The sequence below is a fragment of the Solenopsis invicta genome, chromosome 12 (genome assembly GCF_016802725.1).
Source record: "Solenopsis invicta isolate M01_SB chromosome 12, UNIL_Sinv_3.0, whole genome shotgun sequence".
NCBI lineage: Eukaryota > Metazoa > Arthropoda > Insecta > Hymenoptera > Formicidae > Solenopsis > Solenopsis invicta.
In genome coordinates this window covers 12,677,009-12,965,366 of record NC_052675.1, presented here as the reverse complement: position 1 = coordinate 12,965,366, position 288,358 = coordinate 12,677,009, and the positions used below count along the sequence as shown (strand labels likewise).

Genomic DNA, 288,358 nt, shown 5'->3' with positions numbered 1-288,358 from the left:
TATCAGTCAAAGTTCGAAATTTATGAGGAAAATTTTTTTGCAAATTTTTCCAATTTCTCTGTGTTCTGATAGCCCCGAGAGGATTGCTAACTTTTATCATGATGGATCGAATCGCTAAAGTGAAAAACGAAAGTGTTATATCAGTCAAAGTTCGTAATATTGCGGTAAATTTCGTTTTTTTCCTAATTTCTCCAATATCTCTGTCTTCTAATAGCCCCCCGAAGATTTCTAACTTTTATGATAATGGATCGAATCATTAACGTGAAAATGGAAAGACTTATATCAGTCAAAGTTCGAAATCTTTGAGGAAAATTTTTTTTGCAAATTTTTCCAATTTCTCTGTGTTCTGATAGCCGCGAGAAGAGTGCTAACTTTTATCATGATGGATCGAATCGCTAAAGTGAAAAACGAAAGTGTTATATCAGTCAAAGTTCGTAATATTTCAGTAAAATTCGTTTTTTTCCTAATTTCTCCAATATCTCTGTCTTCTGATAGCCCCCCGAAGAGTTCTAACTTTTATGATAATGGATCGAATCATTAACGTGAAAATGGAAATACTTATATCAGTCAAAGTTCGAAATTTTTGATGAAAATTTTTTTTGCAAATTTTTTCAATTTCTCTGTGTTCTGATAGCCGCGAGAAGATTGCTAACCTTTATCATGATGGATCGAATCGCTAAAGTGAAAAACGAAAGTGTTATATCAGTCAAAGTTCGTAATATTCCGGTAAAATTCGTTTCTTTCCTAATTTCTCCAATATCTCTGTCTTCTAATAGCCCCCCGAAGATTTCTAACTTTTATGATAATGGATCGAATCATTAACGTGAAAATGGAAAGACTTATATCAGTCAAAGTTCGAAATTTTTGAGGAAAATTTTTTTTGCAAATTTTTCCAATTTCTCTGTGTTCTGATAGCCCCGAGAAGAGTGCTAACTTTTATCATGAAGGATCGAATCGATAAAGTGAATAACGAAAGTGTTATATCAGTCAAAGTTCGTAATATTTCAGTGAAATTCGTTTTTTTCCTAATTTCTCCAATATCACTGTCTTCTGATAGCCCCCCGAAGAGTTCTAACTTTTATGATAATGGATCGAATCATTAACGTGAAAAAGGAAAGACTTATATCAGTCAAAGTTCGAAATATTTGAGGAAAATTTTTTTTGCAAATTTTTCCAATTTCTCTGGATTATAATAGCCCCGAGAAGAGTGCTAACTTTTATCATGCTGGATGGAATCGCTAAAGTGAAAAACGAAAATGTTATATCATTCAAAGTTCGTAATATTCCGGTAAAATTCGTTTTCTTCCTAATTTCTCCAATATCTCTGTCTTCTGATAGCCCCTCGAAGAGTTCTAACTTTTATGATAATTTATCGAATCATTAACGTGAAAAAGGAAAGACTTATATCAGTAAAAAATTTCGAAATTTTTGAGGAAAATTTTTTTGGCAAATTTTTCTAATTTCTCTGTGTTCTGATAGCCCCGAGAAGAGTGCTAACTTTTATCATGATGGATCGAATCGCTAAAGTGAAAAACGAAAGTGTTATATCAGTCAAAGTTCGTAATATTTCAGTAAAATTCGTTTTTTTCCTAATTTCTCCAATATCACTGTGTTCTGATAGCCCCCCGAAGAGTTCAAACTTTTATGATAATTTATCGAATCATTAACGTGAAAAAGGGAAGACTTATATCAGTCAAAGTTCGAAATATTTGAGGAAAATTTTTTTTGCAAAATTTTCCAATTTCTCTGTGTTCTGATAGCCCCGAGAAGAGTGCTAACTTTTATCATGAAGGATCGAATCGCTAAAGTGAATAACGAAAGTGTTATATCAGTCAAAGTTCGTAATATTCCGGTAAAATTCGTTTTCTTCCTAATTTCTCCAATATCTCTGTCTTCTGATAGCCCCCCGAAGAGTTCTAACTTTTATGATAATGGATCGAATCATTAACGTGAAAATGGAAAGACTTATATCAGTCAAAGTTCGAAATTTTTGAGGAAAATTTTTTTTGCAAATTTTTTCAATTTCTCTGTGTTCTGATAGCCGCGAGAAGATTGCTAACTTTTATCATGATGGATCGAATCGCTAAAGTGAAAAACGAAAGTGTTATATCAGTCAAAGTTCGTAATATTCCGGTAAAATTCGTTTCTTTCCTAATTTCTCCAATATCTCTGTCTTCTAATAGCCCCCCGAAGATTTCTAACTTTTATGATAATGGATCGAATCATTAACGTGAAAATGGAAAGACTTATATCAGTCAAAGTTCGAAATTTTTGAGGAAAATTTTTTTTGCAAATTTTTCCAATTTCTCTGTGTTCTGATAGCCCCGAGAAGAGTGCTAACTTTTATCATGAAGGATCGAATCGATAAAGTGAATAACGAAAGTGTTATATTAGTCAAAGTCCGTAATATTTCAGTAAAATTCGTTTTTTTCCTAATTTCTCCAATATCTCTGTCTTCTGATAGCCCCTCGAAGAGTTCTAACTTTTATGATAATTTATCGAATCATTAACGTGAAAAAGGAAAGACTTATATCAGTAAAAAATTTCGAAATTTTTGAGGAAAATTTTTTTGTCAAATTTTTTTAATTTCTCTGTGTTCTGATAGCCCCGAGAAGAGTGCTAACTTTTATCATGATGGATCGAATCGCTAAATTGAAAAACGAAAGTGTTATATCAGTCAAAGTTCGTAATATTTCAGTAAAATACGTTTTTTTCCTAATTTCTCCAATATCTCTGTCTTCTGATAGCCCCCCGAAGAGTTCAAACTTTTATGATAATTTATCGAATCATTAACGTGAAAAAGGAAAGACTTATATCAGTCAAAGTTCGAAACTTTTCAGGAAAATTTTTTTTGCAAATTTTTCCAATTTCTCTGTGTTCTGATAGCCCCGAGAAGAGTGCTAACTTTTATCATGATGGATCGAATCGCTAAAGTGAAAAACGAAAGTGTTATATAAGTCAAAGTACGTAATATTTCAGTAAAATTCGTTTTTTTCCTAATTTCTCCAATATCACTGTCTTCTGATAGCTCCCCGAAGAGTTCTAACTTTTATGATAATTTATCGAATCATTAACGTGAAAAAGGGAAGACTTATATCAGTCAAAGTTCGAAATTTATGAGGAAAATTTTTTTTGCAAATTTTTCCAATTTCTCTGTGTTCTGATAGCCCCGAGAGGAGTGCTAACGTTTATCATGATGGATCGAATCGCTAAAGTGAAAAACGAAAATGTTATATTAGTCAAAGTTCGTAATATTCCGGTAAAATTCGTTTTCTTCCTAATTTCTCCAATATCTCTGTCTTCTGATAGCCCCCCGAAGAGTTCTAACTTGTATGGTAATGGATCGAATCATTAACGTGAAAATGGAAAGACTTATATCAGTCAAAGTTCGAAATTTTTGAGGAAAATTTTTTTTGCAAATTTTTCCAATTTCTCTGTGTTCTGATAGCCGCGAGAAGAGTGCTAAGTTTTATCATGATGGATCGAATCGCTAAAGTGAAAAACGAAAGTGTAATATCAGTCAAAGTTCGTAATATTTCAGTAAAATACGTTTTTTTCCTAATTTCTCCAATATCACTGTGTTCTGATAGCCCCCCGAAGATTTCTAACTTTTATGATAATGGATCGAATCATTAACGTGAAAAAGGAAAGACTTATATCAGACAAAGTTCGAAATATTTGAGGATAATTTTTTTTGCAAAATTTTCCAATTTCTCTGTGGTCTGATAGCCCCGAGAAATGTGCTATCTTTTATCATGAAGGATCGAATCGCTAAAGTGAATAACGAAGGTGTTATATCAGTCAAAGTTCGTAATATTTCAGTAAAATTCGTTTTTTTCCTAATTTCTCCAATATCACTGTCTTCTGATAGCCCCCCGAAGAGTTCTAACTTTTATGATAATGGATCGTATCATTAACGTGAAAAAGGGAAGACTTATATCAGTCAAAGTTCGAAATTTTTGAGGAAAATTTTTTTTGCAAATTTTTCCAATTTCTCTGTGTTCTGAAAGCCCCGAGAGGAGTGCTAACTTTTATCATGATGAATCGAATCGCTAAAGTGAAAAACGAAAATGTTATATCAGTCAAAGTTCGTAATATTCCGGTAAAATTCGTTTTCTTCCTAATTTCTCCAATATCTCTGTCTTCTGATAGCCCCCCGAAGAGTTCTAACTTTTATGATAATGGATCGAATCATTAACGTGAAAATGGAAAGACTTATAACAGTCAAAGTTCGAAATCTTTGAGGAAAATTTTTTTTGCAAATTTTTCCAATTTCTCTGTGTTCTGATAGCCCCGAGAAGAGTGCTAACTTTTATCATGATGGATCGAATCGCTAAAGTGAAAAACGAAAGTGTTATATCAGTCAAAGTTCGTAATATTTCAGTAAAATACGTTTTTTTCCTAATTTCTCCAATATCTCTGTCTTCTGATAGCCCCCCGAAGAGTTCAAACTTTTATGATAATTTATCGAATCATTAACGTGAAAAAGGGAAGACTTATATCAGTCAAAGTTCGAAATTTTTGAGGAAAATTTTTTTTGCAAATTTTTCTAATTTCTCTTTGTTCTGATTGCCCCGAGAAGAGTGCTAACTTTTATCATGATGGATCGAATCGCTAAAGTGAAAAACGAAATTGTTATATCAGTCAAAGTTCGCAATATTCCGGTAAAATTCGTTTTCTTCCTAATTTCTCCAATATCTCTGTCTTCTGATAGCCCCCCGAAAAGTTCAAACATTTATGATAATTTATCGAATCATTAACGTGAAAAAGGAAAGACTTATATCAGTCGAAGTTCGAAATTTTTTAGGAAAATTTTTTTTGCAAATTTTTCCAATTTCTCTTTGTTCTGATAGCCGCGAGAAGAGTGCTAACTTTTATCATGATGGATCGAATCGCTAAAGTGAAAAACGAAAGTGTTATATAAGTCAAAGTACGTAATATTTCAGTAAAATTCGTTTTTTTCCTAATTTCTCCAATATCACTGTCTTCTGATAGCCCCCCGAAGAGTTCTAACTTTTATGATAATTTATCGAATCATTAACGTGAAAAAGGGAAGACTTATATCAGTCAAAGTTCGAAATTTATGAGGAAAATTTTTTTTGCAAATTTTTCCAATTTCTCTGTGTTCTGATAGCCCCGAGAGGATTGCTAACTTTTATCATGATGGATCGAATCGCTAAAGTGAAAAACGAAAGTGTTATATCAGTCAAAGTTCGTAATATTGCGGTAAAATTCGTTTTTTTCCTAATTTCTCCAATATCTCTGTCTTCTAATAGCCCCCCGAAGATTTCTAACTTTTATGATAATGGATCGAATCATTAACGTGAAAATGGAAAGACTTATATCAGTCAAAGTTCGAAATCTTTGAGGAAAATTTTTTTTGCAAATTTTTCCAATTTCTCTGTGTTCTGATAGCCGCGAGAAGAGTGCTAACTTTTATCATGATGGATCGAATCGCTAAAGTGAAAAACGAAAGTGTTATATCAGTCAAAGTTCGTAATATTTCAGTAAAATACGTTTTTTTCCTAATTTCTCCAATATCACTGTCTTCTGATAGCCCCCCGAAGAGTTCTAACTTTTATGATAATGGATCGAATCATTAACGTGAAAATGGAAATACTTATATCAGTCAAAGTTCGAAATTTTTGATGAAAATTTTTTTTGCAAATTTTTTCAATTTCTCTGTGTTCTGATAGCCGCGAGAAGATTGCTAACCTTTATCATGATGGATCGAATCGCTAAAGTGAAAAACGAAAGTGTTATATCAGTCAAAGTTCGTAATATTGCGGTAAAATTCGTTTTTTTCCTAATTTCTCCAATATCTCTGTCTTCTAATAGCCCCCCGAAGATTTCTAACTTTTATGATAATGGATCGAATCATTAACGTGAAAATGGAAAGACTTATATCAGTCAAAGTTCGAAATCTTTGAGGAAAATTTTTTTTGCAAATTTTTCCAATTTCTCTGTGTTCTGATAGCCCCGAGAAGAGTGCTAACTTTTATCATGAAGGATCGAATCGATAAAGTGAATAACGAAAGTGTTATATCAGTCAAAGTTCGTAATATTTCAGTGAAATTCGTTTTTTTCCTAATTTCTCCAATATCACTGTCTTCTGATAGCCCCCCGAAGAGTTCTAACTTTTATGATAATGGATCGAATCATTAACGTGAAAAAGGAAAGACTTATATCAGTCAAAGTTCGAAATATTTGAGGAAAATTTTTTTTGCAAATTTTTCCAATTTCTCTGGATTATAATAGCCCCGAGAAGAGTGCTAACTTTTATCATGCTGGATGGAATCGCTAAAGTGAAAAACGAAAATGTTATATCATTCAAAGTTCGTAATATTCCGGTAAAATTCGTTTTCTTCCTAATTTCTCCAATATCTCTGTCTTCTGATAGCCCCTCGAAGAGTTCTAACTTTTATGATAATTTATCGAATCATTAACGTGAAAAAGGAAAGACTTATATCAGTAAAAAATTTCGAAATTTTTGAGGAAAATTTTTTTGGCAAATTTTTCTAATTTCTCTGTGTTCTGATAGCCCCGAGAAGAGTGCTAACTTTTATCATGATGGATCGAATCGCTAAAGTGAAAAACGAAAGTGTTATATCAGTCAAAGTTCGTAATATTTCAGTAAAATTCGTTTTTTTCCTAATTTCTCCAATATCACTGTGTTCTGATAGCCCCCCGAAGAGTTCAAACTTTTATGATAATTTATCGAATCATTAACGTGAAAAAGGGAAGACTTATATCAGTCAAAGTTCGAAATATTTGAGGAAAATTTTTTTTGCAAATTTTTCCAATTTCTCTGTGTTCTGATAGCCCCGAGAAGAGTGCTAACTTTTATCATGAAGGATCGAATCGCTAAAGTGAATAACGAAAGTGTTATATCAGTCAAAGTTCGTAATATTCCGGTAAAATTCGTTTTCTTCCTAATTTCTCCAATATCTCTGTCTTCTGATAGCCCCCCGAAGAGTTCTAACTTTTATGATAATGGATCGAATCATTAACGTGAAAATGGAAAGACTTATATCAGTCAAAGTTCGAAATTTTTGAGGAAAATTTTTTTTGCAAATTTTTCCAATTTCTCTGTGTTCTGATAGCCGCGAGAAGATTGCTAACTTTTATCATGATGGATCGAATCGCTAAAGTGAAAAACGAAAGTGTTATATCAGTCAAAGTTCGTAATATTCCGGTAAAATTCGTTTCTTTCCTAATTTCTCCAATATCTCTGTCTTCTAATAGCCCCCCGAAGATTTCTAACTTTTATGATAATGGATCGAATCATTAACGTGAAAATGGAAAGACTTATATCAGTCAAAGTTCGAAATTTTTGAGGAAAATTTTTTTTGCAAATTTTTCCAATTTCTCTGTGTTCTGATAGCCCCGAGAAGAGTGCTAACTTTTATCATGAAGGATCGAATCGATAAAGTGAATAACGAAAGTGTTATATTAGTCAAAGTCCGTAATATTTCAGTAAAATTCGTTTTTTTCCTAATTTCTCCAATATCTCTGTCTTCTGATAGCCCCTCGAAGAGTTCTAACTTTTATGATAATTTATCGAATCATTAACGTGAAAAAGGAAAGACTTATATCAGTAAAAAATTTCGAAATTTTTGAGGAAAATTTTTTTGTCAAATTTTTTTAATTTCTCTGTGTTCTGATAGCCCCGAGAAGAGTGCTAACTTTTATCATGATGGATCGAATCGCTAAAGTGAAAAACGAAAGTGTTATATCAGTCAAAGTTCGTAATATTTCAGTAAAATTCGTTTTTTTCCTAATTTCTCCAATATCACTGTCTTCTGATAGCCCCCCGAAGAGTTCAAACTTTTATGATAATGGATCGAATCATTAACGTGAAAAAGGAAAGACTTATATCAGTCAAAGTTCGAAATATTTGAGGAAAATTTTTTTGCAAATTTTTCCAATTTCTCTGTGTTCTGATAGCCCCGAGAAGAGTGCTAACTTTTATCATGATGGATCGAATCGCTAAAGTGAAAAACGAAAGTGTTATATCAGTCAAAGTTCGTAATATTTCAGTAAAATACGTTTTTTTCCTAATTTCTCCAATATCTCTGTCTTCTGATAGCCCCCCGAAGAGTTCAAACTTTTATGATAATTTTCGAATCATTAACGTGAAAAAGGAAAGACTTATATCAGTCAAATTTCGAAATTTTTGAGGAAAACTTTTTTTGCAAATTTTTCCAATTTCTCTGTGTTCTGATAGCCCCGAGAAGAGTGCTAACTTTTATCATGATAGATCGAATCTTTAAAGTGAAAAACGAAAGTGTTATATCAGTCAAAGTTCGTAATATTTCAGTAAAATACGTTTTTTTCCTAATTTCTCCAATATCTCTGTCTTCTAATAGCCCCCCGAAGATTTCTAACTTTTATGATAATGGATCTAATCATTAACGTGAAAATGGAAAGACTTATATCAGTCAAAGTTCGAAATTTTTGAGGAAAATTTTTTTTGCAAATTTTTCCAATTTCTCTGTGTTCTGATAACCCCGAGAAGAGTGCTAACTTTTATCATGATGGATCGAATCTTTAAAGTGAAAAACGAAAGTGTTATATCAGTCAAAGTTCGTAATATTACAGTAAAATACGTTTTTTCCCTAATTTCTCCAATATCACTGTGTTCTGATAGCCCCCCGAAGATTTCTAACTTTTATGATAATGGATCGAATCATTAACGTGAAAAAGGAAAGACTTATATCAGTCAAAGTTCGAAATATTTGAGGAAAATTTTTTTTGCAAAATTTTCCAATTTCTCTGTGTTCTGATAGCCCCGAGAAGAGTGCTAACTTTTATCATGAAGGATCGAATCGCTAAAGTGAATAACGAAAGTGTTATATCAGTCAAAGTTCGTAATATTTCAGTAAAATTCGTTTTTTTCCTAATTTCTCCAATATCACTGTCTTCTGATAGCCCCCCGAAGAGTTCTAACTTTTATGATAATGGATCGAATCATTAACGTGAAAAAGGAAAGACTTATATCAGTCAAAGTTCGAAATATTTGAGGAAAATTTTTTTTGCAAATTTTTCCAATTTCTCTGTGTTCTGATAGCCCCGAGAAGAGTTCTAACTTTTATCATGATGGATCGAATCGCTAAAGTGAAAAACGAAAGTGTTATATCAGTCAAAGTTCGTAATATTTCAGTAAAATACGTTTTTTTCCTAATTTCTCCAATATCTCTGTCTTCTGATAGCCCCCCGAAGAGTTCAAACTTTTATGATAATTTTCGAATCATTAACGTGAAAAAGGAAAGACTTATATCAGTCAAATTTCGAAATTTTTGAGGAAAACTTTTTTTGCAAATTTTTCCAATTTCTCTCTGTTCTGATAGCCCCGAGAAGAGTGCTAACTTTTATCATGATGGATCGAATCTTTAAAGTGAAAAACGAAAGTGTTATATCAGTCAAAGTTCGTAATATTTCAGTAAAATACGTTTTTTTCCTAATTTCTCCAATATCTCTGTCTTCTAATAGCCCCCCGAAGATTTCTAACTTTTATGATAATGGATCTAATCATTAACGTGAAAATGGAAAGACTTATATCAGTCAAAGTTCGAAATTTTTGAGGAAAATTTTTTTTGCAAATTTTTCCAATTTCTCTGTGTTCTGATAGCCCCGAGAAGTGTGCTAACATTTATCATGATGGATCGAATCTTTAAAGTGAAAAACGAAAGTGTTATATCAGTCAAAATTCGTAATATTACAGTAAAATACGTTTTTTTCCTAATTTCTCCAATATCACTGTGTTCTGATAGCCCCCCGAAGATTTCTAACTTTTATGATAATGGATCGAATCATTAACGTGAAAAAGGAAAGACTTATATCAGTCAAAGTTCGAAATATTTGAGGAAAATTTTTTTTGCAAATTTTTCCAATTTCTCTGTGTTCTGATAGCCCCGAGAAGAGTGCTAACTTTTATCATGAAGGATCGAATCGCTAAAGTGAATAACGAAAGTGTTATATCAGTCAAAGTTCGTAATTTTTCAGTAAAATTCGTTTTTTTCCTAATTTCCCAATATCACTGTCTTCTGATAGCCCCCCGAAGAGTTCTAACTTTTATGATAATGGATCGAATCATTAAAGTGAAAAAGGAAAGACTTATATCAGTCAAAGTTCGAAATATTTGAGGAAAATTTTTTTTGCAAATTTTTCCAATTTCTCTGTGTTCTGATAGCCCCGAGAAGAGTTCTAACTTTTATCATGATGGATCGAATCGCTAAAGTGAAAAACGAAAGTGTTATATCAGTCAAAGTTCGTAATATTTCAGTAAAATACGTTTTTTTCCTAATTTCTCCAATATCTCTGTCTTCTGATAACCCCCCGAAGAGTTCAAACTTTTATGATAATTTTCGAATCATTAACGTGAAAAAGGAAAGACTTATATCAGTCAAATTTCGAAATTTTTGAGGAAAACTTTTTTTGCAAATTTTTCCAATTTCTCTCTGTTCTGATAGCCCCGAGAAGAGTGCTAACTTTTATCATGATGGATCGAATCTTTAAAGTGAAAAACGAAAGTGTTATATCAGTCAAAGTTCGTAATATTTCAGTAAAATACGTTCTTTTCCTAATTTCTCCAATATCTCTGTCTTCTAATAGCCCCCCGAAGATTTCTAACTTTTATGATAATGGATCGAATCATTAACGTGAAAATGGAAAGACTTATATCAGTCAAAGTTCGAAATTTTTGAGTAAAATTTTTTTTGCAAATTTTTCCAATTTCTCTGTGTTCTGATAGCCCCGAGAAGAGTGCTAACATTTATCATGATGGATCGAATCTTTAAAGTGAAAAACGAAAGTGTTATATCAGTCAAAGTTCGTAATATTACAGTAAAATACGTTTTTTTCCTAATTTCTCCAATATCACTGTGTTCTGATAGCCCCCCGAAGATTTCTAACTTTTATGATAATGGATCGAATCATTAACGTGAAAAAAGAAAGACGAATATCAGTCAAAGTTCGAAATATTTGAGGAAAATTTTTTTTGCAAAATTTTCCAATTTCTCTGTGTTCTGATAGCCCCGAGAAGAGTGCTAAGTTTTATCATGAAGGATCGAATCGCCAAAGTGAATAACGAAAGTGTTATATCAGTCAAAGTTCGTAATATTTCAGTAAAATTCGTTTTTTTCCTAATTTCTCCAATATCACTGTCTTCTGATAGCCCCCCGAAGAGTTCTAACTTTTATGATAATGGATCGAATCATTAACGTGAAAAAGGAAAGACTTATATCAGTCAAAGTTCGAAATATTTGAGGAAAATTTTTTTTGCAAATTTTTCCAATTTCTCTGTGTTCTGATAGCCGCGAGAAGAGTGCTAACTTTTATCATGATGGATCGAATCGCTAAAGTGAAAAACGAAAGTGTTATATCAGTTAAAGTTCGTAATATTCCGGTAAAATTCGTTTTCTTCCTAATTTCTCCAATATCTCTGTCTTCTGATAGCCCCCCGAAGAGTTCTAACTTTTATGATAATGGATCGAATCATTAACGTGAAAATGGAAAGACTTATATCAGTCAAAGTTCGAAATATTTGAGGAAAATTTTTTTTGCAAATTTTTCCAATTTCTCTGTGTTCTGATAGCCGCGAGAAGAGTGCTAACTTTTATCATGATGGATCGAATCGCTAAAGTGAAAAACGAAAGTGTTATATCAGTCAAAGTTCGTAATATTCCGGTAAAATTCGTTTCTTTCCTAATTTCTCCAATATCTCTGTCTCCTAATAGCCCCCCGAAGATTTCTAACTTTTATGATAATGGATCGAATCATTAACGTGAAAATGGAAAGACTTATATCAGTCAAAGTTCGAAATTTTTGAGGAAAATTTTTTTTGCAAATTTTTCCAATTTCTCTGTGTTCTGATAGCCCCGAGAGGAGTGCTAACTTTTATCATGATGGATCGAATCGCTAAAGTGAAAAACGAAAATGTTATATCAGTCAAAGTTCGTAATATTCCGGTAAAATTCGTTTTCTTCCTAATTTCTCCAATATCTCTGTCTTCTGATAGCCCCCCGAAGAGTTCTAACTTTTATGATAATGGATCGAATCATTAACGTGAAAATGGAAAGACTTATATCAGTCAAAGTTCGAAATTTTTGAGGAAAATTTTTTTTGCAAATTTTTTCAATTTCTCTGTGTTCTGATAGCCGCGAGAAGATTGCTCACTTTTATCATGATGGATCGAATCGCTAAAGTGAAAAACGAAAGTGTTATATCAGTCAAAGTTCGTAATATTCCGGTAAAATTCGGTTCTTTCCTAACTTCTCCAATATCTCTGTCTTCTAATAGCCCCCCGAAGATTTCTAACTTTTATGATAATGGATCGAATCATTAACGTGAAAATGGAAAGACTTATATCAGTCAAAGTTCGAAATTTTTGAGGAAAATTTTTTTTGCAAATTTTTCCAATTTCTCTGTGTTCTGATAGCCCCGAGAAGAGTGCTAACTTTTATCATGAAGGATCGAATCGATAAAGTGAATAACGAAAGTGTTATATCAGTCAAAGTTCGTAATATTTCAGTAAAATTCGTTTTTTTCCTAATTTCTCCAATATCACTGTCTTCTGATAGCCCCCCGAAGAGTTCTAACTTTTATGATAATGGATCGAATCATTAACGTGAAAAAGGAAAGACTTATATCAGTCAAAGTTCGAAATATTTGAGGAAAATTTTTTTTGCAAATTTTTCCAATTTCTCTGGATTATAATAGCCCCGAGAAGAGTGCTAACTTTTATCATGCTGGATGGAATCGCTAAAGTGAAAAACGAAAATGTTATATCATTCAAAGTTCGTAATATTCCGGTAAAATTCGTTTTCTTCCTAATTTCTCCAATATCTCTGTCTTCTGATAGCCCCTCGAAGAGTTCTAACTTTTATGATAATTTATCGAATCATTAACGTGAAAAAGGAAAGACTTATATCAGTAAAAAATTTCGAAATTTTTGAGGAAAATTTTTTTGGCAAATTTTTCTAATTTCTCTGTGTTCTGATAGCCCCGAGAAGAGTGCTAACTTTTATCATGATGGATCGAATCGCTAAAGTGAAAAACGAAAGTGTTATATCAGTCAAAGTTCGTAATATTTCAGTAAAATTCGTTTTTTTCCTAATTTCTCCAATATCACTGTGTTCTGATAGCCCCCCGAAGAGTTCAAACTTTTATGATAATTTATCGAATCATTAACGTGAAAAAGGGAAGACTTATATCAGTCAAAGTTCGAAATATTTGAGGAAAATTTTTTTTGCAAAATTTTCCAATTTCTCTGTGTTCTGATAGCCCCGAGAAGAGTGCTAACTTTTATCATGAAGGATCGAATCGCTAAAGTGAATAACGAAAGTGTTATATCAGTCAAAGTTCGTAATATTCCGGTAAAATTCGTTTTCTTCCTAATTTCTCCAATATCTCTGTCTTCTGATAGCCCCCCGAAGAGTTCTAACTTTTATGATAATAGATCGAATCATTAACGTGAAAATGGAAAGACTTATATCAGTCAAAGTTCGAAATTTTTGAGGAAAATTTTTTTTGCAAGTTTTTCCAATTTCTCTGTGTTCTGATAGCCGCGAGAAGAGTGCTAACTTTTATCATGATGGATCGAATCGCTAAAGTGAAAAACGAAAGTGTTATATCAGTCAAAGTTCGTAATATTTCGGTAAAATTCGTTTTGTTTTTCTAATTTCTCCAATATCTCTGTCTTTTGTTAGCCCCTCGAAGAGTTCTAAATTTTATGATAATTTATCGAATCATTAACGTGAAAAAGGAAAGACTTATATCAGTCAAATTTCGAAATTTTTGAGGAAAACTTTTTTTGCAAATTTTTCCAATTTCTCTCTGTTCTGATAGCCCCGAGAAGAGTGCTAACTTTTATCATGATGGATCGAATCTTTAAAGTGAAAAACGAAAGTGTTATATCAGTCAAAGTTCGTAATATTTCAGTAAAATACGTTTTTTTCCTAATTTCTCCAATATCTCTGTCTTCTAATAGCCCCCCGAAGATTTCTAACTTTTATGATAATGGATCGAATCATTAACGTGAAAATGGAAAGACTTATATCAGTCAAAGTTCGAAATTTTTGAGGAAAATTTTTTTTGCAAATTTTTCCAATTTCTCTGTGTTCTGATAGCCCCGAGAAGAGTGCTAACATTTATCATGATGGATCGAATATTTAAAGTGAAAAACGAAAGTGTTATATCAGTCAAAGTTCGTAATATTACAGTAAAATACGTTTTTTTCCTAATTTCTCCAATATCACTGTGTTCTGATAGCCCCCCGAAGATTTCTAACTTTTATGATAATGGATCGAATCATTAACGTGAAAAAGGAAATACTTATATCAGTCAAAGTTCGAAATATTTGAGGAAAATTTTTTTTGCAAAATTTTCCAATTTCTCTGTGTTCTGATAGCCCCGAGAAGAGTGCAAACTTTTATCATGAAGGATCGAAACGCTAAAGTGAATAACGAAAGTGTTATATCAGTCAAAGTTCGTAATATTTCAGTAAAATTCGTTTTTTTCCTAATTTCCCAATATAACTGTCTTCTGATAGCCCCCCGAAGAGTTCTAACTTTTATGATAATGGATCGAATCATTAACGTGAAAAAGGAAAGACTTATATCAGTCAAAGTTCGAAATATTTGAGGAAAATTTTTTTTGCAAATTTTTCCAATTTCTCTGTGTTCTGGTAGCCCCGAGAAGAGTGCTAACTTTTATCATGATGGATCGAATCGCTAAAGTGAAAAACGAAAGTGTTATATCAGTCAAAGTTCATAATATTCCAGTAAAATACGTTTTTTTCCTAATTTCTCCAATATCACTGTGTTCTGATAGCCCCCCGAAGATTTCTAACTTTTATGATAATTTATCGAATCATTAACGTGAAAAAGGAAAGACTTATATCAGTCAAATTTCGAAATTTTTGAGGAAAATTTTTTTTGCAAATTTTTCCAATTTCTCTCTGTTCTGATAGCCCCGAGAAGAGTGCTAACTTTTATCATGATGGATCGAATCTTTAAAGTGAAAAACGAAAGTGTTATATCAGTCAAAGTTCGTAATATTTCAGTAAAATACGTTTTTTTCCTAATTTCTCCAATATCTCTGTCTTCTAATAGCCCCCCGAAGATTTCTAACTTTTATGATAATGGATCGAATCATTAACGTGAAAATGGAAAGACTTATATCAGTCAAAGTTCGAAATTTTTGAGGAAAATTTTTTTTGCAAATTTTTCCAATTTCTCTGTGTTCTGATAGCCCCGAGAAGAGTGCTAACTTTTATCATGAAGGATCGAATCGCTAAAGTGAATAACGAAAGTGTTATATCAGTCAAAGTTCGTAATATTTCAGTAAAATTCGTTTTTTTCCTAATTTCTCCAATATCACTGTCTTCTGATAGCCCCCCGAAGAGTTCAAACTTTTATGATAATGGATCGAATCATTAACGTGAAAATGGAAAGACTTATATCAGTCAAAGTTCGAAATTTTTGAGGAAAACTTTTTTTGCAAATTTTTCCAATTTCTCTGTGTTCTGATAGCCCCGAGAAGAGTTCTAACTTTTATCATGATGGATCGAATCGCTAAAGTGAAAAACGAAAGTGTTATATCAGTCAAAGTTCGTAATATTTCAGTAAAATACGTTTTTTTCCTAATTTCTCCAATATCTCTGTCTTCTGATAGCCCCCCGAAGAGTTCAAACTTTTATGATAATTTTCGAATCATTAACGTGAAAAAGGAAAGACTTATATCAGTCAAATTTCGAAATTTTTGAGGAAAACTTTTTTTGCAAATTTTTCCAATTTCTCTCTGTTCTGATAGCCCCGAGAAGAGTGCTAACTTTTATCATGATGGATCGAATCTTTAAAGTGAAAAACGAAAGTGTTATATCAGTCAAAGTTCGTAATATTTCAGTAAAATACGTTTTTTTCCTAATTTCTCCAATATCTCTGTCTTCTAATAGCCCCCCGAAGATTTCTAACTTTTATGATAATGGATCGAATCATTAACGTGAAAAAGGAAAGACTAATATCAGTCAAAGTTCGAAATATTTGAGGAAAATTTTTTTTGCAAAGTTTTCCTATTTCTCTGTGTTCTGATAGCCCCGAGAAGAGTGCTAACTTTTATCATGAAGGATCGAATCGCCAAAGTGAATAACGAAAGTGTTATATCAGTCAAAGTTCGTAATATTTCAGTAAAATTCGTTTTTTTCCTAATTTCTCCAATATCACTGTCTTCTGATAGCCCCCTGAAGAGTTCAAACTTTTATGATAATGGATCGAATCATTAACGTGAAAAAGGAAAGACTTATATCAGTCAAAGTTCGAAATATTTGAGGAAAATTTTTTTTGCAAATTTTTCCAATTTCTCTGTGTTCTGATAGCCCCGAGAAGAGTTCTAACTTTTATCATGATGGATCGAATCGCTAAAGTGAAAAACGAAAGTGTTATATCAGTCAAAGTTCGTAATATTTCAGTAAAATACGTTTTTTTCCTAATTTCTCCAATATCTGTGTCTTCTGATAGCCACCCGAAGAGTTCAAACTTTTATGATAATTTTCGAATCGTTAACGTGAAAAAGGAAAGACTTATATCAGTCAAATTTCGAAATTTTTGAGGAAAACTTTTTTTGCAAATTTTTCCAATTTCTCTCTGTTCTGATAGCCCCGAGAAGAGTGCTAACTTTTATCATGATGGATCGAATCTTTAAAGTGAAAAACGAAAGTGTTATATCAGTCAGAGTTCGTAATATTTCAGTAAAATACGTTTTTTTCCTAATTTCTCCAATATCTCTGTCTTCTAATAGCCCCCCGAAGATTTCTAACTTTTATGATAATGGATCGAATCATTAACGTGAAAATGGAAAGACTTATATCAGTCAAAGTTCGAAATTTTTGAGGAAAATTTTTTTTGCAAATTTTTCCAATTTCTCTGTGTTCTGATAGCCCCGAGAAGAATGCTAACATTTATCATGATGGATCGAATCTTTAAAGTGAAAAACGAAAGTGTTATATCAGTCAAAGTTCGTAATATTACAGTAAAATACGTTTTTTTCCTTATTTCTCCAATATCACTGTGTTCTGATAGCCCCCCTAAGATTTCTAACTTTTATGATAATTTATCGAATCATTAACGTGAAAAAGGAAAGACTAATATCAGTCAAAGTTCGAAATATTTGAGGAAAATTTTTTTTGCAAAGTTTTCCTATTTCTCTGTGTTCTGATAGCCCCGAGAAGAGTGCTAACTTTTATCATGAAGGATCGAATCGCCAAAGTGAATAACGAAAGTGTTATATCAGTCAAAGTTCGTAATATTTCAGTAAAATTCGTTTTTTTCCTAATTTCTCCAATATCACTGTCTTCTGATAGCCCCCTGAAGAGTTCAAACTTTTATGATAATGGATCGAATCATTAACGTGAAAAAGGAAAGACTTATATCAGTCAAAGTTCGAAATATTTGAGGAAAATTTTTTTTGCAAATTTTTCCAATTTCTCTGTGTTCTGATAGCCCCGAGAAGAGTTCTAACTTTTATCATGATGGATCGAATCGCTAAAGTGAAAAACGAAAGTGTTATATCAGTCAAAGTTCGTAATATTTCAGTAAAATACGTTTTTTTCCTAATTTCTCCAATATCTCTGTCTTCTGATAGCCCCCCGAAGAGTTCAAACTTTTATGATAATTTTCGAATCATTAACGTGAAAAAGGAAAGACTTATATCAGTCAAATTTCGAAATTTTTGAGGAAAACTTTTTTTGCAAATTTTTCCAATTTCTCTCTGTTCTGATAGCCCCGAGAAGAGTGCTAACTTTTATCATGATGGATCGAATCTTTAAAGTGAAAAACGAAAGTGTTATATCAGTCAGAGTTCGTAATATTTCAGTAAAATACGTTTTTTTCCTATTTTCTCCAATATCTCTGTCTTCTAATAGCCCCCCGAAGATTTCTAACTTTTATGATAATGGATCGAATCATTAACGTGAAAATGGAAAGACTTATATCAGTCAAAGTTCGAAATTTTTGAGGAAAATTTTTTTTGCAAATTTTTCCAATTTCTCTGTGTTCTGATAGCCCCGAGAAGAGTGCTAACATTTATCATGATGGATCGAATCTTTAAAGTGAAAAACGAAAGTGTTATATCAGTCAAAGTTCGTAATATTACAGTAAAATACGTTTTTTTCCTAATTTCTCCAATATCACTGTGTTCTGATAGCCCCCCTAAGATTTCTAACTTTTATGATAATGGATCGAATCATTAACGTGAAAAAGGAAAGACTAATATCAGTCAAAGTTCGAAATATTTGAGGAAAATTTTTTTTGCAAAGTTTTCCTATTTCTCTGTGTTCTGATAGCCCCGAGAAGAGTGCTAACTTTTATCATGAAGGATCGAATCGCCAAAGTGAATAACGAAAGTGTTATATCAGTCAAAGTTCGTAATATTTCAGTAAAATTCGTTTTTTTCCTAATTTCTCCAATATCACTGTCTTCTGATAGCCCCCTGAAGAGTTCAAACTTTTATGATAATGGATCGAATCATTAACGTGAAAAAGGAAAGACTTATATCAGTCAAAGTTCGAAATATTTGAGGAAAATTTTTTTTGCAAATTTTTCCAATTTCTCTGTGTTCTGATAGCCCCGAGAAGAGTTCTAACTTTTATCATGATGGATCGAATAGCTAAAGTGAAAAACGAAAGTGTTATATCAGTCAAAGTTCGTAATATTTCAGTAAAATACGTTTTTTTCCTAATTTCTCCAATATCTCTGTCTTCTGATAGCCCCCCGAAGAGTTCAAACTTTTATGATAATGGATCGAATCATTAACGTGAAAATGGAAAGACTTATATCAGTCAAAGTTCGAAATTTTTGAGGAAAATTTTTTTTGCAAATTTTTCCAATTTCTCTGTGTTCTGATAGCCCCGAGAAGAGTGCTAACATTTATCATGATGGATCGAATCTTTAAAGTGAAAAACGAAAGTGTTATATCAGTCAAAGTTCGTAATATTTCAGTAAAGAACGTTTTTTTCCTAATTTCTCCAATATCTCTGTCTTCTAATAGCCCCCCGAAGATTTCTAACTTTTATGATAATGGATCGAATCATTAACGTGAAAATGGAAAGACTTATATCAGTCAAAGTTCGAAATTTTTGAGGAAAATTTTTTTTGCAAATTTTTCCAATTTCTCTGTGTTCTGATAGCCCCGAGAAGAGTGCTAACATTTATCATGATGGATCGAATCTTTAAAGTGAAAAACGAAAGTGTTATATCAGTCAAAGTTCGTAATATTACAGTAAAATACGTTTTTTTCCTAATTTCTCCAATATCACTGTGTTCTGATAGCCCCCCGAAGATTTCTAACTTTTATGATAATGGATCGAATCATTAACGTGAAAAAGGAAAGACTTATATCAGTCAAAGTTCGAAATATTTGAGGAAAATTTTTTTTGCAAAATTTTCCAATTTCTCTGTGTTCTGATAGCCCCGAGAAGAGTGCTAACTTTTATCATGAAGGATCGAATCGCTAAAGAGAATAACGAAAGTGTTATATCAGTCAAAGTTCGTAATATTTCAGTAAAATTCGTTTTTTTCCTAATTTCCCAATATCACTGTCTTCTGATAGCCCCCCGAAGAGTTCTAACTTTTAAGATAATGGATCGAATCATTAACGTGAAAAAGGAAAGACTTATATCAGTCAAAGTTCGAAATTTTTGAGGAAAATTTTTTTTGCAAATTTTTCCAATTTCTCTGTGTTCTGATAGCCCCGAGAAGAGTGCTAACTTTATCATGATGGATCGAATCGCTAAAGTGAAAAACGAAAGTGTTATATCAGTCAAAGTTCGTAATATTCCGGTAAAATTCGTTTCTTTCCTAATTTCTCCAATATCTCTGTCTTCTAATAGCCCCCCGAAGATTTCTAACTTTTATGATAATGGATCGAATCATTAACGTGAAAATCGAAAGACTTATATCAGTCAAAGTTCGAAATTTTTGAGGAAAATTTTTTTTGCAAATTTTTCCAATTTCTCTGTGTTCTGATAGCCCCGAGAAGAGTGCTAACTTTTATCATGAAGGATCGAATCGCTAAAGTGAATAACGAAAGTGTTATATCAGTCAAAGTTCGTAATATTTCAGTAAAATTCGTTTTTTTCCTAATTTCTCCAATATCACTGTCTTCTGATAGCCCCCCGAAGAGTTCTAACTTTTATGATAATGGATCGAACCATTAACGTGAAAAAGGAAAGACTTATATCAGTCAAAGTTCGAAATATTTGAGGAAAATTTTTTTTGCAAATTTTTCCAATTTCTCTGGATTATAATAGCCCCGAGAAGAGTGCTAACTTTTATCATGCTGGATGGAATCGCTAAAGTGAAAAACGAAAATGTTATATCATTCAAAGTTCGTAATATTCCGGTAAAATTCGTTTTCTTCCTAATTTCTCCAATATCTCTGTCTTCTGATAGCCCCTCGAAGAGTTCTAACTTTTATGATAATTTATCGAATCATTAACGTGAAAAAGGAAAGACTTATATCAGTAAAAAATTTCGAAATTTTTGAGGAAAATTTTTTTTGCAAATTTTTCCAATTTCTCTGTGTTCTGATAGCCCCGAGAAGAGTGCTAACTTTTATCATGAAGGATCGAATCGCTAAAGTGAATAACGAAAGTGTTATATCAGTCAAAGTTCGTAATATTTCAGTAAAATTCGTTTTTTTCCTAATTTCTCCAATATCTCTGTCTTCTGATAGCCCCCCGAAGAGTTCAAACTTTTATGATAATTTTCGAATCATTAACGTGAAAAAGGAAAGACTTATATCAGTCAAATTTCGAAATTTTTGAGGAAAACTTTTTTTGCAAATTTTTCCAATTTCTCTGTGTTCTGATAGCCCCGAGAAGAGTGCTAACTTTTATCATGATGGATCGAATCTTTAAAGTGAAAAACGAAAGTGTTATATCAGTCAAAGTTCGTAATATTACAGTAAAATACGTTTTTTCCCTAATTTCTCCAATATCTCTGTCTTCTAATAGCCCCCCGAAGATTTCTAACTTTTATGATAATGGATCGAATCATTAACGTGAAAATGGAAAGACTTATATCAGTCAAAGTTCGAAATTTTTGAGGAAAATTTTTTTTGCAAATTTTTCCAATTTCTCTGTGTTCTGATAGCCCCGAGAAGAGTGCTAACATTTATCATGATGGATCGAATATTTAAAGTGAAAAACGAAAGTGTTATATCAGTCAAAGTTCGTAATATTACAGTAAAATACGTTTTTTTCCTAATTTCTCCAATATCACTGTGTTCTGATAGCCCCCCGAAGATTTCTAACTTTTATGATAATGGATCGAATCATTAACGTGAAAAAGGAAAGACTTATATCAGTCAAAGTTCGAAATATTTGAGGAAAATTTTTTTTGCAAAATTTTCCAATTTCTCTGTGTTCTGATAGCCCCGAGAAGAGTGCAAACTTTTATCATGAAGGATCGAATCGCTAAAGTGAATAACGAAAGTGTTATATCAGTCAAAGTTCGTAATATTTCAGTAAAATTCGTTTTTTTCCTAATTTCTCCAATATCACTGTCTTCTGATAGCCCCCCGAAGAGTTCAAACTTTTATGATAATGGATCGAATCATTAACGTGAAAAAGGAAAGACTTATATCAGTCAAAGTTCGAAATATTTGAGGAAAATTTTTTTTGCAAATTTTTCCAATTTCTCTGTGTTCTGGTAGCCCCCAGAAGAGTGCTAACTTTTATCATGATGGATCGAATCGCTAAAGTGAAAAACGAAAGTGTTATATCAGTCAAAGTTCGTAATATTACAGTAAAATACGTTTTTTCCCTAATTTCTCCAATATCACTGTGTTCTGATAGCCCCCCGAAGATTTCTAACTTTTATTATAATTTTCGAATCATTAACGTGAAAAAGGAAAGACTTATATCAGTCAAAGTTCGAAATTTTTGAGGAAAATTTTTTTTGCAAATTTTTCCAATTTCTCTGTGTTCTGATAGCCCCGAGAAGAGTGCTAACTTTTATCATGAAGGATCGAATCCCTAAAGTGAATAACGAAAGTGTTATATCAGTCAAAGTTCGTAATATTTCAGTAAAATTCGTTTTTTTCCTAATTTCCCAATATCACTGTCTTCTGATAGCCCCCCGAAGAGTTCAAACTTTTATGATAATGGATCGAATCATTAACGTGAAAAAGGAAAGACTTATATCAGTCAAAGTTCGAAATATTTGAGGAAAATTTTTTTTGCAAATTTTTCCAATTTCTCTGTGTTCTGATAGCCCCGAGAAGAGTGCTAACTTTTATCATGATGGATCGAATCGCTAAAGTGAAAAACGAAAGTGTTATATCAGTCAAAGTTCGTAATATTTCAGTAAAATACGTTTTTTTCCTAATTTCTCCAATATCTCTGTCTTCTGATAGCCCCCCGAAGAGTTCAAACTTTTATGATAATTTTCGAATCATTAACGTGAAAAAGGAAAGACTTATATCAGTCAAATTTCGAAATTTTTGAGGAAAACTTTTTTTGCAAATTTTTCCAATTTCTCTCTGTTCTGATAGCCCCGAGAAGAGTGCTAACTTTTATCATGATGGATCGAATCTTTAAAGTGAAAAACGAAAGTGTTATATCAGTCAAAGTTCGTAATATTTCAGTAAAATACGTTTTTTTCCTAATTTCTCCAATATCTCTGTCTTCTAATAGCCCCCCGAAGATTTCTAACTTTTATGATAATGGATCGAATCATTAACGTGAAAATGGAAAGACTTATATCAGTCAAAGTTCGAAATTTTTGAGGAAAATTTTTTTTGGAAATTTTTCCAATTTCTCTGTGTTCTGATAGCCCCGAGAAGAGTGCTAACTTTTATCATGAAGGATCGAATCGCTAAAGTGAATAACGAAAGTGTTATATCAGTCAAAGTTCGTAATATTTCAGTAAAATTCGTTTTTTTCCTAATTTCTCCAATATCACTGTCTTCTGATAGCCCCCCGAAGAGTTCAAACTTTTATGATAATGGATCGAATCATTAACGTGAAAATGGAAAGACTTATATCAGTCAAAGTTCGAAATTTTTGAGTAAAACTTTTTTTGCAAATTTTTCCAATTTCTCTGTGTTCTGATAGCCCCGAGAAGAGTTCTAACTTTTATCATGATGGATCGTATCGCTAAAGTGAAAAACGAAAGTGTTATATCAGTCAAAGTACGTAATATTTCAGTAAAATACGTTTTTTTCCTAATTTCTCCAATATCTCTGTCTTCTGATAGCCCCCCGAAGAGTTCAAACTTTTATGATAATTTTCGAATCATTAACGTGAAAAAGGAAAGACTTATATCAGTCAAATTTCGAAATTTTTGAGGAAAACTTTTTTTGCAAATTTTTCCAATTTCTCTCTGTTCTGATAGCCCCGAGAAGAGTGCTAACTTTTATCATGATGGATCGAATCTTTAAAGTGAAAAACGAAAGTGTTATATCAGTCAAAGTTCGTAATATTTCAGTAAAATACGTTTTTTTCCTAATTTCTCCAATATCTCTGTCTTCTAATAGCCCCCCGAAGATTTCTAACTTTTATGATAATGGATCGAATCATTAACGTGAAAAAGGAAAGACTTATATCAGTCAAAGTTCGAAATATTTGAGGAAAATTTTTTTTGCAAATTTTTCCAATTTCTCTGTGTTCTGATAGCCCCGAGAAGAGTTCTAACTTTTATCATGATGGATCGAATCGCTAAAGTGAAAAACGAAAGTGTTATATCAGTCAAAGTTCGTAATATTTCAGTAAAATACGTTTTTTTCCTAATTTCTCCAATATCTCTGTCTTCTGATAGCCCCCCGAAGAGTTCAAACTTTTATGATAATTTTCGAATCATTAACGTGAAAAAGGAAAGACTTATATCAGTCAAATTTCGAAATTTTTGAGGAAAACTTTTTTTGCAAATTTTTCCAATTTCTCTCTGTTCTGATAGCCCCGAGAAGAGTGCTAACTTTTATCATGATGGATCGAATCTTTAAAGTGAAAAACGAAAGTGTTATATCAGTCAGAGTTCGTAATATTTCAGTAAAATACGTTTTTTTCCTAATTTCTCCAATATATCTGTCTTCTAATAGCCCCCCGAAGATTTCTAACTTTTATGATAATGGATCGAATCATTAACGTGAAAATGGAAAGACTTATATCAGTCAAAGTTCGAAATTTTTGAGTAAAATTTTTTTTGCAAATTTTTCCAATTTCTCTGTGTTCTGATAGCCCCGAGAAGAGTGCTAACATTTATCATGATGGATCGAATCTTTAAAGTGAAAAACGAAAGTGTTATATCAGTCAAAGTTCGTAATATTACAGTAAAATACGTTTTTTTCCTAATTTCTCCAATATCACTGTGTTCTGATAGCCCCCCGAAGATTTCTAACTTTTATGATAATGGATCGAATCATTAACGTGAAAAAAGAAAGACTAATATCAGTCAAAGTTCGAAATATTTGAGGAAAATTTTTTTTGCAAAATTTTCCAATTTCTCTGTGTTCTGATAGCCCCGAGAAGAGTGCTAAGTTTTATCATGAAGGATCGAATCGCCAAAGTGAATAACGAAAGTGTTATATCAGTCAAAGTTCGTAATATTTCAGTAAAATTCGTTTTTTTCCTAATTTCTCAAATATCACTGTCTTCTGATAGCCCCCCGAAGAGTTCTAACTTTTATGATAATGGATGGAATCATTAACGTGAAAAAGGAAAGACTTATATCAGTAAAAGTTCGAAATATTTGAGGAAAATCTTTTTTGCAAATTTTTCCAATTTCTATTTGATCTGATAGCCGCGAGAAGAGTGCTAATTTTTATCATGATGGATCGAATCGCTAAAGTGAAAAACGAAAGTGTTATATCAGTCAAAGTCCGTAATATTTCAGTAAAATTCGTTTTGTTTCCTAATTTCTCCAATATCTCTGTCTTCTGATAGCCCCTCGAAGAGTTCTAACTTTTATGATAATTTATCGAATCATTAACGTGAAAAAGGAAAGACTTATATCAGTCAAATTTCGAAATTTTTGAGGAAAATTTTTTTTGCAAATTTTTCCAATTTCTCTGTGTTCTGATAGCCCCGAGAAGAGTGCTAACTTTTATCATGAAGGATCGAATCGCTAAAGTGAATAACGAAAGTGTTATATCAGTCAACGTTCGTAATATTTCAGTAAAATTCGTTTTTTTCCTAATTTCTCCAATATCAATATCACTGTCTTCTGATAGCCCCCCGAAGAGTTCAAACTTTTATGATAATGGATCGAACCATTAACGTGAAAATGGAAAGACTTATATCAGTCAAAGTTCGAAATTTTTGAGGAAAATTTTTTTTGCAAATTTTTCCAATTTCTCTGTGTTCTGATAGCCCCGAGAAGAGTGCTAACTTTTATCATGAAGGATCGAATCGCTAAAGTGAATAACGAAAGTGTTATTTCAGTCAAAGTTCGTAATATTTCAGTAAAATTCGTTTTTTTCCTAATTTCTCCAATATCACTGTCTTCTGATAGCCCCCCGAAGAGTTCTAACTTTTATGATAATGGATCGAACTATTAACGTGAAAAAGGAAAGACTTATATCAGTCAAAGTTCGAAATATTTGAGGAAAATTTTTTTTGCAAATTTTTCCAATTTCTCTGGATTATAATAGCCCCGAGAAGAGTGCTAACTTTTATCATGCTGGATGGAATCGCTAAAGTGAAAAACGAAAATGTTATATCATTCAAAGTTCGTAATATTCCGGTAAAATTCGTTTTCTTCCTAATTTCTCCAATATCTCTGTCTTCTGATAGCCCCTCGAAGAGTTCTAACTTTTATGATAATTTATCGAATCATTAAGGTGAAAAAGGAAAGACTTATATCAGAAAAAATTTCGAAATTTTTGAGGAAAATTTTTTTGGCAAATTTTTCTAATTTCTCTGTGTTCTGATAGCCCCGAGAAGAGTGCTAACTTTTATCATGATGGATCGAATCGCTAAAGTGAAAAACGAAAGTGTTATATCAGTCAAAGTTCGTAATATTTCAGTAAAATTCGTTTTTTTCCTAATTTCTCCAATATCACTGTGTTCTGATAGCCCCCCGAAGAGTTCAAACTTTTATGATAATTTATCGAATCATTAACGTGAAAAAGGGAAGACTTATATCAGTCAAAGTTCGAAATATTTGAGGAAAATTTTTTTTGCAAAATTTTCCAATTTCTCTGTGTTCTGATAGCCCCGAGAAGAGTGCTAACTTTTATCATGAAGGATCGAATCGCTAAAGTGAATAACGAAAGTGTTATATCAGTCAAAGTTCGTAATATTTCAGTAAAATTCGTTTTTTTCCTAATTTCTCCAATATCACTGTCTTCTGATAGCCCCCCGAAGAGTTCTAACTTTTATGATAATGGATCGAATCATTAACGTGAAAAAGGAAAGACTTATATCAGTCAAAGTTCGAAATTTTTGAGGAAAATTTTTTTTGCAAATTTTTCCAATTTCTCTGTGTTCTGATAGCCCCGAGAAGAGTGCTAACTTTTATCATGATGGATCGAATCGCTAAAGTGAAAAACGAAAGTGTTATATCAGTCAAAGTTCGTAATATTTCAGTAAAATACGTTTTTTTCCTAATTTCTCCAATATCACTGTGTTCTGATAGCCCCCCGAAGAGTTCTAACTTTTATGATAATGGATCGAATCATTAACGTGAAAATGGAAAGACTTATATCAGTCAAAGTTCGAAATTTTTGAGGAAAATTTTTTTTGCAAATTTTTCCAATTTCTCTGTGTTCTGATAGCCGCGAGAAGAGTGCTAACATTTATCATGATGGATCGAATCGCTAAAGTGAAAAACGAAAGTGTTATATCAGTCAAAGTCCGTAATATTTCAGTAAAATTCGTTTTTTTCCTAATTTCTCCAATATCTCTGTCTTCTGATAGCCCCTCGAAGAGTTCTAACTTTTATGATAATTTATCGAATCATTAACGTGAAAAAGGAAAGACTTATATCAGTAAAAAATTTCGAAATTTTTGAGGAAAATTTTTTTGGCAAATTTTTTTAATTTCTCTGTGTTCTGATAGCCCCGAGAAGAGTGCTAACTTTTATCATGATGGATCGAATCGCTAAATTGAAAAACGAAAGTGTTATATCAGTCAAAGTTCGTAATATTTCAGTAAAATACGTTTTTTTCCTAATTTCTCCAATATCACTGTGTTCTGATAGCCCCCCGAAGAGTTCAAACTTTTATGATAATTTATCGAATCATTAACGTGAAAAAGGGAAGACTTATATCAGTCAAAGTTCGAAATCTTTGAGGAAAATTTTTTTTGCAAATTTTTCCAATTTCTCTGTGTTCTGATAGCCCCGAGAGGAGTGCTAACTTTTATCATGATGGATCGAATCGCTAAAGTGAAAAACGAAAATGTTATATCAGTCAAAGTTCGTAATATTCCGGTAAAATTCGTTTTCTTCCTAATTTCTCCAATATCTCTGTCTTCTGATAGCCCCCCGAAGAGTTCTAACTTTTATGATAATGGATCGAATCATTAACGTGAAAATGGAAAGACTTATATCAGTCAAAGTTCGAAATTTTTGAGGAAAATTTTTTTTGCAAATTTTTCCAATTTCTCTGTGTTCTGATAGCCGCGAGAAGAGTGCTAACTTTTATCATGATGGATCGAATCGCTAAAGTGAAAAACGAAAGTGTTATATCAGTCAAAGTTCGTAATATTCCGGTAAAATTCGTTTCTTTCCTAATTTCTCCAATATCTCTGTCTTCTAATAGCCCCCCGAAGATTTCTAACTTTTATGATAATGGATCGAATCATTAACGTGAAAATGGAAAGACTTATATCAGTCAAAGTTCGAAATTTTTGAGGAAAATTTTTTTTGCAAATTTTTCCAATTTCTCTGTGTTCTGATAGCCCCGAGAAGAGTGCTAACTTTTATCATGAAGGATCGAATCGCTAAAGTGAATAACGAAAGTGTTATATCAGTCAAAGTTCGTAATATTTCAGTAAAATTCGTTTTTTTCCTAATTTCTCCAATATCACTGTCTTCTGATAGCCCCCCGAAGAGTTCTAACTTTTATGATAATGGATCGAACCATTAACGTGAAAAAGGAAAGACTTATATCAGTCAAAGTTCGAAATATTTGAGGAAAATTTTTTTTGCAAATTTTTCCAATTTCTCTGGATTATAATAGCCCCGAGAAGAGTGCTAACTTTTATCATGCTGGATGGAATCGCTAAAGTGAAAAACGAAAATGTTATATCATTCAAAGTTCGTAATATTCCGGTAAAATTCGTTTTCTTCCTAATTTCTCCAATATCTCTGTCTTCTGATAGCCCCTCGAAGAGTTCTAACTTTTATGATAATTTATCGAATCATTAACGTGAAAAAGGAAAGACTTATATCAGTAAAAAATTTCGAAATTTTTGAGGAAAATTTTTTTGGCAAATTTTTCTAATTTCTCTGTGTTCTGATAGCCCCGAGAAGAGTGCTAACTTTTATCATGATGGATCGAATCGCTAAAGTGAAAAACGAAAGTGTTATATCAGTCAAAGTTCGTAATATTTCAGTAAAATTCGTTTTTTTCCTAATTTCTCCAATATCACTGTGTTCTGATAGCCCCCCGAAGAGTTCAAACTTTTATGATAATTTATCGAATCATTAACGTGAAAAAGGGAAGACTTATATCAGTCAAAGTTCGAAATATTTGAGGAAAATTTTTTTTGCAAAATTTTCCAATTTCTCTGTGTTCTGATAGCCCCGAGAAGAGTGCTAACTTTTATCATGAAGGATCGAATCGCTAAAGTGAATAACGAAAGTGTTATATCAGTCAAAGTTCGTAATATTCCGGTAAAATTCGTTTTCTTCCTAATTTCTCCAATATCTCTGTCTTCTGATAGCCCCCCGAAGAGTTCTAACTTTTATGATAATAGATCGAATCATTAACGTGAAAATGGAAAGACTTATATCAGTCAAAGTTCGAAATTTTTGAGGAAAATTTTTTTTGCAAGTTTTTCCAATTTCTCTGTGTTCTGATAGCAGCGAGAAGAGTGCTAACTTTTATCATGATGGATCGAATCGCTAAAGTGAAAAACGAAAGTGTTATATCAGTCAAAGTTCGTAATATTTCGGTAAAATTCGTTTTGTTTTTCTAATTTCTCCAATATCTCTGTCTTTTGTTAGCCCCTCGAAGAGTTCTAACTTTTATGATAATTTATCGAATCATTAACGTGATAAAGGAAAGACTTATATCAGTCAAATTTCGAAATTTTTTAGGAAAATTTTTTTTGCAAATTTTTCCAATTTCTCTGTGTTATAATAGCCCCGAGAAGAGTGCTAACTTTTATCATGATGGATCGAATCGCTAAAGTGAAAAACGAAAATGTTATATCAGTCAAAGTTCGTAATATTCCGGTAAAATTCGTTTTCTTCCTAACTTCTCCAATATCTCTGTCTTCTGATAGCCCCCCGAAGAGTTCTAACTTTTATGACAATGGATCGAATCATTAACGTGAAAATGGAAAGACTTATATCAGTCAAAGTTCGAAATTTTTGAGGAAAATTTTTTTTGCAAATTTTTCCAATTTCTCTTTGATCTGATAGCCGCGAGAAGAGTGCTAATTTTTATCATGATGGATCGAATCGCTAAAGTGAAAAACGAAAGTGTTATATCAGTCAAAGTCCGTAATATTTCAGTAAAATTCGTTTTGTTTCCTAATTTCTCCAATATCTCTGTCTTCTGATAGCCCCTCGAAGAGTTCTAACTTTTATGATAATTTATCGAATCATTAACGTGAAAAAGGAAAGACTTATATCAGTCAAATTTCGAAATTTTTGAGGAAAATTTTTTTTGCAAATTTTTCCAATTTCTCTGTGTTCTGATAGCCCCGAGAAGAGTGCTAACTTTTATCATGAAGGATCGAATCGCTAAAGTGAATAACGAAAGTGTTATATCAGTCAAAGTTCGTAATATTTCAGTAAAATTCGTTTTTTTCCTAATTTCTCCAATATCACTGTCTTCTGATAGCCCCCCGAAGAGTTCAAACTTTTATGATAATGGATCGAATCATTAACGTGAAAATGGAAAGACTTATATCAGTCAAAGTTCGAAATTTTTGAGGAAAACTTTTTTTGCAAATTTTTCCAATTTCTCTGTGTTCTGATAGCCCCGAGAAGAGTTCTAACTTTTATCATGATGGATCGAATCGCTAAAGTGAAAAACGAAAGTGTTATATCAGTCAAAGTTCGTAATATTTCAGTAAAATACGTTTTTTTCCTAATTTCTCCAATATCTCTGTGTTCTGATAGCCCCCCGAAGATTTCTAACTTTTATTATAATTTTCGAATCATTAACGTGAAAAAGGAAAGACTTATATCAGTCAAAGTTCGAAATATTTGAGGAAAATTTTTTTTGCAAAATTTTCCAATTTCTCTGTGTTCTGATAGCCCCGAGAAGAGTGCAAACTTTTATCATGAAGGATCGAAACGCTAAAGTGAATAACGAAAGTGTTATATCAGTCAAAGTTCGTAATATTTCAGTAAAATTCGTTTTTTTCCTAATTTCCCAATATCACTGTCTTCTGATAGCCCCCCGAAGAGTTCTAACTTTTATGATAATGGATCGAATCATTAACGTGAAAAAGGAAAGACTTATATCAGTCAAAGTTCGAAATATTTGAGGAAAATTTTTTTTGCAAATTTTTCCAATTTCTCTGTGTTCTGATAGCCCCGAGAAGAGTGCTAACTTTTATCATGATGGATCGAATCGCTAAAGTGAAAAACGAAAGTGTTATATCAGTCAAAGTTCATAATATTCCAGTAAAATACGTTTTTTTCCTAATTTCTCCAATATCACTGGGTTCTGATAGCCCCCCGAAGATTTCTAACTTTTATGATAATTTATCGAATCATTAACGTGAAAAAGGAAAGACTTATATCAGTCAAATTTCGAAATTTTTGAGGAAAATTTTTTTTGCAAATTTTTCCAATTTCTCTGTGTTCTGATAGCCCCGAGAAGAGTGCTAACTTTTATCATGAAGGATCGAATCGCTAAAGTGAATAACGAAAGTGTTATATCAGTCAAAGTTCGTAATATTTCAGTAAAATTCGTTTTTTTCCTAATTTCCCAATATCACTGTCTTCTGATAGCCCCCCGAAGAGTTCAAACTTTTATGATAATGGATCGAATCATTAACGTGAAAAAGGAAAGACTTATATCAGTCAAAGTTCAAAATATTTGAGGAAAATTTTTTTTGCAAATTTTTCCAATTTCTCTGTGTTCTGATAGCCCCGAGAAGAGTGCTAACTTTTATCATGATGGATCGAATCGCTAAAGTGAAAAACGAAAGTGTTATATCAGTCAAAGTTCGTAATATTTCAGTAAAATACGTTTTTTTCCTAATTTCTCCAATATCTCTGTCTTCTGATAGCCCCCCGAAGAGTTCAAACTTTTATGATAATTTTCGAATCATTAACGTGAGAAAGGAAAGACTTATATCAGTCAAATTTCGAAATTTTTGAGGAAAATTTTTTTTGCAAATTTTTCCAATTTCTCTGTGTTCTGATAGCCCCGAGAAGAGTGCTAACTTTTATTATGAAGGATCAAATCGCTAAAGTGAATAACGAAAGTGTTATATCAGTCAAAGTTCGTAATATTTCAGTAAAATTCGTTTTTTTCTTAATTTCTCCAATATCACTGTCTTCTGATAGCCCCCCGAAGAGTTCAAACTTTTATTATAATGGATTGAATCATTAACGTGATAAAGGAAAGACTTATATCAGTCAAAGTTCGAAATATTTGAGGAAAATTTTTTTTGCAAATTTTTCCAATTTCTCTGTGTTCTGATAGCCCCGAGAAGAGTGCTAACTTTTATCATGATGGATCGAATCGCTAAAGTGAAAAACGAAAGTGTTATATCAGTCAAAGTTCGTAATATTTCAGTAAAATACGTTTTTTTCCTAATTTCTCCAATATCTCTGTCTTCTGATAGCCCCCCGAAGAGTTCAAACTTTTATGATAATTTTCGAATCATTAACGTGAAAAAGGAAAGACTTATATCAGTCAAATTTCGAAATTTTTGAGGAAAACTTTTTTTGCAAATTTTTCCAATTTCTCTCTGTTCTGTTAGCCCCGAGAAGAGTGCTAACTTTTATCATGATGGATCGAATCTTTAAAGTGAAAAACGAAAGTGTTATATCAATCAAAGTTCGTAATATTTCAGTAAAATACGTTTTTTTCCTAATTTCTCCAATATCTCTGTCTTCTAATAGCCCCCCGAAGATTTCTAACTTTTATGATAATGGATCGAATCATTAACGTGAAAATGGAAAGACTTATATCAGTCAAAGTTCGAAATTTTTGAGGAAAACTTTTTTTGCAAATTTTTCTAATTTCTCTGTGTTCTGATAGCCCCGAGAAGAGTGCTAACTTTTATCATGAAAGATCGAATCGCTAAAGTGAATAACGAAAGTGTTATATCAGTCAAAGTTCGTAATATTTCAGTAAAATTCGTTTTTTTCCTAATTTCTCCAATATCACTGTCTTCTGATAGCCCCCCGAAGAGTTCAAACTTTTATGATAATGGATCGAATCATTAACGTGAAAATGGAAAGACTTATATCAGTCAAAGTTCGAAATTTTTGAGGAAAATTTTTTTTGCAAATTTTTCCAATTTCTCTGTGTTCTGATAGCCCCGAGAAGAGTTCTAACTTTTATCATGATGGATCGAATCGCTAAAGTGAAAAACGAAAGTGTTATATCAGTCAAAGTTCGTAATATTTCAGTAAAATACGTTTTTTTCCTAATTTCTCCAATATCTCTGTCTTCTGATAGCCCCCCGAAGAGTTCAAACTTTTATGATAATTTTCGAATCATTAACGTGAAAAAGGAAAGACTTATATCAGTCAAATTTCGAAATTATTGAGGAAAACTTTTTTTGCAAATTTTTCCAATTTCTCTCTGTTCTGATAGCCCCGAGAAGAGTGCTAACTTTTATCATGATGGATCGAATCTTTAAAGTGAAAAACGAAAGTGTTATATCAGTCAAAGTTCGTAATATTTCAGTAAAATACGTTTTTTTCCTAATTTCTCCAATATCTCTGTCTTCTAATAGCCCCCCGAAGATTTCTAACTTTTATGATAATGGATCGAATCATTAACGTGAAAATGGAAAGACTTATATCAGTCAAAGTTCGAAATTTTTGAGGAAAATTTTTTTTGCAAATTTTTCCAATTTCTCTGTGTTCTGATAGCCCCGAGAAGAGTGCTAACATTTATCATGATGGATCGAATCTTTAAAGTGAAAAACGAAAGTGTTATATCAGTCAAAGTTCGTAATATTACAGTAAAATACGTTTTTTTCCTAATTTCTCCAATATCACTGTGTTCTGATAGCCCCCCGAAGATTTCTAACTTTTATGATAATGGATCGAATCATTAACGTGAAAAAGGAAAGACTTATATCAGTCAAAGTTCGAAATATTTGAGGAAAATTTTTTTTGCAAAATTTTCCAATTTCTCTGTGTTCTGATAGCCCCGAGAAGAGTGCTAACTTTTATCATGAAGGATCGAATCGCTAAAGTGAATAACGAAAGTGTTATATCAGTCAAAGTTCGTAATATTTCAGTAAAATTCGTTTTTTTCCTAATTTCCCAATATCACTGTCTTCTGATAGCCCCCCGAAGAGTTCTAACTTTTATGATAATGGATCGAATCATTAACGTGAAAAAGGAAAGACTTATATCAGTCAAAGTTCGAAATTTTTGAGGAAAATTTTTTTTGCAAATTTTTCCAATTTCTCTGTGTTCTGATAGCCCCGAGAAGAGTGCTAACTTTTATCATGAAGGATCGAATCGCTAAAGTGAATAACGAAAGTGTTATATCAGTCAAAGTTCGTAATATTTCAGTAAAATTCGTTTTTTTCCTAATTTCTCCAATATCACTGTCTTCTGATAGCCCCCCGAAGAGTTCTAACTTTTATGATAATGGATCGAATCATTAACGTGAAAAAGGAAAGACTTATATCAGTCAAAGTTCGAAATATTTGAGGAAAATTTTTTTTGCAAATTTTTCCAATTTCTCTGGATTATAATAGCCCCGAGAAGAGTGCTAACTTAATCATGCTGGATGGAATCGCTAAAGTGAAAAACGAAAATGTTATATCATTCAAAGTTCGTAATATTCCGGTAAAATTCGTTTTCTTCCTAATTTCTCCAATATCTCTGTCTTCTGATAGCCCCTCGAAGAGTTCTAACTTTTATGATAATTTATCGAATCATTAACGTGAAAAAGGAAAGACTTATATCAGTAAAAAATTTCGAAATTTTTGAGGAAAATTTTTTTGGCAAATTTTTCTAATTTCTCTGTGTTCTGATAGCCCCGAGAAGAGTGCTAACTTTTATCATGAAGGATCGAATCGCTAAAGTGAATAACGAAAGTGTTATATCAGTCAAAGTTCGTAATATTCCGGTAAAATTCGTTTTCTTCCTAATTTCTCCAATATCTCTGTCTTCTGATAGCCCCCCGAAGAGTTCTAACTTTTATGATAATAGATCGAATCATTAACGTGAAAATGGAAAGACTTATATCAGTCAAAGTTCGAAATTTTTGAGGAAAATTTTTTTTGCAAATTTTTCCAATTTCTCTGTGTTCTGATAGCCGCGAGAAGAGTGCTAACTTTTATCATGATGGATCGAATCGCTAAAGTGAAAAACGAAAGTGTTATATCAGTCAAAGTTCGTAATATTTCGGTAAAATTCGTTTTGTTTTTCTAATTTCTCCAATATCTCTGTCTTTTGTTAGCCCCTCGAAGAGTTCTAACTTTTATGATAATTTATCGAATCATTAACGTGAAAAAGGAAAGACTTATATCAGTCAAAGTTCGAAATTTTTGAGGAAAATTTTTTTTGCAAATTTTTCCAATTTCTCTGTGTTCTGATAGCCCCGAGAAGAGTGCTAACTTTTATCATGATGGATCGAATCGCTAAAGTGAAAAACGAAAGTGTTATATCAGTCAAAGTTCGTAATATTCCGGTAAAATTCGTTTTCTTCCTAATTTCTCCAATATCTCTGTCTTCTGATAGCCCCCCGAAGAGTTCTAACTTTTATGATAATGGATCGAATCATTAACGTGAAAATGGAAAGACTTATATCAGTCAAAGTTCGAAATTTTTGAGGAAAATTTTTTTTGCAAATTTTTCCAATTTCTCTGTGTTCTGATAGCCGCGAGAAGAGTGCTAACTTTTATCATGATGGATCGAATCGCTAAAGTGAAAAACGAAAGTGTTATATCAGTCAAAGTTCGTAATATTTCAGTAAAATTCGTTTTGTTTCCTAATTTCTCCAATATCTCTGTCTTCTGATAGCCCCTCGAAGAGTTCTAACTTTTATGATAATTTATCGAATCATTAACGTGAAAAAGGAAAGACTTATATCAGTCAAATTTCGAAATTTTTGAGGAAAATTTTTTTTGCAAATTTTTCCAATTTCTCTGTGTTCTGATAGCCCCGAGAAGAGTGCTAACTTTTATCATGATGGATCGAATCGCTAAAGTGAAAAACGAAAGTGTTATATCAGTCAAAGTTCGTAATATTTCAGTAAAATTCGTTTTCTTCCTAATTTCTCCAATATCTCTGTCTTCTGATAGCCCCCCGAAGAGTTCTAACTTTTATGATAATGGATCGAATCATTAACGTGAAAATGGAAAGACTTATATCAGTCAAAGTTCGAAATTTTTGAGGAAAATTTTTTTGCAAATTTTTCCAATTTCTCTGTGTTCTGATAGCCCCGAGAAGAGTTCTAACTTTTATCATGATGGATCGAATCGCTAAAGTGAAAAACGAAAGTGTTATATCAGTCAAAGTTCGTAATATTTCAGTAAAATACGTTTTTTTCCTAATTTCTCCAATATCTCTGTCTTCTGATAGCCCCCCGAAGAGTTCAAACTTTTATGATAATTTTCGAATCATTAACGTGAAAAAGGAAAGACTTATATCAGTCAAAGTTCGAAATATTTGAGGAAAATTTTTTTTGCAAAATTTTCCAATTTCTCTGTGTTCTGATAGCCCCGAGAAGAGTGCAAACTTTTATCATGAAGGATCGAAACGCTAAAGTGAATAACGAAAGTGTTATATCAGTCAAAGTTCGTAATATTTCAGTAAAATTCGTTTTTTTCCTAATTTCCCAATATCACTGTCTTCTGATAGCCCCCCGAAGAGTTCTAACTTTTATGATAATGGATCGAATCATTAACGTGAAAAAGGAAAGACTTATATCAGTCAAAGTTCGAAATATTTGAGGAAAATTTTTTTTGCAAATTTTTCCAATTTCTCTGTGTTCTGGTAGCCCCGAGAAGAGTGCTAACTTTTATCATGATGGATCGAATCGCTAAAGTGAAAAACGAAAGTGTTATATCAGTCAAAGTTCATAATATTCCAGTAAAATACGTTTTTTTCCTAATTTCTCCAATATCACTGTGTTCTGATAGCCCCCCGAAGATTTCTAACTTTTATGATAATTTATCGAATCATTAACGTGAAAAAGGAAAGACTTATATCAGTCAAATTTCGAAATTTTTGAGGAAAATTTTTTTTGCAAATTTTTCCAATTTCTCTGTGTTCTGATAGCCCCGAGAAGAGTGCTAACTTTTATCATGAAGGATCGAATCGCTAAAGTGAATAACGAAAGTGTTATATCAGTCAAAGTTCGTAATATTTCAGTAAAATTCGTTTTTTTCCTAATTTCTCCAATATCACTGTCTTCTGATAGCCCCCCGAAGAGTTCAAACTTTTATGATAATGGATCGAATCATTAACGTGAAAAAGGAAAGACTTATATCAGTCAAAGTTCGAAATATTTGAGGAAAATTTTTTTTGCAAATTTTTCCAATTTCTCTGTGTTCTGATAGCCCCGAGAAGAGTGCTAACTTTTATCATGATGGATCGAATCGCTAAAGTGAAAAACGAAAGTGTTATATCAGTCAAAGTTCGTAATATTTCAGTAAAATACGTTTTTTTCCTAATTTCTCCAATATCTCTGTCTTCTGATAGCCCCCCGAAGAGTTCAAACTTTTATGATAATTTATCGAATCATTAACGTGAAAAAGGAAAGACTTATATCAGTCAAATTTCGAAATTTTTGAGGAAAATTTTTTTTGCAAATTTTTCCAATTTCTCTGTGTTCTGATAGCCCCGAGAAGAGTGCTAACTTTTATCATGAAGGATCGAATCGCTAAAGTGAATAACGAAAGTGTTATATCAGTCAAAGTTCGTAATATTTCAGTAAAATTCGTTTTTTTCCTAATTTCTCCAATATCACTGTCTTCTGATAGCCCCCCGAAGAGTTCAAACTTTTATGATAATGGATCGAATCATTAACGTGAAAAGGAAAGACTTATATCAGTCAAAGTTCGAAATATTTGAGGAAAATTTTTTTTGCAAATTTTTCCAATTTCTCTGTGTTCTGATAGCCCCGAGAAGAGTGCTAACTTTTATCATGATGGATCGAATCGCTAAAGTGAAAAACGAAAGTGTTATATCAGTCAAAGTTCGTAATATTTCAGTAAAATACGTTTTTTTCCTAATTTCTCCAATATCTCTGTCTTCTGATAGCCCCCCGAAGAGTTCAAACTTTTATGATAATTTTCGAATCATTAACGTGAAAAAGGAAAGACTTATATCAGTCAAATTTCGAAATTTTTGAGGAAAACTTTTTTTGCAAATTTTTCCAATTTCTCTCTGTTCTGATAGCCCCGAGAAGAGTGCTAACTTTTATCATGATGGATCGAATCTTTAAAGTGAAAAACGAAAGTGTTATATCAGTCAAAGTTCGTAATATTTCAGTAAAATACGTTTTTTTCCTAATTTCTCCAATATCTCTGTCTTCTAATAGCCCCCCGAAGATTTCTAACTTTTATGATAATGGATCGAATCATTAACGTGAAAATGGAAAGACTTATATCAGTCAAAGTTCGAAATTTTTGAGGAAAATTTTTTTTGCAAATTTTTCCAATTTCTCTGTGTTCTGATAGCCCCGAGAAGAGTGTTAACTTTTATCATGAAGGATCGAATCGCTAAAGTGAATAACGAAAGTGTTATATCAGTCAAAGTTCGTAATATTTCAGTAAAATTCGTTTTTTTCCTAATTTCTCCAATATCACTGTCTTCTGATAGCCCCCCGAAGAGTTCAAACTTTTATGATAATGGATCGAATCATTAACGTGAAAATGGAAAGACTTATATCAGTCAAAGTTCGAAATTTTTGAGGAAAACTTTTTTTGCAAATTTTTCCAATTTCTCTGTGTTCTGATAGCCCCGAGAAGAGTTCTAACTTTTATCATGATGGATCGAATCGCTAAAGTGAAAAACGAAAGTGTTATATCAGTCAAAGTTCGTAATATTTCAGTAAAATACGTTTTTTTCCTAATTTCTCCAATATCTCTGTCTTCTGATAGCCCCCCGAAGAGATCAAACTTTTATGATAATTTTCGAATCATTAACGTGAAAAAGGAAAGACTTATATCAGTCAAATTTCGAAATTTTTGAGGAAAACTTTTTTTGCAAATTTTTCCAATTTCTCTCTGTTCTGATAGCCCCGAGAAGAGTGCTAACTTTTATCATGATGGATCGAATCTTTAAAGTGAAAAACGAAAGTGTTATATCAGTCAAAGTTCGTAATATTTCAGTAAAATACGTTTTTTTCCTAATTTCTCCAATATCTCTGTCTTCTAATAGCCCCCCGAAGATTTCTAACTTTTATGATAATGGATCGAATCATTAACGTGAAAATGGAAAGACTTATATCAGTCAAAGTTCGAAATTTTTGAGGAAAATTTTTTTTGCAAATTTTTCCAATTTCTCTGTGTTCTGATAGCCCCGAGAAGAGTGCTAACATTTATCATGATGGATCGAATATTTAAAGTGAAAAACGAAAGTGTTATATCAGTCAAAGTTCGTAATATTACAGTAAAATACGTTTTTTTCCTAATTTCTCCAATATCACTGTGTTCTGATAGCCCCCCGAAGATTTCTAACTTTTATGATAATGGATCGAATCATTAACGTGAAAAAGGAAAGACTTATATCAGTCAAAGTTCGAAATATTTGAGGAAAATTTTTTTTGCAAAATTTTCCAATTTCTCTGTGTTCTGATAGCCCCGAGAAGAGTGCTAACTTTTATCATGAAGGATCGAATCGCTAAAGTGAATAACGAAAGTGTTATATCAGTCAAAGTTCGTAATATTTCAGTAAAATTCGTTTTTTTCCTAATTTCCCAATATCACTGTCTTCTGATAGCCCCCCGAAGAGTTCTAACTTTTAAGATAATGGATCGAATCATTAACGTGAAAAAGGAAAGACTTATATCAGTCAAAGTTCGAAATTTTTGAGGAAAATTTTTTTTGCAAATTTTTCCAATTTCTCTGTGTTCTGATAGCCCCGAGAAGAGTGCTAACTTTTATCATGATGGATCGAATCGCTAAAGTGAAAAACGAAAGTGTTATATCAGTCAAAGTTCGTAATATTTCAGTAAAATACGTTTTTTTCCTAATTTCTCCAATATCACTGTGTTCTGATAGCCCCCCGAAGATTTCTAATTTTTATGATAATGGATCGAATCATTAACGTGAAAAAGGAAAGACTTATATCAGTCAAAGTTCGAAATATTTGAGGAAAATTTTTTTTGCAAAATTTTCCAATTTCTCTGTGTTCTGATAGCCCCGAGAAGAGTGCTAACTTTTATCATGATGGATCGAATCGCTAAAGTGAAAAACGAAAGTGTTATATCAGTCAAAGTTCGTAATATTTCAGTAAAATACGTTTTGTTCCTAATTTCTCCAATATCTCTGTCTTCTGATAGCCCCCCGAAGAATTCAAACTTTTATGATAATTTATCGAATCATTAACGTGAAAAAGGAAAGACTTATATCAGTCAAAGTTCAAAATTTTTGAGGAAAATTTTTTTTGCAAATTTTTCCAATTTCTCTTTGATCTGATAGCCCCGAGAAGAGTGCTAACTTTTATCATGATGGATCGAATCGCTAAAGTGAAAAACGAAAGTGTTATATCAGTCAAAGTTCGTAATATTTCAGTAAAATACTTTTTTGTCCTAATTTCTCCAATATCTCTGTCTTCTGATAACCCCCGAAGAGTTCAAACTTTTATGATAATTTATCGAATCATTAACGTGAAATAGGAAAGACTTATATCAGTCAAAGTTCAAAATTTTTGAGGAAAATCTTTTTTGCAAATTTTTCCAATTTCTCTTTGATCTGATAGCCGCGAGAAGAGTGCTAACTTTTATCATGATGGATCGAATCGCTAAAGTGAAAAACGAAATTGTTATATCAGTCAAAGTTCGTAATATTCCGGTAAAATTCGTTTTCTTCCTAATTTCTCCAATATCTCTGTCTTCTGATAGCCCCCCGAAGAGTTCTAACTTTTATGATAATGGATCGAATCATTAACGTGAAAATGGAAAGACTTATATCAGTCAAAGTTCGAAATTTTTGAGGAAAATTTTTTTTGCAAATTTTTCCAATTTCTCTGTGTTCTGATAGCCGCGAGAAGAGTGCTAACTTTTATCATGATGGATCGAATCGCTAAAGTGAAAAACGAAAGTTTTATATCAGTCAAAGTTTGTAATATTAGAGTAAAATTTGTTTTTTTCTTAATTTCTCCAATATCTCTGTGTTCTGATAGCCCTCAGAAGAGTTCTAACTTTTATGATAGTGGATCGAATCGTTAACGTGAAAAAGGAAAGACTTATTATATATCAGTCAAAGTTCAAAATTTTTGAGGAAAATTTTTTTTGCGAATTTCTCCAATTTCTCTGTGTTCTGATAGCCCTCAGAAGAGGTCTAACTTTTATAATAATGGATCGAATCGCTAACCTGAAAAAGGAAACACTTATATCAGTCAAAATTCGAAATTGTTGAGTAAAATTTTATATGCGAATTTCTCCAATATCTCTGTGTTCTGATATCTCCGAGAAGAGCTCTTTTTTTTTTTTTTTTTTTTTGATAACGGAGAGGAAATGCGTTACCGCATACCCCAGGCCTCGGGGGAGGCCTGGTGGTTATGTGGGGCTCTTCCCCGCCGACGACGTGTCGGCGGAGACATACCCACTAAAACCTCTCCGGGTGTCCTGCCCTGGTCCATGACTGTGGGGCTCCGGGAACGCGTGCAGCATACTTCCGGAGCCCCCCGGACCCGGTCGGCCGTGGGCCGATTCGTCGCGCCGGGAGCGTCCACGTGGGCACTCCCGGCAGGGCTCTTGGGTCTGACAGCCCTAGGTCGGGGGAGGGGGACACCAGCCCCCCCCGCTCTTCCCCTGTTGGTTTGGTGTTAAAGCCCGGGGTGTCCGGCCCCGCCGTAACCCCGGGCCTCTTCGCGCCGCCCTGTGCGGCGGCGCGGCCCTCCTAACTACACTGGGGGGAGGGGGAGAATCCTCCCTCTCCCCCTCCCCGGCGTGGCAGGGGGGGGTACGGCTCCGAGCTACGTCTCGGAGTCGGCCCCCCCGGACCGTCAGGTCGGATCTGCCTCGCCGGGTTCACTAATGCGATGGGGGGCCCTCCTCCCACGGCTGCGCGTCCCAAAAGCTGGGCCGGCAGCCATAGGGGAGGGGGGTCGCTCCCTTTCATCATCATTTCCGTGGCGGTCGCCGTCGTCCCTCTCCTCCTCGATAGTGGGGAGGGAGGGGGCGACCGCCACGGCTCTTCTGCACCGCCGCCGCCCGGTGAAACTCCGAGGGCGGGGGCCGCTTCTTCTCTGTCGGGGCGGTCAGGGCGAGGGCCGAGACGAAACGTGACCCCCGTCTCCGCCGCCCCTTCTGTTCATCGCGTCGCCTGGGGGCATACGACCCCCAGGCTGACGCTCCCGCACCTTTTCGGCCTCCTCCTTCTGCAGCATGACTCGCTCGCAGAAGGAGGAGACCGCCTTCCATGCGCTCTCCCTGCCGACCATCTGGCTAATGATGGCCGGCAGGGAGAGGTCATTTCCTACCTCAGCCCTCAGGACTCCGCGCAGCTCTTCCCACGCTGGACAGTCTTCCAGCGTGTGCCGCGCGGAGTCCCGGGCGGCACCACAGTGGTGGCACCGTGTCGTCGGCTCCCTCTTTATCCTGCACAGGTACTCACCGAAGCAGCCATGCCCGGTGAGCACCTGTGTCGTCCTGTAGGACAAGCCGCCAAACGGGCGGCCCACCCACTCGTCCAGGTTTGGTAGGACGGCCTCCAAGATCCGAGATCCGGCCGCCGGCGGGTTGACGATAAGGTCCCTCTTCCAGGTCCTCATCACCCGCCGACGGGCCCTCTCCCGTAACAACGCGGCGGCCCTGGGGGTAACTACCCCCCCCTCGAGGCGGATGGCTTTTGCCCTGGCGTAAGTCCACGCCAGGGCATCGGCCGTGTACTCCGCCGGGGGGAGCCCCGCCAGGGCCATGATTGCCGCGTTGGGAGCGGTGCTAAACGCGCGCGTTATCCTTCTCGCCAGCCGCCGCTGCACGTCGTGCAGCACCTTTTTGATGCGGCGGCTGGCCAGCGCCTCGCGGAACCACACCGGGGCGCCATACAGCGCCCCGGACATGACCGCGAGGGCGTACGCGCGTCTAGCACCCACCCTCGGACCCCGGAGGTTGGGCATCAACCCATTGAGGGCGTCTACCCTCCTGCCCAACCGCTGGGCCAGCTGATCAAAATGATCAACGAAGGCCCAGCGACCGTCCAGGTGCAACCCAAGGTACTTCAGGGTTGCACCCACCTGGACACGGGTGTTGTCCACCAGGACGAAGGCCTGGGGCGGTTCCCCGGAGGAGCCATCGTGGAAGAAGATGGCTTCTGTCTTCTCCGGGGCCACCCTCAGGCCCAGGCCTTTAATGGCACCGACGACACAGGCCACAGCCCAGTCGCCATTGGCGACTGCTCTTCCCCAGGAGGTCCCCCCCGCTACTATGAACGTGTCGTCGGCGTAGCCGACTACGTAGCAGCGAGGGGGGAGGGCCGTGCGGAGCACTTTGTCATATGCGGCGTTCCATAGCAGGGGGCCCAACACAGACCCCTGTGGAACGCCGCAGGACAGGTCCCTCCGCTGCTGGAGTCCGTCTTTATCGCGGAACTCCAGCTCCCTCTCCCGGAAATAGTCCTGAACGATGGCGACGAGGTAGGGCGGCAAGCGAAAGTGCTCGCTCAGCGCCGCCACTACCTCGCCCCAGGGGAGGCTATTAAAGGCGTTGGCGATATCCAATGATATCGCCAACGCCACCATCCCGTCCCCCGTTAGGGATTCCGAGAGGGACCGAACTTGACGTATCGCGTCAATCGTCGATCGCGCCTCTCGGAACCCATATTGTTCGGGGGACAGCTCAGGACCGTTCCGGGCCATATGCCGGATGATGCGGTTAGCGATTATTCGCTCGAAAATCTTGCCCGCATCATCCAGCATACAGAGGGGCCTGAACGCGGAGGGACTTTCCGCGGGCTTGCCCTCCTTTTTGAGGAGGACAAGCCGGGCCCTCTTCCACCTCCTGGGGAAGGTACCTTCTCGGAGGCACTTCGTGTACGTGGCACGAAGTGCCTCCCCTACGATGGGCGACGCCCTGGCCTAGCCCTTGGCATAAATGCCATCTGGCCCGGGCGCCTTCGCTTTGCCCCTAATGCGGGCGAAGGCCGCGACCATTTCGTGCCTGGACACCTCCAGTTCCTCCGTCCATCCTGGGGGAGGGCCGGACTTTTCCGGAATGTCCCTCCCCCGGGTGGGGAACAGTGTGTCCACCACCCTTTGGAGGAACTGGGGGTCCAGCGTCTCCGAGACTGGAGGCGCCCATGGGCGAAGCCTTTTCGTCACGATGCGGTATGGCCTGCCCCACGGGTCGCGATCCAGCTCGGAGAGCATGTCCTGCCAGGCCGCGGCCTTCGCCCGAGCTATGGCGGTCCTCAGGGCCTTTCTGGCATCCCTGAGGACCGCCGTGGCGTTTGTCAGCACTTCCTCCATGCCCCGCCGCTTGGCGCGCGTGTGCGCCCGCCTGGCGGCCACGGTGGCTCGTCTGAGTTCAGCGAGCTCCGCGGACCACCAGTAGGCGGCGCGGCGCGCCATTGGTCGGCTGCGGGGCATGGAGGCGTCGCATGCACGCGACATCATGTCGCACAGGCGCTCCGCCTCCTCCTCGGCTCCGAGGTCAGCCTCTCTTCCCGGCCAGCCGAGAAGAGCTCTAACTTTTATCATAATGGATCGAAGCGCTAAAGTGAAAGACGAAAGAGTTATATCAGTCAAAGTTCGATATTTTTGAGTAAAATTTGTTTTTTTCCGATTTTCTCCAATATCTCTGTGTTCTGATAGCTCCCCGAAGAGGTCTAACTTTTATGATAATGGATCGAATCTCTAACGTGAAAACGATGAAATGTGAAACTTTCATATCAATTGCCTTGTCCCATAGAAAATAGAACAAATATCAGATGATCATAAGTCATGGTATCAAGATAGTGGAGCAACACATCACATGACTGGAAATCTAAGTTGGATGTCAAATCTCACAACGATAAAAAATTCTGCAACGATAATGTTAAGCGATTCAACGAAACTAAAATCATATAACATGGGCGATGTACACATGACAGCTTATAATGGTAAGGAATGGTATCCCATAGTTCTTCAGCAAGTTTTGTATGTACCAAAGTTAACATTCAACCTTTTCTCGTTAACAACTGCATTGGATAAAGGATACACTCAACAAGCAAATGCAAGTCATTCAATTATCCTTGAAAATAACAATCCACTACTAATAGCAGACAAAACGAAAGGATTATTTCGAATGAGAGTAAGGAACAATAAAGATCAATGTTTGACAGCTATATCAATAAAATATTGGCACAAACGACTTGCACACCTAAATGTCACTTATGTCAGAGACATACTGAAAAGAAACGACATAAAACATATCGACGACTGGAATGGTTACGTATGTGAAGGATGTGCTTACGGCAAGCAATGTCGCACTACACACAAAACGAATCCGAATACAGCTACAGAATGTTTGGATGTCATACACGTAGATTTAGGAGAAATGAACGAATTTTCATTAGGAGGAGCCAAATACTTTCTCTTGTTTAAGGACGACTATAGCCATTATCGAACCATATATTTTTTGAAAAATAAGTCAGAAGCAATTGATAAGCTCAATATTTTTATAAAGTTGGTTAACCATCAATTTGGTCGACAGGTTAAAACTTTAAAGTCAGGTAATGGAAAAGAAATTAAAAATACTGAAAGTCGAAAGATACTTGAAGAACTTGGAATATTTCATGAACGTTCTTCAAAGTACACTCCAGATCAGAATGGACGTATTGAAAGAGAAATAAGAACTATAGTGGAAGCTGCTCGTGCCGAACTACATACTGGAAATCTTAGCAAGCAACTTTGGGCTGAAGCTATAAATTATTCCGTGTTTACCATCGTACACGTACCAGCTCGGTCAAAGGTAAAAGTCCAGCTGAACTTTGGTTTGGACGTCATGTGAGTATCAAGTATATGAATCCATTTGGTTGTAAATGCTACATACTCATACCAAATAAGGATCGTAAGAAGTTGGATAAGAAAAGTCAGAAAGGCATCTTTGTCGGTTATGATCTTGAAGAAACAGGTTATAGTATATATGTTTCAGATAAAAGAAAAATAGAAATATCTTGCGATGTTATTTTTGATGAAAAATTGAATCAAAACCTAAACTCGACGGAAATCTTTCTTAATAGAAAACCAAAAGGCCTGAAAGAAGAAAAACACATCAAAAATTCTGAAAAAGAGGAGCATGTCAATCAACAGGAGGAGAATCATGATACAGAGTCAAGCGATGTAGAAAGCTTTGCCAGCGTTGATGAAGTGGACGAAGAATCACAAATTTTCGATGAAGGTGAAATTCAATCTCAAGATGTACTACAGCGAGGACTACGAGACAGAAAACTTCTTAAGCCACCCAACAGGTATGATCCATGTGCTTCAAATCTAATGGCATTAATCGGAGACGTGGAAGAGGTATCGGTCGAGGATGCTTTAAACAATCCAAAGTGGAAACATGCAATGGACGATGAAATGCACTCATTGGACAAAACACATACATGATCACTGACTGAACTGCTAGAAGGTCGCAAAGCACTAAGTAATCGTTGGGTATTTCGAATTAAGGATGATGGAAAAATGAAAGCTCGCTTGGTCGCACGTGGATATGATCAACAGCAAGGCACTGATTATTTTGAAACCTTCTCGCCAGTGGTTCGACATGCCAGCATCAGATTACTATTGAGTTTCGCAGTAAAAGAATACAAACATGTAAGGACTTTTGACATTAAAACTGCCTTCTTGAATGAAGATCTTACTGAGGACATATATATGTCACAACCTTAAGGCTATGATGACGGATCTGGAAGAGTTTGCAAGTTATTGAAGAGTTTATACGGCCTGAAGCAAGCACCTAAATCTTGGAATGTAAAATTTACAAGTTACTTGAAAACATTAAATTTTGAAGCGACGGATGATGATCCTTGTTTGTTCTACAACGCAAAGAGAACTGTAATAATAGCACTGTTTGTTGACGACGGACTCATCGTAAGTAAAAATCACCAGAATTTGGATCAACTCTTGATTAATCTATCTGCAAATTTTGAAGTCACGTCCAAAAATCCAAAATATGGAAAATTGAAATATGTCGGTATGGAAATAAATTTCCTACAGTATGGCATATTTGTCAATCAACCAGGATACACTGACAAAATTTTAGAAAAGTTTGACTTCAATGAAGCAAATGAAGCCAGTACTCCAATGGAACCAGGAATGATGACAAACGAAGTAACAAATGATCAAGTACTGTCTAACAAACCTTTTCGTGAAGCAGTGGGATGTCTGTTATATCTCAGTACCATATCTCGACCAGACATAAGCTACGCGGTCAACTATGTAAGTCGTCAAATCAATAAGCCAAGGGTCAGTCATTGGAAAATAATTGAACGCATATTCAGATACCTACGAGGAACGGATAATTATGGCATTTTCTTCAACGGAAACACGGAGTTACGTGTGTATACAGACTCAAACTACGGGGGTTCAGGAGGTGCTGATATGTGCTCTACAAGTGGATTGCTAGTCGACAACGGCGGTCCTATCATGTGGTTAACTCAGAAGCAGAAGATAACTGCAATATCGTCGGCTGAAGCAGAATATCGTGCTGTAACATTGGGCATACAAGAAGTTTGTTGGATACGACGAGTTATAGAAGAGTTAAAACTGCAAAATGAATCGAAACCTACTAATATATATATAGATAATAAGGCATCTATTCACATGTTAAAAAATACAGAAGAAGGGAAGGTTACTAAAGGTAAAAAGCATATAGAAATTAAACGTAAATTTATAAATGAACATATAAACAATACTGTAAGTCCTGTATATATTAAGTCCAAAGAACAAATTGCTGATATCTTTACAAAACCTTTAAGTAAAGGTCCCTTCCTGTACTTAAGAAAGAAACTACTTAAGGAGGAGTGTTGGGTTTAAGTGTTTGTAGATGGCAATGATAATTCTTTGTTAGTTCGTGAGACTATCTAGCGTACTGTTGTATCTCTATGCACTGTGTGTACGATCGTTCTTCTTCTTCTTTGTCTAATCGTAAGCGTGATAAATCAAAATTTTATACGTGCAAGTGCATAGCAAGTAATATTCTTTTAATTACTAAGTTGCAATATTTTTAGTTTAGTTTGCAAGAAATGAATTACTTGTATTCTTGCAGGCGCTAGCCCATTGAGTGTACATTGAGTATAATTTTAATAAAAGTTCAAGTTGCATTTCTATCTCAATTGGTCCGATTCAAGATTCCCTGATTTTTGCACGGTTCCCTGCACATCAATTGTATCTCACAATAACGACAGATGGCGATGATGGCGATGATGGTGATGATGGCGATGATGGAGATGATGGCGATTATGGCGATGATGGCGATGATCTCGATGATGATGGCGATGATAGCAATGATGATGACGATGATGGCGATGATGGGGATAATGGCGATGATGATGGCGATGCACAGATAGCACAGGACGTCCTATGGAGGTCCGTTTCCGGTCCATTTTACGTCCGCACGTCCATGGACATGAAATGGACGTCCATCGTATGTCCAATTTTGGACGTCCATTAATGGTCCATTTTTAAACGTCTATAGGACATTCGATCTCGGCATTAATCGGGAAGTGCGTCATTAGCGTGCAGCCAAATGACTATGAACGTTAAGTGCATGATTCTTTACCTATATCCTTTTGTCAAGTAAGCCAAGTCTAGTACTCATGTCTGTTACATGACTGTGGCTTTATTCTGATATGCATTTTGCTAGTACTGAAAATCTATAATTTACGTTTATATTTTATAGACTTTTAGTACAGGCATTGTATTTCGGAACACGGGCTGAATTTACTCCTTCATAGTCGCGCATGCGCAAGAAAAACCGGCCCTTGATCATCACTGATCTCATAGAAAAGTTCTATGACTGGTCTCGCCAGTATCGTCTCATCGAAAAATCGGCAACCGCCTTTGTGCTTGTGACTTAATCGTGTTCTAAATTTCGTTCTACGTTTTTTTGATAGCAATTTTCCATTTATTGTTATAAAACAGTAAGTACATTTTATTAAAATTGTGTGTAAAAAATATATACATAAATATGACGGCGTTGATTAACCTATTATGTTGGGCACTTTGCATAATAGGTTAAAGGTTAGGTTCCAAGACGTTCTTTCCGAGGAAAATTTTACTCGAAATACATGTAACGTATACTCTATATCGTATATCGAGTTAAATTTTTCCTCGTAGAAGATGTTTTGGAATGTAGCCTAAGTCTATGTTATTGCCTTAGAACATATATACTTAATTGTTCTAAGGTTAAATTGCTTCAATTCACTGTCGTCCCAACTGCTGCCTCCACTTGTCGCTTTTAAAATATTGTTTATCGATTTTTTTCAGGCGAACATTTCAGCATTTTACAATCTAGGCTGCTCGTGAATTCCGGATCTCTCTACGTGCAACTTCTTCGGATCTTAATTGAAGAGAATTACATGGATTGAAATAGATTTTCATGGCTAAGAAGATCAACACTTGACGCAGTTAAGTATAATACAAATATAATTCAAAAATAATTAAAAATAATAAAATACTTAAATAATTAAAATTAATTAAATAATTAAAAATAATTAAATAATTAAAAATGCCTAAAGTAAATACAAATAAGAAATATTATAAACGTGCAAAAAAGATAACTGATGCATCTATTAATATCGTAGAAGCAATTCAAGATTTACCTTCATTCACTTATATTAGTCCACCTTCAGTTTCGAGTACTAGTGATGCATCATGTAGTGAAAGAGATAAACTTGTAAACACAATTGATTTAAATACAAAATTTGATAATAAGTTATCAGTAACAGGAGACATTCATACTGATACTTACGAATTAATAAATAATGAAGTATTTGATAATGAAAATAATAAGGTAGATGATATTAATAGTTGTTGCATTAATGATGATAATCGCAATTTTTTAAATAATGTTTCTGAGGATGATAATGAAATTACATCACAATTGCAAGGATGGGCTATTAGAAATAGAATAACTCATGTTGCGTTAAACGAATTGATGGCATATATAAAGCCTAAATATCCTGAACTTCCTCGAGATGCTCGTACTTTATTAGGCACATTGAGAAAAATAAATACAGATAATGTCGAACCGGGCTACTATTATCATTTTGGAATAAATTATTGCGTGGAAAAACTTGCATCTCAGTATTCTCAAAATTTACAGATAATTGAAATTATTATAAATATCGACGGTTTACCTTTGTCTAAAAGTTCAGGGAGTCAAGTCTATCCTATTTTATGCAGTTTAGTTAATAATTACAGCAATGTAGGCATTATTGGAATTTATCACGGATATGAAAAACCTGCAGATGCTAATAAATTTTTGTACTCTTTTGTAAAAGAAGCTCAAGATTTAATTACTCATGGTATAAGAATTAATGGAATAATCTATCCGTTTAAAATTAAAGCTTTTATTTGTGATGTACCAGCTCAATCTTTTATAAAATATACAAAAGGTCATTCCGGTTATTATTCATGTACAAAATGTGAAGCTAAAGGAGAATATCATTTTAATAGAGTGTGCTTTCCGTACTTAGAAATTTCTAATATAAGAACAGATGAAAAATTCAGATCAAAATCGCAGCCAGATCATCATACGGGTACATCAATATTAGAATTGCTTCCAAATACAGATATGGTATATGATTTCCCATCAGATCCAATGCACTTACTATTCTTGGGTGAAGTAAAAAAATTAGTCGTTTCTTTATGGTGTCATAAAAAACCTGCTAAATTATCATCGCAACAACTATTAATAATATCTACTCTATTAGAAAAGCAAAAATATAATATACCATGTGATTTTAATAGAAAATCAAGATCGTTATCAGAAAGTAAAAGGTGGAAAGCCACGGAATTTAGAACATTTTTATTATATACGGGACCGGTTGTATTAAAATCTGTATTAAATCGTGATAAATATTTAAATTTTGTAACTTTACATGCAGCTGCCACCATTTTATCCAATCCAAAGCACATTGAACTATATTTAGAATATGCAAAATTATTATTACGATACTACATTGAAACATTTATTAGTCTGTACGGTAAAGAAAATGCATCGCATAATACACATCATTTATTACATCTTTGTGATGATGTGAAAAAATTCGGAACATTGCAACAATTCAGTGCTTTCCCATTTGAGAATTATATGCAATCTATATTAAAAATGGTTCGCAAAAGTGATAAGCCTTTAGAGCAAATTGTTTGTCGGATAAGTGAACAAAATAATTATATTAATCCTAATTTAAACACAAAACAATGTAATAAACCTCAACTTTTAAATCCGCATTCTAATGGTCCGCTTATAAATTGTCGTAATTGTAATCAATTTAGTAAAGTTGTGTTTGACAAATTTTTATTAACAACTAAAGAACCTGATAATTGTTGTTGTTTGTTGGATGGAAGTATTATAATTATCTCAAATTTTGCTTCTAATGACGAGAATAATATTATAATTGGAAATAAGTATAAGACACTTAAAGATTTTTATATCAATCCATGCAAATCTTCAAAACTCGATATTTATAAAGTCTGTGATCTTGGCAATTTACAGATTTGGAATTTGGACCAAGTCGCCCATAAATGTATTAGATTAAAATATAAAAATAAATACGTTATTTTTCCTTTATTACATGCACAATTATAGAAAACAAAGCATTTATTGCTAATAATTACAAATTTATATCGAGAATATCATATGAAATTTGTTCAGTTTATTTCACAATCTTCACAAAAATTATTATTAAAGTAAGACAAGAAAAAGAATTTTTGTTTTATTAGTATTAATAACATTTTTTAATTTTACTTTGTTTTAATATTTTTAATATAATCTATGTTTATCGTCATCCAGTCTATATTTTTATTAATTTAATCAAAATTGTGTGATTACCTATTTAGATCTTCTTTCATTCACTGTATTAGAAGGAAATGTAATTCATGTTACTAGGTCGATTTGCTACAGTATTTGTTTCATATAAATTACTTAAGTAATATTACAATATCTCTATTACAGACTAATATATATACATTATATTTACACATAATATAGGCAGCTACATTTAGCAATCATTTACTTTGCCTTATAGACTAATAATTCTTTGTTTTTTTTGCTACACATCATATCTATAATGACTAACATGGTATATTATAAATATATTCTAAAAGTGCATTTATTTTAAGTTTAAATGTTTTTTTATGACTGTATTTGTACTTAACTTTTTTTACTTTTTTTATACATATTTTATATACATAATTTATATTTATATACATATTTTGATTATATACATTATATATATATATATATATATATATATATATATATATATATATATATATATATATATATTTATTATATACATTATATACATTATATACATTATATACATATTTTGATAAATTTATAGTTTAAAAGTAATTAACGAATACATATTGTATGATAATTACATGTAAAATTGTACGTAAAATATTCAAGTCATTTGAAAAAAATGCTATTTCAAATAATACAGACGATTATTTTGGTTAATTGTTTGCACAATTTGTTCTAACTTTTAATATTGATTTTTTGTTAAGGATATTACTTAGTGATTTATATAACATAATTTCATGACTTGGAGAACATAATTTTATAAATAATAAGTGATTAAACATAAAAAATAATCTTTAATAATATTTACAATATGTGCTAACTTTAATACATTAATATAATGACTAAAATGAGAAAAGATGCTAATCCTAATATTAAAAATGTTCGTCACGTGTTCGTTACGTGTACAATTAGTCACTGTCTAAAAGAAAATTGTGCTCTTGTTTTTTTTCCAGAAATGGCCAAACCGACGTGGACAATTATTAAATTTACAGCAGATAACACTGTTGAAGCAGTACCATCAACTTGGATAGAACATAGCAAATGTTATTGGCCTCCATTTAAATATGAACAAATTATCGCTGCAATTAGAAAAAACGTAGAACGAAATACATGTTGGCCATCTTATGATATCATTACGTTTCGGAACAGCACATATGGTCAGTAACATTTTACTTAAAAAAATTATTTAAATTAATATTATTTTTCTAGGAGTGAATTTATATACGTATATTATTGCTATTATTCGCTGGAATATAAGCATTTACATAATTTTAGATGACTATAATGTGGCAAGACAAAAAACAAAAAAGGCTGAATGTACATCCGATTTAAACTCAGAAGTTGAGGATACAAAAAGAAAAAGGACAAGAAATCCGTTGTTTGTGAGTGACACCTGCAGTGATAGCGATCAGGAAAACAACGCTCCGACAAAACAGAAACACGTTAAAGGTTTGTTTTATAAATAAAAATTACTCTCTACAATTATTATATAAATATTAAAGTTTATTGTATAATGTTAAAATGTATTTTACAAAGAATATATACAAATTTATATTTTAAATTATTTCTTCAGAGAACAAAGTGGTGAAAAAAAAGTTAGGACTGCAGACTCTAGTGAAGAGTCTGACGAGTCTGAAAGCACTCTTCCAAAACCTCCGCAAATAACAGGTACATTAATAAAATAAAATAATTATTAATCAAGTAAAACAATAAAATAATTCAATTTCTATTTATTAAAATAAATATATACAAAATTTTGATTTTTATTGAAATAAAATATTGAGCAACTGTATACTTTAATTGTAATAAGTAATGTAAAAGATAGAACCACATATTTTTGTAACGTAAAGTTGTAGATATAATATTGTTTTTTTAGAATCTATTAATATTAAGAAGAGTTTAAACGTAAGCACGAATGGAGTAACCGGACAAAATTTAATTACCAAAGTTAGCGAACAAACACCAAGTACATCAACGTGTAATTTACTAAATAGCAATTATGATGTATGCGACACACAGATAAATTTGAATAATGTTTTCCCCGCAACCACTCCAGATGATGGCTGTATGTATTATTTTTAAGAATTAAAAATTATCATTGTTAGATAGAAAGATGAATATTTTAAGAATTAATATTCTTCTTTTACAGGTAATGCAAACTATTTCAAAGAAATTATTCGCCAGCAAGGCTACTTTCGAACTCAGTTGTGGCAGATAGTAGACGATTTGAGAGAAATGAAAAATGTCATAACCGGTTTAAATCTGCGGCAAGATCAGGATAACAACCAACAGCAGGATATAAGATCTATTTATTCTTCTTTTGATCTACCGTTAAAAACTGTAGAAAATATTGAGACCGTGGAGCAATTTTTAAGAACTGAAGAGAACTTTAAACGCTCGGTAAAATACATATATATGTTCTGTATAAATTTTGCAAAATTAGAATTAAATATTGTATTGTAATGTACGAGTTTTTGTTACAGACTACCGAAACATGTAAAATAGGAGGCACCTCTCCTTACAATTTTATCAAACGAAGTTTGTGCCGATTGATTACTAATGAACTTGCACAACAATATAGTTGGTTAGGTGCTAAACTCAAAAAAAATTTTTGTAATCTTCGAATTACGAAAATGTTATTAGGTAAATGTATTTATAAAAATATATTACATTTTAATATGATATTTTTATAGTAATAAATATATGTATATTTGTATCAATTTATATGTAGGAGAATAGATATCGGACAAGGATCGAGGGATCGAAGATCGATTGTTATCGGTCGATAATCGTAATGACCTTATATGTTGTCGGAATTTGGAAGAGCGCGAGCGAGGGGGAGTCCGCTGTGAGTCGCGAGTCGAGACAGTGCTCCGTGTCAGAGACAGAGTGTATAAGGACAGAGTAAGAGATAAACAGAGACAGAGTGCGGAAATTCAGAGTTAGCCACGAGTTCGTTTTTTCCTTTTACGTGAACTTTTGCAAGAGACGATTGATATTATTAATTCGACTGAAGCGACAAGATTCGCTCTATATATGTAACTATTTAAATCGCGTATTTGATTAAATTGCGACATTATTAATAACAACTATCTTTAATCATTATATTTATTTCTATTTTATCCTTCTTAAAATCATATTATCCTACATATACATGTATAAAATTTCTTTTGTTACAGCTGCAGGTGCTGAATATTCTAATTCGACGTACAGTGAAATAGAACTAGAGAAGGCCATACAGAAATGGTTAAAAAGGGCTAAAGAACGATATGACGCTGAAAGAAAAAAACTTGAAGCACATGAAAATCGCCGATTCTTGTAGACATTGTAACATTTCTTACAATTTCTAGAACCATAGAAAATCTGCTGGAGTTAATACAAGGGGAATCAAAATTCTTTCAGAAGTGATAGCGGACAACGTACAATTGCAGTGAAACTACTTTCACTTTATAGATATTAATATAAATATAAGTGATTTCTAAACACCACTTATAGTTTCAATCCAAAGTTATCCAAAGTTATAAGTCCACTTATAGTTTCATTCAATTACGAAATAACGTAAGAAGACTGATTTGCTCTTATTTTTGTTACTTATATAACTTATACATACATACATATATTTATACATGCGCGCGTGTGTAAGGTAAGGTTGCCGAAATTGCACCACTTTTGAAATAACTAAATTATAATAAATATATATTTTTAAGTTCTATTTGTTAAGTTTTATTAAGTTGAATTTTTAGGCGATGTGGTGTGATTCAAGAGCCGGTGCGGCAACCTTCCCCTATATGTATGTATTTATAAATTTCTACAACTAGTTATGCTACGACGCATAGAAAAATATTAAACTCGTTAAGAAAGTGCAAAGATTTTATTCTGATATTTTATAAATAGTAAAGATAAAAAGATTAAAAGGTTGTGAACGTTGTTTATTTTGTAAAAGATCGCACTGCGCATATCTTAATGTTACGTTCGTTTTTATTTTTTATTTCGCATATGTATAATCAAATAACGAAATATAATTTCTGCAGTTAAACCATGTGCAAACTCAATTGAGTGAAAGACTGTCCATTATTACATTAAAAATTTGTGTGTACAGTTATATAATATGTATATGCATATATATATATATATAATATATAATGTTTTATAAATGTTTAATAAATGTTTTAAAAATGTTTTATAATAAATATATGAATTAATCTTGTATTTCAGACTTATTATTACTTCTAAACTTTTCCTTTATATATAGTTTTAACATTTATTTCAGCAATAATTACGAATAGTAGGGTACTGAAAATTATGTCCAGTTTAGGTCCTTTTTAGGTCAATTTAGGTCCATTTTAGATCCTTTTTTGGATGTCCAGTGGACATCCGAGGCAGTAGAAAACGGACGTCCATAAGACGGCCATAGGACGTCCGTCGGACTTTATTCGGTTACCTAAAGGACGTCCCAATGTCCGAAGTCAGACGTCCATTGGACGTCCAATGGACGTCCACGTGCTATCTGGGTAATTCTTAATTAATTTTTTTTGTAAAGTTTTGATTAATCTTTACGTGATATTTTGTAAAAACTGTTGAAAGGTTGTATTAAAATCAGATCAATAATCTTCACGTTTGTAAGTTAGAGAATAAAAATAATACTCAAGTATCCATATATTTCATTGATTTTTATTACATTATTATTATTATTATTATTATTATTATTATTTATTGTGCCATATTAATCTTGCGTATTATCATTTGTAAATCATGCGTATGCATGTATATGCCATTGTAACATAATAAAAAAAGAGTGGGCGCTTTCTAGTCTCTCTACGTCCCTGCGCAGAAATCGTCCGAAATCCTCTTTCTGAATTTTACGGCCTAAACGTAGCACGGAAAACGTGAAGGGTTCGAGAGGGGAGTGGAGAGTATCTATAAAGATAACATCACCGCTTGCTCCATGTCTATCACCGCGATGCTTTCTCTCTCTAACTGAAGGCCTAAACAATTAAAGGACAATCACGTTAAAAGAGAAAGAGAGAAAGAGAGAAAGAGTGAGAGAGAGAGAGAGAGTTGCGTCAAGATTTAAAAAAATTAAAAAAGCTAATTTTTTCAAAAGCATAATTTGAAGACATTTAAATAATAAAGAATTATGTAAAAATAAAAAGATGGTATATTTATTCGTGGAAAGACATTTATTTCTTCTTCATCATATGATGCGATGTTAATTACAATTATATTTTAAGTACTGCGTAAAATGAATGTTTCTTTATTAAAGAACCAAATTTTCTCTGTTACTATTAAACATCTTCTTTAAGTAAAAATATGATTGTGCAAAATATGGGCATAAACGTATTGATATGTATTAATATCAATGTTAATGTAAATAATTCAGACTATAATAAATAAAAAATTACGCGAAAGTAGACGTAATTAATCATTTGTGCACATTCTCGACCCCTATTCTGGATGCAACATACGCGATACGCGTCAGATTTTATTTGCTGCAAAATGGATGTTAGCACGGACAACAACCTACATCCATTTCTCGAGAGATGGATGTGGGTTGTTGTCCGTGCTAACATCCACACTGTTTTTAACGGCGGGTTGCAAAATGGATGTGACACGTAGTTCCCATTCTGACCAGAATAGATGTGCGTCACTAGTGTACGGGAGTTTCGAAGCGTTATAGGAAAAAGGCCGCCGTGGCCGCTCCATAGACATAGGATCTATAGACCGAGCATTCGAGGAGTGGGGGTAAAGTTCTCGCGTAAAAAACTAGAAAGAGATAGCCTGCTTTGGACCACTATTCTGTCTTTGTCTAATGACGCGCGTGGGGTACAGTAAAGGTAACGAAACTCTCGGTAAGGTTAGGGAAAGAGAAAAGGGAAATGTAAGTGAATGTGAAAAAAGAATGAAGGAAAATTGAAAAGCATTGGAAAAAGTGCCAAAATATAGAATTATATATAATGTAAAATTGTGTATTAAAATTTAAACAGTAAAGTATTGAATAAACATTTAAAACACCTGGCATAACAGTAATAAAAAAATTAACCCTGCTGATCTTTATATATATCTATATATATAATATATGTCATTGATTTTTAAATAAAATGAGTTTTGTGAATTTAGATCTTATTCGTCTAATTTTGTTATTCTTAGAAGCAGCATAATGATGTATACAAAGAGTGAAAAACTTTTCTAAGAGAATACGAATCAATTGATTTCTATGATCCATCAATGGAGCTTGATTAAAAATCATGTTCCTATTCAGTAAATAAATCATTTATTCTTAGTTTTATTAATGTTAAATTTATCAGTTTCTTTATTACGTTTGTAAACGTCAAAATAAAAAAATAAAAAATAAAAAAAAACAAGTGAAGATTCCCCACGCGCGTCATTAGACAAAGACAGAATAGTGGTCCAAAGCTTGCTATCTCTTTCTAGTTTTTCACGCCCCCACTCCTCGAATGCTCGGTCTATAGATCCTATGTCTATGGGCCGCTCTCAGGTTCCTCTCTGCCGGAAATAACAAAACTTATCGATGTGTTAACTTCCTATTATTAATGACTTAATCGATTATTGAGATGATGATGACTCAGAAATTGAAATAATGACAGCGTCAAACGTATTGGAGTGCTCCAGCACATCACTTACCTACTTGCGTTTCGTTTTTAGTTTTATGTTAACCAGCTTTTTGACATGTTTTTATGTATCTTATAATATTTTTATTTATTTTTGTTATACAAAATAATTTTCACGATCTGATTACATTTGAGACAGCAATCTTGGCTCCGATCAATCTAGGAAAATTTTAAATGCCTAGATTGAGTGCCACTGTTAAGTCCGATCAGAGATCTGATTAATTGTCGTAAACATCCTTTGAGATTGAGATTGGATTAAAATTTACCCGATTGGAGGAAATTTCTCTAAAATTGAGATTGGTTTTTTCCTCCGATTGATTAAATTGCAATCCAATCTCAATCTTAATCTAGTCTGATACAAACATAATAATAATAATAATAATATATATTTATATATATATATATATATATATATATATATATATAAAATTAAGAGCAGCCAAAAATGTACATTTCAATCTAATTTCAGATAGATTCCGTCTACCGCTATTCCTCTTACCTTATCGTATCACGATCATCCGAGAACCTATCGGCACTCATGATCGTATTACTCGTACATACATTATATGTTTCCAATAGATTTGCACGTTACTTTATAAGATATTGATGATTTAGTCAATAGACCTAGTCAATTGGCCATGTGAATATTCGGTTCATGATCTTAAATGGCTTAAACAGAGATGGATTCTCTTATAGCTGTATGCATGTTAAAAATTTTCATTCTTAATTGTAACACTATACATGCACGTGATATACCATTCTCATTAATATCCGAAGATTTAAAATCTTTTGAAAACTTAACCTGTGATGAGTTTAAATCCATGAATGGAAAATCAATCAAATTTATTATAGAAGAAGAACAATATATTATACAAAAAAAAATTATTGTATGTCTCTAATAGTAATTATTTTAAGAATATTTGTCTTAAACATGAGGGAACAATAAAAGATATGAGAAATAAATTAAAAGCAAATAATGAAACAGAAGCTTTTAAACAGATATTATTATTTATTAAAACTGGTGGTAGTTCAATATTAGAATCAAGTGATTATGAAATGGTTAACAAATTATTTATAACAGCTGATAAATATGATGTAAGTTTTAAAATCAATGTATGAATATTATTTGCTAATTTGTATTTCAGCTATAATGCCTTACATTTTATACAACTTACATTTTCGTATAATACAAATTTTTTACACATACATTTGGCCGCTTTTATCAAGTTTTATAAAGCAAATATTTTGAATACTAAAGAATCCCTTGAAAAAAAAGTTGATAAACTTGTTTCAATAAACTGATTACTGATCAGTAACTGATGATGTTTTATCAGTTAACTGACGAAATATAATCAGTTACTGATCAGTAATCAGTTTATTGAAACAAGTTTATCAACTTTTTTTTTCAAGGGATTTCAAAATTTATCGGAAGAAAATTCAAATAAGATAATGGTAATAATAAAAAAAATTGAGAAAAATGAAATACGTGAAATCAGTACTCAATTATTTAATTCGTTATAAAGATAAATAATATAAAAATAAGAAATGTACATCGGCTCATATTTAATTTATATAACATTGTAGTTTTAAGTGTAAATTAATAGAACATAAAGTTATTTTTCTTATTTAAGGCGATGCAGAAGTCGTCCATATACTACGGCAAGCCATTTTACTTTTTAATATCATAATAGAAATGTTCTCTAATATTAATGTTTTAAAAAATAATTGTCTCAATAAAATTATAAGTTTAAATAAATAATTAAAATTATGCACAGTCATAAAAATAATTGCACAAATTAAAATTATGGACGCATCAAATTATTATTATACCGCGACATAATAATAATTCGATGAATTTAAATTATGTTAAGGCATAATAATAATTCGTCAAATTGAAATTATGTCACGACGTAATAATAATTCCTTGAATTAAAATTATGTATTGACTTAAAAATAATTCCGTATTTCTATTATGTTGCGTCCATAATTTTAATTCGTGCAATTATTATTATGTCAGGTCATATTAAAAATTCGTAATTTTTATTATGGCCATAAAAATAATTGCAAATTCTTATTGTCGAGACATAATTTTAATTGGATGATTTAAAATTGTATTGCAACATAATAACAATTCCACGTATTAAAATTATGTCATGACATAATAATAATTCCATGAATTTAAATTATGTCGAGACATAATAATAATTCCCAATTAGTATTATGTCGTGACATAATTTTAATTGTACGAATTAAAATTATGTTGCGACATAATAATATTTCTAAATTTCTATTACGTCTTGACACAATTTTAATTCATTAAATTTTTATTATGTCACGATATAATTTTATTTCGATATAGAGTAATTTCTCTACAGAATTAAAATTATGTCGAAATAATAATTCGGTGAATTAAAATTATGTCAAGATATAATAAAAATTCAGAATTATTATTATGTCGCAGTATAATAATAATTTGATGAATTAAAATTATGTCAAGGCATAATAATAATTTGACGAATTAAAATTATGTAGCGACAAAAATAATTCCGTATTTCTATTATGTTGCGTTCATAATTTTAATTCGTGGAATTATTTTTATGTCTGTACATAATTTTAATTATTTATTTAAACTCATAATTTTATTGAGATATTTATTTTTTAAAACATTAATGTTATAGAACATTTCTATCATGCTATTAAAAAGTAAAATGGCTTGCCATATATTTCCGAATATTTTTATTTTTAACATATCTTTTTATTGAAAACACGGATTAAAAAATAAGCTTTATTCATGTTGCAAAATTAATATTAAATTGTGAATTCAAATCAATGGAACATTTATTTTATAAAAGTACACTCCTTAAATTTTAATTTCCTTTTTTAATCAATTTTCTATGATAATTCTTAAGAAAGTTATGATTTTTCAAAAATTACTGTGCATTTGCCGTAACTTGTTCACATGTTTGCCAAAATTGCCATAGTTTCATTAATTGTTATTGCTTCTTTACTTTTTAAGTATACTAGATACTCGTATACTAGAAGGTTGAACTAAGGTTGAAACTAAGTAAAATTTATACGGTTAAAAACCATCGCATTGCGGTGTATCCTTTAATAGAAGCGCAAGTGACCCCGCGATGTCTAGTAAGAAACAAAAAATTACAATGGCTACTAAGTGTTAAATCAAAATTTACTTACTCGTTAAGGACATTTTGTTTATATAATTATTCTTAATTAATAATTATTAATTTATATATCTACTATTAAGTGAGGTTTTTTAAGACTAAATTAATCATTGTTCAAATCATTATTTATATTATCTCGTTTTTATAATGACAATCTACTTCTTGATCTGCGTCCGACATACATTAGTGTCCTTTGTAGTTTCCGTTCTAAGCATTGTAAACAGACGCTGCTTTGCATGTTGCAGGCACTCCATCATAATATATTTGAATTCTGTATCAGTTAGCGCCACAAAATTAACATTTGTTGCTACGGCTTCTACGAGGAAAAAGATATAAATAAATATCATGATTTTTTCCAATATTACATATAATTTACGTTCTTTTATTATATTAAATGTACCCCAAATGGCCTTCGCAATTCGTGTTTTATACATTGCATGTAAACCTTCTTCTGCACCATACCAAGTATAATGCTTTGATAATTCATCAGTTATCGCATGTTTAAATGCATTGAAGATTGCATCGGATGGAGTCAAGCCGCCTAAATATTGCATATATCGAACCTGTAAACAGACACATTATACTACTATTACTATTACTCAGGATTGGATTAGTTAACATATTTTTTATCTAAATTAAGTTGAATAATAATTAACAGCTTATATAATTAATTTAACTACGTTAAAAGTTACATGAATAATTAGTTAAATGTTACGTTAAGATTAAATTAAAAATCAATTTTAAAAAGCAATATTTACATTAAATTAAACATTCATAAGTTTTTAAAATTAGATTACTCAAAACAATTATATGTATCATCAAATTTAATATTTTACTTGTAAATTAAGTTTATATATAAAATATCAAAGAAATATTATTTTGTATTTTGTATTTTTTCTTTTACATAGATCATAGATAAATTAACTTAGGAAAAAAATATTAATCAAAGTTTAAGTGTTTAAAAAATATCTCTAGTTAAAGTTAAATCATTTTCAAATTAAATAAGTTGTGTTCCAAAATTCACTGCAAATATTAAAAATCTATAGTTTACGTTACAGTATAAAGTTTTAGTACTCTCAGTGAATTTCGGAACGCAGCCTAAGTTGAGAGTTATTAACTTTCTAACTTCATAGTTTACTTTTAACTTTTTAATTATAATAGTTACTCTTTAATCCTGTTGTTATTGCTACTTTTTCGTTGATTTACGTTTCTATAAAATCGCGTGTTGAAAATTGCTAATTCTATGAATATTGTTTTACTTTACAAACTTACCACTTCACGATACTGATCATCATCTATTGTTTCAAACTGATAAACATCTTCAACAGTCTGAAGAGGTAGACAACGAGGTAAACAAAGTCTTATAGGACGTACTATTTGAGCAAGATTCATTAGTTTCCTATTTAATAAACTAAAACAAAATGTAATTATTTAATAAATATTTTTTAAATAACGTTTTCAGCAATAAACAAGCACAAGTAGCAGTATTACAAATAGTTAAAATTATTATAAATACACAAATATAAATCAATAAAAAATTTTTTTATATTTCATATATAAACTTAATTTAACAAATAAAATATTAAAGATGATATATATAATTGTTCCGAGTAATCTAACTTTGAAAACTTATAAATTTCTAATTTAATATAAATATTGCTTTTTAAAATTAACTTTTAATTTAAGTTAATTAAAACTTAACATAACTTTTAATTAATTAGTTATTTATTCATATAACTTTTAACGTAGCTAAATTAATTACATAAGCTTTATTAATTACATTAATTAATTACATAAGCTACATAATTACATTAACTTTATTTAATTGAAGTGAATGTTTAGTACCTCTCTCTGAAGATATATTGTTTCATTTCTTGAACATCCGGTTGAGTATTTCTGAAAAATAATTTATATATTGTTTTTTCACTAATTACATAGATTATGTTAATAAATAATCAAGAATATATATTTACACGATAGTATTTTGTAGATTGTCGTTGATCAATAACATGTCATATCTTCTGGTTGTAATTCTTTTATTATCGTCAAAAATATTAATGTCGCGTATTTGTGTCATGTTTTCGTAATGCTTGTTTAACATATTAATGTTTAATGTATTAGTAATATTGTTAGAAGGCTCTGTGTTGTTGTTACTATAAAAATTAGGACATTCCAGAGAAACATTCATTATGTCACTCTGCGATATTAAATGCACGGAAGATTGAGTATGGTTTCGAAGTTTAGAATATGGAAAATTTTGAAGCTGTATAGAATGCGTCATGTTTGTTTCAAATGGCAATTGCGTAAAAACTGAAGCATTGCAGGATTTCGAAAGGTTTTGAGGTACATTGTATGTATAACTGTCAGCTGATAACGAAATTGTTTGCGTCTGAGTAAAAGAACACGGAGTAATCAGAGATGTAAAATCAAGAGAATTACTATGTCGAAAATTTGTAGGTGAAAACGGATGTAAAGTTATAGGTATTGGGTTATATGATTGTCGCAAAGGCTGTCTTACGCCATTTGTCAGTATAGAAGTACTATATAATACAGATGATTGTGCAGTATTATGAGAATAAACCTCACGGTTTTCACCTATCTTCGCAACTAAAGATTGAATACTAGTTATAACATTGTAGAAGTTGTCCTCTTTGTAGTGTTTTTTCTGTTTCTTGCACTTTGATTCATCTTCAGATTCCGTTGAGAGATGTCTGCATAGTTTGTTCCCATCATTGTTTCCATCCATTGTTGTAACTACAATATGCAAAAGGAATATATAACAATATATTATGTATATATGCACAGTGTTAAAAAGAATAATTGTAATATTTTTATTTTTAATGGATTTGAAATGCAAACATCCAATTGAAGAATTGGTCTCCTAGTTATCATCATCAAATCGTGAATCATAAAAGGGTCGACAAAATCGGAGGGAGATAGTGTTCTGTCCCTTTCCTTACAAGTAAAGTTATAGTTACGAATAGAAGAAAGGAACAAAGTTAAGTTACAGTTACCAAAAAGTAACCTTAATTATAACTTCGTTACAAGTAACGAGTTACTTTCCATCCCTGGTACTCTGCAATGCGTCTTTCAGCAAATACCTTTAAACTAGAATCGACAACAGCAATTGGATCTCTTCTTGGTCCCATCTTGCAAGTACCATTATAGTAATAGATGCGTTCTTATCGCGCATTCCCAATAGTTATCAAAGTCATATATAAAAACTACAAATGACTTCAATGAATATTGAAAGTGCGCAAAAAAGTACAAAAAATTGTTTGACAGTTGTGAACCAAACATCTGCATTGTTTTCGCCCAACCACCGCTTATTGCGGCCTTAATGCCAGTAACCTTTGTTTTAATATCTTTTGGATCATCAAAGTAATTTGTTCCATATGCTACTGGCAGAAGCTTTTCTAAAAGCCGGTAAAGAGTCGGCTTTTAGAAATGCCTGTGCCAAAAGCGTATGGAATGACGAGTAAGAGATATGCAACAGTCCTTTAGTTCCGTGATAGTGTCCGATTCTGGGATATTGATCGTTTCCAGCTTTTTAAAATATTCAAGAGCATCTTTATAAGCCCATCCTTTAACTTGCAATAAAGGTTGAGCTTACAAAGAAGTTTTCAAATATTTTAAAGTCTCAGCCCTTTGATTATAATCCTCGGCACCACTTCTTGTTGCGATCATGCTGAAAAAGTGATGGGCGGTAGCAGCGTACTGAATGAAGTGGCTTAGCACGTTGCTGCCGCTCATCACTTTTTTCTAAGCCAATTACATCTATTATTATTCATATCAAGATAGTATTTATTGGACGATTTCGTTTGATACTGCCAATTAATATCATTACTTAGCTGCAGCATGTGAACGAAAAGCAGGATGTCCATCAGCAAATTCTCGTTAGATCCAGCTCGATTAACCACCTGATGAATCTCAATTTTGTAGCCATCGGCTTCGAATTGCGGAATCGTATCCAGTAACAGTACTTTAATTGTTTATTGACATCGCGACTTTATGATAGAACGCAAAATAATTTCTCTTGTAACTTTACTGTAAGATATGCTTTGCATCGTATAACGTTCATGTGCAATAAATAACAATGAATTTTTAATCATAATAAAATATGATAAGAAACTGTCACTCTCAATTTTATGATAGTTTACAAAATACTTATATTGCTGTAATTTTGAAATAATATTGCTGCATTTTTGAATCATTTATCGTTAATGCATAATTAACGATAAATTTTCATACTTAATTATACGATGAAAAACTTTCATATATCTTCAGTATAAATACACAATTATATATGATAAAGTTTTAATTTATTTACGATAAATTCTATCAAGAACAATAAATTAATATAAGAATTCTATCATATTCCTACAATTAAATCCGATTTTATCACATATATAATAATAGAGAACAATAATATTTCTTTTGAAATGTGAAAAGTGAAACAATAGTTACAACAGGATAAGATTTTTAGCAGATCGTATTGGTTCCTATCGTTTTCTATTAATTTTTTTTAACAAGGATAGGCGACGTGTGTGACTAGTTTAATGTGATTACATACCTCTTGGCTGTTATACACCGCTACTGTTGGTTGATGTTTAACGTGACTCCAATTCTCCAATTTATTCCACACTACTATATATGCCGTTGATTTGTGTTGCTCATAGGAATACAGCTCGGAGCTCAACTGATTCCCGAAGTCAGTAAACTCTTCTAATATATACACCTCATTTTCTTTCCCTCTCATTTAGCTCTCTCTTCTTCGTCGTAACGGTACTTTGTATCCTCAATGTCTATACATCAACTTCTTCTTATAATTAATCGTAACGATGTTTTCTGATGATAAATTAACATTTAAGGCACCTGTCTACTCGCCGCAGCCATATTGATGACCTCATTAACAAAAAATCACATGTAGTTTTCGCCATGGCATTTGTAAATAAAAAGAATTTATCCTGGCAAAAATAGAAAACTTCTTGAAACTTTTTAAAGCGTTGTATAAGCGTTATACAAGCGTTTAACGCTTCGATGTCTCAATCTACGCTTTATACACACTTCAATTACGCTTTTATCACACTTTCCATACTTACGTTCCGATGTTCCAATTTATGCTTTATTTTCGCCAGAGTATATAAAACAGAATAACAAAAGCGTTTTAAAACACTTAATTGTAAAAATAAATTTTGACTATCCTTTTTTCACCTAACAGTCAGTAAATGGTCGTCAAAAGCACGTAAAGTGAAGTCTATTTAAACGGGAAAACACGAACAGCTGTTGGAAAGAGTAAAAAATATTTATGTATAAAATTCAAAGAAACTTTATTTGCGGTCCGTTTTTACGAATTTGATAATTTCGAGATGAGTCACATTTTCACAATAAAACACACAATAACGAAATGACATGCAAGACAATTCATTGACAATTTCATTGTCAATCTGTCACGTTTTACACCTATCAATTCTAATTTTAGCGACGGTACGTCGCTACCGTCTATCTATACTGAAAGACTAAACTGCCACGCTCGAGGCCAAGCCTAGCTGGACCGAGAACCTCCAGAGAGATAGTAGTCAAGACATCTCTCTTTCTTAATCCGATTTGTGATTGGTTAAAAGTATCTTTCCGTCTCTTTCTATCTTTCAGTAGAAAGAGACGGAAATGTATTTCTTTGCTTTCTCTCCTCGTCCATCACCTGTTTTTTTTTTTCTTCTATTGAAATTGCCTTCCAATATAAAATACAGTATAGAATACAGTTCACTGATACCGTCAACAGCGGAGGCGTCAGCTTTGCGGCCATGACACAATTTTGGTACCGATTAAAAAGGTAATGTATGCCTTTTAAATTTACGAAATTGCATAAATAAACGCGTACGTTTATTTTTATTGCTAGTTTTATTACATTATTGCAAAGAATATCACGACTTGTCTCAGTGGTCGAGCTGCTCTATAAAGTCGTGATGTCCCAGATTCTATCCTGGGCTAAGATTATTTTCCGTAACAAACTTTTACAATTTTCTAGGGGAAAAAAAAGATCTTACATTTATTATTAAATTGACTTTCAATTTAATAACGTGTTATTACTAATTGTTATTCAACTTAAAATTGTATTTTAAGACCACACAAAATTTGTAAAAATTATATTTAATACATACACACATGTATTACATGTGTGTATGTATTATATATAATTTTTACATAAAAATGCACGAAAAATGCATTGATTATTATGAACATACTAGCTAATCTGTGCTATCGAGATTTGTGATATCGTACCGTGTGCTAACGGCACCCACTTATTATTTTTGTTTTTATAAAATATTCATTATATTTATTTTGTAAAATTATAATAATATTGTTACTAACAAATTCATGAGCATATTTAAAAATATATAATTTTTAATAGTTTATAAATTATGTGCAATTTAACAAGTATTAATAGTAATTTGTTTTATTTTATGTAAAATTTGCGAAGTATTATATTACTGGTTTAATTTCAAGAATATGTTGAAGTATTATAGGCAGGTTTAAGTATTGTGGATGTATATTACATTTTTAAAAGGAGGTGTCTTAGATTTTTAAATAAAATGTCTTTTTAATCAAATGTTTTGACTTCTGTTATGATTTTTCCGTCATTTCAGTTCATATTAAACAACTCCCGAGAAATAATGGAATTAATATCAAATCGATATTAATTTGATGTCAATATTAATATCCAAATAGCATCAAAATTTGAACATTTTAACATTGATCATCAAATTTGATTTCATTTTAATCGTCAAAATGATATCGATTTAATTGATGTCGATCCGTGTTATCATTTTTCTCTTGGTATTTTCACTTCTGTCAACTGCATTATTTTTATTCGTAATATAACCAAACTTATTTTTGAACAGAAGAACAATTTTGTTTCAAGGTTGAGAAATTTTTTGCTATTTGTTAATAAACAGTAATGTCGGAACAATTTTGTCCGTGGAAAGTGTGTCGTATAAAAAAGTTTGTAATACGATTCTGTGTAACAGAGTACTCGCTTATTCTTACACGACTAATGTTTTTTTTCGATCTTTTTAATAAACTTATTTATACATTTATTTCTAGAATTTATTTATTTTTATTTGACAAGATATCAAATAGAAGAAAAAGAAGAAAAAAGATCTGATATACTTAACAGTTTTCCATACAAACTGCAGTTTAAATGAGATCTTTCTAAAGAAAAATATTTTACTCAATATGACAAATGAAAAAAACCAAAGAAAATTAAAAAATTCATCTAAAATATTTGAAAATGTTAACGTTAAAGTCTTTGCGTACTCTTATACGATTAGATGAGTAATAGTATGAAAACGTTGTTGGTGATATCTTTGTTTGTATCCTGAATTTTGTTACACGATTGGTAAAATTTATTAATTATAAATCATTAAACTTTGAAAATAAACAAATTTTTATTAATAAATTTTTATTAATAAAATTATTAACTTTTTTTTCTACATCACAAGACAAATCTTAAATGCGTACTCTTATACCACCTTACCTTATATATCTTTTAAATGTTAACATCGTCATAAATATGTCGCAATGTTATTTATATCTTGTAATATGTATTCTTGTATATATTATTTAAATATTAACATTGCGATAAATATGTTACAAATAAAAGGTAGCCTAATGATTTCTTTCAAATTAAAAGTTTTTACGTATTTCCTGCATATCAATTCTGATATAATTTATCACGCGCCTAAACTCTGAATCCGAACAAGAAACATCGCTTTGATTACTCATATGACAGAAATGCTGGTGATAAGTTACAAGAGAATATATCTCAACACGAAAGTCAGTCAACAAGCCATCAACTTGCTCGTGAATATTAATAAGGGTTACTTTCCATTAGAGTGTATATCAAGAAAAGAAGATCTTGGAATTGAAAGAAACAAAAATAATAAGGGTCCCATAACATATAGTTCGTGATAATTCATTTAAATATTTATATCTCTAAATCTGCTCTAGACGTGCATTACATATATGTTGATTTGTTTCTTTTTGCCGATTTTATATCAAACATTTTAACAACTTTAAAAACTAATTTAGAATTTACAAAAATGAGACAACTTATATTATAAATGTGTATTTAAAGTTCAGAAATCTCATAAAACTGCGTCCTTTATTCTACCTTGTTCATTCTTTACTTATGAAAAATAGACTTTCTCTCTTTCATTTGACAAGCATATATAACGGTACGAATATATTACTCGTGGATAAGCATTTCTTTACGAATCCATTATAGGCGGAAGAAAGACTTCTTCCCCAACAACTCCGATTTAACTTCGATTTGAAGTAAAAAAATATATAGGTATCCTTTTACTTACAACTACCTCAACTTTCAAATTTTCCGATTTAAAACCAATATGCTACTTTCTCTTTTTAAATTAACAGCTATTATATATATTATATTATATAAACTGATTACATAAGTTTGTTAATCAATGCTTTAAATTAAATATTATTTTTATAATATTAAATATTATATTAAAAATTATACTTTTAAGATAAGATAGTATTGTTTTTTTAATCATTTATTGAAGTTAAGCTATATATAAATTAAATAATAATTTAATAATTAAAAATATTAAAGAATACAATTGAGACTCCGTAAAATTTAAAATTATTAAAGAACAACATTGGCTCAGATTAGCATTATCGATAATATTGAAAATATTATAGGAAAAACGGCGGTCGTAAGATACGTGTAGGGTAATGAGACACCATAATTTCTCGTATAACTCCCAATTAATTCTAAGAACAACCGCATTAAAATTACTTCGCTACAGTCTGTTTAGGACATAGGATTACTAGTCATTAGTGCGTAGATTACTGCGTTTTTATAAAAGCTGAATTTTAATTTTGCAAGTAGCAGCGATTTTTACAGATGTCTACATTCTTTACGTAATTTTAAAGAGTGTATTAATTTTTTAACTTTAGTCTTGAAGGTTTTGAATGTGGCTTTCGAATAATATATTTGAATAAAATATGTTTAGGAATTCAGCGTATAATGTTATAATATATCATGTCACGAAAGTAGTAGAGGAGTCGTCAGGTTGTAACCCATTTGTATTACGAGCAATGACCGCTCTTGCGACTTTACAACCTCATGGGTGTTGTGTAACGCTTCCTAGCAGCAAAACAATAATTTTAAAAAACTTTTTTTTTAAATAAAATATATTTTATAAAATGTTCATAAAATGTGTATTGCACTGATCGTGTAAAGGCTACGAAAGATTATCAAATTGTGAGTTTTCATAATTAAAAAGTATTTTTCACGACATGAGTTGTTAGTATTTTACGATTCCCTTGCTATCTCACAAACGCATTTTTTTTTCTTTTTTCAATAAATTATAAATTATGTTTGTTCTATATACACAATAAACTTTTATTTATAGAGTGATTAGTAAAACTTTATGACTAACAAACTGGTATTGATTAAAATTGTCGCGCGTTAATATTTACTTAAAAAAAAACTAAACTGTATTTTATCATCCTCTTCCTTTCTCTATATCAAAAATATCTTATATAATCTTTAAAATTTTGTTTTATCATTTCTTCAATGATAAAATAAAAGTGGTCCGTAATCGTTTTTCGAAATAAAATGATTATTTTGCATAAATTATGTTTCATTTATGTGAAATAGAAATGCTATTCGACTTACGATCGATTCGATTTATGACCAAATTATAACCAAAGTCTGGAAATGTAATCATGTCATATAAGTAGAGACATACCTGTACTTCTATGGAATTTTTTTTTGTCTTTTTAAGTTCATAACAATCATCTATGCCATTTGGGTTTATATCTTATTCTTTATATAAGCAGTGAATAGTAAAAGTGCATTGTACAAGGAATTAAGAAGATGAGACGCTAATAAAACAGTAATATTATGATAAAATTTATTATCAACTATAATATTTCATTATATAACACTGAGATCCACGAGTCAAATACAAACGCAAATAACGAGAATATAAAAATTTATCGCGTATACTTATAGTTGCTTCATTAAAAACCTCGTTGCGTTTCTTGTCGACACTGGAATTCTAGTTGTACAAGAAAATTGAAATAAAACACTAAATAAAATACTATTTTTTATAAATATCCATTATATCTAGGATTGAGATCCACGTGCCAAAAGTTAACGCTAATAACGAGAATATAAGTAATATACAGTTTTTCCATAATCGCCACTTAAAGCGGCCCAAATGACTTTCCCAGCACGAAATCGTCTCAACGACAGCTGGAATACTGATACCGAGAATAGAAAAGAATATTGCACCGACTAGAGATATGAACGGATCCAACTCCGGCACCAGTATCGCCAAGATCACTGTAAAAAAAAAAAAATCATAATGTATTACAAACACGTCAATCATTACTTTTCCACACAAGGCTTACATTCATATTACACATACGTATAAAATACGTTATGAAATGCTACTTATATATTTTTTTCATTAGTACTACTTTGGCTGAAATTGACCCACAAAAATAAGAATTTCTTTAACTCTTTTTTTTCTGTTTTATAGGTTACAAGATAGTAACATAATTAAACCGGCACTATTTGAACAAAATCTTATTAAACGTTATTATAAATTATTAAAATTTTAACGGCAAAAATTTACCCACGTTAACATCCTATTTAATTATTGTAGTGATGTATACTTGAAACATCAATCTACAATTTACAACATTACTAACTATAAGTCAGTACCAAATAGAATATAGAATAAAAAAATTAATATGTCTATACAAATGGTATGCATTCTGCAACTCTATCCTAGGTATTTGTGACACCGTGTTTACATGCTTAGTCGACATAACGGGAACTCCTAATAAGCGAAAGAATCCATCGCGATGATGAGAAATCGAATTGGACACAGCCCAAAGTGGGTCGAATCTATTGTACCGATCGAAAGAACTGATCTGAGCCGAAACGGGCAGACACGCGGGCAGACGATTCCTTTCTTTCTCGGTGCACTCGGTGATAAAAAGAAAACACGCGTAAACGCACGGAGTAAGTGGGTGACACCGATCATTCAATCGGTTCACCGATCGAGTTCTCCGACCGACCTCCTCTCTATACCGGCAGTGCGTGATTCATCGCAGTTTAACAGTGGTTTCTCCGTCTCGCGAGCACTAGCAAAAACGCAAACCGGAAAAGGTTACGGGAAAGCGGCGTAAACTCTCTTTGAGGCACACGTTGCTATGAAAAACAGGTCTCTTTAAGTATATAATGACTATCTGACCATTTCGTCGGACTCGTTATTGCAATCGTGATAGATTAGCTGTATCTCACGTAACACAAAACCCTCAACAAAAAGGTAAAAAGTTTTGCTTCGTAATATTAGTTACATCACTCTTCTATTTGAATTTGCAAGTCTGAAATTTGTGTCTCAAAGAATTAAGATCCCAATAAAAAAAAAAAAAAAAATAAATGAGAAAATTTACAGCTCGAAAACAAAAATTCTATAAAATCGGAATAAAAATTTATGTTTACTCTTAATTCTTTTTTAAAAATCACATCTTTTCTACAGATCCGTTTATGGATACGAAAGAAGATACTAGCCGCCGATGCAAACACCTTGTGAATGTCATCCGCTTATAAAAGCAACAGTCGTTTTCCTGTATCGAAACTGTTTCTATTCTCTCTGTTATTCTTTCAGATGGGGTAAAAAAAACCACCTGCAACAACAGGTTATTTGCATTTAATAACGCTTACCTCATCACGTTATAAGATCGAAGTATTTTAAATTGAACGCCGAAATATTTTAAATTGATATTCTTAAAAGTGAATTAACATTCTTCCGTCTGAAATACATTCTACCCATTTGTTTATAAACTGAATTTGTTCTAACAATTGTAATGATTAAAAATGACATGTTCGCATCCGAATAATATAAGATCACTTTACCTGTTAGCAAAACGATGCATATCCTCATCATTGACTCGCCCATGGCCGCGTACCTATGACTAAAAAAGGGCTTTATGGCATTCCATATAATTTCGAGCGGCACGAAGAGTTGCAGGCCGTAAGTAAAGACAACGGCTGCGGCAATGAGGATCTTCACTGCTTGGGCCAGACTAAAACATATTATTTTTTATTAGTCTACATGGAAATGACATGCTAACTTTAGTAAATGAGACATTTCAACTCACCCTTCCTCCGTTGGCAGATTCAATGTGATGCTAGCCTTTGCATTCTCGCCGAACGCGAGATAACCGAGCACACCCATCATGGCGTAAAGGCCCACGACTATCGTCATGGTGATGTTGAGTACGCTAGGGCATCCGAGGAAGTGCTGCGGTTGTTTCATATTGTTCGCCACGGGCATCACCTGCAATCACAATCGTACCAAGATTCGAGGTGCGCTCGGAGATGTGAAAGACGCAAGCCCTTGTAAAAATGTTTGATTGAAAAACGATACAAAACGATTTGCATTTGTGAATTCACGAACTAAAATCTATATTTTAGATAGGATTTTTTTCTATCGGAAATTTTTACTAGGGAGAGGGACGTGCGATAACTTGTGAATCATCCGCTTATAATAAGCAGCAATTGCTTTCTTGTATCAAACTATTTCTAATCTTTGTTATCCTTTCCAATCAAATAAAGTGTCACCTACGCCTGCGACGTCTAGTCATTCGCGTCTTTTAATTAAACTAATCGTCACTGTGGCAATTGTCAACGTGGAACTTACAACGCCGATACCTTCGATGGCGAATATCACAGTCGCGAAGAAACGGGGCAGCTGTTCCACCGAGGCAAACGTCTTGTCATTCTGGAACTCTTGCAATTCCTTACTACCGAAAATGTAGTAAAGAGTGATCAAGAAGCCAGATATCATGCAGATGTTCGCCAGCATCGAAAATGGCACCATGTACTTCAAATCGCGCACTTGACCGAGCAGCACAATTGCCGGAATCAATGAGAGAATGAACAATTGTATGTCCAGAGATCTGTCGGTGTAGAATTCCGCGATCTGGAAAAAACAATATGTAGTGATATATGAAAAAATAATTTTACTAAAGTACCTAAAAATTTAGCTAATTGCAGATCTCAAAAGAATTTTGTTAGATTGTCAAAATAATTATGTTGGATGATAACTCAGCAAACGTCAAGTTACATATAACATAAATGTTAGTTATAATTTCAACAAAAATGTAACTGTTATATATCGAGTGTGTTATATAACAGTTACATTGTTGAGTGGAAAATTACAACATTTGTATTACGTAGCTTGGTGTTTGCTGGAAAGCTGATTGTTGGAATGTCAACATTTTTTGCAGCATTATTCATCACATGTTTGAATGCGCTTCATATATAGTTCTTTTGAGAATCCAACAAAAATATTTTCAGATCTGTATTTCAGCAAAATCGTTCTTTTAATTTTCTTATTATTGCTATTGTTCAAATAATAAAATTTAGTATTTCTGCACACATAAATTTATGTCTACATTTATATATTTTAAAAGTCAGAATTATCATCCATTTCTATTTGGATTCTTCCAAATAAACTCAATAGTACTATTATATAATACAAGAAACTTGAATTAATTTTCTCGTATATTAGTTATTCATTGAGTTCTGTGGTTTTTGCGGTACATATCGGAATGGTAAATATCCCCGGTTTTTACAAACGCGGCATTATGTCTCTTTCAGAACGTTAATACATATTCGATCAAGATGGACAATACGTTGTCCGAAGTTGTCCATTAAATAAATATTTAAGTTCCATAGATTTGTGTTTCAATTTGAAGCAAAATAATTGCAGAATTTAATAAATCATCTAATTCGTACATACACATATAGGTACCGATACATAGCTACATATGTACATATATTTTTTAAAATAGGAAAGCAAAACTTAATTAAATAATTTAAAAAAATAAAAACTATTGTAATTGTCATAAAAATTGCGAAGCATCAATTAATGTATCGTTGTAAATATGAGATAGATAATGATTCTGAAATGTATTTGCGGTAATCAATGATTAAGCACAAATAGTGAAAGAATTTTAAAATATTATATATAAATGATAAAAACTATTAACAATAACTACTACCTAAGACATCTGATAAGCCACGCAAGTATTATTGCTATATTATCAAATATTTTTGCTATTGTGTTTCACTAACAAACAAAGAGTAGACTTTTCAAGTTTTTGAAGTTATCTGTTAATTAAAGAGTAATCATCGTGTATGGATAAATATATATAAAAATATATTCAATATTGCAAAATCGTAAAAATTGCGAAGTTTTAGTTCATCAATATTAATCTGAAATCGTATTTTGTACAAAGTATCTTTAAAAGAGAGAAAGAGAGAAAGAGAGAAAGCTATTAATTTAGAATATTAATTGACCTCTATAGTTTCCATCTAATCAACCTCGTTTCTGTATGTCTAAAATTTTGCGATAAATAGTAAGAAAAGATTAACATGATAAGTGTAGTATAATTACTATGTAAAAAGTGTTTTCGTACTCATTAAACTTACATTAGGTTGCATAATTTTGCTATTAGGAACTATGTTATAGCGGAATGAAGCAAAATGTATTAATAAGCTGCTCATCGTAACGAGCACGTTTTGCATAAATAAACGATTATGCTATTATGAATTATACAAGATGCATACCTGCTGAAGGGACTTAGAGATAAACACGACGTAAACACACGAGCCGCCCACATATGTCGCGCACAGCGCTGTATTCACGAATATCTTGCTGGTGTTGGCCCAAGGCCTGAGCGACTTTGGTCCACAGAGAAAGGCTGCGTACGCCGTTTCGGCGTACGTCATCTGCGGCGTCTTGGTACGCCGACAGAGCACGTGAGAGGTACGCACCAGTATGTGCACGCAATGGGCGCAAATCATGCCGATGATGATCGTACCGATTCCGCCGAACAGTAGACCGCCGTTCTTTATCGCGTGCGGCATGGCTAGAATTCCTGTTCCCAGAGAGGATTTCAGGAGATGCGCGAAGGCTCCGAAATCCCTGAAACGTATGACAAAACGTAGAATTATGTTATCAACTTTTGTTTCTGTGCTGAATATGTAAAATGCGATCGGCTGTTGAAAATTACGCGTACCAATAAAATAATTAAACGAGATTGAAATGAGCTATGATTATTTTCATTTAACATGAAACTAGATAAACTTTGTGTTCGTGAAAAAGTTATTCTCAAAACAAAATAAATTAATTACTCTCTCTGATGTGTAAAGAAGAAGATGATATTATTACGGTGTTTCTAGGTATAACGGCCATTCATGTTTAATATTTTCGTTATTAGGTGATGAATTCTAGTGAATGTTTATGAAATCATGTAGTGCCGCCATTATGAGGCTAATATGCCAATACACAATAAGTGGCATTTAAGGCATCTTTTTTTCAAGTACTTTAAAACTTTTTCAAGGTACATTTTAACACTCAATTACACATACTTCCTACTTTCTCTTTCTTTTTAAATTTTAGTATATTATCACAAAAATACAAAATTGCGTTTATAAAATTTACGCCCAAGGGCTTGTGATCTTCAAAGGTCCTAATCTAGTTTTCTTCTCTCCCCCTGTATTTCTATTGCTAATCTAATTTACATGTATTATAAATTTTATAAAATTTAACAGTATATTGCAATCTACATGCAGAGAGTGTTATGTGCACGCATATACATCTGAATATATTCTTTAATATTTTCTCTTTTGTTTAATAAATATAATTTTATAACAAAACACTATTCAATAAAACCAATTTTCTAAATCTTTATGAGGCTACATTATTGCAACCTGCTTCTCTTTGATCTTTTATTTTATTATACAGTATCATAACATTTTTATGAATAACATATGGACGAGTGCAATCGTTAAATTTTCCTTTTTTAAATACTGATTATTAATAAAATTATTTTACACAATGCAAATAGAAAGCCGTAACCACTTTTTTGTCTATTTTGTAATACAGATCTATATTTCTATTATGTAAATACTTAAATACTGAAAATAAATTTCTTTCTGTTGTATAAAAAGATGTTCGCTGTTGTTGTTGGTATTGATCATGATTAAACGATTTTTACCGTGATCTATATATAGACAACTGCATTTTCATATTTTTAGAAGTCATGTGAAAAAAAAATAAAAAGTCATTGTAAAAAATAACCGATAAGTTTCTTTAAGTGCATATTATTAAGTCTATACACATTAATATTAGAGAAAAAATGTTATAATGAGTATTTTATCGTCAAAGAAACATGAAAAATATGTGTCAAATTGATATGTGCAGACAAAAATTTTAAAAACTTACGAAGTCGCATTTCGCATGTCACGATGCTCGAAGGGATCGTACAGTTCATCCTTTTCTTCATATTCGCCAATACTCGGAGCAATCTTTGTGCTAAAAGCGATAAAAGTAAATTATACAAAGCATTAAATTAAATTCAACGAGATAATCATGTAATAACATATGCGCATTGTAATAATGTAATAATATATGTGCATGTAATAACATTTGGAATTGTAGGAGCACAATGTTTGTAATAAAAAAATATTTTTTTCGTTCCATTGTATTATATATTTTTGTCACATTGTTATTATTTTAAAATGCGCATTAATATAAATTTAGAATTAGTTGAATATATTAGTTTTAATAACAGTTCCATAATTTGCATTAAAATATTTCTGCGCAAAAAGAAAAACATAATATTTATACAATAATATTTTACTTCTCATATAAAAAAATCTTGCTCTCATTAAAAAATCACGTGCTTTTGTTGCGAGTTTTACATATCACTATACATTAAATTCTAACATAAAGGGTGTGAAAATGACCAACGTACGTGTTACTAGACATTGTAAATAAAATTTGGACAAAACATTTTTAATGAAAATCATAAAAGAAAACTTGCAATGTCATTTATCACGCGACATGTCGAGTTTAACAACAATGCTAACACGAGTAAAATCGATTTCAATCAAGTATTATAAGGAAAAACACAACGAGCTTTCTATCGCCACGCAAAATGCGATACAGTCGCATTCCACGACGTCATTCTTTATCAATAATGATTATTATTGCAGATATGCGCATTGCACGTGTAGGAGCCGCGTTATCTATGATTAACACTTATCGGTTAGGAATGATGTTACTCAAGGGAAAAGCCCTTGTTAATCAATATTTAGATGTTATTTGCACGATTTTAGTATAGTTATCATGCATAAACAATGTCAGCAAGATCTTTTGCGACGCGTTTAAATTTATGTTCTAATTAATATTTATATAATTATAATAATCAGTGTTTGTATATTTTGTTGTTTTTACCATGAAACATTACGCGCAAATAACATAGCAATATTAACGATTTGGCGAAAGTACCTGCTACTGAATTCCGTCATGGGATTACCCGTCGATTGCTCTTTTTCCACTCGACCCATGGCTATCCTATGTAAGAATAACAACATTATATAAGAATTGTAGAGAGAAAGAGAAAGAAAAAAAAAATTTATTTTTTTGAACCGGTTATAGAACTATATTGAATCAAAAAATAGGGTATTTTTCAACATTGTGTAAAACCTAATCTTTATACAAAAAAATTAAGAATAAACGTTCTTGTTTTGAAAATATGTATACTTATTAAAAAAAGTAAGAGATAAATTTATATCATACATATGTTGATAAACTTTAAACGACTCTTTCTCAAAACGTCATTTTTCAAAGAGATAACCGTGATAATTTAAATCTATTTACAATCTTAAAGCTGCATTTTTATTAACATTCGTCATCGACTTACGGAGGGTTTTTCCAAATTTTAATCTTTTTTTTAAGTTATAACAAAAAAAAGTAAAAAGTTACTTTCAAAAAAACGCAACTTTTAAATTAAAATATGTGCAGTGTGTCGTAAAAAATTAAATTAAAAAAAATTCTCTCAGTGTTTCAGAGATAACAAATGTAAAAAAAATGTATTTTAATTTCACATAATTAATTGAAACTAAATAACTATTATGTAGGTATGCACATTTATTTAGAATATTTTTATTTTTATTTATTTTTCTATTTATTCTAATTTTGCATCTTGGTTTTCTCATAAAAATTAAAAAAAATATTTTTAAAACAGAAATACATTATCTATCTTTTTAAATAAAAGTTTTACATAGTGTAAAAAATATATATATATATCTTATCTTTTATTTTATAACCTTATAACCCCTTAAATAATCTAACAATATAATTAATTTGCAATGAATGATATAAAATAAATTATTATGTCATTTTTTAGTATTAATTATTTATTATAAAATTATAAATAAATAAAGAAATTTAATTCGGTTAAAGTTATTCACATATTTTTATAAGCTTGCTTGATTGTTGGAGTAAATAGAAATAATAAATTTGGGAATTATATTTCTTAGCCTAAGAAAAATACATAGTGACAATATTAACATTCTTACAAAGAAAAAATATTTTTTTTGCTAAACTACAAAACTAAAAATAATCACATTCAATGTAAAAATTGTTCAATATTGGATGTTTTAAAACTAGTTGCTAGAATGTCAAAACTTTTTACAGCAATGTTATCATGTTTGAGCGTTCTACATAATTATTTGGATAATTATCCTACATAATTATTTTAGTCCAGCACAAAGTTATTTTCTAATCTGTAACAAGATAAAACTTTTAGATACTGCAGAACAATTGTTTTTTCCGTTTTTGTATCAGTTCCTTTAATTTTCATTAATAACACACATTGAAATTGTAAAAAGATCGATAATCTTAATGAAAAAACAAATGCCGGTTCATCGAATGAGATAAGCGTTATCTGATCAAGTATACTGTTTGGAAACGGAAGGCTTCCTTGTTGTCGTCATACTGTAATCATCACTGTAAATATGAAACAATCGGTTAAATAAACACTGATTGACCGCAATTTTTTACACTGACGCGAATCAGTGTAACAATTGAAGCACTCGAAAGAACAAACATGTTATGATTGTCGTGATAGATTGTAATTTCCTTTTTATATTTAATTATAGATATTTTATCGATGACATTACGTCGCTCAAGTCCTCACTAGCATCTATGTCCATTTAACGCATTGCGGAAAATAAGTTTAGACTGATAAAGCTGTATCATTAACATTCTTTGATAAGAAAAAGTATGTTAAAGTCAAAGTCACGTTCCGGATTACACAGGCACTTGTGAGAATTGATGTATTACTCCTTTTGCTTCAGGTAGCTACGTATGAATCAACATTAACACGTACGTGAATTACAGAAATCTGCGAGTTTCTTTGGAATTACTGTTTGATAAGATTAATACAGTGTAATAAAAGCTTGGATATATATCACTTTTGCCATTTATAATTAAAATAACTCTCTAAATAAAGAAATGGTTGATAAAAAGATCGAATATCAATTTTGTTTAATCAGATGCAAAAATTTGGCAAAGTAATAATGAGAAAAGTAGATTGAAAGTTTATCGAGGAATCGCGACATTTAATTCAAGGCTTGCACTCGAATTATTATCTATTATCAATTTTATCGAACGTTTCAATTTACATTACGAGGCATTAGCGGAACATTAATGGAGAAAGACAAAAGAAATTTGGATATGAAAAATAGCGCAGCGAAAAGAGATACGAGTTTCTCTAAAGGCTTGTCGACAGAAGTGGTCAGTTACGTAAAAAGAAAAATACAGATCTAACATGTATGTGCACGATACATATCTGACAAATGAACGTTATATGATGCTTCACCTTGACCAATTTTCTTAAAAAGTTTCTCCGAAGTTTATTTGCCAATAAAAACCATGCGCGCTGTGTTTCGACGACCGATGACGAAAATCCCTCGTGGATTGCCAGTGGACAGCCCGAGATTCGCATGGGAAATTAATGGGAGATAAAAAGAGTCAGAGTTGTGCAAGAGGAGGGCCCCCTGCGCTCGAGATTGTAACCAGGCGATAGCGACCGATTCTTGATCTACTTTCGCCATTTTACGTAAAAGCTATAGGAAAATAACTCGATGTTACGCGAACAAATGTACCATAATCTCACTCAGCGGATTTAACAAACGGATTTGAATGTACGATTGTGGATCCTCGGAGATCCTTGATCAAACGAGAGAGTACTTACACGCAACGAACGTACGAGAGACTTCAATGCTGCGAAGAACTCACGCAATCGAAACTACATCTCATAAATATTCCACAAAGAGCAAAGAATAATGCCGACAAGAGAATACACAAGGACAATCTGCGAATGCATTTTGCGGAGGTGGAATTTATCCTCGGAAAGAATATCAACCATTCTAAAGAAAGATTTATATTATATATAACTAGAATAATTACCATCACATTACAATTATAATTGTAAAAATGTCTCTGTGTATATAAAAATAAATACAATTAATATCTACAAAATTATACAATTTATCCTTAATGTCTTAAAAATGTAAAATAATTTAATTTGATTAAACTCTATAACAATTTGATTAAAGTCCTGATCCGATTAAAGGGAAAGTTTCAACTTTCTAATAATATTGCTAATAATATTAATTTAACTGATGTAAAAGGTATTTCACTTCAAAAAGCATTTTTTTATATACATAGCATATTATTCTTTAAATATGTTTAAAAAGAATCGTTAAGTCTTTGTGGGACAAGATTTAGTACCAAGTCAAAATTCCAAGTCAAAAAGGGATCAGTCAAGAATTAAAAAGCGAAGTATCTCAAAGACTAAAAATGGAAAAAACAAATTCGTAAAATTATTAAAATACATGGTACTTTACGTTATGTGTAATAAAAAATTCCAAGATGACTTACGTGAGTTTAAATAGCTCATATATTTGTTAACAAGTATATAAATGATCACTATGTAATATTTAAACGTCAAAAAATTATGTCATTCGAGATGACTGTTCGTCGTCACTAGCAGTGGTAGACTGAGTTAAATCAAGCAGACGATAAAATAACGCTAATAGTGTTATTATCACCGAAAGAATGTTTGTAAATAAAAAATTAATGTATTAATACATTAACATTTATTTACATATATTAGTATTTCCATTTCTGCACTAGTACGTCATATCTAAATATGACGTTGCAAAAGATATGTCTGTCGGTACATTTTGTCAGCCTTCTTTATAAGTTAATCAGTAAAGTTCTATCAAGATAGATTACTTCGCAGAAGCCTTACAGATAAGCTTTATATCAGGTGAAGTGGACACGCAGTTCAATTTTGCAGTGAGAATTTAAAATAATTTTATTAAGTACACTGACAATAAGAAAATATTATAATGTGAATTAAAACGTAATTTGATTCAATTAAACGTTGAATCGTGAGCTGTCACTAATATATGTAGTTAATTCAACTAATTTTTATTCATTCAACTATATTTGTTATTGTCTTTACTTTTGATCTTTGTGTTTAATTAATACTGTTATTGAATTAACAATATTTCCAATTAAACTGATACTGTTGATTCAACAGAATTATTTTCCTTGCGTAATATCTCCACTTGTCATTTTTAGCCGTCATAATATTGAACTAATTTGCTGCAAATTGCTAATTGTCAATTGTAAAATAATCTTCTGTGTTTAAGAATCTCATATTCTATGTCGTCCCATGATTACAAAGGATACTATTTTTATTTGCTATGGCAGAAAATTTACCAGTCTCATAGTTCGGACTTTCTAACTTTCACAAGTTGGGATTATTTACACAAAGAATTGTTGATAATTTATTGTAAAATCCTGTAAAATACACTTGATAAATCTGCATGGAACAATCTAATGTTTGCATTGTTTCAATAATTAACTGCAAATAGAATAACTAATTCACGATGCGACGTTCATTATATTTTTTAGTTAGTAAGTTGGTGCAATGTTTATATTGCCTAAAACGTCAAATCTTAAAGAGAAATCTTATTGTATTTTAACTTCTAGTATGCGATAGGTCATATTTGATAACAATGTAAATATCTAGATGATATTTACAATTTCAATATGTATCTAAGCACACTGTTCTTCGCACGTATCATTTTTATCAGATCGATTATTCATCGTATGTTAATGGAGAAGGAATAAGTGCGCATCGAACAAGCTCACTTTAAAATAAGGTTCAACATAGATTGTTATCGCTCGACTCTTTCAGCTTATAGCTTAAGTTGCACTTTTTTTGTTCGTAATACAAACGTGTTAAAAATAGAAAAAATAGAAAAAAATAGAAAAATTAATCGTATGTATGTATGTCATTTTTAGCAAATGATAACATAACAATGTTTGCAATAATTCATAAATGTAGTGCAGTAAAACGATTCACATTAAATACGCGATATCGTTGTTGCATTGAATTTTAGTAACAGATTTTTCGATTTTAATCAGAACTTTTCTAAATATTTAATTGCTTTAGAAAAATTAAACTCCACATCAAAAATATTTTATAATAAAAAAAAATTTGTTGTATATTTTATGTATTGTTAAACTATTTTGTAATAATATTTCACAATTAAAAAATTCTTACACACTCTTACATTTACAAAATGGATGGATAGTAAAATTGCTTTAAATTATCTTAGAAATGTTAATTAACGAAGACTTGGTCTTACAATGTAATTCCAATTTCGACACAAAGTCGGTCGTTAAAATTTCTCATAAAGACTCAATAGAGCGATCTCGTGAAGATTCTAAGAAAAATATGCATATATATATATATCATGGAAAACACATGTTCGCATTGTTTCCTACACGCGCAGGTAAATTAATTGACGGTTTCTCAACAGAAAAAAAGAAGCTTATTTATGTCATTCTCTCATGCTAATTACTATGCGTTGAATATAACATAACTTATCGACTATAGCGTAACACGGTCAAGGTACAATCTGAAATAGAAATCAGTAACAGGATAATTGAGAGAATTGATATGCTAATTATATATTATAAAGTAAGGAAAATGAGTAAGTTTTATGAATTAAAAGAACATAGTTAACTATTTTTAGAAAATATAATAGGATATAAATAATAAAACAAAAAATAATGTACAGGATGTATCGAAATTAAACGTCAAGACTTCAAGCATGTAGGAGATCAAAAAACCAAAACAAGAGTCTGTAAAAATTTAAGGTTTTTTGATTTATCTTGACAAAAATTGCAAAAAAATGTTTTCAATTTTTTAAATCTAGACTATATTTTTTATTTAAAAGAGTAGTCCAATGTCAAAAAAATTTTTATTTTTTTACTTATTTATAACATATTATTTCATATTGTTACAATTTTATTATATATTGTTGAGTTTATTTGTCAAACAACTCAAGAAGCAATTAAAGTCACGATTGTACACCAAATATCATCAGAGCAGTGTTTGGCTGCAGTGCTTTATGCAATGCTACGAGCTGTCAGTGCTAAATGCAATGCTTACATTGCTGCAAGAGATCAATATTTCGAGTAATGCTCTCATTAAAACAATATGAGTAAATATAACAATATATATTAACATACAATTTAAATAAGAAGGAATATATATTAAATAATATATAAGTAAAAAAATAAAAATTAGACGTTTTTCAAGTAAAAAATAAAATAAATAAAGAATTTTAAAGAATTCTTTTACCATTTTTTTCCAAAACAAAGTAAACACGAGTAAATTTTTTATTTTAGTTTTTTGCTCCTCTCCCAAAATCTGAACATTTAATTTCGGAATATACACTCAGTATATTAATGAAAAATATTAATATAAAAAAATTGTGCCATATTATGTTATTTAATATAATGACTAATTTTTTTAAATGTTTATTTAAATTAAAAAAATATAATTATTACATTTTATCATATAAAACCTATATAACTGTATTATAGTCATTCCTTTATTTTATTGCTATTTAATAGCACGTGAAATTTATTGCTACATTAATTTAGTATTATATTCAATTTACTGTTATTTAGTTCTCGAAAAAAAAAAACAGTTTTTATTTTTACCACTTTATAAAATCAGTGTCGAATATTTAAATTTCACAATTATCATGTATTCTCTTAATCTATAGAATAAAAAATTACTCAAAAATTGAACAAGTTAATTTTCACTTGGTGTTAAAGTGACGTTTCGCTCTACGAGATTTAGAGAGTAGGTTGCAAAACTATTTTATTTCTTCTGAGTATAAATACACAATCCTCGCGTAAACAAGTCGTCTCTAAATCAAAAATCTTTGTCATAATCTTCGGGGAACAATTTAAATAACAACATGTCTATTTTCATAAATTTTCTAAATGCACTTACGGCATATACGTAATTTGCCGTTAAAGTCATACTTACTTTTACAAATTGAGTCGTGAACACGAGGCAGATGCTTGATTTATGAAGGACGTTTATCTCTTTTTTTGACGTTGGAGTGCATCGAATTCTCAGGATTCACTCCGTTCAGATGGAAATCAATCCTTTTGTTTAACTCAGCGCGCGTGTATTTTCTTATTCTACAATTCAGTGTAAACTCTCTCGTCAAAGCCCTTTATTTTCTCTCTGTCTCTTTCTGGTTCCCCTCTTTTCATGAAGCGATCACGTGAGTTCCGATCGAACGAAAACTGTAAGTTCTATCCAAGGTCTCGTATCCTTCTGCCTTTCTTCCTCTTAAAGGCTACATTTATAATATATAACGAGATAATGACTTATCTGCGGATTAGCTATCCAAGTATGATTTACGAGACTTCCAAATGAAGTCTAGACAATTCAAGATCTCGATAAATTCTATAGTCCACAAAGGTACAATGACCGAAAGAGCTTCTGCAACGGCGATTGAACGGTAGCCACTGTGTCGTCTTGATATCGCGAATCTACGTCGCGCGAATTTCTCGGGCAGACTGGAAATAATTCGAAGATCGCACGCTCGCGCAGCTTGGTGACGATCAGATTTCACTTCGGCGACTATGGAAACTCGTGCGCGACTCCACCACGAAGAATCTCGCGGCTCTATGATAAATCGAAGCTAATAACTCATCCGTGGGTCTTGTCCTTAAATTTTCTATCGAAAATTATCGCCACGTTTCCGCGATTTAGTAATGGGGTTTAGTCTCACGGCGAAGGATTCGGTAATCATTCGGGAAATTGATGACTTCTCTTATTGTTAGTCCGAAACCGCCGTGTGACCGACGGATGATGGATGATGGACAAGTAATCTCCCGTCGATGGTCCCGCTTCCGCGGGATGGTGGGCTGCGTTTTTCCGGTCTGCCACTGAAGCCGAGAGGAAGGCAATAACGAGAAGTAACGAGGCGAAATTAACGTGAAACGGTGACAGACCGCGCACGACTGGGCAAATTCCTTGGCGTTAGCCAGGTATATATATACGGACAGTCAATACACGTGAGTAACTACCGTGAGCACGAGCTTCCTCACTCGTGCGAGTACACCAGGAAGGGAGGGAGTAGATAGTGACAGCATGTAATGTACTCGATTCGACGTTACTTTGGAGTGCGCACGATAAACGGTGTGTGGCCGGGAATCAAAGCCGACGGATTTACTTGACAATGTTGCAGGCAAAATATTGCTCCGTACGACGATGATGTTTAGGATTTAAATATCATGGATTAACATCGTTTCGATTAACAGCTAAGTAAAATCTTTTCAGATCTACAATTAATTTTACGCACAATAGAAAAAAAAAGAGCGGACAATAGTTTAATTTCTTTACTTTTTTTAATTGCTGAAATCGTTGTCAAGTATTAATCTCGGCACAAATCAGAAAGAAATCGTCTAATCGGTTGGGACTTACAAAGTCGAAAATATTTCGGAGCTATGGGGTAAATATCGAACGTGTAGAACGTGACGCGCACGCAAATTGTAATGTAAAGTTGTTTGAAAACAAATATTTAAGTGGACTATATATTTACTAAGCGTTTAGATTCTCTCTGGGATACATGTTTGTGTTTTCATGAATGAGCAATAAACAGAGTGGCAACGGTATCAGTGTGACGATAACAACGAATTCACGAAATTATATTATCGAAGCGCTTTATGTCGACCACATACAACCATCGAATCGCTTTCCGCTTTCACGTTTTTCCCTCCACCTAATCCTTGCGGTACCGCTTCCGCTTCTCTATCCCATTGCGCGCTTATCTTCGCTCGAGCGCCGGCGACCGCGTAATTAATTGATTAACGGCACTTTGAAGATCGAAGTAAAAACGAACGCGAGACGGGCCGGATCGGAAATTGTCGACACCTCCGGCTCCTGAAGAATAACTACGTCGAGTAACCGTGATCGTGTTTCGTAGCCATAGGGACGTCGGTTATTCGACTGTGCAATCAGCTCGATTCGCACCTCCGCATCTCGCGCGCGTTCCCTTTCACCTTAGCCCTGTCTCCTTCCGTTCGCCAGACGCGCGCGCTCGCCGTCTCTCTTCGTCCTCGCGGCAAGAAGGCCCCCGGCACAGTCTCCCACCTGCGGTCTCTGGACCGCCGTCGTTGCGCCGCGGTGCAGTTTCTCATTGTGGCCTGTCGCTCTTGTTCCACATCACAAGCGGCGCAGCTCCACTCGGCCGCGCCGCGCGTTACGTAAACGCCGGCCGAGGGAAATTGAAGGTGTTCCCCCGGAATGTCGCAAGTGCCACATTCCAATCTTTACGGAAATTAAGGGCCCCTTGATACCGGTCAGTATATATCAGTCACGTTGATCTCTCAGGCATTTAGAAGCGGGAAAATCGCGCGGGAAAAGAACGTTACCCGAGATACGTACGTCACCCTCGCGATGCCAGCTACGCTAATTAAAATGGTCTCGTAACGAGCGGGGAGCATGAGTTATTTCTTCCCGTGCACAGTGCCGGGAATCGCAGTGCGGGGAAAGCAAGTCCGGCCAAGAGTATTGTTAAAAAAACTTCTTGCGTGTCTCATCCATTTTTCATCCTTTCGCTTCGCTACTCTAAGAAGTCCTTCATCCACTATCGCGGCTAACTGCGAGACATCCTCAAGTGACATCATGCTGATTTGCGTAGAGTGTCGCATTTCATAATGTCGCGAGAAGCATAATTTCTAAGAGCGTCTCGAGTAGTTTGATAAGCTGTCGATTAGCGAGCTAGCATTCTTCCTGCTTTATTCCGCTGTATTCTCTAACAATTGACCAGGTGCTCTCTATCGTCCCGAAAATCTGTAAAGTGTAACAGAAATGCGCATTGCATCATGCGATCGTCTAAAGATTACGATGTGTATATTAAAACGTATATTAAACCTGTTGTCTCGGATCAACAATAACAATGTTTGTATATACTCGATTAATATTTCACGGTCGATTAAATTGGGAACGAAGACCGATAAATCTTAAAGCTAAAGTCAATATTTTTCGAAGAACTTATTAAAATATTCAGTCTAAACAGGTTTTTTTAACCCTCAACTGACATTATATTGAATTCGATATTTTGCCACACATCGGTGTACGTCACACGACCAGATTCAATTGCGTATATCTCGGTACGTAATGCATAAAATTTGAATAATTTTTTTTCTAATCAATACGCCAGAAGGGCGAGAAAATCTAGAAGATCACTAAATAGGTACAAATTATCGAGAAATTAAATATATTCGAAATATTTAAAAGAGAAGGAGCAAACGATTTATTAATGTCAAGCATTTTTGCAAACAGCCCGGGTGTACGACACCCAGTGTGTCAACTGAAAGTTAAGAAGTCGAAACAAACAATCTCAAACTAAAAAAAAACTTGAAGTAAAACTAATTTCTTCAAGTTTGTGCAAAATCGGAGCTTACGATAAATTTCATAATACATCTCTATTTCTGAGAAAAGTCGCACCAAGATTAGCAGCCACACGACGAAAATAGCGATGTTCTTCGCGAGCATCGTCCTCGTGGCTTCCGCCCACTTGGTCGACGTCTCGATTAGTATGGGTATCAGCAGCATCATCGTCGATATGCCCAAGGCGGAGAAGAGGCCCAGCAAGGGTACCATTTGGGGCACGGCGATGGCCAGCAGCGCTACAAACGGAAATAAGGACAAGGACGAGTTACTTCCTGGCAATTACATTCGACATTCATGCCGTTGAATGAATGCTCATGGATCGCGATACGCTTACTGGTGCCGATTACGCCGCCTAGTCGGAGCGAACTTTCATAAAATCGATGATGCAGCGAACTCTTCGTGGCGATTCTCGCGCGGATCATGGGCCACAGCACGCTGATCGGGACGTAGTACGCCAATCCGAAAGTGAACAGCACCGACAAGGAAATGGCTATCTTGACTATTTGGGCCAGACTGTACAGTGTAAAATGATAAGATGTATAGATCATGAATTGCAACTTTGAGACATTTGCAATCAATACGAATCTAAAGTTTTATCATAGAGATAAATATTTTAATTCAAGATACGATAATGTACTCTCTCTCTCTCTCTCTCTCTCTCTCTCTCTCTCTCTCTCTCTCTCTCTCTCTCTCTCTCTCTCTCTCTCTCTCTCTTTCTCTCTCTCTCTTTCTCTCTGTTTCTTTTTTTTTCTGCCACAATTTGCTTAATTAGATCAGAAAGGAAGCTTTAAATTGATGTTCAAGTGGAATTAAAATAATACTGTGTAATTTCGTTTATGATTATAACGAAAGAGTTTTTAATTGATTTATCAGTCCGGATGTTGCATCATTGTTATTTAAATTTCAAAGTGCTGCAGCAACATCGCAGGAGTGCATTGCAACTTTATTAAATTATTTTGAAAGGGAGCTGTATATATATAAGGTACCTCTGGTATTTACGCTACAGAAGTCAGAAAAAAAGAGTGAAGGTAATTTGCTCGCAACCACTCTGTTAGATGACTATGTTATATTAGTTACGTGTTTGTGATTTCAGCCATTTACTATTAATATTAACTAAACCATCGTGAATTGAATCAATTTGTCAATGTAGTAAGTTGCGCAAAGATGTATTACAACTAAGGAAAATGATTACACACACTCTCTCTCTCTCTCTCTCTCTCTCTCTCTCTCTCTCTCTGTCTCTCTCTCTCTCTTTGTAGAGAGTAAAAGTCTTAATAGTTATTTTTTCCGTAAAACATAAATGTGTAAAGAGACAGTGTAAAAGATAAAGTGTAATAAAATACACATGCTTAGCTTGTATTCTTTGTTCTTAATTGTCTCACTCATAAATAGTCACAATTTCTTTCGATATACAACAAAAATGCAAGAATTTAAAAAAAATTTCTTCTAGGCTTGTATATATTTTTTTAACTGTATTAAGTTAAAATTCTAATTAATAAAATTAATTTAGTTAAAAGTTGTGTGAATAAAAAACTAACTTATTAAATTAAATTAAAGTTAAAAAAGCATTATTAAGATTAAATCAGAATGTCATGTATTTTTTTGATTCATATTGTAATTATTTTGTTTTAGATTACTCTAAAACAAAATAATTACAATATGAATCAAATAAACTAGATATTTTTGTTGTAAATTAAATTTATATGAAATAACAAAGAAATATTGTTTTTATATAACTGTATATTTTTTATAAATTTTCTCTTTTACACATGGAAAAGTTATTAACTTAGAAAAAAAGTTTAATAAATTTACATAATTTAAAAATAATTAGTTAAAGTTAAAAATGAAATCATTTAAACTTAATTAAAGTAAAAGTAATTATCTTTTAATTTTTAGTTACTACCAAATTCTCTCCCCCCCCCCTTTTTTTAATATAAGAAAGTAAGTATTTCTTACTTCTAATTTATTTATTTTCAAATTTGTTTATAGTAGTAGATAATATAAAATTTGTATTGATATATTTTATTTACTTTTAAAATAATACCTGTTACAAATTTTATAATTCTTTTGGAATAACATTAGTAACATAAATAAATAAAACAACTTGATGAATTGAATGTTTGATAGGTGCGATATACATATATATCGGAGTTATCCTATAAGTATAATTCGATGATCAAAAGAGAACTTCCATAACAAAGTTATAAGACAAGCCAAGTTACTGGACATGTGTTAATAGTGACACAGAGAGAGAACGTTACATATAGATAAATTTAGCAATACGATCATGGTGTATCGTTTATGATGTAAGTCAAATGAATTGCAATAGAGTTTTTCTAGAATAGGACAGGAATATATTGTGTTTAATGACACATGAAATCGTCAGATCACGTATTATTCAGATGCAGTGACTATGTAATTTAATTTAATTGAGGTTGTCTTCTTTAAACTAGTTTCAAGTTAGAATCAGACTCGAATCCTTCACGTTTACAGGGTCAAACTGACCCTCACGAGCGTACGTTGCGTACTTCTCTTTTACGGTTAGTTGGTTCGTTTCGCTTTTGTTAAATTTAAGTTATTCGAAGGCCTTGCCGGTGAATACACCTTCTGTTGTCATGATTATTACGAGAAGCATAGAATGATAAATCGCGAATACCGCAGAGAACTACACGCTCAAGTAAATGTTAAGCGCATCCTGTTCTGAGATCACACTGATTACTCGATGTTAATTATGCAGCTGTCATTTAAAACAGACTGCCGACTTTATATTTACCGATTGTCGCACGTTAATGTACAGTTTAATTGCCTTTGATAACAAGTTATTTGCAATTCTTGGCAAACAACAAATTTTATTTACTCAACAATCTGATGTAATTTCTTCAAACATTTCGTTTGGTCCGTAAAGCTAGCAGCTTTTGAACTAAAGATAATTGACTATAATTGGCCGAAAGAGAAAGGGAAAGGTAGAGAAAGAGAGAGAGAGAGAGAGAGAGAAATATGTCAAATACGCTAAACTTCAAAGTATTAATTAAATCTGAACATGCAGTAGTGCAAGCGTTTCGCAAGGCAGAAATTAATCCACCTACGTCTCCACCATTGGTAAGTTCTTGATGACGGTGTCGCAGGCATCTAGATACTTGTTGTAGCCGAGAAAACCGAAAGCCAGGTATGTGACGATGTTCAGCAACGTGCTAGCGACAATCAGGCGCGGCATATGACCTGGATGCCTCATCGTGTTCTCCAGCGGTAGGTACAGGGTCATGTTGTGCAAAGCGAATAGGAAAATGGCGCAATACATTGGCACAGGTAGAACCTCCGTCAGAGCGTTGAGTCTACGGGGATCGGGCACGTCGTCCAAGAAATAGTAGAACGCGGTGCAGACCCCGAGGAAGAGGAAGAGAGTGCCGATAACGGAAAACGGCGTCAGGTACTTCAGGTTCGGCACGAAGCCCAGGACGCAGGTGAAGGGAAAGAAGATGACGATGTAGACACGCGGATCCATCTCGAGCCCCGAGAAAAATTCTATCACCTGGAAACGCCACGAGGCATGAAGACGTTACCTAACTAATTCGTTATCTCTAAAGAGAGATATCCGAGATTACATCGAAACGAATGAAATCCTCGTCGCGAAAAATGCAAGTAATCGCAATTTCTCATTGATATCGATTCTCGTAATTTTGTCTTATCGTATTTCTTGGTTCTTTAAAGTTATTTTTCTAACAAAAATTAGATGTAATATAGCAACGAGATCAACGCGAATAAGAAAGAGTGCGATTTTATAGTTTTAATAAAATCCTTCGGGCAATCTTCCGGCGCGCCGGTGTTTCCTTAATCGAAATATCGATCTGTAATTTCCGGGTACAAGCCATCATCCGGCGGAAGGCGAAGGACCTTTCCGCGTAAGAAAAGAGAGTCGACTGCGGTTTCGTTTGGAAGAAATGATCATTAAAATTGAGGTCGACTGTTCCGGGATTTACCCTACGTAAAAGGATTTTCGTTCGTAAGAATCGCCGAACGGACGTCACGATCGCCGTTTTATTGTTCCGACTTCCGGCATTATGGGTATCGCGACACGCTGCTCTGTCGTACCTGTTGGAACGACGTCGCCACGTACAAGATGTATATCACGGCGGCCTGAAAGTGCACGAAGCAAATGATCACGTTGGTAACTACACCGAATAGCCTGGCGTACTTTCGAATCCTCTCCGGACCCGCCTGGAAGGAGAACTGCGCCGTTTCGGCGAAATCCAACATGGGTACGCGATTGCGCCTGCATAACACCTGGGAGCACTGCACCTGCACATCGAAAAAGAAAGAGAGAAAGAGAGAAAGGAAGACAGAAAAACCTGCTTGCATTCGGATGCGCTTCGCGCGACGGGACCTTTCTTTCCCTCTATGTTTAACGACTTATCTCATCGGTGCGACGCCGATTCGCAAACAATCGAGTCATCGCGGTATAAGGGCATAGGTATCATAGACAAGAAAGACGCCTCTTTTCGCGTGTTTCCCGCCAAGTGTTGACGTTTTTCAAACACTAGTTCGATATAACATTCGAGACGAAGGCACTTTCTCGCTTTCCGCATTTTTCACGTACGATAATTATGGCGGTATGAATGCCCAACGTTCCGATGACGATACCGCAGACGAGGGACATCGCGTAGCCGGTCCTCCTGAAGGCGTGCGGCAGAAAGAGTATCCCGGTGCCAATCGCGCACTTCACTAGATGCATGAACACAGCGAAATCGCTGCAACAGTTTTATTATGCGTAACGTAAGTGCGACATCCCTGTTTGTTTATTGATATCTTATAACCGATCGTGATACGTAAGATGATATTTAATCCAATTGTCAATCTTTACTAATTTAACGAAATGCATTGTAATAAATCACGTTTTTCGTGCATAATTTCGCGCATATATTTCGTACGAAAAGAATTGTTTTCTTTGCTGAAGTATCTAAAAATTTAGCTAAATATAGATCTAGAAATAATTATTTTGTTTACATCAAAAGAATTATATGTGACACTCAAATTGGTTGCTAGAAAACATTGTCAAAACATTTTGTAGCCTTGCTCACCACGCTTGAGCGTTCTGCGTAATTATTTTAATCGCCCCACATTATTTTCAAATCAAGCTAAATATTAAACACTTCAGCAAAAAAGCCATTCTTTCTGTGTAAATACATATTTGACATAATATTAGGTATCGAGCCTGGTATGTGATTTAAGATTAAATCAGGATTAAATAATAACTAGTTAAAAAGTTAAAAATTAAATACTTTAATAAAATTAAAAAATTAATACTTTTAATTTAATTTGGTTAATTTCAAATGAGTTCATTTTTAACGTCAACTAGTTATTTTTAAAACGTACAAATTTTAATTTTTAAACTAAATAGCAACTGGTTGAGGTCAATATAATAGATTTTTTATTGTAAATATTCGGTTTTTGTAACAAAAAACTAAGCATCGTAAGAAATTCTATGTCGAACTAATTTTTATTATTTAAAAGAATGTGTGTAAATTTGCAAATCGATGGGTCAAGCTGTTTTCAAGATATCATATTTTTTAATTGTGATTTAAAATGACGCCATTACGTATGATTATTTAAGTTTTAAATGTCAAGTACAGAAAAATATAATCTTTACACTGAAATAAATGCAGCTTTTCTATCTTTTTATTATCAGAATAATCGATAGTGACTTTTTATTCTCACTTTTGAGTTTCACAAAATCAATTATTATTTTTTAGATATTTTTTTTTATAGTTTAAACATTGAGAGATTAAGCATATTAAAAACAAGCGATTTGCAAAAATTTTTATTAACGCATTAACTATTTACAAACTTTTAAACTTTTAAACGCGGTTTTTTTAAATATTTTTCAAAATTGTCACTACAACTCATCTAGTTTTAATCTGATTAATTCAAAATTTTAGAAAATATTTACATTTTCCTGTCTTAATTCAAACTACAATTAAATAAAAATTCCAATTTATTGATTTTTTTGTTAAGAAAGTCTTGAAAAGAAAGCAAACAAATCGAATTTTTTTCTTAAAACTGTGCTGTTTTTGCAAAAATCAATGTTTCAACTTGGTTGTAGTTCAGATGAAAACTATTTATATGTATAGTTTTTAAATGAAGAATTTATATAAATTAAAAATTTCTTTAAACCTTTTATTTTTGATAAATTTCTCCAACTTAAATAACCATAACAATAAGACGATATTTTTTTGACATATTTATATGGATTTGCAAATAATTGCTAAAAATATCTTTTCCAACATTTGAAAAAATTTGTTAAGAACATTCAAATATCAAACAATAAATGTATTAAATTTGAAGTTTATAGTTTTTATATTTTTTGTAAAAAAATTTCTAACAATGAATCCAAAAGTAGTACTGATCCTTATAGAATTTACTTTATGGCGAATTGCTAGCTTATTTATTAGTGTAAAATCATATATACATAAGCTGTGTTCTAAAATCCATTGCCAACTGAAAATTTATAGTGCATGTAACTTAAATTATAAATTTCTAACACTGATAATGAATTTTGAAACACAACCATAGTTTTAAAAAAAATTTTAATTAATGATAAGATAAAAAACATACGAGGTCAAAGGTGCGGATGGGCGATCGGCAAAGGGATCGTACTCGCCTTCCCCAGTCTGCTGTTCAACTTGATCATCTTGTATGTTTCGTTTCATTGTAATGTTAGATCTGTCATCATCGTCGATCGAGAACGTAGATACGGTGAAACGGAATATTTTAGTGATTAAGACAAGAAATCTTACTTAACGATCATATCGCGCTTTGCGTGGAACTCAGCAAGGTTTGCCACCACCCCTGGAACTCTTCGATAATGCGAAGCATCCGGATCTCTCACTCGCGGATTCCGTCGGACGATGACAACTGATAAACTACCAATTAACCCGCTTACGCGGCATTCAATGACGTTATTAATGTCTCGCCGTAAATCCGTTTAGCAGAAGCAGCATTTAATCTCAGCAGGAGATCATCTGCGCGCAACCTGATCATCGAAGAAAACGCAACGATTTCAAAACGCAGCAGTTACAAAATCCGATTGAGCCAGACGAACGCACAATTACCTCTTCTAACTTTGTTTGACATTTAGCGAGGAGTACGAAGTCGTCTCGAATTCTCGATTTATCGCTTGTATTCTGCGAAACTACACAGAAAGAAAGAAAGAGAATCTCGAGTCTGTATTTAAAAAAAAGTATCAAAGTGCTTTTTTTGATTAGGTTTATTAAGTTAAATTAAAATTTTTTTGCACCCGATTGCATTAACGTTATTTTAACTTTAAGATTATTATATTTAAGACTACTATAACGCTTTAAATTTGGTAAACTTTCTTTTAAGAAATGTAACCACCTCTTTGTTTTTTAGTCGGAGACTTCAGCTTTCTAAACGAATCTCTGGCAGGAGATTATCTTTTTGATGATCTTTTTCTTAGAAATTTAAATAATAGTATTGATCGATTTTAGACAGGAGAGTCCAGACGATTCCTGACAACGTCGGTTTTGCTTGATTAAGACTCGAATTACAAAGATTTAAAACAAAAAAACCCATCTAATTTTTTAGGAGTTAATAAATTATAATAACATTTAATGTTGTTAAATATAAAAATTGATTTATTTTACATTAAAACAATGTTCAGTTATTTTATCACCTTGCAACCCATAAGATGAACGTAAAAAAATGTTATAAAATTTTTCATTGTTTTGGTGAATTTTTACCCAAAGTATTATTAATGTCAGAAAAATATGAGTGGTATTCTAGGGTTAAATATAAAAGATCGGCATCTCTTTCGAGCAATTGCGATAAAATTTAGCAGCTACGCCAAACTTCCCGAAATAATACGAGACATCCGTTGTATGTTGACCAAGGTATAATTATTCGCCATTTAACATGACAGTGTGACTGCCATGAGCATTTTATTATGAAATATAACTACGTACAAAAATAACCTTACGCTTGAAGAAACAATTTTTCACATAGATTACATAATGTTTTTTTAGCGATAAACTTGAAATACTTAACGAACAAAAAAATGTATTTGCGATATTCGAATTGCGTATAATAATTACATTTTTATCTCACCTGTGCAAAAAAGACTTTAGAAACGTAAAATTGTTGCTACTCGAGAATAATAAATCTTGCGACGGTGAAATAATAGCAATTTATCTTTTCAGTTGCGTGATTATACAATTATGATAAATAATGTATTTTCTAAATTCTAAATTCATTAATAAAAAAATATTTTTTTTATCAATAAATTCAGAATAATAGAAAATACATTATTCATCATAATCGTATAATCACGCAACTGAGAAGATAAATTGCCTCAAGTTTCCATTGACAAAAATTCCATTGATAAAATACGTGAAAATATTTCTTTCTAAAAGCTGCTACATCAACAGTTTTCCTTTACCGGAAGTGGCATTTACTTCAATCTTGATAAGTAGAAATAAGCCTTGACAAATTTTTTGTACAACAACATAAAATATAAACCTTTAACATTTCACGATATAAATTGTCAATATAATTGCGAATTTATTTCTCATAAAAGTGATGCAATAATTATTACGGTTAATATCAAAATAATTGGTATTTTAAAAGTGTATTTATCTAAAATCTCTATTCCATTGAAAGATTTCAGTGATAATTTCATATCTAAACGTTTATTCTACGATAGATAATTATTGATCACGTCGCAACAGATAATACGTTACGAAGTGATTTCTTACAAGACAAAATGTAATGTACGATTTGTTGTTTGTAAGTTATCTCACAATTGCAAGTAGCAATCAATCAAAGTCGTAAAGATTAACATGAGGACTATTAATTGCATACTAATAAATGGATATTTCAAGTAATTTCATTTTATTAATAGGATCACATTATCGCAGATTCGTTACAGATAATATTTATTTACATTAGAGCTAATTAATTTAAATAAATCACGATGTCGTCTATGTACAAATATGTCGGTGTGTATATTCGTAAAACAATAATTAATAATTCTATGATGATAAGACATATCTAAACTAGATAAAGTATAATACACAGCGACAGCGCTTTAATAACCATCTGTCAGGAGGATGCCGCACCTTCGCAGCGCGTTTATACGATCTTTTTCTCGATTACACTCGTTAATTAAAGGTATAAAAATAATAGCCTCCAGTCGGCAGCGCGCACGTTGATACACGGGCACTAAGATCCACCGGCTGTACGAATAACAATAATATCTGAGCATTCTTGTTGGCGTCACACGAACCCCATTGTAAAAAAGGAAAAAGACAAGGAAAAGAGCAAAACTTCACCGAGTGCGCATCGGTTCCCCTGTTCGTTTCCGCCGCGCATAAAGACATTAGGCGCTAATAAAATAATAAGTAGAGTCCGTCAGTCCTGTGGCTTAACACCTTAAACTATATGTTAATCACATGTTTTGCGGTTATTTATAGCTAGGATCACAAGCTCCGTCTGTGATTATTATTCAGTGTTTCACAATCGTCAATGTTAGTTATAAATAATTAAATTGGTTGTTGAAACGAGGAACTGTGTAGTACATAGTGCTCTTTCCGAAGTCGCGGCATCGTGAGTTTACGCGCAATAAAATGCGATTCCGGTGAATCGCCAACAGATTCTACGAGCCTTAACCTCCCTACAACGAATGAGAGTTAACATCGCTCACTTTTATCACCTTCAGTTGAAATATACATTGTGCGAGGAAAGAACGAATGAACAGCGAACACGAAATCAAATTTGTTAAAAGAAAAACTTTTTCAACATATTGCACTCTCTATTCATTCTATTCGCATTCATTGTCCGTTCGTTGTTCGTGCATTCGATGTATATCTATCAATGTATACCCGTTATTGCATCTATCAAACGAGCGTACGATAATTAAACATGATATGTGTTATTTTCGAGAAAATATAAGCGCATACATTTTCGTATACGATGAAAATTTCAGCATCTGCCTTGTCTTTCGAATTTTTTCAACAGTCACGCATTTCGCTCCCAATCGTAGCACTTTTTCGTATCATCAACTATAAATATTAAAGATGTGCGAATCAAGATGTTTTGTCGTTGAATTGACCGAATTTTAATTAAATCAAATCGAAATAAGTTGTATCGAATCGTTGAAAGATGACTTTTAATCTAACATAATTATTGTTAGATTAAATGTTAATATATAGAAAATTAGAAAAAAATTCTATTATAAGAAAAATAATATTGATTATGTGATAAAGTGATTTTAAATAACTTTATAAGACGTCAGTCACGTAATTCGTATTCAACTTTCTTAGATTTGAAATTTTCAGATAGTCCGGATTCGTATAAATAATAATCTATTAAATCATAGATTTAAATCCGAATCAAATCTTATAAAATTCGATTCATATTCAAATTTGTATTCGAATAGTTCGTACATCTCTAATAAACATCAACTAAACTCGGACATAAATCCGCATTGTAACAACACACGCAATAAATAAGAAAGCAATTAATCACAACATAGATTCAAATCAAAGATAGAAATGCTGAATGGAATACGAAATTGCAGCTATGGAATGTGAATTATCGACACTTTATCCTCTGTTGCGAGTTGACGATCTTTTCCACACCTGATTGCTAACGACACTTTTACTAGTCAAAAAATTTTTTACTTAATGATAAAAGATATTACAAATATTCGTGAGAAATACATAAAAATAGTGGTACACAAGATGTAAGTATAAAATTTACAAAATACAGAGTTGCGAAGTACTATCACCGAACGTGGACCAAGTAATCGAAAGTTTGATTAACAAACTCATTCTTGACGTTGGTTAGGTAAACCAAATATCGTTTACGTGTAAAAAATAAACATAACATCAATAACATTGAAACGAATATATATTAGCGTTTGCCATTGAATTCATTGATATGCGACTCTATAAAAGATTCAAAAATGTTTATTAATTGATAAGAATTATATACATATACTTCTTGATAAGTTAAGTATATGTTTTATATGCATATGAGAAATTCGAACAAAGATTAAAAAAACGTATATTCTTTTGCATAAACTCTCCTTAAAAAAAAAAAGTTTTGATTACATCTTGGTATGTATTTTCTTTTTACTTCTTAAATAAACACGATATATTTATGTAATTTTAAATTTGATCATACTTCCATATTAATATTGTCAATAAAAATAATAACTGTAATATTTATTGATACAATTATCAATTATATACGTTATAAATCAATGTACGTTTAAGATGCAGGTCGTTGCGTCATTTTAATTTTTTATTAGATAGCATAATTGATGCTAAAAAATCTTTATCATGTTGTAAAGGTGTATGAAATGCTTTTTAAATGCAACTTGAGGGAAGTACATAGTAAGTCCTGCAAGGACTTGAAATATTGTTATACTTCAGTTTAGAATCATTGAATTTCTGTCCGTTTAGAATCACTCTCCAGAGAAGACGTGATTTTCAAACAAATAAAAAACAAAAAACGTTCGATATTAAAAAGGCACAGAATAAGGGTCATTGAGAACGCGAGTGACACTCCTCCAGCGCATCGTATCTTGTAAAACAAATATGTTTCACGTGTATAGAATTCTGTTATTTATACATTCGCACACGCGTCGATAACGTAATGCGAATAAGGCCGCATCAAGGAGCAGAGCCAGTGGTACGGTGTGAAATAATGGAAAGAAGCAAGAGCAAGTAGTTCACTCTACGCGACTCGCCATTTTTACTAACTTCACGTTAACGTCGACGATCAAGCGCATTTAATCCTCGCTCGAAATCGGATGACACTCGAGCGAGTCGCACTCGGCCAGGGCCTCGCCACGTCGCAGAGGAAACTCGTCGGTTAGCAGGCTCTCTGGCACCGTAGCCGCCGAGTCGATACTGTCGAAGTAGCGGTGAGGCCACGCGGAGGTCGTGCGGAAGCGCCTGGTAGGTGAGCCGATTATGAATTCTACCCGCGTGGAACCGGTGACGGACGACGTTTCTTGATTCAGAGAATCCGGATAGAGGGACGAATCGCTGTGCCGGAAACTGCTGTTGGTCGAACACCAGGAACTCGGTGGCTCATTGCAGCTCTGGAAAATACCAAATACGTGTTAATCAGTTAGACAAATAAAATACTCCCTTATTTACAAGCGAGAAATTTCTCCTGTCGAAACTAGAGCATCGCTTTAGAGATGCATCGTCCTGGAGATGCATCTTGAAGAGATGCGTGTGAGATTAACTTTATATTAATACCTAAGAATTTAGAACAGCCGGTTTACCCGCTAATTTTGCAGTGTGTAAAAGTTTACGGAAGAAAGTTACATGTTAAATGCAGGACGGTAACAATTTGTAGAAACACTGGTACTATTGGCTGTTTTAATGCTGAGGTATCAAGATCCGTTATCCCTCGTATTCATATGACATGATGTGCACGGGCAAAAGTAAAACTTTCATACGAAACTAATTTACTACTTAATGATTCGAATTCAATCATGACAAATGTAAATGTAAGAATCGTAGTAATTAATTAAAGAGAGCGTCTCATAAATATTAGCGAATAGAGTATATTGTAAAAAATCGCGCGATTGCTGAAACGTATTGCTGAATATAAGAATATAAGATGGACAATGAACCGCAAGGCCAAGCAGGTAAGCGTGTGGTCGATTCATTTTCCCTCAAAAAATCGTTGGTCGCGAGTATAATTATAATAAATTACAACTATGACGGCTCTCTCGGATTTTTAAATTATTATACTCTGCATACAAGCAACGCTAGCAAATAAGATCAAATCTTAGCAAACGAAAAAGAGCAAATCAATTTAACATACATACAACATACATTTGAAAGAGCAAGGGAGCAAGACAATGCTAGCACTGAATGCTGATGATGATCAAAAAATACGTGCTAAATAAATGTTCTCTCCTCCTTATTTCTTTCTTCCTACGTCGTGATGAGAATAAGAGATTAAAATATGTACTGGCGGGGTGTCGAAGTAAATGGATATATATGCGACGAATCGAGCGTGTATGATTGTGTGCGTCTTTATGGATGAAAGACAAACGTGGAATAATTTAAACTAGGCTAGGATGTCTTTAGTTTTATCCAGCGGTCGGTCTTACTTTAACAAAACTTTGGCGGTGAATGCGTAAACTTTGATCGAATGTTCCATTATCGGCCGCGCGTGCATAAATTAACGAGTTCTCGTAAATAAATCGCAAAAGAGAAGAAAAAAGCGGCAAAATCTAAAATCTGTGCGTGTAATAACCGTGTAAACCCTTTGTAATGCGATTTTGAAGTAACAAAAAAACTGTGTATTTATTTTATTGTGTGTCTTCTAACTATAACGTGGATCATTGAAATTTGCTTATAAAGTCTTAGAAATTATACAACTAAAAATGTATTAGTTTCTGTTACTAATCTAGATTCTATATATAGAATTACAGTTTTCCTTGAAACAGAAAAATAATTTCGCTCGCAAAGTGGAAATTAAAATAATTTTAAAAGTTTAAATTTATAGCAACAAACTAATACAAATGACCGACGATTAATGATCTATCTATTAGTTCTATATAGTTGAAAACGTTAGCATATTAAAGCTACGTTATTCATTCCGTAAGCTTAAAGAACTCTCACGTAATATACTTGCAGACATAAGCGTTTCTTATTGATGTTCGCAATCTGAAAGATTTGACTACGGGTATGTGCGCATGCCAAAATCCAAGTGAGAGCGTTCAAACCATGGTGTATACTCTACCGGTGTGGGCAGGAGAATGATGAGAGTGGGTTTTGAAAAGACAGAGGCTGCAGCTCACCACATCCAGGAAAGAAGCATCGAAGCAAATGATAATAAAAGAAGCATAACTTACGAGAAAAAACCGGCGGCACGCGAGAAGGGGCCATTTTCTTTCTTTATTGGACCGCCGTTGGGGACGGGCTCGAACGCACGCTCGCCTGCCCTCCAGATCAGACTGATTTCGGTATGGTGGACGGTTGGGCGGACAATTGGTGGTTTTAAAACAAAAATCAGTCGATTCGCTCGCTCATGTCTCTGCACGTATTGTTAGAGATGTTTTTTTTTCAGGAACATTATCAGGTAAAGATAGTGGCTCAGCGAAAACGTAAGTTCCGTTCCTGTATGATCGCACATCATTGGTATGTCGAAGTCCGCGATGAAAACCACAGAAAAAGGAATGGAATAGGACGTAGTGGAGAGACGTCGCGGGAAAAACAGCAGTAAATGACAGCGTTATGAAAGTCGGTGCGTTTGTCTGTATCAATGCAGGAAACCGTACCAGATGCATCCTCGATAAATGTATGTACTTTCGATATTACCGACTGATATAGTCATTGTTACAGTTATTATGCACAGTAAGGATGTAACGTAACAGTAATGATAGTAATAGTAGTAGTTACAATGGCAAGAAGTACAGAAGACAAGTTAGCAAGATAGTACAGAAGGATTCACCGTCAAATGGAAGCGATGGCGGTAGAACGACGCCGTTTAGTCTGTCTAGCCGATCTTAATTCAACGAGACCAAAGTCAGTGCAGAGTCGAGACAAGATGTACTTGGGAAATAAAAAGGATAATGGTTTTCTAATCTTGTTACAAAGGTTAAAAGAGTGGGACTTCGAAGGAAATGATGTCGAAGGCGGTGATTATCCCTAAGAGAGAGAAAGAGAGAGAGAGAGAGAGAGCGACTACAGCCCGTCGTCCTGGGGGAGAAGAAGGCTTGCCGAGAGCTCTCTACTATACCGGGCCGTTGGATAACGGTGACTTCAGCCAGCTGCTCCAAAAGAATTGTTTTACGGGTCGTACCTTGCCGTTCTCAGACGCATCGACGGACGTCGCTGTGCGCGCCAGACTGTGGGAACGGCGTGCGGGAGCGGGCGGTCGTCGAGGAGGAGCGTTAGTCGTTCCCGTGATAGGCGAGGATGTGCCGAGGTTGTTGTTAGACTCCAACGAGTCACGAGCGCGGGATAGCGAGGAGGATTTGTTTAGGGAGTCTCGGCTGGAATTATTACGCGGTAGGGATCGGTTGTTCAAGGACGACTCTCGATTCGTTTCCTTGATGCCGACGCCGACGCCGCCACCGCCGCCGCTGCCGACGCTATTGTTGCTGCTTCCGTTACCACAGCTCCTGGATAGACTTTTATTGCCCAAAGAGTCCCGGCTGGAGTCGCGCGGTTTCGACAACGACTTGCCGCCGCCATGGCTGTCGCGACTAGAATCACGCGGCGGTCTCGTTAGCGACTTGAACGATTCCCTGCTATCATTCCTGCCGTGACTGGGTGGTCGCACAGGCGTCGTTGCAGTTACACTAGCTGTAGGCGTCGTCGATGTTGTCTTGCCGCTCACATTGCCGGGTAAAGGTATACGACTAGGACGCCGCCGCGGCGACGGTTTGATCTCTACCGGCTGATGATGGTCCCGCGCGGACTCCGTACTGCTGCCGGGCTCGAGGCCGCTTTGCTCGCATCTGGGCTGTTCCAAATCCGCCTCGGGCTCTGCTTCCGTCGGCGGTCGTTGTTGAAGGCGCTCCAACACGCGCACTCGCGCCCGCGTGCCTTCCAATTCGATATTTCGTTCCTCCAACTGAAAGAGTTGCAGATCGTATCATTTTCTATTGTATTATAACAATCGGTATGATTTTTTCGGAGAAGAAGGTACCGCATTTAACAATGTGGCATTCTTTCAAATAAAGTTGCTATGCAGCGACGTTTGATAATAACTCACCTGGAAACGTAAATCGTCATTCTCCTCGCGTGCTTTATCAAGTCGTTCCGAAAGAGTTTCCGTGCTCTTCTTCACTTCATCTAACCTTTTTTGTAGGACCTAAAAATGCAAATTGTCAAGCAATTAACATTGACCGAGTTTATCGTTTTTACATAAATAAATACGTTAGAAATCACCGCGATCTTACCTGATTATGGACGGTAGTAGTAATTAGATGCCGCTGAAGCTCGAGGGGCGAATGCTCGCGAAGAATGGCCGCGATCTTCCTTGAGTCTACGTCTTTCACGTGAGTCACTCTGGTGGGCGAAACCAGGATGGAATCGAGCGCACCCAGCCTGGCTCGCCTTTCATTCACGTTCGCCTCAACGTCGATGTCGACATTGCGCGTCTCGTCACTGCGTCCGACAACATCCAACAATACATTCTTCTCGATCGTCCTCGTGCGAAAGCGACTCTTGTGAGCTTTACTTCCAGGACTACCGGTGACCGACGCGAACGCCGAACCCTTGCTCTTGATACTAGTAACATTCGCGTTCTTCGGCGAGGATATCACCGGTGCGATAGGTTGCAGTCTTTGAACGCCCGGTGCTAAAATCTCCGAGGCGTTCTCGATCAGTCCAGCCCGCAACCGATCCTCCAGACCAGTCTTCAGCGCCGATAGGGCGGCCAATTCCGTCTGCAGTTCCTGAGCCCGGGCACGACTCGATATCGTCTCCGCCTCGAGCTCGGCAACTTTGTCCAATAGCTGTTCCTTTTCCCGCCTGAGAGCTATCACTTGCGGATCCCTATTATCCTGCTGTTGTCGATCGACGCTCCCGTCGTCAAGGACGTTACAACCGATCGTCCTATCGGCGTCGCCGAGGCCGGTGATTTTCGTCACAGCCTCGAGCACATCGGTCGATACCAGCTCCTCCGTCGCCACGCTCTCCAAGCGACCCTGAAGGCACTCGACCTCCTCCCGCAGCCGGATCCCTTTGCGATGGATCACGTCCAGCAGGTTCCAGAGCTCATCCTCCGCCTCGTCCAACGCATTCGGCCGAGGGCTGCTCGCTCGCGGCGCAATCGCCGTCGAGGCGCTGTCCTTCGATGAGGTCTCCGTGCTGAAACCGGAGTCTTGAACCGTCGCGCTACAGTTGTTCTTGGTGCCGCCGCTGTGGGAGTTGCTGCGGCTTCTAGGCAACGACGAGGACGAAGATTCACCTCCACCCCCGCTGCCGCTTCCGCCGCTGCCGCCGCCGCCGCTACTTTCGCGCGTCACTCGCCGCCTTATCTTGCCAGGCTCCCATTCACTGATTCTCCGCGAGGACGGACTCGACAGCGGCAGCGGGATGTGCGAGCTCTGGGTACAAGTGGACGACATCACGGACGCACCCGCGGACGCCGTCGCGGCCATCTTGTGCCGGAGGTTTGGGAACGTCTCGATGACGAGGTCCCGGAACTCGAGCAGGGCGCCGACCTCATTCTGCAGTTCCTGCAGGGCCACCAGAGACTTGGCTTGCTCGCTGATGAGGTAGTGGAACGGACCGGGGCGCAAGGGCATGCAGTCCATGCCACCGCTGCCGCCGCTGCCGACGCCGTTACTGGCACGACGCCGTTACTGGCACCGACGTTCACCACGACACCCTCCGTCGAACCGCCGCCGCCGCCACTGCTACCGCTGCCGCACTGCTGCAACAACCAAGAACAAATCCATCTTGTAAGCTGTTAGAATTTCAAATAAAAATGCACAACCATAAAATAAGTCTATTTTACACAATCTATAATTTGCGGCTATAATGTTGTATACGTGTCATCACAGAAAAAGTCAGGATTGCTGCTACAGGTTACATATGTAACGTATATAAAAAGATACGCGGTATAATTATAGAGACAGTTTTGTCTTCAATTATGTCCAGAATTATACAGCCCTAAAGTCCATTTAATGGATTCCGTTATGGCAAAATTAACATACTGGAAAATGTAATAGGTATTCTCTAAATCGGAAGTTAGAATATTATTTACTGAAAAACAGTTCAGTTTCAGTGCTATACTTATATCGATCACTAATAATCATATATACGTCGTTAGTGCTAATACAGTGATTCCGGTCAGTGAGAATACCTGCTTTTTAATCGAAATCATTGAAAAACAGCGAATAAGGATCACAGTTGGTATAGCACTGCAAAGCAAATAAGATTTCACTGATTCAGATTTAAAAAATATTATAAAAATATTCAAAAATTTTATTTAGAGAATTTCGTTCTTATTCTGTATGAATTAAAATTCAAACAATTTCTTCGTTCGTTTTTCATATAGAAATCACATTTTTTTTCTCTGTCTTTAAAAACTGTTTCAAGCAGGTAATGGTGTTAATTTTATTATAAAACCGATGCTCGCAATATCAAGTAATGAATAAAAAATAAATAAATAAAAATCACTAAAATTCCTCAATTTATTTATGGCTTTACTAACGCAGATAATTCAACTGCAAGTGTCAAACTTTCTTTTTATCGCTGAGATCGATGATAAAACGACACTTTCTCATCATCTGATCTTGTCTAGTACTACAAGTGTCGAAATAAAGCCCTATGCGTGACGGTGAAAACGTCCACTTTCCTGCGCGAAAATAACATACTCGCTAATCCAAAGTGAGGTGCGCTAACTGTTATCCGAACGTGCTAGTAATTCGTGAAGTCTAGCGCGTCTTCTCTAATATACAGTCAATCTCGCCGTCGTCGTATCGTTCCTTTCGGACACACCCGCGCGTGAACGAACCGTGACAGCAGAAATTACGCCGATAATCGACGTAATTTATCGCATTGGAAAGTGCAATTTCTATCTCGTTCCCGCGAGAGACCGAGAGCGTCCTTCCATTATTCGAGGGACGTGTCCGATATCTCACGCTCGTGGCAAATAAATGCCGCAAAGCTTTCACGATGTACTTCTCACAAAACGGACGTCGTTTAATATATTGCGTTAGATCGATTCCAATCGGAGAAATCTCTTGAAATTAATTGAAGAATAAATCGAAATTAATATAGGGAGTACCGCAACGCTTTGTGCTGCATTACACGAGATACTGAGTATATATTAATCCAATATTTAATCCTTTCCGATCCCGTGTCTAATTAAACTCCATATCATCTATCGAGAATAGCTTGTTACATAATTTTTCAAGTAAATCGATGCGCGATATTATAATCAGTAAATTAAATTTTTGAAATCTCTAAACTAAATTCCTTCAAGTAATATAAATTCTTTAATTAATACATTTAAAAAAATACTATAACATGAATTAAAACGTAATCTGATTCGTATGAATTAAACGTCAAATTACGGACTGTCACTATCATATGTAGTTGATTCGACTAAATTTTATTCATTGAATTATATTTGTTATTATCTTTACATTTAACCTTTTTGTTTCATTAATACTGTTATCGAATTAACAAAATACAATGTTTCCAATTAGACTGATACTGTTGATTTAACAATGTTCAAAATTAACCAATTATCTAATGCGACTAAAGCCGATCACGTACGTTCAAGTAAACTTGCCAAGCATGCATGAGCAAGCACGCTTGTCTATCGGAACGTGTAGATGACGTGTAGATGACGTGTAGACTGCATTTTTATTTTAGCTTGAGCAAGCGACGTGAGGAAATATGGAAAAGCGTTTGATTTACTTGAGTCAAACTGGCTTGTTCAAACCAATCGGAAAATGACATTGCGCAAATAAAAGTAATTATGTTAAAACATACACAAAAGAATTGCACTTTAATTGCTCCTTCTGTATCTATAATTGCTCAACTAATTAATATTAATAATGCGGTTACATAAAAATAGTCACAAATTTTTATATAACTTATTGTATTCAAAATCTGTTCTTATGAAATATTGCTTTTCAATCACTTTTTTATTATCATTGGATTTTTAATTTCAATTCAAGAGATTCTTCGTTGTATATCTCATGCAATTACTTTTAGGCTGCACATGTTTGCACACTCGCACATGAAGAATTTCTAATAACAAGACTAAAAATATTCTTGTCATACTTAGACCTTGCGTGTAATGGAGGAATATTAGATATTAAGAATAAGAATGACAGTTTTAGAATTGGTTTTCTCCACTGCGCTGAACTTTAATCTTATTGCAATCTTATAAAGTAGAAAAATAAAGCAATATTAAGATGAAGTTTAATTCCTATTATCATTCATCGAATTATATAAGATTGACTTATTATTTTGAGATAAGAGTAACATCTATAAATTTCAGCTGACATTTAGAATAAAAATTTGCTCGATGTTATAACACACAATGATCGCTACACAGTTTGGAACGCCATAGAAGACAGTGCGGACAAGCGCTCTCTCGTATTAAAGATTCGCATACAATGCGTTATAATTAATGCATCCACGAAAAACCTAGAGTGGAAACAAAAGTTATTAACTTGACTAAATTTTTCAACTTTATTAAATTTTTTCTAGTTTAAGCGAGGGGGAATTCACAACCCAAAATTTTGTACACCAATGCCGATTTTTGGCATTGCTGTAAAACACTGCCGACATTTTTGTACACTGCCGACAATGCTTATTGTTAGTCAATGCCTACAATGCCGTCAATCCTATATTAAAATTAAGGCAATGCCATGCAATTATGAACACTACCGCGTGCCCATTATCATACGCCAGTGCCTGTACAAGAATTCTAAAGCTTTCCCGAAGTATTCTACACAATTATACAAAAAAACTTCCAAAAATTTTATTTACGAACTGTATCTATACATTTTAATGTAATTGCACATTATTATGTGCTGTCTTATGCATATGACTTCAAACAATGGAACACTAAAAATAATAATAAAAATAATCAAAATAATGACCTTGATATTGTATTTGTTTGTAATCAAAATAAATTTTAAACATTCTTCTTTAAAAATTCTATACATTTTACTGTAATTGCACATTATTATGTGATGTCTTATGCATAGGTATACCTAACTTCAAACAATAGAATACTAAAAATAACAATGTCTGTTAAGTTAGCACCCCCACCACAAAAAATCGAAACGCCACTTATGCCAAAATTAAGTGCTTTTTATGTGCTAATTATGTACCCTATTTGAAATTTTTGTGCTCGAGCAGTTTAACAGGAAAATGAGATTGAAGGTGGGGGTGCCAGCTTAACGTTAAGCCAGCACCAACTCATATAAATAATTAATAAAATAAAAAAATAAATATACTAGAATTAAGTGCTTTTTATGTGCTTTCCAACGATATATAAATAAATGTTCGTACTCAATCTCTTCGACCAGAAAATCGTCCCGAAAGTACGAATACACATTAACGGTACAAGAGTAAAGTACCAGAAAGAAAGCAATTCTGAAACTGATTATAGGCTTAAAATATTCTCCTATTTATGTGCTTTCGAAATATGCAAGACCAGATTTTTGTGCTCAACCACGTGATCGAAAAACCGACCCTGAAGTGAGCACCCCACCGTTCAGGTACAAGAGTAAACTACCAGAAAGAAAGCAATTATGAAATTGATTATAGGCTTAAAATATTCTTTTATTTATGTACTTTCGGAATATGCAAGAAAAAATTTTTGTGCTCAACCCCATGATCGAAAAACCGACTCTGAAGTGAGCTCACCACTCCCCAACCACTGACGACAATGCCGTCAATAATATAGGTCACTGCTTACTTTTTTCTGCAGTCCACTGCCGAAATTTTGTACACCAATGCCGGCTGTGAATTTCCCCTCGAGTTTAAGTATTTATGTATTTAAGTTAAATATATAATGTAATTAAGTTAAATATATAAATGCTTAAACTAAAAACATATAATCAAGTTGAAAAATTTAATCCAGTTTACAACTTTTTTTCTCAGTGTAGCAGCCTTACGTGTAAAACGAGTCCTGGGCCTTTTATGATTTGAGATGAGATATTTTTGCTATCTAAAGCGGAACTCCTTTGTCGGCTTTCTTGATATCTTATAAAAAAAAAAATTCTTCAAATGATCTTCAGATCCATTATTAAATAAGGAATTATAAAATTACCATAAATTTTCGTTGTCTAATCTAAATCTGTCTGAGAAAATTAACAATACATCAAGATTATTTAAAAATTCAGAACTTTTCCATTTAACAATAAAATATTTCTTTCTCAATAATAATTAAGATTATCTTTCATATCAATCTTATTTTATGATACATAGAAAAGTAATAGCATTGAAACCTAGAAATCCTTCCTGTGGGTGTAGAATTATTGAGATGTTCCATGTAAAGAACAAGACATTGCATTTGCTAATGATTGAATCTATGTTTTGAATTGTCTGTATAGCTTTACTGTCGTGCGCAACAAACCTTAATTACCTTTCGGAGAAGCACTTTACGGTCGAGATTAACAGATTACTGCGAATTCTCGAAGCGTGAAGATTCGGATAATTCGCATACATTACGAAGATCTCCGCGTTCGCATAAGCGAACGCATAAGCGAGTAATCAGATACGTCTGTATTGTATTATAAAACGGTACTTAGGCTTTTAGAGCCTTTCATATAGCGGTTAGCGTTTCCTGATGCATTTCCGCCAATGAGAATCAGGTTATTGGGACCTAATATCCGTTCGTTTCTTTCGCGATGCGGGGAGCTATTTCCGGACGGACACCGCGATTCGTTGCACCGAAAGTGTACCGAGATATTTGTAGGAGCGATAATTACCGATTTTGCTAACGAGGCGTACAACGTCACACAACACCGTTCTTACTTTCACTGGCACGTATCGATGATAACGAGAAATTTTGTATGGCCAAGCACAACCGATCGCCGGCAGATCACATAAAGGTTCGCTTCTCCTCGCTGAATAATACGAATTTAGGCCGGCGTGTCTAACGGGGCGGCGTAATTTTCTTCTTACTAATTATCGATACGCACTTTCACCAGCTACACCCGATAAAGAAGAATGCGGCCATTACGCTAACGATGATTGCGCCGTAGGTCGCACGCGTGCGAATCATTTAACGTGTCTGTACAAATTTGATCTTTAGCCAGTATTGATGACTGAAATACGACATTTTCCCTCGTAAAACGAATACCGCGCAAACGAAAGTGAGATACGAAAGTAAGCACCGGATATGCGTCTGCATAGATAATTGATCTGTAATTGCATTAGTCGAGAAAAGCTAAGTGTCACTGTTACTTTTCTTTCTATTTCTTCCTGTAAGTCTAGAGAAAATCGGATAATATATATCTCGCTACGCACTCCCGTTTCTCTATATAATTACTATATACATTACAAAGGATAAGAATTTCTAAGTAGAGTATTATCAATCTTTACATAATTATTATATCTATTACATAGAATGAGAATTTCTAAATAGAATAATATCATCAATCGATGTCAACAATGATCAAATCACTGTACAATGTAGTAGCATGTAATGAATAATCCATATGTAATAAATAATCGACAAATATTGAGTTATATTCAGAGAACATACAGGAATTACATAATAAATAGTCATATCGTTGAATATCAAGATGATAAGGGAGATATTAGGATTAGTTGATCCAAGATTGGTAAGTTGTTGTACTTAATATATTTTTAGAATAAAAAAATAATATAGATTACTGCACGAAGAATATGATACAGTATTATCTCGGAAACATTATGTCAGTAATTCAATAATCAATTTTTAGAATGCATAATGCATTTTTATCATTTTCTACAATCAAAATTACAGAATAAATAAAATATATCTGTAATTTTTTTTAAGTCTATATCTATTATACAGCAGTCTTTAGAATCTTTTCAACTTTATACAAGTTACACTTATGTTGATCTCATAAAAAATTTTTTCTCTTAGTTATGATCTTAATATCATGTGATATTCATGGTAAATGTAAGTATATACTTTCGCACATACATACATTATTTAGGAGACTTTATAATATATAAGAGTAATATATTTATAAATATATTAATTTAAATAAGTTTACAATTATCTCAACTTATCCCGATAATAATCGTAACAACCTATTCCATATATGAAATAATAAATTATTATTATTTTTAATATATTTTTATTAATGTAATGTAAAATAAATAAATTACAATTTTACATTAAAAAAATACAATGTATTTATAGATATACAGCTTTTGGTAAATCTTTTCGTAATATTTATCCGATTTATAGGTCTTGACAAAAAACTATCAAAAAAAATATAACAATTAGTAATTACATAAAATAGATTACATCATATTAACTGAAAGTGAAAGAATTAAGAAGTAAAAATTAATTTTTTTATAAATTCAAGGTCAAAGTTGTTAAATCGTTATCTTATGGGATGCATTGCCGAGTACAAGTAGGCGCTGTCTCGCGCAATGTCCATTGCTGAGGAAGAAAGTGGAAACCCCCCATGTGGCGGATACGCGTTTCACGCCCGTTATTTTATGTTTATACAATTCGCAGCAGACGATACTAAAGATGTCGATACACCGGCTGTACGCGTGATACGCGCTACCGTCACATCTAAACGCAGCGTACGATGCGTGACGCGTCTGATTAGTCAAGCGGCAAAGCGGTAGGAAAGTGCGAGAGAAAATGAGGCTTTTGTGTCAAAGTCTTTCTCGAGATATTTCTCCATCGGACGACAAACGTCGCAGACGAAGAGACGGACATGATACTCAATTTTTTTTAACAAATCTTACAAAAACCATCTACAAGCTAAGAATTTATAATGAGATCTGCAATCAGCGTCGTATATACAGATTTGGAAAAGAAATTAGTGAACGATCAGTGAAAGCGCGAAGAACTCGTCACTCTTTAACTTAATTTAGCATTGCAAAGAATTACGCTTTCTCATTTATGATGCTTGTAGAATCGGTAATTCAAAGCTTACTAAAAACTTTCAGTGCTAATTGCTGACTACCCATTAACGTTCGCGCAGAGAATTTTTATATTCATCATTTGCACAATCGGTATTTATCTGTATGGTCACCTCCGCGCAGCGTTTAAGCAGCGTTATGTTGCAATGTATTACTGAAAGCATAATGCGTTTTAAGCGAGGAAACGGATCCCACCTTTGTCCATGAACGTATGATTCACACCAAGCTCAACAGACGGTATCGTATCTCGGAACAGGGATCGTTTGCCACTGACATCTTCAAGCGTACTCACTTTCATGCATTCATTCGAGGAGCCGAAATTATATTCCGAAGGTGTATAAAATATCCATATTTTAAAGAATTTTTAAAATTAAACGTCTGGAAATTATTCTTGCGTCTGATGAATGACTTCGTCACTCGCGTTCGAATCACAGCACAGCCACCGTATTCAAACAAGTTCGATTGCTTTATTCGACGAGTCAAGGACTCGACGTGAATTACCTTCGAGTACCTCTCGTCGTAAAAGTAAGTTGTGATAAATCACTGCAGCAATAACAAACACAGAGTCCGTAATTTTCACAACGATTTACAAATAAAAAACCAACTGATATCTTAATTATGATACAGTCTACGCAGAATAATTCACGATTAATGTGTAAAACGCTTAGAATAAATTTTTTACATAAATCAGAATTTTCAAATTAGAAATTGAATTGCAAAACAAATAACAAGTATTTTATTTTTCATTACATACTCGTACACTAACGCATAATAAAGAAATCGTAGATATTAGAAATAGAAATTAAAATTTTAATAGTATTCTTAATGAATATTCAACACAACGTACAATAGATGTGAATAAAATGTAAGAAAATGTAAGACAAAACATAAACATGTGTCGTACACAATACAACACAACTTATTATTTATCTACACTAAAATAAAAATTTTTAATAAAAAAATATTTTTTTTCAATATATTTTAATAAAAAGATTTGTTTGTACTGTTTAAGTAAAAATATTTGCTTTCAAGTAAATAGACATATTATTTTAAGTATACACTTTTGTATTTTTACATTTCTTACATTTAAATAATGATATTATAAATAAGTTAATAATATTATAATATTATTAAATTTAATTAAATTGTTTTTTTTTAGATTAAAAGATCTAATTATTTTGAATAAAAACATAATCTAGTAGTAAATATTTTCTAAAACTGCAAGAAAAAATTACTGTTAAAATTATTTCTTTATTTTATTTAGATAAACATTTTAGTTAAGAAATTTTTAATTTGACTGCAAATAAATAAACTATTAGGACCTAACGAATAAATAATTTTTTAGGTTCAGTAAAATTTTCTTGTTTTGAGATATTTTTTCTCTCGGTGTAGTGTTCATTGAGGAAACTTTTAATTACTATTTCTACTATCTAATATTTCTCTATAGTGCGCAAGACATAAGAAAGAAAAATTGTTAACCTCATCAAATTTTTCAGCTGAATTAAATTTTTCTAGTTCAAGTAGGTATTTATATGTTAAACTTAAACATGTAAAATATTTGAATTGACGAAATTTAATCCAATTAAAAAATTTAGTCGAGTTAACTTTTTTCAATGTATACGATAAAATAGAGTTTACTTTTAGTTTACTTCGAAATAGAAAAGTAAAGTTTGAAATAAGATTCTCATTCTTTCTTCATAAGATTTTTTTTATACAAGATTCAATTAAGTAACTCGTCTGCAATATTTCGTGCAATATTTGTCCAAATTGCTTGAATTATGTTGTACAAAAAATTTTAAGAAAATAAGAAATACAGCGTTATCGCGATAACGGATCATTGACTGTTTGTTTTCGCAAGATCAATTCTCTTCGGTTCGAAGGCTGTTCGGACACGGCCTCTGCATTTTCCACGACATTCACCCACACACGTTTTCGCCATTGTTCTCCCTTAAACGTGCCGCTCCTTTTAAACGCTTCTCGTTAGACGCGGCTACTCCGGGACGAGAATGTCACGACAGCGGATCTTTATGCGAGGTCGCGACACAATGCAATGTACGAACGTTTAAAGAAGCAACTCGACTTCCCCGACGAACACCCTCGTTGCTATAAGAAGCCACACCAATCGAGCTATCGGATCGATTTGCGAGGATTTACGAGCGATCCGTAAATGACGAGCATGTCCCATGATCGGCCCAGACGATGTCTCGATAAAGCAAGCATTACCATCATCAAGCAATTTGTTCCGTTCATGGTTTTCGTTGACAACCTAACGCACGTTTTGTGTAAAAAAAAAAAAGAACTGCGTTACTCTAACCTACCTAATTCTAATTTTCCAAAGCATTTAATTATTTATGAAAAATCCTTATAGATAAAGGAATAAAAATTAAGAAAATCTAAAACAAAGATAAGTGCTTATGTATAAATCAACGTTATAAATTTAAATAGAAAGCAACAAGTATCTTTTCTCTAGGAAGGACTAGGATTCCATTAATTGCAAATTCTGAAAATAGGACATTTAGAAAAGTTAACTCACTTAACGCTTAAATTGCTGTTATTTTCAATCCACTGTCACAAAAAGCTCGCGTCTTTCTTAACAGGATATCGATAAATGATATAATCGATGGCAAAATTAATTTACATGTCGTTATTGCCGACCATAATTTAAGCGGTAATGGTTAAAGGGGTGAAATTGTTTATGGGATTGTTTAAGACGAGCAAATAAGCAGTATTATCAGCGCGGGTAATTTATTCGACGCGTAAATCCACGTCGATAGGCCAAACTTTTTTTTACGAATCAACGCTTCGGAAAGAGAAAAAGAGGGAAGCGCAGAAGGTTCGCCTGCACGCCCGAGGGGTTCGCGTGATTTATGATGCGTCGATGCTAATCTCAAGGCCTCCTCTTTAACCTGAAAAACAATGCTTCCGATAGGGCAAGGGCCTCCATCAACACCATATCGAATCGACGCTAATTGCGAATTTATTTACAACCCCGACAAGTTTCCCCGATACATTTTGAATTCCGTAAATGTCAAATGTATTCTTGACATTCACAATTCCAGCGTAACTGATTCCAAACCTCAATTCGAAACTTGTACGCAAATATTTAATTAATGACAATGCAGTTTTATTAATTATCACTGCGCTCAAAAGGTGAACCTGTGGTTCTGTTACGTAAAATGTATATGTAAAAATTCTTCAAAGCGATTTCTTTTTACGTCAAACTTTAGTTATGCAAAGTCCGCTCGTTAAAACATAGTTGTTCGTATGAATCATTTATCTATTATAATCGAGTCTCGAGAAATCATCACGAACGAAGAGGAATGGAAACGTTGCGCGCGAGCTCGTGATTCATAAGGCGTTGATGCTTATATCGCGGCTTTTCTTTCCAGCCTACAGGATAAGATCCGCGGGCGGATCCTAGCGGGCACGTCCGCGTGCACAACGCGGGGCCCCCGCACGCGGCGGTAATCATCCGTATAATAATGGCTCGGTCGTTGCACGCGCGTGTCACTCCTATAAGGAGCGAGCTGATGCCTACGCGTTTGCTGCTACTTTTTTTTTTCTTTCTGTATTCGTGTCTATCGTCTGTGCCTCTATGAGGAAGAGCACGGAGAACGGAAGGGAGTAAAGCGCGATGCAGCCGCTGAGAGAGAAAGAAAGAAAGAAAGAGATGTGGAAGAGAAAATCCCGTCCGCCTCCACGTGTTGGCGCGCGTCGCTTGCTCCGCATGTACCTTTGCCCGCCTTCGACTACACACTAAGTGAAGATCTTGATGTAAAGGGCCGTGATTCTTAGACGCTCCACGTGTTGATTGCGCCGACGTGCCCCGAGGTCGCAACGCGCATCTAAGCGTACGTGTTGCTACATTTGTATCGCGATATAAATAACTAAGACACTTGACGTGTCAAATTGAATTTTACTCGGCGAGTAGAAGATTGGTAATGAGCTGTCCTCTACAACTATACTGAATTAAGAAGATGAATAATAGGAGATGAAGGACAGAAAGTCTTTTTCTTTAAAAAGTAAGATTTCATAAATTAGTACTATAAATATAAAAGTTTAGGTATTTGCACTTCATAAGACAAGCGTTTCTTAATTTACTTTTTTCTTCAAGCAGGAAATAAAGTATTTTCTCAATAAAAGTCTCGATAATACTCATCGTAAATTTTAGAAAAACTCATTATATACTGAAAAAAAAAAATTTACTTCTTTCGAACAATATTGTAAAATTTTAAAAAGAAAAGAAATAATAAGCGAATAAAATTTTTATTTTAACTTAATGTTCATTAAAGTATTAAATTACTATAATTTGAAATTTATTGTGAATAAATATGATGTTATAAACCTGTGTTGCATGATAAATTTGCGAATAAATAAACTTAGAAAATATTTGAAATAAGTAATATTTAATTCCAGTAATTTACTGTATTTTTCTGTGTAATTAGAAGTTTATTTTAAGTTTATTTTAAATATTTACTTGTTTCGACTAAATGACGAGTATATTTTAAGATTATCATCAAGAAAATATTTTATAAAGATTACCGTTACTTTAAAAAGAAAACTAAAAATTGAGTTTTCGCTTTTTTAACACAAAAATAATATGAATATTTCTCTACGTGCATAATTTCCAGACAAGTATGAAAATTTCACATTTCCAAGAAATATAAGAATAAAAAAATTAAAAGAAAATAAAAAAATTCTCTCTTTCACTCTCTCTCCTTAGAAAATTGTCATGTTGATCGGCTGTTACTATCTACGTTCTTTCTCTCGTTTAAATATTAGTTTTATTGTAAACTTTATTGTAGGCGCGAATAAAATTTAAGTCCAATGCGAAATATTCTCATAACTCGGTAACTTGTTGCTCGATTAGCGATTTCATCGATTCTTTTTAAATCGATATCGATGTGGGTGTCATGTGCGGTTAATAACCCGTATAAACTCCTACGTATCGGTGAATAAACGCGCGAGGAATGTAGAATTACTTAAATATATTTCTCAAAACGCGGATTATTCGTGGTTGTTGAATCACGAAGTTTTAGAACCGCTTGCGTTATCTCTTTATGATTATTATTTGCGGCTAATTAATCTGTCGTAATTAAAACCAAAATATAGAGAAGGTTGAAGGTTACAAAAGCAACCGTGCAAAGCATTAACACAATTTAAAACAAAACTAGAATTTAACTACGCCGAAAATAAACTAAAGCTACATTTTCAAAGATTATAATTATATTTTGTAAATTCAATTCTGATTCTTATCTCGCGTTACGTAAATTTTATATCTTATGGTAATTACGAAGATAAATCTCTTTTAGAAAGAGACAGCAAGATTAATATTCAGAAATAAAAGTGTACTCTGTAGTCCGAATAATTGAAGTATGAAATAATTACTGTAGGTCAAAGCTGGAGATCTCAAAAAAGATAACGTAAAAAGTGTTCATTGAGCTTAATATATATGGAACAATTCTAGAAAATGTATTTCGTATCAAAATTCAAGGTCTCGCGAAGAATTTCTTACGAGATTGAGGTCGGGCCTCCCAGGTAGAAGTCCGTGAGCACTTTTATCCGTTAAACCGCGCCATTATACCATCCAGCCTGCATCCCAACGCATATGGATGAGACCATCGTCGTAGACGACGGCGACGCGACGGTAAATCGTCAAAGGTAAAAACTTGAGAAAAAGTATGTACGTCAAGTATGGTAGTCACCGCAATACCGCGTCTCAAGGGCGCTGTTTAACACGACATGGTACGTGCACGGGCATCTACTTAATTTCGGTAGGAGCAGAGGGAAGTGGGCGACGACGACTGTTTTGTGTTCTCCGTACAACGGCGCGCTAACTAGGTATGAAGGTTGACTGCGAACGTCATCGGGGAGAAGTTCACAGTCCACGCTCGCGATTCCTGCGCTCCCCGAGAGGAGAGACGCCAGACGCCTTCGGTAAGGCATTCTGTATATTCGTTGCTCCGCGAATATCTCGCGCGGATCGACACGCTGGACTCGCGCGAGGAAACACTCGTTACGCCTCAAGTTCACGGCGCACTCGGTAACGAACTTGCCAGGGAGACTATCTGTTAGCGGTGATATGTGGGCGCCAGCACCAGCGGTGAAGCCGCAGGAAGGCCGCCGCGCCGAGAGCGTTCGAACTTCAAGGATTCGAGCCGCCAGCTGTACGCGTAATTGTCTCAGCGGCGGAAACCCCCTTAGAAATCCTCGAAAGTATACACATGATGGAGTACTTAAAAATTCGGATCGAAAGTGACTTTTACTGGATGCACTTTTCCCAGAGAGCGTTCTCGGGAAAAGAACGTAACATTAGTAAAATTCCTCAGTGATGATTAAGATGTTTACGCGGGATAGAATGAGAAAAAGTGTGGTCTTCAGCGAACAAACGATCTCTCTGCAATCTCAAATTGCTAATTTTCAGCTTCGCTCCGGTTTCACTCCGCGGATGGGATTGCTTATATATACGTGCATGTCTATGTGTATTATATATATGTCGTTGGATAACTCTATCGCGATGCACGATGTCAAGCTCGCCGGGGGAATTGCTGTAATTTGCAAACGAGGCCGCGCGCAAAACTTGCGTGAAATCGAACGGGGAGTCAATTGATAGAGAGCACCAGTTAGGCGAGGCTTTCTCTAGTCTAGGCTTTGATCTTACTGACACGGATCGCGTGCTGTCGGGAACTTAATCGCTGAAAATTCGTTGATGCGTCGAATCGAAGGCGACGCTACGGCGGCTTCGCTTCGGCAGCTAACGCGCGTATGCGGGTCAAGGGAGACGTCGATGAGTAATGAGGTTTGTGACACGCGAGACGTCGGTAACTAGGAAGCAGTCTCTATAGGCCGACCCGTGAAAATTTCTACGAACTTTCCCACGCAATTTATTACTACAAAAGAATCGACCTGTGCCGCCGTGAGTAAATTGCTTTTTCTTCGGCACGCCTCGCTTCTTCGGCGCGAAACGTACAAGATACGCAGCCAGATTCGATTTCGAGATAAACGCGTCGCTTGGAAAACTGGGTCGACGCGTGAACACGTGACGCAACACAACAATAGAAGCTATACAAATCATTTGTTTTAAAAGTAACGTGAGAGAAAAAAACTCGGAGATACGTGAAACACAGAGCAAACTAATATAACAGAAAGGCTGTAACACACCCAATTGCTCTAACGACTCACGCGGGTGTCGTAAGCGTATGCAGGAATGCAATTACTTAGTCAAGCGATTATCTCCCGCTCAATGACATTCATTCTTACCGAGGAATGCTTGAAATTATAGTGATTAATTAGCGATGAAACGTTTATTGATCAACAACTCGGTAATCGCGTGCGTAAACATTCGAATGCAGAGAATATCTGAATGCCGGCAATCAAATAGATTGATGAAACATCGTTATCAGCTTGATTAAAGTAGAGCAATGATACTAGGTCTACTTATATCTTGAAAAATTCAACCTTCGATATCTTCAACGGAATTCTCTCGCCGTAGAAGGACGATGATCCTTCGGTAGCAAACCTTGACCCGCGCCACTCGCGTCTGCAAATGGTTAATCGAGTTCCCAATAAGCGATACCCTACCGTACATACTTCTCTCTCTGGCATAGAATTATATTCGTCGTCAGCTCATGAGGAAATATAATGGTGAAGAATAATAAACGAAAAAAAAACTCGACGAAATCACAAAGCGAGTCGCGTGCGCGAGAAAGAAAAAAACTGTCCCGAATAGTGAAGCTCGCACGTAACATCGCGTATTCTCGGTCGAAACGATTCGACTTTCGTTCTCGTCGACCGAGTAGCGTGAAATATCGCGACCAGAAAATCCGCGAGGCAATCTGATAAAACGACCGGTTCGCGACTCTTCGCTCGCGCCACGGATGCATCGGCGCGTGGGTGCGACGCTGAAGATGGGATCTCCCGCGAGTGTGTCGATGTTTCCGCCTTGAATTCGATGAGAACGAATGAATCGCGAGATCCAACCACGCCGCAAGGTCAATACCGATGCCGCGAGAAGTAGGATGCCGACGACGCGACTTTCCATTCCAACCGATTTTCCATGCTTACGCAGGCCATTGATTTCGTACGCTCGCGACACGGCCGAATTTCGGGTTGTCTTTATTTTCAGCTCTATTTAATCGCCCACATTCGACGTTTCTTACATTCAACGTTTCGAATATGAACCCTCCGTGATCCAACGTTTTTCTCGCTCCTTTCCTACAGTGTTAAAAATGTCATGGAATTCAATGGATTTTCAAGTTACATCTTAAAAATGTGTCAATAATTGAAAAGCGTGTGCATGAAATTTAGACACTTTTGGCAACATTAAATTTACATTAAATGTTTTTTTCATCTGCTTGAAATTTACTTTCGTTACACTACATTCTGCTATCGAGTTTTAACAGTGCAGTTTAACTAGCTGCCTGATAGTGTTTTTGAAAAAAATTTTGGGCTCTAAAAATTCGAAAAAAATTCTGGTACACTCTTTCAACATTTTAAAATACATTTTACAATTATTTTACAATTGTTTTCCATTTTTCTGTACGTGTCCAAATTTCAGGCAGAATTCAAAATTGAAAATTTGCTTAGATCTTTAAATCCCTAATCGGACCATGGAGAGTTAATATATATAATCGGAAGATTGCAAATTTGCTGTTGCTAGGCGAAAATTTTACCTTGCAAGTATAGTCATTACTTTCGAGTCAAATAGAGAATCGAGTGATCATGTTTATCATTAAAATGTAGTGAAAGGCCAAATCATTCTGTTATAAAGTACAATTGGTAAAGTGTAAAGTGTGTTATTAGCGCATGTTTTTTGATAGCTCGTAACGATTTCACTTTCTATTGCATAGAATATTCAATCACTTTTGAAAAATTCATTAACGTCATTGTCCCAGATGTTATTAAAATTAAATTTATACGCGAATGTTAAAAGAGAGAAACTCCTGGAAAAAAATCAGCGGTCGCGACACTTTGTATGATATGAATAATGTTACATTGACCGATTTTTCGAAACCATTTTAAATTGCAAAAGATTAAACAGCGACGATCGCAATCGAACATAGGCGAATCACAAACTTGATAGATTGATCGATCGACCGGTGACCCGAATTGGCTCATCCATTCGGTCCCTGAGGGTTTACATAATACCGCTCGACGTCCTGTTATGGAATTTATCGATCGTTACATCGATATAAGGACATACGCCGGCCAACTGTCATCTCGTCTGTGCTCGTTCTGGCCATGGACCCAATTCAACCCCCTTATATATAATTAAATTTTAAATATTCTCTGTCTTTTGAGCGAATTCCAATCGCAAGTATTACTCATAATTTACGCACTGAAAAAATGCTGTAAAATGAATTAAAACGTAGTTTGATTCGATTAAAGATCGAATCACAGACTGTCACTAATATATGTAATCAATTCAACTAAATTTTGTTAAACTATATTCGTCTTTATTTTCAATTTTTCGTTTTAATACTGTTATTGAATTAATAAGATATTTCTAATTAGATACTGTTGATTCAACAGCAATGTTTTCTTTGTGCAGCAATTTAATTAATATCGTGCAGCAAAGGTATATTAATCTAATAAAAAAAATTCTCACTAATTTCTATATGATAACTATAAAAAGAGATTATATACAATATAAATGTTATATACATATTATGTAATACATATTAAATCATACGTAGATCTACCATGAGAATGTAAAATATATATACATGCAAAATTTAATTAAATCGAAACTATCGACAATGATCAAAATGAAGCACGTTTAAATTACGATACTTTCCCTCTTGCAAACTTCTATAAAAATGTAATATCCTATTAATCTAATGGTCTAATGGTCAACGTTCGAAAATTTTAAGTATCCTCTAACTCATTTATTATTTCCTGAAATAATTTCTGAAAAAAAACCAATAATCGTATATTCAACGATAAAATAAAATGAGGCGGAAGTAAGAACTACCGCATATCTACTCGAGCGTCAATTGTTACGCCGGTCACTTCCGCTTGCATTTATTAGTCCTGATCAAGTCTGTGACTGATGCATAGTCAATTCTTGTATTTAAGACTGTCTTAAGTACTGTTTAAAGACGTCATCAACCAATCACAGATCCATATATCTCAAGACACCAAGTCCAAAATAAGATTCGACTATGAATACTAGCCAATGTTTGAAGACTAAATTTTAATAAAAAATTTATAAAGCAGAGAGAAAGTTATTAATTTGTGAAAATAAGGTTCGAATAAATTGATTTGCTTAAAAATACATTTATAGAAAATGCATAAAATTAAAATAAAAATCTAAATTTGGGACACTTTCTATGTGTAAAAAGCAAAAGACACAGTGAATGGTTAACATCGAACGAGCACGTTTACTGCGTAAAATGTACGTTACGATCCGTCGCGAAAAACAAGGGGATTGCGAGCCGCTCGGCAAAAATGTATTAACTTAACGCTTCGGTAGTTCACTCGCCGCGGTCATATTGGAGCAATCATCATTTCTCATTGTTTGCGCAGTGAAAGTGGCTTCCCGTGCATAGCGCTGCGCGCGCGTCGCCGGCGGACACTGTGCGGTTCTCAAAATAATTGCACGTGTATCTGGCCTGTTTTCCACCTATGCCAGTACCTATAAGGCGCAACAGCTGGTTCGCATAACTCGGACAACCCGCGCCGACCGCCGTTCGCGAGATCAATAAATTAAATCTCGTGCACGATTCAATAATTCCGAGGCGTTCGCCTTCGTGATTCGTACTCGAGAAACGTTGTTGCAAATCACGGATCGTTAGCGGGCAGTTTGCGCTCGTGCTTAAAGATCCGAAAGAATTACAGCGGCGTGTAATAGCGGATCACGATCCTAATTGCAGACCCCGTAATGCCGGATAAATTTAATCACTCCTGTTTAAATAGATCGTCTCTCCGACCGCCAATGTTAACCGAGATATGCGGAGTAACAGTCGATTCCTCCAACTTTTTCTTAGCAATAAAAAAAAAAGTACACATCTGTGAAATTATCTCTTTGCTCTGGATCTTTTTAACTGCTCGTTTCCAGTGTATTTTACATCGTTTTCCCTGCTCGTTCATCTGATTTTTCACTCTAAAGTTAGAAAAACTCCACGCTATATTGTATACATATAGACACACTTCAATTCCCTTCAATTGCGAAACAAGATAGTCATCGCGGCAAGAAATGCAAAATGGTTGTGAGTGCTCGTTGCTCTTAATTTCTCTGGCATTTCTATAATGCCGATTGCGCAAACAGCGAAACGCGTTAGCGAGGGTTGTAAAACTCCAATTTTCAGTATTACAACTATGAACTCACGAACGATCTAATATTATCTTACGTTACATTAGAGCAATATTATCATTGGAATGATATGGAGCGATATGAAGTAACTTCTTCCAGGTGGCTGATCTCAGATGCCTGTATAATACTACGGTTATTTCGGTCCGATAATTTTCGATGACCAGATGCGATAATTCTTAAAATACCAGGGCAGCTTGCGCAGGCAAGTAGGTGCTAAAATAATTTAGGTGCTAACCGCTCCAAATAGAATAGCCTGTCTTTATTTTATTAATGAGTCTCCATTTATAAATATAGACGTTTGATTTTCGATACAAGCTATACATATAACGGCACAATTCCAAACCGTACAAAAAATCGTTAAATTTAGAAATTGTTACTGCGATAGGATGACACATTGCACGTATATAGGACTTCGTGCAACTTCGAAAAAAATGATAGGTAAAAAAAGCAATGAACAATTTGTTTCTGACAAAACAAGCAAATCCTGTAGTTTAATTTAGATGGTTCCACCCTCGCAAGAAATAGGACGTCTCTCTCTTAAATGATAAAAAAACGATTAGCATGTCATCTCAATCATTGCACGCTCAGCGTTAAAAAAACTAACTCAATACAGTGGAAAGAAAATTTAAATATCCATGCGTGAAGACACACACATGCGTCAAACCCCATGGACTACATTTATTTAACAGATTCCGTTTTTTGTTAAAAGCATTATTAAAGATGATTTAATACATGGCCAAAACATCTGTAAAATATCGAATTCCATTATAATGTAACTTTCATTATTTCACATTGTAATATTCATGTTATTAAACAAAATGTTTGTTCAGTATTAGGATTGACGCCTATTTTCACCAACGTAGATTAACTTGATCTCAGTTTAACTCGCTTTTTATCTTTCTTTAGTTCTAAGAATTGGATAAAGATAAAAAGTAAGTTAAACTGAGATCAAAGTTAATCTACATTGGTGGAAATGGGAGATAAGTTTTAAATTATTTTAAGCATTTACACTCCGCTAGATTCAAAATGCCCTCATTAATTGCCATTTTTATTTTATGATTATTTCTTGTTGTTACAACTAAATGTTTTAACGTAAAAACAATGGAATGTGAATAGAGTGATTTTCGCAAATTTTGTCCCAGTAAATTCTTACTTTTTGGAATTGGTTTAACAATTAGCGGGAAAAGTGGAACAGGAGCAATTTCTTCCAACTCCCACAATTTCGCTTTCACGATGCCATCGTATAATGTACGATTATAGCGTGCATGTTGCACCCGACTCGAGCATGTTTCATTCACGCTTGTACACGGCCAAGGAGGAGTAATGTCATACCAAACGTACAAATATGCATTATGGAGATGAACGAAACCGCGCTTGTCTAACACGCAAGCAACACTCCCTCATTAATGCAAGCCGCAAAGAATTGTGCCTGAATTTTACGTATAGTCTAATGCAATAAAATAATATATATTTAATAGTTTATACACAGAAATCTATATAAATATATATAAATATATTATATATATATATATATATATATATATATATATATATTGTAATTTGTAATACATAGATTATAATAAAAATAATAATACAATGTGTAATAATATATTATACATAATATAATTTGTATACACTATATATAATTGATTTATGATACATATTATACATTATGTGCAATATATAAAATATTACAAACATAATAAAAAGAGAATATACAATGTGTAAATTATAATACAATAATATCAAGTAGAGCAAGGAATTGTTCAACGAAAGCAATTTCCTTTTATCATATTACTCGCGAGAGGGCAGATGCACGCCATGTGTTGCGAATGCACCACCAGCGAGCATCTCGGCGATAAATCTCAGGCGTGTGTATATCCGTGTCTTGATTAAGGAAAAATACGCGTAGTACGCGTGTAAATCACGGTGCTTTGCACAGCTGCGTCCGATAGGTGATGATTACACAGTATCTTGGTATTTTCCAAAACTTCGAAGAAATACTTGGGGTTGAGTTCAGTCGAGTGCACGTAAAAGGGGGATACGGATTTACGTGTAGATGATTTATACGCCAGTTGGACGTATCGTACAAACCAACAATTTTGCAGAACAGTTTCTACTTTGCTTTCTTTCTACGCGCAACCGTTGCGACGCGACGTCGTGTTTTGCACAGCGCAATTCTTCAGAGTCTTTCGTAAACCACCGGGTAGAGCAATTCAATGCAACTCGAGTAATCCTCGCGGCGTGACCATGGGAAAGTAGGGATACAGCAAAAGTGAAAGCAATGTAGGCCAATATCGAAGTCAGAAATCGTCGTATCGACCAAACATTTGTTTGACGACATAACGCCAGATTGGCTGAGATTTTATTAAAATGAATACATATAGATGTAATAAAGTATATAGTGAATGCATGCATGTATATAGTATAATCGAGAATGAATGAGCAACATTAATTCGCGAAATTATTGCACTTGACAAATGATTTTTTATTTGAGAGTATTAATGTATAGAGTATATGTATTTTACTCAAATATATGAAGGTTTATTAAAATAACATTGAAAATTAAATGACCAAAAAATGTTTTATTAACTTTTACTAGGGATAACTTTAAATTTGAGAAGTCATAATCGGGAGAAAATAAACCGGTCTCATTTATCTTAAAATATCTTATGTAATATCCAACCTATAGTATACGTATATGGAACTTTATTACTCATTAATTATTTGAATGAATATGTCTATCAGCTTCGATTTACGTTATCTCACAAGTATTCGTTCACAATTAAAAAAAATGCTCGTTATGAAGATTCGTTAAATTTTTGTCGAGTCTTAACAACCGTCGCTTATCACCACAGCATTGAATGAGCAACAAAACGAGGCGCGAAAGAGAATGAAAGAGAGAGAAAGAGAAATAGAGAGAGGGAACGAGGTTGCAGGATGCAGCTGATTGGCGATTCGCAACGTGAAGCATCACCATGAACGTACGTGTCCCGACTCAATACGCATGGAAGAATGTATGCGATTGCATAGCAGCAAACACGCATGACAGACTAGAGATTCACAAACATCTCAATCTTCATGTCTTCTCTTAATATTTCATTAAGTTATCTCAAGAACAATAGTCACTCTTAAACTTTACTTTGAACAAACATAACGAATGATATATTCCCCTCGACTAACATAAAGTAAAATTTTTACACGTGTCTCACTCTATTAGATTGGTGCAAAATAAATTGCGGTTTTTGTTATTTTAAACTTTAATGCTTATTTTGGAATAAATTTTTATTTAAATATGTTGATGTAATATGCCATTTTAAAAAGCAAAATTCGCAGCGTTAATTTGTGCTAATGGTCTGTTTATTTTTGTTTATTTTAGGTCCAAATTAAAGATGGAAAAAAGGACGTTCGATTCTTCTTATCTTCAAGACTCTCGTCTCCATTACGAAATTTTGGAACCAGCTGTTGAGCTGTACCTTCTTTAACGGTCTCCTGGCCAAATGTCGCGAGTAGTTTCAACTTTACGTCCACTTTTAAACTCATATAATAAAATCGTTCAAATTTATTTCTCTTCGTCTTTAATTTGACAGCCCAAAATAAATAATAACACATGGTAAAAATAAATCAGCGAATTTTACACTTTAAAATGATATATGCATAAACATGTTTAAATAAAAGTTTAATCCAAAATAAGCATCAAAGTTTAAAATAATAAAAACGGCATTTATTTTTGCACCAATCTAATATTTGTATATTTTCATTAATTGTAATTTTAATATTAACTCGTGTACTAATCTTTTATAAGCAATATGTCAAAATATTGAATATTTCGTTTAAAGAATATTTATTATACACTGTCAAATCCTATTTTTGTTTTGAAAAATGATACATTCTCTTCGATTAATATAAACTGAATTTTTCACACAATTGTATCAATTTATTTACATATTTTTATTAATAAAATCTATTTTCATTAATTTTAATTTAAATTCATGCGCCCAAATTTTTTACAAGCAATATGTTATAATACAAAATAAAATATTACGAAATATACGAGTAAAATGATAAAGTATCTGACAATGGGCAATGATAGTAGAAACTAATCGTAAGATAATTATGTACACAGAAAATAGTCTAGGCAATTTTGGCAATTTTGGTACAATGTTTATATAGTAATTATGTATGTTTTATTTAAAATCACTTAAATTTAATTCCAGATGTATCGTCGCGCCTTTGTGAGCCTGGTAAGGAGCTAATTAAGTTGTTGGTTATCCTAGAGCGTGATGCTTGCTTCGTCGAATGGAACATTCGCGGATTCTCTTTGAGTTGAATACTTCCTTTGAGGAAGAAGAAATTGTACGTACAAATAAATCGTTGAAAAATATGTGCACTAATTCCTAAGTAATCTGATCTATTCGTAGCAAGATATTATAGATTTTAAAGAATAGAGGTAACATGTCGAGTTTTCAGCCAAGTTATAGAGCAAAAAAAAAGAAAATAAATGAGAATTGGATTATAATAAAAGATTTCTGTAATATGTATTTTTTTCCAATTCCACAAATGTTTTTCCCTTTCTTTTTCCTTTTAGAATCAATGAGTAAAATATTATTCAAATATAAACACATGTACACTGGCCATTTAATTAACATCCGGCTTTAATATCTTTCAATATCTCAATCAAAGTCTCTCGATGGGGTTTGCCACTCGTGAAAACTGTAATCAAAAAACAATAATGGTTGGCGGCAACCGGCTCTGTAATTCAATAAATGTCACGGAGATGACGAGGTGCCAGCTCGCACTGTCGTGCTCTTCGACCCATTTTTACTCGGCTGCACCTCTCATCGCCGTAACTCTCTCGCATGGCGACCGATAACATAAAAGGATAATAAAACTGCCGTGACGGGACGAACCGTTCCGTTCGATGGCGAGCACCGACCTGCTCGAACCAATATCATTCTTGCGGCGCAAATACACGCGGTGATAAATTACCTATTATTCGTGAAGGATTCGCGCGGAGACTAGAGCAAAGCGATGTTCGACGTTCGATCGTACCGGGTAAAATATCTATTCGCTTACATGTTTCTCTTATCCTAGAAAAGTTGCGGAAAATAAATGAAACGTGAATTTATCCTTGATTTTCGCGTGTTTCGCGTTTTATTCTTATATTATTCTCGTACACTACTAGCAAGAGAGAGTACAAAGATTAGAATACTGATAGCAAGAATCGATAAAGAAGAAGGTGGTGTTATTGCCTTTGTAGATATATAATGACCATTTGTAACATCTTCGTTATTAAGTGACGAATTCTAGTAATTCTTATTTATAGAATTATTTGATTAGTAGCCCATTATGCAGGCGCTAATACAATACACAATAGCTAACATTTGTTACAAGACACTTTTTACTTTTAAGCATCTCGAAACTTTTTCACGATACGATTTAGCGTTTAATAACACATATCTCTTCTTTTTAAATCTAAGCATATTATCATATAATTATATATATATTAATGTTTTTCTTGCGTTATTTAACATTATATTTAACTGTACACATTCCGTATTATGCAAAAGTAAACAATAATGTAGGATTTTGCTGATGCAGTCCGTTAAGCGTTCTGACGTTTCAACAAACATTTAATCTCTTTTTCGACGTTTTCATATCGAAATAGTTATTCAATAAGTCGATTGCAATTCTACTAATCTAATTACATAACCGCAACAAATTCTTAGTATTTCGGGATGGAGGGAAAAAAGAGAGAAATTTTATAAATGCCTATTAATACTTGTATTATTGAACTTATTATCAATTTAATATATAATATTATGATGATTTAACTATTCTGGTTTAATTTAAGAACTGTGTTTCAAGGCCGGAAGTAACGACGCGCAATTCGAAAAATTAAATGTATATAAAGTCACATATAAAAAATATTATTTGACCACAAAGATCCATTTTGGCCATTTCTTGATTTAAATGTGTTATACATTTCACGGTCTTATAGGCACATTAACTACATGTATTACAGATTTTCGGTACTGCATGCGGAAAAGTTTTATGTCCGTACATACATTTGCACATATTCTGAAATATTTTTTCTTTACTTTACAAAATATGTAATTTTATAATAAAAAATACTGTTCTTTTTTTAACAAAACCAATTTGGTACATCTGTTTTTGTAAGGGGGCAATATAACTATTTCTGCTTCTCTTCGATTTATTCATGCAGTGTCGTCACATTTTTATAAATAACATTCCAAGTGATAAATATTTCATATATTCAACTGTAAGTTCAGAATCGATTGGCGAACGTGATCGTTGGGTTTTCAACTAAAAATATCGATTACTCGCAAAGTTATTGTAAAAAATGCAAATGAGGGCTACAATATCATCTTCCTCTCTACTTTTTAGTATCGCGAAATAAATAAGTATCTAGCTCAGAATTCAGCAAGGTAATATGAGTTGCAACTTACAAGGACAGTCGGCGGGGAAGCCGGCAACAAAGCGTGCTCCGTGCGCGCCGTTGGTCTTGCAACGAGAGGCGAGGGGCAACAAGCGGCAATTAGCACGATCCTATGGCAAAGTGTAGAAATTCTCGCGTGCTTGCGCGAGACGCGCACTTATCGGGCTCTGTGCGCGCTTGCTCGTAACGCCCGTTCGTGACTCCGCAATACGGTCGAGTACGTTGACCGCGGCTGCACACTGCGGTAATTAGGCAACAAAAAAACCGTGCGCCTTTGTCGCACCCCGTGGATTTAAACGCCCAAGCCGTTTCTCGCGATTACCACGCGATCCCGAAATCTGCGCGCCGCGCAGAAAGAGGTAAGGTCAAAACGATCGCGGCGAACAACGGCTGCTGCGAGATGAGCCGGAATAATGACAGTATCTAATTGGTATCGCTTCCCGTGTTTGCGCGATTATGTAAGTTAATCGACCGCGACTGCGAGACCCCGCCCCGATTTCGATTCTATCGACAGCGCGCGGTTTCAATCGGGCTGAAACAGGCAGGTGTACCGGGCCGGATACGCCGTTCGCATTGGTATCATTAATCGATCGGACGAATGCTTTGATTAACATCCGATAATGGCATGGCCTCTTTTTGCGATCAAATGCTGCACTCACGACCGTTCGTGTCCGAATTAATTTGACCTCTTTTTTTTCCTCTCGTCTTACTTATATAAATTTATAAATAAATAAATTTAATTTGTGATTTAATTGATGAATTGATGTATTTTTTTTACACACATATACGTAACATAATTTAGAGGAAAGTCTCAAATATCGACATAGATCTCCTAAAGCGACAACCCGTTATTACTTGGAAACTTGCACTTTACTAATACTGATGAAAACATGATCTGCTTAAATAAAATAAAAATCTATAGTTGTTTTTGTCTATATCAAATCTACTAAAAACAAATTCTTCAAAGTCAAGAAAAAATTTGTGCGATTATCTTCTGTAACAAATTGCACAGTTTAAACATTAATAAATACCTATATTATTGATAATATTATTTTACACATTAGCGTTCAAAAACTATTATAATTTCATTTTTCTATTTCTTATTTTTCTCATAAAGAGATTTTAAACATAAAATAGGGATGCACCGTAATCTGACACAATCGTCGATAAAATAGTAAAGACAATATAAGATAAAATAAAAGACAGCACAGTTAGTAACCTAATCCAATCTTTATATATTGTAACGCTATATATGACATCTTACGGATCAGCATAAGGCATTTGTAAATCAATAAAAAGCGTTTACAATGATGTAAGAGGTTTCTAGGAATCCTTATATGCATTATCTTGTAAGTACTTTATACAAACGACTTACGTGAGAGGAAAAGAAATATGTAGTATTACTCGATTACGTTAGTTTTGGGCTCATTTCGTCAGACGTTCATTTTTGCTTATCTCACGAAAAACTAAATTATTGGAATTTCGAAACGATATTATAAAAACTATTATATCTGACAGAATCAAAGGCACTTTTCAGTTTGTATTTAATTTATGTTTAAAGTTTTACTTTTAGTTCTCATTTAAATTTCGATAAAATTCATTAGTTTATTTTTACTATATTTAATAATACACGATCACAACGGATTAATCTCGTCGCGTGACAATTAACGTTACGTAAGAAAGTCATCATTTTCGCAGTCGTTTTTCCATCAAGGAGACTCAATTAAGAGACCTCTCGTGGCGACGGGTACAGTCATTAATTACGAGATTCGCCAGGTACAGTTGAAAGTCACTTTGACCCTTGGTGCAACTTGGCGCATTGTGCGGCAACGAATCGCGTTCGCGTGCAATTAAGTGCTACGGTTCTAAGCGGAGGTGCCTTTGAAACTTCGCTCAAAAGGAAAGAGCTCAGTCGGTTAATCTCACGTTCTAATCCGCACGTTTCGAATCGATTAAACAACGCATAAATTTCGAGATTGAATAAGAAATTATTACGAACTCGGTTGCGCGTGAAAGAATAATTCATTAAGAAACGCTCAACCGGCACTTTTCATTTCTCTAATTAATACGGCGCAATGCAATTTCGACGGTAAAACGCTTCTCTTGAAAAAACAAAGCGAGCCGAAGGTTCTCGAAGCTGCGCTCGATAACGCATCCGAGCAATAATCACGACGGTATCACGCATGGTCCGCGATGCAAATCACATTTCTTACGCATGCAATTAGCAACTTCCCCGCGGGAGGCAAAACGATCATTATAACTGCACGCATTGCGCAGTTCGGGTCGCGTATCTGCGGAAATTAGCGTGGCGGCGTAATGCCACTGATTGTGAGTAACTGTAACTAGATGCGAAATGGGCCAACGTAATTATCAAGAAGCGCGGAAGAGGAGTACGCGCGACGAGATAGCCGACTATATTATCCTTGATTTGTGTGTCCGGGAGAATCCATTTTTCTTTTGCCCTACCGATAAATTGCAGTCAAACACGCGATTTTTCTCTCTTAGATCCAATTAGTAAAATGCTTCGAACCACCCAATATTTCCCAAATACGATCAATGTTTCACGCTTATTAATCGTACATGACTGTCATAATCGTAATCTTAATGTGATCTTTAACACTGTCGTTACACGTGACAATTGAAATGTATATCTTTCATCAGAGAGAAAGAGTTATCGGAGAGCTCGTGAGATACTGAGATATTTTAATGGCGAATTAAGTCGAGATCCTGAATTGTAACTCGTGGCACATATACTTTCTTTTTTATGTCCGCGAATGGCCGGTGAGCCGGTGTAATAAGGAAACGTGGCTCCTCTTACGTGGAGCTAAACTCTCGGCAAACAGGTGTTCCCGAAAGGTGACAGATGGCGGATGACGGGGAACGGCTGTACGAAGCGAGTGAAATCGCTCGCTGCTTCATCTCGATCGAAAAGGCGTATTCAAAAGAATATAACGCTGCGATTCGCAACATGTAATCGCTTACTAAAGAATACTAACATCTGTTTTTTTATCCGCATACAGATCTTTTGATCGATCATGCATTATTCATACAAATTGCGAACGATCTCTTTTAGTTAATCTATCTTGGTCGAGATCGCCAATCTGCTGCCTTTCTTTTGGCTCGGAAATAAGCGATTGCGCGGAAAGAATAATTTTGTTGAAGTATCTAAATATTTAGCTGCATAGATCTGAAAATAATTTTACGGGACCATCAAAATAATTGTAGTGGATGTTCAAGCATGACAAGTAATGCTGCAAAAAATTTTGACATTCGAGCAATCAGTTTGAAAGTGCAACATAATTATTTTGATGACCTAACAAAATTATTTTCAGCTCTGTATCCAATTAAATTTTTTGATATTACACTAAGAGAAATATCAATCAAATGTTTAGTTATGTAGTGATTAAATGAATTTTGTAGTTACTAGTAGCAAAAATTTAATTTAACGAACTATTTGGTTATAGTTATAATATAAAAACAATTGCTTGATTAAAACTGCAAATTGTTTCGTCAAAACTACATATTTCGTACACTGGGAAAAAATTTACTTGAATACTTGCAATAAAATATTTACTTACGGTACATAAATATTTATTCGATCAAAAAATAATAATTAAATTACATTAGTAATTCTTGTACTAAACAGTTACATATTAACATAAAAAAAATTATTTTATAGTAAATATTCAAATATTTATTAAAATTTAGTAATTTTTTTCTCAGTGTAATCATAACAATGAGATTCATTCGATCACTATTTAACTAAACGTTTAGTCTATCTACTTAACTAAACGTTTAGTCTATCTCACTAAATATTTATCTTATACTCATTTTTACTAATGTAGATTAACTTTGATCTCAGTTTAATTTACTCTTTATTGTTTCCCAATTCTTAGAACTAAAGAAAGATAAAGAGTAAATTAAATTGAGTTAAACGTTAATCTGCGTTGATAAAAACAGGAATCAGTGTACCTTAGTAAAACCATTCTTTCCGTGTATACAATGTGAATACTAGACGCGTTATTATACATTCTCTGTGACGCAGACTGTACGTTATTTCTCATTTTTAATTCCGCGTATTTTTACAAAAGACAGACCGTGATATATTAAAACGTACACGGTATGCAGCATCGCGCTAGGCGGGAGCATTTTCTCTGCTGATTTGTAGAGCGTGGCCGCTGCACGCCGCTTTATTTTATCCACGGTCAGAGCCAACGAGCGCTACTCCCGGTCAGCAGTTATTTAACCATAATGGGACGCTATCAACATTTTAAATCGGCGTACATCGGCCACGGCGTATATCGTGAACACGACGTGGGAGGATGAGCCTGTGCGTGAGGAAGAAAAATACCGTTCAGAAACATTTAATGCATAAGCAGAACTCCGTTTACAGGTAAAAATAAAATTTTACAAAATTCCTTACGTTGCGAAAAAAAATAAATTTAAAAAAGTCAATTCGACATCCAATGCGGCAACTCCAGGAGTTATTAAAAAAAACTTTAATATGACTTATTTAAAATATACAAGAAATAGGTCACAAGTTATTTAAGATAATAAATGCCTATTAAATAACTAAATAATTATTTTATTTTAAATTAAAAAAAAATTATTATTCTGCACCAAGAACCGCTATGATTGACATAGACTTTCTAGTCTCGTGTTTTACTTTCGTCAGTCCGATATAACGGATTACTGTATTTTATTATATTTTAAATAATGTTATTTAAAATACGACCCACTCCTGATAAACTTGATGAGTCTCGATTTACATAAATTCATTTTACAAGTTTTAATGATAAACATACTTAACAGATAAGCATGCCAATAGTAAACATGTATTTCTAGTTTATTTTCCAAATTGCTGATAACTGTTGCTTGTGATAATCTGTTTATGCAATCGGTTATGCATTATACATAATCTTATCTTCACTCCGACATACATGTTCCATTGTTCTATATTTTTATTTCTTTAACTTGATTTGCAGTACTCGATCATGGTCTAATTCTCTTATACTCTTCGCTTGAAGAGTAGTTTTTTTCGGGTTTTGCCCCTCAAGAGCAACGCATGCTTGTAAACCCTATCTAGCGCAGGCCTGTTCTGACCCGCTGATATTGCGAGCGGTTGCCCGCGCGTTAGCCTGCCTGCAACACGCAGCATCTCGCAGGTTATCTCGGAACATGTGCAGAACAAAAAAAAAAGGGGTACAGGTGGATGCGAGCGGAAATTGAACGCCGCCATTGGCGCAGCAGACTGAAACGCGGGGTGGCAAGATCAAGGATGATTTAGGGCCGACTCCACCGACGCTGATTACTGTGTGGTACGCTCTTTCTCCCCTCGTATCACCATCCCATGATCCCCACGGAGAGAGCACGTTCGGTTGGAGACGTCGGAGAGAGAAACGACGTCGGAGAAATCGGTTCGTAATCGTTTGCAATCTGTTTATATGCACTTGCCTTCTTTTCTAGCATTCATTCTAAATGTGTAAATTTCTGTACCTTTACATATAAATTACCGTCGTAGTTATCTTTTTCAGCATCGATAACTATGCGGGTTTACTCCATCGTATCGGAGGTAGGCAACGGTTTAAATCGTGCATACAACAAATACGCATTAACCCCGGAAAATGGAGGAGTAATTGGTTGCGCGTAAGTGCGCACGGCGCGAGTTAGTGCACATCGATGATACGGGATGTGAAGGAAAGAATAAAGCGGAAGCCTTCGTGGGAGGAAAACGGTTGTTGATTACGCATTATGGACAAATCGCCGATAAGCCAAGCGAGAAGGAAAACGTGACGGTCAATTACTTCGGTATTGACTGGCGACACCGAAATGCACTTTGAATAGACGCCCACGCACAGTGCTCTTTGTACATTTTACTTTGTTACAGAAATAACAAATTGCTGTTATAGTTATAATGAGAGAGAAACTGTTAATAATATATGGAATGCAATATATTTTACATAAGATATTTTTCTTCGTTTCACACACAGCTTCAGCTTTTACCTTATGATAATAAATCGTAACGAAGAAACTGTAACACGTGCACAGTCAGTAGAAAACATTTTGCATTTACGTTAAAACTGGGCTTTGTAAAAATTTTTAACATATGTTAACTAAATTTAACAGATATAAAATGTAGAATCGTGAAAAATATATTAAAGAAACATAATTTACACGTAATTATTAAATAAATTGACAGTTAAGAGTGACAGATTTTCGACATGGGTTTTCGGAAACCGTTTTTACGAAAAATTACATTATATGCGTTTACTTACTTTGACGAAACCATTCGATAGAGTTTGACGATTGCTTTTCGGTAATGTTTAGAAACTTTTAATCAGCTGTGTTTTATTACGCGCATAAAACAAATTACGGTGACGTCATTCGGGTCAGTGGCGTAATTCCGTACATTTACTTTAGTTTCAAAATATTAATTCTAAAATAAATGGATAAAAGGTACGTATCCTATTATAAATGTTAATTTTATCAAAGAAATATACTTCCATAATTTATTTTCAAATTGTATCAAAGTGTTACATTTCTTGTGTTACTTTCCAACGTATTCATCTTGTGTTAAATTACTACAAAAATTTGAGTGGACCATTTGAAATATACGATATATATTAAATTTTAAAAAAATTTTTAACCAGGTACATTATTATTATAATTAATAATTTTATGATACATTCTGTACGGCGCGTATACATGTAAATAAAAAAAAAAGCGAAAAGTGCAAATAGCTGAGAACGATCGATGCATTTTGCATTTCTGATTGTAATTGCAGCTATTACATGCATATATCTTGCGTTATGTTAAGCGCGAGTCCAATTACAACTAATTCGCACTCCGTCGACAAAAGCAGTGGGTTTCCTTTTTTCCTTCTTCGCTCTGTTGTAATATCGCTTTTAAACGCATCAGACGGCAGGTAGCGACGTAATGTTAAAAAAGAAGGAAAATCATTGGAACATGTTCAGTTGGATTCCACTGTCGAAACATTTGCAGAAATCGCTTACACAATGCTTCGGTAATAATCGACGATAACGAGGTTAATGTCAATCTTATCTATTACATGCACGGTCACGTGACGACTGATAATCGCTCAATTTATATATAATTATATATGAATAAAAATTGTAAATAAATACAAATTCTATGAAAGAAATTTTATTTTGATATTAACCGAAAGCAAAGATTATAGATTTAGTAATTCCTCATCAAACCATTAATTATCAAAAATTATTAAATATCTAAGATTTTGTATTAAAACTGCGTATTACGTATAATGTGGGCTTGCTTCGGTGATTGCATTTCTTGTTTGCATGAAACTATGCGATAATTAGTAAAAAAAGAATTCTCGCGACGTTTTGCGTTTGCAAGACTGAATATGCTTGATTAATTGAACAAGCTTCGTCATAGAGTTTTTTTAGAACATAAGTATGAATAAGCAAGATTGGCAAGTGAATGCGGTCATGTGAAGTTCATACCTTTCATCTGGATAAAAGACACTGTCGCACGCGAGCTAGCAACATCTATTTCCGCGATAAATCTTGATGTGAAAATGCTTACAAATAAGTTCGCGTGTCACATCATCGTTTTTGTTTCCAATCGATCAGGTTAAATTATTCGTACCATTCCCTTTTTTTTCATTTTCTTTTTTTTGCTAATCATTGCACCAATTTTTTTACTAATAAATCACAATTCCGGAAACATAGACAAAAATTTCAATTTATTATTCTAACTAAAATTAAATTAACGAAATACGAGACTAGAAGACCTGTATCAGTTATAGTTCTTGGCTTGTAAAAAATAATAATTTTTTAATTTTTAATTTTGTAATTTCCAACTCAAACTGTGCGCCGTATATTCGTCGGACTTGAAACACAGTTATGTGTATGTGTGAAACCAGAATAATAATATTAATACTATAAGAAGCATATACATAATATCGCCCCTTCTCGGAAAAACTGTAAATTATTTTATTGCAAAAAATAATTTAAATTAATAAATTCTTAAATTTTCCAAATCATTAATTTACCATTATTGAGAATTCTATTCTTTTTTCCCTTCTGTTAAATATAAATATTTACATTTCTAGTTTATGTTTTGTATAAGCTTCAAAGCGTATTTATTATTGATACGTGTTGCGTTTTTTGATAAATTCTACAAAATTGTAACACAATACAATTTTTAACAAAAGATTTCGAAGGAGGTTAATAAGAAGTCAGCGCAGTAATTGTAACCTTCTTAAATTAATTTCAACGTAATTACCGTTAAATCCATGTATTTTGGCTACCGAATTTCAACGCACTTTACTGAAGATGACCCAGAATTTGTAGTCAAAACGGTTAAATTCACTTAACGGTAATTATGTTAAAATTAATTTCAAAAGAACTACGCTATAATTACCACGCTGATTCCTATTAGCCCGTTCCAATATCATTTATCCAGACTTCATACTACAATTATAAAATTACAAAAGCGCAACAAGTATTAATAATATTAGTATTAGTATTAATAATAAATATGCTCAGAGCCTAGAAAACTAGAAATGTATTTTATATTTAACAGAAGGAAAGAGAAACAATGGAAGTTTCAACAATGTCAGATTAATGGCTCGGAATGATTTTAAAGATTTTATCTTAATGGGTCTGTCGCCATAAGAGGCCCAAGTATGTGTTTCAGTTGTGACGTAAGTTTCTTGAATTATATTCGCGCGCCGTCGCCGGAAATTCAGCCCGCATGAATTATTTCGACACTCAATTCTGCAGGCACTCGAGTCTCGTTGTAAGCACGTATGGAGTACCCGCTTTCAACTTGCAGACGATTGACGGACAAATTGCTCTTGTATATGCATGCGAATTTGACTATCAAAATATCAACACACGCCACGCACACAGCTGAAAAGTATTGCAGTATAATTCTGAAAAAGAATATTAAACTAACAAACGTATCATCTTGGTAACGAAAATCTTGTTTCAAAATATTGCAAACAGATGTGCAAGTAACGATTTTTACCGTTTCGTTTTAAAATCGGCTAGAACTCGAACTACGCTTGGTCTCACGGGTAACCGCGTATTATTAATTGCTACTAATTTTGCTCGGAAATAAAGACAGTTTCTGAAGTGAATGTCGGGCTTTCGCGCAGAAAGCGGAAGGATCGCGGCGAGGTACAACCGGCACTCGACAAGTATCTCGTAAAACAGCGGCGGCGGGTTGGTTCACCGGGTTTGTCGGCCTCTCCGTACAGTAACGTACGCACCCGCGTGCGCGAGTTTGTAATGCACGCGAGCATCCTGCACACATATTGACGTTGTATCTGGAGTACATCGCCGCGACATGAGCTCGCTCGTTTCTCCAACTGGCTTCCTAATCCGGTTAAATGATGGCGGAGTGGCGCAGCACTGCGGCTGCGGCTCAATCACTCCTCCTTTGAGGCGTTACGAGGGCGTTCAACTTCGTCCGGCAGAGGAAGAAATCTCTGGCTCGATTGCCATAACACGCGAGATTCGTATGTAGCGTATGTGGCCCACGCGTCCATTTAATTCAGTAAAACTAAAAAGCGTGAAATATGCGCGCGATAATGGTGACCATGAAAATATGTTACATTGTATTAAATCAATGCAAAAGTCCTGGCTCTGCTTCAAGAGATGATATTACATTTCCTTGATTTAAATAAATATCAATACAAAATTATTTTTAAACTTAGGAAATATTTTTTTTAAATCATCCAGGAAATGTCAAAATAAATATATTTATAATATATTTACTTGAATATACATAAAAATTAATTTTAGGCAATTTTTTTGTGGATTATATATTATTAAAATGACGTTAAGAGAAAAAATTCCTTATATGAAAAAAAAAATATTTGCATACGATCATAATGTACAAGTTCAAAAAGGAACAAAAATGGTGGATGCTGTAAAAAACATTTGTGACTTAAAAAATTTCTAATGTTTCTTACAGCATCACTTTTGTTCTTTTTTTCGTCACTCGTACATTATAATTACATACAAATTCTTTTTAGACTCATTTTCTGACAAGCAAATATCTCAAATGGAACCAATTTTTATTATAAACTGCATCTTTCCAATATAATTTATTATAATATTTGTCAATGTTGGCACACTGTAATAAGAAAAATACTAAAAAGAGTCAAGACTTTATACTCAAGATTCAATAGAATAAATAATATGCTATTAGTATTTTGTTAACTATTTCTTGTAAAAAAATATCAATACTATTAAAATTTAATTAACACTATGAAAATAAGAAAGCTGCAGAATTGATATTCTATGATAGAAGCAGAAGCTTATTCGCCGATTACTGTGCGAATTAGACGAATGAAGACATTCTAGTCTAGACATAATACTCATTCTTTCTATCGTACATACGCGTATATAACGCAGTCGTTTTCCATCCTATTCTTGACGAACGGCGCGGCGCAAACGGACCAAAGATTTGCATAGAGAATTTCTACCGAACGAGGAGCCACAAGTCATTCGCAGGTGGAATACATTTCTCTTAATAACAGCGAAAACACAGTAAAATCGTATATGATAGGTGTTACGGTACGGCGCGTTATTCTTTCACGGTAACGGGAATCGAATTGTCGACTGCAGGTTGCGTGTCATTCCCATTCTGCTAATTCGGTCTCGTCCGCAGGAAAGCGTTTGTGTACCGTTTCCCGCAATATTGTTTCAAAGAGCCGCCATTTAGACTAATGTGGGACAGATTATATGCTCGCGTCCGCGAGTACGTCACAATCTGGGAAAACGTATGCTAAAGTTATGTCAATGGGACATAAACGAGCCAATTAGCGAGCAATTGTAAACGCATTATCGCTGCGCACGTTGCGATCGCGAAGAGCAGGCAAAATTCGGATAGTTATTTTGTCACAAAAGTGGCACACATTGTCTACCACTGTGACTAAGTGGTTGATATGCAATTTGTAATAATAAGTGTACGCCGATTTTCTCTCGCGTATCCTTTGAAAAAATAAATAATCCATTACCTTTTATATCGAGCATTGAACAAATTACACTTTCTAAAATAAGATAAACATATCTAAATCAACAATTTCTGATGTCTCGAGTGCCTGCATTCGAATATACTGTACTTTAGATGTTTAAAGAAAGTATTAGAAACTGTGGCCTAGTCACTTTGCCATTCAAACAACATAGCCACACGTACGAATTTTTTTAGATTGTGTAAACATATGGGCAGAGACAAATCGAGAATTTCCAATAAAAATTCTGAGACTATGCCAACTTCCTTGGGATGCAACCGACTCGTGTGTCTTTGAACTTCCCCATGGATAAAGTTGTTCGATACAACCGGAAGTTCTGCTCAACTCCAAGTGTGCTGCAGCGAGCTCGACACGGCGGTCGTATGCGCGCGAACACAGTCACGTACGTACACGCATGTCCGCTTTAACCCGTTCCTCCGCAGCACGCTCGTTGCACGCGTATCGGCTCGCGTGCACGAGTGTGCCGCATCCGTAAACTAGGCTCCTGGAATTGAAACTAGCCGCGCGCACATGGCGCACATGGTGTATGTACGTACTAGGGAAAGATACAATGTCGTAGAATTTGATTATTCCGAGTCGTAATTTGAACGGTCCGTGTCTCAGAATAATATTTATACTCGCTATCATAAAATATTATATTCGCAACGTTCGCTGTAACGGAAAAAATAACTATCCCCATGATATGGTGACTATACTTTACGATTGCTTTTTATTATACATGGAAAGATCAATTTTACTGGAGCATCTGAAAATTTAGCTGTAAGATACAGATCAGAAAATTTTATGTTCGACCGTCAAAACGTTTGACAATTACGTAGGATGTTCAAACGTGAAGAATATTTTGCCGTAAAAAGTTTCGACATTCTAACAACCGGTTGAAGCGTGCAATAATTATTTTTAGAACTGTATTTCAGCAAAATTATTCTTTCCGTGTACCAACAAAGTGAAAAAAATAATATTCTCAATTTATAATTTTTAATAATAATTAAATATACACATATTTAATAATAATAATAAATTGAAAAATCAACAACTATAGCGTATCTTGAAGCTTTTACGAAAAAAATAATCGAAAAATATTCCAGTATCAACTAAAATGTTATTTAGAAGAGATATCTTGAAACACAAAACTCTTTTTAGGAACAATCGTAATATAAGATAAAGAATGTCGTAATAAGATTATGCTTATCGCTAATGAACCTTTAGCATTATACGAGCAGCCCGTTCAAAGGCGAGCTTCGAGAATAGTACTGGCGTTACTACAGGATCAGAAGCAAAGCATATTCGCATCTCTGCAATGTAAACGTCCACTGAAAGTTACTTCAATGTAGGGGGGTAGGTCGCGAAACGACAGAGGGAGTTAGCCAAGCGTACTGGCGAGCATCCGCTTCCGCAGGATGCACGATTGTCATTTTGCCTTTTCAGGATTCGGCCACTGAATCCGACAGCCCGGCACGATTTTACACGGGATTAATTCATCGCAGTATCGACCGGAGGAAATTAATCCGAGCTCACTTACGCCGGATGGCGATGCGAATTGAAAGAGGAAAATCGGAGCAATAAGAGGGGCGCCCAACTGTCGTTGATCGTTCGAGTTGATCGTTTCGTTCAAGGCTCCCGTGAGTCACCTAGCCGACAATCAAAAGTCATGTGGAATTAAAAGTAATTCGTATACACGTACGTAAAGACTAAAACACTTATCAGTTACCACGTAATCTCTTTCTATAGGCAAATAAAAGTCAATGAAATGTAACTTTTTACCAACGTTTGTACATATGCGTATGCACGTGAGAAGTTAATGCGTAAGAATTCGAAATGGATCAAAAGTAGTTATGCAATTTGAATCTTTGTCTTTCTCAGACGATAGGACATGAGCGACGGGAGTTACGTGCGAAGAGAATCTTTATCTCTCTCGGTATCGCGTTGCCTCGGCAATACATGATGCGTACATATTATCGAAGTAATTCTAGACTAGAGCTATCTAATCGCGTTGGTAACTGGAGCTTCACGTGAGAAAAAAAACCACGTAGCTATTTACGCAAATCCAGATGGGCTAACCATCGCGCACGGATCTTACGTCACGTGCTGAAATTCTCTCAGCACGCATCGCGAACGTTCTCGGAACGTTGAACATTTGCAATTTCGTAAATAGTCTCATAATTAGCATGTATACTGCAAGTTTCGAATCGCTGCCAACTACCGCTTTTTGTATATAAAAAATTGTAAAAGGATATTACACAATACATATCTATGAACGACATTTTTTCACGTTTGGGTTTACATTTATTATATATCAAAAATAGAACTGTAATAATTCAAATGGTACGTCAACATTTTTTATAAACAACTCTTGAAGACATCGTTCCGTAACTCGTACATTATAATCACATATTTCTTTTATTTATTTTCGCTGAAAAATGGCTCTGTAAATAACCAAAGTGGAACCAACTTTTCGTTACAGACATCTCTTGACGTCACCTCTCTATATAATTTTCCGTAACATCTGCCAATATTGACACACTGTAATTAAAAGCAACGTCAAAAAAGACTGAGATTTTTGCACTGACCCATTACCACCACATATTTTTTATTTTCTTTCTTGATTCCTCTTTATTATATATTTATTTATATATTATAATTTTTTATGTACGGTGTCAGATTTTACTCTATACATCTATTAAGGCTGAACACTGAATAAAATATCTGTGTACACGCATACCCGTTCACTACTCAAAATATACGGGTATTACATGAGTACCCGTATTATTCGTATTCGCTGATAAAATCAAATACTCCTATTATCCATCTAACAAAATAATTTTCAGATTCGTATATAGCCAAATTTTTAGATATTTCAGCAAAATCGTTCTTTCCGTGTGTCTTTCATATACTTTTTTAATATTGTGCTATGCGCAAAAAAATTATTTAAGACTGTATACAATTAAAAATACACGTAAGCATTTTTATATATTTTTAAAAATATACAAGTGAAAAAAATGTATCATAGGCGAGTTTTTAATTCATTGATCGATCATTGCATCATGCGCAAATACAACTTTCACAGAGCAAAGTTCCTTTAGGCATAATGCAATTGATCAATCGATGAATTAAAAAAACTCGCTACTTACATGTAGTAGAAAATGAAATACTTCACGATACGTGTAAAAAAAAATCCAGATAATACGGATATACCATTATGTCAATAAATGTGAGTAATACAGTGTAACACGGTCCGGGTACCCGGATATCTCCGTTCACTATCCGAAATGTACGGGTAATACCCGAGTATCCGGGTACCCGAGTATCATTAGCCCTAGTGTCTATGCACGTACATGTATTTTACTTCTTTTATATACCAGTCGGTGGTATCGTTTATGACGTCTTGTATTTATTTATGTACACGTAAACGACGCGTCTTTATGTTCTTCATGTTCTCTTTCCTCATTAGCGCATCACGTCGCGGGTGCAATTTGAGGTTTGCATGCTCGTACATCGCGGATCTCTTGCATTGCCTGCATGAAATCTTTCTGGTAGCAGTATCCCCTCACTCCCCGCCCCCCGTCTCTCTCTCTTTTCCGTTCCTCGCGCCGATGGCGGTCGAACATTTATTCGCTCATGTGGGCTGATTACCTTCGCGCTTGCACGCGAGAGCGGAATCCGCGGGACGCGACCATCTGATTTTATTATGAGACGATCATCGGTATGTACTCTCCGTACACGGAATGCAAACGTGCGCGAGACTTCTTTCGGCCGCCTTTCGTGCTCCTCCTTTTCATCGCGGACTCGAGAAAAAGAGGGAGAGAGAAAGAGAGAGAGAGAGAGAGAGAGAAAAGTTCTCCGCTCTGTAGCTTCGCTCGCCTTGCGGAGGTCGCCTAGTTGCAAAACTCGTTTCGCGGGCTATACGACGGTCGCGCAGTTATCTGGCCGGCGAGGAAAAGAAGAAGGGCGAGCGAAGAAAACGAAAAGGGGTAAAAAAGAGTGGCAGAGAAATTAGCTTACTATTCTGGGAATAGTGAGTGCGAACACCGCGTCGCAGAGTATACGTAGAAAAATAAAAATAATTAAAAAATTGCATAAAGCGATATAGAGCCAGAGTGATATAACGTAATGTTATAAAGATAATAAATAATCGCGTGATCATAAAAATTATTTAATGATCAAAGAACGTGATCATTAAAGTATCTCAAAAGTCACGTATCAAATATACATTATCAAATATACATTATCCGATTAATATTACTCGAACTTTGTAAGAAACAGGTACAGTTTTTTGTACAAGTCGATCTCGTACGAGCGTATACGAGCACTTGAGATACCACCGTCCGGATACAAGTAAAAATAATCGACCGGAATAAAAATACATTGAGCGGTGCATCGATCTTTCTCCCTGGAGAAACGTCGTCATCGTCGTTGCACCGAGAACGGCAAGCCGTTGCAGCCGGTCATGCAGGTGCAAGAATCTTGATTATTACAACTTCTATTCCGCAGGACTCGACTTAATGAGAATACTTTCCGCATGAGTATAATCATATTTGTGACGATGCGCGCCGCGCCGTGCCGCTCGCACTCCCTACAAACGCAACGACGATCGCGACTTCCTCTCTTTCCATATCTTTTGTTTCTTTTTCTGTCTAAACCATTCACCTCCACGTATTTACGCACGCTTCGACTGCACGAACAAAGAAAACGCGCGGCAACAGAACGGGTTGAACTTCTGACTAATCCAGGCAATAAAAAATAAAATATACTATGATATAAGCTATGGTATAGCTTGCGACTCCAAAAGTGTGTCGTCTTTCATAAATTGTAACAATTAAGCTTATTTATTAATTCAAAAGCAACATGAATTTTTGTACAAAATTTATAGAAAACTTAAAAAATTGTTAATAAAACGATTAAAAAATAGCAAACGTGAGAAATTAAATAAGATATTTAAGCGTATTAGTCCAAAGTATCGCATATGACATGTGATAAATTAAGCACATTAAGCATTCTGATCAAAACATTGCGTAAAGCAATGATAAATTCGCGCACTGCCATTTCCGCACTGTTAAATTAATTATTGTAGCGAAAACCGCCTTTCAGTCCGACTAGTAAAACACTTTTTCCGGATAAGAATCAAGCGGATCGTATGCGTGCGGAAAGATAGGCGCACGAAGGTTCGTGACATGCTCTAACACTTTCACGTGTACAAATCAAGCCCGGCGTGGGTCGTGTATAATTGACGCGTTCGACCTCCCACGAACGGTAAGGCAGGCGTTGCACGCGTCTCAACGTGGGAGTCTCGTCGATTTATAATTCGAATAAATCACCCCAGGGTGGGCGTCGAGTTGCGAAAAAATCGCGACCTCTCATCTACAAGACGAGGCTCGGGGAGGCGGTAGAGGCTCATCGATCCTCCGCATGATCCTGACGAGATGCTGCGATCCTCGCACTTCCTGGATTGGTCGGCCCCCCTCCCCTCCCCCCGTTTTATTAATCGTCGATCTCTGTCGGATTGCCTGGGGATTTAATTGGGTGTATAATATCATAAGCAATAAATACCTTTTTTCAGAGAGAAATATCGATATATAAGATATGTACACGGACAGAATTTTCTCTTATAATTTAACTTTAAAATTATATGGACAACATGGTGTTTCAAAGAATTTTATATTATTATCTCTTATTAATTAATAATTACCCTAAGTACCCTAATTACCATAAAATTGGTTACATTTTATAAAAATTATCGTAAAATTTTTTTAAAATAAGAAATGCACTCCACTTATAAATTATTTTTTATTAAATTTTCCATTTGATACTTATTTATACTGATTTAATACTAATTTGTAATAAACATTGGAAATTGTAACTTGATGTATCAGGTACTTACAATTAATATTACATTATTCACCGACAATTAATTATAAGCCTTTTTGCAACATGCTGCAAAAGATACGATTTACGTATGCAAGCGTCTAAGTCGTACCTGTGCATTTCCTGAATTATCTTTAAAATGATAGAATTTAATTAAAATAATTAAAAATGTAAAAAATGATTAATAAATATTTTATTATCAAAAAGAATCAAATATTTAATAATAAATAATAATAAAGAAAAGGTAAAGATATCAAAGTAAAACAGGCTTGAACTTATTTTTGCACAATTGACATATTTTAATTCATATCAATAATTTCATTATTATTACTTACATTAATATCATTTATTGAAATAAAATTTGTGGTGGTATGATTTAGTAAACTTGATAAATAAGATTGATTTTATAAAAATATCGATAATCTTTATAATAATAGCAAATATGTACATGCACACACAATGAATGTGAAATATTCTACAATAAACCTTCTTTTATGAAAGTATAAAAAATCAGTATAAAACTGCATGATCACATTATCAGCTATATTGATAAAAAATTAACATCAACATTTGATTTTGTAAAATCTTGCTAGCACGCACAAAACAAGATGAAATTAAATTTTTACCTATATTATTCATTTCTCATTTATTTCATATTTGCTACTAAATGTTGCTTATATTAAATAAAAATGTAAAATATTGAGATATGATTTATGTGATACAGTTCAGGAATTCTTTCCTATTATGTTATCCTATGATTATCATAATTTTGAAAGTAAATTCTAAGAAAAAATTTTTTTTTTAAATTTCTGCTTCAAATATACACTACTCAAAAAAAAAATAGGGAACACTTTCCAGACACCAAAAATTAGGCTATTTTCAAATGACTGTAACTCGGTGAAAAATCATCGTAGATAAAAAATAAAAAAAGCATTTTGAAGCTTGAAGATCCAACTTTAACGCTCTATCAGCAGATTTTCAAAATTCTTTTAACTTCCTTGTCTTATGCAGTAAAAAAGCACACCCCGTTTTGTTTCTTAAAATTTCGTATTTTTGACACTTTGCAGCTCGACCAACAAATTTTTTTCGAATAATTCAAGTAAAGCTTCATAAACTACAACATTTTGCCTACAAAATGCTTTTTTTAAAATTTCTCTACGATTTTTTTTGACCGAGTTACGCAACTTTGAAGCTAAACCTGCATTTTTTACAAATGATATCCGTACTTCGTGAAAAATCATCGTAGACAAAAAATCAAAAAACCATTTTAAAGTTCGAAGTTTCAGCTTTAACATGTTATTAATGGTTTTCAAAAATTTTTTCAATTTCTTAGTACTATGCCCCAAAAAAGATACACTGTTTTTTCCTTGAAATTACGTATTTTTAATAGCCTGTAGCTCAATAAAAAATTTTGTCTCGACAAATCCAATGCAAGTGCCATAAAGTATGACATTTTATCTACAAAATGCTTTTTATAAAATTTTTTCTACGATTTTTTTTGACCGCGTTACAAGACTTGGAAGAAACACATTTTTTACAGTATCTTTTTCTGAAAAATGACGTCTACCGCCGACGTTAGCATTACCCAATATGCACCACGTGGAGGTTGCCGGTCGGATATTTGCACATCGTGTGTGTGTGTGTGTGTGTGTGTGTGCGCGCGTGTGCGTGCGTGCGTGTGTGTGTGTGTGTGTGTGTGTGTGTGTGTGTGTGTCACAGCATAGATAAGGACCCCACAGTTCGCCACTTCTGCGGTATTTAATGACTCCAAACCCCCTCTGTTGTGTGTGTGTGTGTATGCGCGCGCGCGCATGAGTGTTCAATAGTGTGTATTTCCTCTTCTCTGATCAATTACTGCTTGCAAGCGTTCTCGCATATTTATACATCTTGCAATACGATCTTGCGGAATGTTGTGCCAAATTTTCATTAAAATTTCTCCTAATTCTTCTAAATTTTGCGGCTGTTCTTCGCGACGCCTTAATCGTCGTTCTTGGCGTCGACGAAATAAACGCTATGATCAACGTTGCGTAATGCCAGTACGATCTTACAACGGCGGTTCCGTGATGGTGTGGGGGTGTATATCTCTTCAAAGACAAAGTGATCTAGTGATCCTGCCACCTCCGGCAATGACAGGTGTTCGTTATATCAACGATATTCTACGACCACACGTTTTGCAATTAAATCGAACCTGTCGGAACTTTATTTTCATGCAGGACAACGCTCGACCTCATACGGCGAATATAACGCGACGTTTTTTTGAACGACACGCAACTAGATTGTTAAATCATCTCGTCAATAGCCCAGACTTAAATCCAATCAAGCACATTTGGGATAAAATAGAACGACGATTAAGGCGTCGCGAAGAACAGCCGCAAAATTTAGAAGAATTGGGAGAAATTTTAACGAAAATTTGGCACAACATTCCGCAAGATCATATTGCAAGATGTATAAATATGCAAAAACGCTTGCAAGCAGTAATTGATCAGAGAGGAGGAAATACACACTATTGAATACTCATGCGCGCGCGCGCGCGCACGCACACACACACAGCAGAGAGGGTTTGGAGTCATTAAATACCGCAGAAGTGACGAACTGTGGGGTCCTTATGTCTGCTGTGATACACACACACACACACACACACACACACACACACACACACACACACACACACACACACACGCACGCACGCGCGCGCACACACACACACACACGATGTGCAAATATCCGACCGGCAACCTCCACGTGGTGCATATTGGGTAATGCTAATGTCGGCGGTAGACGTCATTTTTCAGAAAAAGGTACTGTAAAAAATGTGTTTCTTCCAAGTCTTGTAACTCGGTCAAAAAAAATCGTAGAAAAAATTTTAAAAAAAGCATTTTGTAGAAAAAATGTCATACTTTATGGCACTTGCATTGGATTTGTCGAGAAAAAATTTTTTATTGAGCTACAGGCTGTTAAAAATACGTAATTTCAAGGAAAAAACAGTGTATCTTTTTTGGGGCATAGTACTAAGAAATTGAAAAAATTTTTGAAAACCATTAATAACATGTTAAAGCTGAAACTTCGAACTTTAAAATGGTTTTTTGATTTTTTGTCTACGATGATTTTTCACGAAGTACGGATATCATTTGTAAAAAATGCAGGTTTAGCTTCAAAGTTGCGTAACTCGGTCAAAAAAAATCGTAGAGAAATTTAAAAAAAAGCATTTTGTAGGCAAAATGTTGTAGTTTATGAAGCTTTACTTGAATTATTCGAAAAAAATTTGTTGGTCGAGCTGCAAAGTGTCAAAAATACGAAATTTTAAGAAACAAAACAGGGTGTGCTTTTTTACTGCATAAGACAAGGAAGTTAAAAGAATTTTGAAAATCTGCTGATAGAGCGTTAAAGTTGGAACTTCAAGTTTCAAAATGCTTTTTTTATTTTTTATCTACGATGATTTTTCACCGAGTTACAGTCATTTGAAAATAGCCTAATTTTTGGTGTCTGGAAAGTTCCCTATTTTTTTTTGAGTAGTGTATTAATTTTCAATAAAATTCCTGAAGAAATATTTATGGAAAAATATTACATTGTACTAAATTAACTGTACATTGCTCCTCATATATTTTCGAGATGCATCGTTTACGATCATCGACGGGGGAAAATACCTATATACACCGGAAGCGACACTGAGACTCTAGTCATGTGAGACTGTTATCGTCGCTTGTGAGACAATAATAAACATGGAGGAACAATGAACCAGACCCGATTATTAATACGAGATAGCATCTGGCACGCCGAAGCAATTTGTAGATGGAACCTAATTGTCCTGCACTATCTCACCATTGACATCAGGGATCTGATAAGTCATTTCTGACTGAGAATAGGAGCGAACACTCCTCCTTCAGTTTTCTTATCTTCGTTTATCCGGTAGCTTTTAGACTAGCGGAAGTTTCTTTCACTATTGTCACAAAAAAAGGTGCATTAATTTCTATATTTAAACATATCATTTAAAATCATTAAAACGCTACTGAATTTATAACATCGTGCGCATCGTTTGAATGTAATAGTAAATTCTCTTATGCACGAAAGAAATTTCTCTAATAGTTTTAGATAATGCGTCAGATAAGACTATTTCCTATTCGTGATTGCTTTTTTTATGCTCACGGCCATTGCACTTTGTATCTAATAAACTTGAATGAACGATACGGAAGTTATTTTACTTTTTCTTCTTTTTATCTTCTCTTATTCATCTCATTCGAAAAATTGATGCCAACAGTGTGTTTACTCACATTCTGTCAAAGAATTTTCGGAATTTTTCAGGAATTTTATTCAAAATTTCAAGTAAGATTAGATAATTTTTTAATATATTTAGAAAATTTTTAATATCTTAAAAAATTTTTTAATAGCTTTAAAATAAATTTATTTTGTTATACATTACGTACTTTTTAATGTTTCTTAATTATACAATAACAATAAAAAAGTATTTGAATTTTGAATATTAAATTTAAAAAATATTTTAAAAAGAAATAATATAAATTAAATGTTATATAGTGATCCCCAGATCTAGCTCATTGGAAGTGAACAAAAAGTCGAAAGATGATTAAACACACAACACCAATTTAGAATAATGTTCCGGAAAGCGGAGATATTATATATGCTTCTTATAGCATTAATATTACTATTCCGACTTCATAATTGTGTTTCAAGTCTGACGAATATGCAGCGCGCAGTTTGAGTTGAAAATTGCAACAATTAAAAGTTAAAAAATTATTATTAGGCACCAAGAATCGCTGTGACTGACATAAGCCTTCTAGTCTCATATTTTTAATGATGTTGAAGCTAGCAGCGGATTCGCAGCAGCAGATTCGTCAAAGCAGGGATTCTCATTCAAAATAAAATACATAAGAAACTTTGACATATAAAGGCAAACTAGCAAGTAACTGCACAACATACACTTATACGCTTCTAAATAGATCAGACTATCGAGAACAATTAACAAAAATGCGCAGGTCTACTAAATTGTTTAAATTATATAACGAGTTATTGCAGAAACAAGGGAAGGAAGCCTCGGTCGGGGCTGTAAATTTTTTTAGAACATCATTGTAGGCTTCTAAATAAATCCCGACTAGCAAGAAAAATTAAAAAAAATGCGCACGCCTACGAAAAATTATTTAAACAATATAAAGTTTATTGCAAAAACAGGAAAACGAAGTCGCGGTCGGGGCTGCAAATTTTTTTAGAACATTATTGTAAGCTTCTAAATCAATCCCGACTAGCAAGAAAAATTGAAAAAAATGCGCACGCCTACAAAAAATTATTTAAACAATATAAAGTTTATTGCAAAAACAGGAAAACGAAGTCGCGGTCGGGGCTGCAAATTTTTTTAGAACATCATTATAACCTTCTAAATCAATCCCGACTAGCAAGAAAAATTAAAAAAAATGCGCACGCCTACGAAAAATTATTTAAACAATATAAAGTTTATTGCAAAAACAGGAAAACGAAGTCGCGGTCGGGGCTGCAAATTTTTTTAGAACATCATTATAACCTTCTAAATCAATCCCGACTAGCAAGAAAAATTAAAAAAAATGCGCACGCCTACGAAAAATTATTTAAACAATATAAAGTTTATTGCAAAAACAGGAAAACGAAGTCGCGGTCGGGGCTGCAAATTTTTTTAGAACATCATTGTAGGCTTCTAAATAAATCCCAACTAGCAAGAAAAATTAAAAAAAATGCGCACGCCTACGAAAAATTATTTAAACAATATAAAGTTTATTGCAAAAACAGGAAAACGAAGTCGCGGTCGGGGCTGCAAATTTTTTTAGAACATTATTGTAAGCTTCTAAATCAATCCCGACTAGCAAGAAAAATTAAAAAAAATGCGCACGCCTACGAAAAATTATTTAAACAATATAAAGTTTATTGCAAAAACTAAAAAATAAAAAAATTCTAATACCAAAAACGCAAATAAATTTTAATATAAAAAAGTAAAAAAAATTTTAACATTCACAAACAGTAAGAACATAACAAAAAATGCGTGCGCATTTTTTTTAATTTTTCTTGCTAGTTGGGATTTATTTAGAAGCCTACAATGATGTTCTAAAAAAATTTGCAGCCCCGACCGCGACTTCGTTTTCCTGTTTTTGCAATAAACTTTATATTGTTTAAATAATTTTTTGTAGGCGTGCGCATTTTTTTCAATTTTTCTTGCTAGTCGGGATTGATTTAGAAGCCTACAATAATGTTCTAAAAAAATTTGCAGCCCCGACCGCGACTTCGTTTTCCTGTTTTTGCAATAAACTTTATATTGTTTAAATAATTTTTTGTAGGCGTGCGCATTTTTTTTAATTTTTCTTGCTAGTCGGGATTGATTTAGAAGCTTACAATAATGTTCTAAAAAAATTTGCAGCCCCGACCGCGACTTCGTTTTCCTGTTTTTGCAATAAACTTTATATTGTTTAAATAATTTTTCGTAGGCGTGCGCATTTTTTTTAATTTTTCTTGCTAGTCGGGATTTATTTAGAAGCCTACAATGATGTTCTAAAAAAATTTACAGCCCCGACCGAGGCTTCCTTCCCTTGTTTCTGCAATAACTCGTTATATAATTTAAACAATTTAGTAGACCTGCGCATTTTTGTTAATTGTTCTCGATAGTCTGATCTATTTAGAAGCGTATAAATGTATGTTGTGCAGTTACTTGCTAGTTTGCCTTTATATGTCAAAGTTTCTTATGTATTTTATTTTGAATGAGAATCCCTGCTTTGACGAATCTGCTGCTGCGAATCCGCTGCTAGCTTCAACATCATATATTTTTATTTCGTCGGTCCGATATAACGGATTATTATTTAGAATAGTATATTGATGCTAATTTTTTATAAAAATTTCCAAGTTACACGAGAATGTACGTGGATATTCAGAGTGAATTTTAATGATTGAATCAGGTTTTTGTTCCAGAGAAATTATCGACTAATCAATTGTCTAATCGCCCGATTGCACTAATGCTACTTTGGCTTTAAACAAGATTTAAATATGTGTGTTTTTATTTATTTAGAAAGAAAGATAAAGACAGATACATGTTTAAGCCTCGTTTAAAACTAAATAACGTCGGTGCAGACGATAATTTCTCTCATAAGGTAAAAATCTGGTTAACCGTTAATATTCACTATACATATACATGCTACATTTATTACTAATCGGTTTTGCATTATCAAGAAAAAATAATCAATGGGACAATTTTATCAGGAAAATAGAATTTAAATTTAAACAATTTCAAAAAATTTCAAAAAATTCCCTTCCATAGAAATCCATAATATTCAAGAATAAAAAATAAAATTCCAGGTTTTCCCGGTTCTTCCCGATAGTAAACATCCTTCAATGTGTTTTTAGCGAAAAGAGAGCCTATATCAGAAAAGGCTGCAGCAGAATTTAATCAGCAAAATTACTTATGCGTGAAATACCAACAAAAGAAATGTGTTACGCAATGCGGCTTGAAGAATTTTAATAACAAAATCGAAGCAAATTTAATTTAATCGAGGATTTCCCGCTATGCGCATGCTCGCCGCCAATTACAAAATGGAAATTTTAACCAATTGGGTCAAAATTAACACTTTCGCGTAGACGAACGATCGCCAATTAAATCTCGAGGAAGTATTACACGTGGTCGGCTCTTCCGCACCGGATGTAGAAATGAAAAAATCCTAATCGGAGCCAGGCCGGAGCGAATCCGACTTGTCGATTGTTCCAGGCCAACGAGGTAATAAAAACGCACCGTTATCTCTAGCGCAAGTTCGAGTTCGCGCCGGCTCTCAATTAAACACAGCCTCATAATTCCGTTCGCCATTAAAAGGAGGACAGCTGATACAATGGCGCGCGAAGTCGTCGGCCGCCGAGGAAAGAAGAAGCGCGCGGCGTCAGTTTAGTTCGCGTTAGTTCCGAGTGTCTCCGCGCGCGTCTTCTCATCTTCCCGCGACGTTCTCGATCCCTGCAGAAAATCGTCGCCGCAATAACGCCGTTAAAAAAAGGGGGGAAAAAATGCGGAGAAAGCCCATTTTTGCGCGAAAGATAACGTCGAAACGCTGCGAACGTTCTGCGAATCGCACGAGCGGCAATAATTATTGAGCCGCGTTTCCGAGCAAGCAAATCCCTTTAAACGCGGAAAAGAAAGCAGCCGCGTGATCCTCCCGGCAAAAAGTAAGAGCGACCGGAGGCACGAAGAATGTTTTTTCGCGTGCGCGCGCGTATCGCGTCGTTGTCGTGAGAGAGGAGAGAGAGAGAGAGAGACTTGCGTAATTCGTTATGCTACATTCGCTTCGCCTGCCAGACATCGACTTCCTCGGGCCATCACCATCCAGCATGCCCGTATGCGTGGCTCGTAGTCATAACATTGCAAAATTACGCCGGGTGTAACGTAAAAAAGTAGAAATCGGTAGCAACGCGGCGCAGCGGCTCGGGTGTTCCCTAACGAGCATGAAAACGACTTTATCCTATGGTGGAAGTTCAAATGAATGATCGCTATCTCCGTGGAAGACTTCTGCGAGTCCCCGAGAAACTAATCTCTCGGCAATCTTGGATCAGCTGACGCGGCTCGCCGACTAGTTTCGCGAAAAACCATTCGCGATGGAAAATTAGCGTCATTATTTATGACTCACGCGTTTTTATTTATGATCCATGTACGAGCGAGAAGTGACGCAATCGTTAAAGGAAACGTACGCTGTTTGACTGCTTTATTGTGCGAGCAGCTGCTTTGTATATTATCGCTTCTATGTAATCAAACATGACAATCATGCGCCTCACAACTTTTTTTTTCTTTCGGAAGAGCGAACGACGTACGTCTTTATTATTCCGAGTCACAACTAACGATAGACGCGTCAAAACCACGTACTTAAATCATCTAATGATTACCTACGGCGTACGACAACGCTCGCTCAGTGATGCAGCTGGATTTTACTTTCTTGAACTTACGATCTATCATTTCTTTCATCGATAATCGCACGTATACGTGGACGCCAGCATGTGGACATGTGAAAACCGGAATGTAATGTGCGCGAAGAATATTAGATATTTTGTTAAATTTGTACAGTTATGTATTAAGGGGAGACCAGGATTCGTTGACATAAGAGACAAGTTGTGTTCCATTTATGTATTTACAGTTCAAGATTGTTCAACAATGCAAAATTGCATCACAAAATATCTCTTTTATAAAAACTATTTCCAAAATTTTATTTAAATTCAAACAAGTATTGTAAAGAAAAAAAAAATCTGATTCAACAGGAGGCAAGTAAATTTTCGAAGGTTTTAAAATTTTGCATTATTATTCTTAACAGAATAAATTTAAGACACACATTATTAATTAAAAGAAAAGTTTCTGTTATATATGACATGTTATTTTGAATAATAACAAATGTGTTATAATGAAATGATTGAAATCAAATGTACATAGAGATGGGGTATGTTGGCTTATATTTGAGCGCAAACTTAAGCGCTCACGCGCGAATGTGAAATGTGTGGACATTCAATTACAAGTTAACTATAACAAAACGCTAGTGATATTTCTAGTGAAGCAAGAAACATTTAAAATAATTTACATTTGTTTCACTGTAAGAACATTTTGCTGTTAGATCATCACAAAATAATTAAAAAAAAATACAATCTTTACAAGTATACATATCTACGATCTGCTTTTAATTCTATTAGGTTTTCATTAATTTAATATAGAGTTCGTTGTATAATTTGTCGCAACTCACATCGTGATCTATACCAATTTAACCTATCGGAGCAAGGTTGCTACAATGCAACATATTTATATTTTATTTATAACAAAGAAACTATATCATATACAGAATTGTTCCTCACATGAAAATATAAAGTTCTCACATTAATACAGTTTTTAATCATAATAATTAATTGTTTAAAACGTCAAATACTAAAATTATAAAAACTGTGCCAATGAATTCCGCAATGAAAGAAACAAAAATGGTTGCAATTATTAATTATAATTCAGTTTAATTATATATTAATTATAGTTCTAATTCAGTGTAGTTTAATTATAATTCTTTTTACGGTGCCAACTATATATTTATAATTGTTTCAGCCATACAAATTATAGCTATTAGTTGTTATTACTACATAAGTAATAAGCAAATGTTAAAAAAAAGACAGTTGCATTCACTATAATTGTAATTGCATTTACTATATAAAAATGTTCATTTTATTTTTACCATCTGCATCTTGGTATTTTATTAATTTACTATATTAATATTTGAAATTAGAGTAAAATTTTTTCATAATTGATAGAACTATAAGCATAAAGTTATTAACAAATTAAAAATAAATAAGACTCGTGTGAATATAATTAAAACGTATACAATAATCAGGCTTATGAGCCTGATTGCTGGATGTTTTTGCAAATGACCAATAATAACATATACGTGTATTTAAAAACAAACGTTTCGACCTTTAATAAACGGTTATCTTCAGTGTACAAAAATTTGGAAAACCAAAATACAATATTACGTTTGTTAACATTATTGTTCGCATCACATGTAGCGATTAGCTGCTTACATAAGGTTCAAAAAACTGTCCCAAAAAATCGTTGCATGTTTTGCTAGGTCGTATATTGATGCAGTAAAATGGTTTAATAATATTGGTAATAAAGTTATTATAGCTGTAATAACTTTAAAATGGGATTCCTAACCATTCTTAATCATAATTATTTTATTATGCAATTATAGTCCCCCAAACACTTTTCTCTCCGTACAATTTCCCCTACAACCCCTACAACGCTTCCTCGAAATAGTTTTACAACAGTTTTGCAAAGATAAAAAAACGCTTTCCATTTATTTAATCGTGATTTTGAAAACGACTCCTGTATTTGCCTGCTTTATTATCAAATCAAGAAAAATACTGCAATATACCAAAATTAATATTACGACGTTTTATATTACACGATAGATATGTAAAATCGTAACACTTTTACTTCGTTTAATTTTGTTTACATGTGGCGAAAATATTGATGTTACGCGAACCGTTCGTTTTACGTAAAGCGCGCAATCAAACAGTTAATTCAATTATAAAGAGCGGAACATTCATTGCCCAGGGACAAATCGGAATTGGCGATTCAAAATTCGACCCCCAAAGCCTGACTGCCCTCCTTTACGGACCGGTCCTCGCACACGCGTACACTCATGTCCGCGCGCGCTTGTATTATCCCTCGTCCTACGGAGGTATACGCGGGTATGCGAGACCTTATGTAAGCCAGTGTGTCGCAGACTGGCTGGTAATTCCTCAACATTACATCGGTCGCAAGAATAAAAAGATAAAAAAAAAAGGAGTAACTGGCCCCGTACGTTTGACTCATACTAATTACCACACGCTCTCGTTATTGATGTTTTTCAATTATATTCTAGAAATTCTCGTTACTTATATACCGCAGAGTCTTAATCACGTTACAAAAACTCGCTAATGCGAATTCTTTCTTCGGCAACTCGTTAGCATATCAAACGCGCACTGTCCAGCGATTTTTTTTTCTCCCCACCTCTAACGCTTTCTATATACTTAAAGTGAGTGACTTAAAGTGCGTTTGCTCTCTAAAGAAAAGAAGAAAACAGATAACAAGTAAAGAAAGTGTAGTTAGAGAGGACAAACCCAATTTTAGATCGCTACTACAAGTACCGTTTGAAAGCCGTGCCCGTTCAACCCGGGGTAACATCGTGCCCTCGACGCGGAACGCGTGCAGCGATTACATAAAGGCAGAGGTACGGTTGTCCATTATCGTATTCGCCGGTCGAGCGAAGAATAATACCTTCTTGCCTCTCGACAGTTCAACAACATCGTCGCGCCGAGAGTTTATCGGCGCCCGTGTTGCTCCGCGCGCGAGATAGAAACTTTAATAAAAGTTACACGCCTGACTCAACCGCGCGCGCGCACACGCGGTCGTTGCGAAACCGGCACACAAACGATTTCACCGTAGCGCGGCAACGGAGTCCTCGGAAATTTCTCAGATGTACCTATTATCGTTAACTGTTGGAGCTATCAAGAGCAAACATCGCACGCAGGCATAATACTAATACATTTTTCTTTTTTTTTTCTCTCTCTTCAAGTAATTACCATCTGCGGTGTAAAGTGCATACGTAACAGGACTTTCGAAATTTTTGCCGAGAAAAGAATCAATCTAATTTTGAACGGCGTACCTTTGACATTTTCCGGTGAGTTCGACACGTTTTACATCTCATTTCTGTATTCAATAACGTACAACTTCCGTACGCGTCTTGTCTTTCCGCGTGTTTCCACTTATCATCTCGTGTATCTTGCGAGATATAGCCTGATAACCCGCTTCGCATATTGTGCGCGAAAACGCGGCAATCTCATTCGAAATCACACATCTCAGCTCCAAACATAAGTCCGGGCTTAACTTTGTTAAGGATATCCGCCTCGCGGAGAAAGCGGTCTCGGATGAATATGCATCCATTATTTCGATTCGGTGAGATAACTTTCGTTTTTTCTGAAATTACTCCGAATTAAATGCGGAAATTGTTTCTTTCCTTTTTTTTTAATTTACCGGCAACCGGAGAAATCCGCTGCGAGCGTACCTTTAAGGCCGCGTGCAAGATTGACGGGCATCAGCGGGAACTCTAAGCATCTACTTGAGTCGCATGCATTATCCTCTTTTATACGCCGACCTTATCGCTACGCGTAATCTCTAAGTGCATCGTTTACCGACCGAAACGTCTTACAAGTGTTTAAGCGCGAGAAACGATGACACGCGTTTTTCCTGCGTTCCGGTTCGCGCGACCGCGAACTCTGACCCTCCATTTCGTCGTTTGCATAATACATATGCATACTCCGTCACGGGCCGCGCTGTGCAAGAGGCAATGTCCGGCTTGAGAAACGTTGTCGCTTCGTCCAAAAGCTTCAAAAGGATAAAAAGAACTACCGGGGAAAATATATGAGCCAGAGCAGCTTCGCGATTTAGACTTTAATAAGAATGTTAATAAGAATTTTGCCATATAGTAAAATACGGCATAAATCGTACAAAAGCGAAAAATGCATACAGAAAAAAATAATTTGCTGGCGTAACAATATTTCATGCTGATGTAACAAAATCTATTAGTTATTATGTGAGCAGCAAAAAGATTACTTACGAGTACTGGTTGAAATTTGCTAGATATAAGTTTGCTAAAACTACAAATTGTTCTGCTGTAAGAACAAATTTATTTTTAATAAAAATTAGAAAAATATGATAAAAATTTGTGTCAAAAAGTTTGATATATCGCTTTTTAAAACAGCATCTGTTCTTGGGTCGACGTACCATCTTGTCGCTTTTCTTTACATGCAGCCCTGGCCACTGCAGAAATATCGATAAAACTATCGACACGTCCAAAAGGAAAAGCGTGCACGTCGCAATTTCACTGGTCGCAATTTCACTGGCGAGTGCGTAGAACGTTAATAAATTATCCGCATTATGCAAATTCACCGTTCCGCGCCTGGCGTATCTCGAGGAATGCTTTACGCCGCGAAATGCAGCACCGAAGATTCCTACATTTCTGAAAATGACGAGACAGGCAGTAAAGCTAAGTGAACGGTGCGAAATTCAAGATGTATTCGCATTTCATCGCGACTATATTTGCAGATTTGTGGAAGCCGGAGAGCTGTCGAATTCTTTAATATTTTATGACATGCTAATCTCTCATGTTTGCCATTAAAAAAAAAATAATAAAATATCTTGAAAAAAAAATTTATAATAGCTATCAAATATTAAGTAATGCCAATTAATGTTCAGTCGAGGGGGAATTCACAACCCAAAATTTTGTACACCAATGCCGATTTTTGGCATTGCTATAAAACACTGCCGACATTTTTGTACACTGCCGACAATGCTTATTGTTAGTCAATGCCTACAATGCCGTCAATCCTATATTAAAATTAAGGCAATGCCATGCAATTATGAACACTACCGCGTGCCCATTATCATACGCCAATGCCTGCACAAGAATTCTAAAGCTTTCCCGAAGTATTCTACACAATTATACAAAAAACTTCCAAAAATTTTATTTACGAACTGTATCTATACATTTTAATGTAATTGCACATTATTATGTGCTGTCTTATGCATATAACTTCAAACAATGGAACACTAAAAATAATAATAAAAATAATCAAAATAATAACCTTGATATTGTATTTGTTTGTAATCAAAATAAATTTTAAACATTCTTCTTTAAAAATTCTATACATTTTACTGTAATTGCACATTATTATGTGATGTCTTATGCATAGGTATACCTAACTTCAAACAATAGAATACTAAAAATAACAATGTTTGTTAAGTTAGCACCCCCACCACAAAAAATCGAAACGCCACTTATGCCAAAATTAAGTGCTTTTTATGTGCTAATTATGTACCCTATTTGAAATTTTTGTGCTCGAGCGGTTTAGCAGGAAAATGAGATTGAAGGTGGGGGTGCCAGCTTAACGTTAAGCCAGCACCAACTCATATAAATAATTAATAAAATAAAAAAATAAATACACTAGAATTAAGTGCTTTTTATGTGCTTTCCAACGATATATAAATAAATGTTCGTACTCAATCTCTTCGACCAGAAAATCGTCCCGAAAGTACGAATACACATTAACGGTACAAGAGTAAAGTACCAGAAAGAAAGCAATTCTGAAACTGATTATAGGCTTAAAATATTCTCCTATTTATGTGCTTTCGAAATATGCAAGACCAGATTTTTGTGCTCAACCACGTGATCGAAAAACCGACTCTGAAGTGAGCTCACCACTCCCCAACCACTGACGACAATGCCGTCAATATTATAGGTCACTGCTTACTTTTTTCGGCAGTCCACTGCCGAAATTTTGTACACCAATGCCGGCTGTGAATTTCCCCTCGTGTTCAGTGAATATAATAAAAAGTAATTTTACTTTTTTAAATATTTAATAAGTATTACCAAACATAATATATAATCAACCGTTTGATAATATTTATAAACTTACTAAACATTTAGAAGAGAGGAAAATCATTTGGTTATATAAGTGAATATTTAATTGATTATTTCACTCAACATTTGGAGGCTATTATCAAACTATTTTTCAATCAGTTGTAACAACCTTTTTATATTATAAGTTAAACTTTGCTGCATTTTTACGTTAATCTCAGTTCAGTATTGAACGTCAAGATTGTATGTAAAAAAAATAATTTCGAATTTCTTTGTGAAAGAAATATATTACCAATTTATGCGGGTCACGATTTATGCAGGTATATTATACGATGGCATTTATATTCTTCTCATGCTCGCGAATAATGACAAGGTAAACCGGAAATCCATTGAAAGGAAGGCGCTTAATCTAGTTTTCAGTTTTACACAATGGAATAATAAAATCGCCTAGTCGATATTGACAGGAAATCTCAAATTATCCAAACGTCTTAAAAAAAAATCTCAAGATAATAAAAAGAGCAGTAAAAATCCTGAGAAATTATTATTGACGTTAATGACGGGCAATTTGAGTCGGCTTGAAAGTCTAGTCTTCTGGCGACTAGCAAACATGCGCGCCGGCTGATTACGCATGCAAAATCACACGGGGATGCGTAACGGTCGCGACACAATCGGTCACCCACGATCCTCGCGGCGGTACTATCGCGGGTTGGCCGATTAACGAGCCGTGTCGCGCGAGATCCGCCGTTAACTGCGTCCTAACAGTATCGCGAAATCACTGATCGGTATCAATCACACTCCAATACCCTGGTCGGGCGACGCGGGCGCCGTACGCGATCCGTGGCTGTAGCGGGATTCTGTAACACCTTAGTGACAATTCGGTATCGTTAAAGCGTCGTTGCGCAGATATTATACATGGTAGAAAAGCTGCGCAACGACACGTAACGATATCCCCAGCTGTCGTTAAGAGTTACAGAATACGGCCCATGAAACACGCGAAAGGCGAGACGTCCCTAAATGTGGCGCGCAGATTTAATTGGAAACGCATACAACGGGGTATGTAACGGTGCCCGATGTTACATTCTCTAATTAGATTAATCAGAATTTATCATTATAAGGCCGAGTAAGACAGAAATGCCGTGAGAGCGAGTTCACGGTTGTTAATGATGAATGCGGGTCGCTGACGATTTAACGCGTGACATATCACGCTGCTAACAATTTTGCAACGCGCGATTAAAAAGCAATAAGCCGCGCATTACCTACGATATCACGTACGTTCGTCTTTGATTAGATTCGAAATAAATTCAATTTAATTACATGGGAACTTATTAATTTTATTATCGTGTGTCTGGCATAATTTCAACTGATTTAACAATATTCACCAGCGACCCGAAGACCTTTATATAATTCCACATCTCGGAATTCTACTGAGGTGTAATACATAATATCGGGGTTATACATGTTAGATTAGAGACAATTGCACAGGATTAACGATGCTTACGTGGCTTTACAAGCTATTGCAAACAGTGAAAGTTATTAATAGTGTGTTACAGGTAAATTTAGCTTTCAAAGTTCTTCTCGCACGGTGCTTGCAAACGGTGGAAACTGCGGCGGCGAGCGATCGACGGTCGATCGATTTACCGCATGAAATCGAGTGCCGCTGAACGTGAGTGGAGAAAAAAAAGTGAGAGGCCTCGGAAGACACACGTCGCCGGTATAATTCTTTGGTTCGTTGCTCGCGCAACCTTGCGCCTTGTGCCAGGAAAGCCTAGACGGATCGTTTATTTTTGAACATGTGTGGCGAGAACGATTCGCGGCCTTGTATCGCGTACGTTACACGTCGCCTCTGGGTTTCTTCTAAATCAAATTCCGAGCGACGACCAAGCGCGAGTTCGCGGGAACACATCTAGCATCTAGTAAAACGATTCCCAACGCTTTTTACATTCATCAGAGGCACGGTGTGTCTATTACAAGCTTCATTTGGCGAAAGGAAAGTCACAACTTCGTCGTCGCTACTTTACGACCACGTGGAGTATTATGTCGGTTGTCATAAATATTTTTATGTTTTCTCCGAAGGCTACTATTGTACGTACCTAAAGAAAAAAATCGTGCGAAGTTAACTTGTATTTGATTCGAGCAGTTTATTCAGAATGGCTTGTAACAGATTTTGAGATATAGTGATCCGTGTTCTTAGCGAGCTTTTAGCATTATATGTAAGAAACTTGTCTGACTCATTTCCCATTGGCATTGAACACGGTTCTTATATTACGCAAATAAAGTTTCGAACAATACCACATATTACACTGAAATTTATTAAATAAATTGGAAATCAAACAAACAGTTTATAAAAATTCTCATTATCAAGTATATAAGTATTTAAAGATACACATTTTTAAAATCAAGTATCAGATTCACGTAAAGCAGAGTTTCAAATATATTATACATATGTACTGAAAAAAAATTGTCAAAAAACTAAAATATTTAATTGAATAGGTAAAACTAAATACTGAGTTAATTCTTGATTAACAATTTTAAATGGTTGATATAAATGAATTATATTTTTTTGTGCAACTAAATAATTGTTGAATCAACCCAGTATAGTTGATCGTATCCGACTAAACATTTTAGTTTTTCAAGAAATTTTCTGTTTTCAGTGTATAGAAAAAAATATCGGATCGGTAAAATATCTCGAAAACAAGATATTGAATTTATGATTTTTTTTATATAATATGATTTGTCTAATTATTTTTCATAAGTATTAGTTATCAAAAAATTAATTGTTTACGATATTTTTATATTTTATATCAAAATATGCAAAAATAAAGTATATAAAATATTTCAAGCCATTGATTTTTTGAGTGATAACTTTAACAATTAGATATAAAACTCGATTAATTGTAAGAGGTTTCGCTCAAAAAAAAAAGAACATTTGATTACGAAGAATTATATTCACCTGTGTGCAAAATGACTACCATAAAAACTTTATTATCTATAGGAAATCAATTTGGATACTATTTCAGACAATTAGATGTTAAAACAGCGTTTTTAAATAGAGATTTGAAGAAAGACATTTATATATCCACCCAATGGAGTAAATCATAAAACAGATCATGTATTTAAGCTAAACAAATCACTTAATAGATTAAAACAGTCATCTAAATGTTGGAATAACAAAATCAATGATTTTCTATTAAATGTAGGTTTCAAAAGATCAAATAACTTTTATATACAGAATAATTAGAGAAATATTACACAGTTCAATAAAAAATATATAATTCGACTTTAAGAAATGACGACAATTTTCATATGACAAAAAATTAATTTTTTTTTAAATTATTTTTAATTAATTTTACGAAACATTTTTTTTCAAATGTTACGTTTTCGAGATATTTTACAGGTGTTTACTTTTTGTTCACCCTGTATGCATAAAAAAAACAACATATAGTAGGGAATAAAAATAAAGGAAGTAACGGAATATTCGCAACATAAAATGATTACTATAGTTACGAGTCATCTATGAAATCCCATCATGCTGGTCAGAAGGCACGTAAGGTATCGATACGTTAGGCTTCAGGAATGCGTGAATCGCGTGCGGATCTAGCATTAACCGCTACTCCACGCGAGAGCGGAAAAATTCATCCGAGCCGAGATCGGTCAATCGCTGATCACCGTTGACACGCATTCGAGATAGATGGTCAACAGATCGTCTGCGATCGAGAGCCTTGATCTTGCGCGACGACAGAACCAGTTCCGCTGAATGGCAGAACGACGTATGGCGGTACGAAACGAGCTTCCGCGTTCAATGCAGATTAGATGCTGCGAGAGACGGGCATTCTCTCGTTCAATCACCTCGAAATGAACACTCTCGGGAGACGACGAAGTGCGAACAATGCGTCAGAGAACAACAAAAATAGACTGTTGCAAGTAGATGCAACAATAAATAACCGTTTAATCTAAAAAAAAAAGAGAGGAAAATATCAAGAAAAAAACAACTAAAGTTAAAAACTGTGCGACAAATCTCATAAACCTTATCTAACCTGACGAGCTACGAGCTTCGTGTGAGGTAAGTATAAGCGCGATTTAAAAAGCTGTTTTTCCCGATCTCCGGGTTTTAAGTTCGCGGGTCAACAGGGCGCCTTGACCTCCGCGATTTAATTGCAAATTATTGCACGCGGCTCGCGTGCAATGTATGCGCGATTAATAATCCGCGTGACGTTCCACCTTCTAGCGCAGCCGTGTCGGGCCGGCCAGCCGGCCAGCGCGCAGTGGTATTATTCAATTTGGTCACAATTCACGATACACAGCTATCGCTATAGGGTCGCGCTACTAATCGTAAGATCGAAAGCGGTTCGAGACACCGCCGACCTTACACGCGCGCATTTCGGTATGCGTGTGTGTGTGTGTGTGTGTGTGTGTGTATGTTCACCGTTATTAACCGCGATTTATCGGCTTGCCGGCTTTTCGACTCACCGGTCGTGAACGCGCATTCCGCATTTGCTGCCGGTTATCGTCGAACGATAAATTCGCCCGTATCGCAACACGGTGCGTCATGGCAATGCGAGTGAATTAGTAGTATAATTCGCGCCGTGCGGGCAGAGAAAATCTCCGAGGGCTCTCGTTAATGCGAGAGCCCCGGGTGCGCCGCTCGGGAGATCGCTCGACGTTCACCTGTGTTCTTTAGCGCCGAGTAACGACGACGCGGCGAATAAGCGGCGCCAGTCCGCGGATCTGCCCGCAAAAAAAAAGAAAAAAGAAAACGGATATTTTTCCTCCTGCGATTTTACCGCTGAACGAAATCAAGGACAGGCGGTAGAGCGTGAAGGCGCGCTCTTTCGAAAGAACTCGCGTGGCTTTTTCTCTCTCGCAGCTGCGATTTTTCGGGAAGTATAACAGGCTTTTTGTTTTGCGTCTCATGGAACCGAAGGTGGTTCGAATTAAGATCAAGAATGCATTTAATATCCATGAATTAAAATTGCGAGCAACCTTGAGCGCGCAATGACTTCCGCTTGGTACACAGTGCGGAATACTCGCAAGAATGATTTGCTAAAAGTAGCTTCTGAAAAACAAGAAAAACAGGTCGCACGACACGTCGAACAAACGTATAGTTAACACGCTGACACACATATCACGGCTGAAGCTTCGTGTCACGAGGAGGAACTTGTCGTCGCGCCACATTGAATTCGACGAGTGAGCGAACTGGGGACATTTACGATCGAAATGCCTCGCGATCGATGTGCAACACTCCGAAAAATTCTCCGGCAATGCCGAATAATTTGAAGCGCGCGTCGACCGTTCCGGCAAAATTTTTTTCGTCATTTTAATGGATGTATGTAAAGTTAGCATATCAATTGTCAGCATATCAAAAAAAAGTGGAGTTCTCTTTGCATACAACCGAGTTCTATAGTTCCTGATAAGTTATAACAATAGTTCTGGTCATTTAGCATAAATAAACGGAAGTTGAGTAATGATAAGCTAACTTCGCGCGAAGTCAGCATATCATATAATATTTTCAAAATTTAAACCAATGAATTTTATAGTTTTTGACGAGTTCTATAGTTCTAAAACATAGTTCTGACCATTAACTATCTCTAAATAATTAATAACAATTATTATCAGCATATCGCCTGTGCTAGAGTGATATGCTATGCTCCTGCGACAAGTTCTCCCTTCGTTCGAGATTTTAAACATTAGTTCTAAATCCCCTGACGATAGTTCCGTACAGTTCTGACAATTAACAATCTCCAAATAATTATTAATAATTATTATCGCATATCGAGATAGTTAATGGTCAGAACTATGTTTTAGAACTATAGAACTCGTCAAAAACTATAAAATTCATTGGTTTAAATTTTGAAAATATTATATGATATGCTGACTTCGCGCGAAGTTAGCATATCATTACTCAACTTTCGTTTATTTATGCTAAATGACCAGAACTATTGTTATAACTTATCAGGAACTATAGAACTCGGTTGTATGCAAAGAGAACTCCACTTTTTTTTTGATATGCTGACAATTGATATGCTAACTTCACATACATTTTTAATGGCACATCGGCGAGTACATATAAAGTCGAATTTTACAGCAGAGAAAGATAATAAAACTGAATTCGCGATCAAGACTTTTTTTACGAGCGAAAGATCGGAGAGAGATCTACGTTCCTAAATATAAAAGCATTAATAGAGACGTTAATGAAAAATTAGCGTATCAAAAATTCATGTCTGAAAATTGTTTCATCCGTAAATTCGTCGCGGATGATATTTTTAATGGGATCATGTAATGTAGTGCAGATATTCAATATAAAAAAATTATTTTGGCACATTAAAAATTTCAAAACACAATAAACAATAGGAAAGAAAATATCTGAATAATAATATAAATATTATGTAATATATAATAATATATATTATGTATAATATTTATATTATAATATTATAAAAGATCGCTGAAGAAGATTAAAAAATAAACCGAAACTTACGGAATTATCCCAAGAAATTTAAAACAAGAAATATATAAATACAACATTTATATACGCTCCCCAAGAACAGCCACTGTCATTAGCCATTTATATGGACTTTTTATTAAAAAAGCATTTTTTATTCCATTTCAAATTGATTTCACAACATCAATTTAAATCTTATTTCGAATTTATGTTTCTCTTTCTCTCTCTAAAATATATTTAAGAATTTAATAATAACAACTGAATAATTTTGACTAAATATTTATGACAGAGAAATCGATGCAAAGTATGTGAAAAATGAAGAAGTGACAGAGTTCTATCTTGTAATATCTAACAGAACATATATCAATTAAAGAGGATGTCTTTGGTTACCAACTGCATTTTTAGAGCACACTGTAATCGAGAATCAATTGCATATGTTGTAGCAATAATTTCCATTAGAGTAATGGTCAACCATTACATGAGAAAGTACACTTAGCCATCGCGGTTGTAGCGTCGACCTGCACGCGTGTAAAAAATAAATTAAATGAAATTTATCGCACGAACGTATGTATGTAACTATTATAGAAATACCCTCCACAAAAGTGGCGTAATTTTATTCGAAGCGTTTGAAAGGCCTTCTTCCACTTTCTTCTCGTCGTGCGACGACACTCGACTAAAAGAGGCTTAATTATAGCGATCCAAAGTCTCAGTTTCGCAAGCGGAAATTTCTTCACCGCAGCGGAAAAAAGGAACGAGATTCCACCTCGGACACGCGCTCGATGAGTCTGTTTTAATGAAATTAAAATTCCGAGGTGAGCGCAACTTTCGAATTAATTGCTATAAAAGCCAAATCCTTTTATACATCTTTAACCTATGGCCATAAAAATGGTGTAATAGCGTAATTTCTTTTGCAATAAGAAGCAAATAGGAGGATAAGGACTTCTTTCAGAAAACGAAGTATAAATTTTACGTTTTATCAGCAAAAATATTTAATTGTTGCGAAAGGTTCAGTAAATAATAAGAGCGTCTAGAAAATTATTCGCCCATAACGTATAATTTACTGTCTATATATATTTTCTATATGGATTGATATAAATTAATACGGTAAATTATACGTGTTGTACTCTCATATTTGTACAAGTATATATCGCCAATTTATTGCTGATAAATGTGTAACGCGTTCGGCTCTTAACGCATCGCTACACGGGAGGCCGATAACGAACTTTCAAAGAAAATCAAACATGCTTCATGCCGCAAAACGGGAGTATAAATTCTTTACGGAGAGCGTCGAGACCCGATCTACGATCGCTCCCAGGATCATCTAGATCGAATTGCTCTTTTACGACCGTCGCGTTCTCGCGGATTTAGAAACACTCTCGTTTCCGCTCCCGCGGGAGAGGAGCGGCTCGAAAAGACTCGCTATTGACACACTTTCCGATGATGAATTTTCCAACCGTGATTCTGCCGAGCGAGACGAGCCGGGAAACAGACAATAAAAGCAACTTGTCGCAATCTGCGCTCTCTTCTTAATGAACGCGTAGAACTTTTATCAACAAAACCAGAGCTCTCTCTTTCTCCTTTCTCCATTATATTGCTAATATATTAATATATTTATATTTAAAATATTAATATACATATATGTTTAATATATTCTCGCAATTTATCGATATTGACAAAGGATGATACATGTTGTTTTGATCAAGGCTGTAAAATATTTTTTTACAACTACTAATCATTAAAATGGAAAAAGATAATACTCTCAAAATGATTAACTTTTTCTTTAGTCAACACAAATTGCGGAGCGACTTATAATATTATTTTCTAAAGAGGATCCAAACCGAGAGTTGAAATGTATGCGTTTTGGTAATTTAAGATTTTCAGAATCATTACACAATTGTTGCGAAATGTAATTGTTTGATACCGACATTTAATTCTTTGTAACACAAAACTCAGGTCAACAATAATTTAAACGGTGGGTTTTACGACAATTTTATATTTAATTTAATTTACACAATACATGCCATATGTCTTAAGAAGAAGTCAAGCCCAAAGGGTTAAACATGTTAAACGCGTGGAAGATAATGACACCAGAGAAGAAAGGGCCGGTGCTACATATGCGAAGCAAGAAGAAGTACTTTCGTCTGTACGCCACATGGCTTGCGGTGTCGCGAGATCATGTTGCTCTAAGACGGCGCGACAATCTGTAAAAAGGAGCATCAGGGCGAGCGAAGGGTGTGCCGCGAGCAAGGACAAAGCCATCGAGAAAGATGGAAAGCGAACGTAAGACGATTTCGTCGACTCGTTCGTTCCCCGCAAGAGTTTCTCTGGTGAAATGCAAACCATTCTTACATACAGCAGACATACCGTTGAAAGCGCGGCGGTGAAACCTCCCGGGCTTCTACCAATAAACATCACTGGGCGTACATCCTGCGGTCGTCGTGAGCACCGTGAGGTGTTTAACTTCACAGATGTCAAATATTTTAACGTATGAATTATATGCAGCGTGAAGAAAGCTACGGTGTTCAACAGAAAATTAAATGCCTTACGCCAGATTTTTATAATGTGATTTTCACGATTAGTGATTTATATAATACAAGATGTCCCGAAATTCACGAATCAAAATACAATAGCAAAAAAAGTAATCGAAAAATTAAAGAAAATAATTATTATTATTATTTGTATATTTTTATTTCAAACGGTAAGTTTTTAAGAGTTTAAAACTGACCAATTACGAACTATGTTTAAACAGTCGAATGACTGTGAGTCGCACGTACGGTAGTACTATACTATATTAATAATCACGTGATAAGTGACCGTGTAAACATAATTGATCGACTAAACTATTGTATCTGGCTGCTTGAAATAAAAATTTGCAAATAACCATTTTATTTAACTTTTCAAGAATCCTTTTGCTATAGTACTTTCATTTGCGAATTATGAAACACTCTGTATAAATAAGTAATCAACATATATTACATAAATTGCACGTTCGTGTATCATTATGTCGCATTGTCACCAATAGTAATCGTTGTGATAATTTAAACGGCAAAATATCGCATCATCGAAGTTAAAATCGCGTATTATCGCGATAATCATGTTTAGTGTCACGCAAAAAATAAATCTCAAGCGGCATGCCGCAGACACGTGAATTTTCAATGTCAGGCACTCGTTTTCCGCAAGAACAATGGACACTGCTACGTAACAACCACGGTATTACCATTTAACGCCATTTCATTGCAACCGGTATAGATATAGAACATAACGACCACGTAATTATATCGAATTATTTAGTTACGAATCAAGTATCATTGATGAAACTTCCTTCAACCGTCGGTACAGTTAGTGATGTAACTGTACTGGAATAATTCCGATTATTTGAAGTGAATTTACAAATCGCAAATTGGATAATGGACTGATCTAACGGGGCAATAAAGAGCCTATTTCGAGGCAATTTGGAATAATGCCACTCTCCTTCAAATACATAAAAAATATCTAAAAACAGAAAATTTATCCTAATACATTAAAAAAAAAGTTGTTAATTTGACTAAAATTTTCAACTTGATTAAATTTCTTTAATTCAAGTATTTATGTATTTAAGTTAAATATAAAAATGCTTAAATTAAAATTCAAGTATTTTATTTATTTTAGGTAAATACATAAATACTGAAGAGATTTAATCGAGTTGAAAAATTTAGGCAATTTAACAACTTGTTTTTCTTAGTGTACACGGAAAGAGCAGTTTTGCTAAACTATCTAAGAATTTAATTGGACATAGATCTGAAAATAATTTTGTTTGACCATCAAAATAATTATAAAGAACGTTCAAGTATAATGAACAATGCTGCAAAAAGTTTTGACACTCCAATAATCAGCTTAAGCGTCCTAATTATTGTGTTTTGATAGTCTAATAAAATTATTTTCAGATATTTATTCAGTTAAATTTTCAGATACTTTAACAAAACTGTACTTCTTTTTGTACGATTCTTTCTCTTTTAATAAATAATTTTGTCAATTTCTGAATCACAAAATCAGAGATTGACAAAATTATTTAAGGTATTGATTTTTTAATGCTTTATAAACACACTGAGTCTTTCTTGTTTAACTCTTTTTTTTATTGTTTTTAGGCTTTCAAAAAATCTAAAAAAATTAAAGGTTACTTTTCAATATCTGTTCCAAATTAATAAATAATTGTTTAACTCAAATATTAAAAACATTATTTAATAAAAATTGCAATTTGTGTGAAATAATTTGAGAGTGAAATTTCTTTTCTATGGGTGAAAAAGACCTAATCTATAAAGGGTTAAATTAAAAAATTCATTTCTGTTGTAAAAGAACAAATTAATTAAACTATGAATCGTGCAATCACATTTCGCAATAATGAAGTTACATCGTAAGTCGCTACAGCGCCAACTACATCGTTAGCATCTTAGTCATTGTCTCAGTACCTATCTCGTTGTGCGCGTTTATATAAACGGATAGGTAGGTAAAAAAAATGAAATTACCAACGAATTACTGTCACCACATGGATAATGAACGCGAACAAAGGTGTATGTAGGCGCTCGCGTAACTCGCTTTCTAACATCGGCACCTGGACATATGCAAGCACACCTAATGTTTACGCGTATTCAAACTCTCTCTTTCTTTCTGTTTCTAGAACAAATTTGTAAATTATTAACTCAATTGTCCAAGTTGTAAACTTCTTTTCCCTTATCACATGTGTAATAAAATTCTTATATACATGGAACATGCGCATAGTCTTATATAAAAACTTATAATTAAATATCTTCGAAAGTAAAAAATCTTGCATCAATAATAAAAATTTTAATAATAAAAGAAGAATAACAAAAAAGTAATCAGTTGTTCATATAACATTAACGTTCAAGCTTTTTTATAATGGACACTAATAGACGGAGTTTAATGAGGTAGATCCCACCGTAGTCGAAGTTTTATTTAATTCACTTGAATCACTTGAAAAATAACCTACAAAACCCCAACAAAAAATCTTTTTTTTTATTTTTTAAAGAATTAAAAATAAATTATTTGATTTATTTTTGTTTTAAACTTTAAATCTTCAAATTTTAATAGTTACAAAGTTTATTTTTTTTTAATCTATTAAAAAATCTACTATACGTAACAAACATTTTAAGACCTTATCCATGTAAAATCATTTTTTGTTAAAAAGTGAATTGAATAAAACATTAAATTGAATAAAGACTGGTCAATTTAGTATAGAATGTCCTTTGTATAGTAAATGTATATTCATTTATTAATTAATAAATTAATTAAATTAAAATTAATTCATTAAAAAATTATGAATTGAATAGCAAATTTTATTGATCATTACTGGACTAAAAAATAAAAACCTAAAAAAATTCAATAAAACCTAATAAAACTCAAAAAACTCACTGGTTCTTTTTCAAACCCTAGTAATAAATAATAACGATTGAAACTTTGACTTTGTGAATAATGTAACTAATAGCAAATACGTCAATGTCATTAAGTGAGACAGGTGCTGTTTTGTGCTCTTTATTTTCGCTGAGAGAATACTTCCGGTTGCAATTCCTGATTACATTCACAACATGCACGCGTGCGCAGTTAGTCGCAGGTTAATTATAAATGTTACACCTCACTGCATACGCTGATTGCGCTAATCACACATAATTGTGCCTAATAACACTGACGTCAGTGAGCGCACTATTGTTCCAGTACCTGTACGTACGCTTTTAAGAGAAATCGACGTTCAATATATTATCGAGGCCAATTCAAAATGGACCGTTGTCCTATTATCTATAAATTATGAATTCGCCTGCGCTTGAAAAATGCGTATTTCAAACAGCGGAAATCTACGATATTACAATTTATCGATAAACCAAGTGCCTATAATTAGAAGCCTATTTATCCTAAAAGCTGAGACGATTTCTAGGTAATCGTTTTCATAACAAGCGTAATTTTCAGGCAAATCACCGTAATAAGGAGACTTTCACGCTCCTTAGGATAACGAAAGGAAGCTGACGTAAATTATTAGCTATGCAGTATCGCGTGGAGATGTGCTCCGACAGTGTGGAATAGGCAATCTTAAATATTTGCGAGAAAACACTTTTCTTATCGATCGCGCGGCAGCTCGCATTGACTTAAGCGCAACGAATGTGCGCGAGACACGTTCACGGATATTTCGCGCACGTATCTCGCACGATAAATGCCGCACGAGCCCTCTTCTATACGCTAAGTGGAAAAAACAGCTCGTGCGACGGTCGCAACGTGTAAAACGTGCAACGAATTTGAAGGAATTCGCGACTGATATTTTACGACAAATTACACCGTTTGTCTTTTGCATAATCGAATGATCCCATTCTCGCTACGGTGCCCTGAAAAAATGAGCGACTTGTGCGTTTAGAATGAAAGTTTTATTCACGTCGGCAAAATTCATTAATCTCCAAATGATATTCGCGAAATACAAATTCCTCGCGATAAATTACGCCCAATAATGTAACTTCAGTATATACTGGGCTCGTCGTTTTGCGGACAGATCGGCTTACGAATCACCATGCGTAAAGTGCTGTTGTAAAATTCCCGTGGATCGTCCGAACCTATTCTTTGATCCCGCGTTCTTGACTGTGTCGTCTCGGTCACGTTGATAATCTCGTTCCTGAGATTATAGAATTATCTTATAGTGTTAGTTCGCTTTGTGTTTTAAAAATAGCAGCTTAAATATTAGAGGAGAAAATGGTTTTATGGGCCGTGTAGATATTATCAGGTGACAAATTGCTAGAATTATTTATGGATTAATTATTCGTTTTGTAGTCTGTCGTTATGTAGTAGTGCTAATATGTCAATACACAATAACTGACAATTATTATAAAGCATTTTTACTCTTGAGTACTCTACTTCAAAATTTTTTCAAGATACGTTTTAACATTTAATTATACATACTTCCTCATTGTATTTAAACTTAAGCGCATTTATCACACGAATGTATGTACACTCAAGTGTTTTTTGTTATTTAATTTTTTATTCGACTTATACAAAAGTTATAATAGCATTTTGAGTGCCCACAATACCTTCTCCTCTAGTGTACTAATAATAATAATAATTAGGCTTTAGATAAAAAAATATTTACACCTAGAGAGAAAGAAAGAATCTTCAGAGTCCAATCTAGAAAATATGAAACATAATTTATATAACGGAAATTTCCGATTTTTAAATACGTGAAAGAGTTATGAAGGAGAAATTTAAAAAACTGAGCAATAAAACAAAAATGTAAAAGTATATTTTAAGCCTAAGATACACGTAAATTGATGCCTTATCTATCCCTCTCTAAATTATACGATAACACGACTTTGGAAACAATATCTTTAAATTACTTGTAATCTTATCTGTAGTTTAGATGTATTAACTCGAAATGTAACTGTGAAGAAAGATCGACAGAGAGGGCGAGTTGATGAATATTCGCGTGTAGAAGCGTGGTTTCTCGAGGAACCTCGCATCGATACGTCGCGTTGCGTGCGCGTGGCGCATCGTAGAACGACGACTTTTACTTTCTAAAGCAATAAGCAAGACGCTATCGCGCGAACTTGCTCACGCGTATGTACGCATACGTACGCGTCCGCGTGCACGTACGCATCCGTATGTTACGCGGGTAAAAGCTGCATTAGGAGACGCCCATGAAACGCATGGGTGAACCCGATGATATGTTCAACGAATACGTGCATGAGCCTACCCGCGTACGTTCATATTTTCCATCGATTAATAACGCGATTAATAATGCGAAGTGTCTACGTCTTCTATATCGCCGGCTGCTGCTCGCGCGCGCCTCCGCTGATTTTATTATTCCCTAATAAAAACGATTCTTGCATCGTGACTCATACCCATTTCGCGAGAAAACAAGGAATTTTATACAAGGTCGAAGAATCACAGTAGAAGTTAGCTGCTATCGCTTACACGAGAATTAACGTCGAAATTCTTGCTCGGTAATTTTCCGTGATCTATTGCGGTTAACTTTAAATAAATTTTCATAAACACGAATCCGCCTGTAGACACAATTTCAATCTACTTTGAAATAGAGCCGCGTGACATCGGCAGCTGTTCATCAAAATTATCAGCACGTCACGGCTCGTGGAGTCAATCGTCGGTATCGGAAGGAACCGCGAAACGACGACTAATTTCTCGTTTACTCGCGATCGAAATTTTTCGAAGTTTGTCGGCACGCCACGGTCGTTAGTACCAGTATACTGAGTGGTTCATGTTTATTACGCTATACTCAAACTATATGCTATACAAACAGATTCTGTATCTATAGATTCTATCTACAGATATATAGATTACATAACTGCCATATAAAAAAAAAAATTTTTTTTATGAATCATTCCTTGATAACAAAATTCGAAATATCAATCATGCAGGTATAAATTTTAAAAAAATCTTTCACAAAATAATTTTCAAAAATATAATATTATAAAATATCTTTTAGCTAATTTGTATTTTAATATAAATTCTTGTGTAACTTTTCATCAGACATTTTATTAATGTAGAAAAATAAACGTAAAGCAAGTAAAATGTGATACATAGTTGAAAACTTTGTGTTAAATTTATGTATTATGTAAAAAAATTAACACAAAAAATGTGACACTGATACAATTTGAAAACAAATTGTAGAAATATTTCTTCGGAACAAATATAATATATCTGGTTCTCTTTTCACGGTAAAAAGACTAACTATTTTTTAACAAATTGATTTTAATCTTCGTCGCTTCCCATTATAATAAACGTGTACGTGTCTTTTAAACGTGTTAAAAAAACCGTGTCATTGTAAATCGTGTAAAAGATACCGTATAAAATTTTGACAAGAACCGTTTTTAAAAACAAAATGTTTTCTACTGTGTAAGTATTTAGGCACGCCTTTATATAAATTTTAAAATTGATAAAAAGGCTGGTGAATAAAAGTTTTTTTGGAATTCAGAAACACCCTGTATAATAAGATAAGCCAAATCGACCGCTCCATGGTACGATGTCCCGAATCCATATTCCGTGCCAGGATGCACCTGCCTGCCCGACAAATCACCGAAGTTATTCCGCGGCAAAGTGCAATTTAAGCTTTCATTAGAGAGAACCTGTGGTGGACAGGAGGCGAAACTGTGAAGAAGTAACCGCAGTAAAGCTCGGAAAGAGAAATTTGCTTTTGCTCGAATTCCTATATCGCACATAGAGAAAGTGTACTTCTCTTTCCACTTTCATACAGCTGGATTGGATTGCTTTGTCTGATATTGTCATCATCATGTTATTAATCTTCATCAGATATTAGATTGTATTTCTCTAAGTCAGTAGCTGAGAAGATATTGAACAGAAGAAGTACAGTAGATTGAAGATAATTGCCTTGCTGTATTTTCACATGTTCGTAATCGAAATAACAGAAACGCTGCAGTCCACATGAAACTAAAAATAAATCATTTAGACTACAAAATAAAGCTAAAAACAGTTCGATCTAATAAAGATATAGTTATGATACATAAGATATTATCGAATTTGTACTTTTTTTTTAATAAAAATTGTTCAAGTGACGAAGTAAGCGAACCTATTCAAAGGTTTCAAGCAACAATGAATAGAAAACACATTATCGAGAAATTAAGAGCTGGATAAAGGACTTTGTGCGAAATAGAAATTGACATTACTAATGACAATTGATTTCATATTTTACAGCAAAAGTAATGTTTCAATACGCGCATTACCTCACGCAACTTTCTCAAACGAGGTGATCGATAGATACATGCACGCTCTCGTGTACACGCGTGTACGCGAAGCGAATGAGTCACGCCGAGAGACGTAACCGCCACTCGCATATAACACAGCCTGTAATCAAATAGGATCTCCGTACGATCCAGTGAGCAGGACTCAAAGCCGTGAAAGTGCAGTCCTACACCCCGCGTTACTTGCAGAACTCGTTGCAATTCGAATCCACGGATGCGACGTGCTTGGAAATATCACTTTAACGTAAACCTATGTATCTCAACAGACTAGTTTAATGTGCGTGCGTACAAAGACCTAAATGAAATGTTCAAACGTACTCTCTAACGAATATTCTCGCGAATAACTTGCAATACGTCGTTTTCAAGTATTATTTCGAAACGTATTTACTGGAAACATTACATGACTCCATAATGTATCTCGTAAATTTCTACGTCTATTTTATAATAAAATAGTTGCAGAATTGAGATCAAAGGTAAACTAAATATACCGCTCATATGCAAGTCTATATTTTATATGATATCTCTGATTTAAAGCCAATTTTACGAGTTGAAGGCTTAGCCAGCTCTTGTACCAATACTTCTGAGTGCCGTATAAGTGCGTTATGAGGCACTTATAAGATTTGCCTTCAGGGTAGAGTTGCCAAATGCGTACTGCTTAAGCCAGTTTTTATTATATTTTGCATTTGGTGCTGTTTTGAATGCAAATTAAAGTTGGAAATTGTAGCTCGATGTTTCAGTCGTCTGTTATTATATGTTAAATCTTTCAGTAATAATACATTAATTTGTTATAAAAATATTAGAAAATTAATCACCCAAAGCATACTGTGGTATCTTAAATCGCATCGCCTTCAAAAATATCGAATTTATGAATGAAAGTAATTAAAAATATAAGGAAAAATTTTAACTAATATTTATTTTATTAATAACTTATCAAAAAAGCGATCAAATATTCAATAATAAATAAATAATAATAATGAAAAGGTAAGAATACCGAAATAAAATTGGCTTGAATTAATTTTTCTAATCAATTTTTTTCATAACAATTATTAGTTTTACTATTATCACTTATCAATCTTACAATATTATCATTTTCCTATATAATAATAAAATTTGTGATGATACGAATTAGGAAACCTGATAGAGTTTATAAAAATATCAATTTGATTTTTATAATAATTGTAAATATGTGCAATCAATGCAAAATATTCTACAATAAGCCTTTTGTTGTAAAAACAATTCAAAGTACAATTAATTACGTTATTATCGGCTATATAAGTAGACAAAAAAATTGACATCAGATGCATCTGATTTTCTAAAATGCTGGTAGCATGCACAAAACAAATCTTGTTAAATTTTTGTTTACAACTTATTTCTTATTTACTTTTTATTTTTGACAACAATAAATGTTGCTTATAAAGTAAAACAAAATATTGGTATTATATACGCTTTAGGAGACCAGTACAGATTTAGCAACTTTCTCCTAAATAAAAGATATATACAAAATAGACTTGCACGAACAGTATATTAAAATAATCTTTAATTTAAATCTTGCAACTTTTTAATATTATAAAATAGACGTAGAAGTTTACAAAATATTAGAATCTAAATATTACTATTACGTACGTAACGTGCAATTGTGATGTTAGACATGTACGAGAAAATAGCATTCTCCTCAAAATATGATTGCGTGCAATCTTAAGTGGCGAAGCACCTCGTTGGAAAGTTTATTCGTCTGTATCATTTACGGGCCGATAAGGGTCAAGCTGATCAACCAGTCGAGACCGTTTCCGGCGGGTACGGAGTGTCGCTGACGCGTTAGTCGAATGTAAACCGACCGCAATGGCGATACCGTTACCGATTTTTAGCGCGGTTAGCACGCGAGCGGGCCTGCGGATTCGAGCCGCAACGCTGCGCCTATGCGCTCTCGCGAATTCGATATTTATGTCCTCGGCTACGAGATACCGAGGTTTGACTTCAAGTCTGTGCAATAAAAAAAAGAAAGTTCGCATAAAGATATACTTAATGTAGACTACGAGAATCAGAGCTGACAAGATTTAGGTGATGGAAGCAAAGATTTATCATTTTGTAAAATGTACCGGCAAAATTCTAATCAATCATTCTTAATAAGGTTCATAAACTTGCTCGAATTTTCACACTGAAGAAAGTTTTTTTATGTTCAAGTAAATATACATATTTATTTCAACATTTCACCTGTTTTAATAAATTTAAATAAATATTAGCTGCTACAAAATAATTTATTTTTAAACTTAAGATATATTTTTCTTAAATCAAGGAATTAATATTCAAATAATAAATATATTTACTTAAACATCAAAATTTTTTGTGCAATTATAAAAAAATTAATTTCTTGTTTTTCTTTACGATTTTTTGTTTTATCTTTTCAATTAGACCCTGAAATCCGACAAAATAGTACTTTCTCCTACTGAAAAAATACTATTTTTTTTTTAATTATAAAAATGAAAGGGAGAATCAGCAATACCCTAATTGAGCGGAAAACGTTCCCAGTCCCACCGGAGCCACCGCAACGATGGTGCCACGCTGCAATGTGTTCAATGTGTTCAACGTGAAATCCGCGTCCGAGACTTCGTCTGTGTTCATGGAATTCGAAACGGTGTCGGTTATCTCGCTTCCGAACGATGTGGAAGTCGTCGATGTCATTGTTGTGCTTTGTAGATTCTCGCCTGCAACGTGCGCATCGTCGGGGAAAATGGGACGGAAGTAAGACATTGCAACTGACTGTGGCTTTCCCACCGTACGCTACTTGATTCTAAGTTGACTCATAGCACGAGCAAAATAGAGTAGCTTTGAAAACATTGCGATCGTTGAACTATGATCGAGATGTATCATTTTTCATTATTGTTTGATTGCAAATATCAAACAATGACTTTATCATAAAGTATAAGAAAAAACATTTATCACTTCCAAATAATATATATAACTAATCAGATTTATTATAATTTATTAAATGCCGTGCATTAAAAAAAAAAGATTTTAAAATAAAAAGTTAAAAGCAGAAAATTAAAGAAAAAGCCTTTTATAATTTTAGACTCATCGTAATAAATCGAAACATTCTTGATATGTTTAAACATGGCGACTCGAAATCTTTGTTTTCGAAAATATTGCAAGCGCAAATATTTTACGTGCATTGTTCCATATCTATCTCATAAATAAACCGGCAGCACGGCGCTGAATTCCGTAAGGTCTTACTCGGCTCCGTTCTCTCGACATCGCGATCGAAGGTACTCGCGGAGAGGACGATAGTGTTCGTAGCGGAGGTCGAGGGTTCATCGGGGTCGACTTCGGAGAAATAACTGGCGAGGTCTTGGTAAGATTCGCGCGTCCTTGCAGCATCCACAGAATGATGCTCGGACCGATAATCCGAGGTATTGCTCTTTGCCGTATCTTGCTCGTTCAGCGTCGACGCTGACGAAGGGAGAACGTATAAAGGGAATATTTAAATACGTTTAAATATATATTTCTTTAAGAAAAATTTTAAAAAAGTATACAAACGTTGAGAAAAAAAATTTGTAGAAAAATTAAATTATTTACGGACCGATAAGGGTCAACGTTCAAGTAAACATTGGATCGATTCAACAATTATTCAGTTACATAAAAAGGTATAGTTCATTCATGTCAACTATTAAAATTTTTGAATCAAAAACCAACTCAATATTTAGTTGAACGCATCGGACTAAATATTTTAGTTATAAAAACACAACAACTCATTAAATGCAAAGCAATAAATCAAGAAACAAATAACCAATTATTGAAGAACAATAACATGTTTATTTGTATAAATTATTTTGTTATCAATAATAATTAAAACAAACATGCTTCAGCTGAATTTAGCTCTCTTCACTGTTCATAATAAGTAATCAAAATATCGTTTTGTAAATGTTTTGCAACATGATTATAAACACCAAAGAGTTCAGTCAAAGCACGTTTCAATTTATATTGATAGCAAAATAATTTTTAAAAATAAAGATCTAATTTTTGCTCGTTAATTGGTTTATCTCTTGATTTAAATATTTTAGTTTTTTCAACAAATTTTTTCTCCAGTGTACTCGTATATTTTGTTGATCAACAAACGTGGATTTTTACTACTGCTAAGATGCGCGAATTCGTCAATTTTCTCAAGAACGTGCGAACAAATTTCGCAGTGATTCGCGTTCTCCACTTCAGAATTGGTCTCCCTCTCACTCTTCGATTTCATAAAACGCTTCAAAGGATTATGAAAGGTGGGCAGCTTCGATCTAATCTGTGCATTGTGTTCATTAGACGATGTTTCCTCCAAAGCGTAAAATACACATTGCGCCCCTCCCTCATGTCGCAAAGCCAATTAGGTTGTTTAATTAACATTTTGTTAGCCGGTTTATAAAATGTCTGATCACTCGAGATATAATTTCATAATACATTTATGAAGGCAAAGTTGTAAAACTTTACGATTAACGCAATTGTAATCATAATTTTGCATTGTAATAAACAGGAACAAAATTTTTACAACCGCGTGTGTGTGAAAGAGAAAATTTCCATTTGATAGACAATATCATTTCTTTCTCATAAAATATATTTAAATAAGTCGTACGTAAAATGCACTACGTAAATAAGGAAAATTCCGTATTAATTATGTAATGGAACACTATAAAAGTTTAAGACGCAAAACGCGTAAAAAATATTCCACACTTCGTGTTTTCCTTCTCTTGATCGTAAGTTTTTCAAACTAAGCCATTTATCTGGAAAACTTTTAGCAAGTTAACTAATTTACATCATTTTAGAATGCAACGCTAGCTACACACAGAAAAGTATAAATTCCATTGTTAAGAAAAACGATTACTCAATTTGCTCTTTTCTTCTAGTAAGTAACGATTATCTTTAACAAAGAATATTTTCTGGATAATTATCTTACAATATATTCAGTATAAATTTAAAAAAATCATTATCACATACTAAAAAAAAATTTACATTATATTTATGTTATACTATATATTTTTTCGAAGAACATAAAATTGTATCGAAGAAAAGTCAGAATAATAAGCAAATTACATGCTTGTTTTAACTTAATATTTTTGATTGAAGTAATACATTGTTAGGATTTAAAATATATTTTAAATGTATCTGAAATTTGCTTGTGACAAACTTATGAAATATTTCAAATAAGCAACATTTATTTAATTCTTATTTGTGCACACAGAAATTTATTTTAAGTAAATATTACTTTTTTCAAGAGTAAATGATAAGCACATTTTAATTGATTATTGTTAAGAAAATATTCTTTGCAAAGATAACCATCATTTATAAAAACAAAAGTAAAAATTAAGTAATCACTTTTCTTAGCAGAAAAATAACATTTTTCTGTGTGTAATATAAGCAAAATGTAACACATCAAAATTAATAAAAGAAAAAATAGGAGCTAACTCTTTAGAGTTAGCGGCTTAGATTGATATTGCAATATAAATCGCTTCGAATATAACAATGACCGAAACTGTTTGATAAATATTTTAAAGCCCAGCTACTGTTTAGCCTATCAAAATGTCTGGATTTCTTTCAAAACATTCAGGTCACTATTTTTCAACTTTCATCTATCGAAATCCCAAACATTATATCCTCACCTTCTGCTTCATCGAGGAAAACAGCGATTTCTTATCGGAATTCGTGCGATCAAAACAATTAATAGATGTATCATCCGCGGAGCCTTGTCGTTTCGGAGTATCCGAACTCTTCGAAGCTTCCCTGTTGGTTGTGTTACTCATATCTGAATCATATCGTCAATAAAAGAGGTGCAAATCAACCGTGCAATCCTACTTATCAATTTGAACGTCGTACGTTTTGATATCGATCATTGCGTCCGGACGATCGGCTTTTGTTCATTATTATCAATTATACCGTAAATGCAGATATATTAAACGCGTATTAAATTCAATAAAGAACAGTTACAATGACGAGACTTTGATCTAGAGAAAATAATAGAACAAATATCTTCTCAGAATGCACAATTCACAATTTGTCACGGTAAATTAAGCTCGAATATTTTACACGTAATATCACGTATAGGTGATATTTTCAATGTAATAGAAAAATTCGATGTTGCAAAACGGAATACTTACAAAAATATATATTAATTTTATTATTACAAAATTACGATATGGACAAATTAGAAAACATCAGTTACACAATTCAATAAAAAAAAAATCAGCAGAATGAAATTAATCATTTTCTATAATTTTCTGAATCTAAATCCAAATTGTTCTATCTCGTTATAACTTTGAGAAATTCGCAACTGAAGTTATAAAATAGTTATTTTCACATATTTTGTCGTATAATACGATATGTAACGTGTTGGAGAAGTTTTATTGCAATTATAATTGAGTATATTGAGTAACCATAATTAAGTTGTTAGAACTCTCAACTGATATTGCATGAAATGAGACACTCCTCCAATTAGGCTAAAACTTTACAATACTGTTACAATATATAATAATTATTTACAAGGTCCCTTCGAGTTTTGTATAGTTTAACAATATAAAAAGTAAAAAAGAAGAAAATTATACAGGACGTCTCATAACAATTGGATCACCTCTCGTGAATTGATAGAGCAAGTCAAACTGATTGTGAACAAAAAAGTTCTGTATTATTTTGCCAGCTTTGCAATGATTAACGAGATATCAATTACTGAAAATCACTGATTTAGTCCTATCTCGCCGCGTGTTTGCATTTGGTGACAGCACAGGTGGATTCCACTATCTTTAGTAATTAATATCCCGTTAATTATTACAAAGTTTGCAAAATAATACAGGATTTTTCCGCTCAGTTGTTCTATCAGCCCACGAGAGGTAATCCGGTCATTGCCATCTGCCACACCATATCCTGCACAGAGAAAAAATACTGTTGAATCAACAGCATTCGCGTAATTGATGATAATTTGTTAATTCAATAACAGTATCAATGAAACAAAAAGATTAAAAGTAAAGACAATTGCAAATATAGTTAAATAAACTTTAGTAGAATTAATTACATATATTAGTGACAGCCCATGATTTGACGTTTAAGTGAATCAAACTACGTTTCAATTCATATTACAGTATTTTTTTCCAGAGTGTATAATTTTTCTTCTTATTTATTTTTTAAACTATACAAACCTCGAAGATGGAATCTTCGTAAATAATTATTATATAACAATATTACCTGTCAAGTTTCAGCCCAATCCGAATGTCCCGTTTCGTATAACACTTTTCTCAATCATTAAGAAGAGTTTTTTGTGTCGTAAACAAAAAGGGAAATGTCCATAATTAAAATTGACATCAACAATAGAAAATAAATATTCTAAAACCCATGTTTATCACGTGATTATCATGCACATATAATTAAACGACGTGGAATTCATGTTTACGTAGGACTTCTTACTTTGTTTTCTTTTGCGAAGCACGTTACCAAAATATTACCGGTTCTCCATAGTACGTATAACGATCGATACTAAAAAAAACCTTGTCGACACAAATCGCTTCGTCGCTTTCAAATGTCGAGCCAGGGAAGTTGGAGGAAATCTTCGGCGACGTCTGAGAACCGAACCGGCGACGCGAAACTCGACACATATTCAACGCTATTGAGACGAGAACGATATTAATTAGAATCTTACCTGATAGACGTAAGGTGTGCAGGGTACGTAGAATTCTCTGCTCATAATAGACGGATCGCTTGCAGGCGGCGGTGAAGTCCAGCTGACGGGTCGTCCTTCGGCAAGTGTCAAAACGCCGGTGGCGCCATCTTGGTCTCGCCCGGGTTGGAGCGAGTCGTCGAACTGTCACGAGCAGGAGGCAGGATCACCGAATCCTAGTTGTGGCCGCGCAGCGGGCCATCCCTCGCCCGTTTCCTCGGGGTTCATGCACGTCGCGGTGGCGGCCGGATATCACGTACTCGCGGCGTGTCACCCGTCACGTCGCTGTCGCGTTACGTCACGTCACGTCACGTTACGTTACGTCGCGACGTTCAGGTCGTTCGCGTAAGCGTCGTCATTGGCGAACGCGCGACAATGACAACGACGACAATAACGACGAGGGCGCGGGCGACAACCGTCTCGGGATCCCCTGTCTCGACGCGCGCGGCTCACCAAAGCACACTCGGGATACACACTGCATATATGCCACCCTAACGACGTCGCCGGGTTCGTCGTCCCGACTCGATCATGGCGCACTCCTCGGTCGCGATTGTCCCCGCGGGGGAGAACCTAACACGGCCGCGAACGACGGCGTTTCCAAGTGACGGAAAGCCCTCGCTTTGTTCGTGAAGACACGGCAGACAGCAACACTCACCACGCTCGCTCACTTACGCCATTTTCGTTGCGCGCACGACGCTCGCGATCGCTCGCATCTCTCGCGCGTGCCCCTCGCGCGACGAACCACCGTACCGTACGCGTTCGCTGACAAGTGCCGACTGGCCGCGAATCACGAGAGCCGACCGGACCCGATGGCTGCCGAAGCGCAGCAACGGCTGGCGCGGCGGCGCCACTAACCTCACGTCGGCAATGTCGGCACCCCTGCTCCAATGGTAAACCAAACGTCCGTTTGTTAACAGGGGGAAATGAACAATATTCTTTTTTTATCGATTTTACGAAACGATAAACAAGTACGTGCACTTTGCGTTTAATCAATACTGTGCGTTTTCATAGTCGGTTCGTAAATAAATTTTCAATCTCTTGGAAGGAAATTCATTAGCCGCGTTTTATAACACACAATAAATTATTAATCCTTGCTATTCTGTTCGACTTTACTATCCTATGTTGCAACAATATTGTTGAATTATTTGTGCTGTATATGTATCAAATTGCTGAGATCAATTATTTCCAGGAAAAAATTTTTTATTATATCAAGGTTGAATGATAAATAGTTAAAAAATTAAAAGTTAATTAATAAAATTAAAAAGCTAATAACTTTTAACTTAGTAAATTTTAAATAACTTAATTTTTAATTTAACTAGTCATTTTTAAAACACAAACTTTAATTTATTAAGTTAAATTACTGAATTAAAAATTTATCTATGTAAAAGAGAAAAAAAATTATGAAAGAAGAAATATATTCCCACATAAAAGAAATTTTTTTGTTATTTCATATAAATTTAATTTACAAATAAAATATTAAATTTGTTTGTTGATGATCCATAATGTACATATAATTTTGTTGAATAAATTAATTTAAAAAAATACAAATTCCTAATTTAATATAAATAATTATATTTTTTTCACAATTATCTTTTAATTTAATCTTTACGTAACTTTTAATGTAACTAGATTAATTTCATTAAGCCATTAACTTTAACTTAATTTAGTTTAAAAAATATATTATAAAATAATATTAACCAAGCAATAATTATAAACCAAATATATATATATATATATATGTATAATTAAATATAAGTATACATTTATTCATATGTTCACGTGTTGAATAAATATATAATTACATACGCAATTATATAAATTGTGTATAATTATATATACATATAATTCATATATAATTATAAATATTATTATAAATAAGTATTATTTATATACATATAGATATATTTGATGTATAATTATACTTTTGATTATATATGAAAAAATTTTTTCCGGATAAGATCAAAAAGCTCTAAAAAAGAAAATAAAAGATAATAAATTTTCGTAGAAGTAATCTACGAAAATCTACATTAATAGATGAAATAATCAAATGACATAGAAAAAAGTTTTTAAAGAAGTTGTACCGTTGTACAATAAAATACATTTTGAATCAAATAGATCCGAACAGAACAGCGGGATTAAATCATTTATTTAAAAAACACTTTCGAACTACTCTCAAGGTCCTTACTTTTCTCTATTACGTTAATGCCAGAAGGATCTCAAAAAAGATAATAATCTAGTAACGCAAGATCCGGCGAGCAGAATAAACGGACCAAGGTTTAAAAATGCAAATCAGACTTTTTGTTAATAATTTCTACAATATGTAATCTCACATGGTCATCTATTAGCGTAATTTCAATTAATATCGCTCCTCGTTTTTAAATGTTCTATGTAAATTGCTATTTGCGGTAAAAAAATTGTTCTAAAAAGATGACATGAACATTGAGTGATGCATGAAATGATGCGTAACTTTTTCGGGTTAAAACTTTTCGAGATTAAATTTAAATTTAATCAAATTACAGCAAATAAATGTTTGCACGCGACTTTACATGCAGGCAAGGATCCAATTGGAACTTGGATTTTTCGGATTCGCGATATTGGTTTTCGCGTGGGTTTTCGACAAGGTTTTCATGTAAGGTATGGGGTAACAGGTAGGTGTGACGCAGGTGATGCACGTCGCGTCGACACGCGGGCGCGGCGGTCGATTGGATGAGGGATGTTTCCGCTTTCTCTCGGGCTTAATGACGATGTTGCGCGGTACCAGGATCTCGTTCCAGGGGATCTCGACGTCATCGGACGCACAGGTCTGCTCCTCCCTCGACGGACGTATCTCTATCGGCTTCTCCAGGGTCAGGTCGGTCCATGGTATTTCCACCGAGGAGTCGCAGGTTTCTGGGTCGTCTAACGTGCTGCCCACGATCTCTGTGATGAGCAAATCTCGCCACGGCAACGTCATAGCGAACTTTTGCTTCTCGCTGCTGATGGTCTTCGTTTCAGCCTCATCCATTTCCTCTTCGATCTCAGCAGCCGACAAGGTCGTGTCAGGTCGAATTTTCATCGCCGTTGACAGAGCGATGTCTTTCCAGGGTAGCTCAACCATAGAGTCGCATATCACGGACTTGTCCGAGAACTCGTGGCGGAGAGTCTGCATGTAGGGCTCGTGCCAAATTTCCTCTTCCGGATTGTACACAAAGATCTGTCTCTTTTTTTTGCAACGATCCTTCGTCTTTTTCTTGCTATGCGCGTATACCTGGTTGCGACACGTGCAAAACTGTTTGAATTTGCTATGTCCCGCCGTGCCCGCCATAGTCGCGACGAGCTCTCGACCTGTGCTTGTACTCGTTAATTTATTCCTCTTTACTTTTCCAACCTCATGTTGTGAGAATGAAGGAAACGATCGATGTGAACGTGGATACGAACAAATTCGATAAATTAATTGTAATATAATATATTTCAACCCCGTTTATTTATATTAAATTAGATAATAACTTTTTTTTAAATTTTACTCTAAATAATAAAACAATTGCAATATGAATCGGATAAATATGTAAATTTAATATTTTATTTGTATGTTAAGTTTAAATAAAATAAGAAAAAAATTGTTTTTTATACATAAAAATGTTTTCTTTTATTATTTTTTTTATATACGTATAATTTTAGAAAAACATAATAAGTTAAAATTTATGTAATTTAAAAATAATTAATTAAATTGAAGTTAAACATCGATTCATTTAAAATTAACTAAATTAAATTAGAAGTTATTAACTTTAATTTTATTATCTTTTAATGTTATTAACTTTTAACATTTTAATTTCTAAATCATCAACCAAAGTAATACTTTATTTACAAATTTTGTTTATATGACATATATATGACATATATATTAATAAAAAAATATTGATCTTTATTTAAGAATGTATTTTTTCTTCTGCCTATATATGACATATATATTAATAAAAAAATATTGATCTTTATTTAAGAATGTATTTTTTCTTCTGCCTAGATACATTTTTAACTTAAGAAAAGATCTTACTTTAATGATTTTATTTTTTATTTTACTTAGTTATTTTACTTATTTATATAATAAATTAAAGTTTGTGTTTCAAAAATAATTAATTGAAGTAAAAAATAAAATCATTAAGAAGAAACTAAGTTAATTTGTAATGAAAAAAAATAAAAGATACTAACTATTAAACTTTTAATTTTTTTAACTAGTTACTATTCAACTCATCTGCGTAGAGGAATAAAAGAATAAGAAAAAAAAAGTTGAAAAAATGGAAGCATTAAATGTGTTAAGACTTTTACCTTCACTCTCCCAACTAAAATCCTAGATACATCCATGTTACATCATATTATAGATTTGTCGAGATGGCCTCGAAGTATGTCATTATTCATTACCTTGAACCTGTAATGTGCAAGATACTACAGTATCGTGTTTAAGGTCGCGTGCAACGAGAAGCACAAGGAAAGTGTTAACCATTTTTCTTTTTTCTAGAGGAATTTTTGTTCCAACTTCGAGAAAACCGGTTGTAATCATGACTAAAGAGTCAGCGCATGTTTATGACGCACACGTTGCATCGTACGATTGTTCATATTTAACCTCGTCAATGAGAATCAGATATTAGCCCGTTTGAAAAGATACAAGTCGAGCTTTTCTCCTACCTTGTTTACTAAGTGTTGCTTTCTTGTGAAACGTATCTCGTCATATCTCGTCAAAAAGCATGACAATATCTATGATGCACGCTCGCGTGCGCGTGAGTAATCTATTTGAAGCATTCTCTACAATGACAAGCAATAAGTGCAGGCAAGGTCATTCCTCCGTCCAGTTCCGGTCGTTCCGGAGTATCGAGAAACCTGCGTCTAAACATGAACGCAAGTGGATGAACACGATTGGCGGAGAAAAAGAGAGAGAGAGAGAAAAGAATTTTCTTGGCATTACCCAAATTCCAAATCCAACTCTCGCACGCGCCACGCACTACCTCAGAGGACCATTCGACCCATTCGACCTTACTTTCGATGCACCGGGTATACGAGATGCATACACCTCACTCGAGATACCGTGCGCGTGCCGGAACCGGATCGTCATACCGCGCCATCTATCGGCGGTGATGTGTGTGCACTGGCAGAGTCCCCTAATTGCCGATAAAAGGAAATTCACAGTGCTCCGGGTGGTGTGATCAGAGGAAAGGCCGCGTCGCGAAGCGTTCCGGCCGTGGCAAAAAAGCAGCGCGTTAAAAATACGATACGGCCGCCGTGACTGTGCACGCGGCAACCTCTCGCAACATACGTGGACGCGCGTCGCGTGCGCTCACCGCTCCGCCGAATCGCCGACAGCGCGCTTGACCAGCGCAGTCGGGCTACGTTTAGAAGGCAGCCATCTTGCAATCCCTAATCAAAGATCCACGGCAAGCGGTATCGCTGTCTGGTTTGCGGCCAGTTAATATCAACACACAGTTCGTCAAATGGCTTTAAAGCGAATTAATAAGGTACGTGGAGGTTGGTCGGTGTTCGCGCCGTGTGGCCGTGCGATCGGGCGTTGTCGTGCGCCGTGCCCGGTCGTACGCCCCTCGACGATCTCGCTCTCTCTCTCTCCCTCGCCGAGCTGGTGTGCGCCAGGCAATGTGTGTGCGAGCGCGCTGGAAGAATTATACCTGATCGCGCCAGCGACCTCCTCGTCGTCGCCGACCGCGACCGCACCGGTCCTCCGGTCGTGCTACGATGCGTGGATATGGGCGGCCGCGCGAACCGTTGTCCGTCGTCTTTCGACGCCCTGCGTCAGCCGGGCTCGCTCGCTCGTCGATGATGACAGTGAGAATCCGGACGGATTTTCTGTGCTTCCGCGTGATTTACAGAAAGCAACGCGTGGATTCGGTGCGTCCGCATCGACGAGCGCGCTCGCCAACACATAGATTGTTCACGCGATACTTCGAAGCTCTTCGCTAGCCTTTCGTGCCTCTACGCCGTAAACAGGTATCTCGTGGTGTTCGCGACTCTTTTTTTTTTCCAGTGGTCCGCTGTGAAAGCCTCGAGATGTATAAATAATAAAGTAAAGTGAGTCATTTGATACGGTGCATCTCCACGATGTGAGTGCCAATAACGTTTCGTTTGTCGTTTGCATTAGAATGAACTGTGACATAGAGCAACTGAGTAAACTCGATTTACCTTAGCGAGGCAATAGAGTCCAGCGAAAAGCCATAGCATTCATTTCACCTTAATCATCTGTAGTATTCCGATGAGATCAATAACAATAGTAGGATACTTGAACAATGTGTAATATGCTATAATTAGTGATGACGCTAATTGTTATTTCTGTCTTTGTGATTAAAATATTATAGATTAGGATATAGACGACAATAACTTTAGCTTGGAAATTTCCTTTAATTTATTATTTCTTGGTAATGTCTTTGTCTTCCCAAAATTATAATATACACAAATTGTCTAGAAGGTTCTATACATATATCTATTGTTAAAAGAATGTCAAATTACATATATGTGTTTATAAATATCAGAGCTGTCTATAGAATGGTATGACATGATTGGAATAGTTTTGGTAGAATATATTGAATATTTGCAATCAGATATTATGTATCGTATTATTTTTTATAAGTCAAGAGGTATCATTAAATACTTTATTATGTATGAATTTTTAAAAAATTTTTCTAACGCTGTTGTTTATTTATAATTTTAGGAACTTCAGGATCTGGGAAGAGATCCGCCAGCACAATGCTCAGCTGGACCTGTAGGAGATGATTGTAAGTATTAAATTTGTAATAAATAAATACTTAGAAACAAGTAGAATACATAGATACGTAATAACTAGTACGTTAACCTCCTGAGGGCCAATAAGTTTTTGGACAACTTTTACAGTTTTAGACTTAGCATTTTGTTGACTGTGTCATTGTATTGATCATCGAAACAGATGGTGTTGCTCCAGAACCACAGTATATCGGCTTCCAGTTTGGAAGCATATAAATTTTTTCTTGTATTTTTTTGAATTTTATATTATATATTTCTGAAATAACCATTTAACATCATTACAGTAAAAATTGTATAAAAAACAATTATAAAAATATCAAAATTTGAGATGCAGTGAAGTAATAAAAAACTGTTATATGAAGTTACAGCAATTTACTCCAAAAATTAATATAAATGCATATGAAAATAAGCACACATTATCAAAAGCTGATATATAGGCTTACAGTGTTTTCTACAAGTTAATATACCAAATTATACACTTATTATAAACTTAAAACCAGAGCATTTTGCTTTATTTCAATTAAAATTTATTTAAATTTTTATAATTAGAAAGAAATGGTTATTGTTAACCTTTAAAGATTTACTCTGGCCACTATAGTGATCAACAACAAACTCAGAAACTTTGCACAAAATGTAAATTCTATATGCATAAATTTTACGTTAAAAATGTTCAAAATATTCAATTTTGAAACAAAAATGCTTGTCCTCTAAAGGTTAACGTGTTAAAAGTACACACACACGCGCGCGGGCGCGCACACACACACACACACATGTATATATAGATACACGTGTGTGTGTGTGTGTGTGTGTGTGTGTGTGTGTGTGTGTGTGTGTGTGTGTGTGTGTGTGTGTGTGTGTGTGTGTAAAAAAGCTACATCATGTTATAATGATAATTAGCATATAATCGTTTGATGTAATATTTTTTCAGTATTCCACTGGCAAGCAACAATCATGGGACCAGTAAGTGATATTACTTTATGCAAATTTTTATTTTTTCTAAAAATTTTTTTATATACATTAGTATATACATTATTTGTATAATATTTGTTTATATGTTATATCAAAATGTGATAAAAAGACATTGAATTGTTAATAATATACAGACATCATATACTTTGCACTTTTTATAACCATTTTTTAATAAATTGCTAATAAATATATGTCAAAAATTGATATATTGAGTTTTATTATAGAATATTTATGCAAAGTTGGGTACTTAATGAACGAATAGCAACAAACACATGTCTAAGCCATATCGCGCATGAATTTTCTTTGACCGCTTTATGAGGAAATCAAGCCGAACATGAATTGAACGTTCTTTTTCTGTATTCTTTAGCATACATCTGCTGAATAAGAATAACAAAACGTTCATGTTTGTTCAGTGTTTGTTTGCTAAGTGTATACCCAGCTTAATACATGTATATACATTAATATATTATTATACATTTTAATTTTCTCTTACAGCCTGATAGTCCGTATCAAGGAGGGGTATTTTTCCTAACAATACACTTTCCAACAGATTATCCATTTAAACCACCTAAGGTAAATGCAGATAAAATTTTTTATTTGCAGATGTAAAAAGCACAAATATTCATCACAGATAATTATTCGTTATTTATTTACAGGTGGCATTCACGACTAGAATCTATCATCCCAATATTAACAGTAATGGAAGTATTTGTTTGGATATTCTACGATCTCAATGGTCTCCTGCACTCACCATATCAAAGGGTATATATGATTTGCATTTACGGAAAAATGTGTTTTGTACGAATAACATTTGATATTAACAATTATTTTCCAGTGTTACTGTCAATATGCTCCTTGCTGTGCGATCCAAATCCAGATGACCCATTGGTACCAGAGATAGCCAGGATATACAAAACTGACAGGGAGAAGTATAATGAATTGGCACGTGAATGGACGCGCAAGTATGCCATGTGATGCGCCAATCTCCATTGACTTCAACATCCAAACACCACCAAGAAACAGCCCCAGCCTATTGCCACTTACGCATCAGCACCGATTGAAATTAGCTATGGCTCGTATACTTTTAAACTTAAGCCAGTATTCGGGCCCGAGGAATCCTCAGGCAAACGTGATCGATCTGAACTTCTCGCGGTTCAGGAAGTCCGCGGATAGTTAAAACGTTGCCGCAATGGCAATCGAGGCAATTTTAAAGGTGGTCACCCTGCATTATATATAAAGAATCAGACACATCCGCTTTGTTTTTCATAAATTAAAAAAAATGGAAGTAACATATAGGAGAGTGAAAGTAGGATTTGTATTTGAATCTAATAGATTGGTTTCTAATTATTGTGCTTATAATAATTGTAACATTACGATACCTACTTTCTCAGTGAAACTGAAAACTTTGAACTGACAGCACATCGATTGTTAGTCTTAACGCAAGTGAGCAATGTTTGCCCGTCCCTTGAAACGATGTGGTCACTCTTTTGTAAGACTGGGCTATATATATATATAAATATTATTGAAACTGTACGTGTATGCTTTGTTCAATTATTAAAATTCCTTATACCTGACAAATTCTACGAGTAACTCGAAATCTGTGCTTTTGGTTCCTGTGTGTGTGTGTAGTAATTTAATTATGCATATCGTTAATCGGCAAGTGGCAACCGTGCAACTTTAAGTAATCGGAAGTATCTGTGAACGCTGTATTAAGGATTGATACCTGAAATATGGCCTGCAGTTTCGCGGGTCATGACGAGGTTCGTCACGTAATTTATTGGAAGCATGCAGATCGCTCGTGTTATCCTTTTTGGCTTTATGCTGATACGGAAAGCAATCGGTAGACCAATTTGATCGATAAGTAATATAAAGGAGAGCACAATTCCGATTATTTAAATTTATATACGGATCGCATTATATAAATTAGGCGACAAATATGTCGACGGCGCGAGGAGATCGCCATTGAATCGCTAAAATCTCGGCAACTCGTCTCGCCGTAGTGCATGATTGCACGCTATTAAGTTTATGCGTCGCGTTTTGCGAATCAGGAATTCGCACTACTCGTCGTCCATTGCGACGCTATTTTACTCGCATCAATACTTTTACTGCTGTTTTGCGTGCAGATGTTTCTTTAAGCAGCGATTTTTTTTTTTATTATTTAGTCTTCGTGACCAGATGTTTTTCCTTTCATCCACAATATAAATATGTGTACATTTGTGACGCGCGACCGTACTGTCCATTACTGGACAAATGATAGACTTAAATCTGTTATTTAAACGTTGCGATTGTAATATTGTATTCTCGATATATTGTGGCTGTAAGGATAAGGCGATGTGATGACATATTATTTCTTAAAAACTTAGCTATTACAAAATGAACAAATTGTGTCGTTAAATTGCGAAATGTCATTCAGCGCGATATAGTTCGTTTAAGATTATATGAAACTACATAATTGCACTGTTTAATGGTGCTAGCAGTGTGTTTTTTGGCTCCTAATCATAGATAAATAAAATCTGATACGTCATTTAAAAAGGAAAATACGATTACTTAATTAGTGCGTAAGTAAAACGATTCTGTCTTGCGAACCATGTGTAAAGCGCGCGTTAGAGCGAAAAATGTCTCGATGTAATCGGTGCTTAAATACGGCAAGAGCTGATGGGGCGACTAAAGGAACCTAGAGAAGACAAATCGATTAGTATGTAATACGGCGGCCCGTTGTTTACGCCGACCTTGTCTCATACGACCGTGTATCTGCTGTAATTTAATTACGAGTAAACGCGTCGAATCTGGTATTTAAAAGTTATAGCCCTCGAAAAAAAAAATTGAATCATCATTCACTCTCTAGTAGAAGATGACTATTCATGTGTATAATTAATTATTACTACCGCAATAATGAACATTTTTAATAACTTATCTTGTGTACATTTTAGCATTAGCCCTTTATATAATAAAGTCCACATGATGATAAGGTAAAGCAGCAAATCTCTTTTTTTTCCTCGCACGCGGTCGGTCATGAGTCCGAGCGTGCGAATGATAAGCGGATAGTATCACGATATATTAGTGTCACGTCTCATGTTATATTATCGTATTTCGTTCCGTACAAGCAGAGATTAACTGAAGATTCGTGCTATACTGTAAAAATATTATCAATATCGTATCGATTTCTTGTTTGAATGTTTCTATTATCCCACGTGTTTTTCTCAATTTTTCAATGTCAGCGATGTAACCCACGTGAAAGTAACACAAAATCGACTTGTGCGCTCCGGAAAATTTTATTATACGCGATCGTCGCACTTTCAACTATGAAATTTTTTCACGCTCTGGAAAGCGACAGAGATGAAATAAAGTCGCTCTCTAAATTTCATATATATATGATGGAAAATCATTAGAAAATTGTCCGAGCTCAATTTTCACTCTATAGAGGTGAATTTTTATTCTTATTGAAATGTCAAATTACTTGAAAAACAAACTCAAATTTCACTCTTTCACAGCAACACGATTCTGCGAAATTTAGAAAGTGTATTTGTAAATCGAGAAGGCTTTATGTAAGAACACGTAGGCAGATAAATGATCACGTAACTCTGACGATCTATTAAACTCAGAACATATTTCTTACTCAGAAATAATTTAATATAGGAAAGATTGTGCAAAATTTATAAGTTTAATTACTTGTGTATGTATATATATATATATATATATATACTCTTTAAATCGCATAAAGTGGATTTTGCGTTATAGAATAAAATGTCACTTTAAAAAAATAAACTGTTACTCGAATATCCATTTTCGCTAATGTAAATTAACTTTGATCTCGGTTTAATTTACTCTTTATCTTTTCTAGTTCTAAAAATTAGAAAAAAATAAAGAGTAAGTTAAACTAAGATCAAAGTTAATCTACATTGGTGGAAATAGATATAAGAGAGTGAAAATTAAGCTTTATTCGAGTGATTTGTCACTCTAATAAAAGTTACTTCTATAGTTCTATTCAATCCTGTAAAAGTGAATTTTGACCCCATGGAGTGACAAATCACTCGAGTAATCATGCAAGCTTCGTTTTCGTTCGATAAGATTTAAAGAGTATGTTTATCACGTAATGATTTGATATAGTGATAAAAACTGAGCTGCTTTAAATATGAATCGTGCACACACTCTCTAAATCTTATAAAGTAAAAAAATTATTTGACAATTTGCACAGGCTCAATTTGCATTCGGTAGGAGTAAATTTTTATTTTTGTTAGAATGTGACAAATCATTCGAAAACTTGCGTAAGCTCAATTTTCACTTTCTTAAAGTGACATTTTCACTCTACGAGAGAGATGTAGAGAGTTATTTACTATACATTTCATATTCAAGAATATTGCAATATCCCAGCACCGAAGGTTGCCCGACAATCCCAAATCCGCGTAGAACCAGACGGGTACCTGCCGTCTGTGAGCAGTGAAAGTATCAAACGTCCCCCCTTTGTGTCTCAAGTACGGACGGGCTTGATCCACGAGCATGTGAACGATCCTCACGCCGGACGTACGTCGAGAGCGACCCTGGCTAGTCGCCGTCGTCCTCGTCGTCGCCGTCGCCACCGCCACCACCACCGCTTCGCAATCGCGACGCGCTCGCTCACTGCCAGTGCTCGGCTCGGTGCGCGCTCGGTGCGGTCGATCGAATCGCGTTGCGACCCGATACGTGCAACGGAGACTTGCACACGTGAAGAGTGCGCCGATGCGTCGGTAGGCGCCTGACCACGAGAAATACGTCAATGACTCTCCGTTTCCACGACTGTTTGCAAAACTGATCGCCGCTCCTCGAGGTACGTCATCATTGCTCGTTGAAGTGTTTTTCGATGTGAAAAACAATGCTTAAAACTGTCCTGATAAATAAAAACACGTAAGTTATTGTACCGATATATCGAACTATACACGTGTTTTTATTATGAAGAAAATAATTATAGTAACTTTCGATTAAAAGTCATAAAAATATATGATAGTCTTTTTGTTTCGTACGTCACTCTTTGATGAAAAGGTAAATTGAGCCATTTTCTTACTACAAATATTAATAAGAGATGCGGAATTCCCGATCTGCATTGAGAAAATCCATTCAGATCTCGTGTGAATTCAAATTGTATTCTGGAGCAAGGCTGATTAAATGAAGCACCGACAAATAAATCTCGCGCCAAAGTTAGCGTCGGTGCATACCTCGCTCGATGGGCTCAATGTCATCTTACTTTCGACATGGCTTTACGCTTATAGTGAGACTTTGCCCTGCAAAGAAAGAGATGGTAATCGTGTCTACCGACGATTGGTTTGTTAACTGACGTATTTACGGGTCGTTAGCTCGACCTACTGAATAATGCATATATTGAAATGTATTATCGTATTCACATTTATTTAATTCATTGTGAGTTAGTATTTGACACATATAATAAGAATAATATCTAATTAGAAATATAGAATGTTACAAATTAGTCTTTAAGTCTTCTAATTAATTTAAAAAATTTAAATATATATATATATATATATATATTTATTTATTTTATAATTTACAAGCCTATATTTTGTAATTCGATGTTTATATAAATATTGATAAATCAATTCATTAAAATGCAGAATTTTATATCATGCGATATTGTTCGTCTCTCTTCTTAATTATTCGTATGATAAGCGCGCTGCTATTCATTATATATGTATATGGGTAATTGACGCGATTACTTTTTGCCTATAATAGAAAAGATAAATATGAGAATAAATGTTTATTCATCAAGACAATGCTACGTTTGTGGCATAATGATTGCGGAAATAAACATTATGGAAACTTTCCTACTCTTTCCATAAAAAGAACATTAAAATTACAAGTATTTTGTACATCATATACACGCTTTTATTTACCTCTAGTACCGAAAATATAATATTATTTTAATCAAGAGTAAATCTGTCCTTCACGGACTACATTAAAGATGTAAAAACTTGATTGGCCGGACATCATCTGCCTGCGTAACTTTCATGACCATATTTGTGCAATGTCAATTATTATTTTCATTACTTTTCACATTATTATTTTCGTCCTAATATTTATTTTATTGTAAATCGCGCCATCGTCAATAAAATATAATCAATACAATGCATCTCAAAAACGTAAATAGAAAGGGTAGGCACTTTGGAATCGCGTAACGCGACTTGCAGCCACTTCCTGCTCGTATATATGTGTATCATGGTGAAAATGTAGCCTGTACAATCATACTTTTCTTCAGGTGTGGACGTACGATCTCAACGGACTCCAAAGCGCCTTCGACTTTCTCGTAGATTAGACGTAGCTGCGTGACGCAGAGAGAGTGAACAGGAATCTCTTCCTCTCACATGGAGTGGAGGAAGAGATCAGATAAAAAGACAACTAGGACATCGCGAATGTCGGGGCCACGGTTTTTTGTTCGCTCCTTACGCGCGTCACATACACATTAATAAAATCCCATTTCTTACTTCTCTCTATTAACGACTAGAAATTCGTAAAATATCAGTCCAAATATTCTTTTCGGTTTAACCGCCAGAGATTTCTAATCGGCCGATTTCGCGCGGCGCTCGAAAGTTAAGCGCTTCTCGATTTTCCCCTTATACAGTCTTCGTACAGTTTTTGCTCCTTTTAACTGCCGCAATAACGATAGACTGACTCTTCGTACGCGACTGCAAATAAAATTCACTTCCAATTAGACGGCGTCACGTAAGAAAGCATTCCAATGCTTACGACGGTTATTGCTTGCTTTCCGTACGTAAGGAGCAATCTCCTTTCGCGAGAAAGTTATGTATATCGACGTCACTTTATAAATTAAACTCGTATTTCTAGTTTGGAGTTCTATGAAAAGTATAAGCTTTGTCTCTTGTCTTTTGTCTCGCTGGGTAGCGAGTAATCGCGACAATTATCGTACAATACAATGGATAATCACACTTATCATAGTGTGAACGATTAAGAACAAAGGAGAACGATATCGCGTAATACGATTCTGCATATTTACTCAGAGCACAGGTGCTGTTTCCGGAAGAGGAAAAGTTAGAGTGTGTTAAAAGTACGTTTTTCTCGAGTACATCTCGTTTATAATTCTTTTGTACGTATTACATAATATCTCAACAAATGAAAACCACTTGAAATGGGTAGAAACAAATTCATTTTGAATTTAAAATAAAGAAAAATAACGAGTTTAAAAGCCGCGCTGGGTGTTATATGCAAGAAAACAAAAACCAAAAGCATAAATAAATTTAAAATAAGAAACAAACAACCTTTAGTTACTGGTCTTCATCAGTGTATACATCAGATATTAGTATCTGTAACAACAATGCTAATGTTCAACGCATCGCAATTATTACCACATCTAAATAACCATTTATGTAAAATTTACTAAAAAAATTAAAAATGTTAATTCGCTGCGATATCCGCTTTTATGATCGATTACACATGAAATATAGGAACGCCTTGTTCCATGTAGTGGCCCCATGGAATGTGCAAATTTATTTTGATATTTTTGAATTTCCCAGCAGACAAAAATAAATTTAAATAAATTAAAAATTGCAATTTATTTAAATTTATTCGTGTTCGCGCTTTAGAGTCTCGGAGTATTGAAATGTAAAATGCGTTATTCATTATTTTTAATTTAAACGTCCCCATTATATTAATTTTAGATTCATATAAATTTGAACAATCTGAAGCGCAAATTTGAAAATGTCGAAATGAATTCATTTCTATCTATTTCAATTTATTTTCATTTACTGGGTACACATTTGTAAATTTCACAACAATCTTTCCAGTAAATAAAAATGGATTAAAATAAATAAAAATTTGTGGGTCATTATCAAATCCAAAGTCGTGATTTTTTTTAATTTAATTCAATCAAAGTTTAAGAATTTCTAGAATCTATTTTAATCCATTTTAATAATGAAGTAGAATTAAAACTACTTATTTTTTCAATCAAAAAAAAGGCGAATTACGTCCGCATTACTTTAATCCATGAAACGGAATTGAAATGAAGTGATTTTTTGCTATTCAAAATTTAAATAAATTAAAATGGATTACAAATTTTTTGTTTATTAAAATCCATTTCCGTTTACTGAGTTTGTCGTAACTTAGTAATCCTTCAAAACAATCTACGTCATTGACTAGCAACTTTTTAAGTCTAGATATTATTAAAATTTTTTTGTACAATATTATATAATTTCTAAAAAAGAATCACAAATCCAACAAACAAAAATAAGTTCAAATGAATTAAAAATTGCAATTTATTTTAACATGAATTCATCCGAGAATGCAAAATGATGAATAGCGAGCACATCTCATAATTCAATCCATTTGAGTTTATTTGAATTAAAAAATACTCCGGACTCTAAAACGCGAACTTAAATAAATTACAATGAATTGCAATTTTCAATTTATTTGAATTTTACTTCAATTGCTGAGTATCTTCTTCTTCTTATGTATACGTTTTGTACGCACGTATATCTCTTTGAGGTCTTACGTCTAGAGGATGTTTTATATGTTAATTAACTTTGAATTTGAATACATGTTTTTGAAATTTTATCAAGTAAAAATTACATGGTAGGGCAATGCCTGATTTGACATCAATGTTACCACGGATAAGATGATGAACGGTTGCCTCTCTTATCTTTCTATCATTATTTCTTTCAGGAAGCAGGTGTTGCACAAAAGGTCTACGCCGTTTGAATGATGAAACTACTTGCAGGCGTAGAAGAGGTTAGCGACCACTGTGAAAAAGAGACCAATAATGGCCAACTGCACAACAATAATAGTCATGAAAAGCAATCTACGACAGAATTGGTGCAAGAAGCGAGCAAGTCGCTCGTCAACAAGGTCAGTCAATGTTCATACGTATACGCGACGTCTTCTTGTCTAATGAAATTCAATTCTTTAAATTCAGAAGAAATTAAAACTAATTGAGATTCGAGAATAAGTAGGAAGAATGCAAAGAGAGAAAATTAGAAACGAAATCGTAACGAACGCTGAATAATTATCATGCGGTTCGTGTCGTGCGATTAATAAGTGTTTATCTCCGTAATTACAGACGGACAATTTTCGCGAAAATTCTGCGGATAAAGTCAATTCCGGGAGAGGTAGCTCCACTCAAAGTAGTGTAAAGTTGATATGCTCTATTTCTTGTTAAAGTCATCCGCTTCCGCTTTGTGCGAGATCAAGACACTCGACTACGATTTTCTGGGTTGCGTGATAAACGTTGTAATTTTACATTTCTCCTTTTTCCGTGTGCATTACGATTAACAGGACTTTTCCGGCCGAGTTGGAGATTTCGAACTAAATCTGTTTCGCAAAAATGCATTATCCTTTATTTGCGACTTCCGATAATGTGTTAATATTAGCGGTCTGTCCAAACATAAATTAGAAAAATGCAATTGACTGTTAATTGCTCAATGAGCGCTCATTATAAGACGAAAGTACACATTGTCTTCCGAAATTGCATTTCAACGAAATCTAACATTATTTGTTAATTATTCTTTATTTTTTGCAACGATACTCACTCTAATCGCGGTCGATATTGCTACGTGCTGGCATAGCAACGAGAATCGATTTCACTAGCCGCGAACTTATGCGCCACGAGAGGAAAACGGATGGCGTAAACTTGACACACTCGGATGAAAGGCAGGTCCCGTTGTGGCCTACTTACCGCATTCGCATATCTGTGAAAGATGTGGTATGATCAAAACGCTTCTTGTCTATACAGCCTCGTGTAGCGATGACTTTCTGAGTCATTAGGAGCGCATCCTACATGCCTTCACTTGTCAATCGTTTTTCATATTGCTCGAGTAACTTTCTATCTTATCTACATAGGGCCATTAATTTGTGATAAAATTCTATTTTATAAGATAACGCAACGTCACAAATTACATTAATAATTAAATTAATTACACATTTAATAATTAACGATTCGTTAATTTATAACTGAGGATAAGTTGAATGTTATTTGTATTTAGACAATTTTGTAAGATGTATATATATAAATAAAGATTACATCAAATATTTTAATAACAAAGTTGAATACTTTATAATTTGTTCTTTATACTAATTAATCTTTTTCTTAATCTCTTTTTTAATACATTGAAATGCTTTTGTATTGTCACAGAGGGCATAGACACTTACGGATTAAAAAAGTTTAACTTTGCGAATTTTTTGTGGAAAAATAGAAAGAGAAGCCGTGTGCATTTCATTGTAAAACATTTCATTCTATTTGATATTTTAATTTTAATAAAAAAGTTATACAAAAACTTTTTTAATAAACTTTAAATGTCAATTAAGAAAAGTATAATTTTCACAATAGAATAAACACGACTTACATATCTTCTCCTGTTTTACAATAAAGTTAAATGTTATTTTGATCTATCTAGATATATATATATATATATATATATATACAAATCATCTTAAGGGAATGTTGGTATCGTTTTACCGATAAACTTACAATTTATAATACATACGTACAATTTACAGGTTCAAGAGGTTCCTACATTCTTACATACTATTATATCGAGATTTTATGTACGCAATTTATTAAACAAAATATTTTCATAAATTAATCTTCCCGGCTTAATTTTAACAATTCAACATTATATCATTTATTCAGTTTACATCTGGCTTTGCCTTTATTTCGCATATCTATATAACGTTATTTCCGTGAAGTAAATGTTTTGGTAAACTGTGACAGTTTTAGTCATAATACTAAAGTAAAAGTTGAAAGGAAAATCTATAACTTTTTTCTACTTTTCCTGTTTTTTACAGAAATAATGAACTTTGAGCTATGTACATTAGCATGAATCAGCGTTTTAAGAAAATGGTATTTTTATCTATAATACAGATGACTTCAGCATTATCTTAACTCTTAAACTGTAATGTCGGTCTTAAAAATTGTTATTGAAACTTTACTCGCAATGACAATGACTTTTTTTAATATCCATAAAAAACGTTCTAAACTCATAATATCTTCATATGCCATCTATCCCCATCAGACATTGCAATGGTCTCATTATCATTCGTTAGGATCATGTAACGTAAAACGATTAAAAAATTGTAGCGGTTTTACAGACCGGGGTTTACTGTTTGCGTTACTTGTTCGCACTAATGGGCACGTATGTGTTTCTTCAGCTACGTATAGATAATAAATTCTTTAATCTTTTAAAATAAAAAATTCAAAGTTGTAGAAGTTTAAATTTTGCTGTGATATGTCACACTTCACCTGGTTTAATTAATTATCATAAAGGTATAATTAAAAGTAGGAAGATAATTTTCATGTCACAACAACTTTAATTTTGTTTAACATGAACAGTATTTTTCTTCTAATTACATCAAATTAAAAAGGGAATTCATTGTATCGTAAAGTCACATCATACCATTGTTAATTGTTACTGCAATGAGTGTACACCGTCGAGGAATGTTGTAATTGAAAGCGATGAAAGCACTTTGTATTGTTCTGAATATTCCGAGAGCAGTAAAACGTCATTGACAGAACTTTTTATGTGAGTGATTTATATACCTATGATTGAATTTGATTGTATACGTGAAATAAAAAGTAATGTATTATTTTTATTCCGTTCATAGTTATGCAAAATAAAATGCAACTTTTTACAGTTATTATTTAAAAAATTGTATAAATGTATTTGAATAAATTAGAAAGAGAGAGAGAGAGAGAGAGAGAGAGAGAGAGAGAGAGAGAGAGACTGACTGACTGACTGATTGAGCGTTTATTGAAATTCTAAGGCGGCAGCTCTCTAAGAATTTAAAAGTTACAAGATAATTTGAAAACATGCATAAAACAAAAATCGAAAAAAATGAAGAAACAGTAATAAAAATAATAAAAATAATAAAAATAAAAATAAAAATAGACTACATAAAAGAAGAAACAATAAGATAAACCTAGCGAAATTACATATAACATAAGAGATAAAAAAAAGCAAAAATACAGGGAAAGAGAGAGAGAGAGAAACAGACAGACAGACAGACAGACAGACAGACAGACAGACAAAGAAAGAGAGATGAGGGAATCGATTTAAGAAAATATATTAAAATTTGTAATGTAAATAATTTATTTAACATTTTTTTCAATTTAATTTGGTCAACGCTTAAATAACAGCGTTTTTTCAATTTAATCTAATATTAAAAAAAAAGTATATATTGTATTTTTGATACACATCCTATATATATTATTGAATACTGTACTCAGAACATAAAAGTTTAAAAAGTACTGTCTAAATGTTAAAAATTTTAGACTTTCTTTGTTCTTTAGACTTTGATATTGAATATGTTTTGACTCGCGTTTTGAAACAGGTATACGACGATTCGACCAAGAGGGAAGTTACACCAGAGGAGGAAGAAAAGCTAAGACGCTTGCTTCGGTTCGAGGAGGCACCTCAATTTCTGAAGCATAATCCTTACATACTGCGCGGCTATCGAGGCTGCTTGACCACTAAACTATGCCTCGAAAGGTTGAGTTTAATATTCCTCAACATTTTTGCGATAAGTAAACTCCGCGATCTCGAAGATAATATGCGTATACTCCGACATCATGTGGTTCCTTATGAAAATACTTTGTGTTTTAGCATATTTTGGTGGACAAACGAGACTGTGAATATATGGAGCCACATTTTTGGCTGGATGCTCTTCTTCGGTTTGACTCTGTACGATATCTGTCTACTGAACATTCACGCACCATTTAGCGACAAACTGATCGTGTCCTTGTTACTTATTTGTTTTCAGGTAAAAATCTTCAGCGTGCAAACATACATCGTTAAAGTATAATAAAATAAATAATTGTTTCTAGATATGCATGATCTTGTCGTCCGTGTATCATACGTTCTCGTGTCGAAGCGAGAAGGACTACTGGTGTTTTCTGGCCTTTGACTTATTCGGTATTGCTCTGAGCATGCTATCGATATATATGTCTGGGGTCTACTATGCCTTTTGGTGTCACAAGGTGAAGAAAACATCGATTTCTCTAGTTATAATTTTAACGATTCTATGAGCGCTTATATATGAAGAAGAAAGTTTTAGATGTTTGTGTTCATGTACAGTTTGCATTTTATAAGCTTTAACCTCTAAGGAGGCGCGTAATTTTGTATGACGTAAATGGTTAAGTGGGAGTCAATTTGACTAGCAGTTTAATTAATTTATATTTTATATATAAACAAAGTGTTTTATTTTTATTTACAAATAATTATAAGCTGACACATTTTCAAACATACATTTTATTTTATATAATAATAATATTTATTTTTAATTTAACAATTTGCAAACATTAGAGATTTTTAAAAATCTATATTTAAAAAAATGTTTCTTTACGTAGCATTTTGACTAATAAATTCATAGCTTTTAAATTAATCAACAAATGATTAATTTAATGACACTTAAAATGATTTTCAATTACACTTCTTAGGTAAAAACATAAATATACAAAATAAATGATTATTACTTAAACAATGTAATTGTAATAATTCAAAAATGACGTAATATTACAGTATCTTTATTTTACAAGTACGTATTTGTTTCTGTCTTTGTACATTAATTTTTTTATGGCATATTATTACAAAAAACTGAAAATATTTATAAACATTTATATTATTAAAAAAAATAATTAAAAATAACAATGATCATCTGTTTATTAAAAACAAATATTATTAATGTATAAAATAAAATGTATGTTTATATCGAAAAAAAATTAAAAGATATATAGAGCAAAAATTAGATAAAAAAAATCTGACAACTAAGTATAAACTTTTAACTTATATGCCGAATTGCATAGAGAATTACATACGTAGTCGCTTGGGAATCAAATTGACTTGCTGAGAATGAAAAATCTGCTGTTTATAGCTAAAATATTCATGTTACAATTGATCCTACTTAGCTATAGTCAAGACTAAGGTATAGAAGAAAGATAGAGTGATAGAGTCATAAACAAAAGCGAAACATTCATTTATTTCTGCGCTGGGTCATTTGGACCCTACTTAAGAGTTAAATAAATAATTAATGTGCAGTATATTTGTGTAAAAATACGACAAATTGAATCCTCGAATGTTTTTGCAGGAGCTGCAGCGGTTTTACCTCATAACTGTGCTTGCGATCTTCATTTTCGCGATGATACTGCAAATACCGAAGCTGAACATTAACAGCAACATTAAACTAGCCGTATTCGTGAGCTGGGCGATATATGGCGTACTGCCAACTCTGCATTGGACCTTTGCGATGGGTGGCTTGGAAAACCCAATCGTTCAAATGCTCATTCCGAGGGTGATAGGAATGTATCTTATTAACGCGGTAGCATTCACGTTCTATGTGCTCAAGATACCTGAACGTTTTTATCCAGGTAATTGTCGGCAATCACTCTTGTTAGTATAATGAGTTTCTTACTTCATACTGTGCTAAATAATGCACATTGTTAAATGAAAATGGTCACAATACGATTTCAGGTTGGGTAGACTATGTCGGCTCGTCGCATCAATGGTGGCACGCATTGGTTGTGCTAGCCCTCTATTATTGGCATAACACCGGAATGCTTTACGTGGAATACAGAATGAATCACGGATGTCCAAGTAGTATGGCATTGTGACATAGAGATCCCGACGGCCTAAGTACGTCAGATAATGGTTGTAATTTAACGTAATGTTGTGCGACTTTCATACTGCATGTAGATTATATCACATTTTCACCATGTCAAGTATAATCAATATCGATAATTGTGCTTAAGAATATTTCAACCCTTAAGAAAAAATTTTTTAATAAACTGATTAGCTGTATCAGGAAACCGCGTTTTCAGCTTAAAAAAGTGAAGCGACTCACATTTCATATCTTTTAACAAAGGGGTTTTTAACATTGCTGTCTTTTTAAAATAAGAAATACTGAACATTTAAGCAATAAAAATTATTTGTTATTTAAAAATATTATTTCGTACATTGATAAATATTGATATGGAAAATAATTGAAAAAGAATTAGTTATAATCAGTGTTGTATTTAGCTAATTTAAAGTTATCTAGATAATTTTATATAGATAACGACAAACACTGGTTATAATGAATGAAATAATAAATGTCTGCTACAGTTTCATACATATTTAAAGAGAATTCATAAACATTTCAACTCTTATTCAAAAATGATATGACGAAACATTTTTTTATTGTAAAACGTTTTTTAAAAACTCTATTCTTTCTTATAGATATATTTTTTTAAAATTCTATTTTGTTTATGATTAAATTAAAACTAACTTTCACATAAAACTCAATGCTACTTTAGAAAATTATATTTTAAGTTTAAAAAAACTACTCAAGTCGAAAAATTCAGGATTGTCTACATATAAATATTAATCACAAATATTGCCTATGTGTGCGCGTGTCTGCGTGTGTGTGAACGCATGCGTACGTGCATGCGTGCATAATATACACAAGTATATAAGGACTTTATCAAACTTTGACAATAAATTTATGATTAATATTTATATCTATTATATATGATTAGATATGATTAATACTTATACTAAAAAAGTTTTTCAAAACATAATTTCATGAAGAATTATGATTTAAAACTACCATATTGCTGAGATAAGTCTGAAGTTTAGAATTGCAAATATTCTGTTATAGAATCCGTAATCGCCATGGATTGCTCCTGCCTGATGAAGTCGGATTTAGGATCGTCGCCAGTAGCGGAACCGCCGTTTTACAGTATCTTGAAGACTACGTTTTGCGAGATACAAAATCCACTGCGCGCATACGCGCATCGATAGTCGTAACACGTACACCTTTCGGAAATATACTGTTGCGACGTTCTGGATGGAAAGAGACTCTCACTGTGGATGTATGATCCACGATGTTTTATTTATATTTATTCACGATATCACTATTTATACTTGTCTCGTGACAACTAGTTTTATTCTAAACGTTTTTTTTCCTTTTCTTCTTTAATTCTAGCAGGACTAAAAATAAGACTAAGTAATATTAAATCTTTTAACATTACTAAAAATGCATTTTTTTATTCTATTCAGATTAAGCAATTTTTTAGATTTATAAATAAATTCAATCAATAAATTTATTTACAAAATAATAAACAAATTAGTAATGATAACATCGACGTTACAAAGGGTAGGTTTTTCATAAAAATATTTTGTAATCATTTCCTGCTGGGATTAAAAATCCCTATTTGTTTTTACAAATATGTTAGTATTTTTTTTTTTTTTGGTATTTCAAGGAGACAGGAAATTTCAAACTGTTCGATATAGACTAGTTAGCAAAATATAGATATAACTGTTATACGTATAATATATACGTAATTATACATTTTATATCTATTTTATACGGGAGATATTCGATATTTTCTATAAAATCCAGCGTCTTGCGTATTTTTAGCGATATAACAAGTATCGGGACATAGGTTTTTATTTCTAGTGTCTTTTTTTCGACTTTTTTTAACGATATCAGAAATATCGGGTCATGAGTTTTTATTTTTGATGCAAAAGTGATCCTTTTCTTCCCGCGAAGAAGTGTTAATATCTATGACGATGTTAAATGAACGACGATTGATCAATCAAAGTGCGCTGCGACATTGACGGTCGCTTTGCAATGCGGCCAAAGTCGGGATGTTGGGTAACTTTGCAAATTCCCATTACACTCGGCGCACACTTATGCGCATGTTTTGCAACTTGTGTGCAGAAATAAGGCCTATACATATACCAAACAATATTGAATACATATTTTTACTTGACTGATTCCAGTATATTGAGAAAAAAAATTATAGTAGTGCCAACTATAAGGTGACAACTATACAAGTTTTATAAATAGAATTATGATAGATATATAGTTAAATAAATTATAGTTATAGTTATTGCAACTAAGTTAATAGTTTAATAGTTAAGAGAATTAATAAAAAATAGTAGTAATAACTATATAGAAAGAATAACTATATTAACAAATTAATGAGTAAGGTCAATGAGCTGGCATTATTTAACTTACAATTAGTTGCAATAACTATAAAATAGTTCATTTAACTATATCTTAATTCTATTTGTAAAACTTGTATTGTTGTCACTTTACAGTTGTCAATACTATAATTTTTTCTTGTAATATATAAATGTCGCGTTTTAGAGCAGTCTTTACAATACATAATACTGCATATAAATAATCTTTAGGTGATAATAGCTATAATAATGTTGTGCTCTGAATTGTTGAATAAGAAAAATAAATATTTTATTTATAAATAAAATTATTTCTCTTTTTTCCCCCACAGATCTTTCAAGAATTAATCAGATTAATTATATTTTGTTAATTTTTTTGTAGAAATTACTGAGGATAACTTGAAGAGGACGTGTGATAAATAAATTCACGTTACAGAATGTTTCTGTTACATCTCAAAACATTATCGAAAATTTTTTAATGTTATAAATTATTTTATTATTACTATTCTATTATTATTTAAGTTTCTTTCTAAAATTTAAGCATATTTCTCTTATTGATGTAAAAATTATTGAATTTTTTATTTGATCTTAATTCTTATACAAAATCGCATACTTATTTATAAATTTGATGAGGAAATAGCCACTTAAATTAAATTTTTTTACGTATATTAATAAAACTTCAGTATTCATTCAAAGGTTTATTTAGATTTTATCCACTAATATATAGATAATAAAAAATACAAAATTAAATTTATGTGGCTCCAATAAATAAATCAATAAGTATTAGATAGAAGAAATATAATTGTCAATGTGAGACACCGCAGTTAGAGTGTAACTTAAAAAAACAAACAACTGTTCCATACAGATTATAAATAAATTGTATTTGTGAAGTGTACAGACGTTTCGATCTTGGGTTTGGATCCTTTTCTCAATGTGGAAGAATAATCAAATTAATACAACGAACGTTAGATGATAACGGCTGCTGTCCATTCTAACAATCTCTGAAAAAATACGTATTTGTTCTTAACCATGATACTATAATTAGGAAAGTAACATTATTTAGAAAACAAAGAAACATTGTAGTTAACGAAGAGTATTTAAGTAGTATTACAGTGGCGTGAAAATGAAAACAGAGTACATACAACATGTACTCTGTTTTCACTTTTGTGCCATCATAACGTTACTGTACTTACTTTCTGTAAACTCTCGTTGCGTTGCCTCTTTGTTCTTTAAATAATATTGGTTTCTTAATTACAGTAACATAGTTAACGAATATGCGCCCATTTAAAGATTACTCAATTTTCAGTTTTTTTTTAAGTAACGGTTATCATTGCAAAAAATATTTTCTTAACAATAAATTTAAAATATATTTATCATTTACTTGAAATAAATTTTTGTGTACGCACGAAAAGATATATTTGAATTAAGTAAATATTATTTATTTATTAAATATTTCATAAGGTCTGGTATCTACAAATCTACCAGAAGTTCATCATAAGCATCAAATTTATTTAAAACTTATTCTAAATCCTAGTAATTTAGTATTACAATTAAGAAAATTAAGTTAAAACAAATTTAATTTGTTTATCATTCTAAATTTTCTTCAATAATTTTATAATATTCTTTGAAAAAGTACAAATTCTTTTATTCAGTATATGATAATGAATTTTGTAAAAGTGATAAGTAAATTTAAAACAATTATCAAGAATATATTTTTTGTTAAAGATAACTATTACTTACAAAAGAAAAAAAATTAATTAAGTACACTTTTCTTAACAATAGAATTAATTTTTTTCTGTGTATAGAAAGAAAAGCTACCGTATCATCTAACACTCGATATATTAATTACTTTTTTACAATGAAGTGAATTCAATCTAAGATCAAAACGTTTATATAGTTTATTAATTTATTTGTAATCTCTCATACATAGAAGAATTATTTATTCTTTCATGTTATGCTTTAATAACTGTGGTGATTTGCACTGGCAATTTTATTTATTAATAAAATTCAATCTTAAATTATTAAATTATTATGTAAAATAAACACATATAAGATGAGTACCTGGCGAAAAAAATTCAACAAAATTCCGCACAAATTAAAAAAAATTATACAAAAATATACACAAAAATGTTAGAATTAAGAAAACTATTCTAATTTTTTGTAAACTTTTGTATTTTTGTGATGTGTCGTTTTTGTGATTTCAATAAATTTCTCAGTGAAGCTACAGCGAACAACAACATTCTACATTTCTAAGTAACTTACCTTGGTGGGAAAAAAACTTCCATAAACAAAATTCTACTAAAAATAGCAATATGTGGAAAATATTATTTCCGCAGAAATATTTATTATTCGTAAAAATATGTAAATATTAAAATATTAAAATTAACTAAAGTATTCCAATTCTAGTATTTTTTGTAGATTTTTTTAACTATTACTAAATTTGCAGAATTTTTTTTGCCACAGTATTTTTATTCATATCAAGAACGAAAACGTTTATACTTTTGTACTGGAGTAATTTAAAATAACAATTTATATAAAAGCCCATGCATATAAAAAATTAATTAAAAATGAAAAATTTAAGAGATACATATAATTATGTTTTTTTTATTAAAAAATGCAATATATATATATATATATATGTGTATATGTATGTATATGTATGTATATGTATGTATATGTATGTATATATTGCATTTTTTAGTAAAAAAAAACATAATGATATGTATCTCTTAAATTTTTTATTTTAAATTGATTATATATATATATATATATATATATATATATATAATTAATATAATTAATAAGCGTTATAATATTATTGCGTTTGTCGCTCGCCTTTGTACATACTCTCATTATATTCTTTCACAGCACTTCTGTCTCAAGTAAAAAGAAACTCTAACACGTAACTTCCAAAGGGAACTGACAGTGCGTCGTCACGGAGATTGTTTCGCGTCAAATTCATCAGGCAGCTTCTTAATTAGATCTTTGGTCGGTCCATCCCTGTCTATGGAACAACAACATATTTCATATATTATCTACAGTATTATCTGTACATCTTAATACGACTAATAAAACCTTTTCGTTATTTAACGATTTTTAAAAATTTAAAATAAACTTATTTCAAACATTACTTTCCAGCTATATTTTTATTATATAGTTTTAATTTACTTTTAGGTTTATTGTTCAAATTGTGTCGGTAAGACATTTTCGTCACGTAAGAAGAGTTTTATCGATAATTGGAATCCAGAACAGCTTTTACCGACAATCGTCAGTCTTGCTGCCACCGACGAGATATTTGGTTATAAAGGTAATAATATAGAAAAGAGTAATAATTAAAAATCATAAAGTAGTTAATATATTTGATTTTAGTATTGATAAAATAAAAATATACATATAGTATTAAAAACCGAATATAATATTCATTATTTCTAATAAAGCTTGAATATTCTATGATTGTTGAATTATAGTAAATAACATATAAAACATATAATTTAAGTTGAATATAAATAATACATATTATTTATATTTTATATGTAAACGTCCATCTCTGGGAGTCACGAGAATTTGTTTCTGGCATCCGGCCGTCTTTAATAATATCTTGGCTGCGTTTCGATGTACACTGCCAATACTAACAATTCTATAATTCACGTTATATACATTGCATACTGTATATTTTTAAATTTTATACTAACAATACTGCGAATCATCGGTAGTCATGTACAGAATAAAACTGTTCAGTGAACGTTCTCTCTCGCTGCAAGATGGCGCCATACATCGCCCTCAAAGAGAAAATTCAAAACATACGCAGTAAAAAATAAAATGTAAAAAAAGATTCACTCTAAATTTTATGTTAAAATAACTCGAAAATTAAATTAAAATAACTTAAAATAAAAGGTATTTTCAAAAGTTACGTTAAAATTAACTTAAAATAAAAGTTATTTTAACTTAACTTTTGAATTATTTTAACATAAAATTTAGAGTGAATCTTTTTTTACATTTCATTTTTTACTGTGTATTGCTATTAGTACCTGTGAGTCGTTAACCGCGTATTTCTCTTGCTTTTCATCGCGGGATTTCTTTGATCGTTCGCGAAAGATTTGTCGAAAATATCGCAGAAGTTAAAGTTCTCAACAGTGTGAATCAAGTGATGATTGCATGATTTTCAACTTGTGCGTGTCTTTGAGGCGGCAATTACATTACCACTGTTACCAGTAGTAACTACTTAGTCAATATAACATTAAATTGATGAAGATGTCAAATTGAATTATTAAAGTTGTAAAATGATAGCACCATAACTGCAAAACGTCTCATACCATGATAATGATCTTGACTGTCATTTTAATATTATTTTGAATTAGTTTCTTTAATTTATTTCTATGTAGATTAAAACTGATCTTGGTTTGATTACTCTTTATTTTTTCTACTTCTTAAAATTAAAAAAAGATTAAAAGTAAGTTAAAATTAATCTACATTGGTAGAAATACATTTTAGTTATGAATTTATTTCTCTATGAGATAAATTTACTTTTTTTACATAAAAATAAATAGACATAAACATTGAAAAGAAGTACATAAACAATAAAGACAATATTTAAATGATAATTTTATGTTGAACTATAATATTATGTTGAAAAATTCAATGTTTTAGTAAAGTTTCATGTAAAAAAATCACGGATATACTGCTATCTCAGAAACATCTCTGAAACGTTACAGACATATTTTGAAACCTATCTAAAATGAAATTTTTTCAGTTGAAATTTGAGACATCACTGAAAAATTTCTATATGGGTTGATCAATCAATAAATTAAAATATTCGCCCATAGTTATTTGATATCAACGTATTATTTGATATACAGAAACTATAATACGTTGTATCTCAACTATATTATATCGTTGTATTATTATTGCAATTATATGTCTGAAATCATAACCCGTTATTCCTATATCAAGGTACGTGAAATCAAGGTTTAACACCGACGTAAATTCACCAAGTTCAATTTTCCAACGGAGCATGTGAAAGAGGATCTTCTTAAACGTTGCGTTTTATTCATTCAGAATGAGCGCAAGCATTATCATTGCAAACTTCGGTATCTAAATGCGATTCCACAAAATTATGCCGGTATTAATCCTATATTTGTATTCTTGATACAAATAGAACTTTATTTTAAAATAATCGAAAATTTAACGTTTCTTTATAACAGTATATACCATACTTCCGTTGAGTAATTTCTCTTATTGTTTTTCTTTAATTCTCCCAGACACTATGCTGATTGTAAGAGTTAGGCGATTTTTGAATTTTGAATTATAGTAAACAGAATAATACCTATTATTTCCGTAAATAGTAAACAAAAGAGATCATCTCTCCCTCATAAAAAAAATGATTGTCAATGAGGACAATTATTTTTTGGCGTAAGAAGTAAGAGGAGGTGTAATAATATTTTCGACGTTAGCGAAATAATTATTATTTCTTACTTTAACTTCATCTTTGCGTTTACTCTATGTATATGTAGACGAGCGTTTAATTGTATACAGATGAAAAACTGATTATGAAAAAAATAGATTTTTTTATGCATCAATGATTCTCTGAATTCGCCAAATTTATTGTTAAAATCGTGTTTATGAAACAGCTTTGTATCTAATTAAGTTTGTGTTATTCTCAATTGATTAGTAAGCCCTATTAGTTGATCAATTGTCTGCAATAAATTATCTATTACATTATATATTTTCTTTTTACAAAAAAGATAATACGAGTATAGAGCAAAAGTAATCGTTATTCTATCAATATTTAAAGACAACTGTTCTTGTTTATTGCTATAAAGTAATGATCCCGCGTTGGGGTATCCTTCCGTCTTACCGAGACTCCAGTAATCCCTTTTGCAATCCTTTTGCGTCCACGGGCGAAGAGACTTTCACTTTTCTTCCGTCGACGATGCGTCTAACCGAGCGGCGGCGATTCTTTATCCATGCAAGAAAGAAGAAGCGCGCGGTAGAATTTACGTAGCACTTAATCCCGCCGCTTAGAAGGCCTCGGCAAAATCACCCTACTTCACATCCTCGGGTACCTCTATTCCTCCGCTCGTTTGCGCCTCCTCCTTCGCCACTCATCATCCTTGCTGCGCATTCGAGCACCTTCGCTCGCGCTTTTCATTAGCTGCCGAGAGCAGCGATATCCCCGCAAGACAAATCTTATCAGCGTGCATCATTTTTCGCATTGTTTCTCATTTTACGCGCTCCTTTGCGCATTGTCAAAAATTAAAACTAAAAGTAACAAAGTCCTCAACCGAGATAATAAAACAGATACTTTCACTTGAATGATAAACAGAATTGTACAAGTAGACATAAATCAAATATTAGAATTGCTAATTTCTAATGTCGATTTGTAATGACAAACAACGTTTACATCTTTCTCGTTTTTATTTAATTGTGTTGAATTTTTAAATAAAAATTTTGCTTAGCAAGAACAACGAACACTAACGAGTACTAACACATTATAATTGTTATTATTATTTACGAAATATTATTTACAAAAATTTGCTTGATTTTAAACTGTCATCTCCTTAATTGATGGTATCAAGATATGCAAAGATTCGTGTCTTTTCCATGCAGAAGGAAATAAATCAACAAAAAAAATCGCAGTAATATTGCAAATTAATCCGTCTGATGCAATATACTCCGCACACGAGATAATCATCAAATTAAACATTTATCACAAGTTTCCACATAATAGGTGACGTTGTCAGCATTTTGATTAAACATTTTATTTATAATTGAAATCTCCGAATAGAAAAGCGTTCTGTTATTCCTGGTCACTCGGCGCTTCGGGAGCATCGCGAGAAGATACCGCGAAAAGGTTTCGCGAATCAGCTGCGAAGCCAATCCTTTAATCGTCAGTACTAAAATATTATAAGGCGCGTAATCGCCCGCGATCGCGCCGAAATCCGTCGGCTAATCTCTCCACCGTAAAAGCGGTTTTATGTACCTATCTACCGGGAGCTCGGCTCGGCCGTTACGCTGGGTGCTTCGCTCTCGCTGCTTTCCGAGATTTTAATGGCAGTCACACAGCAGAGCCGATGGCAGAGCGTGCGAGCGAGCGAGTTGGCCGGTACGAGTGTACACATTATTCCGTCGTCAGAGACAACAGAAACGTTAATCTCGGTCGCCAATTATCGGTTTTAGGCGGCACTCTTCGTTGTCTTTCGCCCGGCGCGGCGGCGGGAGCCGCTCGCGCTAAAAACCGCCCAGGCTCGCTTGCTCGCTCGTTTGCTCGAAAGAATGATTAAACGCGGTTCGATTCATCGATTATCGGCTTTACGCCCCGAAGGGAAATCGCTTCGCCTGGTATGCCCCTATATACTGTCTCCGATTTATATCACGGACTTCAACGAGCTGTCCCAAATCTACCGATCTCAATTTTCGATTCCTTGACCAAGTTAGAGTTTTAATGAAGATCTAATGTTGAATATAAATAAGAAATTGCAGCAATAAGTGCACACTCACAATAAGAATAGTGTTGTAAATCTTTAGTTCGTAAAATCCATTAATTTGGCTTTACGACATACTATTTAAATTAGATGTATAAGTAATGGGCTTACAGGGGAAAGAGTGATAAGATGGCGACCTCAAAGTTTGTCGATTTTTCCTAACTTCTGCGATAATGTAAAAATAATAATCTCTTTCTTCAGATTTTTTATTAAATCCTTGTTTATCGTCTGTCAAAATTAAAAGCTATTAAGTAAATTGAATTTTTTAAGATTTAGATATTTTAAGAATATGTTTAATCGTCATCTTGCTCCCATATACAGATAAAATGGCTTTTAATAGTGGGTAAGATGACAAATAGTCCAGTAAAATTAAAAGTGTGCACATCTTATAAATAAAAAACATTTACTATAACAGGCTTACAAATTTAATAACGGGATATTACTATAATCTTTGTTCAACTCGGAATTGTGTTTTATGACCGAAAAATTTAATCGGCGGGCAGTTCAGTGAACTTGAAAAAATATATAAATTTACATAATAATTATCATTACTAAAATTTAGTAACCACTGTTAAAGCACTTTGTTTATATTATGTTTTTACATTTCAAAGTTTTCTATTTAAAGAAAAGATTGATTATAACAGATTCATATTATTTTGATATTACAGTGTATCTGGAGGGAAATATAAATGGTATGAAACATATTTGTAATTTGCAAAAATAAAATTATTAAAATTGCGACATGTATTACGATTAAAATTACGTTATGTCTAATGCTGCTAAGATTAATAAAACTAATGCATCAATACGTCATCTTGCCTATGAACAATGTTCGTCATCTTATTCACATAATCTTCATTTATTTATTGAATAAAAATGTTACAATATGGGAAACAATTAAAAATATTAATACATTGTGCATACTTCATAAAGAAAATATTTACTATAATTATGTTAACTTGTTGTGCTATAATTATATTATTTTTTATAAAATACCAAAAATTACATATAAGTGCAATTAAATCACATTCCTTATAATATTATTTATTTTTGTCGATGGATTGAAATCAAGCTATCTGTATCAGAGATTATTTGTTATTATCTAAAGAAGTCTCTACAGAATTAAGTATTCGTCATTTGTTATTAGCTTAGAAAAAAATAACAATTCGTCATCTTATCTACTTATCTTATTCCTTTTTTTCTTTTACTTTAATTTTATTTTATATTTTTCAATTCTGGCAAAAATGTTTATAAATAGTATGTTTGCTTAAGTGTTGAGTAGGTGTTTAATTGGAATTTGAAAACATTTATTGAAATGTTTTACAAAACACTCTTTGAACATTTGCAACATTCTGAAAATATATAACACTTTTCAAAAGTCAAACAGTCTCTATGAACATCTCATAAACAATTCCATACATTCCATCTGACAAACACTTCAATAAATGTTTAATGAACATATTATTTTCGAGGAATGATTCTTTGATGATCTTCAAACACATGCTTTTAATTCGCCGAATCTGTCGTTAAAATCATGTTTGTGAAACAGCTTCATATTCTAGAGGATCGTATACGTATGTGATGTGAAATTATGTTTATATTAAAATGTTTATTCATGTTTTTCATCCATCGTTATATGAAGCAATTAATACTGTTTCGCATAAATGTCTGCAATTTATTTAATGATGCGGCGTTGCGGTTTGAAACGGCGACTTGCGATTCGCTGAGTGCTACGGGGCATCAAATTGACGATGGCTGGTGGCTCGTGATTACGGGACAAATCAGTGGATTATCCGGAAGCTCAGTTTCGCGAGTACGGGAGCCGGGAATAGGATAGCAGGACAGTTTCTATTTCGGCCGAGAGAGTAACAATTCGGAGAGGGGAAAACGGTTCAAGACGAGTCTTCATTCGTTCGGCTGAAGTACAGGGAATCGCGCGTAAAGACGGACGGAGTCAAGAATGAAAGAGGGAAAAATAGCAACATGGCGCGCGGGTGAAAAGGGGAAACGGAGAATGATGACGGAAAGGAAAGATCGTGAAAGGGAAATAACGCGACGCAAACGACTGCGGTGAACGAGAAAGACGGGGGAAGAGAAAGAGAGTGAAAGGGGTGTGGGCATTGCATCCGGAAAAATAAAGGAAAGTAGCACCGGTAATCCAGAGCGCGGCCCGGGTCTTACCGAGGCTTCCACGGATGTTTATTGAGTCGGTACGCGCACGCGCTACATGCAACACTATCATCTCATCTCATCCGGTCTCGTCTCATCACCCGTGTATTCCCCCGTGGTCCTTTCTCCTCCCCCTCTCTCTCTCTCTCTCTCTCTCTCTCTCTCTCTTTCTGTGTGGCTGTGTTTCTCTTCTTCTTGTCTGCTCATTTGCCCTTTTCCTCTTCTCTCGCTCTTCGTTCTTGATTCTACTTCCATCACATTTTCCACCTTTTCTCATCGTCCTGCTTTCTTTCCTCCGCTCACCATTTTATCCCGCACATTCGCAACGTCCATTCAATTCTGTTTCATCTGCTGGAGGTTACCCAGGATCTCCCGTCGCCCTATTTTTCCTGGGCCACCGACTCTTTCATTCATTTCTAACTCGGCAAAGGTGCCGACCGATTTTCTTTCGGTCTTGGCAACGCGTCTTATTTTTTATCTGATACTTTTCCAGCGGTTCGAAAATGATACTCTTGATACGATGAATCGAATATCGAGTCTACTCTTCTCACGTATCAAGTCTACTTTTTTGCACTGCGTTCCGAAACTCAAACATTTAAAACTCACTAATCTAAATTTATATAATCTGGGTGATTCAATAATTCGTAGTAACATAAAAATTAATTTTGTTTTTAATTTTAATTGCAATTTATTTACACTAAACTATCGATATCTTTGTAAACGTATGATAAATCTATTTGTTAATAACTTTTATAATAACACTTTTTGTCAGCATTTTTTTTTATTATTTTTTGATTGACGTATATAAATAAGCGTCATCTTTATAACTATACAAATAATTATTGCCTTTGACAATTCTCTAATTCTTCACCTTTGTTGTTTCAAAATCGAGATACTGCGATATTGAAGTGAGTTAGGAATACTCCAATATATACTCTAATTATAATTCGCTTCCATGTTACAATTACGCTGATTGAGTTTACAAGATCGTGGCTGCAAAGTACAAGCGAAGCGGCAATAGAGAGACGAGCATCTAGTATACGAAGGCCCCGTACGCATACGCGCCGCACGAATCAGATAAATCTCGAGTGAAACACGTGCGCGCGTGGTCCCCTCGAAAGGGTTGTTTGCACGCTGATAACTGGCGCATACGATATGAGATTATTGTAAAGATAGGAAACCGTATATAACGTACAGTTGTAACCTACGCCACGTCGACATAGATACAAGAACGACGAGAATCGCCGCAATTTTTTTTTTCCCGCGCCGCTTCAATTACGTTGGCGCGTGTTTACGCAGCACTTATAGCGCGTCATTTTCTGCGCGTCTTCATTGTTAGGAAGACCGGTGTTTTATTGACTTTACTGTTAGCGGGATATCACTGTTACGTATACGCAGTGTCATGTTTGTCATAATTTAATTAATTGTATTAAACACGAGATATATGTTATTGGTTTTATTGTAACTAAATATCGCGACTCTTTATTAAATATCTACTTAATTTTGTTTTCAATGTATCTATTAGCATGTACATAGAAAAAAATTTGTTGACTTGATTACATTTTTTTCAGTTTGAGTATTTACACTGATTGTGAGAGAAATATTTTTTGAATAAAAAAATACATTTTCTAGAAGCCATATATTTGGATGCAAGCATTTGTTTGCCAGTTTAAGTCAAAATATTTACTTCTAACAAGTAGATAAAAATATTTTGAGTATATAATTTTATATTTTTTTTTTTTTACATTTAAATAATGATTTTACAAATAAGCTAATAATATTATGAAACTTGATGAAATTGTTTTCTCAGATTAAAAAATCTAATTATCTTAAATATAAAAACCGTCTGACGGTAAATATCTTTTAAATTGCAAGAAAAAAAATTACTAGATTAAAAATTACTTTTTCACTTTGTTTAGATAAATATTTCAATTAAGAAACTTTTTAACTTGACTGCAAGTAAATAAACTATTATTTACTTACTAAATGCTTTTGTTTTAAAAAGAAAAATAAAATGTGTTACGTAAAATTTTTTTGTTTTATGATATTTTTCCTGTCAGTGTATGTATTTAAATGAATTTTAGTCAAGTTAACAATTTTTTAAAATGTAATTTATATTGTATTATATACATATATCAGAGTAATACTTTTCTTATAGTATTCTATTACTTTCTACTATCTTATTTCTAACAGAAATTGAGTCATGTAAGTGCCAAACTGAATGTAAAAATTTATAAAGAGTACATTTGTGATATTTTTGGAAACATCAAAATTAAACTTTGATATTTCATAAAACTTGCGCTTATTTTTTACCGTATTTAATAGGAGAGCCAAACAAACAGTTCTTGCATGCAATTACGGCGTATGCATTTTTAATACAATGCAATCTTATCAGAAATTATCATTTTTCAGCGCACGCAATCTTATGTCAAAGCGAGAAATCCGAGAGCATTATACCGTTTAATGGCAATAAATGTTGCATCAGATAGTATTCACGGCTGAATCTAGAGTGAATCGTAACAGTTCGTTTATTCTTCTGTTAATTTCGCAGAATGAAAAAGAATTCGCGCGCGTGCGCGATAGATTTGTTTGTCAATCGTAATTCAGTCGTGCGGGGCGCGCATCCGCTAATTTGTCCATCTTCTCTCTTGTTGCATCAAAGCGGAGAAATGGCGGGATAAAATTAGAAATAATTAACGAAGTTAACTCCTCTCCTCTTTCCTCTTAGCGAGCGTAGACTAGAGGTGGATCGAGAGGGAGGTTTAAAAGCCACCTGTAACCGTTATTACTTTTTCGCCTTCTCGGATCGTTCGCCACGCACGTACCAGCAAATGACGCCCTCGTCGTCGTCGTCGCCGTAAACGCGGCCTATCCTTTTCTTCTTTTTCTTTTTAACACGGAATTACTCTCTCGCCGCAGCATCGCGATGCACCACGCGCACGCGTGAGCGAGGCACGCGGCGATCAATCTCTCGAATCTCTCGAAATGCCTTGCGAGGAAGCAGGCTTACGTTAGCATTCACCGACATTATATGTGGGAGACGTCGACAATGCAGCAACGATAATTAATTCAGTGAAGCTTCGATAGCATATATAACCGATATCCATGACTTGACCATGCAAACACGCGTATAATTGTGATTTATCACTCGTAATGTAGTCAAAATTTCATAATAATTACAAATAATTGCTCTTTTATATCTGAAGACTGCATTCTCTTAACAGCTGCTACTTTTCGTTCGTCTATTTTTTTTTTTAATTTGTCGACTGTTATCTCATTCATTACTCTCGATTATTGCGAGAAGGCACGATGCGAGTCGTCGTTTCTTCCCACAAGCGACAGACAGACGCTCGTTCTTTACTTAATTGCGAAAATCCAAGAGGTAGACCATTCTCGGCTTTCCGAATGCTACGCTCGGTTAATGCACCACCTCTGTCGCGCTTGGCAGTCCGGAAAACCGACGATTTTCTTTCCCCCTGTCCCACCCCTCTCTTTTCCTACCGGCTATCTTTCCACCACCGTTTTTCTCTACGTTTTTCCGCCGGAATCTTACCGTTCGTTGGTTTCGGTGTTCACCGACACCGGAGAGAATTAGAAACGCGAGGAGTGTCGACGACGACGACGACGACGACGACGATGATGATGACGGCGACGGCGACCTGCACTTTTCTCTTTCTACACTCACTCTCTTCCTTTTCTCTTCTTTCGCCTCCGTTATTCTCCACCTTGGTTCTCCTGCTACTCTATATCGGGGAGCCTCCATTAAATTCATTAGGCCATTAGTGGCTGCAACCCTCCAAGATGGCTCCCGTCGCCTGGCAACGCTCTGCTTCTCCACGCTCACCCTCTCTTCGCTTCTCTCTCTCTCTCTCTCTCTTTCTAGCTCTCCCTCTGCGTTTTCTCTGTCTCTCTCTCTCTGTTACTCCCTATCTCCTGGGTCCAATCTCTCTCTCTCCCTCGCTCTGGTCCTCGTGGTCCCTCCTTTCGTCTCTCTCCCGTACTTTCCGTGAGTTTCCGCTCACTCTGTGGGGCGGGTGGGTCTTGGCGGATGTAATTAGATTCAACGAGCGAGAAAAGGGAAGGGCGGAGGGTAGCTTGGTTGGAAAAGGTGGTAGCCCAGGAGGTTAGCCCGCTCTCGAGGTACGTCGCTGAAGAGGGCCATTGCCAGAGGATGGCCAAAGGTTTCCCTCGTTTCTCTCTCACGATATTCCGGCAACTCTCTTCGTTTTTCTTTACTCGAACTACCTTCTACGACGAGCGGGTTTTGGCGTACACGTACACGCTTCCGGAATCGTTTGCTCCCAGCTTCACGCTTGCTTGGCGAATAAGTTTTATTATCGCTCTCCCATGAAGTAATTTTACACATTTAGTCATTTTTACTCACCGCCAGTTCTCTCGAAATCGGAATGAGAAGATGATCGATTTTGATATGTGTAAATATCAGGATTGGGAAAGTAACAATTACAATTTTTCTCTCCAAAAATAACTTAGTAATCGTTACAAGTTGTTGACTCTAAAAAGTAACAAGTTACAATTATTTTTATTGTTATATATTTACGTTATAGTAATTCAAAAGTAATAACTCGTTACTTTTCAGTTAGTTTTACGTTAATTTTTTATAACGTTTACTCATTATAGTTTTAAATAGAGAAATAAGGAATTTTAAATAAAAAATTTTTAATTATTAAAATATTTTACTTATTACGCTATATACTCGATTGTATACATGCATTATTTTGTATATAATAAATTACAGCAATTTTAAAAACTTAAAACTAAAATATATTTAATATATTAACTGAATTAACAATTTACGATAAGTTGATATTTATACTTGGAATATGTTACAAAATTGTGGAATAAATTTATTTTTCAAATAAAACTTTATGATAAAATTATCATTAAGTGGTCCAAGCCTTATTTAACAGTCTCAATCTTAATGTTTATAATATATGATAGCTGTTTTCCAAGCTGATTTATTAATCATTCTGTTAAATACAGATCACATGTTTAAGAATAAGTTTGAAATATGTACATATAAAGAAGAGTTAGGTAAATTAATATATTCTTTTAACTTAAATTAAATTAAAATTAATAGCTTATAAAATTAATTTAGTTATGTTAAACCTTTTAAGTTAATTTAAAAGTTAAGATTAAATTAACTTGAGTTAAATTAAAAGTTAATTTTTAGAGCATTATTTATATTATATAAATTAAAATTTGATAACTTTATAAAGTTAGATTACTGAAAAAATTATAAATTTTTCTCTCTTTCATTAAACAAATTTTTAATATTTTATTTGCAAATTAAGTTTATAAAAAAAAGCAAAGAAATATTGCCTTTAAGTAAGAATGTATTCCTTTTTATTTTTTACATAGATAAATTTTTAACTTTGTTAACAAAGTTAACAAATTAAAGTTTGCGTTTCAAAAATAATTAGTTAAAATAAAAAAATATTTAATTTAAAATTAATTAAGATAAGTAAAACGTAAATTTTTTACTTTATTATTTACCCTTCTAACTTATTAACTAGTTATTACTCTGATATATAAAGTAACTATTAAAATAATTACTAAGTTAATTATTAGTTATCAAATAAGCGAACGTAATTGTTATTCGGAGTCAACATTGTCAAAAAGCTAAAATTTGATTTTTGGAATGGCTTTCGCTTTTGGAATGGCAACTTATCCTCTCGCGTCAGAGATTAGAACATAACATACAGATACCAAGAACGCGACAAAGTGATAGTATAACTATGAGAAGATTAGCCAAGTCAAGACGACGATGGACAGTGTTGCATTTCTAAACACAGGCCGGAACGCGCTCGTATGAGCGGCTGTTTTCGGGGGTGGCAGAGCAAAGGGGACTCTTAAAATACTCCAAGAGCTTCTAAATCATGGAGGCTTAGTCGCCGTCGTGCGAGCAGGGATTACCTACCTTACTTCAAAGTGCCCTGCAGGTGCAGGCTCTCCGTTTCGAATCCTCTTCCACGACAGAACGTTGAATCATGATGCGTCAGTCGCGCTTAACGACACCGTTTCGTGCGTGCTCGTCGAATGCGCGTTCTTTTTATCCTGACAGTCGACCTTTCCTTTTGCGTCGCTGCCGAGGGTATCACGGAACTTGCGCTATAGTATATCACGGAATTCCGATTTAACGCTCCGAGTATGCACCCAAATACATAAGTTACGAGTGAAATGTCAAACATTTCAAAATATTATAATACACGTTTTCCGAATTACTTGAATTAGATTGACAATTAAGGGTTAACAAAGAATACTCTAAAATAGTTCAACTCACTATCCTAAAGCAACAATTCAGTTTGATTTGTCCTCAGGTCCACAGTTTGTCTTTTAGGTTTTAAGAGCGTTTCTTCGTTAAGTACCAGCAAATTTAAACGTGCGCTTATTTCCGTGAGATTCGTATCGTAAAGCGCTCCGGTGCTTTCACCGAAGTAAAAGCATTCGGGTGAGCCAGAATATTCGGAAGCGCGCGCGTGGCTAATGATTACCATAAGAATTAAACGCGGGCAGAAACGCGCGGAGCGGTTCTCTCCCCGACGAAGCAACGTCATTTCATTTTCGCGGCAAACGAAGCCGAGGAAGAATTCTCCCAATTCTCTAAGCCCCCGCCCTAAGCCCTCAATTTCACTAGAGTAAAAGCTCAACGGGAAGCGTGATAAAATGGCTTCTTATTCCCGCGTTTATATTCAATCTCGACGCCGACGCCGCAGCCACAAAGGGCTCCATTTGAAACACGTTAGTCGATGCTGTATACGTCGGATAGACACACACGCACACAATGGGGTAGGAGAGAATCGCGGTGATGCATTATGTAGTACCCTCGCTGATCCTTATATGCATCTATGCATGGTCTCCGCGACGTACCAACTTTATAGGCGTGCTACAACACTTACTAGCGATCCGGACCGTTAACGTAACCACAAATGCATTTTGGCATTTTGTACTTTCAGTTTGCGTAGGAAAAAACACTTTTGAAAATCGAATTGTGCTTTTCTCATTCTCAAAGTGAACACTCGTCACAAAAATACTGCACAAATAAAAAGAGCACTTTTATTTTGAAAAAATCCTTATCTTCGAGATGTTAAATATTGAAGTAAGATTATATAGCGTTTAATAGACGTAACTTGCTTACATAAAGAATTTTGTATAGCTTCATCAAGAAAAAACATTCTCGTTATTCAATAATAATTTTCACGAATTAAGAGGAAAAAATATCGGATAGAAAGTAATATCTTCAAACCAAAAATGAGAATTTTTTTCACTATGTACTATTATTATTAAAACAATCATATTGTGTTCTTTAGATGACTATTATAAATTATAATATTAAAATAAAAATCTAATATTTTACTGAAACTTAAGAATATCACATTTTTTTAAGAAAATTAATTAATATATAAAAAATATATAATTTTATATTCATTTATAAAACAATGATTTTTGGATAGAATATATTAATTTCACAATTTGATAATAATATTTGATATTGTTTTTTCTGTGTAGCAAAACTCACATACACGTACTCTCTCAAAGAGAAACCAAAATGTATCTTTTACTCTTTTATTTTTAAAAAAGTAAGAAATGTTTTCGGTGTCTTAACTCGTAAAGTTTTCAGACAAATAAGAGATCTTTCTTGTATCTTGTTTCTAAACTGTTTTTGTAAGTTTTTTCATTGAGCGTATTTAATGATATTATCGCTACCAAATAATTTGTAAGCGTGCGTAATAATGTCTACTAAAATTTTTCTATTATATTCATGATTTAAAAACATTTTATTAAAAATAAAATGTTTTTAAAAATGCAAATCTTAAAATAAAAAGAATTTATACGGTAATAGAAAAATATTTATTGGAACTTCAACTATTACGATTGCTATTACATATCTATTTATACACTTTAAATTTAATAATGAAAAAAAAACTTATTATATTCTACAGATAGAATATATCAGACTGATTTCATCACTTGAGGTATTAGGCCTCGAGTTTCATTCGAGAGAAAATGCAAAGATATAGTTCGATTTTATGGAAGCATGCATACGTAAGTACAACGTTTCGCACTCTGACTGATTGCTATGCGCGAAAACAATCGAAACCAAATGGATCGGTCGACGTCAGCTTTCAGATATTACATTATAGCACTTGCAACAAAGTGAAAAAAATAGTTTTTCAAGATGTTGACTAATTGAAAATAAATTTTTTTTTATTTTTTAAATAATAGTATTAAATATTAGTAATAATAGTAATTTGTCGTTGTTTATGATTATTCTTTAGTTTTATTGTCTGTTTGTATATGTACAGCGATAAAATTACCTCTAAACTAAATAATTGAAATTATTGATTGTGTCAATAAAATAATTTTCAAGCTCCAACAAAAACACAATTTAACAAAAAACAATATTAATTTTAAATATTCATAAAAAAGCATTTTGCATAAACAAGATTGAATAACAATTTTATAACTTTATTCTTCGGGTAACTTGTCCATCCGATTTACTAAAATATAGGAAACATTATTTTTGCACTAATGAGTTTCTCAGTACAAGAACGAGCCAGTCGAAGCAACTTCGAAAGTAAGTTGAACTCGAGAACGGTTCGCTTGATTCGAGCTGGCGGCGGCACTGCCGGCGATAGCTCGCGTACCGGCAATAAATAACAGATACCTGAGATCCACTCTATGTGGTATATGCGAGATATAGTATCGTGCAATAGTTTGCATAAAGGACTATAGCAAGTACAGAGAAGCGGAAGCGAATAACGTTGCGCAGGAATTATTGCATTTGAAATTTAACATTTTGCGATTAACGTTGCACAAGCGTCAATGAAATATGCAAAAGTATCTCAACTGTTTTAGCGTAGAAAGATACTTTTTGACAAATTAGGACAGAGGCAAATAACTTAGAATTGTAAAAGTCAGCGTTTTATGGTGGTGACGTTAGCGTTGAATGTGGCTAAATTTTTTTTATCAATATGGCCTGTTACCGTGGCTGAATTACTGACCTTGGTTATACGAGTTGATGACACGAGATAATAACGAAAGTGCGGAGTAAAACCTGCCAAATACGTTGGTTACGCCAATGTGTAAGAACGGCGATAAGGTCGCGATGATGGCGCAGATACGCGGCCCGGTATCTTTATTACCCCTCGCGAGACACGTTGCTCAAGTTAATGTTAATTGCCATTTTATCTTACTCAGACGCCTGATATTTTGAGCGCGTGATCCGCGCAAACTTTACGGCGGCGCGTAAACGAGAGAGGCGACGAGTCCCATCGTGAAAACGCTCGTTTTAACAACTAATAACCGAGTCGCATTGACGTTAATCCGCGAAATTCATAAAAATAGTTGTAAAAATAATCATACAAGTGATTATAGAAACAATTATCATAATAATATCAAAATTTATCGTAAGGAATCGTTATCATCGAGATATTTTTACCTTAAACGTTTATTTTTGCTTTACATTTCTTGACATGACTTAATCACAGATCTTAAGGATGCGTCATATCTCAAAGTATTATCAAAAATATAAAAATTTTATTGTTTTATTACTACGTTTGAATATTTGTATAAAATTTAAGCACAATTTTCTTATTGGCTTAAAAATTATTTAATTTTTTGTTTACTCTTGGTTCTTATGTAAAATCGTAGTACTTTGCAAATTTGGCGATGAAGTAGTATTGAATAAAATTTTTTAAACACATTAATAAAACCAATAATACTAATAAATATTTTTGCAAAAATTCAACATTTTTATTCACATTCAAAAATTATTTACCAAAAAAATGCAGCGAAATATGATTATTTTCGCTCCATGAGCCGTTACAAGCCGTAAATTTTTCGTTGCTTCCCAGTCGACACAGTTATGTGTACTCACTATATAATAGCTATAAGTTTCAATATCACATTTTACATAACGTGTAGCTGCAGCAATGTTGTGGTTATATTATAGTTTTGCTCTTTTTCGAAAATAATGATACTGATATATTTATATCATCTTGTCATAATGAATTACTTTTTTTGCACAATATCTATATAGTTCCATTATACACGGCAGTATCACTTACTTATTGTATACATAATATGTAGCATTTGCACATTTATATTATATAAAAAAAAGCAATAGATTGATAAAATGATTATAACATAAATATCACAAAATATTTGTTATGTAAAGTATTATTTTATAAATTATATAGTAGTTACAAATTGTGTCGACAGAGTTTGTTTTTTGGTTGGTTTCACGGCCAAAATTTTTATTGTTAATTAGAAAAAAAAATAAGCCTAAGGAATTTGCAGTCTTAACATTTCGATAATTTTTAAATAACTTTAGCTTACCGTACAGTCAAAATAAACCGACACCAGTAGGCTAGCGTGCGCAAATCTGACGTAATTCCGTAATCGTAAGAATGTCGAGGGGTGATGTGCCGATCCGCAATATTTGTCTGCCCGAGTCGGGGGTACGTCGTACGGCGACAAAGGGAAAAACGTCCGTCGCGTCGCCCATGGGAGAGCAAGCGCGCCATAAGCAAGAACAACATATTCACGAGGCTCTGTATCGGATTTTATTCCGCGGGTAAATCCTCGAATCTCAACGGGCCCGTCTTTGCGTCCCGCGCCGTGACGGTCCTCAACCCTCCCGCATTTTCCTCCTCATCTCGTGTCGTCCGCGCGCTTTCACTCCGCCGCGAGAGAAGTTTCGGGAGTTACGGTGACTGTTCGTAAGCCGACGGAGACGATGACGGTCCCGGCACGTCTTTTTACTGGCGAAGGTCATTTCGTCGGGGAAACGTGGATGGCAGGGTTGCGGCCCACCCCTAGCCTACTTCGTTCCAGCTCTCGCCACGTTTCGTTGGAGCTCGTCCGTATTCAAATGTTCGGCCGGGGATGCACGGAGGCGGGTGAGAACCGAATTACCTGCTCTGAATTGGAGACCGGAGAAGAGGCGGGGGAAGACTCGTTGTTATGGAACGAGGCGAGAAGAAAGTAGGACGCCTGGTAGATAGAAGACTCCCTTTTTCATTTCTTTTCACGAGATGTAGCGTCATGCGGTTAAAAATTTCATTGAAATATCAAGTCGATACCGTGTCCGATAATTTAAATCAACGTACGAGATAAAGTTACATTCTCTTCGTTAAACCGAAATCAGAAGTAGATGATTGCGATATGTATGATTATATGAGAGGAAAATGTTTTTCTGTTAATATATTATCAGTTACTGCAAGTGTGATGTACGCAGTTGAAAAATTTTATGTTAAATTTAATATTTTAAATGGCCCACTCAAATTTTTAATTTAATGTAAAAGATAAATACGTTAGAAAATAACATAAATGTTGTGTAAAAAATTAATACAAAAATGTAATACTGACGTAATTTCGAAACAAATTGTGGAAACATGTTCCTTTATTAAAATTAACATTTATAGTATGTTGGTACATGTATTTTATTCATTTATCTCAGAATTTACGTTTTAACATATATTTGTTCATTACTTACAAATTGCATTGTTTTAATACTTGGAAATGTTAAATGTCAATTTAACACAAAATATTCAAACAACATAATCACATTATGTTAAATTAACACTCTAGAAATGTTAAAAGATTAATACAACAATTTTAACAAGAACTGATTATAGTATAAATGCAAAATATTTTCTACTGTGTACATATAAAGAAACTAAGCTCTTTTTCAAATCCTTTCTAGCTTTAAATGGTACAACGAGATTTTAAAGGAGTATGCTAGATTTCTTTTTTTTTTTTTTTTGAGGAAAATGTGCGTCGTACGAGTGATAAGATTACGGAAGAAGATAAGTGTTGGAGAGATAAAACGCTCTTTGTACATTGGACTTACAATTAAGAAGAATGTTAAGCAGCGCGTTGAGATCTTACCGTGATCTCGAAAAAATACCGATAACGTTTTGTATTCACAATATAATTAAAATGACGACATTAATTGTAAGTAAAGTTACATCTTCTGCATCGCGGTAATACGGTAGAAAATATTTTTTATTTACGTTAAAACAGGTTAAAAATTTTATGTTAAAATTTTTAACATATTTAAGTATTAATTTAACATAATGCGAATATGTTATTTAAATATTTCGTGTTTAATTAAGATTCAACATTACTTAAAATGTTAAAATAACACAATTTATAGGCAAGTAAACAAGTAACACAAAAATAATGTAATTATAAAACATAAATTTCTTAAATAAATATAAAATGTATGTGTCGGCATATTATAAACATTAATTTTACTGAAGAAATATGATTTCATACTTATTTTCCACATTTTGTTGAAATGTTTCATGTTTCGTGTCAATCTTTCACACAATATTTATGTTACTCTATAATATAATGTGTCTATATATTTATCTTGTGTTAAATTAATACAAAAAATTGAGTGAACCATTTGGAACATAAAGTATATGTTAAATTTAACACAAATTTTCTTATTCTGTTTGAATGAGCAAATAGTAATTAATATAATTAATGTAATTAGCGCCATACTTGTCGTTATTATTCACCAGGTCGTAATAAAGCCGGCGGCTTTCTTAATGCGCGACTGTTGTGTGCATATAATAGGGAAACATACGAGCCGTACAACATCTTATAACTGCTGCGCCATTAACGACGCCACGATCATTGTAATATACGTTTAGTTTAGTTTAGCACATGAGGGTGGTTGCGAGCCAGCGTGCGATCGACCCCTCGCGTGCCAGCCGAGGGTGCATAATTTATCGCCGCGTCCCGACCACCGTAATGCAATACGTTACACGCTCGGCATGCATGTGGACTTCGCGTAGGTTATCGATGCTCCCTCAATGTCCGAGGGCATAACTAACTACCTATAAATAGCACGATCATGTATCGGCATTCATTGCCCAACATCTCTCCATTTGGAATGAAGCCTCCTGTTTCGACTAATAACACATAGAAGGCAATAAAACAATAGATTTTCGCACCTCTGCTCTGCTTCTACCTTCAATGTAAATATTTTCAAAGAAACGTCAATTGTAGCCGAGGCTGGATTTTTAGGCCTAATAGTATTTTATATGTAAATCTTAAATTGAAAATACTTAATATCAAATTAAACTGAGCATCAATTTTAATAATGATACTACAAGTACTTTGGAATACTGTAAATAATTTATTATATAAAAATTAGTATTAAAAATATTTTTCGCAATAAATTATTTGTTTTAAAATGCTTGTAGCGTTATCACTCAAATTGACGATCTATTTAGTTTAAACAAATTAAAATTCTTTCTAGCTTCAATTTATCATTGCATTTTAATACATACTGTGTTCGACATGTAATTAATAAAACTAAAAATCTATATTAAAAATTTGTACATACAAAATGCTAGTAGGAACCAATTAAGATTTAACTTGGATTTCCATTGATATTTCTTTACTTATTTGTGTGTTTTACTTAACACGTAAGTAGACGCATAATGCTTTACGTGTTTATATTTTTTTTATAAATATTTATAAACCGAGACATATTTTAAAGATAAAAGAATAATTACTAAAATATTATCAAACGTTATAAATTAAAAGAAATTCACATTAAAAAACATATTTTGTTATGTAATATATTTAATTGGTAAATTTACAACTTGCTTTGACCCTTACGTGAGTGTTCAAGCGATCTAATTTAAATTATTATTGATAATTATTTTTATCTAAGTAATCTTATGAGGCATTCCTATTAAATATAAAGAGACCGAAAAATTTTAAAAATCATCGAGAAATTGCTGAATAAAAGTCGGCACGGAATGAAAGTAGTAATCTTATTTCGCGCGGGTAGGGAATATATTTCCGAGGCGTTGCTTTAGAATAGAATTGGTTTTTATTGTGACTAGATTACAAACGGGGCCTTTTTACGGCGCTCAATATCGCCCAGTAGGAACGTTTACACGTAGCGAGTGAGGTGACAAACGGGAATGAAGAACATTCTGCGTGACGTTACAAATCACTCACCGCAGGGACTGGGATATGTGATTACGACGAACATTTGTACGACACATTGGGATTCATACAAAATAGCGGTCGTTTCTTACGCCTATCTTACGTGACTATGCCTCGAGCTTTGGCGACGATCGGCCGCTCGCTGTCGACTTCCGAAGTCGATCGATTCTCGCGTCGTGTGTATCTCGTCGTCGTGTTTCATCCCGTCAAATCTCCCCGACGCACCACCACACTCCCCCGTTATGTGTAATAATTTATACAATTATCTCCGTGGCCTCGACGCGCGGCATAATTACTATACATACGTGGTATCTTTTGGGTTTAACTTTGGTTTTGTTTTTTTTCTCACAACGCGCGGTCTATCAAATAATAAGCTACTTATAAAAATAGGACATTTTCGTTGATTATACGTTATAACGCCTCTCTAGTTACACAATCAAGGGTATATACGCATAAGTTAAACACTGTCGTTGGAACGATAAGAGTACGAAGAGGAAGAGAATCGACGGACTTGAAAAATTCAATTGCACGCGCCGCGCGAGGATACTTTGAATATTGTTTTAGTAATTATTCGACAATACTAATTTATATTTATAACATACGCCTAATCGATAGGATGCTCCATACACTGTACAACGCATAATCCGCTTACTTACAGTCTATAATATTTTAGTATTCTGCTGAATGCTCATTATTATCGTCATTACAATGTAACAATTTTTTGGTATACAGTTGCGCTCGGCACAAAGAGCCAGCGTTCTACTATACATATATCTACAGAATTAATGAGTACGGAATCCGCGAGGGATTCTTTATTACCGCCGCCACTCTTAGAAATTAACCCCCTGCCCCATTTTTTTATAACGCGTCGAAAAACAAATTTATTAACGTGTGCAGCGTAAAATAATTTACATTTACGTCATGCAATATTTTTTTGAAGAAATATACATCTTTTTTTTTTCAGCAAAATAATACCATTTTGTTACTTTATCGCGTCAACATCGTATTCGTATATAATATGAGAAATAATGAACGTATTTGTCAAGTTAAAAAATACAAAGATGGGGAGGAGGATTAAATATACTTTTTATCGCGGTGAAAGTTTAACATTTGTACTCCATTAACTTTTACCTGTCTTGAGGAATATATGCGAGTCCAATCAAACTCGCCGAAATTATAGCCGATCGCGCCCGACGTAGTTGATTGCTCGCATAAATACTCGTATTTACAACGTAATTAAACATTTTCAACTGTAAGTTCTGTTTCAACTGTGAATTCTTTCATCGTGAGAAAGACACTTCTTTACCCTTTTTTCCTTGCCCTTATTTCGCGAAAATCTCAAAATCAAAGATTATCTTGTCAGTGAAACTCAAAATTCGCGAAAAGCAAATATTTCCAATTCTGTGACAAAGTTTGCATCGCATGTTGAGTTTTAATCGATTATTGATTAACACATGACTTTAAACTTTTATAAATTTTTTAAAACCGTGTGAAAAAGCTGTTTCGGTTATATATTTTTTCAATTTATTACAACTATAACAATAAATTATTCTTGCGGTTCTCGGTAGAGATATAAATGTGGTACTTTCGAACCATATTTCGTTTAGATTAAATATTTGATGTTTAATAAAGCGAAACGAGATATCGCGACAAATTTGGGGAATCTGGAGAACGTATGAGTAGTCGATAAAATTCTACTGGCCTCAATCGTCATCCCGTGGTAAAGACAGCGTCTGCGAACCGGACGCGATCGGCGGCGTCGTCCAACAATCGAACAACGATGGCCAATAGCCAGTGGCGGTAGTCGCGTGTTGCCAATAACCAGTCAACCCGGTACTACTTCCAGTGGTCGTACCCGGTCCCCCTACACCGATACCGACTCCCACACCAATACCACCGGCGGTGGCGGCTACCACCTGTTCGGGATTCACCATATTATTCGTCTCGATAATACCTCGTTCGTCCACTTCAATCTTTTGGTCCACCGCAGCCCCGTCCTCATCGTACATGAGGTAATGCGGGTGCGAAGTCGTCGACGAGGGCGTCGACGATAGCGTCGGCGAAGCGGCGGACCTAGGCCTGGGTCACTCTTGCGACCTGAGCTGATTGTCGCCCGGCTGACCTGATACCGTAGCTGCGGTCGCCGCAGCGGCCGACGACGGTACCACTTGATTACCGCCGCCGCTGAGGGAACTCCCAGAATTCGGATTCGTTACGGTGTGATGATGGGGGCTAGACGTAGCCCCCGCTTCGCCTCAGACCTGGGCCCTGGCAGTGGCGTTGGCGTGTGCCTCGGGGCCACCTGGGGAATGAGGGTTCGCTCCGGCCGCTGTTGTCAACGCGTACTGACAGGCGCTCAGACCGCCGCCACCTCCGCCACCGCCTACGGAAGACGCTCTCGAGCTTACGGGACTTATACTTCCGGCTGTGGTGCCGCCTGTGGTACCGCCTGCGCTGAAAGAACCGCCACCACCGCCGCCGTAACCGCTGCTGTGCTGTTTCGCCTTCATTCGTAGGGAAGCGATGCTACTCGATGTCATCACTGTGCAGGATTCGGGCGATCGATGGTGGGGCGTATAGACTGGCGGTCCATATGGATGGTGCGGTGCCGCCGGTGCCGCGTACGGACACGCCGCGCCAGACGCAGCGACCGGCGAGCTCGCGACACCGAGACCGGAACCCATGCCCGGTAGCATAGATGTGGCCGCTTGCCCGACCGAAACCGACATGCCACCCACGTGACTGCCCGCGACCGACGTCGCTGCGGCGTTAAAGGGATTCACTGGGCTGACCTGAGCGTGATGGTGATGATGCGTTGCCGCAGGCACGACTGAGCCTAGAGTGTTCATCCAGGGAAAGCTCTTACCGCTCAACGGCGATGGCACCTTGGCTGCCCAGTTGTTGTACGTACTGTACGAGCTGTAGAGGGTGTCGGGGTCCGGGAACGGTTGGGTGATAAAGCCGTTCAGACTGGCTGTACTGAAGCCGGACTTGAAATCCGCCGCGGCCTGCGCGGCGGCGTTCATCGCGTTTCGCTCCTTCTTCCGCCATTTCGCTCGCCTGTTCTTGAACCAGACCTAGAAACGGAAAAACGGAACATTGTGAGAAAAATGTGTCTGTTGGTTATAATATTTAGTCGGTCGATTCACAGTCGATTATTAATATTTAAGACGTCATCAACCAATCATAAATTCGTATTAGTATCTTAGGACATTACTAAAATTGATCTTGAAATAAGATTCAATTTTATGAATACCAGTCTTGACATTCTTTGAGAAACTCAATAGAGGCAACATCTGTTAGCTTTACTTCGATATTTTATTCCTATCTTTTAGAACGATAAGCATTTTGAAGAGACGCTATGATTGTTTCTCATGATGTACAGTTGCTACCCTCCGTCTCCAGATTTTGTTTTTAACATATACAGCTCGTACATTGCGAACGAACCGAGGGAGGAAGAAACGAAGGGATGGCAACACAACAATGCGTAGCGTTTCTCGCCAGATTTTGTGAAGGTTCGTACGTCACGGGTTATTAGTCACGAACGCAACGAAGAGAGCAATGGGCGGCGGTTTCGCTCCGTGGTAGATGGTATAGGTGAGTCTCGAGACAAATAGCAAGAAAACCCCGGCGAGCTCCTCCATCCTGAAATATGACGGCGTTAATTCAAGGCGGCCCTTCTCCCACGTTCGATACTACGGCGAACTTCGTCAGCCGTTTCCACCCTTCTCCCAACTCTTCGCTCGCCCTTCAACCTACCTACCCGGTGTCCTTCGACTGTGTCGTCTCTCTTTCTTGACGACGATCGCCGTCGTCCCTGCGCTCGCCCCCCAACAATTATACGGGTGGTTGCGCTCAGATACACGTCGCTCTCGCGTAACTGTAAGGTAAGGGGCGGGAAAACGCGCGACATACGAAGGGTCGTGGCGTAAGTATTCGACGAAGAGAGGGTCGAGTAGCTGGCGGGGAGCAAGAGAGGAAGAAAGGAGGGAAGGATAGTGAGGGTGAAGCAATGCTGAAGGAGGTCTGCAGAATACTCCGTAAGATGGATGGCCTTACGATCACGCCGTGGAAACGCTAAGAGGCGCGACGGGTCATTGAAAGTGGGGGGAGAAGACTAGCTAATGAAGAATAATGTCCTTTCCTCTCAACGATTATTCCTGGAACGTCGCGTAACAGCTAGCCCGAATTTGTTAGTAACCTTCGTCGTATAACCGAATGAAATAATCTTGATAAGAACTGACAGATGTGTAACGAATAATTAAAATTTTAACAAAAAAATCTTGCGCACTATAATTTACACATAACTTTAGATACCAATCTTTAAAAAAAAATAGTTATTATTATATTATTATATTCTCCTTTGTTACTAATATTACGATATCAATACATTATTTTTTTTTGCCGATAAAGAATGGTTTACCTTTGATCTGTCCTCGCGGGAGATTCACGTATAGTTGCGTATTTTTTTCGCATCGACGAGCAGCATGAGAAACATCATTGGATTTTACGAAGCGGACCGGTAGCCGCGACACCATGGGCGACGACGGTAAGCCAGGAGGGAGTAAATTCGATAGGACAGAATGGTACGGCGGGCGAAAGATGCCGCGACTCGAGAATCAATAAACTCTCTCTCTTACCGCGCAAAGGCGCACCGTGTACACACAAGATGCCGCGCCCATAAAGTTTAACAGCGTCGCGAAATCTCGACAGAAGAGATTCCATATCTGGAATGACCGGGAGAATTCTAAATGCTCTTGATTCATAAGCCCGTCGACGAACGTACACTCGAAACTCAAGTCGAAACTTATATCGCTTACGACTGGATTTCAGCTAAATTTTGACCAAATGATCTGCAAATCGTGAGAGGAATCGCGTTTGACATAAATATACCAACAATGCGTATCGTATTCCGATAATAATTTATGATATAATTAATCGGTCTATTATGTTAATCTCATTAAGAGCTATTTCCAATCCAATTTGACGAATATCCACAAAATATTGGCGCAACAAGCTACGATACATAAACTCTGTTTTCACGCAAAGCTGCGTTTGCCACAGTTACGTGTAAATTTGTATGCGAGAGCTAAAAGATTACGTTATAAAAACATATCGAACCGATTCTCAACGGCGACGCGGCGCAGCGTTGGAAACATCGAAATACGATCTCAAAGATAGTCCGGTTGACGCGATAAATCGAATCCATTGTTTTCCGCCTGGCAACCGACTCGGAGAACAATGGTCGCGTCACATCATTCGGGCAATAAAATCTCATCAAATCACGACCCCTCGCCACCGTGTAAGCCTCCATTCGCTCTCTTTCTTCCTCTCGCTCGCTCGTACGCGCGCGCGCGCGTTCGGCTCAATCTACGAAAGCTTATATAAATGTAATGAGACCGTGACCGGGGATGCCTCATCAATCACACCCCCTACGGCCCCCTGTCCTGTCCCATTCCATCGTCGGCGTCGCTCTTCCCTACGGTCGTCTTCCGCGCCGCACATACGTCTACGTACTACATAGACACCCTCGAACACCGCACCGGCCCGTCCGCGGTAATCCCGTGACTTAACATCGGGCTCCAGGCTCTCCGGGTAACCGCGATTTGTTCCATTGCGCTCAGAAGTTGCGCGCCACGCCGCGCCGTTAGTTCCTCGGTCAAGAGAGTCTTACAACCTGGCTCTTGAGTAAGGCCTATTTAAGCGGAACGGTTTCTAAACGATATTCTATCGAACTGGGACATCGTTCCGTAGTACTAATTTTTAACGCTATTTATAAACGTCTGTACAATAAATTTACAATGAATTGAATTCTCAAAACTTGAAAAATTATTGTTTTTTCTTAGAAAATTAACTCAAAGTACTAATTTATTTTTATTGCCTACTTTTCGTCTAATGTTACAAATTGTGCGACATAATATGCATTTGCATGAAATGAATATAAATTTTATATAATATGAACCGCTACGTAAAGAGAACGTTTTGCTAAAGTATCTAAAGATTTATCTAAATACTGATTTGAAAATAATTACGAAAGACGCTCAAACATGATAAGCAACACAAAAAATTAAAAATTTTATAATTATTTTTATAGTTTGAGACCAGTATTTATAGTTGTAAATAATTTTCAATCTTTGATTGAAAAAAAAAAATGAATAAATGTACGAATGAATCTGTTATTAATTACACTTTTAATCAAAGATTGATAATTGTTTACAACTGTGAATACCGGCCTAAATATTTCCAGATAGTCTAAAATTATTTCCAAATATGCATCTTGCTACATTTTTAGACACTTTAGCAAAATTTTCTCTGTGCGTGTGTGCGTATGTTCAAATTTTGTAAAATATTTTTTGTCAAATAGTCTCAGCATAGATTATTTTCATAAATGTATATTATAGAATTTCTAACAAATATCGATTGCCAGAGTCGAAAGCAAATTGCTGCATTCGCAAAATTTATACGCATAAATCTGCATTGACAAGCTTTACGAATGATTGGCTATTTGAGAACGAATTATAATGAGCGTGTGATACAAACTCATACTTTTTCACTTCACATTGATGCGTTATAAAATGTAAGAAATTTTACAGCACCGTCGCGACGGTGCGTAAACATCAAAAGTATAAATCTCTCGACGTAGTCTGCAATTTCTTTACGTTTTTGTGCATCCAGATTAACGATCTCGTTCATTCCGTACGATACGTTCGCGTGAATTCGTGCGAGTTCGCGTCCTTTCAAGATGAAGGAGGAAAGAGAGAGAAACCGAAGGACGAGCTAAAGGAGGAGGCTGTGGGAGGTGGTAGAAGGGAGAGAAACCTGACATTCGTAGGGTGGAGATGGTGATGGTGGTCGCGCCGGAGGGGAAACTCGAGGGGGAGTCTGAGGGAAGGTTAGTCGTGGGTGTAGAGAGACAGGGAGAGACAGAGAGTGAAAGAGAGAGTGAGAGCGACGCATGGACGAGGAAACGGAGGTGGAGGTGGAGGAGGATAATATTGATCCCCTCGTAGCCCCGCCCCTCCTCGCCCAGCCGACGCCATCATTATATTATCCACCATCCCTCCGACTCCGTTTCCCGACGTATCGCACACCTACGACCTCTCGAAACTCGCGAAACTATCCTGGCCGTGCACGCGCAACGTTGTCTTGTGTACTTCGAGAGGGTTTTTCCAAAAAAAAGAGGGAAAGAGCATGAGAAACGCTATCCTTACGCTCGCCGTTGCGTTCCTCGGCCGATTCTCTTTCTTAACCTTCTCCAACCCTTGTTTCGCTCCTGTGTCTTCTTACGTCAAGGGGAAGAGAGACAGGGAGAATGGCTCGAGGAGGAGCGTTGCCGTGGCCACGGCGGATTCGTGCCAGGTTTCCCGAAAATCTTGCGAGGACCAGTGCGCGTGCGAAAGCGCCACTTCATTAAAAATAAATTCCGTGAAGGAGCCGACGGATATCCGAGGGCTTCGCGAGGATTTCACGCCGCAGACTCGCTTCCTCACTCCCTTTCTCTCTCTCTCTCTCTCTCTCTCTCTCTCTTTCTCTATCTCTCTATGTCTCGTCCGTTGCTCCTTTCGCCTATCCATAATTCGACGCGCCTTCCTCGTTTGTCTCATGAACGTTATTTCGATGTTCCCCATTTCTCTCTTCTGCTTTCATTGTACTGCGAATTAGTTTTAACCCTGTGCTTTATATCTCTTTCTTTTTCAGCAGAGTGTTTTTCATCGTAGGATTTTTCGGATTTTCACATTATCGGTTTTAATAATTGGACATTTCCATAAGTAATGATTTCTAAATATTACTAAAGAACTTTGTAATTGTATAGAGTGTATGAAATGAGCACATATGTGTGTTAGAATATCCAGTCAAAATATGCATTGAAAAATCAAGAATTAATAAATCTCGTTTTATCCTTTGTTGAGTAACGCACACTTAATGCGTAGCACATCGTGAAATTTTTAATACATTCAACACACGTCAATTCCAAAAGTCATCATTTCTTTACCTTTCATTTTCCAAAATTGAATATTGCGCATCATATTATATCGCACGTGCGATTATCGACGTTATCGAATATTCATTATTAACATAATTCGCATTATCATTGCTATTCAAATAGCCTTTATTCCGTCATTATCTGACTTGATTGTCACATCGTGCTGCGTCACGTTACAAAAATCATGAATGCCGTTAACGAAAAGCGCGAGCAATTATTGCGGTGAACAAATAGGTGCGACGACGTCGGTAGTTACGCGCCGAAAACACGGCGGTGGCGGCGCGCGACACCACTTCGTTAAAAGTAAATTCCGTGAAGTATACCGCCGGATATCCGGGGCTTCGCGGGGATTTGACGGTGGCGCGAAGGTGGAAACCTTTTGTCTGTCGGGAATAAGCGGTTCGCCACTCGTAACTTTGAACTACTCCTACATCTCTTTGCGAAAGCTCTCGCGACACCGTCCGCGATTTATAACAACATCCGCTTCCTCTCGCTCGCGCGCCGCCGCACCGCGCCGTCTCCGCTGGGGGTCGAAGGAAAAGTTCATGGCGCTACTAATTTCTGTCGATATTCTTGAGTGCCCTGCCATTCGCTCGAAACTAATTAATCCTACTCACAGTTATGCGAAACAACATCTCGGTAATTTTTTAAGTGCTTCGTCTAGCGAGAAAATAAATACTTTCGGTACATGAAGAAGGCAGCTGCTCGCTTATGGCAGACTTCGCTTACCACGGCCATCATGGCCGCCAGGATGAATTCTCTCCTTCCCTTCCTCTCTCTCTTTCTCTCTCTCTGTCTGTCTCCTCTCTTCCCGTCTCTTCTCTCGCTTCCACCATACGGTATTTCTTTCTATCTCAGCTTTGATCTTTTTTTTCTCCCGTCCTGAATAGATCTTTTTCTCTCTCTCTCTTTCTTTCTGCAACTCTATATGTACTCACACACACGTTCTCGCACGCAAAATACACTCTCCGTCTTCTGGTCGTTGCTCCCTCTCTTCGTCCTCTTCCTTACCTCTTCCCATGCCCTCCACACCCGGTCTCAGTCTCGGGTTCCAACAGTGGCGTCTCCATAAATCTCGCTATAACGCCGAGATGGATCAGTGAGAATGGCCACGTCCGACATAGGGGAAACGGGACACGGCTGCGTTTGTATCGTTGCATACACCGCATACGTGCATACGTGCATACGTGGTCGGTGCGCACGCGTGTATGTTCGAGAGTGGAGCACGCAGCAAACACGGCAAACCATCGGCCATCAGGAGTGGATACGAATAAAATTCGTCACGTCCGCGGCAGCGAACCCCGTTTACGCGTATATCAACGACCTGGGATTGGAATAGTCGATATTATTCTTTAGTCTGGAGAGGAAAAAAATTTTATCTGTATTTTGGATACTTCTCTTTTACATCGATTACTTTAATTTACATAATCGGCGTGCAGATGTTCAAATCAAATCGAGAAGTATTTATAGCGCAATACTGCCAGTAACTGCGAGAAATAAGCGAAACAGTCTTAACAATTACGAGACCGAGCGTAGCTTATGAGAATTGACAGTTTCAGGGTTGCGAACTGAGAATCGAGAAGTTACGTAGAAATATTTATGTCCAAAGTTTTCCTACTTGAACTACTTGTGTTTTCGTCCTGTATTTTATTGCAGTAACCACGCAGATCGGAAGGATACAGTCGATGGAACCGAGAAATCGTTCGTGTTAAAGCGTCGCGGAGGGCGGCGCTGAACGATACAAACGGCGTACGAACCGGCGCGCACGACGCGGAATGGGAAGCTGGGCTTTCTCTGTCTCTTTCTCTCTCTCTTGCACAGTGTGAGTAGTTTTATGGATTTTTTTTATCGTTGTGCTGGTGGACCGTAACAGCTGCACAGCCGGTGGGATTCGGATATTCAATGTCGGCGTACCTGTATGGATATTAAATTAACACCCGTAAGCCGCGAGTATTAACAACTTTGCAAAAGATTATACGAGATTATGAGCTCAAGCGGAACACGTGATTTTTAATGCCGCCGTCCCCGTCCTACTAGCTCTCGAGGCTTCTCCATTTCTTTGTAATTTATAAATAGTTACGGCTCATTGCCCGCGTTCACTGCCGATTCGTTTCCAGTTAAATACACTTTTTTCCGTCCCTTCCTTTTTTTATTCGTTTAGTTGCATCGGACGCCGTTAGGCCGCGATTCTTCCGCGATATCGGCGCAAGAGTTTCCGTGCGAATTTATCGCAAAGCTTGTTAGTTTTTTTTTACTCTTCTTCGTTAATTTAATCGAACGAATTGTCAACGGGAGATCAGATTAGACGCATCAGTAAATGACAATTTTGAAGAGACATGTAATTGTCATGTTTATTTTTCTATGCATACATCGATATTAAATGCAATATTTTATTTATATTATTACTTTGGGTTTTTACTAGGTATATTTATGTATTGTGATAAATATTTAAATTTCAAATCGTTAATTTAATTTGTAAAAAGATAAATTTTAAAAAAGAATATCCGTTATATTTTATAACAAAAAGACATTTTTTTTATTATTCATCGATGTAAATATTTATTCTATTTCCATTTGAATGAATTTATGTTTATCGTACTTTTTACTTCGCTGTAGAGTTCACGGACAACCAAGCGCAACGACTTTATTTTGCGACGTACATATCTGTTCGGACACCGAGTACACCTTCGAATCAAGATCACTGACCATTAAAACCTGGAAAACATTTCTTATCGCGATAAACCGGATTGGCCGGAAGAATGATTATAATCGATATCGAATCATTATCCGAAAATCTGTGCCGTCTCCGACTTTGACCCTGGTCGAATGATATGTAAAAATATCGACTGCGTAAGATTATCAGGAAATTTGATACATTAAAAATTTTAATATGATTCCGGTTCATAAAATTTTGACATACCAAGTAACAAATTTCATTACTTCCAAAAATATATATTGTAGTTGTGGCTACAGATGTATTTAAAATTATTTTTCAAAAATTTTATTTGCGATTAATATAACTCACTTGATATAATACATTTTACTAAATTTAATTAAAAGTATGGAATTTTTAGAAAATTTTGAAAGCTTCTGCATTTCGCGACAGAATTGCGGAACGCGTTGCAACGCTCTGTATCAAAAATACAATACCCGATGGAAGATTAACTGCCGCCGATTCGAATCCTGATTCGCCTGCGGAATACGGCTCGCCCTTTGCCATTTTTCATCTCGTTCAACGTGATATTAACTTGAAAACGGCCACTCTCGGACATTACCGTAAAGCCGATCGTATCTCCGCTTCGACCCGCTCTAAAGCCGAAGCTGGGGGGACCGGAGGGAACCTTTTGCAGAATAAAAACTTACGACACCTAACGTTAAATTGAATTTGAGCGTCAATTTATCGTGTATCATGTTAAACATATGTTTATCACCTACGAATAAACACTAGACGCTTAGGTAACTAACGCTTTCATCGCATTTATTTCTAGTCTCTTCCTTAAACATGCAGGCATATAGGATGCCACTGCACCAGTCAATGAATAAATAAAAAAATTAAACTAGTCAATAAACAATAAATGAAATTTTAACATAATTACATTTTTAAATAAAAAATGTTTTAATAAAATCTTGAAAATTAGATCATAAAAAATACAATTCATTTGCAATTTATTATTTTAAAAACGACTTTTCTGAAAGTCATTTACTGGCGATTGTTCAGCGACTAATGCAGTGACCCTATAAAGTGAATCTTGCAAATCCAATGAATCTAATATAACTGCAAAACTAAATTTGCAATTATTTTATAAAGCTAAATTTTAACTTTGTATTTTATGAATGAAAAAGAGATTTCGAATCACAAAATCACTTTCATTAAATGCGTCTGATTTGGTTTGTCGGTAAATTTATACAAGTCATATCGTTTGTTACATGAAAAAATTGTTATAAATTCGCCTATTACATTTGTATATCATCGTATCATTGTACGAACTAACATTAATAGCGTAATTCGTTTCAGTACTACCGACACATTCATTCTACAAGCATCGTGCTACGCTCAATATACGACTATCTATTTTTCTCCGTTAATCGTTGGTTCGTTCCGAAAGCCCAAGACAACCGCTGGGCAGTACTTTTCGCGTTTACCAGAACTTACGAGCTGGCGATGCCATCAAAACGGCCAAACCAGGTAGCCAGCGGCTGCCACGGATTCGACGTTAAACCCGCGTAACCGTGGACGCGCGGGTCGAACTGGAGACGCGAGAGGCGCGGTCGCGCGGCGCGTTTGCATACGATGCGTCGCGATGCAAATCGGTCCGCGTGATGCGAACGAGATACGGCGGGTGGGCGGGCGATGCATCGCGGTATAGCCCGGTGTGTGTACCGGAATGCAGCCGAGCGTTGTGCGGCGAGGCTAAAGGTAATAATTGATATATAGCGATAGCATTGGCCGCTGACAGCCGCTAACCCGGCCGAATACGGATGACACTCGGTAATCCTCACTCTCATACCGGTTAGTGTCCACCTATATTCCGCGGCGTCCCATTTCCCATTCCCATGGTGTGTAAGCTTGGCTCCTCTCTCCCGCCCTCATTCTCTCTCTCTCTCTCTCTCTCTCTCGATGCCTCTCGTTCGCGCAACCCCTTCGCCCTCCGGACCAGGTTGAGATATACAGACACTGGATGTGTGTCGGTTGCGCCGCAATCAGGGGTCCAGGAGGGTGGATGATTGCGCGACAGAGGAAGAGAGAAAGAGGGAGCGGGGATTGGAACAGAACGGGAATAGAGCGAGCGAGAAGGGGAGACCTAGAGAATAGAGAAAGAAAGACAGAGCAGCGCCACTGCCACTGGAGGCTGGAGCGCACAGAGCGACTCTCGTGCACCAGCCAGAGCGCCGCTGCGAGGTGTGCGGTGCAACCATACTAATCCGCCGATGGATTTATGGTCTTAATCACCGGCGGATTATCTCGGACAGCCGCGCTCTGCTGCCACCGACCGAAACATACGCCTGCCTCTTTGCAGATAACTGTACCCGGCTTCGCGCTCGACCTCTCTTTCTCGCTGTTTCTCTCTCCCTCTCTCCCTCTTTCTCTCTCTTCATTCTGCCTCGCTCGTCCTATCCCTCTCCTCAACTCTTTGGTACCTTTCTCTTCGCTCTTCTCTCCAATATGACGTTTTCGGATCTTTTATCCGGTACCCAGGGATTTCTATGACGTTACGCTGAGAAAACGAGTTCTAAAGATAGCGCGCGACAGTTCGCACTGTGCATGGAATAAAAATCGTAGAGTACTACTCGAATGCGAAAGTTCAAGATTTCTTCTATTTGTAAATAATTCACTAAGACTTTGCGACAGATTTTAGCCTCTTTGTGCTTTACTTAACAGAAGCTTCTACCTATAATGAAACTTGAATAGGCATTTCTTTCGGAATACAGTTCCATTATTTTCCATTACGACAAAAGCATGAATTAAACTCTGCGCTAATGAAAGTCGCATGGAAGGACGTCCTTTGCACTTGAAGTAAGCGCGCGCCAGGCAGGTTTAAAATGAAGAATACCTCCATAATGGCGTTACAGTTTGCGAACGAGCGACGGCCGGGGATCTGCAGCGTTTTGGTACATGGCGTATAGCACCGTGGCGGGAACACCGTACCACGCTATGTGTGGTTCTATAAATCCACCGGGGCTTACTGGCGCAAAGCCTCCCCTGCGGCCTGCGCGCGGCACTCTCACCTCTTTCCCCATGTGACCTCCTATCTGTCCACTCTCTTTCTCCCCCTGTGCTCTCCCCCTCTGCTTTGTTCACGCACACTTCTTCCGCACTTTTGTCGTCTCGCGATGCCGACCACTCGCCGGAACGTTTCGATGAAACGCAAGCAGGCCGCCGGGATTTCGAGGAGCATGTCTGGCCGTTCGCTTGATCCGTTTCGAAGTCACTTGGACTTGGACCGCGCGCGATCCGTCGTTTGTTCGCGAATCAAGTCGCGGAGACGCTGCGGCAAGAGGATTTATACAGCGCTTACGGATTTGCCAACTTTCCAACGGTCTAGTTTCTTCGACATCATTCCGTCGCAAAGCACTTTTCTTTTACAGTCTCAGAAAAGTACCATCGGAGAAAATATTGTTATCGTTTGTCGTGTTTGATATTGTTACGATGAGATACGTGATCAATTTGAATCAGCAAAAATATGTAGACTGTAGACTGTATACAAAATGTTAACTCTAAACCTCTGAAAGAGAGTTTACAATTTCTAGCGTAATTTTATATATATATATATATATATATATATATATATATATATATATATATATATATATAGACTTCGTTGTATGTAAAGTATGATTTTTGTCCAATAGAGGAGAATTGCCAATTGCGTACCGCCTTAAGCTATTTTTTATCATATTTCGCATTTGGTTTTTGATGCAAATCAAAGTTCAAAATTGTAATTTGATGTTTCAGTCATTTATTATTATATATTAATCCTTTTAGTAACAACAAATTAATTTGTTATAAGCTTTTCAGTAACATGCTGCGAAAGACGTGATTTAGAAAACCTAAAATGTATCTGTAGTCTCTTAAATCGTATCGTTTCCGAAAATATCAAATTTATGAATTAAAATAATTAAAAACAAAGAAACCATTAATTAATATTTATTTTATTAATAATTTATCAAAAAAGCAATCAAATATTCAATAAATAACAATAATGAAAAGTTAAGAACATTGAAATAAAACTGGCTTCAATTTTTTTTTGTAACTGACGTATTTTTATTTATAGCAGTTATTAATTTTCTATTATCACTTATCAATCTTACATTATCATTTCTTAATAAAATTTGTGGTGGTACGAATTAGAAAACTCGATAGAATTTATAAAAATATTGATTTAATTTTTATAATAATTATAAATATGTAGTGAATGTGAAACATTCCTCAATCCTGTTTTTATGAAAATATAACATTTTAAAATAAAATTGCATAATTATGTTATTATTAGCTCTATAAATTCATGAAAAATTTAAATCAGATATACGTGATTTTCTAAAATGCCAAAAATATAAAAGTAAATAAGACTTTGTTAAATTTTTCTGTATTATTTATTTCATATATACTTATTGTTGTCACTAAATGTTGCTTATAGTAAAAATTTTAAATATTGAATAGGTACGCTTTAAAAAAGACTAGTATGTATTCAGCAACTTTCGCCTAATTTTCAATCACTGCACATATAATAGTATATTAATTTCAAGTTTATATTCATGATTAATTTGATTTTTTTATTAATATAGATTTATACGTAATATGCACACAAAAACTGTCAATAATTTTTTCAGTAGAAATTTTGACTAATTAACGTTTAATAACATCTAAAACATTTCGTCATTTTCATCTCTATCTTACAGAAATCATTCGTATATTCGTATTCACTAATGCAAGAAATATCCGTAGTCAGCAGATTGTTGCCTTTGTAATAGATACCTCAAGGCTTCAATGCACCCATTGTGAGCGTCTGTTCACTGCTTCATTCATCACAAGCTCAAATTTTTCGGCGTCACTTCAATGTTGCTGTTATATTTTTCGCTTTTCTGACACAATTCTTAAGAAAATTCTCGAGTCGTTAATGTTTCACAATGTAAACACTCGACGCGCGAGTTATTCGATTAGAATCGATTACATGAGTTATTAACAAAATAAAAACTAAGTAATTTATATTAATTTTTATTAGCTTATTAATTATGTGGGTAGATATACTAGACATTTTTATTATTTTCTTAATTAATTTAAATTAATAAAATATAAAGATTTATTTATTTAAATTTTAAATATTTATCAAAATTTTTTAAATTTAGATTACTCGTATTTTAAAATAAATTGCTAAATTATTAAATATAAAAATTTTGAAACAAAGTTTCTGTTTAGTCATAATTTGAATTGCCTTCTTTTACAAAAAAGCGTCTTAAATAAGATATATTTATGATTCTAACGCGCGCCCAATAAACTTTAAAGATAATATAAGTTGTGGTGTTGTAAATTCTCTTACCCTGACTCGAGCTTCCGTAAGATTCGTACAGCAAGCTATCTCTTCTCTGGTTGACATATCTGGATAGCGATTTCTCATAAACGTCATCTCCAGATTCTGAAGTTGATGCTGCGTGAAGTGTGTCCTCTGTCGCCTTTGCCTTTTGTTCTTTTTACCGTCCTTATCGTCAGTATCGTTGACTCCAACTCCAGGAGAAACAACGCCACCAGCAGCACCCAATTCGTGTTTGACTTCTGGTGGTGTTCGTACACCTGAAAAGTGTTAAGGTATCATATCTTCGACGAGATTAATAGCGTCTCAAATACAGGACCAATATAAATTAAGTATTTCGCGGAAGTAGTTTAAAAAAAATCTTGATTTTTAGGTAATTAAAAAATATACATTTAGAAATAAAATAGAAAGTCCCCAATACTTTACAAATTTTAATAGCATAGTTTGGAGTAACACTGTACACACAATTCAAAAATTTTATGCAAATTTCTCTTCTTCTTTTTAATTGAAAGCCTTACAGGGAAAAAGTCGGAGAGTATCAGACATTTTAACTTTTTTCGATATTTTCTTAAACAGCAAAAATAAAATGTAACATACATGATATAAAACTTTATTCTTATGGATCTCAAAACACATCCTGTTAATAGTTTTTTTTTTTTTTTAATAAAAGTATTCAAGATTTTTAAATTATAAATTTTTTTATATTGATAAAAGTAGTGAAAATTAATTCACATGTGTTATAACCCAACATGTATAAAAAAGAGGCCGAAAAATAATGTGTGTGTACAGAATGTTAATTAGAATAAAAAATATTAATAATATGAAAATATGTTAAATTTACATTAATTTTTAAATTATAAATAGTTACACCTATTGTAGTTTCGCGTAAGATTTACGTACTTAGGCAAATAAATGTGCTTACATACGTATTGATTTGTGATCTATTATTAACTTTAACATCTGAGGAGATTTAGTGATTTTTACTGTATAGCTAATTTTGCCCTTTGGTTTTTTTATATGTAGATGCTATATATACATACATAACAAAATCAGTTAATACTGATATGTTGATTAAAAGAAATGTTTTGTTATTATAAATTATTTATAAATCCTTTTTTAAATAAAATCTTGAATAATTACTTTGATTGAATAATTAATTTATAATTTAAACAAAAGTATTAAAAAGTTAAATTTAAATTTAAAAAGAGAAATAAGTTTTTACTCGTTCTATTCCATTGATCATAATCGATAGAAAAGGAAATTAACTTATTATTTTAATTTTTATCATACTTTAATTTATCAAAGAATAAGAATTTTTATAGGGCAAGACACATTTTTACGATTTCTTTGATTTATTACAACCATGATTTTTAATTTAATTAAATCACGCGATTAACAATTCGTTAAATGTAAAGCTATTGCTATTTATCAAACCACACATTTCTATTTATTCGTGTAAAGCAAGCACTAAAACAAAAGAGATAGATATCAGAAATTATTTTATTATAATATTTGCGGACAATAATTATTGATTTAATAATATTTAGATTTGCAAATATGTCTCATATTGTGCTCTGAATTTTTAATTTAAATGTAATTTACATATTTTTAATCGTAAATATAATATAATATTGACTAGGCAGATTATATCAATAATTCTAATAATGAAAAGCCTATCATATAAATATCTATCATTTGTTAATATTTAATTTGAAATACAACGATTGATTAACTTGAAATAAAATATTCAGTACATATTTATTTTGTAACACATATTATATATTTCGAATTGTTATTACGGATTTGCCCGACCATTTGTCGCACAATTTAACGATGCGTGTACACAAAGTTGTCACGTTACCATTCGTATCTTGAATTCCGAATTAGCAGATAGAATCACAGATTTAAACTTTGACCGAGGTAATATTTCTCACAACAAATTCTTTGCAGTTTTCGGGATAGGGGGATCAGAAATGTTTGTTAGCATCAAAATTATCAAATTGATTATGAATTTACACTAGAGAAAAATCTTTTGGATTAAAAAAATATTTATTTGAATCAAAGAAATTTATGCATTGCTATTCGGTTAAATAAATTTTTTTTATTTAAAGAAATTTATTGGTTGTGTCTTTTTATTAGAATTAAAGAAATAGTTCAATTGTGCAACGCAAATTCTTTTTAAAATTAAAGAAATGTTTATTAAAATAACCAGAGCAACTAAATTATTTTTTACATTTCTATCAGTACTCTCTTTGTATTAAAAATTATTTCTTTAAATTGAACAAACAATTGATTTACTTTAAAAGAGGCTAATAATATTTATTTATTTTAAACTACCTCATTACCTTCATTGGTGAAAATACTAACTTTGCGAATTTGTACGATCGACTGCTGCCAACCTTTGGTTGGCAAAAACGAAGAAGATGTGCTTTTCACTGAAGTGTGTCCAAAGATCTCCGCAATTACAATATATATTTTTATCAATATATATCCTTTTAGCTACAGGCTTCTTACTTGTATTAACCAAGCTTGGTTCAAAACATAATTATTACATGCTTGTACGTACGTTGTATAATTTGCTTTTTTTTTCGAAAAGCTAAGGAAATGCAATAATTTACATTACGCTCGAAGATCTCGGAATCGTAGAAATTGGAAGGACAGCAGTCGTGCAATCGACCGGGATTGTCGGATGTCATCACGGGAATTAACATATTAGAGCCCGATTTCGAGAAGCTGCTGGAAAACGTTCTGAGGAGCGAGTGATTGAAAGTAAATAAAAAAGCAGATCGCGCCGCGCGGGCACTCCTCTCCCCACTACGCCTCCGTCAACCCGGTCGTCGCGGTGTTATTTACGTTTGATTGTTTGGTCGCGCGCCTCGCTCCGCACGGACGCACACGCACAACGCACACCGTGAAGGCCGCCACGCAGTAAGATACGAGCACGCATGAACACTTCCGTTCGAAACATCTCAATCTCATTTACTGTGTCATGAGATGCAACCAACGAGATGTTCGTGGATTCGATTTTTAGTAACCGTGCGATTTTTATGGCTATCGCATAATCGTATTTATCGATGCGGAGCGTGCGACTAATCGATTGTTAAATAGTTGATAGAAGTAGCTCGCCAGTCACCCCCGAGTACCGACACGGTCGCGTTCGTCGTTCGTTATTGATCGCGGATCGAGAAGGTAATTAGCCGGTAAGAGGCTCGAGTGATCCCAGAAACGATCCGAAGGGCCTTCCCAAGGATCCTCTGATGCCGATGGAAGTGATCACGGACGACAGTCGGGTCGTCGCACTCCTCGCGAACGGGACGGAATCGCGGAGTGCTGCGTTTCGGTAATTGCGTAGCGAGCGTCGCGTCGTGTGCGAAGGAGACGTGTTTCGACGAGTAAAGGACAGAAAGAACGCATGTCGAAGGTGCGTGGCGGAAAGTGCGTGTCGAGAGCACGAAAGAAGAGAGAGGCGAGTGAAGGAAAGTATTGGGAAGAGCCTCTAACGGAGTAGCGACTTCGCGAAAATTCTGAGGTGCCTACGTCACGCGTGACGATAGTAATGGCGGTTCGCGGGCGGGGAGGAGGGGGCAACGTTTCTTCCCGGCTAATTTCCGAGGAGCCTGCTAATCGTTTTTGTTGTTTAACAGTTGGTAGAAGTGGCTCGCTGCAGTCACCCCCGGATACCGACACGGTCGCGTTCGACTCCGTTATTGATCGCGGATCGAGAAAGTAATTCGCTGACAAGAGGCTCGAGAGGTCCCAGGAACGGTCCTAAGATCCTTCCCGAGGATCTTCCGATACCGATGGAAGTGGTCACGGACGGTAGTCGGCCCTCTCACTCCTTGCGAACGGAACGGAGTCGCGGAGTGCCGCATTTCGATAATTGCGTCGCGAGCGTCGCGTCGTGTGCGAAGGAGACGTGTTTCGATGGGTAAAGAACGCATGTCGAAGGTGCGTGGTGGAAAATGCGTGTCGAAAACATGGAAGGTGAGAGAGGCAATGTGATGGAAAGTACTTGGAAGAGCTCTAACGGAGTAGCGACTTCGCGAAAATTCCGAGGTGCCTACGTCACGCGTGACGATAGTAATGGCGGTTCGCGGGCGGGGAGGAGGGGGCAACGTTTCTTCCCGGCTAATTTCCGAGGAGCCACCGATGCCTGCTAATCGTTTTTGTTGTTTAACAGTTGGTAGAAGTGGCTCGCCGCAGTCACCCCCGGGTACCGACACGGTCGCGTTCGACTCTGTTATTGATCGCGGATCGAGAAAGTAATTCGCTGACAAGAGGCTCGAGAGGTCCCAGGAACGGTCCTAAGATCCTTCCCGAGGATCTTCCGATACCGATGGAAGTGGTCACGGACGGTAGTCGGCCCTCTCACTCCTTGCAAACGGAACGGAGTCGCGGAGTGCCGCGTTTCGGCAATTGCGTCGCAAGCGTCGTGTGTGAAAGAGATAGACGTCTTTCGACAGGTAAAGGACAAAAAAGACGCGTGTCGAAGATGCGTGACGGAAAGTGCGTGTCGAAAGCACGAAAGGTGAGAGAGGCAAGTGATGGAAAGTACTGGAAAGAGCCTCTAACGGAGTAGGGACTTCGCGAAAATTCTGAGGTGCTACGTCACGCGTGACGATAGTAATGGCGGCGGGGAGGAGGGGGCACCGTCTTTTTCCGGCTAATTTCCGCGGAGCTTCCGATGCCGTGGAAGTGGTCGCGGACGGTAATCGGTTCTCGCGAAACGGGACGAGTGTCGCGAAGTGTCGCGTTTCGGTAATTGTGTCGCAAGTCTCGTATGAGGGAGACGTGTTTCAACGCGTAAAGAACGGAAAGGGATGCGTGGCGAAAAGTGTGCATATCGAAAACTCGAGGTAGCGTAGTGGAAAGTGCTTGGAGATTAGAGGTGAACCTCTAACCTCTAACGGAGTAACGACTTCGCGAAAATTCCGTGGTGATGCACGGCGAGCGGAGGGGGCAACGTCTTTTCCCGGCCGATTTCCGAGGACCTCTCGATGCCGTGGAAGTGGTCGCGGACGACGATAGCATCCTGGTGAAACGAAACGGGCGTCGTGGAATGCTGCATTTCGGGAATTGCGTCGCGAGTGTTGCGTGTATGAGATAAATGTGAAGTGTTTCGATACGTAGGAAAGAAAAAACGCGTGTTAACAGTGCGTGTCGAAAAGTGCGTGTAGAAAGTATGAAGTGAAAAAAGTGGTGTGTGATGGAAAAGTGCTAAGTGCCTGAAATGGAATACCGATTTCGAAAAAATTCCAAGGATATCTACGTGGACGTGCGGCGAGCAGGAAGGGGAGCGGACGAGGGAGCAACCGTACTTTTTCTTCAATTTCCGGACGTGGTCGTCGAAAGGTGAGTCGTAATACAAAGTATATCTATTTTAATCTAAGAATTTCTCGCAATTTGTGACGAATAAAATAAATTGGAGTAAATTAGAGACTAGGTCAGATAAAATTACGCGTAGAATTTTCTTTTAGAATTTATTTTAAAAATTGTGATAGTCGTGAAACATCTTTGGTCGTGGACTTTGACGAATTTTATTTGTGAAAAAACGGAAAGAGATGGAGAAATTGTATTTATTTTATTATTAAGATTGTACCTCTTTTTATTTCATATTTAAATTTAATGAAAAAATAATATAAAATATCGTTATTCAAATTTTTCTAAGTCATTCTTTTTAACGATATTTACTTACAATAACTTCTGCTCATAAAACTCATCAGAAAGTAAAATAATATAAATGTTAAAGTTGAAATATATAGATCTAGCACTTGACATAGTTTTTCGAAATATTGCATTTAAACAAAACGGCAACTGATCAAAGTCAACATAACGATTTTCCATTATAAATTTTTGCTTGTTTTTTTATCGCAGCGATAAAAAATTAAATAAAAAAAAAATCCTTTGTCAAATACTAGTTTTTAATATCTAGATAAAATATATAAAATTGCAAGACAATCGGTCAAGCCGTCGTTTTCAAAATATATGGGTCATGCATTTTGGAAAATAATTATAATTTACATGGTAATTTGTTATATTACTTCTTAGTAAAATTAAAATACGAAATAGAGAAAAGTATGGTCTTTACAACGAAATAAACACGACGATCTTTTTTCCGTTTTTCCACAAAAAATTCGCAAAGTTTCGTCCAGGTGTATACGTCCCCTGCGTAAAAATATTGCGTAAAAATGAAGCAAGTTATTTATCGAAATACATCAAACATTTCTTGTGACTCATTCATTTAGCATAGAGAACAAAGAAGTAGGAGTCGCAAGCGATTGTTTCATAATATTACGGATAATAATTATCTCTTTAAATATCTAGCTGTGTATTACACGCTTGTATAATATTGAATTTCGATTATATATTTTTGGTCCGTTGTGCGGTCATCTTAATAAGCTATTAACCCAATTTTATAAATTCGATCACGCCATAGCAAAGTTGTCCACGTTATTTTTGAATTTTTTGATCATTAATGGTACGTTACGAGTACGAGATGGATCAATTCCGAGTTGACTGGTGTCACGATGCGTATTAGTGAATCGCAATTAATCCTATATTTTAATATGGGATTAATTATTTAACCAACTGTGCGTATAAATTCGCCGTTTGTACATCGCTCATTTGTGAAAATCCTCCCGTCGTTGAAAATTCGCCCGTTGCGCTTATTTACAAGACAGCGAGTGTTGAACGGATTGTAGCTTTGTGTGATAATACTTTTTTTCGTATTATCCTCCCGTCGCAAGCGTAGTACGCGTTACGTGTGATTAATGTCAGGAAATGCCGTGCAAAGTGTCGCGCGATCGTAATTAACCGTGTCTCGTGAGTAAGCGTGTGTGTGTTACGATTGTAACGCAGTTGCAATTTTGCTGTTGCTGTTGCATATTGTGTAGGTGAGTAATAAATTATAGTTTAATTTAAGGTACACGCGGACTCTATGAATATTGTATCAGATGTATACAATGTTCTAGGTAAATATACGTGAATATACTAAAATATGATAAATAAATATAACATTTTATAAAGCCATTAATTTAAAATAAGCGGACTATTATATAGACTAAGTTAATTAATACTGTTTAATTCTAGCAGACGTAAGTTCGAGCATGCGAATTCTACGCGATACCAAGTTCAATCAATTAAAATAAAGCCTCATTATAATTTCAATATTTTTGAGTCAAGATTCTTAGATTTAATTAATCTCCAGAATATCTTACTAGAGCAATAGAGTTAAATTGATAAAATCATAGATCATTTTTTTATGTATGCATATACAGGGTGTTCATTAATGGTTGTCCCCACGTTTTACCATAGGAGCATGCATTTGTTATTTCTAATATAATATGTTAGAAATACATATCCATCGATAAATCATGCTTCTATGGTAAAAAATGGATACAACCATTAATGAACACCCTGTATGTCCCGAAATATACGAATTAAAATATTACAGCAAAAAAGTTTCTAAAGTCAAGTAAAGAAATTAGTTGTAAATTTTTATTTTAAATTGATTAATTTTTGATATACATATAAGAGCTTAAATACATCAATTATAGATATCATTTAGATTACCTGTTCATGAGTCGTACGGTAGTATTTGTGACCGCATTACAGGTGACTGACCGTCTGAAGTGTCTAAACCATAGAGCTTATACTCCTGTATATGCTTTGTGACTAAAATCAGGAGATCGAATTGATAGAGCGAGAGAATATAACATTTTCTTTTTATTGCAATGAGACTACTGCACATGCGGACGCAACGGGCATAATACTTGATGAATCATATAATATTGCCATTTTTTCCTTCAATATACATCACACAACTGACATCGTATTTGCTATTTTTTTTACTCAAATAATATGAATTTTATACATACAAATTAACAATATAAATTTAGTAAATTATACTTTCAAGTTATAACTACACTGCGCGATATATGTAAATGAAATTGTTGCCCATTTAAAAATATAATGTGAAGGATAGAATGAAGGACTGTTTTTATCTAAAAGAAAAGATATATTCAAAAGTCTAAGATCTATGGTTTAAACGTAATATGTGATTTGGACCAATTTTTTTAAAGACTTTATTTCTCAAAAATTACTGCTTGAAAAATTTACAAATAACTTCACTATTTAATTTTTCAAGAACTTTATTGCTATAATATTTTGATTCGCAAATTATCGGGACACTTCGTATATATGTAAAATATTGCAAAGTAATTACTAAGTTAATTTAACGAAGTTTAATTTCATTTGATTTCGTAGTCATGGACCGTTTAGAAATGTCATTTTTTATATGTTTGATTTATCCAACGAGATAAAATTCGCTTACATTTACACGAGTTCCGCATCTTGTCACAAGAGTATGATGATGGACTCTAGAGAGGAGCACATGCGAGAACTGACGTCTCTACCAGTATTAGAACGAACGAAGTGAGATCCGCGGCAGAGGTTTGTTGTTAACCGGGAACGTAAGACTCCGGGAGATATTTCAATTTGCGGGGATTTGGGGCGCGGGTGAGAGTGTTCCAGCTAAGTGCCGAACAAACGTGCAAACAAACGTAAGCGACCTTTTCCGCTCCTCCTGCCACTCGTCGCCACTATCTACCATTCCGCGCATTCGTTTCAGAACTCCGTGTAAACGCGATAGAGAATGGCGGCCGAATGGCCTCTTCTCCCTCTCTGAACTAAATTTTGATTCGAGCAAATACGTCTCTTCCGTTACTGAATCTAATGTCGAACTTTGTTATACGTGTGCTTGTGGATATATGAGATATCACATATTTCATACTGCTTGTAAAAAAAGCATGTTAAAGTAACATTATTTAACATAATTTAATATGACAGCTAATATAATTATAATAAATACTAAGATAATGATGTCCACTATTGGTAACTGATATGAAGATTTCATATAATTATTAATTTATTAGTGGTTTTTTTTACTTATTTTTTTTGAGCCTGGTTATTTGGTAGAGGAGAGAAGAAGAATGGTGAAATACCATTTTGTTTGATCAAATGGAGGTCGAGACATTTGTCGAACATTGGTTTCCACTTATTAAAACCGAGCTTTTAACTTGTAACCTATTATTTTTTTTATCTTTCTTATTTGTGATTCTTTTGAGCCTAGGTATTTACAAATTATTTTAAGTCTTTACACGTTTTAATATAACAGAGTTAAATCACAGTGTTCCACCTTGCGGAACACATATCAACTGAAGAAGCATTATATTTAATATTTGAAATTATTTTTGCAACAAACGTACCTTTCCGAATGTCTGGCCTGTGAGTTGCGTTCGTTCGGTTCCTGGGCTGACCAGTAGAGTATCCACCGGAGGGTGTCGTGGGGGTCGCCCCCGGTGTACTAGGATTGCTACCACCGGGAGTGTGAGCGCCATGACCCGCGTCGAGCCTCGCGAGACCCCCGTTGGTTTCGTCCCCGAAGTCACTCTGTGCCCAGACTGCAAAACACATCACACCCTCTTGCAACGTCGTCTAGGCGCACAGTAATCCTTATTTATTCTCGGCTGCAGCCGCGCACGTTAATTGGGAGGGTTCCTTTTCGCGTTCCGCTACGTCATTCGTGCACGATATCGCGACATAATGTATGACATATTGCTATTTCAGATTTAATCAAGATAAATAAGTTCAGTTAATGATTGGACAATTACTATTGCATAAACCTTCATTGTTAATATCACTGTTAATCATAATCTAATATTGAATGATCGAATAGAAAAACTGATTACCTTTCACTCCAAATAGAAAATTTATTTTACTTCGAAGGAAGCTTTTATCGCGTTTATTACGCGAAACAGCCATTTTAGAAATTTTAAGATTAAGCTTGCAATTCCTCATAATAGCAATACACATGTCGCTTGAATGGGCAGATTAATAATCGTATGTTACCTCGCCCACCCAAATAAAAGTTATGTCTCGCTGCGGCGAGCCGCCCCTCAATCAACGACTATTTATCTACCAACGAAGTAGACGTGATAAAAAGACAAAGACGTATTCTCCGCTGCTCCTTTCCACACTTCGTTGTCGACTTGCGTTCCCTTATGTACGTCTGTATGTGTGTGTGTGTGTGTATGTGTGTGTGCGCGCATATGTGAAGCCACGCGGGGCGGGCTGAGAAGTTAATCGGCTCGGTCGTTTAGTTTCGCTCGGTTTAGTTATATTTGGTTTCCACGGGAGCGGCAAAGAGAAGGGACGTGGTTCACAATTAGTCGGCGCATAACTCGGGCTGATTTAGTGCCTACTACGAACCACGAGAACGCGTGTGTCATTCTACCTCGATATCGCCAAGTGTGCGCACGTTGCACACATGTTCGTACGAAATAAGAGGGACTTCTTGTGCGATATTTTTCAATGGCGGAGGTCTCGAGCATTCTTAAACTGAAGCTCTCGAGCTCTTAATCATCTTTGCGAAAAAGTGAGTCTCTCTGACATAATCAAACGCAATTTTTATAGATAGAAAAATATAATCGTTTAACCTTTCGCAAAACACATGAATCAAAATCAAAAGTTTAGTCACGTGGAACTTGAAATAAAAAACTTTTCAGTATAAGTGCAATATTATTTTTCCTTTTTTTTTTATTCACAGGGACGCTGGCATTGCGTTTTTTGTAAAAATTTTGCGCTTTTAATTACACCTGAGATCCAACAAATTCCACGTGACTTTTGAAAGGTTAAATAAAAATAAATTTTAATTCAATTGAGGAATTTTAATATCCTGATGTACCAATAACTTTTAATATGATTATTTTGCAATAAATATGCGCCTTTTAAATATTACATAAATTTTGTTTAATCCTAATTGAATCAGATTTGTTTTCTTCCATGTCGAAATAATTAAATATTTGTTTCAAAAAAGGATCGTTTTGATCATTAATAATGAAAGAGATTGAGATAAAAGGATATAAGTAAGAAAGAAGAATGAGATGGTTCGTAGAAAAGTTCAGTCAAGTTTTCACTCGCGCCTATTTCGAGCAAAGTTATGACATCTCGGTAGACAACTCGGTTAGCACAGTTTATCACGGCACCGTTTCAGTGTGCACGTGCATGAATACACGCGTGAAATTTTTTTGGCAACGAAAGACATACTTGTCAGCGTGTACGATATTTTAGCGGGCGTATGTTGTCTAGTACTAATTTACGTGTTCGCGACTTATGAACGCGCGGCGTAATTGAGGAAATCATCGAAACTGTTGACGGACGTTGCGCCAAACAGTCATTAACGGTGTCAAATGCTTTCTCTAGTGCTTGATACCTTCTTATTAATATTTTGATTGTCAAACTGATTTCAGAATCTCTAGAAAACCCAAATTTGAGAAGTGCGCAAGTGGTTATATAAAATATACAGAGTCAGATTAAAAAATAAAATACATGATACAAAAAAGATAAAAAATATATTCTTGAATATGTAATAATATAATTTTTAACTAAAATAAATAAAACTTCTTTGTGATTGAAATAAATAGACACAAGCAGAAAAAAGAAAATTAAATAATTTAATTTTTAATAAATTTAGTATATGATCTTAATTACTTTTTTTTAAATTTCTCTTTATAGTAAAATTAAATAATAAAATTATCCAAATTGGATAAATAAAACCACCACTTAAACAAACGGGGGACGGAGTTGTTGCAAGAAACTCATGCGTCTAAATATGATATCGCAATAAAAGTGTTGATCAATTCAGAGAAAAACTCTAACATTTAGTAATTTTAACATTCGATAATGGCAACTGCTTTGCAATTTCCATTCTGAATTCGTGCAACTACAATGACATAACTTTTTATATTAAAAATCGAGTGCGAATATGTCATGTTTCCAAAGACCGACAGATTCCTCTCGGGGGCACTCTGTATTTATAGCTCGACTATAAATTCGTAGAGAGGTACCTGCGATGGGGGAACGTGGTGAAAATCGCTCTGCCACGCGGAAAATTGATATTGACGAATATCGCGACTTTGCATCGTATAAATCAATCTCGTCTGGACATCGTCGCGCGATCATGCGTGCGGATACTCGTCATGCATTTGCTATAGCAGCGTCGTGTATGTTTATACAATCATTACTGATATTTATTGCTTTGGTAGCGGAAATGGAAACCGACATAATTTCAGTAGGTATTCGAATCTCAATGCTATAGATATTCCAGGAAGGGAGGGGGAGGGATATGATCTGTGTATTTATCTATGTCGATTCGTATAAGAGATATATGTGGAATAGTGGAGGGAAAAAGTTGTTAAATTGACTAAATTTTTCAGCTTGATTAAATTTCTTTAATTTAGGTATTTATGTATTTAACTTAAATATATAACATACTTGAAACTTTAATCATCTATATATTTAACTTAAATACTTGTATTGAAGAAATTTAAACAAGTTGAAAAATTTAATCAGTCAGGTCAACAACATTTTTTTCTCAATTTTAGAAACTAATCTAAATCCATATTGAATAATAATACAATCTGTTGAAACGATCCTTAATTTATTTTTATTTTAATTTTAATATTTATATATAATTCTTTCTATATATAATTTAGCTTTTTTCTCTTTGCATTTCATACGTAAGCGGTCTGTTTCTTAATACTCTGTACATACAAATTCTGTTTTTTTTTTTTTTTAACTAATTATAATATTTATACACAATTTTTAAAATAAACAATCATACAACTATATTTTCTATAGATGTTGAAGTATAATATATGTAAGTCATTGAAGAACTTTTATGTGTAAAAGTAAAACGAAAATTAATTTAGAAGCGTCGTGACCCAATATGTACAGAGAAGAATGCCGAAGAACAACACAATGAAATCGTAAATTATGCCGATCTTCACCTCGCCTTTGTCAAACGTGTTTACTCGCGAGCATCATATAAATACGCGTACGCGACTCGCGAAATTGCGACTTGTCCGCCGGAATTCATGATTAATCTGCCGGCCGACGAAATGCGAGAGCGGATGAGTCGTAGTGTCGACGGGATTATGCAAGACGCAAAGTGCGCTGCGATTTCGAACGAGACGATAGCTGCGCCGTGCATCGCGGAAATACTAGTGTCTCTTGAAATTTATCCTCGAAGTTAAGCGCAACTTAACAGAACTGAATTTATCCGGGATACGATCGAGGAATGCTTTTGATATCGGCGCGTAGATTTCGTCCCTAATCTTTGGACAAACAGATTAGTTATTTAAATTTTCACAAAACAGATTCACAAAACAGATGTAAAAGCGCATGTTTTTTCTATGAATGGCATACCTGAATAATCTCGTGTTTAAAACAATCTGATCAATGAAAAATTTGTTTTCTGTCTGAAAAAAAAAACAAACGTGTCAAAATGCTGTAGATGCTTTCTTGATAAATAGACACATAAATGATTCCTAAATAATTGAAGGATTACAGCTAATCCGCTTAAGTATTAATTTCTGAAGAATAAATAGTCAAAGATGGCAACATAAATTATGTAAATTAACATGTTTATGTTACCTTTCATCTTCTGTTTTTTCAGATCTTTGAAGTTAAATAAAACACGCGAGAATCCTTCCAGTTTTAGGATCTTCATCTGTTTACTACGAAGGTATTTAAATGTTAACCGAGGGATATGCTCGCCTTCCTCGTTTCGATAAAGATAATGTATACCAACAGAATCTCCTACACACTGCTGCTTGTATATTATTTCAAGATTAGAGTTAATCACATAATCTACACCTTGATCTGACTAACACTACTCGAACGACCTACTCACCGAGTAAAATTTATAGACTGACATTTCTCATGCTCCAATATATTATAAACAGACATGAGGTTTTTTTGTATCTTTGACTGTCGAATTTTTATTATACCATTTCTTTAAAAAGCACCACAAATAACTATTCGTACAAATACTTTGTATTTAAAATGTGTGATATTTGATCTGAAATTGCACATTGAATTTGAATAGTCGATAATTTCATTCAATTAAACTAAATTGGATTGTTTAAAAGTTCGAAAATTCCGAAGCTAATTGAACAATTGAATTCAATTAATGTATCGAACAATTGGACGTAAAATCGTAAACAGAACTTGAATTTGCTGCGACGAGCGAAAGTTGCGAATATTTGCGAATATTTGTGCGCGATAATAGTAAATAAACAGCGTGTGGGACGTGGCGCAATGATTTTCCAAGGTGTCGTTCGTGGATACACTTTCCTCGTGTCTAGCGCGCACGTTCCCACGAGATCCCCTGCGGAGTTCTCGGAGGCTTAAGATGTCGTATCGTTTGACGGCTGTGTGCTTGTCCGCCGGCGGCGGCCACCATGGATTCGTGGCGGAGTTACCGCGGATACGAGAGAGGATCCCGAGAGGGCGGAATGTGGCCCCGACACCCTTCACCCCGCCCTGTCAAACACGTTCGACACCCCGATCCCGTTCGCGCGCTCGAGCATTTCGTTTCTCCAAGAGAGAGATCATATATTGATCCCTCGACCTGAAAACGTCGAAACAATATGGACCTTTCTTCCCGTCGACGCAGACGAAGGTAGTTTCATACGTTGGACATCTGTCCAAGATATCGCGCGAGACATAACACGAATATTAATAAAGTTTCAGTAAACTGATATAACGATCGAGATAACGTAAATGATAAAGTCGCATTATTCGTATTAAAAGAAGGTCGGAAGATTATTCATACGAAGAAGGTCAAAGCACTCTCAACATTGTCATTTTCGGGAATGAGGGAAAAACAGAGGCCCGCGGCGCCTCGACCGATTTTTTTACACCAAGTGTCGCGTTGCGTCGGTTCGCATGTGTTTTCACACTGAAGAGAAAGAAGAGATCGAAATTCGGTCCATGGAAGCGTGAAAGCTGACAAGGGGAGAAGGGAACCGCAACGTACGGTCGAGCGGACGGGATAAAGAAAAGCGAGAGCTAGGACGTCGAATGCGGGGGAAACGGGGATGGTAACTAGAAGGAGAGACAGGTTGTAACTCACAAATTTATTACTTTTCCCCGCGCTTCGAGTTATTTTATGCCAAAGACAAACCGGACCAGTCCCGCGCGAGCGAGGGGGACATGATGACGGGAACGAATATCTCAACTGCCTCGTCGCGCGCGTTTTTACGCCCGCTGGATATATTAGTGGACCGCTAATCCGCACGGATTTTACGGGGCGGCTGTGCATGCGAGAACGTCGTCGACGACAACGACGACGAAGACGACGAAGACGAAGACGACGACGACGACGACGGCGAAGAGCGACAGCGACGATTGCAGCGGCAAAGTCGCGCACAGTTTTCATCCCGGTTCCATTTAGCCCCATCGACTCTCTCGTCCCGATCCCATGACCTCGGCCATGCCCGAGTTTGCGCTCGGCTAAGTCGACTTACGCCCTTTCGTCGATATCGCGATGTTACAGTGAACTCTCTGTCGGCCGACGTCCTGCTATCGAGACCCTCTGAATAACCGGGGAATATATATAAGATTCAGGAAATTCGCGTAAAAATCGTTGCAGTAACGTTTCCAAGCGTTCTTTATAAAGTGATAATCGCTCGTTGTGATATATGTAACTTAAAGACTAATGTGAAATAATTTATTGTTAAATAATACTCTAATACAAAGGTAAATATTGAATACGAAGGTACATCATTGAATTAATTTTTTTATTACAATCTCACGTAAAAACAAAATTCTATTGTAATAACGATATAGTGAAAGTGCTGCGATATTATATAATTTTATTTTTAGCGTGGTTGCTATAATCGAAAATTAATATTTGTCTGTGCGCGAGTAAATAATGCAATTTCGTTAATTTTTCGATGCACACGCGCGCGAGTGATAATCCGAGCCGTGGTAGCTGTACTCACCGTACGTTAAGCCGTGGAAACTATAAAAGCCGCGGATTATGATTTAGGCCATTGTAGTACGATCTCTGATACAAAATTAACAGCGCTCCGTTATTCCGACGCTGCTGCTGCTTTCATCACTCATAAGTTTTACTCGTAGAACGGCAATAAAGCTCGCATCAATATACGTAGCATCGATCAAGAGATATTTCGCGAGTGAGACATTCCGATGTCATTAATTTATTGCCGTAATCAAATGGAAATATCTCCATATCTCTGGAATGATTTACCGCGACGATTACAGTGCAAACATATGAATGACAGTTTCTACACTGCACAAGTAAATAATTATAAAAAATGTTCTTTGTCATAGAGGGATTTAGATATTAATTGATTTTATTTACACAATATTTATTTACGTAAACAAATAAATTATATGAATATTTATGCAAATACTTTATATAAGTATGGCATGTTCTATTCAGGGACTAACCCTCCATCTGCAATCTAGATCTTTCTCGTTACAAGCGAGATTTTATTCTCAAGTTTTAATTTTTATTAAACGATCAATGTTTTAATATTTGGCTTAAAAAATTATTTATAGAGTAAAATTTGTAATAGAGATGTTAAAAAGTGGCCCTAACTTTTTCCAAATTTCTTGATAGTCTAGAATAGCAAAAAAAAACTTGGGCTGAACAAAGAGACTCAGATTGCAGGCGGAGGGAGTGAAAATATTGTTACAGACAGAGGGTTAATACGTTTTCTTTTTTTTTCGAAGACTTTGGTCATTTTACGCTCAGCTGAATGACCAATAAGGAGGTAAGCATGAATACGTGACACGTGGCATAAAAATTGTGCGTGTTTTGTGAACCATGACGCGACATAATACGACGAATAGAAAGGGGGTTAGCGGAGTATCACGCAGCTGCGAAGTGCTCGGAAAGTCACATGAAATAGTTCGATCATCGAAATTCTCTTATGCTGTTGCACTTTTAGACCCGGAAATGATTCTATTAAAATTAAAATCGAATATCCCAATATAAATAACAATTCAATCAGGTACAGAAATAAAATATCCCTTGCGTTAAATTAACTGTTAAATTCATCCTCATCTTCATTCTCTTGACAAGACAAGACGCAAGTCTTTTCTCGACGAACGCGCGTTTTTCTCGATTCTGAGAAAACCAAAATGTGTCACGTATAGGGGATAGCGTTTCTCGAATGACGGACGAGCGCAGCCGTGAGTTCAATAATTACTAAAGCGTACGAGCCCCGTAACAGGAGGAACGTCGGGGTTACGTCAGGGGTTGAGGTACGACGGCATGGTGAGAGCACCTGCGGGCCCAGCAGCCTGCTCGGGCGAGAGAAAGTCCTAGTCTGCTGCTGGGTCTCCGCCCCTAATCTCCTAATCCTTGGCTTCCTTAGGAAGTCGTTTATTAGTCAGCCGCAACCGGGCGCTATGCGTCACTGGAGCAAAGTATTTTGTATCCGGGAGTCTTAAAATCACTGCCTATAAATACATAACGACACTCGTGCGCCGCGTCACGATGGGTCTCGTTAGTGGGATCTACGTTGGAAAAGATACAGATAAAAGTGTAAACGGAGATTCTAATAGATATTTTAATCTTCCGATATATTTTTAATACAAATTTTAATACCCAATTTCTCTTCTTTCTAATATCTAGAATCAAAGGTGCTTTTACAATTTTTGATGATGTTAGCGATACACGATATGTGTGAAATTACCTAATTGTGTGTAAAGTGTTCAAGGGAGATTATCCTAGAGTGTTTTGTCCTACGTGGAGATGTATTCCCTTGCGATAGAGAGAATCACGAGAGCCATACAACCGATTAGTTTATTTGTCTGACACAGAAAAGTCGGGAGCAATTCTGTGGTTGGGGTTCGTTATCGCTTGTCAAGCAATTTGTTTAGTTTCATCTTGACGCGTGGGGAAAGCACATGGAACCAATGAGTAACTCGAGCACAAGTGGCTCCTTTGGGGGCGTGACGAGGATATTTCGAAAAATTTTACAGAACGAAAGATTCCGGCAGGTTCAGACTGCCTGGCGCTTTCTGAAAATTCGGCTGTCAGAATTTGAGAAGACGCCGGGACCGGACGATCAGGAATGATCATCTTGTTACAATGATTGTGAACCTGACACGACATTCTTTTTTCCTCCGTATAATATTCTTGGAAAATCGAGTCTTTTTTTTTTTTTTTTTTTTTTGAAAAATTGTTTTGAAGACAAACCATAGATTTTTCAACAATTGCAAGTCGATCATAATTTAGCTAAAGTAAAACAAATAAAAAAAATTAATAAAATTATACAACGTTAAAAATATATGTAACGTGAATGAATATACAAACATAGATTGCTGTAAAAGATATGATTTATATTTACTAAAAATAATTAAGTATAACAAATTTATTATGATTTATTAATATAAGTGCTAATTACGAGAGGAGCACCTGTTATAATAAACGTGGCATTTGTTACACATTCTGGTCACCACTCAATTCTCACGCATCGGCACGCACAAGAATTTCGTCGGCGAGACAACCCTTGGGAATGATCCTACCCCAGCCGACGGCGGTTGGAACCCACTGAGTACACAAAACCTCGTTGTTGAGGTAGATAGAGACCTGCCTTACCGCAGCAGCTGAGATAATGGGAAGGAAATCAGTTCATTTCTATGTTGATCCCACCAGTTCGGTTCCCGGCGCTTAAAGGATCGCCACGATTGGCTGGCTGATCGAGAAAATCGAACCGGAACATCAGCGCGGCTCATCGAAAAATCCGATCGTACCCGCCGATCGTAAACGATTTTCAAAGAAGCATTTGCATAGAATATAAGAAAATATATTTGTTAACTGTTCCATTGTGTGATCCAAAAATTGATGTTGATTTTTTTTATCACTATTGGTAAAACTTTTCTTTTACATATGTTACGTACGCGGTTCAAAGTAACTCTACAAGAAAATGTGTTATCTATACAAATGCAATATATTGTATTTTATGTTTATGCGTAATATGCATGTTAGCAACAGATCAGCTGTTGTTATTATTACTGATATTTTAAATGTTGACCACAGAGATGTAATTCGATAAAACAGAGTTTCGAGAAACGTGAGAATCTCATCCTTTGCAGGAACGTTTTTGTCACATTCGGAAATTCTTTCTCCCGTAAAGTTTCGTTTGAGATCACAGCACTTACAAAGTTTATCCCGCATGCAGGAATCGCGATTTGCGCGAGTCGCGGTTCAATTTCGCGTCTAAACGCCCATAAGTTTGCGGCGAGGAGACTTTTGCGGGCACATTCCCTGGGGAGGCTAGAGGCTAGCCGAGCAATTTGTCAACACCATTAGGTCCGGGAAGGGGGAGGGGGGGGGATACGTTAAGGGTGGACTTCGACGCATCTGCTAGCTCGATCGCAAGGCCGCGCGATAATAAAGGGGTAGTTAATGACTAACGGGGGCTGTGCAGCTCGGATCCGACCGTATGCCGCCCTGTTGACAAAATATTGAGCCTTCCGTTGGCCGAGCGGGGATAACAGATTTTCCGCGGCGATTTTTCTCGCCGAATTTTCGCTCGCAATCTCGATCCGATCGCCCGATCGGCTGCCGCTATTTCCGCATCATCATTTTCATTAGAGGGCGACGTTGCTTTTATCGCGGTCGACGCTGGCATTAATTTCCATCGACGTGCCGATATTAATAGAGCTCTCGTAATCCCGCCGCGATATTAATGACAATAATATGTAGGGTAGCGTTCATGATAGAAATTTTAATTCGCCCGCGGCCGCTTCGAATTTATCATTGTCCTACCTGTTGACCGGTCAAGCGCGGCGACAAATAATGCGAAAGTGAGCTCGAGTAATGATAGGACAGTTAAATGAAAAATCATTAAGAATACTTAGGAATGTAAGTAATATTGTAAATGATTTTTCTAATCGTAAAATTCAACATGAATTTGCGAAGTTTTATTCCCTGCGCGGATTTATGAGCCGAAACAAATGGATTTGATATAATTCATCCCTATAGAATCCATTTATATATGTAGACACGAGTACGATTTATTGTCGGAAAAGCGGGCGGAGAAAATTCGATACACTCACGAGAAAAATGAAGCCTTTCTTAGAGTATCCGCGATCCTAAACGGTGGTGGGAGCCGCTGCTGGCGCGAGTCTAGGATTGGAACCGAAACGGGGATAGGTAGGATGCCATTGGAATAAGATCGGGTTTAGCCGCAGTGTCGGGTTCGAGCCCCGGATAAGTCTACCTTATCCCGATAAGCCGGTGAGTTAATGAATCACAAAACAGGTGGTGGCGCTGCCACGGAGAGGATCGTCTTCGTCGTCTTCGACGATCGCCGTACGTGCGGCTGAATTCGCTCGTCGTCCGAATGACACTATATTACAATGAATGACTAGCGTTATGAAACACCACTTCGACTCGACTTCGTTTCGACGAACGTTCTCGATCAAGGCTTTACAGTTCGATGAAATATTTCCACGGTCTTGTATAATATATAAATACAAGTTTATTTAAACAATAAGTAATTGAATGCCAGAAACGAGCTAACTTGGGTATAACAATTACAATAATTTATTTTAAAACATATTGATTGCGGCACGTTTCGGTCTTACTTGACCTAGCGCATATATATAATGTTGATGCCTCAGTTATAAATTCTATTCGTTATGTGTTGTCAATTCGTATAAGAGATGTGAATAGTTGATTCTTCGTTGCCAAGCGAGTTCAAGCCCATGATGTAAAATTGATTGCCAAATAATTAAAAAGATAGTCCGTATGAATTATCTAGCATGAGAAGTTAAACGAGTTTATTCGTTTCCTAAATTAATCCTTCATGGTTCAATCGGCAATTTAAAGACCTAGGCGAATTTTCAATTTTGAATTATACTGCCTCAAATTCGAACACGTACAAAAAAATGAAAAACATTTCGAATTAAATAATTACAATAAAATCGTATTCCGGAATGTTGGAAAAGTGTACGAGAACTTTTTCAGATTTTTTAAAGACCGAAACTTCTTTGGAAAACACTATCGGGCACCAGTGACACGTTTGGATTGGAAAAAAGAAAGACTAAATACAATAGATAAAGACTTTTGATATTCAAAATCAAAACAATAAAAAACCGGCAAATAAAAGTTAAACGCATGTACTGGTGCGCAAATTATATTTCATATATTCTTCAAGTTAATACATCTTGTGAGCCAATAATTAATCTATATGTAGTTCCGATTTCCTTTTGAACCAACGTTTTATAAATAATTGAAGTTTTGGAACTTTTACAATGTAAGAACTTAGTAAAAAATTTGTTTTACGGCCAACACGTGCGAGTCGATATCCAAAGTTGTTAAGAATTTGGAAATCAGCCACCAAAAGAGAACGTTTTACACAGAAGATTATGTATAATATTTTAATTTGTAACAGAAGAGTCCACAAGAAAGAGTAAAAAAATTTCAAATAGTATAAAATAAAATAATAATGAAAATATTTATAATGGACACTATAGAAAACAACAAATTTAATAAAGTATCTTTAAATCGTTTGCTCCTGAGTAGGAATGTACTTTCGAATTTTTAAATTTTCGATGACGGCGCATTACCACTTTAACATCCAATGGGCCCGAAGTTTATCTGTTGCCTCGTATCGCGGATCTGATAGAATAACGAGCGCGTTGCTTATCAAACCTATTCGTACTAAAAATTTTATCTGTACTCGTCTGGCACTTGACAAGAATCAACGTCGTTTCATCAGACAAGAGACTCTTCTGATATTACGATTGAAAAGAAAAAAAAAGTCGAGTTTCAAACGGTTCGTCTATGAGTAACGAACGGAAATCTGTTTATTGATTTCTTCTTTTTAATTTGCTGCAAATGACTATATATTTATTTATTGAATGACTATTATTATTTGAGAGATTGATTGCGTTCAGCGAACCCAACGGCTGAGTGAGAGCTCAGTAATTACTGCTTGTGATTGGACTAGACTTTTAGATCCATCAAATGTAGAAGAATACGCCAATAGCAGCGCTCACTCAACCATTGTGTTTGCTGAACGCAACCATTTACTTGCATCTACGATAACATGAGACTGATTAAAAATCTATCACAACAAAAATAGCAATCATTTAATTTCAATGTTTCCTCATGCAAAAGTGGGAACGTTTGTAGGTGCATCTGAATTACTGCAGATAAGAGCGTAACGGGGGGGATGTACTATATATTAAATTTTGCCTTCTTATCGAAGTTTATCGGCGACAAGGTAAAGTGTGATTGAATATTTCAGATCGTGCGTCACGTCGCAATTCGTCGCGCTGAACGTCCCGTTTTTCTCGTCGAATTATTTCGTCGACTCTGATTGTTTGCGCGCGTTGCGTGTTTTGTTTGTTTGTGACGCCGAATAAAGAAAGAATTTTTTTACTTTTGTGCAATGTCACACTTATCAATCTTATTTTGCAAATGACACATCCGTGATACGAGATTTTCGGTAAAGATGCACGATAATGCGACCCTCGCGCGGTGCAAAGTCAGGAGAAACGTCAGGTAATTATCGCAGGAATAAATGAGGTTCGATAGTATCATTAACAATAAAATCAAGCGCTGCGACAAGTCGGCTACAAGTGATTACATCGCGATAACGTGCGCTGAGGCGACACTGGAAAAAGCGAATCTCATATCTCGGAATCGATACACAAGAGAATACACGTCGATTGTAATTACCGAACTCACATTTACAAACCACTTTACCACGTTATCGCACTTAATCCTTTCATGATCTTACAGAATGCAACTTGATTCATTGCATCTCATGCATTTTATGGAGCATGATTTTGATTAATTACATTGATCCTTACATTGAATCTTAAAATAATATTTGTGCTGAATGAAAAATTGATATGGTTATTGTTTGTAAAAATACGTGAAAAGCAATTTTAGATGAAAACCGTTTATTCGATTGATTGAAATAAACTGGAATATCCTTATCTTCGAAAACTAAATTATTATTATTTTTAATCATTTTATGCAGGTATAAAATAGATTTGTTGTTTTACAAGAAAACAGTATTAGTATCGTTGATGGAGCATGTAAGCCTAGTCGGATATTTTTACTAATAATATTGTTTATTTAAATCTCAGAACGCGTAACTATTATTATCTTACGTTGCAACGAAAGGATGCAACGAAAAGCAGACGATTCGACCCTAGTATTAGATCATCTTCGGTGTTAATCTAAGAGCGTTATAAATTTTAAGGGGAGCCTAAAGTCGTCCTGTTTTATTGACCAAACATGATTTTTTCTAGCATATTATTTTTTCTAATTGCCTTTACAAATTTAAAAGTCCTTTTCTACAATTAATGTATAGGCACTAATATAATCCGAACTCATCGATTTTATATCAGAAACGAACAAAATTAAGAAATGTAGATCTGTTCTACCTATTCTGGATCTAATATGACATTTATAGGTGTCAACGTGTACCAATATTTGCTTCATACAAAAATTCTGCAGGGCATTTGTATAAAATAAAAATGGTTCGGAAAGCAGGTTACACAAAAATACAATGTTGAGTTCTTAAAATTTTGATTAAACACCCAATATGAAAGATTGCTTGAAAGTGTGCTTGAAAACTTGTGCAAGCGTGCAATATTGATATAGCAATGTGTAGTGACGTATTAATGTTTCGTAAACCGTACGCATGTGTTGGAAATCGTCGTTTAGTTGGTAAAACTTACTTTAGCATCCCTTTAAAACAATTTTAAATTATATCATATCAAAGTCTACGGAATTACATTCTAAGATTTGAGAGGAAGATCGTAGGATGAGTATAATCTCAAGCTTTTTCCATTATATCGTTCAATTTCTACAAGTTTTTTCGCGTTTTATTTTTAAAATTATTCTTATATCAGGATCTAATTTGCGAGCCTTGGATATTAACTATTTATTAATATTATTACTTTTTTAGAAGCTTTTAAAGCATACTTGGATCTATGTACTTAAATAATAATGTTTTTGCAAAATATCATTTCGGATATGATAAATGAGTCACTCAACCGCTAGTGACTTACCGTTTTTAGACTGAGGACGAACGTTAACATGCATTATATTTCGATAATTTTGTTTCACTGAAAATGGTTCCAAAATGAGTCGACACGTTCGTTTTAACGTAATCAATCATTTTATGTTTAATAAATGTTGAAAGGGAGTTCAGAAATTGAACTATGCATTAGTAACTTGACTATCAGCTTGTTCGAATATTGTATTTTTAAATCTCGAGACTTCATTAAGTTACATTGTTGATAATTTTTTGTCGTATTTCGCTTAATAACGTTGGAACCTAGCAATTAAAGAAACTATGAAATAATACAATATTTGCAACGATAAACTAGTTTTCATGAAAATTTCGAGTGCACCGAGCGTTGGTCGATAGAAATAGACGGGTGATACATGATCCGTAAATCGTGGATAAGATAGTGGTCACTTTAAATTCGTCGCAGTCAACGTCAATGACTGAGAGTGTTTTCGAGAGTCTTTAGTATTGTGAACGACTCACCACGTTTAAGTTTCTCCAACGGCTCGTGGTGCAGCTGATGGCTGGAGTTGTGCAGCATCGAGGTGTCGTGATGCGAATTACCGTGGATATCGTGATGGTGCATCGCGCCCTGAAGATGGTCGCTGTGTAGGCTGGTCATCGCGGCGGTCGTGTGCTGATGATGTTGCACCGAGAGGCCGCTCGTCGGCCCGATCACGAGGTCCTGCAGACACAAATCCGCGTTGCCGCCGCCACCGCCGCCGCCTCCGCCGCCACCGCCGCCGCCCGCGGAGAGTTCGAGGCTCCCCCCGGCCCCGCCGCCCCGCTCCATACTGTAGAAGGTTAACGTCGTGTTGACTGTTCCTTACGACTCGGTGACACGATCAACCTGGCCCGCGAGAGGCCGCGAATCAACGCCGGTTTGTTCGCTGCCTTCTTCTAAGGACACATTCAAGCGTTCTTCTTGTCTCGCAGATTGGACTACGTCAACGAGAATCCGCGTGACAGTTATTTAAAGGCAATTATCAGCCGGTAGGATCAAACGATTTGTTTCTTTCGCGAATACTCGTCACGAGAATTTAAATGTACCGAGTATCATCCAAGTTTCTCTCGCTCGTGAACACGATGATGCGCGACGATCGTCGATGTAGTTAATAACCGGGTGATCGGTGGATTCTTTCGACATAGATTTCTAAGGAAATTATGCTGATTTTATCAGAGACGATTACAGCGCGTTTATCATACCGTCGGCACTTTTCCGCTGGCGCTTCGATTCTCTTTAGCGTCGGCAACAAGATAAGCGCATACGCGCGACATCGCGCGCTGGTGGCTACCGAGGTGGACCGACGGGAGTACGTGGACGGTCGCGCGTTCACGTTAAGACACCGAAAAACAGCGCGGGACTCACGTGGACGATGCGCGCGCTGACACGAAGGCTTGATAAATTAGATAACCGTTCAATGCCGCCGTGTTACGTAAGGACAAAAAAAACAAGAAGAGTTATAAAATATGTCGTCTTAAGTAGGTTAAACTATCAGCACTATCATCCTTATAAACACTTTCCGTCTGAGGTAGGTGAACTCATCTACTCTACCTCTTGTTCCTCCACTGTTTTTATCTTTTGGACTTCCGCTATGTTTTTCTCTCACTTCGAAAGAATCGAATATTCATGATTCGTCGCGATTCTTCTTCGCGTTTTTACGTTCTCCGTGAAGGGTTCGTAGGAGATTTGTTTGCGATTCGTAATCACTACATTAAAACGGTACAGACGTAATCAACGTTCCCTGCGTGTATCTAGCACTACGTTGACTATCACCACTTCACCCACTCTCTTCGGCGCGGTGTTCACCAAGAGCCGACATTCACCGCGGCTTCTGTCACTGATCAGAGTTATACGCCGGTAAAAATTAGAAGGCTGTATCTCCACGAGACACCACGATCTGTTATTATCACCACTTCCGAATTCTCGTCCTCCACTCCGGAAATGCACTGCGTGATTGTTTACATACGATTTACAGACGCGAGAACGGCGAGACGGTCTCCTACCCGCGACCGTCGTCGGACGGCGCGGCCGCGGGCAACGACGTCGACGTCGCCGTCGTCGCCGTCGTCGTCGGCACGAGCGCGTCGATGATGATGACCGCGCGGCACTCGTCACTACTCGCACCTCCGCCCTTAACGTACGTCAGAGAGGAGAAGCGCGGAGCGGGACACGGCGATAGAGGAAAATATAAGAAGGCGGCGGCGGTACCGTCGGTCGCAGCGGTGTATCCTGATTTTCCCACCGGTAGATGAAACGCGTCGTAGTGGCTAGCGCCGCGTAAGTCGGTTGGTAGGTGGGTCCGCCAGGCTTAGCCGGTTGAGCCTTTCGGACTGCCTGCCGGCTTAAGTCTCTAAGTCGGTAAGCCAAGCGGATCTAGTGGTCTTGGCTGGTGCACTGGCTGCCTGCTAGCTTGCTTGCCTGGCTGCCTGCCTGCCTGGTTGCCTGCCTGCCTGCCTGCCTGCTTGCCTGCCTGCCTGCCTTCCTTGCTTGCCGGGCGGCCTGCCTGACTGTCTGACTGCGCCTCTCCCTCCGGCTCGCTCGCTCTTACTCCCCTCCATCCGTTCCTTCTCTCTTTGCCTCCGCACCCGGAGCAAACTCCCCACCTACCATGTCTCGCTCGCTCTCTAGCACCGCTCGCTCCCCTTGGCACGATCTCTCACGCCTGTGCTCGCGCTGCCACTCGCTCCTTTCCTCCCTCGGTTTGCCCTGTCTCGAACGCATCTCTCTCAGTGCCGTTTGTTCACAATTCGTATCCTCTCGCTTCACTCGTGTGCATCCTTGTCCACGTAACGTAGGTTCCCGCTACCTCGCGATCTCTTACACACCATCTCATCTTGTACCTCCTCCTCACTCCTTTCAGCCAACCCCTCCAGAGCTCTTTCTATCGTACAGCATCCCTACTTCCAGAATCGCATGGCGCTCCTTTCCCACCGCATCTCGTTGCCCGCGCGATCTCTAGCGCCGAATTTCTGTCTCGTATATAAAGTCTAGTCTGCGTTAATAGCAACCTGGGTTTAGACGCCTAGTCCGTCATTGTTCTCTCTTCATCTGTCTCTCATCTTCGGCCACCGCTATATTGTAATCACGTTATATCGCTATGATAGAATTTTCTATGCCTCCACGATCTTTCTCTTTTCGTTTCATAGTTATTCGAAGCGATCGCACCGGTTAACGTTCAGTGTCACCAACGCGCATCTCTTCCGGTCCATCCCTACCTACAGATTTTAACCCCACCTTTGACCCGAAGTCGCCCCTCCTACGGTAGCAACGGTGGTCGGCGTGCTTACCCCTTCGAGCGAACGCACACGCACACGTGGTGTTTCCTCTTTTCTCTTCAACTACCGGCGATCCTGCAGATCTTGCCATACTACGACGATTATCGTTTGTTGTTTCTCCTGGTCGACCTCGTAGCGCCTTGACCACGCGAGATCGCGATCCCACCGCTGGCAGAGTAGGCGATTACCCTTCGCCTTCGTAAGAAATACATCGCTGTATCACTGTTTGTTTACCTGAAAACTTATGCGCGCAAATAAAACGATGGAACAGAGAAGTCCGAATATTCCTACGTTTTTACAAGAAGTCAATTTTGTTGCTTCTCTTGTGCGCAATTCATAGAGGAAAATAAAGTCGAGAAGAGTCGACTCAGAAAACAGGTTTACAAGGGCCGATTCTGACCCTCTGCAAATTTTGTCCAAACACATGAAAATCTATATCTTCAGGTCAGTTATAATCAATTTGAGTGATTCCATCTCAAACGGAAATATTTAGTACAGTAGTGTAATTACTCGAATTGAATATAACTGATCTCAAGATATATAGATTTTCATGAGCTTGGACAAAATTTGCAGGAGGCCAGAATTAGTCCTCAGTCTTTATGAACTTTCTTTCCTTTATACAACTTGATTAACACAAATAATATTTTTGACAATTGTCTATGATTTGAGGTTGAAATTCGTTGATAATCCAGTCGCAAATAATACTCGATACTTTTATTTACTATTTTTTTACTTTTAATGTTATTCGTAAATTCTGTTTTGATACAAGACCACTCTGTTGAATAACTTCACGATCGTGTGTATCGCAAAACTGAAAATAAAGTTTGCAACTATGTATTTAAAAGCAGAATTGCTAGCACGCAGTTATCGCTGAGCTTATCAGTCGGAGCAAATATCGGTCTGCAGTTTGGAGTCGTGTGTATTGGGCGTATTATTCGATTTCGAGAGGTGTGTCTCGAGAGCACAAGAAGTTTACGACTGCGCCAGCGTTCTTGAGAAAAAGCGAATTCCCAACTTTAAATCTATTGTGAAATGATACGATTGGTTGTGCAACATTCACGGGCGATTGGTCTGAGAGTTCAGAATTTATCATACCGCGCGCGTCGTCACAGTTTCAAAGATGACTTCTTATATTCTCGATTAGGAAAGTATTATCAGTGGTACCTGATAACTTCAAGATGTATCACAACGAGTAATACGCCAGCAAACACTAAATTACAGTTATATATAACTGTTACAATTTTCCACTCAACAATGTAACTGATATATAACACATTTATTATTTTGTTGAAGGGGAAATTATAACCAAGTTATGTAACTGTAACTTGGAGTTTGCTGGGATTAGTACATATGTGCATGTACATTGAGAATAATCCCCAATGCAACAGGCACCGATTTCAATATACATTAACTATTAAATACATATTTAACTGTTACAAAGTTTATCTTTATCGATTCTACCTGCCTTTAGGCGTTAGGAACTTAAAGTTTGAGGGATTAGTTAAGTAGATAGGAAAGATTAATTGCGTCCAATTCGTTTCCAGCTTCATGATCGACCAAATTGCAATTGCGTTTATAGTTTCGTCCATTCCCCGTATACTATTAAATCGATTACGTCACCGAATAACCTACAAGTTTCTTGGTGACTACTTCGTAGACATGACGGCGCCCGACTCGTTCTTATCACGGCGGGGAGCAAGGTTCGGAAGGGTCAGAAACGAAGTGGGCCGCGCGTGATCCTCGTAAGAGAATCGTCGTCAGCAAGGGGAGCCGTGGACGTCGTGACTGGCGTCAAGAAGTTGTCACGCAACGAAATGGGGCGGGGGATGGAAGCATCTTCCGAGAGAGAAAGAGAGAGAGAGAGAAAGAGAAGGAGTGTGTATGCGTGTGTGTTTGTGTATGTGTGTGGAAGAAAAACGAGAGAGGACGGAAAGGAAAACGGAAAGGACGGAGAGTAACTACCAGCAGCAGAGGGTAGAAGGGTCAAGGGGGTGGGAACGCGACTCTAAAGCACTCGATGGAGGAGAACGCGGTGGGCGCACGGAAAACGAAGAGCGGCGATACGAAAACGGGGGTTGTAGCGGCAGTACATACGTCAAGCTAGGAACAGAGCGCCATCCCGGGGATCCCCTAACGCCTCGGGGAAAGTATAGGAGACAAATGACAAGATGGCCACGCCTACCGTGCAGGCCGCGTGGGCGTTATTTGCTGGTGTGTGCGTGTGACTTCCCAGAGTTCAGAGCTAGAGTGGGAGCACCACATCGGCGCGACTCGGCAGCGGTTTGGTGGGACAGGAGCGAGAGAGAGAAAGAGAGGAGTGGGAGAGGAGAGTAAGAGAGAAAATGAGAGAGTGGGTTACGTACGAGGGTTGAGGGGTAGGACGTGTTCGCCAGGGTGTCTTCTGATTTTTGAAGCAGCCATCCGAGTTATATGGGCAATGTACAACGAGTGCGATGTTGCGGCCGAAATGTGAAGAGCACTCTGCCTCGCTAAATTAAAAGAAGATGATGGTGATCGGAGATGGACACTAGCTTCGAATAAAGTGTGCCTTCTCCCAGTTGTAGAAAATGTATCTCTCTTTCTCTTCTATCTTTTCCATGTACCCTTGCGCATCGACGATCTCTTATACCAAGCATGAAGCGTATTTCAGTATTGACATTTCGATGGTCCGTCGGAAGTATCGACAACTTAATATCATTCCATTAAAAGCTTTGTTAGTAATATTTCATAATGAGTATTATGCTATACATAAAATAAAAGGTATTAATATACAGAGAGAGAACTGCTTAGCAAAATATCGTGTTTATTGAATGCAGTAGTAATAGTCAATGCAATATGATCAGAGACAAATTTATATCTATTTTATATTATAGTGGTAATTTTTATATACTGTAACAGAATAGATTAATAAATAGAACTTCGCCATGCGTCATTTTCGCCAAAATACAGGATAGAGACAATCGGGAGAATCATCGGGACATTTGTATTATACGTCCGGCCATAATTATTGTAATTCGATAATAATTGAAGGATTATGGATTATCTCTGTATATAGGAGAGTCGCTCGCGGCACGGCTTTGCGGCTGGCCTCAACGTCGAGGCTGTTGCACACGATCGCACCCGCTATTCGCTATTGGTCTCTCTCGATCGACGTTCAACCTGACTGGGATTCGGTCCGTTCTATCGGCAGTTGAACTTCGTGCGACATGTTGTCGGCGCTGTTTTCCTCTATTGCGAATCCACTGCATCTCTTGAAATCGACATATATATATATAAAGCGTTTATTGAGAAAATGAAGTTACACCTTAAAATGCCGGAATATCTCTTATTTGTTTAGCTGCTTACAATTTTAAATTGTTGTGTAAACTTGCTTTGCGTGCAACATCACAAAAATGTAAATAATGTAATTAAATAAATGTTAATTATATTCCGTACTTATGCAAGAAAAATTATCTTTACAAATGGTGATGAGAATAAAACAGATTTTGAAAAATGATGAAATGAAGACAATCTTTAAAACTGAATTTACGTAATTTCTGAAGATGACATGCATGTTTCATGACAACAAACTTTGGCTTTTGCTATTGACACATAATAAATGATAACTATTTACGTGCATAAAGCTGAAATTGCAGAATCTTATCGCACTTTTTGGTTGATTTTACGAGCTGCTAAAAACAGAGCCTCGCATTACTTAATTATCACTCGTAATTCTAATTACTACTCAACGTCATACGCGTGATTATTATTTGTACTTGCCATTTGCTCAATATCGGCGACAACCATAAACTAAGTTATTGCCTGGATGCCATAAAAGGATAAGATAGACGTTTATCAGCTACAAGCGGTCGGTTGCTCGTTTTAACGACGAGAACTCGACTCGTGTAAGCACACATCTGATGTTAAATATTACCTGTCGGATGATTATTTTGCAATGCAACGCAGAAAACGCAAAAAGCTCAGTTATATTATGCAAATTTCATTTAATATGCAATTTACAAAATATGTAATTGACCTAGATACGTAACAATCATTTTGGAAGCAAAATATTTTAAAATAAAGAATAAAAGGATTATTATGCAACTTATAAACTTTAGATATAAATATTTTGTGCATAATTGCATAAAAAGAATAGATCTTGTAGCTGCTCATAATATATTGTTATATATAATAGTGTTCAATATTATTTTAACAAAAATAAGATGTATGTCTACTCATCTTATGATGCAAATAATTGCTATTATATGCACATGTTTGTTGATTGATTGCTGTTTATTGAAAATGTATCAGTGTTGCATATAAAATCTTAATTTGTTTTCGGATTGCGATTTGTAAAGGTAACTTTTTTTGCACAAGTTTACGAAATATTTTCAGGAAATACTCATCTTTCGATATTAACCATAATGGTGACTGGTTTTCATATTGAAAGATTGCCACTGTCATTTGAATAAATCTGATAAAATAGATTTTTTGAGATAAATTTTTAAAATTAATTTTCTAGGGGTGTGCTAATCTTTAGTATCATATTTTTCAAAATTAAATTGAAGTTAAAAGATTTTGTCAATGCAATAGTAATGTCATCGACTTTTCACAAAATTAATCTTAAATTTGAAAGTAATTTAATTAGTTCTGTAACTTATCTTTATCAAATTTTTTTTCTAGTTTAAGAAATCGATTAAATAGTTACATTGTCCGCTTTAGTTCGAATTAGTCCTATTCTATTGCGAAGACTCGCTCTCGTTTCTTTATATTATATCGAAGGAAGAGACGGATGTTAGAGAAATTTCACCTCGGTCTACCCGAAATATTGACAAGATATTTTGGGATAAGCCCGGTCGATGCAGCCGCCGTAAAAGATCCATTGGCGGCACCGTTTCTATGACCGCAAGAGAGCAGATCAATTGTCACCTCCGGCGTGACTAGTTCGTGTTTTACTAGCGATTGTAAAACGTGTCCGTGGCGCAAACAATCGATATTCGGTATAACGTTTTCGAGATTCGTATCTACCGCCGCGATAATATCCTTCTTTGTGCCTGCGTTCACTTCCTCCACAGTTCGAATTTTAACAAAGAGGTCTCGAAACAGGCAAAGAGTTTGCATTCTTCCGATTCTTTCTTATCGCCATTCTCAGAACGATACGCATCTTGTGATACTTATTGCAGCGTAATCGATTTGCCGATTAGCCAGTTTTATCTGCCTTGATGTGGCCGTGAAATGTTGTCCAAGGTTGATCCTCAAGTGCATGTGCGAATTAATAAGAAATGCTTTTTCTTTTAAAAATAGCAGTTTTGAGCAAAATTGTGTACTATATCTGTTTACGCACTATATCTATTATTTCTAATGTATGAAATATACACAGAAATGCACATTTAAAGTACAGTAGATTATTTAGAACGTTTCAGATTTCAATTTTCTCTTTTGCCGACTTATTAACTAATTTGAGATAAATTCTTTCCGTTACAAAAATGTAGCTGTTGCGATCTAATAAAATTTTCAGTATGCAAATAAGTAAAAAATCTTATAAATAAAATTTATAAGATGAAAAAATGTGTGTATAAGTTCTATGAAATCTGTTTACGCGGACTGTTCTGAAATTCGGGCCGTTATATTTACGATTAAAAAAAAAAAAAAACGAGACTTCGCTGAAAGATACGCAATAATTTTCATCTCCAATCAGTTTTGTCTTCTATCGGTCAGCTGATTTGATATCGCTAATCTGTCTATCTCAATTGTAAAATTAACTTATTCATCTGACGCGTCGACAGTTTATCTTTGGATGGAATCTTTTTTGCCGCTAATTCGGGCAAATATGGCGAATAACATTCGTCCCATGATATCTTGAAAGTAATTTTGACATTTCCACATTCAATATCGAGAGAAGCACCTTTCGATTACATTTTTGTCGAATATGAACAAGGGAAGCATGTATTCCTTTTTTTTTTATGTGCGCAGTATATCGCATTCGTTGAACCGTCCCGAGTTTATTCTCGTACGAAAGAATCATATCGATTGCCGTCAAGAACGGCCACCGTACCTGGGGGTTGCTCTCTGTTTCGATTTCGTTTACTACTGGTGCCAGCCGTTCTTCCTTCTCGCTCTCTGGACGCTCGTGCGTTTTCCTTGCTTCCTTTACTCACCCTCGGCTCCCACTCCATACGGCCAAGCCGTTCGGTCGTTACAGCGCGCCGTCTTTACAAATTTTATATCATTTTTATGAGGCATAAAGTCGTCGAGAAGCCGACCGAGGAGAAAAGAGAGAGGGTTGGAGGAGCGCGAGCAGGGGTGCGGCAGAGGGGAAGCTTCTCGGTCCAAATCACCCCTCTCGGTACCCTATCATCCCCGCCAGGCGACACTGTAGTCACGTGGCTGGGCGGAGCGAATCGCACCCCCTTGTTCTCGCTCGTCGGCGTGGGGTACGAAGAGCGGGGCAAGCCGGCAACGTAGAGGGGGATGCTGCGCCACGTTAGGGGTGGTGGATTGTAATTCGCCGGACGAACTCTATATCGAGGAACGCTTCATGTCTTGTCTTGTTAAAAAAACTCGCGATCACCGATACATCTTTTTCATCTGTGAAGCGAAATACAGTTTTGGGCGTTCTTAGTCTTTGAGCTTTATGATCGAATTTTACACGAGCGAAACATTTCATATCAAAACGTATATATGTAATAAGTAATATGTGAGAAATATGAAAAAAGAAATGTAATTAATTTTTTAACATCAGTGTAAAAATTAGTTTGTAATAATTAAAAACGAATGATTTAAAAACAAATTATAAGAAGTTGAAATATTAAAAAAAAAGATTGAATATTAAAATTGCAATTTTTGAAATTGCGTTGCATTTCTCTCCATAGGTTATTTATTATGAAAATTATTTTAATCGAGACATAAGACACAGAATATGATTAAATCAATTAATTGAAAAGAAAGAGCGGCGGAATGATAAGTCGCATTGCAATGAATCGATCGGCTCTTCGCGACTATGCCGCTCACTGCCCAATTATACGGCTAGGATTACTCTTTCAGTTTAAGGTTAATCCTGTTTAAGATGGACGGAAAGTAGGCGAAAACTTGGCTTCTTACTCGGTCAGCCTTTCGGCGATAGTGCGGCTTAGCGGCATTAGGAGCGACGATCCCGTTAACGAGCTTCCAATGGAGCAGACGATTTCGCTCGCGGATTCGTTTCGCGCTTCTTTAAATACGTAGCACGGTATTCGATTTCCAACAAGCTTGATGTCCGTATCCTCTCTGATCTCTGTGTTTTGACTTGCTCGAGTTAGTTCTTCTCTGTGAGAAAAGGCTTACGCGTACGCTTACTTTACTTCCTGCGTAACTCAATGAACATATTTAGACTCTATATTGCATAAATATGTTAACATTTACTAAATAGATATCAACTTAATTTTATATTTAAAGCGTAGTTTCATATTGATTTATTTTAATTATGAGTATCTCCGAATCACATCAATGATATGCTTATAAGATGTCATAATGACCAAGTGGTTGTATACTTATGGACTAAACTGATTGTGAGTCAAAAAGTCCTATACTGTTTTATGATTTTCATAATTGTTAACAAATTATTAATTTATAAATATAAGCGATTTCACTCAGCCTATCGGTAAATGTAAGCGCGCGGAGAGATACGACCAGCGGTCATCGCTGTTATAAACGCTACAATATTTCTTAACGTTAGAATATTATACGAAATATTATTAAAAATTAAAATAATATTAAAATAATATTGTGAGAATATTATTCAATATTATTTTAATATTATATTAATGTTATATGTCCGTTTTTATATAATATTCGTAATATATTATTTCAATATTATCCGTGGAATTATGAAAATATTCTAAGAATATTATTGTGATAAAAAACTAATGTGAATTATTGTAAAATATTTATAAAATTTATAATTCTCACATTTAAAAATTATAATATTCTCGATAATTTAAAATATTGAGATAAATAACATTATTTACTTCTCATATAATATCCATATAATAATATCAAGAATAGACATATAACCACTCTATATTAATATTAAATAATATTTCAGGAATATTATTTAATATTAAATAATATTGTAGCCTCATAGGGTAAATGTACGAAAAGATGTTTGGAGGTTTGCTCTATGCGTCGCTTCTGCATTGCCAATGTCGCTTATAAACATCCACACGCTTAGCAACTTCGATCGCTACGTGGCCGCATTTCACCACGCGCTTGGATTTGGCGATAAACTGAACGAATTCGGCTAACTTTACAAATTAATAACTCGTTAACGATGCGAAAATTGCATGATAGTACAGGACTTTGGGATTCAGTTTAGTCCGCTTTACCAGCGTACGATCGCTTGGCCATTTCTTATGGGACATCCTATATAAATATAAAAAAAGGGTAAATTGCAAAATATTATTTATTCCTAAGTGTGCAGAAGTAGGGTCGTAAATACTATTTCATTGCTGTGACATATGAAATGCAAAACTATTTTCTCCTTTACGTAAACTCTCTCTTTCTTTCTCGCTTTCTCTTTCTCTGTTACTTTGGAATTCAACGCGCACGTGTAAACGGCGTCACCCTTTTGCGTGTTTTGATAAATGAACCGCGAGCACCGCCATCCTCTCTGGCCCGACCTCCTTCAGCCCCCTTGATTCCACTCCATCAATTTTCAATCACAAAGAAGTCTCTGCTCTGCCACCGCCACAGTTATCGCGGCTCCTTCTTTGGGCGGTTACAGCTATACCTATATACTTGTTCTTCTATCTTCCTTCATATCGTTTTCCACACTCGCGATTCACCTGCCTTGGCACACAAAAATGTTTTACTTCAAGAGAAGTAAATATGTTTTTTAATCTCTTCATCCATCCATATGTCAAAATTATTCAATTTTCTATTCTTTATGAAGCTTGTGAAACAAATTTATTAATTAAAAATAATAAATGACTTTTATTTCTTGAAAAAGCCAGCATTGACTCTTTTTAAAAGGGAGCAACAGTATATTGTCCTCGTGTTTAGTTTTTAATTTTAAATATTAATGGAAATTAACGGGACGAAATAATTTAACGAAAGCAAAATGGGTAAATCATCTTAACGAATGTTGCGATAAAAATTATTGTCGCGATTGTGTTCCGTGGCTCAGTGCGTACTGCAAAGGATTACGAGGATAAAGAGAAGCGTGCAAGATAAGCAAATGTTTTTTTTTCTTTTTTTATTATTGGCAAATGTTCGAGACTCGTGCGTGACTAATCCTAATGAAAGCGGACAGCACGTATTGGCCGTGTTTAATGACCAATGGAGATAATAAATGTACACAGATGACAAACATTAACGATTGTACGAATTATCTTCTTTCGCGCCGACGGCTCAGCAATAAAGATATCTTCCCATGATTATTGTCTTGTGTCATGGAAAATACAATAGGCGATACTGAAATTGACAATATGATATATGACATTGATAAAATGAATTAGACCATTCATTGTACCATAATGTATTACAGTCTTAAAAAGTAATATAGTAATTATATACAATTATATATATTGGTAGAAATAATAATAGTTAACATAATTTTAAAAGATAAATGTAAGAAATGGTTATTGTAATTGTACCAAGTTGTTACCATTCATCATTGTATCATCATTATTATAGTCTTGCACTGAGAAAAAAATTTGTTAAAAAATTAAAATTTAATGCG

At 34.9% G+C, this 288,358-nt stretch overlaps 10 protein-coding genes and 1 long non-coding RNA gene across 18 annotated transcripts; 3 read left to right on the top strand and 8 right to left on the bottom strand.

The window, feature by feature from the left end:
• The first annotated feature begins 48,507 nt into the window (after nt 1-48,507).
• Nucleotides 48,508-55,675, top strand: LOC120359211. Of its 2 annotated transcripts, XM_039455987.1 has the most exons (8): nt 48,508-48,622; nt 48,969-49,108; nt 52,467-52,670; nt 52,789-52,962; nt 53,390-53,578; nt 53,663-53,913; nt 53,997-54,156; nt 54,693-55,674. In XM_039455987.1, exons 3-8 carry the CDS (start codon nt 52,469-52,471, stop codon nt 54,833-54,835), a joined length of 1,119 nt encoding a protein of 372 aa, XP_039311921.1. In that variant the 5' UTR covers nt 48,508-48,622; nt 48,969-49,108; nt 52,467-52,468; the 3' UTR covers nt 54,836-55,674. The 2 variants fall into 2 exon arrangements, with proteins under 2 accessions (XP_039311921.1, XP_039311920.1); XM_039455986.1 differs by lacking the exons at nt 48,508-48,622; nt 48,969-49,108 and having other exon boundaries at nt 52,297-52,670; nt 54,693-55,675.
• Nucleotides 55,676-61,001: 5,326 nt separating this feature from the next.
• Nucleotides 61,002-67,005, bottom strand: LOC105192828. Its single transcript, XM_039456074.1, has 6 exons — nt 65,898-67,005; nt 63,298-64,078; nt 63,170-63,220; nt 62,597-62,735; nt 61,725-61,887; nt 61,002-61,640 (listed from the first exon to the last, which is right to left on the bottom strand). The coding sequence occupies exons 2-6, from the start codon at nt 64,068-64,070 to the stop codon at nt 61,480-61,482; spliced, it is 1,287 nt and encodes a 428-aa protein (XP_039312008.1). The 5' UTR covers nt 64,071-64,078; nt 65,898-67,005; the 3' UTR covers nt 61,002-61,479.
• Nucleotides 67,006-71,243: 4,238 nt separating this feature from the next.
• LOC105208148 (proton-coupled amino acid transporter-like protein pathetic) lies at nt 71,244-86,657 on the bottom strand. Of its 2 annotated transcripts, none has more exons than XM_011177926.3 (8): nt 85,661-86,657; nt 78,736-78,801; nt 77,668-77,757; nt 76,008-76,365; nt 74,074-74,355; nt 73,532-73,710; nt 73,287-73,456; nt 71,244-71,702 (listed from the first exon to the last, which is right to left on the bottom strand). In XM_011177926.3, the coding sequence occupies exons 2-8, from the start codon at nt 78,792-78,794 to the stop codon at nt 71,458-71,460; spliced, it is 1,383 nt and encodes a 460-aa protein (XP_011176228.1). In that variant the 5' UTR covers nt 78,795-78,801; nt 85,661-86,657; the 3' UTR covers nt 71,244-71,457. The 2 variants fall into 2 exon arrangements, with proteins under 2 accessions (XP_011176228.1, XP_039312025.1); XM_039456091.1 differs by lacking the exon at nt 85,661-86,657 and adding an exon at nt 82,177-82,288.
• On the bottom strand, nt 86,113-97,835 carry LOC105192840 (proton-coupled amino acid transporter-like protein pathetic). Of its 2 annotated transcripts, XM_011157097.3 has the most exons (7): nt 95,696-97,835; nt 93,681-93,831; nt 93,176-93,382; nt 92,173-92,615; nt 89,421-89,599; nt 89,141-89,322; nt 86,113-88,483 (listed from the first exon to the last, which is right to left on the bottom strand). In XM_011157097.3, the coding sequence occupies exons 1-7, from the start codon at nt 95,788-95,790 to the stop codon at nt 88,412-88,414; spliced, it is 1,329 nt and encodes a 442-aa protein (XP_011155399.2). In that variant the 5' UTR covers nt 95,791-97,835; the 3' UTR covers nt 86,113-88,411. The 2 variants fall into 2 exon arrangements, with proteins under 2 accessions (XP_011155399.2, XP_025991123.2); XM_026135338.2 differs by lacking the exon at nt 86,113-88,483 and having other exon boundaries at nt 88,791-89,322.
• A 133-nt stretch (nt 97,836-97,968) lies between these two features.
• Nucleotides 97,969-191,554, bottom strand: LOC105208164. The gene is given in 7 exon segments (XM_011177950.3): nt 97,969-101,207; nt 103,934-104,710; nt 104,852-104,950; nt 105,039-106,436; nt 106,439-106,516; nt 187,135-188,031; nt 191,455-191,554. Coding segments are annotated over 6 exon segments (2,712 nt in total). The 5' UTR covers nt 187,180-188,031; nt 191,455-191,554; the 3' UTR covers nt 97,969-100,892.
• LOC105208181 lies at nt 188,898-190,685 on the bottom strand. Its single transcript, XM_011177972.3, has one exon. It carries the CDS (start codon nt 190,454-190,456, stop codon nt 189,695-189,697), a length of 762 nt encoding a protein of 253 aa, XP_011176274.1. The 5' UTR covers nt 190,457-190,685; the 3' UTR covers nt 188,898-189,694.
• A 734-nt stretch (nt 191,555-192,288) lies between the features above and the next one.
• LOC105194396 (ubiquitin-conjugating enzyme E2-17 kDa) lies at nt 192,289-197,787 on the top strand. Its single transcript, XM_026135328.2, has 6 exons — nt 192,289-192,635; nt 193,838-193,901; nt 194,834-194,865; nt 195,370-195,447; nt 195,531-195,636; nt 195,710-197,787. The coding sequence occupies exons 1-6, from the start codon at nt 192,612-192,614 to the stop codon at nt 195,847-195,849; spliced, it is 444 nt and encodes a 147-aa protein (XP_025991113.1). The 5' UTR covers nt 192,289-192,611; the 3' UTR covers nt 195,850-197,787.
• On the bottom strand, nt 197,029-199,338 carry LOC120359256. Its single transcript, XR_005576063.1, has 2 exons — nt 199,214-199,338; nt 197,029-198,006 (listed from the first exon to the last, which is right to left on the bottom strand). It is a non-coding gene; the product is annotated as an uncharacterized LOC120359256 (long non-coding RNA).
• A 147-nt stretch (nt 199,339-199,485) lies between these two features.
• On the top strand, nt 199,486-212,107 carry LOC105208201 (progestin and adipoQ receptor family member 3). 2 transcript variants are annotated; one of them, XM_011177993.3, is made up of 8 exons: nt 199,486-199,678; nt 203,533-203,715; nt 207,193-207,350; nt 207,465-207,621; nt 207,686-207,838; nt 208,945-209,224; nt 209,328-209,489; nt 210,493-212,107. In XM_011177993.3, the coding sequence occupies exons 2-7, from the start codon at nt 203,569-203,571 to the stop codon at nt 209,465-209,467; spliced, it is 1,035 nt and encodes a 344-aa protein (XP_011176295.1). In that variant the 5' UTR covers nt 199,486-199,678; nt 203,533-203,568; the 3' UTR covers nt 209,468-209,489; nt 210,493-212,107. The 2 variants fall into 2 exon arrangements, with proteins under 2 accessions (XP_011176295.1, XP_039312026.1); XM_039456092.1 differs by having other exon boundaries at nt 199,486-199,755.
• Nucleotides 212,108-235,309: 23,202 nt separating this feature from the next.
• On the bottom strand, nt 235,310-237,519 carry LOC120359180. Its single transcript, XM_039455886.1, has one exon. It carries the CDS (start codon nt 237,454-237,456, stop codon nt 237,151-237,153), a length of 306 nt encoding a protein of 101 aa, XP_039311820.1. The 5' UTR covers nt 237,457-237,519; the 3' UTR covers nt 235,310-237,150.
• Nucleotides 237,520-237,677: 158 nt separating this feature from the next.
• LOC105208217 (pituitary homeobox x) lies at nt 237,678-279,396 on the bottom strand. Of its 4 annotated transcripts, none has more exons than XM_039455883.1 (4): nt 275,866-279,396; nt 260,725-260,919; nt 251,468-251,700; nt 237,678-238,524 (listed from the first exon to the last, which is right to left on the bottom strand). In XM_039455883.1, the coding sequence occupies exons 1-4, from the start codon at nt 276,173-276,175 to the stop codon at nt 237,703-237,705; spliced, it is 1,560 nt and encodes a 519-aa protein (XP_039311817.1). In that variant the 5' UTR covers nt 276,176-279,396; the 3' UTR covers nt 237,678-237,702. The 4 variants fall into 4 exon arrangements, with proteins under 4 accessions (XP_039311817.1, XP_039311816.1, XP_039311818.1 ...); XM_039455882.1 differs by having other exon boundaries at nt 251,468-251,718; nt 275,866-279,394; XM_039455884.1 differs by having other exon boundaries at nt 275,869-279,381.
• Nucleotides 279,397-288,358: the final 8,962 nt, after the last annotated feature.

What these genes read in the sequence shown, in the direction of transcription:
- LOC120359180 (XM_039455886.1), bottom strand. Translation starts at nt 237,456, where the DNA reads ATGTACGATGAGGACGGGGCTGCGGTGGACCAAAAGATTGAAGTGGAC.
- LOC105208201 (XM_011177993.3), top strand. Translation starts at nt 203,569, where the DNA reads ATGATGAAACTACTTGCAGGCGTAGAAGAGGTTAGCGACCACTGTGAA. An exon ending in GCAAGTCGCTCGTCAACAAG is followed by an intron (nt 203,716 to 207,192) that starts GTCAGTCAATGT and finishes GTTTTGAAACAG; the next exon opens with GTATACGACGATTCGACCAA. An exon ending in ACCTGAACGTTTTTATCCAG is followed by an intron (nt 209,225 to 209,327) that starts GTAATTGTCGGC and finishes ATACGATTTCAG; the next exon opens with GTTGGGTAGACTATGTCGGC.
- LOC105192828 (XM_039456074.1), bottom strand. Translation starts at nt 64,070, where the DNA reads ATGGATGGAAACAATGATGGGAACAAACTATGCAGACATCTCTCAACG. An exon ending in CAATATATCTTCAGAGAGAG is followed by an intron (nt 62,736 to 63,169) that starts GTACTAAACATT and finishes ATTTTGTTTTAG; the next exon opens with TTTATTAAATAGGAAACTAA. An exon ending in ATGATCAGTATCGTGAAGTG is followed by an intron (nt 61,888 to 62,596) that starts GTAAGTTTGTAA and finishes GTCTGTTTACAG; the next exon opens with GTTCGATATATGCAATATTT.
- LOC120359211 (XM_039455986.1), top strand. Translation starts at nt 52,352, where the DNA reads ATGACTAAAATGAGAAAAGATGCTAATCCTAATATTAAAAATGTTCGT. An exon ending in AAAACAGAAACACGTTAAAG is followed by an intron (nt 52,963 to 53,389) that starts GTTTGTTTTATA and finishes TTGTTTTTTTAG; the next exon opens with AATCTATTAATATTAAGAAG. An exon ending in AATTACGAAAATGTTATTAG is followed by an intron (nt 54,157 to 54,692) that starts GTAAATGTATTT and finishes CTTTTGTTACAG; the next exon opens with CTGCAGGTGCTGAATATTCT.
- LOC105208148 (XM_011177926.3), bottom strand. Translation starts at nt 78,794, where the DNA reads ATGGGTCGAGTGGAAAAAGAGCAATCGACGGGTAATCCCATGACGGAA. An exon ending in TCTCTAAGTCCCTTCAGCAG is followed by an intron (nt 74,356 to 76,007) that starts GTATGCATCTTG and finishes TGTTTTTTCCAG; the next exon opens with ATCGCGGAATTCTACACCGA. An exon ending in CCATCGAAGGTATCGGCGTT is followed by an intron (nt 73,711 to 74,073) that starts GTAAGTTCCACG and finishes TTGTGATTGCAG; the next exon opens with GTGATGCCCGTGGCGAACAA.
- LOC105208217 (XM_039455882.1), bottom strand. Translation starts at nt 276,175, where the DNA reads ATGGAGCGGGGCGGCGGGGCCGGGGGGAGCCTCGAACTCTCCGCGGGC. An exon ending in GTTGGAGAAACTTAAACGTG is followed by an intron (nt 260,920 to 275,865) that starts GTGAGTCGTTCA and finishes TGTGTTTTGCAG; the next exon opens with TCTGGGCACAGAGTGACTTC. An exon ending in TTACGGAAGCTCGAGTCAGG is followed by an intron (nt 238,525 to 251,467) that starts GTAAGAGAATTT and finishes TTCCGTTTCTAG; the next exon opens with GTCTGGTTCAAGAACAGGCG.
- LOC105192840 (XM_026135338.2), bottom strand. Translation starts at nt 95,790, where the DNA reads ATGAAACGAAACATACAAGATGATCAAGTTGAACAGCAGACTGGGGAA. An exon ending in TTCATACCGCCATAATTATC is followed by an intron (nt 93,383 to 93,680) that starts GTACGTGAAAAA and finishes TTCGATGTGCAG; the next exon opens with GTGCAGTGCTCCCAGGTGTT. An exon ending in AGGCGGCGTAATCGGCACCA is followed by an intron (nt 89,323 to 89,420) that starts GTAAGCGTATCG and finishes TTCCGTTTGTAG; the next exon opens with CGCTGCTGGCCATCGCCGTG.
- LOC105194396 (XM_026135328.2), top strand. Translation starts at nt 192,612, where the DNA reads ATGGCTTTAAAGCGAATTAATAAG. An exon ending in AAGCAACAATCATGGGACCA is followed by an intron (nt 194,866 to 195,369) that starts GTAAGTGATATT and finishes TTTCTCTTACAG; the next exon opens with CCTGATAGTCCGTATCAAGG. An exon ending in ATCCATTTAAACCACCTAAG is followed by an intron (nt 195,448 to 195,530) that starts GTAAATGCAGAT and finishes ATTTATTTACAG; the next exon opens with GTGGCATTCACGACTAGAAT.
- LOC105208181 (XM_011177972.3), bottom strand. Translation starts at nt 190,456, where the DNA reads ATGGCGGGCACGGCGGGACATAGCAAATTCAAACAGTTTTGCACGTGT.